At 40.0% G+C, this 271,455-nt stretch overlaps 3 protein-coding genes and 2 long non-coding RNA genes across 6 annotated transcripts; 2 read left to right on the forward strand and 3 right to left on the reverse strand.

Annotated features, from left to right (window-relative positions):
• The first annotated feature begins 28,673 nt into the window (after window positions 1–28,673).
• Window positions 28,674–44,601, forward strand: Dusp19 (dual specificity phosphatase 19). Its single transcript, XM_036184962.1, has 4 exons — window positions 28,674–29,007; window positions 32,319–32,365; window positions 38,905–39,057; window positions 43,559–44,601. Exons 1-4 carry the CDS (start codon window positions 28,785–28,787, stop codon window positions 43,796–43,798), a joined length of 663 nt encoding a protein of 220 aa, XP_036040855.1. The 5' UTR covers window positions 28,674–28,784; the 3' UTR covers window positions 43,799–44,601.
• A 13,146-nt stretch (window positions 44,602–57,747) lies between these two features.
• Nup35 (nucleoporin 35) lies at window positions 57,748–87,240 on the forward strand. Its single transcript, XM_036186481.1, has 9 exons — window positions 57,748–57,859; window positions 61,734–61,904; window positions 63,729–63,856; window positions 65,725–65,779; window positions 80,295–80,436; window positions 83,367–83,436; window positions 84,166–84,294; window positions 85,502–85,666; window positions 86,656–87,240. Exons 1-9 carry the CDS (start codon window positions 57,820–57,822, stop codon window positions 86,731–86,733), a joined length of 978 nt encoding a protein of 325 aa, XP_036042374.1. The 5' UTR covers window positions 57,748–57,819; the 3' UTR covers window positions 86,734–87,240.
• On the reverse strand, window positions 80,187–87,777 carry LOC118583126. Its single transcript, XR_004944821.1, has 3 exons — window positions 87,618–87,777; window positions 81,365–81,419; window positions 80,187–80,816 (listed from the first exon to the last, which is right to left on the reverse strand). It is a non-coding gene; the product is annotated as an uncharacterized LOC118583126 (long non-coding RNA).
• Window positions 87,778–100,102: 12,325 nt separating this feature from the next.
• LOC118583182 lies at window positions 100,103–130,416 on the reverse strand. 2 transcript variants are annotated; one of them, XR_004944830.1, is made up of 4 exons: window positions 130,163–130,416; window positions 103,026–103,176; window positions 101,886–101,970; window positions 100,103–100,316 (listed from the first exon to the last, which is right to left on the reverse strand). It is a non-coding gene; the product is annotated as an uncharacterized LOC118583182 (long non-coding RNA). The 2 variants fall into 2 exon arrangements; XR_004944829.1 differs by lacking the exon at window positions 103,026–103,176.
• Window positions 104,266–104,769, reverse strand: LOC118583181 (60S ribosomal protein L27-like). The gene has a single exon (XM_036186576.1). It carries the CDS (start codon window positions 104,659–104,661, stop codon window positions 104,266–104,268), a length of 396 nt encoding a protein of 131 aa, XP_036042469.1. The 5' UTR covers window positions 104,662–104,769.
• Window positions 130,417–271,455: the final 141,039 nt, after the last annotated feature.

Genomic DNA, 271,455 nt, shown 5'->3' on the forward strand with positions numbered 1-271,455 from the left:
CCAGGCCATTGTCAGACCCCATTGCCGTGGAGGGAGGAACTTTGTAGCTACTCTGAGCAGTTTTAGTCCAGGTTGGGAATGCTTCTACCATACCCAGAAAAGATATCAATAAAAATTAGCAAGTACTTGTATCTCTCCCAGCAGGCCAGATCTTGGTTAAGTTTGTTTTCCCAGAGTTTGCTGGGGTGTTGGCCCCTCACTTGGACCCCTTGGTTGGTAAGGGCTCTCTATTTTGGATTCACAAACCTAGCATCTGGCTAAGATATCCTGTGCTAGGCTGTCCAGTCTAGCTATAACATACCTTGGTCTGGGCAACTCAGAAAGTTTTGTGGATCCCAGATGAGTAGCCTGGTAAAGGTCAGTTACCAGAGTCCTGCCAGTTGCTTCTGGGAGAATGATCTTTTCTTCCATCAACCTGTGTGTTTGAGCTGTCCATTTCTTCTTTCCCATGAGTCTCAGGCAGCTCCAGGGCATGGTATTTCATCAGAATATCAATACGCCCCACTGGCCTTAGGGCTGTTTGTCAGGCAACCAGGTCAGCAGCCTGGCAGTGTAGGACAGCAATTTGTAGAGGAAACTAAATAGTCTCTAGGAGGCCAAAACTTTTTTATGTCCTTTTCCCCCTGCAGTGAAAATCCCTCTATCTATGTAGATATGCCCAGTAGTAAAAGCATACCGATTGACAGTCCATGTATATGGTGGTAGACTTTCCTTTTCCCAATCTGAGAACCTAGGTCAGATCAATCAGTTCTGCTCTCTAGGCTGAAGTACCTGGCTTGCGCCCAAATCGTTTTGGTTACAGTAACTATTATAACTCTCATGTTTCTAGTTTCATCTTCCCTCTCCTGGCAGTCATGGATGAGCCCCTGAGTCATCGGTCAAGAGGGTAGCCAAATCGATGGCAGTGGGTTTCTCAGACCAGACTCTAGGATGGGCCAGGAGTAGGATTTGGTACTGGAGCCTGGGTCAGGTCAATCAGTTCTGATCTCTGGGCTGAGACACCTGACTTGCTCCCAAATCATTTTGGTTAAAGTAACTACTGCAGCTCCCATGTACCTGGCTTCATCTTTCATCTCGTGATAGTTGTGGACAAGCATCTGTGTCATCAGGCAAGAGGGTGGCTGGACTGATGACAGTGTGTTTCTCAAACCGAACTCGAGAGTGGGTCAGGAGTATGGACACAGTTCATTAGATAGCCGGTGTTTTGGGGTTCCTCAGAGGAGGGCCTCAACCGTGTCATGGGGTGCTGTGAGTATAAGATCTGGGCCCAGTGTTAACTTGCTTGATGTCTTTCATTAAGCTAGCAGTAACTGCCACAGCTCTCAAGACAGGTGAGCCATCCTGTGGCTACAGGCTCCAATCATTTAGATAGTTATATCACAGGGCGTTTTTATGTCCCTGAAGTTTCAGTTAAAACTCCCTTTGGCCTTTTGTTTTATGGACAAACAGATGAAAAGTTTTTGAGATATCTGGAAATTCTAGGGCATGAGCCAAAGTCCAGAGCTGTTTTTAAAGCCTCAAATGCCTTTTGTTTAGTCTCAGTACAGATTAGGAGCTCAGTGTCCCTCTTTGTACTGGTGTATAGAGGCCTTGCTACTTCCATAAACTCTGGGGTCCAAAGGCATCAATATCCAGCTGCACCTAGGAACTCTGGAACCTATCTCTTACTCTTTGGAGTTGGAATCTGAAGGACAGCAGCAGTCCTATCTGAGACAGGTCCCTTTTGCCTCCCCTCAGCTGGTAGCCAAGATAGGTAGCCTCTGATGTTCAAAGTTGGGCTTTCTTAACTGACATACTGTAGCCCAAGGTCTGTAACTCTGACCGCAGTCCCTCAGTGGCCCTTTTATAATCTATTTTTCTAAGAGACATCTTACGGAGAGACAGGAAGTCTGTGTTTGGTGCCTTTAAATCCTGGGGCAACCTGGTCCAGCTATGTTGCCCACTGTAACATCACACTGGATCTGTCCACTTAAAAGCAAAGATGGGTTGACTCACCTCTGCCAATGGGAGGCTAAAGAATGCATCTTTTTGGTCCATGACAGTGTATACCTGTTTCTCTGGAAGAATCAGACTCATGAGAATCCACAGTCCCAGGTTTCTTCGTAGGCAGGAGAGGTATATTTCAGGGTGACTGGCAGGGCACCATGATGCCCAGCTCTATAAACCAGGCAATATGAACTACAACTTACCCTTTTGTTTCCAGGGTCATTGACTATTGTTTAATCTGGATGGAGGTAGCTGAATTGGTTAGTTGAACAATTATGGGAGCTTGGTGTTAGAAGTCCTGGGGAGTTGGTTTCTGCCCATACCCCTTGGAATCTTTGTTGTCAATCTGAGAGACTGTTCAACTGTATCTTTTGATTGGAGGCAGAACTTTCAGCTGGGAGATATTCTTCTGACAGAGGGTATTTTACTGCCTATCTGTAAGTCTAACTGTGTCTCATCATCAGAGAAGGTGATGGTGGCTTTCAGTTTACGCAAAGGTCTTGTCCCCATCAGTTCTCTGTTGTTAAACACCTTTAAGCTACCTCTAGCAATTGGGACCTACTTAATATCTTTAACATTTTCTAACTTTGATAACTTTTTCTAATATCTTGGGCCAATTGGGTAACAAAGGAAATCTTTTTAGCAGCTGTCTTTAATCTTTAAAAAGGCCCTAATGAACGTTGTCTAAAGTCTAACGGGTCAGCGTTGGACAGAAGGGAAAATCCATTCAGTCTGGGCTGAGTTGTTGGACAGTAACTCCCCTCCCCAGCCCAGGGACTTTTTTGTTTTGTTTGTTTGTTTGTTTGTTCATTTTACAGATCTTTGGTTTAAAAGAGATATAAATTCTGAAAGAGAAAGGAGTGGAACTTTCTCTTTTTCTTCAGGCTTATCGCAGGAGAACTCTCCCTGTTCCTGGGAACACTTAGAACAGACACACGTGGATCAGAGGGAATGCTCACCTGGGGGAACTGTTTCCCCTTCCTGTGTGCATTCTGCTTAGGTAGCAGGGGGCCCTGGATGAGAGGCCTCTCCCTATTCAAGGACCAACCCTGACCATGAGCGCTAAACAAGCAAGTGCTCCTGCTCCCAGAGTGCAGGTCTTTTGGATTTTTGCAGAGCCAAAAGAATTTAGGTCCCCAAGAGGAGGGGGCACAGATCTCAAGCCATAGAATTCTCACACCAGAAAAAACCACTGGTCAATACAGGGAAACAGACCTGACAGAAACACACACACACACACACACACACACACACACACACACACACACACACACACGTAAAGACAACCAGGGATGGGATGGCCACCACACATTCACACACCTGAACAGCAGAGGACCTGAACAGCAGAGGGATCCAGTGATGTCTCACATGGATCTTGGACACTGGATCAGCAGCCACATCTGACCTCTCCTATGTGTCCAAACAGAAGGTGCCTTAGTTAAAGTTTCTTCCTTCCTTCCTTCCTTCCTTCCTTCCTTCCTCCTTCCTCCTCCCTCCTCCCTCCCTCCCTCCCTCCCTTCCTTCCTTCTTTCCTTCCTTCCTTTTTTTTTTTTAGATTTATTTATTATGTATGTAGTGTCCTGCCTGCAGCCAGAAGAGGACACCAGATCCCATTATAGATGGCTGTGAGCCATCATGTGGTTGCTGGGAATTGAACTCGGACCTCTGGAAGAGCAGTAAGTGATTTTAACCTCTGAGCCATCCTTCCAGTTCTTTACTTAGAGTGTCTATTGCTGTGAAAAGATGTGACCACAGCAACTCTTATAAAGAAAACATTTCATTGGGGTGGCTCGCTTCCAGTTTTAGAGGTTTAGTCCATAATCATCATGGTGGGGAGGAGCATGGTACCATGCAGGCAGACACAGTTCTGACTACATCTTGATCAAAGGCAACAGGAAAGTGGACTTATTCATTGGGTGTGGCTTGAACATACATGAGACCTCAAAACCCACCTCCACGGTGACACACTTCCTCCAACAAGGCCACACCTACTCCAGCAAAGTCACACCTCCTCATAGTGCCACTCTTTATGAGCTCATGGGGACAGTTACATTCAAACTACCACAGGGCCTTATCCAGACTTTCCTCTGACGGTGACAGACCAGGTGGCTTTCTAATTTATTTGGGAGTGGAGGTGTATTTTAGGGTCGCTATTGCTGTGAAGAGACACCATAACTATGGCAACTCTTTTTTTTTTTTTTTTTAGCTGAGGATCGAACCCAGGGCCTTGTGCTTGCTAGGCAAGGGCTCTACCACTGAGCTAAATCCCCAACCCTTATGTCAACTTTTATAAAGGAAACCATTTAATTGAGACTGGCTTACAGTTTCAGATGTTTAGTCCATTATTGTTATGGCAGGAAGCATGGCAGTGTGCAGGCTGACATGATGCTGGAGAAGGAGCTGAGAGTTATATATGTTGATCTGCAAACAGCAGAAGGAGACTGTCACACTAACTTAGCTTTAGCATATATGATGACCTCAAAGCCCATGGCCTAGTGATCACCTCCTCCAAGAAGGCCACACCTCCTAATACTGCCACTCCCTATGATCAAGTATTCAAACACGTGTCTTTGGGGGTCATTTCTATTCAGACCACCACGAGTGTCGGACCTCTCTGAACTGTTAGGAAGTGATTGATCAAAGGGACCCCTGGGGACCTGGAACATATCAGGTTGTGCACCCCCTTGGAGTCCCCCGTCACTGCACTCTTCCGAGCTCCAAGGGGAGTGTCTCAAAGTCTGTTCTCTGAGGCCTTGCTGGGGCCTCCAGAAATATTGTGGGGTATTTACCAGAGAAGATCGTGCAAGGGTTTAAACCAATAGAAAGTCTTTATTAGCAGGCCGGCAACTACACTGGGTGATCAGAATTCCAGTGTACCTTTCTCAGGGTGAGCTTTTAAGTACAAAGCTGTTCTGGATTGACATAATTCAGTTAAAAGGAACACTTAGCCAGAAGCAGGACCACAGAAGTCAAAAAAGCAAGGTTAGTACATTTAGAGATTTCCCCAGGACTACAGACTTTGATGGATTAGGCCTTTCTTTTAGTTTTGGCAGGTGGTGCTGTCTACATGTTGTTTTACAACCTGAATGGTACTTCCACCATGGAGTCAGTTGTGCTAAGGACTCAGGGCTCACTAAGTTTGGGGTCCTGTTATAACTGGCCCTCCAAAACCTTTTAAAATAAGTTCTGAAACATTTTTTCAATGACAACTATTCTTAATTTCCCTTGAATTAAGGTAGGCATTGAAGTTATATACAATATTTTCAAAATGAGGCTAATTTTATTTTCAACTTTCCTCTTTAAAAGATTTTTTAGTGGGTGCCAGAGAGATGGCTCAGTGGCTTGGCAATTGCCTTTATCATCTGAAGCATCTTGCTGATCCAGATTTTTTTCTTTTTCAAATTTATTAATGGTAATTACCAGCAAGCTTTGAAAGAACTAAGAATAAATATCAAAATGATACTCCTGGGAGCTGGAGAGATTGCTCAGGGAATAAGTGGTGTGTAATCATGAGTACCAGAGTTTGTATCCACAGCACTTATATAACAAGCCAGGAGCCCCACACGTGTCTGTAACCAAGATCTGAGAGGGAGCAGAGACAGGAGCATCCCTGGGGCTTGCTGGCCTCCATCCTGGCAGGAAAACAAACAAACAAACAAACAAAAACAAAAACAAAAACAAAAAACCCAGGAGCTCTGGGTTCAGGGAGAGATCCTGCCTTAGGGATTGTAGAGCATGATAGAGGAGGACACCTGATGCCTTCTTCTTGTGACACATACATGCACACACAAACACTACACACATACTACACACTATATACACTACACACACTACACACTACACAGTACATACACACTACACACACACTACACATACATGCACACACTACACACAACACAGACATGTATACAAGTGCACACACACACACACACACACACACAAAATAAAAAAGTAAGTCTTTTTTCAAAAGTGACACTCCTGGCAGCAGCCACTCCGGAGGGCCAAATTTATGAGATCAGTTAAGTATATCTCTAGCAAACGGAACCTAAGCTAAGCATGTGATATGGTGGCCACATGACCCCTGCTTTCTAACTGTTTCTATCTTTGAGAATCAGATGAAGAATGCATGGGTTTTTTTCATTGTGCTGAGTCACTGGCAGGAAAGAACAATAATCCCCCTTCAGAATAATTGCCTTTTCTTCTCTTAGCCAGTCCAACCTTTACAGGCTCACAGGATGAACCAATCCAGCCTTAAACTGCCTGTTCTGTCCACAACACTCCTCAACTATTGACTGTTCAGTGTATTCAGACAAGGAAGCATGAACAGGGAATGTGATTATGTAAATAGTACTTTGGCTGCTATGTAGATATAAGGAAAAACAACTTCTGATTTTCTAATCAGATAATACTTGTACTCATAGTGAAGTATTATTGACTGTCTCCTTCAATATTAAACATTGCTAGAGATTTATACTGACAAGAAAAACATAAAATAATTTTGGATCACCTAGTAAAAATAATGACCCCCCCTCCTTCCATTACAAAAAAAAAAAAAAAGAAAGAGGTCTTTGTTTGTATTTTGCTGATAATATCATCTGTAGCTTGTTGACAAGCTTGACAATATACTCATTTAATTCTTATTTAGTAAATTTTAAGTTTAATTTGAGTCATTGAAAAGAGCTATAATAAAATAGTGAAATATTAACCTCTATAATTTTGTGTCATTTATGAAATAAAATTTCTGCTCTTGATGACACACAAAACTATCCACATGTAATTTCCTTCATTGTTTACAGCATGAAAAAAAAGTGATCTTCAAAATTAAGATTCTACATTTTAGAAAACAGAAAAAATTAAGTTTATAAAAGAATTGCTTTTAAAATCTCTATTATATTTTTATTTATTTTGAGAGGGTGTAGGTAAGGGTGCACACATTCCAGGTGTAACAAAGTGCACCCCAGAGATTGAACTTATGTTGTCAAGCTTGAGGGGAGTACCTTTGCCAGCTGAACTATTTCTCCAGCCCAAATCGATTTTGAGTAAAAGAGGTACTTCCACATATGGCTCTAACCTTTTTGGAGATTAAATTAATCTCTGTCAAGAAAATTCATATTAGTCATAGCTTCTAAAAGCGAACAGGTTCTTACATTTCAAATTTTACTGGAAATTGCCCCTAAGAGAAATCCTTCTCAAATTACACACAAATACACTGATTATATTAATGTAGATTGAACACAATGTAGGTTCTCAAAGAAGGGAGCGGTTCACTGACTCTAGACTGACAGCTCGGGAACCTACATGTGACCGAACTAGGCCCACTGAATGTGGGTGACAGTTGTGTGGCTCGATCTGTCTGTGGGGTCCCTGGCAGCAGGACCAGGACTTATCCCAGGTGCATGAACTGGCTTTTTGGAGCCCATTCCCTGTGGTGGGATACCTTGCTCAGCCTTGATACAATGGGGAGGGGCTAGGCTCTCCTTCAACTTGGTGTGCCAGACATTGTTGACTACCATGGGAGGCCTTACCCACTCTGAGGAGTGGATGGGGGTAGAGTGGGAGGAAGGTGAGGAGGTAGGAGAAGGGGAGGGAGGGGGAACTGGGGTTGGTATGTAAAATGAAAAAATTTTAATAAATAAATATTTTTAATAAAAAAAAAAGGGAGCGGTTATAGGAGGCATATAGCATACACATGCCCTGATATTTCTAAGTAATTCCACACCAATAAAACAACACTTGGGTACTTGCCACAGAGGTGCCTTTCTATCCAAATCTTGGAGCACAGAGAATTTCATGGCACTCTGAACTGTGATGTGATATTGAATAGAGCCACAAAAACCGTGGAGCCAGGTTTCTACTTTCAGGCAATGAAAAGGGTTGAGTAGAGTCATCTTTGCCTTCAGAAGTCTATCCATCTTTGGACAGTTTCCTGGCCACACTCATTTGATGGTCTCAGAGTATTTCCTGCTCTTTGGGGGACTCTGAAGTTGAAACCCCAGCAGAGGAATGTAGAGGTGTGTTTGTAGAGTAAGCACATTTTAGTGGGGTGTCATTGGATTTTTTTTTTTGAGCTGAGGCTCGAACCCTGGGCCTTGTGCTTGCTAGGCAAGTGCTCTACCACTGAGCTAAATCCCCAACCCCCGCCTTTTTTGTTGTTTTTTGTTTAAAGATTTATGTATTTATTATTATGTATACAGTGTTCTGTCTGCACTATCCCTGAAGGCCAGAAGAGGGCACCAGATATCATTACAGGTGGTTGTGAGCCACCATGTGGTTGCTGGGAATTGAACTCAGGACCTTTGGAAGAGCAAAGTGCTCTTATCCTCTAAGCCATCTCTCCAGCCCGTGGATTTATTTTTATTAGTTCTTTGAGAATTTCACACAATGTGTTTTGATCATATTTGGCACACACCCCCTCCAACTTTTTCCAAATCCACCTCCACTTCCTTACCCACCCAAACTTTGGGTCCTTTTTGGAGAAAAAAAAAAAATCTTCAAGACCAAATTCTGTTGCCTATAAAACTATATGATGGTGTTTGCCCCAATATGAGAACCTGGAACCCTTTCTAATCTCTCCTCTTTAGGAAAATTAAGATATTCTAATCTCTAATCTTTAAGGAAATGCAACCGTCTCCAATAAAAATAAAAAAATAAATAAAATCAGACCAGGCCTGGGAGATGGCTCAGTCAGTAAAACACTTGGCCTTGGTAGTAGTAGAAGGACATGAGTTTGACCCCAGAATCCACATGACATGCTGAGCTTGGTGGTGTGTCCTCATAGTCCAGGCTCTGGAGATGCAGAGAGAGGAGGACCCCTGAGGCTTGCTTGCTAGTGGGTCCATCCTAACTAGTAAGCATCAGCCAACAAAAGAACTTGTCTTAAAGGAGGTAGGCAGCCCCCACTGAGCATGACACCTGGAGCTGCCTACATCCTCAGGTATAAATATGCATTCCTACAGACACAAACACATTTTTAAAATCAGATGAAGTATTTAGTCTACCTGGTTGTTAGGGCAGTCTTAAAACTCTCCTTAGCCATTGAGGCTTCAGCCCCCGAAGCATGAAACAGGGTTGGAGAGATGACTCAGGTAGAAGGCTCTTGCTGTCAAGTCTCACTAACCTAAGTTAGATCTCCAGAGCCCACACAGTGGAAAGAGAGAAACTGTTCACACACTAATGTGAAATGTAATATTAAAAAATAGCTCTCTCTAAGCCCAAAGACACACTTAGACATACTTTCTTTGCAGGTTTGCCTGTGTTTGTTGTCGATGTGCTTATTGGTGAAGGAATGGATCAGGTTTTTCTAAATTGTTCTTTGCTGCTATGGTGGAAATCTACAAACATGGGTAATAGACTATTTGGGGCCCATTGTTCAGGAACACGTTTATCTTAGAAATGGTTGCCATAGAGATGAGCACCCGTTGTGTGACTCTGCAGCTGGCAAGTCAGAATCATCTATGCTACTAAGACATAAATAGCCATATAGACACAAATACACAACAACCCATGCACACTGGAGTCATGCCTTTCCCCTGTTTTTGTAAATTAATAACATTTAATTCAGCAATGACCTCTGGTGGTACAAGGGCCAGCAAAGTCTACACATTTAAAAATGCACAATGATTTAGTCTGTGTCAAATTCTAGGGTTAATAATGTACTTTTAAAATGAGGGCGATGGTGCACATCCATCACGCCAGGACTTGGGAGTTGGAGGCAGGCAGATTATTCAAGATCATCCTCTGCTACATAACCTGTTCAAGGCTAGCTTGCCTACAACCCTCCCCCGAGACAGAAGAAGAAACAAACAATAAAACACACTATGTAAACTAAATACTAATGTAAACAGCTATTGTTAGACAGCCTGTATCCTGTAAGCCAATCTAATAAATCCCTTTTGTAACAATATATTCATCCTCTAAGTTTGTTCCTCCAGGGACCCCTGATTAATACACTGTGTAAATATTAATTTAAGCTTGTACCTTTTAGACTCAGGCTATATCCCTGCAAACATGTTTTAAGTTTTACACCTATGATTTTGCTAATAATGCATATTTTCATCTTCTTCTATGATTTCTGTTTTCTTTTCTGATTTGTTTTTTTCCAAAACAAAATTTATTTTATAAGTATGTCTGAGTGTATGTGTGTGCACCACAACTGTGCAGGGGCCCATGAAGGTCATAAAGAAAGCATCAGACCTTCTAGAACTGGAGTTACAAAGTGTTGTGAGCTGGTGGCCATGTGGGTGCTGGGAACCAAACTCTTCAAGAACAACAAAATGCTCTTGCCTGCTGAACCTTCTCTTTACCGGCTCTGGCTTGGTTTTCATCCCTCTCCTATGGACCTGTGGTTCTTGAAAATCAGAGTCTTTTTTTTTTTCATTTTTTGAGTTGTATCAATTAGAATGTACATTTTAAAAAAAAATCTTACTAATTTTTCTGAGATTAGAATGCACATTATAAACAATAATGTCTTAAACATGTGACATTGTTCAACTGGAAATATTTCTTTTCTGTTTGTACATAAATTAGTGATATGTCTTACAATGAACGATCCCTAAAGTTCAGTGAAATATATTTTTCTGTATAATTACTTCCTAGCCTTTGATGAAGCATAATATTCATTGCAGATACTCCAGAAGTTTATTAGTTGATTTCCTGATCATAAGGCTTTGAAGCATAAATGATTGTAATATAGTTCACATAATTAACATCTCAGTAATTAACATATATATCATATAATTATAATCATATAATTAACATACCATTAATTTCAAAAGTAAGTTATAAAATGTCTATGTTTCGAGGAAAGAACAGATGAAGAAGAAATTGACAATTATGCTAAGCCTACTTTTTAATGTGTATAAAGTATATCTCAGAAGACTAAAATTCTGAATTATGTCCTAAGCCAAATTTCTCTACATTTTGAAAAGATCTGCTTTTTTAGGCAATGCAAAGTATTTAAATAGTACCCCTAAATGCTCAAATAATTAATATTTGTAGGGAAGGCAGAAGGATCTATTTCTGTTTTATTGTTTCTTTTTATAGCATTAGAATATAAATAAAGCCATGCAAATAAGATAAAAACACATTGTGGGACAAAATGTCTCATTAACAAATTCACTTATGAGGCATTGAATTCACAAAGGAAATTTTCACTCAGTCTGTAATTTATCTAATTTCTAAATGTCTGTGAAAAGATCAGGGAGCAGGTGCCAAAACCCACAAGAGGAGCTTTTTCCTGCGCTCATTTCAGGCTGCGCCTTTGCTTCCCGAGCAATTGCAGATGGGATCACCAACTGGGCCAGAGACTGTGATGCAAAGGGAAGATTCTGACTGCCGCACTCACAAAGACGTTACCCACACCGTCATTCTGAATTAATAACGATTACATGTTCCCATGACAGATTTTATCATGCAAAATGTCAGGCCAGGTAGTGCGGCAAGATGAAAATGAGTCTTAAAATCCAGCAGACCTGCGGCTTACCAGTTCTTTGCATTTTGGTTATTTTATTGAAATTGAGGTTTTCAGATAGATTAGAGCCAAAGCTGGGAAAATGCCCAGTGTTCTACTTGGCATAGGCACTCTAAATCTGCCAAGACAGAGAAGGGAGCCAGACCTGGTGGCACGGGCCAATAATCACAGATACCCAGGAGTCTAAGGCAGAAGAACACCACCAGTTCAAGGCCTGCCTGGGCTACATATAATGAGTTTAGAGTCAGCCTGAACAACTTAGTGAGACCACTTCTCCAAACAAAACAAACAAACCAAAAAAAAAAAAAGCAAAAATTGGGCCTGGTAGAATACTTGCGTGGCATGTTCAGGAATGCAGGCTTAATACTTATTGCCGTGGGAGGAAGAGAGGAGAGAGAAGGGGAAGAGCCTTCGAGAAATTATCTGGAGAGCAGAGAAGCGTGTTTCAGGGTGTATTCACTTCTGGTCTCTTCCTGCTCTTCATTCCCAGACCCCTTGGCCCTTTGTTGGGTGACTCCTGAGAAGCTGTAAAGATAGTCATCCAGATAGAGAGGGCACAGTCATGCCACAGAAAGGATTCCACTCATGCCCAGCTTAAAGAGTCAATTAGTTTATCAGAGTTCCTTACAGGAGATGAGTAACTCAAAGGCAGTTGCAGCCTCAGAACGTCCTACATCACCCATGCCTTACTGATGGCTGCTGAAGCGCTGGAGGTCACCCCACTCCATTGCCTACTTCAGGGAAAGGTTGCCCTGGGAACCCTGACAGCTTTGGGAACTTCCATCTCCCTCCATGAGGGGATTTTTTGTTTTGTTTTGTTTTTTGAGACAAGACCTTTCTGTAGCTCTGACTGGCCTGGAACTCACTTTGTAGACCAGGCTGGCCTCAAACTCACATCGATGCTCCTGCGTCTGCCTCCTGAGTGCTGGGATTAAAAGTTTATGCCACCACACCCAACTCATGAGGGAATAGTAATAGGCTTGATCTCATGAGACTCTGATGTGGGTCCTCAAAGCTGGTCTGCTTCCAGATGCTTCACCAGACTCTACCTTTCTTTGGCTTTTACATTCTTTGTACTTGTTTTCCCACAGTGATCTGCAAAGTGTGTGTGCGTGCGTGCGCGTGTGTGTGCGCGCGCGCGTGTGTGTGTGTGTGTGCGTGCGTGCGTGTGTGTGTGTGTGTGTGTGTGTGTGCGTGCGTGCGTGCGTGTGTGTGTGTGTGTGTGCGCGGCGTGGGTGTGTGTGCGCGCGCGTGTGCGTGCGTGTGTGTGGGTGTGTGGGTGTGTGCGCGCGGCGTGTGTGTGTGTGTGTGTGTGTGTGTGTGTGCGCGTGTGTGTGCGCGTGTGTGTGCGTGTGTGCGTGTGTGTGTGTGTGTGTGTGTGTGTGTGTGTGTGTGTGTGTGTGTTATTTATGATTCTATGATTGGAAACTTTTTATTCACTTTACATACCAACCACAGATCCCCCTCTCTTCTCTCTTCCCACTCTCCTTCCCAGCCTACCCCTCCAAACCCCCGCTTTCCCTCCTCTGAGTCAGCAAAGCTTGGTACGTTCATTTGCAGCAGGTCCAAGCCCCTCCCTCTGCATTAAGGCTGTGCAAGGTGTCCCACCATAGGTAATGGGCTCCAAAAAGCTAGCTCACACACCAGGGATATATCCTGATCCTACTGTCAGGGACCCCCATAAGCAGGGCAAGTTACACAACTGTCTCGATTATGCAGGGCGCCTTAGCCCAGTCCCATGGAGGCTCCACAGCTGTTAGTCATGAGTTCCCACTAGCTTCGTTTGGTTGTCTCTGTAGATTTCCCCATCATGATCTTTTTTTTTTTTTTTTTTTTTTTTTTTTTTTTTTTTTTTGGTTTTTTTGAGACAGGGTTTCTCTGTGTAGCTTTGCGCCTTTCCTGGAACTCACTCTGTAGCCCAGGCTGGCCTCGAACTCACAGAGATCCGCCTGCTCTGCCTCCCGAGTGCTGGGATTAAAGGCGTGTGCCACCACCGCCCAGCCCCATCATGATCTTGATGCAATAGCCAGAACCTGGAAACAAGCTAGATGCCCTTCAACTGAAGAATGGATTTTTTTTTTAATGTGGTACATATACACAATGGAGTACTACTCAGCAGTAAAAAACAATGATATCATGAAATTTGCAGGCAAATGGATGGAACTAGAAAGTATCATCCTGAGTGAGGAAACTCAGACTCAGAAGGACATTTATGATTCTTTTCTGTGCCATAGCACCAGACACTCTCAGCAGTTGGACCAGTTGTCTTATGAAGGGGGAATGTCTTTCTGTACTCTGCAAATATATGTTCCTCTGATTGGTTGATAAATAAAGCCATTTGGCCTATGGCAAAGCAGCTTAGAGCGAGGCAGGAATTTCAAAGAGAGAGACAGGAAAAAGTCCAAGAGAGATGTCAGCCAGCTGCCTAAGGAGCAACATGTAATGGGACACAGGTAAAGTCACGGAACATATAGCGATATATAGATTAATAGTTATGGGCTAATTTAAGATATAAAAGCTAGCTAGCAAAAAGCTTAAACCATGGCCATTCAGTTATAATTAATATAAGCCTCTGTGTTTTTACTTGGGGAATGTGAGTGGAAGAGATTTGTCCTGACTGCTGGCAGGCTGGGACACAGGAAATCTTCCAGCTACATACAGTCTTAGTTACTGTTCCATTGCTGTGAAGAGACAACATGACCAAGGTAACTCTTATAAAAGAAAGTATTTAATCGGGGGCTTCCCTACAGTTTCAAAGGGTTAGTCCATTGCCGTCATGGTGGGAATTGTGGCAAGGCGTAGAGAGGCATGGTGCTGGACAGACAACTGAGAGCTTTACTTACTGATCTGTAAGTAGAAGGAAGAGAGAGACTGGGACAACAGGCCTCATGCCAGTAGCACACCTCCTCCAATGAGGCCACACCTCCTAATCCTTCCCAAACAGTTCCACTAACTGGGAACCAAGCATTCAAATATATGGGCCTATGAAGCCCATTCTCAGTCAACCACCACCTCAGTCACATGCCTCCATAGTAACCATTGCAAAACAGAAGCTTCCTTTGACTGGTCTGATAGCAGCAGTAACATGCAGATGGTTGGGGCCTATGATTCCCTCAGTCACAGATTTTTTCCCAGGGCTCACAGTACCAACCACAGCTTCCTTTTTATGGGGAGGGACTGAGATCCAATTGGAAGAGTTGTTTTCATTCATAAAAGTTATGCAGTGATTGCACCGGTGAACATGTCTTCTCTACCCTATTATAGCATAAAACACAAGCTCCATAGTTGAGAATTCATTGGCAATTCTCTCAGAGCAGCCCACATACTGCCTTCAAACACTATGAATGCCAGGAGGGAGCTTCCAGCTCTGTCCCAGCGTGATTTCTTTATGTTCTTTAAGGTTTGGGGTCTTCAACAATAGTGATAATAACCTGTATTATGTTTCTAGATGGGGTTAATCAATAAATCAATACTCCCAGCATTTGGGTTTTTGCACAATAACCTTATCTTAAAATTCCTTATCCCACCCATGCCGGGTGTCTTGTCTTTTTCTTTTTTCACTATTATTCCATAAGGCTTTTTCAAATCTGTAAGTCACTCAGTGGGAGGTACTGTATAATGACAGCTTTGTGTCAGGTAGACAGGATCTCAGAAGGTCTGTTGCCATACATCTCATGAGAGAAAATTGGACTTGGGACTTAGCAGCCAAGGGACTTACCAGTATAGTGTAAGCTGATACTCCCAGGGAAAAAAAAATCACACCTAGATTAGATAAGACTAGTGATGGAAACTTTGTGATGGTAGAGAGTTGGAACAGATCCAGAGCCAAAATTATTTCACAAAGTCTATGAAATCCGTATTTCTCCCAGTTCTGGCCTCTTGTCTCTACTAATGTCACTAATGATATTTGTTACATGAAGAAAGCCCAACTTCATTAAAAAAGAAATTAAAGTTATGTTATTTGATTTTTTTTCCCTGTACTGTGACTGTCCATTTAATTCCCCAGGTTGGAATCTGGTATAATGCCAAAATAATAAAACAAATGAAATCACTAATCATAAATAAAAAGTGTAATAATTTGGACATTGTGGAGGTTTGAATAAGAATGGCCCCCATAGACTCATATGGATAGTGGAACTATTTGAAAAGATTACAAGAATTAGGAGATGTGGCCTTGTTGGAGGAAGAGTTTCACTCCTGGTGGGCTTTGAGGTTTCAAAAGCCCATGTGTGATAATGTGAATGCAACTAGCTCTCATAAACTCAGGGAGTGGGCACGGTGAAGAGACATGAGAGGTGTAGAATAAGTGGGAGGCCCCCGGCGCCCCCCCGTTCCCCGCGAGGGGTCGGGGCGGGGTCCGCCGGCCTCGCGGGCCGCCGGTGAAATACCACTACTCTCAAAGTGGGACTGGCGGGTAAGAGAGATTTGTCCTGACTGGGCCAGGCAGGGAAACTCTACTACAAATGGCGCCCAACGTGGGGCCAAGAATTTCCACCTAAAACCTGAGAAAAAAGATTCTAAAACGGAGCTAAAAACAGCTTCCTAGTTGTCTCTCTCAAACCAGCGGGCTAGTCTACAAGCGACATTTTACTCTGCTACATGGTGGACTTAGCCTTTGCTAGTTTAAAAAAAAAAAAAAGGTTTCTGGGCTATGCACTGCTCTGATAGAACTGCTTCTGATAGTTGATGGTACACATGGCTCCAGACCCAGAGCTGGCGGTAACCTGTATCACTGCCATGTTGGAAAGCTGAGGTGGGTGGAGCCAGCAGCCACAGCAGTGTTTCAGTCTTACAAAGATGGATATTACACAGAAAATCTGGTTTGTGTTGTCTTTGGGATTTTTAACTGCAGAGAAAGATTTGATTGTAAAAGCTGTTGAGTTAAACAAATAGTAAAGGTACCTTGACTTCAAAATTTGGATATAAGGATTTGTTGCTTTGGAAAAGAGTCTCTGCTTTTGTTTCCACAGAAAGCCAGAGGCTGTGGATTTGTTCCAGATTAAGATACATCAGGTTTGATCAGCTAAGACCACCTGGAAGGTCGGTCTCTGATGACACCATGGCCCAGATGATCCAACATCCAGAATGGTTTCAAGGCAACTGGCTCAGAGTTCACCCTAATGGACTACTCCATAATCCTAAAATTTTCTTTGTGTCCCCATAAGATGCAGCGCCCCCCTCCAGCAGGAAGTAGTAAGAAAAACTACGCCCACATTCCCAAAATTATCAAGCTGGCTTTGGAAATGGAATTGGCTCCCTCCTTCTCTAAACCCAGACATATTGCTAAAAGAAAAGGTTAAGAGATTCTTGTGTCCCAAATCAGAAGAGCCCTCTGGTGTGGGACAGAGAAAAACCAATATTTTTCTTTAAAGCAGGTTGATTATAAATGCGATCTCTTTCTAAAGAAGAAAAGGGGATATGATATAGATATAATAGGATGAAAGGGTAGATTAAGGAAGGAACTTACTTCTAAAGAGCAACAACTTGTTTAAAATGTTTTACATTGGTATAGATTTTAGTCTTTTGATACAAACTTAAAGTTAATTTTGTTATACTATGTATATATTTCTACTCGTGTTTAAGGTATTATGTTTGTATAGCTCATTTAAAATTGTAATGGATAATTAAAAATAGATTAATAATTAATCATCTGTGATAATCATACTCATAGCCATGTTAGTTAAGTCTTCTAGGTATATATAGAGATATTTCAGATAGATAGGTAATCTTCAAATACTTCAAAGACCTTCAGAATATGGCATTTAAAATATTTTTAAAATTTAGACTTTCTGGACAGTGAGACATGTCTGCTCCTGGCAACACCGATTTACTTCAGAGACGAGGATGGGCATTGAAGACACTTCATATCTTATCTTTACCTTGGCAAAAATAGCCATTTGGACAAGAAACTGTTCTTGCCTGGACTGCTTGATCGACTGGACATACAGGACCCATAAAAAGGTGACCACTAAACTTTGCTTGACAAAATGGTCCTTCAGGTTCCTGCTTCGCAGAGGAAACTGCCAGACATTCTACAGGACACTGAGAGAAGTGACCAAGAGACTCTAGCCCTGTGGGCTGAAGAAAAATGCCCCCATTTTACAAAGGAACATTAGGTGACTGTCCAGGCTGCCAGCTGCCTCTGTCTACTCTTGCAAGACTCCCGAAAAATGCTTGCATCCTTCTCCTGGTTCTCAGGTAATATTATATCCTTCTGAGGTCTTTGATGTGGTTGAAGGCTAGATTGTTATAATTTTCTCAGTTATGATAAAAGATAAGTTAGATATAAAACCTTAGACTCACAAATATAAGATAGATAGGATATCTTCTTTAATATTGTGACTGTAATTCTTGCTTGATAATTGTTTTGTTATATATAATTGTACTATGTAAAAGTTAAAACCTTCCTTAAAAAAAAAAGAAAAGGGGAAGTGCTGTGGATATCGCTCTGTGTAAATAAAGTTCTGATTGGCCAGTGGCCAGGCAGGAAGTATAGGCGGGACAAGAGAGAAGAGAATTCTGGGAAGTAGAAGGCTGGGGAGATACACGGCCAGCCGCCGCCATGGAAAGCAACATGTAAAGACACTGGTAAGCCACGAGCCATGTGGCAAAGTATAGACTAACAAAAATGGGTTAATTTAAGATAGAAGAAGTAGATAACAAGTAGCCTGCCATAGCCATACAGTTTGTAAACAATGTAAGTTTCTGTGTGCTTTTTTGGTTGGGTCTGAGCGACTGTGGGACTGGCGGGTAAGAGAAATTTGTCCTGACTGGGCCAGGCAGGGAAACTCTACTACAGGAGTGGCACTATTGGGAGGTGTGGCCATGTTGAAGTAGGTGTGGCCTTTTTGAAGGAAATGTGTCACTGTAGGGGCAGGCTTTGTGATCTCTTGCTTAAGCTTCACTCAGTGTGACAGTCCACTTCCTGTTGCATACAAGATGCAGGAACCTCAGCTACCTCTCCAGTACATGTCTGCTTGCATGCTGCCATGCTCCCCGCCATGATGATAATAGACTGAATCCCTGAAACTATAAGTGAGCCACCCCAATTATGTTTTCTTTTAAGAATTGCCGTGGTCATGGTGTCTCTTCACAGCAATAGAAACACTAAGACATCTGTGGTGATATTTTGTTTGTGATCTAACAAATAAAGCTTGCCTGAAGATCAAAGTGGGGAGCTAAACCACTAGTTAGCCATAGAAGTCAGGCAGTGGTGGCACACACCTTTAATCCCATTACTCCAGAAGCAGATGCAGACGGATCTCTGTGAGTTGAAAGCCACCCTGAGATTCTGCAGGCGAGGGACATCAAGATCATGATGGGAGGAGGTGCAGAGATGACCGGCCACACTAGTGGAAGCCCATGAACTGTTGACTGGTGGCTGTGGAGCCCCCATGGGACTGGACTAGGCCCTATGGATACAGAATATGGTTGTTTGGCTTGAACTATTTGGGGGGCACCCAGGCAGGGGAATCAGGATCTGTCCCTGGTCTATGGGAAGGCTTCTGGGAATCAGGTGCCTGTGGTGTGAGTGATCTTGGTGTAGTGGGAAGGGGCTTGGACCTGCCTAGGCTCAGTGTGCTGGGCTCTGCTGACTCCCCATGAGAGACCTTAATTTGGGGGTTGCTGGGATGTGGGGTGGCTTGGGAAAGAGGGCTGGGGTGGTAGGAGGGGGGGATCTGTGGATAGTATGTGGAGTGAGTAGAAAATTTCTTAATAAAGAAAAATGAAAAAAAAAAAGTCACCCTGAGCTAGACAAGATTGATCTAGTCCAAAAGAGAAACAGTGCCAGGCAGTGGAGGCTCATGCCTTTGATTCCAGCTCTAGGGAAGTGGAGACAGGAAGTGATGTGGCTGGGCAGAGAGAGGAATATAAGGTGGGAGGAGACAGGAGCTCAGGTCTCTTTCAGGCTGAAGATTCAGTAGAGGGAAGAACTCTGGTGGCTGGCTGCTCTGCGTCTCTGATCTTTCAGCTTTCACCCTAATATCTGGCTACAGGTTTTTATTAAGACCAATTAAAATTTGTGCTACAGACACCATGCTAGGCCCAGTATCGCCCCCCCCCCAACTACAGATTACAACACAGCTCTCAGTGACTGCTTTAGTGCCTGCCTGCATTCTACCATTGTTGGAGCCCAGAGAGGTTTCCTAGTGAGATCTGAGCTTGCTTTACCAGCAGGGCTGCATAAGAGGATGATTGGACCATGGGCCTGAGGGCAGGTGTTTGGAAGGATCTACACTTGGCTGTATCTAGCAAGGGGGAAGTCTTTTGCTCCTCCGCTTGGTATTGTGATTAAAAGCTCTTTTGAATAAAGTTCTGGATATTGGGTATTGACCCAGGTTCTCCAGAAGCTGTCCTGTGTTCCTGTCTTTCCTCTTGTCGTCTAGGTATCTCTTTCTATCTAACTATTTCTCACTTCTCCCCCCCTCAAGAGTTCCCTGGTCATAAATGAGAGAGCAGGTCTCCCACATACCATGCTCCCCACCATAATGATAATGGACAAACCCTCTGAAACTATAAGCAAGACCCCAATTAAATGCTTTCTTTCCTAAGAGTTGCCTTGGTTCAGAGACCCAGACTAAACATTAGATGGATCTTGGGGAATCCTTCGGAAGAGGGGGAGGAAGGATTGCAAGTGTTGTCAAGGGCACCATAAGAAAACCCACAGAAATAACTAACCTGGGCTCCTAGGGGCTCACAGAGACTGAGCCAATGACCAGGAAGCCGGCATGGGACTGACCTAGGCCCTCTGTATACATGTTAGAGTTGTGTAGCTTGGTTTTCTTGTTGGACTCCTAACAGTGGGAGCAGGGGCTGTCTCTGTGTTGCCAGCTTTTGGGAACCATTCTTCCTACCAGATCACCTCATCCATCTTTAACAGAAGAGGAAGACACTAGTCTCACTGCAACTCTATATGCCATGGCTGACTGATATCCGTGGGAGGCCTGCCTGTATCTGAAGAGAAACAGTGGAGAAAGTGAACAGGGTGCCGAGAGGGGGAGAGAGAGAGAGAGAGAGAGAGAGAGAGAGAGAGAGAGAGAGAGAGAGAGAGAGAGAGAGTTGGGGGGAAGTGAGGAAAGAACTGGGAAGAGGGGAAGGGGGAAGTTTGATTGGGATATAAAAACAAACAAAAAAGTTGCCTTGGTCATGGTGTGTCTCCATAGCAATAGAGCAATGACTAAAATAGACATGAAAGAGCAGTCTTTCTAAAAATGAAAACCTCCACATGAGGCTATAGCTACAAAATCATCCCCCAATAAGCTTAATTAAAGATAATGCGTTGGGGATTTAGCTCAGTGGTAGAGTGCTTATCTAGCAAGTGCAAGGCCCTAGGTTTGATCCTCAGCTCAAAAAAAAAAAAATGCTTCAAGTAGCAAATGAAATATTTGATAGTATACACCCAAGAGGTAAATGTATAGATAGGAATGATTGTGATAGTTAATCTTATCAATTTGATAAATTTAGGTTTGCCATGGATACAACTTCTAGACATATTTGTGAGGGATTTTTTTTATTAGATTAATTGAAGTGGGAGGTCTTACCCTAAATGTGGGTTGTACTATGCCAACATTTGCCCTTCATGTGAACAAATGTAATACCCAACCAGGGGAGCCAGAAATTGAACTTCACAGAAAAAAGGCCACCCCTGTGTTAAGGGTGACAATTCAGAGTGCCTGGTACAAAAAGAAGACACCCATCACTTGTATCAATTCCTCTGTTCAAAAAAAAAAAAAAAAAAAGTAATGGGACCAGCAAGATGGCTCCGAGGGAATGCACATGCTGCACAAGCCCGGGGATGGATTTCAACCAGGAGAACTAATGCAAAGTTGCAAGGAGAGAACAGATTGTACAGTGTTGTCCCGACTTTCACACTTGAGCCATCGCATGCACACACACCTACACTCACATCACACACACACACACACACACACACAACTGAATAATAAATACTTTTATCAGAAAGTGGGAGAAAATGTTTTTAAAAAGTAATAGTGAGTACAGCAGAGCAGCATCAGGGAGGTGATCTACTCCATCTAGCCTTTCATATACCATGATGTTGCCTTGAAGCTATCTGGGCTCCTTGTTGGCCACATTCTACCACTGAAATGATCTCAGGCTGTGGGAGAGGAGCTCCAACCTGTTGAAGGGTTCTTGGAGGGAGAAGTGAGGAATGAGGAAATATTAGATAGAAATATAGACGGAGCTGGGTGGTGGTGACACACACCTTTAATCCCAGCACTCTGGAGGCAGAGGCAGGTGGATCTCTGTGAGTTTGTAGCCAGCCTGGTTGGTCTACAGAGTGAGTTCCAGGACAGGCTCCAAACCCTGTCTCAAAAAACCAAAACCAAACCAAAAAACAAAAAACAAAAAAGGAGGAGGAGGAGAGAGAGGGAGGGGGAGGAGGAAGGGGAAGGGGAAGGAGAAGAGGAAGGAGAAGGAGGAGGAGGAGGAGGAGGAGGAGGAGGAGGAGGAGGAGGAGGAGAAAAAGAAGAAGAAGAAGAAGAAGAAGAAGAAGAAGAAGAAGAAGAAGAAGAAGAAGAAGAAGAAGAAGAAGAAAATAATCTGATCACTTCAGATGGAACTGGAACTGAGTCTATTCGAGTCCCTTTTGGTGAGTCAATGAGTTTACTGGGTTTGGTTACAGAAACATGGGTGACTCAAAGGCTGATACACCCCTGAAGGACTCCCAGGCCTCTGGATGACTCATGAAAAGCTGCACAGCTGGGGAGTCCCACCCTAGTCAATGCTCCCATCATATAATTTCAGAGAAGGAAGGAGCCCTGTGAGTCTCCACCCCTCCACAAGGGAGTGTTACTATCTTGATATCATCCTAACCTTTAAGTGATCATGCTCTCATTAAAGTTATCTTGACCATGTGCAACCCAGATAGAGGTTAAATGATACTCCTGAATACCCCTCTCCCAGAATGACCCCTTACTACTGATCTTGGTGGAAACAGGCAATGCCACCCCATGAGTGAAATGCCTCCTTTTCTCTCTGGCCTGGATCTCATGGCATTTTGCTTCTTTCTCTCCTGCAAGTACTACAGGACCAAGAATGGTGCTTCTGCCAACACCTCTGCACCCAGGCTAGCTTTGTGAACAGTTTTACCTTTAAAATACTTTCAATAAAATAGAATCTGCATTACATATTGAATCAAGGGATCTGGGATCACAAGTGATGTGACATTTGACAAACTGGTTTATTTCTCTGGACCTTACTTCCTCTCCTGAGAAATGATGCATTAAACTAGAGAATGTTGAAAGACCAGTGTATTGATCTCTGCCCTAGTTAGCCTGATCTTGACAAGAACCTAGATCTTCAGAGAAGGGAGTCCCAGTTGAGACACCTCTCAGATCAAATTGGCCTGTAGGCAGTCTGTGGAGGATACAGTATTATCAAGAATAACTGTAGGCAGTCTGTGGAGGATACAGTATTATCAAGAATGACTGCCACTACCAAAATATAAAAAATAATTTTATACAACCTCTACAAAATGTGTGAAGTCCACATATTCTTAAATTGCAAAGCTATGTTAAATTAACCTTGTTGCTAAAACTCAGCAAAGAAATCCCAACCATGAGACCAAGGGCTACTCCATTAATAGCCAGATTAAATGAGCTTTTTCTGTTAAGTACATTGTATCTGCCTCTCTGAGTTATCTGGCAGCTTACATGGGATGGTGCTAGTACAGTGCTGGGCATAATACCTATTTTATTGAGGGTGGCTCTAATCTAAATCTAATAATCTAATCTAAATCTAATAGTCTCAGTCTTTACCTTGATGGCTTCTATTGGCGTGTGACAACACAGAACACACTGTTTCAAAAACACTTTTTTTTTTTAGTTTGTAGTCTCAGGATTCCCTCTAGTCACTCATTCCCTGACTTCTCCTCACACCTCTCCTTTGCCGAGACCTCCCCATTTTTTCTGATGCCTGAACAGAACCAGATATGGAACTTTTTTTTTTTTTTTTTTTTTTTTTTTTTTTTTTTGCCAATCTTCTGTACCAGATCCCCTTATTCAGTTCAGTAGTTTTAATGGTATCTTTAAGCTCCAAAATGGACATTTTCAGAAGATACCTTCATAGATTCCTATGAATGGTTGCCCACTGGATGCCAATACTCAAACAGTTATATTAAGCATAGTGTCCTAGGGTTTCTATTGGTGTGACAAAACATCATGATGAAAAAGCAGGTTGGGGAAGAAAGGGTTTATTTGGCTTACACTTTCGCATTACTGTTCATAGTTGAAGGAAGTCAGGACAACAACTCAAACAGGGCAGGAGCCTGGAGGCAGGAGCTGATGCAGAGGCCATGGAGGGGAGCTGCTTACTGGCTCACTCCCTTGGCCTGCTTTAAAAAAATTTTTTTTAATTTATTTTATTTTTTAAATTTATTTTCTTTTTTCTTTTCTGATATAATGCATCCCAAACACAACCTTCTCTCTCCCTCTTCCTTGTTCCCCTCGGCTATATCCACTGCTCCTCCATTTCTCTTCAAAAAAGAGCACTCAGCCTACTTTCATGTACAACCCAGGCCCACCAGCTCAGGGATGGCACCACCCATAATGGGCTGGGCTTTCTCCCGCATCAATCACTAATTAAGAAAATGCCTTACAGCTGGATCTTATGGAGGCATTTTCTGAATTGAGGTTCCCTGCTTTCAGATGGCTCTAGATTGTGCGTCAAGTTGACATAAGGCCAGCCAGAACATGTCGTAAGCCTATCATAAATTGCTTCTCATTTCAGCACAATCCTTTAGTAATAAATGGAAAATTTATTACTCAGTTGCTCATGCTAATAATTTGGAATGATCCAAATACCCTTTACATTGATCCTATTATCAATTCCTTGTGGTTTGATTCCCATATACAAACTGTCCCTAGTTATAATGTTTTGACTTGTGGTGTTTTTACCTTATGATGATGCAAAGGTGATAATTATCTGTGGACAATGTCCTTTGAAACTTTATCCTTGCCTAGACCAGCAATGTGAGTTACTATGCTGTCTAGCAATGCTGGGCTGAGGCAGTGAAAGCTGCCAGCTGGTATTTAGCCACACCATCTGGAGGAGAAACAAACAAACAAACAACATTCTACCAAGGGTGTGTGACTATGCTCCAACATGCAATAGGTGTATCAACATATCAGATGTATTTTCAACCTAACAATATTTCAACCTATGATGGATTTGGGGAAAGAGTTTCATCTTAAGTTGAGGAACATGTGTATCTAGAACATGCCTTGCTACTTCCCATCTTAGTTTCTGATAATGGCAGTGGCCTCCTCACAAATTCTGTTGCTCTGGCCTTTTTTCCTCTACAAAGTAAGTAACATATTGCTTTCAATTCAGTTTCATTGGAAGCCAATTGAGGTATAGTTAGCATTAAGTTTTTTTAAAAGTGCTTTTGGGGGTGGCTGGAGATAGCTCAATGTTTAAGAGCACTGACTGCTCTACAGGAGAACCCAGATTCAGTTCCCAGCATCCACAGTACAGCTGACTTGTAACTCCAGTTCTCAGGGATCTGATACCCTATTTTGACACCTGCAGGCACTCTGTGCATGCTGTACACAGACGCACATGCAGGCAAAACACCCATGAACATAAAATAAATTATATAAATCTTTTTTTAAGCGTTCCTGGGATGAGAAGAAAGAAGCAAGACTGGGCAGACAGAAGTCAAGTGATTACACAGACTTTATGACAACTGAGGCCAACTGCATACTGTCCTTTAGAGTTACAGTGACCTTTGGGATTTGTACCAAGTTAGGCGAAGATGACCAGGCCTGTAGGTTTCCACATCAATCATTCACGGCTATCACCCACTCTGTGAAGGGTGTGACATCAGATATTAGCCTTCTGAAGCGGAGGTAGACGTTGAAGAAGGTAGACCTTGTTCATCAGCAGCACCCATAGCAGTACAAACAACAGAGGCATCTGGTTAACTCAGCATAGGAGCCATTTTACCAATGGTCTCACGGGTGACTTTCCAGCTGGCTGAGAATACAACACAACGTTCTTACTATCTCTCTGCTCTTATTCCCTCAACATTTGGTTGCACTAACTCACTAAAGCCATATTAGCCACCTGGCCATATCTTGAACCTCCACATCTACCTCTCCTGCTTCTCAGCATTCCCCTCTCGTCTAGACACTTGCTGAAGTACATGGCACAGACATTTCCCATGACTCTCTTACCCAGATAACTCTAATGCTGGCTTCTGCATGTTACTCAAGTCTCTGTTTCAAAGTTGATTTTATTGGATGAGCCTTCTCTCACCAACCTATAGTGAACATCACACTGTTCTTTCACCATATTGTTTAGCATTTAAATAATGATCCTCCATGGTGCACCACACACATGCACACACACACACACACACACACACACACACACACCCCTCTGCTTGCTCCTTCCACTTGAATGCATACTCCATGAAAGAGCAGAATTTTTTACTCAGCCTAGTAATCATAACAAATTTAACAGTACCTTATGGCAATGATTATGATAAATTTTTCCTTACATTCTAAGAGATTGGATCTTCTCCTGGACCCCACAGCCCGAGTTAATAATACACCCTGAGGTTGCTTAAGACTGCTATCTTTTTTTTTTTTTTTTTTGAGCTGAGGATTGAACCCAGGGCCTTGTGCTTGCCAGGCAAGCGCTCTACCACTGAGCTAAATCCCCAACCCTTAAGACTGCTATCTTACCATGTACTCAGCCTGCTTGTTTAAACTGTTTTAAAGAAAACAATATAACAATCAACCAGCTAATGCATAGCTGTAATCTAAAATTATGTATTCTTCTATGCCCCGGTTCATAAAAATGCATGTGTATCACTTGCTGAAAGCAACAAATAAGAGGTTAAAAGCAATATTCTGAAATGAATGTCCACCAAAAATGTTGAACAAGCATCAGATATTGACTGATCAACAATGATAGTTGTAGTACTGCTTGTTGTCTGGGTCACTTGGAGCTGTGTTTAAGCACTTGTAAAACTCTGTTAAAGACTTCTATAAAGTATATCATTCCTTCCTCATGTGATACTTTCTGTGATGTTCAAAAAAGATAGACACACAGATTGAACACACAGACACACAGTCAGACAACAGGTAGACACACAGGAACAGACACACAGACAACAGATAGACTCACAGGGACTGTCACAGATATAGACAGATACAGGTGCAAGAACAGACACAGGCAGATAACAGATACAGGGACAGGGACAGAGTCACAGACAGCCTCCAGGCAGGCACAGATTCGGACAGGATGGAAGACTCAGGGAACATGAAGTAGAGAAAGTCTGGGCCCACTCTTGGTTAAATGACCCCAAGGGGAAGTGCTTTTATTTCTTTTCTTAATGTGACATGGATGCGCCATGGATGCAGCGTTAATCACTAATGTGTTTAATCCATGAAGCACCTGGCGCATTCTATAGTAAAGAAGAAGCTGGACAGTGGTGGCGCATGCCTTTAATCCTAGCACTCCAGAGGGAGAGTTCAAGGCCAGCTTGGTCTACAGAATGAGTTCCCGGACAGCCAGGGCTGTTATACAGAGAAACCCTGTCTCAAAAAAAACAAAACAAAACAAAACAAAAACAAAACAAAAAACAAAACAAAACAAACAAACAAACAAAAAAAACAAACTAAAACCAACAAAAACAAAAAACTGAGGCACTGGACTGAAATGAACCTGGGTTTTATTTGTGGTTCAAAACTTAGCTGTGAAATACTCTCCCTGAATCCAAGTTTCCCCAGTTATATACTGTGGATTTATATAAGTATGTATTTATTGTATTTAATATATGTTAAGCTTGTGGTGAAGTAAAATGACATGTGTAAATTATTGTTATGAGCCTAATGCATAACAGTAAGTGTGTAAAAGTTTAGCAGAGTGCAGTGTGCAGTAAGTGCTCATTGTTAGATAAATACATAGATTGATTTACGGTTAGAGTTGGTTTTGATGAGCCTGTGATCAACTAAACGATGCAAACAATTTGCAGTTTACTCTGGACTTCCCACTAGGTGTTGTGAGCAGGTAACTCCATTTGAAGGAGAAATTTTCAGTTCCTCTCTCAGGCTACCATAACAAAAAACTATAAACTGTGCAGGGTAAGCAAGAGAAATTTACTTCTTGTGGTTTGGAGGTCAAGAAATACAAAATCGAGGTGCTGGCCTATGCAAGGTTCCTGGTGTGTTCCCATTTCTTGGCTTGCCCACACCCACTTCTCCCAACTTCCTTTATCCTCCTTTACCTGGTACAGGATGAGGGAAGGAAGAGTTCTCTTCCCTTTTCATGAAGCCATTAATGTTGCCATATGTTTTAATGTAATAGTAATTATCCTCCCAGAGGTCCTATCTCCAAATATCAGGACACTTGAGCCTATAATTCCAACTCATTTTGAAGGGACACAAAAATTCAGCCCATAAACTTACTTTAATGTCAGAAAGTTTCAAAAGAAAAACAAAAAAAGGTTCGTATGTAACGCTGGAGAATACATCTTTCTAAGTCTTAACTTTATACATTGTACTCAAATTATCTAAAAATTGCATTTTAGTAAGGGTTAATAAGGAAATTTTCAGTTGAAGAAATCTTGCAGTTTCGTTTGCAAAACAGATCACCTTCTTCAGGCAGAATCGTCATCCCATTCTTCGGTTTATATGCTTGATTTTTCCCAACTATGTCTAGAATTGCTGTCATGCTTTCTGTATCAGGCGTGGAAAGTCAGAATACACAAATTTTAAGCCTTGCTAATCTATGGAAACATATTTAAGACGACCTTGTATTTACATTGTATTTCAGACGGAGCCTCGCTAATACACTTAGTGGTTTTTAATCTAGTCAACGTTTCTCCTAGGGGTAACAGCGGAGAGAAAAAAGAGAGGACACACTGGAGGCGACCGGAGCCCCTTTAGGCCAGTGAGCCACAGGAAGAGTCCGTGGTTCAGCAGCTAAGTAGTCGAACAATTCCAGAAAACACTGCCCTTAGAGAGCCAGGAGATGACAGTTCGCTCCAAGTGAGTCTTAGAAACGAACATCCTGCATCCAAAGGAAAGCTGGGATTAAAAACTAAAGACAAGCCAGCAGAGTTGCTACTGAATGGACCCGGAAGACACAGAACTTCCGTCAGCAGCGCAGCATCCAATCGGCCCCTGTTTCTTAGTGTCCAATCAGATCTCGCCTTACATCGGCGCGCTCCGCACGGCAAGGGTGGGCTACTCCGCAAGTGGTGCGGTTGTCACCTGCAGGATCCCGCTTCGGTTAGCGACGCGCAGTGAGTGCAGTGTTTCTTTGTGCTTGCTGCTTTTCCTCCCCCGCTCATGTAATGCACTCCCTGAACCAAGAAATCAAAGCATTCTCCCGGAATAATCTCAGGAAGCAGTGCACCAGGGTGACCACGCTGACTGGAAAGAAAATGATAGAAACGTGGAAAGATGCCACAGTTCATGTTGTGGAAGCAGAGCCCAGCGGTGGGGGTGGTTGTGGCTATGTGCAGGACCTTAGCTTGGACCTGCATGTTGCTGTTATTAAGCCCTGGTTGCTTCTGGGTGAGTAGACTGACTTGCCACTGTGTTGTGGAGTCCCTTTAACTGGATTCCTTGGCCATCAGCCTCCTCTATGCAAAATAATCCCCTATGCACAATAGTATTATCAGTTATCTGATGAAAAGTTGAAATGTTTACGTTTTTAGGTTAGGAACAAAATAGGGACGTTTTTTCCACCGCAACATTTGTCATTTTGACACCTGCTTATTGAAGTTTAGAAGAAATGTTCTCCCTATTTTTCTAAGTTTCTCTGGAGGGTAATGGGATGCTGTGTTTTCTTGTATTATAAAAAGACGGTATCCTTTAAAAATGCAAAAAGCCAACTGATTCCTTGGCTGGTGAAAGGAAGTTGAAAGCGTGCTTCCCAGAGCATCTGCTCATGGTGTCTGTCTTAGGTGTGTTGAGAGCAAAGCTTCAGTTTTACAGCTATGAGTCTGATGGCCTCATATCTTGTGATATGAAAACACTGAATTTTTATACAAGCATTGCCCACAAATAGCAAAAGAAGAAAGCATGTAAGAGAATTCACTTGTTACCTTGTTGATCTGGCATGGTGTTCTTTAGGTTCCAGCCTATCCCATGGGTCTGCATTATTTTGCATATATGAATGAGAAATTAACACTTGGACACAGAACCAGGAGTTAGACCTACCCACAATATGAAGCATACGCAGCATATGATTCTTTTAAAGATCTCCAAGTAGGGATTATCTTCGTGTTACAAATGGGGACTGGGCTTTAGGATCGGGTAAGTAATTTGCATAGGTAACAGACTGAGTAAATAGCAGAGTTGGGCATCAAGTCCAAGTCTGACTGATTCTTACACTCTATCACTATACTATGTTGTTTGCAGTTAGACTTACATTAGGTGGTGCAATTCATTTATTCTCTCTAGACCTCCAAAAGCTATCTGCTTAAAATATTTTTTAGTTTATTTATTTTATGTACATGTGTTGCATGCATGTGCACATGTCCACAATGTGCATGTGTATGCATGGTAATCTCAGAGATCAGAAGAAGTCAGCAGAGTCCCTCGAACTGGAGTTAAGAATGGTTGTGAACCACAGTGTGGGTGCTGAGAACGGAACCTGGGTCCTCTGCAAGAGCAACAAGTGCTCTCAACCACTGATCCATCTCTCTAGCCCCAGATCTTGTTCACTGTATCCAAGAATGATAATAGGTATATGAGTACTTTTAGTTATTTGACCTCCTAAAGCTTTTTCTGACCTCCACAGTCACTCACACACTCTCTCTTTGTCCTTTGTCTCTATCTCTTTCTCTCCCCTTCTCGACCCCTCTCTGTCTCTTTCTCTTACACACACAGTAGGTAGAAAACATAAAAAGTAAATGAATAAATAAGTAAATACATTAAAAACCAGAATCCTAATTAGCTGCAATGGTAGCTGTTCCAGAAGCCGAGGCAGGATAATAACTAGTTCAAGGCCTGCCTGGGCTATGGAGTGAGGGCAGCTTGAGCAGCATAGTGAGACTCGGCAATAGAGTACTTGCCTCAACACCACAAATACACAGAATGTTTATGTCAATGTTGTTATAATTTGGAAGTCACTTAGAACAGACACCAACCAACTCTGAAAGAGAATCAACCTGACCTACCTGTTTCAGGTTTAGAAGAGAGAGAGGAGAGAGAGGAGGGGGCGTGGCGGGAGATTACCAAGACAGTAACAGTGTGGGGTGAAAAGGGAAAGAATTTCATTTAAGCTATGTTGCAATTTTTTACTACTTTAAAATACAAACAGATCAGAAGAATTAGTTAAGAGATGGTATGTTCACTAAACTCTTAAAATAAAATTAATTTATCTGAACCTGTTCCCCAACCCCAAACGGTTAAGATTCCTTTTAGTCAAGAAGTATTTCAAACTGGCAGAAAGTTACAGAAAGAGGAGAGAAGAGGCAATTTCTATACCCACCATCTATACTTACTAAATGTCCATATTTTGGAAGTTCAACTTCCAAGTAGAAAAAAGCAGAAGGCGTGTTTAGTAAGGAACCTCTCGGCCTGGACCCACTGTGTACTTGTGGCCCCTCAGTCACCAGAAATCATAAGGGAAGCTGGCTGATTCCTCAGGTATGGAAGTGGAGGGGGAGAGCTTTGATCATGGAAATGGAACCACAGGAAAGTAATATTCTTGGACTCCTTCATTGTAAATGTCCTATTTGATCATTTGTGAAGCATGCTCTATGTTAACTGGTCATTCTCAGATAAGAATTTGCTAATAAACATCTCCAAATGTGGGGTAGTAGAGAGCTGTCTTCCACAGAAAGAGACTGTGAAAGGCACAGCACTGGTGGTATACAGTGTGTGGGTGGGAGCCTGTGGACCTCAAAGCTACCGAGTGTTCCCTCACCAGCTGTACTGAAGTTACTCTGTGGGTGTCTGACTTTCTTAATACCTTTTTTTTTCTTTTATAAAAGAAAGAGGTGTTTATTGTAAACAATCAAATTCATATAAGAAAAAAAAATCACCTATAACCCTGCATTTAATGTTCTTTTCCATGTACTTTTTATTTTAAGCCTATACATATTTTTTGGGTTTTTTTTTGTATATTTCACACCATGCCTGAATTCTATGTGGGTATTGGAGATCTAACTCAGGTCCCGTGTTAGCAAGTACTCTACCCATTTATCCATCTCCCAAGGCTCTGTAGTGTATTTTTTATTTGCTGACACACTGAGAATAGGTGTTCCATGCGTTATCTATTTTAATTTGTATTTCTAGTGGTACATATTGCTGTACAGATTTCACTATGTAATTGTACCATCTTCTATTTATCTCAGCACCTATATTGGACTTGGAGTTTTTTGCTTGCTGGTTTTGTTTTTATTTGTTATATGTTGAACATCCTTAGAGGTAATCACCTCAACATCTATAATTTTAGTTTAGATTATATATATATATATATATATATATATATATATATATATATATATGATAAATTTTCATGGTGAATATTACCAAATTTCTCTTAAAATATTGAACTGATGTCCTCCACATTGATTTTTTTCCCAGTTCTGTTGTGTTGTTTTTTTTTTTTTTCTTTTGGTTTGGTTTTGTTTTTTGAGACAGGGTTTCTCTGTGTAGCTTTGTGTCTTTCCTAGATCTCACTCTGTAGACCAGGCTGGCCTCGAATTCACAGAGATCTGCCTGCCTCTGCCTCCTGAGTGCTGGGATTAAAGGTGTGCACCACGGCCGCCCAGCTTGCTGTTGTGTTTTTAAAGAGAATCCCTACACAAAATTCACATGAAAATTCAGAATGATTGTATTTGTATTCAAGATAGTATGATTTATTTCCTCAGGGTCACAGGATGCTGCTCATGATCTGGAACTACTGAGAAAGCACAAGGTAAATGAAGTAAATGGACGTTTCAGGTCTGGCACCACATACAGGAATGTCTATTCTTCCATTACATGGGAAAAACTGTATTGCTCCAACCTCCACATCATTCAGTTTAATCTGTATCATTTAGGCTGTCATTTTAATAGCATTGCCAAAATCATTGCACCTGCTTTAAATATATAGCTCTGTGCCCCAACTTTCTAGTTTCACGTCCTTCTCAGATTCCTTGAACCTCTTGAACTTACTCTGGAAGTGTTGCTTGAATGTTAAATGGTCTTATTATAAAAAAAAACAAAAAACAAACAAACAAACAAACAAAAAACCTGGAGCCTGATATTGGGGTGAATGCTGAAACATCAGAGAGACAAAGGAACAAGTGACCTTTTACCTCCAGGACTCCTCAGCCTGAACAGCTTTGCTCAGCCGAAAGACTTTAGTTCCTGTCTCCTCAAGCCTTGTATACCTTTCTCTGCCCACCCATATCATTTCCTGTCTCAACTTTCCTAGTGCTGGGATTAAAGGCATGTGACTCCCGAGTACTGGGATTAAAGGTTGTACCACCACTGCTTGGCTCTGTTTCTCTCCTAGACTGAGTCAATCTGAAGTAGTCCAGGGTGACTTTGAACTCACAGAGATCCAGATGGATCTCTGCCTCCCAAGTGCTAGGATTAAAGGTGTGTGTCACCATTGTCTGGCTTCTATGTTTAATCTGGTGACTTGTTCTGTTCTCTGATCTTTAGGTAAATTTATTAGGGTACACAATATATCACAGCATTTCCCCTTTTTTTGTCTAAAATAATAGGTTATAACTAATATAAGAAAAAGTATATAAAATAAGTACAATAGTATATACAGTAAAGAATTACATTAACGGGGTTGGGGATTTAGAACGCTTGCTAGGCCCTGGGTTCGACCCTCAGCTCCAAAAAAAAAAAGAAAGAATTACATTAACAATGTCCAGTCCATAAACATTTGACAAATATAGAGAAAATACTCCACAATCTATCCTATTTTGGTGAGTCCAAATGTTGTAAATAATTCATTTTCTCTCCTAATTTATATTAACAACTGAATACTATCTTTTGATGTTTTTCAAACTTACACACTTAACACCTCTTTTCTTTTAAAGATTTATTTAGTTATTATGTACACAGAAGAGGATGTTCATTACAGATGTTTGTGAGCCACCATGTGGGTGCTGGGAATTGAACTCAGGACTTCTGGGAGAACAGTCAGTGCTCTTAACCTCTGAGCCATCTCTCCAGCCCCCACTTTATACCTCTTTAGTGAGTTTCTTTTCTGAATTTGTTAACAAGGAGAACTATAACTATCTAGTCTTTTTTTGTTATTGTTGTTTTTTGTTTTTCCAGACAGAGTTTCTCTGTGTAGCTTTGTGCCTTTGCTGGATCTCGCTCTGTAGCTCAGGCTAGCCTTGAACTCACAAAGATCTGACTGGCTCTGCCTCCCGAGTGTTGGGATTAAAGGCGTGCGCCACCACTGCCTGGTTAACTATCTAGTCTTAAACTCCCTCAGAGACCCAAGAAAGAAGTGATATTACCTAAGTAAGCAGGAAGTACAAACAAGCGACTTCCAAAAAATGTGAGAAATAACAGAAACAGCTGGCTGCCTGGACAGTCACCTAAGGTTCCTCTGCAACGTTGGGACATCCATCTTTGGCTTACAAGCCTAGCATATCTGACAGATTCATCTGTTAAGCAGGATTTTCTAAAGGGCTTTCCCACCTTGTCTTGGCAAGGTTCAGCAATCTTTTTGTGTTCTGCTTGTCCATTTGGACGGCATACTGTAAGCAGTTGATGCCAGGGCACTTTCTTGCCCAGTGGCTAACTTTTGCCACAAAGAAAGTAAATACCATATGGAGTTTCTTTGATGCCCACCATCTTACCATCTTCTCTGAAGTAGATTGGTGCTCCCAGGAGCAGATACGTCTTATTGTCATTAAAAAAAAAAGAATCTATGTTATTAAAACATCTGAAATACCATATTCCATAGATCTCTGAAGTGTTTGAAGACAACCTGTCTATCTAAAATATATTTATCTGTTTGACCTTAAAAACATACCTAATCTGACTACAAGTTTGATTGTAATAACTAACTACTAACTTTCATTTCTCTTTATTTGTTTGTTTGTTTTTGGTTTTTCAAAACAGGGTTTCTCTGTAGCTTTGGAGCCTGTCCTGGACTAGCTCTGTAGACCAGGCTGGCCTCGAACTCACAGAGATCCACCTGCCTCTGCCTCCCGAGTGCTAGGGTTACAGGCGTGTGCCACCACTTCCCTGGTAACTTTCATTTCTTTATATCCAAATTAGTCGGTAATAACTTTTAAGGGCTAGAAATTTGTATTACATTGTTAAATGAGCTATATAGGTACAGTACCTTGAACAAGATTAGCAATGTATGTACAGTATGTTGTAACAAAAATAATCTCAAGTTTTTATCAATTTACAAAATTTGTATACAATATACAAAAATCCAATCCAATGCAAAATATTTAAAACTAATAGTTGCTTTTTAAAAGTAGATTCAATAATCTACCCCTTTACCTTATCATTTCTATTTTTTTCAGAGTAGATTCAATAATCTACTTCTTATCTATATCTTCCCTTTTTTTTTAGAAAGAGATTAACTATGACCAATAACAATTTTTAACAAACCCCTAAACAAAGACAAACATCCATAATCCATTTATTTGGGAATGTGGGTGTAGTTTTCTAGGCTAGTTCCTGCTGATTGGGTGTGCTGGTGGTCTTGTGGGGGCACAAAGAAAATTTAAGATTATGGTCAAGTCCTGATTGGAGTAGTCTGTGAGGCTGTATCATCTCAGCTAGCCATCTCGATATTGTCTTAAGCAGTTTGTAGTCCAAAACCTGTCTTTTGATGGTGGTTGTTAGCTTGGTGGCATTATCAAAGTCCATGTGGAATCGTCATTGTGGGGTCCCATCATCTTTTTGGAGACTTCAAAAGTCGCTGTTAGGCATGGTCATGGTTCACTGCAGAAAATCTTTCTCATGGAGCATTTTTTTTCTGCATGATTTGTCCTTTTTCTTTGGATTTCCCATTTGTCCAGTGTTCTTTAGATTCCTTAGCTGGATCCCTTCATTTTCCTGAAAAACAAAAACAAAACCCTTCACCAACCCTAACTTTGGAGAGGTTCCCTTTTGGCAAGTTATATCTGATCAAATGAAAAGCATTTGTTAGTGGTATAAGTTAGTTTAAATTGAGTGGTCATTCTGGTTGATGAACTATCAACTCTTCTAATTAAGAGGACTCTCTTGTTCAAATCGAACCTTTATCAATTTCTTTCCTCTGCTTAAGCAGTTCTATAGAGGACAGACTTTCCCTCACCTCTGCTTGTCAAAGATCCACCCATTCTTGAGTCCTAGTTCATATACCAGTCTCCCCTAATACTGTTTCTTACCAACTACTTTCATACAGCTGATAGGATTACTTGTTTTCAGTATTTCTTCAAAGTAATTGTTAGCTGTTTGCTATCACATCAAGCAGGCTTTCAGCTCATGTTGAATGCTTTGAGGAGCATCAAGATTCCTGTTCACTTGAAGCTTATGCTCTGAATGTGCCCAAAGAGAATGAAAAACTATAGAATGGTATATTGTATGGTTCAGTAGGAAAGTATAGAATGATGATACCTTTAACCCTATTTGTTTGGTTTGAGACTGGGGGAACTAAGGACAAGCTTCTTGGAAGAGGTAATACTCAAATTTTGCTCCATGGGAGGATTCATATAGACAAGATGGTGTGTGTAGACATCCCAAAGCCAGAGGAAAGAAGGGTAGATGCTTTCAGGGACAGAAATGGAGTTCAGAAAACAGTGTGAGAACAAAGGGTACCAAGATATGAGCAAGATAGGTTAGCATGAAACCGGTTGTGAAAGGCCATGTAAACCAGTCAGTTGTTTAGACACAGAGCCAATGACAGGTTTTGCCTAGTGAAGTAACACAATTAAATGTATGTTCTTAAAAGATTTCTCATTAGAAGCAGTGTGGAAAATAGATTGGAGAATTGTTCATGCTAGAGATGGGGAGACCAACTATGAAGTTTAGTTCTCTGAGAGAAGTTAGTAGTGGCTTAGACTAGATTTCAGAGGGGTAAAGAGAAAAGTGGTGGATTTGAGGTATTCTGAGAGCCCAAAATCCTCACAATTTTTGGTTGCTTAGTTATAGGGAGAAGGGAGTTCCTAGTTGGTGGACTGTGTAGGAAGGATTAGGAGGTGTGGCCTTATGGGAGGAGGTATCTCACTAGGGGTGGGCTTTGAGGTTTCAAAAGCCCATGCCAGGCACAGTCTCACCCCCTCTTTCTTCCTGCAACTTGTGGATCAGATTGTGAGCTCTCAGTTACTGCTCCAGGTCCATGTCTGGCTGGCTGCTGCCATGCTTCCTGCCATGATGATCATGGACTAACCTTCTGAAACTGCAAGCAAGCCTCCAATTAAATGTTTTTTTTAGAGTTGCTTTAGTCATGGTGTCTCTTCACAGCCATGGAACAGCAAGTAAGAGAAATTGATAAGCCAGATTTCAGAAGACTCAGAAGTAAAGGGGCAATGAGGAAGTGCCAGCAGGAGAGGAAGTAATGGGTGGGGCTTAGAAAGTGTTGAGTATGTTTTAAGGCTCATGTTAGAGGGGTGAATAGAAGATTGAGGAAAGTCACTAGAGAAACGCTGGGAAGTCATAGAGTGGTTCCAGGCACACATACTAAGAAAGACCCTGTTAGGGTGTAGGAATGTATCATTTATTGAAATAAGGCAGAAAGAAAGGGCAGGTGCTGCTATAGGTAAGATGGTGAGAGCTGATGGGGACATGTGCAGGTTGCTGTGTGACGATTTCAGATAAGATTATCTTCTCTGAATCAAACAAGGCAGTGAGAAGACTGGTAGGGCACCCTGAGTGAGCTGATTTCTCTGTGAGTGCGACATGTCACTGAGACCTCATGGCAACCAAGAATGGTACAGATGGGGTGGAGCATATAGGCCAAGAGAACAGCTCAGTGTGTGACTGCCCCACACACGAGGTTGGGGAGTGGGGTTGAGGCAAGTGGTACATTGAGTAATCTCTTTCTCCCGTTAGGGTCCACTTCATCATCCTCCTAGCTCTCACCACTTATTACCACAAGGACTTTGAGAAGATAAAGACTTTATTCTTTTCTGTTTATCACCTCTCTTAATGGCATCCTTGTCCTCTTTCAGCTTCACTGTTTTAGGGATGAAAGAAAGGCATCTCTACAGATCCTGCTTCCTCTCTGTGGAGTCACCCTCTTAATAATGCCTAGGGGAGTGAAGCCAAAGTGAGTTGTGTGATGGAGAGTTTCTAGAAAAATATAAGGATGTTGTGAACCACATGATTAGTTTAAGTGGGGGGCATGTTCAAAGCCTTGCCATAGAATTTTGGTCAAGTGTTGAAATTGGTGGAAATTCTCTTGTGGAGGACCATAAGGAAATTTCTGTATGGATTTAATTCTAGTAAGTAAAACATGTAATAGTGGTTGTATTATTAGTAAGATTGTCATTGAGTGCTAGATCAATAAATAAAATATTTGCATAAAGAAGCCCCAAAAGAATATGAAAGAAAAACAGCGAACGTGACCGCTTAAGAGTAGAAAAAATGGAGTGGAGACACGATGAAAGCAAGCATTTTCATCTTTCCCTTTTACAATGTTTTGACTTCAGAGCCAGTTAGAAACAAGATTTGGTTTGCAGTGGAAATAGCAATGCCTAAGTCAGAGGCTTGAGTCAACCTATATGCCCGGTAAATATGAAGTCCTCAGTGAAGGTATTCTTAACTATTCCTATTACAAAGGGCATGCCATCCCAAGGCCAGCATCGATAAACAGTTCCCTCACCGAGTGGTAGAGGTCAGCTTTTTAGAAAAAAAAAAGCCTTTTTGGCTGTGTCCCTTATCAGCCACACCATCTGTGGTTCATTGCAATAAAAAAACCAAACCAATCAAAAAAAACAAAAACAAAAACAAAAACAAAAACCACTCTTTTGTCACTGAAATTTCTTTTTTCTTTTTTTTGGTTTTTCAAGACAGGGAGGCTATCCTGGAACTCGCTTTGTAGACCAGGCTGGCCTTGAACTCACAGAGATCCACCTGCCTCTGGCTCCCGAGTGCTGGGATTATAGGCATGCGCCACCACTGCCCGGCAGTCACTGAAATTTTTATATGGATATTCACTGAGTTGTTTTTTTTTTTTTTTCCCCCCCAGTAGATATTTTAAGTACTTTCTGCTAAGGTCATTTTTATTAAGTTCTTATGATAGTTAAGTTCAACCTGGTCTGTATTTTCATAGTGTTTCTAGTGCAGGGAGGAGGCGATCTCCAAGGGTAGGTGTACAAGAGGGCCACACATGCATTATGAAAGAGCATTGTTGTTGTGGGCTGAGGCAGAGAAGATGTATCATTCAGTGAGTCGTTACATTTTCATTATTCTTATTCCAGAAGTTAACATTACAGCCTGCTTTTAGATCAACTAACTCATAGAACTTAAAAATCATCTTTTTTTCTTTCCTTTAAGGTGACTCATATTCTCAATGTTGCATATGGAGTTCAAAATGCTTTCCTCGGTGAATTTACATATAAGACCATTTCTATATTGGATGTCCCTGAAACCAATATCCTGTCTTACTTTCCAGAATGTTTTGAGTTTATTGAGCAAGCAAAACTGAAGGTGAGTTTTCTTTTGATACAGTTCTTCAGGAGTAGAAATTTGAAAATGGGACCACCACCCAGTCTTTGTACATTTTAATGAATTTGTGAAGAATTTGTGAAGAGCCATTATGAAAATTTCCCTCCAATAATACTCATTAAACCCTTCAGGGTTGTTTTTTTTTTTTTTTTTTTTTTTTTTTTTTAGCTGAGGATTGATCCCAGGGCCTTACACTTGCTAGGCAAGCGCTCTACCACTGAACTAAATCCCCAACCGCAATCCTTCAGGTTTTTGGTTCTCTAATTGTTTTTTTTTTCTAATGAGAAGTTTACTTTTCATATTCATTGTTTTGTTTCTTCTGAGTTCTTACCAAGAAACACTGGGTGATAAACTCCCTCGATTACTGAGCTTTCCTGTGCAATATGTAGTTAAATACCCTCTGGGACTGTATTAGCACCTCCATCCTGACTGACTTGTCAGAAACCAGATGGACCACAGGGTACAGTCTGCTCAAGTCTTGTCAGTGCATTTGTGATGATGAATATTCATTCATTTCCATGACTAAGGCACAGAGATTGTGTAGCTGTGCATTTAAAAAATTATTTATTTATTGAGGCAGGGTCTCGTAGAGCCTAGGCGAGGCCTCAGACTTGCTGTGTGGCCAAAGATGATCCTGAACTTTTGATCTTCCGGCCTCTACCACCCTCGTACTGGATTTACATGTGTGCCTGCTTTTTTGTTTCCTGGGGACGGAACCTGGGGCCTTGTTCATACCAGGCAAGTACTCTACCTGCGGAGCTGTGGTTCTGGCCCCTATGCATTTTGAACCATAGAATTTTAAGGCAGACTGCATATTGCTGTCCTGAGATTATATGAAATCCTAGTCAGAAACAATCTGCTGGTTTTGTGACTTTAGAGGACCAACACAAGATATTATCTCAATATTGACTTCGACCTGTGTCGACATTCTGGTAGGCAGGACTTCTTGGATGGCTATTACCTAAAGTTGTATCTTGAAATTATTTTTGTTAATAAGTAATTCTGTTTTACATTTTTATGGTAATTAAGTTTATAGTTTTCTAATTAATTCCTTTAGTTATTTTATATAATGGAATGTATATACATTTTTAATAAAGCATAGTATATTCTCGTTTATAGACTTGTTTATAGTAGCGATATCAGATCCCCAGGCAGGATGGTGGGTGCAACTTATATAATAATCTCTTTCTCCAAGAACTAATCAGGAGTCCCATGGGAACTCTTCGACTAGGAGTATATCCCTTTCAGGAGTATATCCCTGAGTCCTCCCGTCTCCTAACCTTACAACATGATCCCAAGCTTCAAAACCATGAGCCTCTAGGGGACATGCTCAAAGCGTATTCAAACCACAGCATCATATCTGGACAGCCATGAGTACTACCTAAGTGACCTATGCTGCTGGAAGCTTGCTATGAGACCTCAGCATCATAAGGAGGTTACACCAGAATCTCGCTTCATTGATTGTCAGAGGCTGATTATTTAAAAAAAAAAAAATGGAAGTATTTCATTATTTGATTTGATTTGATTTTTAATATATTTAAATTTTTTCTTTAAGACTTTTACACAAGGGGTTGGGGATTTAGCTCAGTGGTAGAGTGCTTGCTTAGCAAGCACAAGGCCCTGGGTTTGATCCTCAGCTCCGGCCAAAAAAAAAAAAAAAAAGACTTTTACACATGGATACAATGTATTTTAATCATACACCGATCCTCTTCCACTCTTTCCCTCCAACTCCTCCAAGATCCTCCCACATCCCCCTCTCAATTAGTTTAATTAATACTGCCTATATACATGTGGACATGGACTAACCACTGGAACATGGTCAACCTACCAGAGACCATACTTAGAAAGAAAACTGACTCCTCCCTACCTGTTGACTGTCAGTAGCTCCTCAAGTAGGGTTAAGACTTCATGAGTCACTGGGTGGTGGTGGTGCAGGCCTGTAATCCCAGCACTCAGGAGCCAGAGGCAGGCAGATCTCTGTGAGTTCGAGGCCAGCCTGGTCTACAGAGTGAGTTCCAGGACAGGCTCCAAAGATACACAGAGAAACCCTGTCTTGAAAAACCAAAAAAACCAAAAAACCAAAAAAAACAAAAAAACAAAAAACAACTTCATGAGTCACTCCCCACTCCGTGTTGGAATGTTGTAGGGACTTAGCCATTAAGAGTACTTGTTCCTGCAGAGGACCCAGATTCGTTTCCAAGCACCCACATGGCAGCTCATAACCATCTGTCACTCCAGAAACAGGGAATCTGTTTCTATTGCTGTGGCAAAACACCATGACTAAAAAAAAAACCAAGTTGGGGAGGAAATGGCTTACACTTCCATATCTGTTCATCATGAAAGGAAGTCAGGACAGCAACTCAAACAGGATAGGAATATAGAGGCAGGAGCTGATGCAGAGGCCATGGAGGGGAGCTGCTTACGAGCTTGCTCATCATGGCTTGCTCAGCCTGCTTCTTATAGGGCTGGGACATCCCCTATCAATCACTAGTTAAGAAAATACCCTACAGCCAGATCTTATGGTGGTATTTTCTCAATTGAGGTTCCCTCCTTTCAGACAATTTTAGCTTGTGTCAAGTTGACATAAGACCAACCAGCACAGAATCTAATACCTTCTTTTGCCCCCCGAGGGCACTCCATAGACAAAGTACACATACATACACATAAAGTGAGTAAATCTATATAAAAAAAGAAAAGTTATATACAATATTGAAAGAAAATATTAACATTTTAAAACAGGTAAAACTGAGACCTGGAGATTTGTTTTGAACTAAGTAATATATATTAACAATTTTCAAGTTGTTATAATTTTTAAACATTTTAAGTAATAAAACATTAACTGTTGGGTGGTGACTCATGTCTTTAATTCCACCACTTAGAGACAGAGGCAGATGGATCTCTATGAGTTCGAGGTCAGCCTGGTCTACAGACCAAGTTCCAGGACAGCTAAGGCTACACAGAGAAACCCTGTCTCTAAAAACAAAACAAAACAAGCTATTGGTGCAAAGTGGGGGGAAAAAATAGGTTGAGGCAGGGAGACTGAGAAGTACCAGGCGAGTTGAGAACCACACTGGGTTACTTAATGAGAACTCGTCTTAAAATTTAAAAAAAAAAAAAAAGACTAGGGATAGAGTGCTTGCCTAGTGTGTGTAGAGCTAGATTTAATTATTACTGCAAAATTCAGAGGAAAACTCTCAAAGAACATAATGAGAGGGGCTAGAGAGACGGCCCAGCATTTAAGAGCACTTATTCCTGGAGGACCAAAATTTGTTCCCAGTACCTAGGCAGCTCACATCTGTAACTCCAGCTCCAGGGGAGCTGGCCTCCATAGGCACTCTGCCCACATGTGCATAAACCCACATATGCACCCCTCCCCATATGTGTGTGTGTGTGTGTGTGTGTGTGTGTGTGTGTGTGTGTAATTTTTAAAAATAAAAATAATTTTTTAAAGTACAAAAAGTTCTTTGTGCAGAAACAAAGCTCAAAAATGAATCATAGACATCTGTAAGAAAACATTTGAAGCAGACTTGTTGATTGAGAAATTTCAAAATATTAAAGTTGTTGCTAATCACTCTTGGAAAGAGATACACTTGCAGATTAGATAGGGTGGCTCAAGAAAGTAATTTTATCACAGATACACAGATGTGAGGAAGCTGCCTTGCAAATCTAAAATAGTCAAATGGCCCATAACAACAGTAGCGTAATGTGTGTGCCTGGGCGCCAGGGTCTCTAGTAATATGGTCCCCTCCTGTCCCTTTCCTGTGTTGTACCCAATGAAGATGGAGAAATGAAGTTACTGAAATGTTTAATTCTGTGGTGTGTGCTCCATTCACTACAGATCATTAACTTTTTAAAAGCCTGCAGTAGGCCAGGCTATATCACTGTTGATCTGTCGGATCTATTGCATTCATTATTAATGCACTATTGCCCAAACCTGCACTGTGTCCATTTTGCTGGTGAAGTATCATTTACGAGTTACCTGAGAAGCTTTTCATTTATTGACCTCACTGCTGGTATTTAATTACCTTTTCCATTTCATGATGTTATAAGTTGTTCGTGCCATCATTTACTAACCAATCAGTTAAGAATATTTGTAATTTACTTCCTTATGAAATAATAGTCCCAACAGCATCATTTGTTTCCTTGCCAGTGATTTTGTATGTATGCCATAGATTTCCAAGCCAGGGACACCAGTTGTTTATATACATGTGCTGGTAAGTAGCTAGGTTTTTCTGTGTACTTGGCTGGATCATTTGAGTCCTGTAAAAGATGCCGTTTGTGAACTCCAACCACATTATCGGAGCATTTCAGTCCTGGGTTGAAGAGCAGGTGTTGGATGATTTATGTGGTGAAATTTATTCTGTGAAATAAATAGACAAGGTGAATTTTTTTTCTTTATAGTTTTGAGTCTGCTAAGAATGTGTCATTGATTTAATAACCTTTCTCAGGAGAGTAACGTGGATTTTGTTTGATGTCTTTTCAGGATGGCGTGGTTCTTGTTCACTGTAACGCAGGGGTTTCCAGGGCTGCTGCGATCGTCATCGGCTTCCTGATGAGTTCTGAAGAAATTGAATTCACCAGTGCTTACTCATTGGTGAAAGATGCAAGGCCGTCCATATGTCCAAATCCTGGCTTCATAGAACAGCTTCGCACCTTCCAAGTGGGCAAAGAGAGCAATGGAGGTGACCATGTGCCCTCAGTGGACAGGGGCCGTGGTCCGTGATCTGTACGCTAGCAGAGACAGACAAACAAGTTCTGCATCTGCCTCTGTTTTGGAGAGGAAACTTGTAAAACTTCTCCTTCCTGTTGTCTTTTATCCGTGGAAATGGGGTGTTACTTTTATTGCCCTGAATTAATATATTAATATATTTTTCAGTTTTACCTTCTCTTTGTTATTACATTATCTGGTTAAGCATTTCTTTAACTTACTAAGAGAAAATAGTGGATTATCAAATTGCTAAATCACTGATATGTGTAGGAGAAATTTTAAACCTAAAATTCTTTGTTAGAGATAGAAAAGCAACCACTGAAGCCTTTTAATTTAGTCTTCTCTCATGTACACTTTCATGAACAAAAACCTTTTGAAGTGATAGACCTACTAAGTGAAGATTTACCAGTTCAAAAGGAAGTCAAGTTTTTGTAAGAATATTTTTAAAGTTAAGAAATAATACCTTCAGCCTCCTCTAAAGAGTACTAGAATCAAAGGCTTATATAAACATCTATCTAATGGTTATAAATTCATGTGATTTTTATATCCTCTTATGAAAACCAAATTTTCATTTTGACTTTTAAATTTGGTCCTATTACAAGCATTTTCTTATATTTTTTAAGTGATTGCATAGATGCTCTATGCTTTAATTTTATAATTTTTTTTAAATTAGCTATTGCCACACTTTGCTCTTTCTAACTTGGGTGCTAAGTGTTCTGTTTATGGGTCACCTATCACATTTTTTGTCTCTTGGGATTCCTAAAAACTGCCTGGCCGGGCGGTGGTGGCGCACGCCTGTAATCCCAGCACTCAGGAGGCAGAGGCAGGTGGATCTCTGTGAGTTCAAGGCCAGCCTGGTCTACAGAGTTAGTCCAGGACAGGCTCCAAAGCTACAGAGAAACACTGTCTAGAAAAAAAAAAAAAAAAAAAAAAAGAAAGAAAAGAAAAACAAAAACTGCCTGATAGTGAGAGATGATTTTTTAAGATGTACTCTTAAGATTGATTTATTTTATATTTCAGTATTCTGCAGGAAAATGTATTTTTTAGAAAAGAAAATTTAATGAATCTATAAAAAGTTTTAAATATCGTTAGGATGCTTAACATTACGCATATTTTTTTTTCCTGGAAGAACGCTTTGAACAGTTTTTTTTTTTCTTTCATGCTTCCATGTTGAAGCATTGAATTATGTGTATTATAAATTTGCTTTATGGCTTTGAGTTGGGGCAGGGGATTGCAGATCAAGCAGTAGAGTCCATGCCCAGTTTGCAAAAAGGTCCTGACTTCCATCACCAGCAACACACACACAAATAAAAATCTTTAAAATTTAATGTAAATGCATACTGTAAATTTTAACTTTGTCTAGTTATGAGAGAATTCTTTTATGCCTTTTGAATGACATTTGTGATCGGTTCTAAAACATAAGTAGGAGTTGACTGAAGGTGAGTGGGTTGTGGCGTGTTTTTCAGAATTGAGTCAGGAATATATGTAAAAGCCTAAGTCTGAGGAGGAGCATGAAACGTTGGTGTAATGGAAGGAAGTGCTGAGATGTGGGAGCACTGGGTGGAGGGCATGAGACGCTGTCCGTAATGTGAATTATTGGCCAGATCAAGTGAGACCTGGTAGAGAGCTTTGAGATGTTAGTCTTTCAGAGAAGTGAAGAGATTAAGAGGTAGTAATGAGAATTTGCTTAGAATGCTTTGTTTTATTTTCATTTTTATTTTATGTGTACAGGTATTTTGCCTGCATGTTTGTCTGTCTACCAGGTACATGAGGCATTCATGGAGGCCAGAAGAGGGCGTTGGATCCCATGGGACTGGAATTTCAGACAACTGCCCCATGTGGGTGTTGAGAATTGAACCCAGGTCCTCCGCCAGAGCAGCCAGGGCTTTTAATCACTGAACATTTCTCCAGCCTCAAGAATGATCATTCATTTATTTGAGACAGGGTCTCATTTTAGCAGGTGGGCTCCAACTTGCTATCGAACTGAGGATGGCCTTTAACTTCTGGTCCCCTTTCCATCAGCTCCCAAGTGCTGCAGTTACAAGCCGCCGACCACCAAAGCTGGTTTATGTGGTTGGTGCTGGTTTACGTGCACGCTAGGCAGGTACTCTAACAACTGAGCTATATCCCTAATCTTCACAAAGTTGTTTTAAAGCGTCAATCTGCTTGTATAGCATAGAGTGAGTTGGGAGGAAAAGCAAGACAAGTCAGAGGGTTAGGTCCAGGTTTCAAGTGGTGAAACTAGATTTAGTTGATGCAGTAAAGAGGGAAAGAAGTGGAAGCTAGAGAGATGGCTCAGTGGTCAAGAGAACCCACTGTTGGGTCAGAGGACCAGACTTTGGTTCCCAGCACAAACATCAGGCAACTCACAAGAGTCTGTCTGTAACTGCAGCTCCAGCTCCAGGATATATGATACCTTTGGCTGCTGCAGATGCCTGCACACACATGCACATACCCACATGCAAACACATATACCTACACGTAATTAAAATAATAAAATGAAACTTATAAAAAAGAAACAGGTGGGTACTTTTTGAAAAATATTTAGAGACTAGGTCTTACAAACTTTGGCATTGAATTTTATAGAAAAGAGGGGTTTTCAAAAAAAGAAAAGGAGTTATCAAAATCATCCCAAGGCTTCCAACTTTAATAATCAGAGAGCTGGTGGTGCCATTCTTTGGAATAAATATTCACTCTTAAGTAGGCCTTTTATATTTGATTTGATGTGTCCTCGAGATATCCAAGTCAATGGGTATGTCAAGAGGGGAACTTGATGGGGCATCTGGTTATTGGTATGAATTTGCAGGGGGAATGGATAGTGCCACACAAAGAGCTTAGAGTAAAACTAAGGGTATAAAACTCCGTTTTTAGAGAACAACCACATTTAAAGGCTGGATGGGGGGTAAGCCAAGAAAGGAGATATGGATAGAGAGAGAAGAGAGCAACCAGAGCACACTGTCAAAGGGACTAAGGAAAGCTTCAAAGTGCATGATAAATAAGATGCAGCAAATGATGCTGAGAAAATACATAAAATAAACATGTACCAAAGGCATCTGGCCTTAGCATCATGGAGGTTATTGTTGACCTTGGAAAGATCAGTTTGGTAGACTAAGTGATGGGAGAAGCCAGACTCATTTATTAAATGCTATGTGATATGCCAAATTACTGATAAAGCAATAACATGTATCTACTTTGGGGTGAATAAACCAGTGTATAACATACAAGGTTGATGCTAAACTTTCTATAAGTCAGATGAATCAACTAAACTCTAGAGTTACCAGTGCCCCGTAATTATTAAGTATTTAAAGTCAAGAGCATTGCACCAGTCCTCAACAAAATACTTGTTCATTAAATAAAAATAATCATCAGGCAAAGAATAATTGCTTCATTGATTTTTCACTATAGTTTTCACATAAGTGGAGACAAAAATGTATGACTTTTGAATATCTTAGTATTTGGGCTTGTTTATCTTTTGTTTGGCTGTTTTGTTTTTGTTTTTGTTTTGTTTTGTGTTTTTTTTTTTGTTTTTTTTTTTTTTTTTTTTTTTGGTTTTTTGAGACAGGGTTTTTCTGTGTAGCTTTGTGCCTTTCCTGGATCTCGCCTTTCCAGGCTGGCCTCCAACTCACAGAGATCCCCCTGGCTCTGCCTCCTGAGTGCTGGGATTAAAGCCGTGGGCGACCACCACCCAGTCTTGGTTGGTTTTTTGAGACAAAGCTTCTCTGTGTAATATCCTTGGCTCTCCTGGAACTTGCTGTGTAGACCAGACTGGCCTTGAACTTATACATATCCATCTATCTGCCTGCCTCTGCCTCCCAAGTGCAGAGATGAAAGTGACCGCTGCCCAGCTAGGCTTCTCTCTCTCTCTCTCTCTCTCTCTCTCTCAAGATTTATTTTTTATGTACAGTGTTCTGCCTGCATGTATATCTGCAGGCCAGAAGAGAGTGTGCCATATCTCTTTCCAGATGGTTGTGAGCCACCTTGTGGTTGCTGGGAATTGAACTCAGGACCTCTGGAATAGCAGCCAGTGCTTCTAACCTCTGAGCCATCTCTCCAGCCCCTAGGCTTGTTTCTTAAAAAAAAAAAAAAAAGATTTAGAGAAAATCTCAAACAAAGTCATAGAAAATAGCACACTTATCACCAGCCACCCTGTTTGCTGGCAGTTCTCTCAACTCCCCCCAACATGTCATCTCAAGGTAAATTCCAGACATTATTCTTTCAGGAATCGAGACCAGCCCCCCACCCCCCCCCCCAACACACACCCAAGCTGTCCCTTCTGACTGCTATGACTGCCCTGAACCTTTATAATATCTGATTAAACCTAACTGGTATTTGAATACAGGACCAGGAAACAGATTTTCACATGAAAGTTATTTAAGTTTGGAAATTACTCTTCATTTCCAAAAGGCAGAAGGATACATTTAGTTGGTTAAAAACGAACAGGCAAATCGGCCTAGTTCATGTTTCATTTGATGTCTGGCTGTGCCCTCTCTGTCAGCTGTTCCCTGTAATGAGTTCATCAGCAAACCCTCGTATTTCTGTGTATTATTATTTAAAGACATTTAGAGATACAGCTGCTGTTATTGTTTATAGGACTCAAAAAATGTGGTACCAACTGTAGGTGTGTATTTTTGTTGAGAGGATACACTTTAAATCATGAAGCTGTTTTGGAGATCGTTTGACTTTGCCTGCTGTGAAGTCATGAGGATGCTTATGTGACGTCACAGTCTAAGGGAATGACAGCCCGGGATGTATCAGCTGCCAAAAGGAAGAGATGATAACACAGGCATGATGTTTCCTCCCTTGGCTCTCTGTCCGAAGAAGACAAATTCCATCTGTTTTCCAAAGTCTTACAAAAGGTGGATACCTTTTCTCTTGATTTTGATTTTCAATTTAAAAATTGTATTATATGTATGTGTATGTCTGTGCGTGGGTAAGTGTGTGTGACTGCAAGTACCCCTGGCCTCCGATTCCCCTGGAGCTGGAGTTCCAGGTGGCTATGAGCTGCCTGGTGTGGGTGCTGGAAATTGAACTCCGGTCCTTTGGAAGAGCAGTACATGTTCTTAACCACTAAGCCATCTCTCTAGCCCCTCCTTGAATTTTAAAAGCTACATTTTTGCAGAACAGACAAAGTTATCTTCAGAGCACGAGATGGATTTTATATTTGTATATAACTGTGTTAATAGCGATTTAATTAAACCAATGAATTATTAGTATATATGATAGATACACAAAAGTTTGACTGTGGCGGTGTCAATTCATTTAAAGGTAAATGAATTCCGAAATATATTTCTGAATTTTCATAATTTGTTTTAGTTTAGAAGAAAGTTCAAATATATCCAGCCTTGAATTAATTTTCAGGTTGAATTCTTCATAGATCAAAGTTCTGACCTGTGTTTCCTGTACTGTTAAGTGACAGGCAAATAGGCCAGAGCCTTGGATTGGTCTAGCTTGAACTTTTCCTATATTTTTCCACAGCTAGATCAGGATTCTTGTGTTGCTCAAACATGTGCACCAAGATTTAAAGAAAGAGCTCTCCATCTCAGCTTGGAAAATCAACAGAATACAAAGAAGCACATTGATGAGATCTCGAGTCCTGGGTAAATTAGAAATTCAGAACAGACATGGGAGAAACCCACGTGACATTTTATTCAACAGGTTCAGAGGAGAAAATAGAAAGACAGGCCTTCTAATTAAGATGCTAATGTAATGAACACAGGCTTGTGGCAAATACAAAACACCTCCAAAGAGTGACAAGAAGCATAAAAACCTGAACAAGTGTTTCTCATAGAAGATAATCCAAGTTTTGAGACTCATTATACAACAAAAGCAATAAACAGAACTAAAAACAAGTCTTTGTTTATGATAATAAGCACTTCCAATAGAACTAAGGTTCTTATGATTATGATTGAAAAAATCTTCAAACATGCAAAATTGCATCAAATAAGTTATTTCAAATAATTATTCTTTGTTCAATATTTATTTTAATTTGTAATTAATTTGTTCATCTATTTACTGATAAAGTGAAAATAAGAAAGAAAAGGCAATGGCCCTTGTTCTCAAGAAAATACATGTTGTGAGACTGAAAATAAAACCTTCAAAACAAGCATCTTCTGGCACGTGAGTTGTAGTCCTCATGCACAGTAGACATTCTGAAATTGGGTGATCGATGCTGGAATGTTGGAGGTCTCAGATGAAGGGTGTTGGCTTAGCTGAATGAAGGGCAGAATCACAGTAGATTGGGATAGAAAGTAAAGGTATATTAGGCAGGCAGACTGTTGCAAGCAAGGCTCATAATGTGAAGACCTTTCAGAAGAGGATGAAGGTGTGTAGAGTACACCATCGTGAAGAATGCATTTATTGGAAGGAAGTTGGGCAGTGGTGGGACACACCTTTAATCCCAGCACTTGGGAAACAGAGGCAGGCAGATCTTAGTGAGTTCAAGGCCAGCCTGGTGTACAAAGTGAGTTCCAGGACAGCCAGGACTGCTACATAGAGAAACCCTGTCTTGAGAAAAGAAAGAATTGGAAATTATGGCACGAAGGTGAAGGATTTATTTTTGCCTTTCTTCCCCGCCCCTCCCCTCCCCCCCACAGCTGAGGACCAAACCCAGGTCCTTGTGCTTGCTAAGCAAGTGCTCCTACCACTGAGCTAAATCCCCAACCCTGAAGGATTTATTTTTGAAGCTGGCATTTTTAACCTACTTAATCTCCAGGCTGAGCTTTTTGTTGTCCACCCAGGTATGCAGTAAATAGTGAACTTTGTGTTCATGATTTTGGGGCAGTAAGTTTGTGTGAGTGTAGGTGTACGTGCTATGGCACACATGTGGGTGTAAGAGAATAGTCTTGTGTCTTGGTTTTCACCTTATTTGAGATAAGAATCTCATATTTGTGGCTGTTTATATAAGGTTAGCTGACTCAAGAACTTCTGGAGATTTTCCCATCTCACTGTACAGTGCTGGGATTAAAGACATGTGTTGCTATGTGCCAGGATTTACCTGGGTCTGGGGATTCAAACTCAGGTCATCTGGCTTGCATGTCAGGTCCCTAACCCACAGAGACCATTCCCTAGTCCTAGTTAAGTGCTTCCAAGGGTGCCTACTGAAATCTCTAAATTAAAGATGTGCTTCTATTCTCCCATTCTGAGATATTAAAATTTTCCTTCCCTTGCTACCCAGATGAGAATGCATACATAAAGGATATTGGGATATTCTTAGTTGTATATATGTAGCACATAAGTGGGGGTGTCTGTGGGAGGACAACCTTGGATAAGGGTTCTTGGGTGGAGGAGAGAGGAATGAGAAAATATCAGATAGAAAGATAGACCTAGACAATGAGGAGAAAGACAGAGACAGAGAATAGCTTCTGGAGGGCCTTGGGTCAATACTCTGTCCTCCCCTTCATTTATTCAAATGGACTTTTTATAAAAATGCCAAGGGAAGAGGCAAAAGACCTCCTTGCAAGATCAAATCACACTGTACAGCCAAGTGTAGACCCTTCCAAATACCTGGTAACCATGTCCATGGTCAAATTATCCCACTATGCAGCGTTGCTGGGTAAAGCAAGCTCAGACTCTGACCTTGAGGAAGGCCTTAATCAAGAGCCTCTATGGATCCCCACACACATAGGAGCCAAAGTCAAAGCAAAGGAGGTTCCTATTGGTAAAGGAAGCCAGTGAGATTTTTATTTTCCTTGGGTGCTAGAGATGAAACCCAGACTTAACTATATTCCTATCCCCCAGAGAAGGTTTTTGAACACCCAGATAGTATGAATAAAGAGGGCAGCTTTGGCTAGTGGTGTGCTGGACTCAGTGGAAAAGACTGAAAGCAAGGGGATGGGAGACTTGGCTGCAATTGTCTAGAAACTGGGGCAGAAAGAAGAGGACTTACAGTCTTAACACATGATGGCAGAAAAGGTAAAAATCAATGGAAGCAAAGATGACTGGGCATGCATTAAGCATCATGGTATCATTTCTATTCTACTAAAAATGAAATCTAGAGATTAAATACAAATCCAATTTCCAAGGACTTTAAATCGGAACACTGGGGCTGATTGATGTACTGACAGGGTGACAGGTTGTTAAGCATCTGGAAAGTGGCACTTGTCTTTGCAGACATTGGGCACACATGGTACTGGAAATTATTTAGAGTATGAAAACTCATAAAGACTTCAAGGGATACGACTGAGAGTTTGAAGGAGAGGAAAAACGCTTGACCAGGAAGCCTTTGTTGGTATTTCCAGGCTATAATTAAATCGGATCAACCATTGAAAATAAAGGCAAAGGATAGAAAAGTTATGAGACCTAGGAAGTGTAGTGTTAAAAGAACAAAAGGTTGTTGGAGACAGGCAGATAGAAGATCTGTTAAAGCGGGGAGGTGAGGATGTGGGGGCTGGAAGCAGCATCATTTGAGAGACTTGAGATGAGGCACACCACATCTTCACATCTTGATCAGGAAAGAGCCAGTTGGAAGAGTAAAGACTGAAATCCAAGGAGAACAGGTTTAAAATGTAATGAAAATCTGTTACTAACATAAAAGTTATATGAACTAATCTATAAGCCCTTCTCTTTTTTTGTTTTGTTTTGTTTTGAAGACAGGGTTTCTTTGTGTAACAGCTCTGGCTGTCTTGGAACTTCCTCTATAGATCAGGCAGGCCTCGAACTCACAGAGATCTGCCTTCCTCTGCCTTCTGAGTGCTAGGATTAAAGGTGTGTGCCACTGCCGCCTGGCTTCTTAAATCCTTCAATTTCCAACTTTCTTTCTTACTCTCTGTTGCTAAATTTTTTGAAAATCTGTGTCCATTTTTGCTTTTATTTAAGCCTCTCTCCTCTCCCCATACCCTTTTTGTACATACTTGTTTGTTTGTTGAGACAGGGTTTCTCTCTGGAGCCCTGGCTGTCCTGGAACTGCTCAGTAGATCAGGCTGGCCTCCAACTCAGAGATCCGCCTGCCTCTGCATCCCAAGTTCTGGGATTAAAGGCATGCACCACCACCACCACCACACAGTTTTTCTTTATATAGATCACGGCCAATACATATATAAAATGCATTTTATTCTTTTTTTAAAATTTAATGTTGCATGAATCCTAAATGGTCCTATAGTAAAAACCTGGAGCCAGATATTGGAGGTAAATGATGAAAGATCAGAGAAAGCAAGCCACAGCCACTTCTCACCTCACCAACTCAACAACTCCTCAGACTGAGTGCCTGAGTTCTCAGCCAAAAGGGCTTCTAGTTCCTGTCTCCTTCTGCCTTATATTCCCAGACATATCACTTCCTGTCTCAACCTTTCTAGTGCTGGGATTAATGGCGTGTGTGCTTCCCAAATAATGATAGCAAAGGCATCAGATCCCAAGTGCTGGGATACCACTCCCTGGCTCTGTTTCTTTTAGACTGGATTAATCCTGTGTAGTCTAAGGTGGCTTTGGACTCACAGAGATCCACATGGATCTCTGCCTCCTTAGTTCTAGTATTAAAGGTGTGTGCCACCACTGCCTGGTCTCTATGTTTAATCTAGTGGCTGGCTCTGTCCTCTGATCTTCAGGCAAATTTTATTTGTTAAGGAGTACAAACAAAATATCACTACATTTATGTGTATATATGTATACTTTCATGTGCCGCAGTATACATGTGGGGATTAGAAGATAGTTTTGGGGAGTTGTTTCTCTCCTTCCACTGTGTTTCAGGGTCATCAAGTTTGCACTTTGACCCTCTGAACCAACCTGTTGGATTTATTATTCTTGTGTGTATGCTCTTCTGTGTGCAAGTGTGCATGAAGACTAAAGGAAAACCTTGGGTGTTCTTCCTCAAGAGCTGTCTGCCTTCTTTTTATAGACAGAGTGTCTCACTGTTTGACAAGCAGGCTAGGCTAGTTGATCAGTGGGTCCCAGGGATCTCATATTTTCTTTTCCCAAGTGCTGGATTTTTAATGTGGGATCTGAGTATCAAACTCATATCTTCATGAAGGCAAGTATTTTTGTTTTTAACAAGTATCTAATTTTTCTTCTGATTGGCTAGATCATAATTTGTATAACAAATTTGTAGAACAGCTTTTGCTAGGTGTGGTAGTGCACACCTTTAATCTCAGCACCAATGAAGCTGAAGCAGGAAGATCTCTGTGAGTTCGAGGCCAGTCTGGTCTGCAGAGTGAGTTCCAAGGCCAGCCATGGCTATTTAATGAGACCCTGTTAAAAAGAACAACCAAGCTGGCATAACTAGATGTCAATATGTAAAAGATTACAAATAGATCCATTAAGCATTTATACTGTATTAAGCTGATAATAGAAAAATAAATAAATTAATTAAAAAAACAAATAGATCCATATCTGTCACCATGCACAAAACTCAAGTCCAAGTGGATCAAAGACCTCAACATAAATCCAGTTATACTGAACCTGATAGAAGAGAAAGTAGAAAGTAGTCTTGAACACATCAGCACAGGAGACCACTTCCTAAATATAACACCAGTAGCACAGACACTGAGAGCAACAATTAATAAATGGGACCTCTTGAAACTGAGAAGCTTTTGTAAGGCAAAAAACACGGTCAATAACAATAAAACAAAAAGACAGCCTACAGAATGGGAAAAGACTTTCACCAACCCCACATCTGACAGAGGACTGATCTCCAAAGTGTATAAAGAACTCAAGAAACTAGACATCAAAATACTGAACAATCCAATTAAAAAATGGGCTAAAGAGCTAAACAGAATTCTCAAAAGAAAAATCTCAAATGGTTGACAGACATTTAAAGAAATGCTCAACATCCTTAATCATCAGAGAAATGCAAATCAAAATGACTCTGAGATACCACCTTACACCTGTCAGAATGGCTATGATCAAAACCACTAATGACAGTCTATGTTGGAGAGGATGCGGAGCAAAGGGAACACTCCTCCACTGTTGGTGGGAATGCAAACCATTGTAGAAATCAGTATGTCAGCTTCTCAGAAAATTGGGAATTGATCTATCTCAAGACCCAGTTATACCACTCTTGGGCATATACCCAAGGAATGTTCAAGCATACCACAAAGATACATGCTCAACTATGTTCATAGCAGCACTATTCATAATAGCCAGAACCTGGAAACAACCTAGATGTCCGTCAACTTAAGAATGGATTAAGAAATTGTGGTAATCTACACAATGGAGTACTACTCAGCAGAGAAAAACAATGACAGCATGAAATTTGCAGGCAAATGGATGGAACTAGAAAATATCATCCTGAGTGAGGTAACCCAAACCCAGGACAAACATGGTATGTATTCACTAATAAGTGGATACTAGATCCAAAGCAAAGAACAATCAGACTGCAACCCACAGAACCAGGGAGGCTACATAGCAGGGGGGACCCTAGGATGACTGTGGCTTATAATAAATTTTGGTTTTACTCAATCACTGGGCAAGCCTCAGCGAAACATTTCACTATTAGGATAAGAATTTGTACTGTATCAAGCTGATAATAGAAAAAAAAATTTAAAAAAACAACCAAAAAATTATTTTACTGAGAAATCTTTTGGTAATTTATTCTGAAAGGCGCATTGCTATGAGTAGTGCGGCTGTAGACTCTGTAGAGTGGGAATGTCACTTTGTGTGGTAACACTTGCAGATGTGATTATTGACAATGATTTCAAAGTTATCCTGGTCTGTACATAGTGAGTTCCAGGACAGCAAGGGCTACACAGATTCTCCCAAAACAAAGTTACTTGGCTTGAGAATGAGCCCCAAGTGCAGTTAGAAAAGAGGCAGAGAGACACGTGTTACTTCAGATGTGTTAGTCACATGATGATAGAAGCTTCAGGGAGAAGTGGCAGAGAGAGAGAGAGAGAGGAGAGAGAGAATGCTGTGTGCTTGTCTCCCATCAGGCAGGAATGGTGCTTGCAGCCTAATGACATGTCTAGTCTTTAGAAGATGGAAAGAAACAGAAGTTCCTTTTGTGTCTCCAGAGGAAACCAGCCCTGTTGACACCTTGATAGTTTTAGAAACACATTTTGGATTTCTGGCCTCAAATAAAAGAATCTGTGATGCTTTAAGTTACCGATTAGCTGGTGATCCAGCACAAACTTAGGTGCTTTTGATTGTGTCTGCAAAGACCACTGTCAAGTAAACACTCATCCATATGCAGAAGGTAAGATGTGAAGATGTGAACCTTTTGGTATGTACAATTCAGCTCACACTAATTTTAAAAGTTGAAATTTGTATTATTTATTTCTTCTTTTCTTCTCCTCCTTCTCCTTTTTTCAGGATCTATGTAGCCGTTGCTGCCCTGGAACTCACTGTGTACAGACCAGGATAGCTTTGAACTTACAGAGATCCACTTGCCTCTGCCTCCCAAGAACTGGGATTAAAGGCATGAACCATTACACTCAGCACACTCATCTTTTTTTTTTAAAGTAAACTGAACCTGTAAGTGGTTTTTAAATTTGAATTCTAATGCTGGGGAGTGGTGGTCTTTATTCCCAGCACCTGGGAGGCAGAGGCATGCGGATCTCTGTGGGTTCAAGGCCAGCCTGCAGTTCTAGAACAGCCAGGGCTGTTACATAGAGAACCTGGTATTGAAAACAAAAACAAAAACAAAAACAACAACAACAACATAGAATTCTGGAATTGTTGGAATTGTGGAGATGTGACAGCCAGCCCTAACCTGAGAGCAGTGTGTTATTGCCTGCCCAAGAAGAAACCACTTTATCCCAGCCATTAGTGACACTTTCCCCAGAGTGGTTGGACCTGTGTCATGATTTATACATAATTCCCCCATGATGGCTAAGAAACTTAACACAGTAGCGGACACCCCTCAAGGGCTGTTGACCTTTTTCCCTGAAATGCCTGTGAGGTCCTAGTAGCCTGGAGATGTTACTGCTATGAGGTAATTAACCACTGGCTCCTCGATTTTGTAAGCTCACTTGTCGCTGTGGGACTGGGATAAGACAGTCTCTGAAGGAGAAACAACCAAGAGGAATAAAGCAGTTTTCTCACCCAGCTGTGGATTCCATAAAGCATAGATAACTGTAACGTCCCCCTTTATAAATCCTTCCTTTAGCCCCCTTTGGCCCCGCCTGTTCTTTGGTTCTAAGGCTGCCATCCTTCTGCTAGCAGTAAGAATATATCCATTTCATCTAATTTGAATTTAGTCTAAGTCTTTGGTCTTTCCCCGTGGATTGGAACACCACAACATTGTTACTTCACTCCAATAACAAAAGTCCTCCTGGATTTAGGATTTCAGAAAGCCTGGAAAGAACTAGCAAACGATATGTCAATATTTTGGAAAGGTTGGGAAAGGCCCAGAGCACATCCCAGAATATAGAACATGAAGCACATTTTAAAATTAAGTTTGCAAACAGTGAAACTAAACGTATTTTAACATATACATCCTATTTAGAAGTGTGTGATTAATACAGGAATATACCCTAAGGGAAAAACAGCAGAGTGAAGAGGGGAGCACAGGAATGTCATGAGCTGAATGACCTTTATTTACATATTTTTATCTATATTCTTTTGTATGTATTAATACACAATAAATTGATTATGTTTTAATATGAACTCGTGTCTACATAACACAATATTTAAGAGAAATGATACAGATGGAGGAAAACTTTGAGAAATGAACGTCAAGTGCAGAGATCAAGTTGTTGAGAAAAAAGAATATACAGTTTCATTAAGTTTCATTAAGCCTATTTTCCCAGGTGTTAGGAACGTCGATGGAAGACAGTGTATTGGGGAAACTCACACTAATAATCAAGTGAGCAAAGGAATTTCTATGAAGCACGAACACCAACATATCAGGAAGCTTGAGGCGTGACCAACGCCATTCTCAGAACCAGAGGTCTCACACTGTTCCATGCAACCCCAGTAAAACCTAAGACTCGCAGGTAGGGCAAAGGAGTTTGCCCTCTTCCAAAATGGCCGAAGCACCCACAGCCTCCGCAGAGCGCATGCTCGGAAGTTACGCAACCCATAAGGCCGCGCGGCTTTAACCGTGGGGAGAGTTTCCGCCATTTTTTAAAACTGGGAAGGTCTTTGCCGGAGTAGTGGCGGCCGTTGCGATGGCAGCGTTCGCTGTGGATCCCCAGGCGCCCACGCTGGGTAAGTGAACCGCAGCCTCCCCAGGGGCACAGCCAGCCCGCTGTGGACCGGGCGGCGGCCGTCGCAGGCCGAGGAGGGAGAGGGAAGCGCTGTGCTCGGTGACATCTCGGTACCCGGGAGCCCTGCACTGCGCCCGGCCCCAGTGTGGTCACCTGCCCGCGCCCGGAAAGCATGCACGTGGGTGGGCGGTGACCCCCGGGGCGCCGTGTTAACCGGCTGCGGCTGAGCCGCCTGGGTTTCTGTGTCCTTCGCTAAAGGCGTTTGTATACGAAAGCATGACCTAGACCCAACCTGGCTCCCCCCTCCTCCCCCGCCCTTTGCTTGGGAATGTGGCTCTGTTGGAGGACTATTTAGTCTGAAGATTCATTCCCATTATTTGTTGGGGGAAACTTTCCGAATGTGCGGTCTTTGGAAAAGACAATCTAGCGAGTTAATTAACGCCGATTTTTGTGAGTAATGACAACGAAAACAAAAACAACCAGTCTACAGTTGAATAAACTTACCAGAATATTAGTTTCTAACTTTCTGAGCTTGGAAAAGAGAGCAAGCATGGCATATATTGTTCAGAATTAACTTTGTAGATTCAAATGGCTTGTAGTGCTTGCCGTGCTTTGGGAAACAGTTTTTGTTTTGTCTTTAAAAGAAGATTCATTCTTTGACAGTTTGATGTACGTAAATAGTACATCCTTTCCCCTCTACCCTGTCTCATTTCTCTTCTCCCACTGAAACCATCTTCCCAACTTGGCCCCTCCTCCCTTCGCGTCTTCTGTGTCTGGGACCCCACTGAGTTTAAGTGGGGTTGCCTGCACAAGCATGCATGGGCAACTTGTGGGTGGCTACACCTCTGAATGTGGGGACACCTGATACATCTGCAGCTGTTAACGGTCAGTACCTCTGTGTGGGAGGCCAGCTGAGAGACCGGCTCCCACATTTGGGAAAAAGTTTTTTTTTTTTCCGAGACAGGGTTTCTCTGTGTAGCTTTGCGCCTTTCCTGGCACTCACTCTGTAGACCAGGCTGGCCTCGAACTCACAGAGATCCGGCTGCCTCTGCCTCCCGAGTGCTGGGATTAAAGGCGTGGGCCACCACCGCCCGGCGAAAAAGTTTCTTTTGAGACAGGGTTTCTCTGTGTTGTTTTGGTGCCTGTCCTGGATCTCGCTCTGTAGACCAGGCTGGCCTCGAACTCACAGAGATCCGGCTGCCTCTGCCTCCCGAGTGCTGGGATTAAAGGCGTGGGCCACCACCGCCCAGTAGGAAAAATTACTTTTAAGAATAGCTAACTTGGGGTTGGGGATTTAGCTCAGTGGTAGAGCACTTGCCTAGAAAGCACAAGGCCCTGGGTTCGATCCTCAGCTAAAAAAAAAAAAAAAAAAAAAAAAGAATATGTGCACGCCTTTAATCCCAGCACTCGGAGGCAGAGGCAGCTGGATCACTGTGAGGCCAGCCTGGTCTACAGAGAGGGTTACATACAGAAAAACCTTGTCTTGAAAAACAAACAACAACAGCAACCAAAAGTAGCTAACTTGAATTGGATTTCTTTCAAGGTGTCATTAAAAGCTGAACCTATAATGTTAATAATGTAGATACAGTGTTGCCTTAAACTTGTGTCCCCGTGTTGATCTAGTTCTTTTCATATTAATTTAGAGATCAGAAAACTTCATTAGTAGGTCCAGGTTTTTCTGTTCAGTGACATTTTGGAGTGCTTGTTAGTTGGGTTAATAAATACTGTGATTAAGCAAATCCTTGTATATTGCCTAGCCAAGACTGACATTCCCCAATATTAATTGTTCAGGTTCACATGTTGCACATTTTCCAGATATCTCCTGGTATGACACTTTCCCAGTCCCTACTCATCACACACTGCTTGCTGAGTAAGACAGTGCAGTACTTACTTAGGGCCAGAGATTGAGAAGTGACACTGACGTTCAGGATGTAGTCACAAAGCTTTTAAATCTAGCCATAGTCTGGCTTCCTGCTTTATCACTATGTATTCAGGGAACTGAATTTTTCTTGACCTAATTAGAGTTAGAGTTTTCTTTATATAATGTGCAAGTGTGTGTGTGTGTGTGTGTGTGTGTGTGTGTGTGTGTGTCTGTGTGTCTGTGCCTGTGTCCTGGGGACTGAGTTTTAGGCTTTTACCCACTGAGCCACCTCACCAGCCCTTAACCTAATTCTAACACTTGTCATAATTTCCCTTCCCCTTTACAGATGGTAGAATGAAGGTAGTTTGTGGTGTTTCCAAAAACCTTTTATCTTGTTACTGTAGTTTTCTAAATATCTCCTCAAAATATGCCTTTTTTGACTGTTGAGTTTAATGTTCTTTTGAAATATGTGGTAGCACCATGTAATTAGTACTTCACAAAAGAATTACAATAAAGCTATTTTTCTTTACACCTTATTTTGATACTTCTTTTACTCTTCTGAGTTACTTTGGTTTTTCCCTCTTTTTAAACTTAGGTTATATCTAGGTCTGCAATAATAAAAAAAGTAGGGGGCAGAATAAGTAATTGAAAACTTTTGAACAGCAGAAAACAAGGATTTAGATTATTTGGAAGTTAAGCAATAGTTAGTAAGAACCATATAACTATTAATGTCATACACCAGGCTTCTTCGATACAATAAATCATACAAAGGTTTACTACCTAAGCCAGGAAATGAAGTGTTAAGCAGAAATGCAGATTCGACATCATCATTTCACTGAGGCTTTGGTATTATAAGATATTGGTAGACTAATTAGTATTAAGTACTTACTGAATATTAACTGTCAAGTCAAGTGTTATACTTGTTATTATATTATTATGTAATATAATAATAATAATATATATTATTCTACTAAAAGCTGTGAATGGATTCTACCCTTATGCCCATTTTGCTAAGAGAACCTGAACCCACATTTTTATGTAGCCTGTGCTTTTCTTACGGCTTAGTTTTACTCTGAAATTCTCTTATAGTTTATCTTCATAATGAGAATAACCATAGCTGGCGTTTGAAGTTAAGTTTTTAAAATATGTATTTGTTTTCATTTTATGTGCATGAGTATTTTGCTTGCATTTATGTCTATGTACCACATGTGGGCCTGGTGTCTGAAGAAGCCACAGAGGACATCGGATTTGATGGAACTGGAGTTTTGTGAACCACGTGGGTGTTGGGAATCAAACCTGGGTCCTGGGGAAGAGCAGTCATGTGGTTGCTGGGAATTGAACTCAGGACCTCTGGAAGAGCAGTCTTAACTGCTGAGCCATCTCTCCAGCCCCCAAATGATTTTTCTAATGATAAATCATCTGAAAATAAGTTTTACAATTCTTTTCAATGTATTTCTGAGTTAAAAGGCAGCTTATAACTTTATTAATGTTGTACTGTGTGCATGATTACATTTTAATATTGAAATAATTCACTGTTTTATGTATAGGGAAGAAGAAACGAAACCCATTGCTTCTGATTTGTCAAGATTTGTATAAAATTGGTGTATTCTCCTTGGTTTTGGTTGCACAGTAGAAATTGTAGAAAAAATTATTTTACTTGTATAGAGATTTCTTTTAAAATAATAAGCTAAGGTTTTCAAATGATGCTTTAAATCAGTGAAATAATGTAACCAGGAACAACTGCCAAAGATTAACATTGTGGGTGTAGCATGGGCAAAGCCCTGGGCTGGATCTCTAGTATCATAAAAATGAAGGAAAGATTAATATTGTGAATACAAGATTGCTTTACATTTTTGAAAGAATCTTTAGTAGCTTTTAAAGTAAATTCAACTCTAGTTAAAAATATTTAAGATTTTTTTTGTTAAATTCAACTTTTATCATAAATTACTGTATCTATTTGTTAGATATTATAGCAGAAATGACTTTATTTTATTTTGTTTTTTGATTAATTTAGGATCTGAACCAATGATGCTGGGTTCACCGACATCACCAAAGACAGCAGTTAATGCCCAGTTCTTACCTGGATTTTTAATGGGGGATTTACCAGCTCCAGTGACTCCACAACCTCGATCAATTAGTGGCCCTTCAGTAGGAGTAATGGAAATGAGATCACCTTTGCTTGCAGGTGGGCTAATTGCATATAGTAGTATTATGTTTATCAGTGTGCATAGTAGAATTTGAGATAAGGAATGGTTCAACATTCTCTCTTACCAGCACATTATTATTTTTTTAAATTCTTTTATTATAAAGTTATGCCTTAGCCCAGCCTGATGGTGAGCTCTTATAATCCCAGCACCCAGGAGGCTGATGAAGGAGGATTGTGAGTTCAAGGCTAGTGTGGGCCACATAGGGTATTTCAGGCAAGCTGGGGGCTAAAAAGCCATAAATATAGCCAGGCATGGTGGTGAAAGCCTATAATGCAGCACTTTGGAAATAGAAGCAGTAGGATTAGTTCAAGAACATCCTCTCCCACATAGTGATTTGGAGAAACAATAAATTATAAACCAATTAGCAACTACCACAAACCCCCACAAAGAAATGAAGCTATATTTTTTTCCCCAGTGTCTTGACTAAGTAGTGAGCTCGGCTGAAGGCTAATCATTTTATATTTACCTCATTAAAATAATCAGTGTGAGCTAGATGGTGGTGCACATCTTTAATCCTAGCACTTGGGAGGCAAGGCAGACCAACCTGATCTACAGAGCTAGTTCCACAACAGTCAAGGCTGCAAACATGCATACAAAAACAAAACAAAACCCTGTCTCAAAAAAACAAAACAAAACAAAACAAAAACAACAACAACAAAAAGCAAGGGTTGGGGATTTAGCTCAGTGGTAGAGTGCTTGTCTAGCAAGCGCAAGGCCTTGGGTTCGATTCTCAGCTCAAAAACAAACAAACAAACAAACAAAAACAAAAAGTTTGAAAAAATAGGTAGTAATAGTTCCATTTTTCAAAAAATAGTGTTTCAGAAGAGGAATCTGAAGATAAATAATAATTTGACGGTGCTTGTTCTTTAGTGACAGTCTCTTTCCATAGTCTGGGTTCTGAGTAGCCAGACTAGTGTTGAAGCTGTTACATTTGTTTAAATAAAGGCCTGGCTGCTTCATTGGCTAGCATTGTTTATGCCACAAAAGTGGCTCTTGCCTGTGTTATTATTAAAAATGTTTCTACTGTAAAAATTATAAGTAGGGTCATATTCCATACTGAGGTGATTTTAATTTTTCATTTATACATATAATGGAGTTTTTGTTTTTTGTTTTTCAAGACAAGGTTTCTCCATGAAATGTCCTGGCTACCCTGGAACTTACTCTGTAGACCAGGCTGGCCTTGAACTCACAGAGATCCGCCAGCCTCTGCCTCCTGAGTGCTGGGATTAAATGCATGTGCACCACTGCCCGCCCTATAATGGAGTTGTTTAATACATACTTTCATGTAGAAGAAATGAGATTATATTTTATTTGTTTGCAAAACAGGGTCTTAATATGTTGTCAATGCTGGCCTTGATCTTGTAATCCAGGTAGGTGATCAGCTCAACTCAGCCTCCTGGGTAGTTAGGACCAAGGGCATATATCACCGTGTGTAGCTCTGGGATTGATCACATTGTGTGTTGAAATGTTAAGCATAGAGTAGAGGAAGCAACATTACATGTGTTTTTTAAAACCTAAAATTTCCAATAGCAATTTATTCTGATACCCTTTCCAAGTGCTGTCTGCAGCTCACCAGCAGTGTGATATCACTTGGGAGCTTGTTAGAGGTGTAGTCACTGGTTCTATCTGGATCTTCTGAATCAGTCTGACATCAAACAAGAGCCCCAGGTGATGGTTATACATAAGAAAAGTTGAATAGCTCTAGGAAGCAGCTTGTTACTTCAGAACCACAAATTACACATACCTGAGAAGAAAGATGAATGGTTGGTTTGCTTTTTACCTGACTTTTTTGTACATCATAGGGGGATCACCACCACAGCCAGTTGTACCTGCTCATAAAGATAAAAGTGGAGCTCCACCTGTTAGAAGTATATATGATGATATTTCCAGCCCAGGACTTGGATCAACACCTTTGACTTCAAGAAGACAGGTGATACATGAATTCTCATGCTCCATAATTAGTCATTTTGTGTTTTTGTGTGCTTACACAGTGAGGTCAGTAATTAGAAAGTTTTCCCTGATGTCTGTTCTGGAGTAAGCATGAGCATAGAATAAGCAAGTACATGTATGGGCATGTTTATCATGAAATGTACTTAAAATGTTACAGAATTCTAAGGGAGCATGGTAGCATACACCTGTAGTCCCAGCACTTGGGAGGCTGAGTCAAGGCAGGAGGATTGTTGGCCTGTCCTAGATAGCAAGATCCTGTTATTAGCGAAAAAGAGAAGGTAGCAGACTCTAGACTGTTTTCTAACTTTAGTAATCTGTGGTTTTTATAGACACATCTTTTTTCTTTTCTTCCTTTTTTTTTAGTTTTTCCGAGACAGGGTTTCTCTGTATAGCTTAGCGCCTTTCCTGGAACTCGCTTTTGTAGACCAGGTTGGCCTCGAACTCACAGAGATCCACCTGCCTCTGCCTCCCGAGTGCTGGGATTAAAGGTGTGCACCACCACCGCCCAGACTGCCTATGTGAGATTCTTAATGGACAGTGATCTTGTAGGTTTACTAAATCTAGAACATCCTGAATGGAGACCATTCTGAAGGTTTAATAAACCTGATGTGCAGCTTGGTATGAGACCCACTGGCTTCTTATGGATTCATGACCGTTCTCATCTTTCTTCTGATACATGAGAAGAACTAGCATTAGTTACTGCCTTAGCTGAAATGTTTAAAAGAGTTGTAGATCATAGTATGCAGAGATGTGTTTGACTTTGAAGTCAGTATGAATATTAATAGTTGAGGGCCAAATTAGTTATTCTAGGATACCATGCTCAGCTCTGATTTGCATCAGATAGTTGGTAGTGGGTGGGTTTTTTGTTTTTTCTGTTCATAGGAGGATTTAAAAACATTTATTTTTGAGTATATGTGTATCTATGTGGATATATTGCCACTGTGTTGGTGCCCTGAGAGACCAAAAGAGGGCCCTGGATCTCTTCAAGCTGTTGTTAGAAGCCTCGGCAAGCTGCCTGACATGGGCGATGGGAAATGAACTCAGGTCTTCTGGAAGAACAGCAAGTGCTTTTAACTGCTGAGCCATCTCCCAGCCCATATAAAAAGATTTTTAACTCCTTTAAGATATTCTCTTATTTAAGGATGCTTAATGATACTTTTTTCCTCTTTGTAATATTATACTGATAGTGTTAAACACAAGTTGTTTTTTGTTGTCATTTGAATGTGTTCTGTTTGTGTCTGTTTAAAATTGCATTGTTTCAAATTTGATGATTTGAAGAAATCACCATTATATACATTAGTTTGAGTATTGTACATTGGGAAATAAAACCAAATAGCTACCATGTTACCATTAATTCCTATAAGATTTTTTCTTATTCAATGTAACTTCTTTTAAATTATGTTTTAATTAATTTACTTATTTTGGTTGTATATATGTGTTGTGGGCAAATGAATGTCAAGATGTCCTGTGAGGGGCCACAGGATAGTCTGTAGGAATAGGTTTTCTCTTCTCATCGTGTGGATTCGGGGCTTGAACTCAGGGGTTAGGCTTGGCAGCAAGAGCACTTAACACTGAGCTGTCACCAGCCCCATGTTTCTTGTTTTAAAATGTATACTAAAGGACCCAAAGGAAGTTTTGATCTTTGCGTAGTTTGGGTTAATACTGGACAAGACAGAGGACAAAGTGAGTAAGTACCTTTTGGAAGTGTGAGCTGATTAGAGGCAACTCTAGTTAGTACATTGTAGTAGTTCAGTTATCCATCGAAGAAGGCTTTGTAGTAATGATTGTGTTTGTGCATGGGTAGAAAGAACTTTGTGCTTTTAACTTAGTTCTCTTGTTTTCATGTAGACAAACATTTCAGTGATGCAGAGTCCTCTTGTTGGAGTTACAACTCCTGTGACTGGTGAGTCCTCTTACTCAAGCTCTGTTCTCTGCTATGATGATTGCTAGCAATCTTCCTCTTTAGATTTGGAGACTTCCTGAAATGTCAGTAACTTCCTTAAGGAAGGCAGTGTTTTGTATAGATTGCTTTCTGAATTTATAGATAGGATAATCTACCTATTAAGAATTTAAGAATGCATACTTAGTAGACTTTTGAAGTATTTCCTCAGTTATTAAAACTGTATAAAATAAAGAGTTGTTCCAACTGGAAAGAATACTCAGATCAAGCAATACAGGTGTTTTGAGGGGTGATACGATACCAAGCTGTAATCTAACAGCCACTGAGTGTAATCCCTAGTTTTTCTTTTCTTTCTTTTTTTTTTGTTTTTTCGAGATAGCTTTGTATGTAGCTTTGTGCCTTTCCTGGAAGTCACTCTGTAGACCAGGCTGGCCTCGAACTCACAGAGATCCACCTGCCTCTGCCTCCTGAGTGCTGGGATTAAAGGCGTGAGCCACCACCTCCCAGCTTCTAGTTTTTCTTTAACAACATTTTAATTACTATAGGTATAATCCTTAGGACATAATACTTTATACATGTTTATTATTCCCATTGAATGTGTATTCAGCTCCTCAGTAACAAGCTATGTGAAACAACATAGTAGATAATCCTCAAGTAAACAACATTGGTTGCAGGATTTATGTTTATAAACAATAAGCAAATTGTAAACGTTCTTTAGAAGCTAATACATGTTGTGTAGAGGAAAGGGTATAGGTGGGGTGGGGACTTAAAGTTTTTTTTGGGGGGGGACGGGGCCTTACTTAGTAACTCAGGCTAGTCTCCTCTAGTCCTCTTGTCTTACTTAGGTTCTTGGGTGTTAGGATACAGCCTTGCTACCTCATCTGGCTGGACTTGGAGTTTTATAGAGTAATATGTTAGTTTTCTATTGCTATGTTATTACTTACCATAAACTGAATAATGACTTGAGCTGTACTGTGGAATGTGGTACAGTTATCAAGGGCAAGGTCCTGCCATAGATCTTAGTGGACTAAATGAGGGCACTGGAAGGACTTTTTTTTTTTTTTTTTTAATTTAAATGTTTAATGTTATCAGGCATGGTGATACACATCTTTAATCCCAGCACTCTGGAGGCAGAGGCAGACAGATCTCTGAGTTCGAGGCCAGCCTAGTCTGCAATGGGAGTTCCAGGACAGCCAGGGCTACACAACAAAACCTTGTCTCTTTTTTTTGATTTGGAAGTGCTCTTAAATTATATAGGTTTGGGGTAGAGTGGGAACAGGGAGACAGAACCTTTGGAGACTTCTAGAGTAATCCAAGAGCAAGATAGTTGTGGTCTAGATACATGAGGAAGAACTTAGTAACAAAAGAAAATGGAATGGAAGAAGCAAGAGTAATGATACTATCAGTTGACTGCTGGGGTACCCTGCTGCTTCTGCTTTGTGTTTAAGGAATTGGTGTATAGGAAGTCTGAATGAGGCACAAGTAAAAGGAACAGTTGTTCGAAAGATCTAGCAGATACAGCCTACTGACTTAGGCTTGGCTAACAGTCAGTAAGATACAGAAAAGGGAGTTGATGAGAAAGTTGGAAAACACAGACTTCACTTTATAGCTATTGTCTTAGTTCCTGTATTTAGTATTAAATGCTCCTTTCTTGCTTAACTCCTAAACTTCAGGTTTCTGAAATTGCAACTCTCGTGAAGTGATGTCTTGTGCTATGCTGGCTTGAGTTTTACTGTGTGCTTGCTTATGCTTCCTTATCATATCCTCTTGTGATGCTTTGAAAGAGAATGAACCCTCACGGCTCTCATGTTGAATACTGGTCCCCTGGTAGAATTGCATAGGAAGGATTAGGAGCTGTGGCCTTGTCACTAGGGATGGGTAAGGTTTCAAAATACTGTTTCCATGTTGTAAGCTGGGAATGTTCCTTTCCAGGCAGTTTGCTGTTTCCGAATGTGAACACCTGTCATCCTAGGATTTGCCTTTTTTCTAGTTGTGTATCTGCCATTTCCTTTTCTTTTCTCCTTTCCTTTCCTTTCCTTCTTTTTCCTTTCCTTTCCTTTCCTTTCCTTTCCTTTCCTTTTTTCTTCTTTTCTTTTCTTTTTTTTTCTTTCCTTTTCCTTTCCTTTCCTTTCCTTTCCTTTTCTTCTCTTCTCTTTTCTTTTCTTTTCTTTTCTTTTCTTTCCAAGACAGGATTTCTCTGTGTAGTTTTGGTGCCTGTCCTGCATCTCACTCTGTAGGCCAGGTTGGCCTTGAACTCACAGAGATCATAAAGCTTGTAGAATAAGTAAGACACAAACTTGGGTAGAAATGCTTCTTTGTAATCTTTATATTTGAGATTGGAATTTCCGAGACGGTCCCTTTGTCTTTTACCTTCCAGTGTTCTATGGAAGTTACCCACCATGGCAACTCATGGCTGTTGGTAGAAAACATTAATGATTTCTACAGGGTTTGTGTTCTCAGTTTCACAGTGTGTATTGCTGTGGGATTTTCTTCTGTTTTCCTTGGGAGTTGATGGATCCTTTAGTTAAGGTGCTTCCTTTGTTCTGAGGAACTTCCCATCTGGATATTAGGTACTTGCTTTCTTTTGGGGGAATTCCTTTGGTTTGTATTTGGATCCCTGGAGATTTGTGATTCTGTTTTTCTCTTCTCCATTACCATCCACATTTGTATGCCACCTTTTCAGATTTCCTCAGTAAGTCTCTCTTCTCTGTGACATCTTAATTTCCATAGTCTTTTTTGTTTTTTGAATGAATTTAGAAATAACATCCCGTTCTTCCTTTAAAGATGTCTTGGTAGCTGAAGTTAATAGTACTCTTTTTAATTCTATTCTGTTTGTTTCTCTCTTGTGTCATTGTTGGTAAAAGCGTGTTTATTGAACATGATATGAAAAAGCTAGCTCTGTGGACTCTTTTGCATAGGTAGGGTCCACATTGGTTGGGATTGGGGGCAAGGTTAGGAGAAGCTCTCTTGTTTCTTACTGGGCTGCACTGTAAGAGAATTGGATAATATGCTGAATATTTTGGGAAGGGCTAATTAGAGGCTAATTTCAGCACATGTAGTCTTCTCCCTTTTAATTTTTTTAAAAGAAAATCTTGACATCATCAAAGTTGCCTGGCTGGTGTTCTGAGTATAGACAAATTTCCTTTTTTATTATACAGATTTTCACTTTACCCTCTTATTATCTCTTCTATGAACGGGCTCATTGATTTTCAAGGTGTTTAGCTTCCTTTTCTTTGTTTTTTTGAGACAGGGTTTCTCTGTGTAACATTCTTGGCTGTCCTGGAACTAGCTCTGTGGACACAGGTTGACCTCAAATTCATAGAGGTCTGCCTGTTTCTGCCTCCTGAGTGCTGGGATTAAAGGTATGTGCTACTACTGCCTGGGTTTAGCTTCCTTTTCTTCAGAGACAAAATCTTTGGTCTCACAAAGTTGGGAGCCCTAGTATTTTGGGAAGAGGGAACTTCATTTGAGAAAATGCCTCCATCAGATTGGCCTGTAGGCAAGTCTGTGTGTTGTTTTCTTGATTAATGATTGATCTGGGAGGATCTAATTCATGGTGAACCACTCCTGGGCACTCCTGAGTTCTATAAGAAAGCAGCTGAACAAGCCATGGGGAGCAACCCAGGAAGTAGCACTCCTCCGGGGTCTTCTAAGCAGTGACGGTGACAGTTTTTCATTTAGCTAGGATGAGAAGGGCCCTAACACCATATTCTGTTGTTTGTTTCTTGGCTCTTTTGAGGGGCCCACCACCCAGGTCCCAAATAAATTCACACACAGAGGCTTATTATGAATTTCCCCGCCTTAGCTTGGCTTAGTTTCTAGCCAGCTTTTCTTAAATTAACCTGTCTTATCTTTTGCCTCTGGGCTTTTCCTGAAGGGCTTTATCAGTTCTCTTGCTTCTGTAAATTGTCCTCTTACTCTATGGCTTGCTGTGTAGCTGGGTGGCTGGTCCCTGATGGCCTCCTCTTTCTCTGGCTCCTCCTTTCTCTCGTCCTAGCTCTCTCCTCCCAGATTTCTTCCTCTGTGTATTCTCTCAGCCTGCCAACCTCACCTATCCTTTCTCCTGCCTTGCTATTGGCCGTTCAGCTTTTTATTAGACCATCAGGTGTTTTAGACAGGAACAGTATCACAGCTTCACAGAGCTAAACAAATGCAATATAAACAAAAGTAACACACCTTAAAATAGTATTCTACTACATTTCCTCTTTTGTCTAAATAAAAAATAAAGGTTTGGGGTTGGGGATTTAGCTCAGAGGTAGAGTGCAAGGCCCTGGGTTTGGTCCTCAGCTCTGGGGGGAAAAATAATAAAGGTTTTAACTTTAACATAGTATAACAACATACAACAAAAAGTTACCAAGTAAGAAATTAATTTTCAATATTCAGTCCATTTATAGTTAGCATATTCAAAGAAAATAATGCATTATTTATCCTATCTTAGTGAATCCAAAGTTTTTTTGTTTTTTTTTTTTTAAAGATTTATTTATTTATTATGTATACAGAAGAGGGCACCAGATCTCATCACAGGTGGTTGTGAGCCACCATGAATGAACTCAGGACCTCTGGAAGAGCAGACGGTGTTCTTAACCTCTAAGCTGTCTCTCCAGCCCCCGAATCCAAAGTTTTATACCTAACTTACTTCCTATCATAATTAAAAAAAACTGCAACTATAACTATCTAGTCTTCAACTTCTTCAAAGACCCAGAAGGATGTAACAATGGAGACATTTGAGTGCCTGGACAGTCACCCAATGTTCCTCTGTGACATTGGGGCATCCTTCTTCAGCCTGCAGTCCCAGAATTATCTGCAAACTTTTCTATGAAGCAGGAATTTTGGACTATCATGCCTTGTTTTGTTAAAGTTCATCAGTTACTTTCTTCAGTGTCCTGCAGAATATCTGGCAGACTCTTCTGTGAAGCAGGAATTTTGAAGGACTGTTTAGCCTTGTTTTGGCAAAGTTCAACCATCTTTTTCTTGTGTGTCCTGCACAAGATAGTCAGCAGTCAAAGGCAAGAGAAGTTTCTTTGCCCAGGGGCTAACTTTGCCACAATGAAAACAAACTCCCTAAGGAGTTTATTCACTGCCCATTATCTCTGAATGCCAGGAGCAGAAGTGTTTCATTGCCATGAAAAACCCTAAGTTAACAAAACATTTTAAATGCCATGTTCTGTAAGTTTTTGAAAGGTTTGAAGACTATCTAAAATATATCTCTGTATGATCTGGAAAACATAACTAACATAGCTATATTATTATTATGATTGTACATGATTATTATAAATGACTACTAACCTATGTTTCTTGATAATCCTATATAGTTTATAATAACAGCTTTCAAAAACTAGAATTTTACCTTACATTTTTAAATGAACTTCATAAGTACAATACCTTAAACAAGAGTAGAAACATATATATAATATGTGGTAACAAAAACAACCTTAAATTTGCACCAATATACAAAAACCCTTTAAACAAGAGTAGAAACATATATATATATATATACAGTGTAACAAAAATAACTTTAAGTTTATATCAATGTACTATAGTCTTCTAAATGACAACAGACATCCATAACCTAGTAAATAGCCAACAACCATCCATACCCCCCAGCTCCTGGGAATGTGGACATAGTTTTCTCCATACTTCTTCCTGTTATCTGTGGACGAAGTATCTTTAGGGTTCCAGGGAGAAAAATTTGAAATAATGACCAAGTCCTTGGAAGACCCATCAGTAACTTTTGCTGATAGATATCACCTGTCAAAATTCAGGAGTTCTTGCCTGATCAAACCTTGAAGGAATCCACAGCCTCTCATTTCCTGTAGGAACAAAACTCTAAAGCATTTTTAATTTCCATTTGAAAAATACATTTTTTGACTTTTTTTTTTTTCTTTTTTGGTTTTTTGAGACAGGGTTTCTCTGTGTAGCTTTGCGCCTTTCCTGGAACTCACTCAGTAGCCCAGGCTGGCCTTGAACTCACAGAGATCTGCCTGGCTCTGCCTCCCGAGTGCTGGGATTAAAGGCGTGTGCCACCACCGCCTGTTTTTTTTTTTGTTTGTTTGTTTGACTTTTTAAAAGTTAAGACATTCCTAAAGTATATAGGCTGATTTATTTCAACAGTCCCTCTTTCAATTCCAGGTCTCTTTGCAGCTGTCCTTTGCTTCCCCCCCCCCCCCCCCCCGGAGCTGAGGATCGAACCCAGGGCCTTGCACTTGCTAGGCAAGCGCTCTACCACTGAGCTAATCCCCAAAACTCCTGTCCTTTGCTTTTCAACAATCAAGAATTTGAAATCAACACAATAACATTCAGGATCCAGACTGTCTGTGTATTTTCCATCTTACATGGCTTTTTTCTTTTACACTCTTTTTAAAGACTATTTCATAAACTATTCTTTTTTTCTTTCTTTCTATGACTATACCCTTTTCTTTTCTTAAGCCTATGCACACTGGTTAAACACACTGTAACCTGCTTAGAGGTTTTTACCGTCTGGATCTCTTTTACTGTATATCTCTAGTCTTTTTTTGATTGTATAAGCAAACTTTTAAACTGCTAAGATACATCTGGATTCTCTGTGTGGCTCTCTTGGCTGGCTCCGCTCGCTTCTCAGGTTGGGAAAGTCAAGGGTGAAACTCTTGGCGGGTTGGTTGGAGATTTGTCTGACCCGGAACTGCATTCCACCTTCCTAGAGCTGTAGAATGTGAATGCTTGTACTGTGGCAGGTGCTATTACTTAGTTTTTGTTCCTACTTAGCGTACTAGCTGCTCAAGGGCTCAGTGACCGGTGCTATTACTTAGTTTTTGTTCCTACTTAGCGTACTAGCTGCTCAAGGGCTCAGTGACCGGTGCTATTACTTAGTTTTTGTTCCTACTTAGCGTACTAGCTGCTCAAGGGCTCAGTGACCGGTGCTATTACTTAGTTTTTGTTCCTACTTAGCGTACTAGCTGCTCAAGGGCTCAGTGACCGGTGCTATTACTTAGTTTTTGTTCCTACTTAGCGTACTAGCTGCTCAAGGGCTCAGTGACCGGTGCTATTACTTAGTTTTTGTTCCTACTTAGCGTACTAGCTGCTCAAGGGCTCAGTGACCGGCAGGAACTGTCTGACCAAAACCTTTAAGGGAACTGTACCCCTTGTGGTGGTTGTTCACTCAGCTTTCTCAGGCTTTATGGAAATATGGCCCACATTTGAATGCCAAATTGTTTTGTTGTTTACTCTTTTGGGGGACCCACCACCCAGCTCCCAATCTACCTTTTGCCTCTGGGCTTTTCTCATTCTCTCTCTTCGGTAAATCTTACTCTTACTCCATGGCTGGCAGTGTAGCTGGGTGGCTGGCCCCTGGAGTCCTCCTCCTTCTCTGGCTCCTAGATCTTCCCTGCCTCCCTGATTTCTCCTTCTATATATTCTTTCTGCCTGTCAGCCATGCCTATCCTTTCTCTCGCCTTGCTATTTTTCATTCAATTAGACCATCAGGTGTTTCAGACCGGCACAGTAACCCAGCTTCACAGAGTTAAACAAATGCAACATCAACAAGAGGAACACATTAAAATAATATTCTACTACAGCATTCCTTGTTGTATCAGCCCCACGTTAGTTTCTTTGGTTTTAACAAAAAGGAGTCCTTTGTAGCTGAGCCCTCTGTCCAGCGTCTGACATGTTCTGTTTTAAATGTCTCATTCTAGAAATAAATTTTACCTCCTGAATTCATCTGCGATGAGGAAGAAAAGACTGAACTGTTGTTTTAGTTCTTCCTGTGGCTGTGACAGAACACCTGGTAGAAGCAAGTTAAGGGAGAAAAGGCTTATTTGATTCACAGTTCAGCTTATGGTCCATGTTGGTAGGTGTCTGAGGGGCTCGAGGGAATCGAGGTGTTCTGTTCACTTTGCTTCATTAGGCACTTTGTCTGCTGTCCTAGGCACATCTTGATGCAGTGAGTGTGTCAGGTTGTACACTAAGGAAAGCACCTACCTACCAGTTTATCCTCATTTCAGACACAGGCTGTGCATTAGAGGATATTCAGGGCTATCCTATCTTCAGATGAGCTGGATATAAATTTGGGGATTACCAAAATAAACCTAAGTTTTGATAATTTAGGTGAAAGGCTCTCAGAAACCTCTGCAAGTGCTGTTATGATCTGTCTGGAATGACCAAGAGTCACCTTAGTAGTATATGCTATCACATTCAATCTGAGGCGCCTACCATAACAATTGTATTGTTGGGGAAATTCCCAGGGTGTAGGCATTTCTTCCTAGGAACCAAACAGGCCCTACTGTACATTGAGCTGAAGCAACATTCTTTTTTTTTTTTTTAAGATTTATTTATTTATTATGTATACAGTGTTCTGTTTGCGTGTATACCTGCAGTCTAGAAGAGGAAGCCAGATCTCATTACAGATGGTTGTGAGCTACTATATGGGTGCTGGGAATTGAACTCAGGACCTCTGGGAGAACAGCCAGTGTTCTTAATTTCTGAGTCATCTCTCCAGCCCTGCAAAATTCTTTATTGCACATCTGTGCTACTTTTTTCATAGTAAGAAGGTGTCATGCCCAAGAACTCCTTTCCCAATGTTCATTTATCAGGTCCTTTTGAAATTTCCCATAATTTTTCTTTTGTTTTCATTTCTTTTGAAATAATTGGATCTGTCTTTAATTGAAGGGTGATAAGGGCTTTTGCCTGCTCTTTAATCTGATTTTTTGAAGGATGTTTGGATAGTGATTTACCAAGGGAGATAAATTATAGTCCAATCTGATGTGGTTTGATAGGCACACTTTATTTTCATCTTACAAAGCATAGAGTATTGGTACCAGACCTTTTATTTAAAGGAAGTGAAATCAGTGGAGCAATTAAATATTAACTTGGTGGGGAGCAATTATACTAAACTTATGTAAATAGTTTTCGATTAATATAAGTAATTACATTTTTTAGATTAGTTGACAAGGCAAAAATTAGATTGCTTATTCATTTGAGACTTAATTTTAGTTTGTCTTTTTAAAGGTCATAATGGTTGTCTCAACTTGAGCTTTAATTTAATTTCTTGCTTGAAGGTTATTACATGATATAGCATAACCAAACTGTATCTTAATGGTTTATACAAGGCATAAAAATTGAATTGGCTTTTGGTCTTATACTAATGTACCTTTTATTATCTTTGGCTTATTAAAGGCATATCCTTATAGAAGAATTAATTAGATTTTAAAGGGATGGTTGATTAGATTTATTTATGTTTGAGATAGAGTATCATTGTATAGCCCTTTTGTATAGGCTGCCTGTAATTTGCTATTTAGACCAGACTGGCCTTGAACTTACAGAGATCCTCTTTTGCCTCCCAAGTGTTGGGATTAAAGATGTGCCACTATATACATGGCAAGATTTATTTTTAATTATGTGTGTGTGTCTGTCTGTCTGCATATTTGTGTGAATGTACATGTGAAGATAGTGCCTACAGAGTCCTGAAGAGGGCATTGGATTCCCTGAGGTTGGAATTACTGTCAGTTGTGAGCTGTCTCACGTGGGTGCTGGGAATTAAACTTAGGTCATCTGCAAGAGCATTATGTGCTCTTAACTGCTGAGACAACTCTCCAGTCCCTGGAATGTTCCATTTTAAATGTCTCTCTCTCTCTCTCTCTCTCTTTTGGTTTTTCAAGACAGGGTTTCTCTGTGTAGCTTTGGAGGCTGTCCTAGATCTCATTCTGTAGACCAGGCTGGCCTCGAACTCACAGAGATCCGCCTGCCTCTGCCTCCCGAGTGCGGGGATTACAGGCGTGCTTCACCACCACCCGGCAAATGTCTCATTTTAAAAATACATTTTACCTATTAAATCCATCTGTGATGACAAGGAAAAGAATAATTGTCCAGCGTGTTATATTTTAGTTTCTCTACCTGTTGCATTGATTTAAAAATAACCTGACTGTAGTTAGAGTTTTTTTGTCTGGCCCAGTTAGGACAAATCTCTCTCACCCGCCAGTCCCACAGTTATTCAGACCCAACCAAGAAAGCATATAGAAACTTATATTGTTTACAAACTGTATGGCCGTGGTAGGCTTCTTGTTATCTACTTTTTAAATCTTAAATTAACCCATTTTTGTTTATCTATATTTTGTCACATGGCTTGTGGCTTACCAGTGTCTTTACATGTTGCTTCTCATGGCGGTGGCTGGCGGTGTCTCTCTCCAGTCTTCTACTTCCCAGAATTCTCTTCTCTCTTGTCCCGCCTATACTTCCTGCCTGGCCACTGGCCAATCAGAATTTTATTTACACAGAGCCATATCCATAGCAATATCACTCTGTGTCAATAAAGTTCTGATTGGCCAGTGGCCAGGCAGGAAATATAGGCGGGACAAGAGAGAAGAGAATTCTGGGAAGTAGAAGGTTGGAGAAAGACACTGCCAGCCGCCGCCATGAGAAGCAACGTGTAAAGACACTGGTAAGCCACAAGCCGCATGACAAAAAATAGATTAACAAAAATGGGTTAAGTTAAGATAACAAGATAACAAAATAACAGATAACAAAAAGCCTGCCACGGGCCATACAATTTGTAAACAATATAAGTTTTTATATGCTTTCTTGGTTGGGTCTGAGCGACTGTGGGACTGGTGGGTAAGAGAGATTTGTCCTGACAGGGCCAGACAGGAAAACTCTAACTACACCTGACAAAAGCAACTTAAGGGAGAAAGGGTTTATTCCAGGCGGAGCCTATCATTGTGGAGAAGTCAAGCCAACAGGGACTTGAAGCATTTGGTTACATTATATCCACATAAAGAACGTGAGTTAATAATGCATGCATATTTGTGCCCAGCCTAATTTCTCTGTTTTCACAATCCTGCATCCCAGCCAAGAGATAGTCCTACCCACAGAAGACAAGTCTTCCCACTAAAGTTATACAGTCAGCAACATCCATTACAAACATGCTTACAGCCTAGGCTGGTATAGCCAGTTCCTCATTGAGACTGGGCATGATTCTACTTGTGTCAAGTAGACAAAACTAAGGATGACAGCATATATGTAGATAGCACTCTTGGTTTATTTATTTGTGTTGTCTTTCCCCTCTTTTATTTTGCCCATGTATGTATGTACTCCTGCCATGGCATACCTGTAGATTGAGGTCAGAGGACATATTGTAGAAGTTGAGTCTTCTAGCATGAGGATCTCAGGGACAGAACTCTAGTCAGCTGTCTTTGTTGAAAGTGCCTTTACCTCCTGCTGAGTCACCAAGCTGGCCCTTTTGAAGGAATTTTTTTTTCTCTCCCTAGACAGGGTTTCTCTGTGTAGCTTTGCGCCTTTCCTGGATCTCGCTCTGTAGACCAGGCTGGCCTCGAACTCACGAAAATCTGCCTGCCTCTGCCTCCGAGTGCTGGGATTAAAGGTGTGCGCCACCACTGCCCGGCTTGAAGGAATTTTTAATAAGCTTAGTAGAGCTAGTGTGATCTAACCTTTTTCCTGAAGTAAAGGAAGGCTACATTAATAGGTTGGATTAGATGGCTTCCTAGGCCCAAGTTATGTAACATATTTAAGAGAATTGAGATGTTTGAAATTTTAGGTGACCATATTTTTTTCAGGTAGAAATACATTTACATTAGAGTTTTTATTTGATAACTTTAATTTGCTTTTTTGTTTTTAGACTTTTTAAAAAATGATTGATTGATTGATTGAATGTATGAGTGTTCTGTCTGCATGTATGCCTTTATGCCAGAAGAGGGCATCAGGCTCCACTACAGATGGCTGTGAGCCATCATGTGGGTGCTGGGAATTGAACTCAGGACCTCTGGAAGAGCCAACAGTGTTCTTAACCTCTGAGCCATCACTCTAGCCTCGTTTTTAGACTTTTGAAGTATGTAGCACTACTAAAGCTGTGGGGACTTTTGATACAGACTAAGTGCATTTCATATCATGAGATGACTAGAAGACATTGAGGCCGAGGTGGTATGTCCTCTACAGGGTTGTTGTTTTGAATGCTCTTTTCCCAGCTTGTGTTTGAAAGCTATGGAGCTCTAGGAGGCAGAGTCTGGGGGTGAAAGTAGTTGAGGAGAGGTGAGGCTCATTGCTTAGACTCTAGTTCCAGCCTGCTCGTGTTTCCTGGTCCGCTGCAGTGTGGACATCTACTCTGTCTCACACTCCCATTTTTACAGAGTTGTTGCCCCTTGCCTTAAACCACGAGCTCCCAAACCCCTTTTCTCCTCTAAGTTGTATCCGTTAGATATGTGGCCATCAGTGTGCAAGAGGAACTGATATATAATAGTTAAAGAAATTTTTGTATCATTTAAAAATGGGAAGTTAAAGCAAAATTTTTAAATATGTATTCATTTAATAGAAAACCTTTGGGGCTTGAGATATGGTATACTTAATAGTAAACCCGTTTCATTTAGTCAATATTTTTGAAATGAAAATAATTTTTTTCTAAGATAAGTAGTTTTCATGATAAAGAGTGGTAAAGTGTGTTTTTAACAGTGTCTGGTTTAGTAAGATACAGCTGCATTTTTATAAGCTGCTTCTCATTCCATCAAACACATGACAAAGTCCTGGAAAAGTCATGTGTGTTCACAGGGGCAAGAATGAAAGGCAAATGAAACTTTCAATTATCATTGGAGGTAATTTTCATTTGGCTGAGCCTGAGAGGGTCTTGTTGGGGCCCAAGTTCTCTGGATTACACTTATGTACTGATACTGTGATAAATAGGACTTTAACTGGATTGGGGGAGCCATGCTTCTGATTGCCTGTTTGAATGGGAATTCCAACTGCCTTCTGCATGGTTTCCTGTGTTGTTACCCTCGTCCCTATAGCATCCTGTTTTCTGGTCTTACAGGACTGTTAGGGAGTAAAATCACACGTGCAAAGAATGCTGTGAAGTCCTTTAAAGGGGTTCTGTCTGTACTGTTACCTCACACTGTGGTCCTTTGTTCCTCTTGTCACTCCCCCCCCCCCCCCCCAATCGTTTGTTTTTGTTTTTTCGAGACAGGGTTTCTCTGTGTAGCTTTGCACCTTTCCTGGAACTCACTTGGTAGCCCAGGCTGGCCTCGAACTCACAGAGATCGCCTGCCTCTGCCTTCTGAGTGCTGGGATTAAAGGCCTGCACTGCCACCATCCAGCTCGTTCATTTATTATGTATACAGTGTTCTATCTGCATGTATACCTGCGTGCCAGAAGAGGGCACCAAATCTCATTGTAGATGACTGAAACACCATGTGGTGGCTGGCAGTTGAATTCAGGATTTCTGGAAGAACAGCTAGTGCTCTTAACCTCTGAGCCATCTCTCCAGCTCCTTATTGTCACTCTTGCTCATAGTTTTTTGTTGATTTTTTTTTTTTCAGCTTTATCTGAGGTATAAGCCAAAGCCTCTTTTATAAGGGCTTCCTTATGAGCCTTGCTCAGTGTGGAAGTAGTGGATTTCTTGCTTGTATTCAACACCAGCCCAGCCTTCTCGGGCCCTGCACTGGCCATTGTCTTTACCTGGTTACCACCCTTGACATTGATGTGCTTTGCTTGTTTTCATGCTGCCCTCGTGTGTTCACAGCCCCTCTCTTGACTAATTGATAGTTGCTATTATCTAGGATAGTGTGGGTTCTAACATTACGTATCTGTTTGTTCTAGAATGTAGGCACCATTAGGGATGCTTGTGCTTGGTTTCATTTTTAAGATTTGTGCTGCTGTGCCAGAAACATCAAGATTGTTGTTCCAGTTCCATATATATGAAGTGATTTCCTGAATTAAATAAATCACTTTTATTGTAAAATTAAAGAAAATTAGTGTCTACTTCTCAGAAATATGTAGTCTTAATTGATAAGACCTTTGAGATGAAATAAATTTATAGAGGGTTGAGTGGCAGCCAGGCAGTGGTGGTGCATGCCTTTAATCCCAGCACTCGAGAGGCAGAGGCAGGCCGATCTCTGTGAGCTAGTGACCAGCCTGGTTCCAGGACACCAGAGTTGTTACACAGAGAAACCCTGTTTCAGAAAACCAAAGAAAAGGAAAGAAAAAAATAAAAAAGAAAGGGTTAGTAGCATACATCTTCAATCCTAGCAGATGCAGGGGCATCATGTGGCTTAAACAACCAAGGGTTGGAGTGTAGCTCAGTGACAGTGCAGTTGACTCACGTGTGTGACACTCTGGGATTTATCCCCAGCACTGGGGTATGGGGGAGGAGGGGGGCTTCCATTATTTTCTGTTGGGAATTTGCAAATGTTTAACATGTTCATGATGTGACATTAGTACTTAATTTCAAAATAACCAAATGCAGAATCATGTGTGATGGCATGTATGTATAATCTGAGCACAGAGGGCTGATGCAGGAGGATTGCAAATTTGGAGCCAGCCTAGGCTATATAGCGAAAGACAAAGACAAAATGATAAATTTTCCCAGTTACTTATGACTGTCTCTCATGACAGTATGAAATGGCTATTGGCTACAGTTACATGTTTCAAATCATTTCTGTATAACAGTCAACTTTTAATATACTTTGCCCTTTGAACTAAGATCTTTGTTTCAAAATAAGCTCATGTGTTTATGTTGGTAACTAACTTCCTAAATTTATCAATATAGGACAAAGCATGTTTAGTCCAGCAAATATTGGCCAGCCACGGAAGACGACACTCTCTCCTGCCCAGTTGGATCCTTTTTATACTCAAGGAGATTCTCTGACTTCAGAAGATCACCTCGATGACACTTGGGTAACTGTGTTTGGGTAAGGATTATGGACCTTTTAAAAACATTACCCAACCTAGTATTTGGTCATATTGTTGAACAGTGCAGCAGCTTTGAAAGACGTGGACAGCAAACACACATACACCTACTACTAGATTCCACAGCTATGAACCATTGGCAGCATTTACCTCGTCTTGTTCATCAGTTCTTTTCTGTTGCTGATGTGTTTCATACTGAGTGACAGACAGCAGTGTGCAGACTGTCCATATCCTGGATATTCTGCGTTTTCTAGTGGCTCCTTCTCTGCTTAAGTAATCTTCCCAGCTGGCTTGAACTGCAGTGCTGAGACACATTTATGTTCTGCGTCACCAAGGTGGCACACTCTAGTCAGTATCGAACAGTGGAAATGCGGGGACACTCCTGGGTGCGGAGAACAATTTTTATTGCTATAATAATGTAAGCACCTTAGAGATACAGTAGATCTTTTACTTTACACAGATGAGAGAAAGGGACTGTAGACAGAAAAGTGGTTTATTCAGCGAATCAACCCATTAAATAGCAAGAACTTCAGAAACTGAGGTCTTTTGATTCTAGTTTGGTCTTTACACTAAACCACATATAGATTATTTCTTGAAGTGTGAATGCCTTACTTATATTGGACCTTACTGTGTTCACATAGGGCTCCTTGGAGGAAGAATAAATAGTGGACAATAAATGTATATTGGGTTTTATGCATTTAGCATTTAAAAATGCAAAATGTAGCCAGGTTGTGGTGGCGCACACCTGTAATCCCAGCACTCAGGAGGCAGAGGCAGAGGGCGGTTCTCTGAGATTTCGAGGCCAGCCTGGTCTACAGAGCTGGTCCAGGACAGGCTCCAAAGCTACAGAGAAACCCTGTCTTGAAACCCCTCCCCCCCCAAAAAAAAAAATGCAAAACGTGTATAGGAGTGCATGATGGAAAGTCTTACCTCCTGTTTTTGTTCCCAGCTGTAGCTGACCTTTCTCTTTAAGACACGATGGCCACTGTTTTGAAGAGATTTTACATGTTACTGACTGCTTTAGTGAGGAGCAGGGCAACCACATTCCTTTGCATTTTTTTGGAAACCTTGCAAAGCCCCATGTCCCTGGTATTTGAGTTGGCTACTTGATTCTGCTTTTCAGTGTTTAAATATTCTAATTTTTTTCTCATAAAGTGGGAGCAGTGCTGAGTGTGCATGTTGATTTCTTAGTCTGCTTTTTGAAAAAGTACTTGAATTACTTCTAGTGTTTTAAAAAATATTTAAGATTTTACAATGCTGTATCTTATTACTTTTATATTTTAACTATTTTATATGTGTTCACTGTCGCATTTTTTTTAAGGAATAAAACTTTATTTTGATCATTTAAGGGAAGTATTTCCCAGATACATTGTATGCTCCTTTGCTTGTTTAACTTCCGTCAGCATGGGGTCATAGTAATAAAATAATAAACAAGTCGTCCATTGTCTTGCATGATCATCTTAAGAGGAGGAGACTTTTAGAATTTACTGAAAGTGACCCTAGAGTCTAAAAACTATGTCTTATTTCTTAAATGCCATCTTCACATGCAGCCATTATTTTCCTTTTCATTTTTGTGCCCTATTTATTTGTTACTTTTTTGGAACAAAAAAAAATTTCATATCCAGAGATCTATAAATAAATAAAAATGAAATTTCAGTTCTGAATTCAGTGTTTTATTCACATTGTTGGAGGGGTGGTTGAGACAGGATCTCACTCTATCCATAGCTTCCTCGCCTTGAACTCACAGATCATCCTGCCTCTGTCTCCTGCGTGCTGGGATTAAAGGCATGTGCTATGGCCCCTGATTTACTTATATAGATTTTATTGTGTTTAATTTCACTTTGCGTGCATGCGCGCGTGTTTGTGTGTGTGTGTGTGTGTGTGTGTGTGTGTGTGTGAGAGAGAGAGAGAGAGAGAGACAGACAGACACCCCCCTTGGGCTGTTTAATTGAAGTTTCAAGTTAAATATATATTAGTAGCTTAAAATTTTTTAAAGCTATTTTCCTATACTGGTAATAGATGTTACTAGTGTCAAATAAAATCACTTCATTATTTGGACTACAAAAGTAATCATACCTTATTGTAAAATATTCAAACTGTGTAAGACTTAATAAAGTATTCTCTTAAAGATATGGCTATTAAGCCGGGTGGTGGTGGTGCACGCCTGTAACCCCAGCACTCAGGAGGCAGAGGCAGGTGGATCTCTGAATTCGAGGCCAGCCTGGTCTACAGAACTAGTCCAGGACAGGCTCCAAAGCTACAGAGAAACCCTGTCTTGAAAAACCAAACCAAACCAAACAAAACCAAACAAAACAGATAGGGCTATTAATTTTGATTATCACCTTCAAGTAATTTTGTATAATTTAATCATTTTCAAGTAATTAATATCATTGATGCTAATTATAGTTTTGAGTGTCATCCTTTTAAGTAATTTTTTAGCTTAACTACTGATGCTGAGTTTTATTTTTGAGCACTAAATTTCAGAAATCTTAAGGTGATGCACAGTGCAGAGTGATACAGTTTTATAATGTTAAAAATTTCCCTTTCTAGTCACAATTCACCTAATGCTTATAAAAATATACATTATGGGGTTGGGGATTTAGCTCAGTAGTAGAGCACTTGCCTAGCAAGTGCAAGGCCCTGGGTTCAATCCTCAGCTCCAAAAAAAAAAAAGAAAAAGAAAAAGAAAAAATATACATTATATGTGTATGTGCAGACCTGTATCTGGCTAACTGTGGTAATAAGCTATAGGAGTGGGAATTTCAAAGATTGCAGAGATGGGCTCTGAAAATGGAGAATAGCTGAGTCAAAAGTAATTTTAAGGTGTGGCCTTTGAGTGACTGATACACTATAGTGGAAATATGGTATGGTAGTTTGCTTTGGTATTGATAATGGAAATTGACGGTTTTGTCTGGGCAATTTTTCCCCCCAGGTTTCCACAAGCATCTGCTTCTTATATATTATTACAGTTTGCACAATATGGGAATATCTTAAAGCATGTGGTAAGGCTTATTTACATTTTTTTCTTCAATTAAGATTTTGATTATGGAAAGAAAAGTTAAAATAGAAGAATACTTCTGAATTTTGTCTTTTTTCTAAATTTAATTTTAGTTTTTATTTTCAAAGAACACATACTGTAGAGTCTAGAAGACTCAAACTTGCATAGTATTTGCTAAGAGGGAATATTTAAAGGGTCAAGTGAGTGTCGGGGTTCACCCTCCCTTTCTTAAATAGTTCACAGCCTACTGTGATTAATAATATGTGTCATATTACATTAATGTTTTCTTCCTAAGCTTTATTGGGAACAGAGGAAGGGGGTAGCTCAGAGCTGCTGGAATCTCCTAAGAGCTCTTTATCCGACAGCGGCCTTCAGAGATGCTTGTACCATATGCCGGCCATACCCAGACTGCATTTCTGTGACTTCAGTTCTTCTACACAAAGTCATGTTCATGAATATAGCCTGTAGAATTTCATAATAGCTGCTAATCAAACTTTTCTGTAGGAGATAACTCCTCAGAGTTACTTTTACTTTTAGGGGATATTTGCCACATGTTCTGTCGTTAGAGAGTTGAGATCTGGATAGGGATGACTGAAGCTGTTTCCATAGGAGCTTTCTGAATTCTGTTATGCAGCTTTTTGCGGGGTACCAGATAAAAATGAAAGTCAGTTTTGTCATGTTTGTATGTCGAGTTTAGGTTTTGTATCTTAAGAAAGAACTTGGTTCTTTGCAGATGTCTAACACAGGCAACTGGATGCATATTCGTTACCAGTCTAAATTACAAGCCCGGAAGGCCTTAAGCAAAGATGGGAGAATATTTGGAGAATCCATCATGATTGGTGTCAAGCCATGTATAGATAAAGTAAGTTGTGGTGTGACTTAAAGAAAAGAACTTCTTAGTCTGTATGAAGAGCACAGATAGGTATTGACATTAATGTTTACCATGAGCCTCACTATACTTCTTTGTGTTAGTTTATAAAATGGTATTTATGGTAGTATGGTTCTGCAGTGGGCCAAAAGTAATCACAGGACGTTAATCTGTCTTCACCTCTTCAGTTTTCTTTCAAAAAGGAAGGTCTGCAGAGCCTAAATAACTTGAGTAGAGTTGTTAAAGTGAGGCCTGGAGTTTAGACTCTGGACTACTAACCTAATCTGATCTTGCTCAGAGCAGCATCAGGTTCTGTAAACTGTAATTAATGACTGGTGTTTTTCCACATAGATGCTAACTAAAGCCAAAGCTTTCTGATACTCATTTCTGTGTCAGAATCTTTACAGCTTATTTTATATGTACTTTTTCATATCAGTGAGTAAAATTTAAACTTTTCATGTGGCTTAAAAAGTCAGTTTGAGGGGTTGCAGATTTAGCTCAGTGGTAGAGCACTTGCTAGGCCCTGGGTTCAATCCTCAGTTCCCCCCCCAAAAAAAAGTCAGTTTGAACATACTTGAAGAAAGTATATGCAAGCTTCTCCGTGAATGTTACATACTAGAAACTTTGCTTGTTGCCAGTACACACTGAAATCAAGCAAAGCAGATGGTGTTTCTGTCTTGGACTCCTGAAGGGAAACCTGAATAGGAAAGGAGACTGAACGTCTGAGGCGACTTAGAGGACTCGGAGTCCTCTCTTCCTTAGGGATACGAAGGGCACAACAGTAACTGTGCAATTACATGTAAAATAGTTACCTTTTCTTTTGTTTTGTCCTTGCTGGCTTACCATAGGGTCTGCCCTAAGATGCTTCTAAAAAAGATTTCTTAACGTGTATATCATATACTTTGATCCTGTTCATCCCCATTCCTCTCTCTTACCTCCTTCTCTGGAACCCTGTTTTTTTCCCCAAATATCCATTTTGCTCAGAGATTCTTGTTCTTGTGGTTTATAATTAGATTGAGGCTGTTTGATGTGGCTGAGAGTTAGGTCTCAAATTCTAGCTAAGAAACGTACTGTCTTCTCAAAGGTAATTTTTTTTGAAAACTTTATATGATCAAATCTGGTAGCCTTTTTTTTAGTAAGGTTTTCTGTGAAATACTACATAGTATTAGATGATGTATCCTGTGTTTCTTCGTTTTTCCAGAGTGTCATGGAAAACAGTGACAGAGGAGCCTTGTCATCTCCATCTCTAGCCTTTACACCACCAATCAAGACCTTAGGCACTCCAACACAGCCCGGAAGCACTCCTAGGGTTTCTACCATGAGGCCTCTTGCTACAGCATACAAGGCCTCCACTAGTGACTACCAGGTATTTAGTATAATAATATGTCAGAGAGAGAGAGAGAGAGAGAGAGTGTGTGTGAGTGTGTGTGTGTGTGTGTGTGTGTGTGTGTGTTTTACAGGTAAATGTTCCCTGATGGTTTTCCTTGGTGAAACCTTCAGACTTGTACATTTCCCATTTTCAAGGTAAGACCTTTGCCAGTTTGAAAGTTGTCTAGAACACTGAAGCAGTTTCTTTGTTTGGGCTAGGGCTATAGCTCAGTAGGTAGGGCATGTATCCAACGTGTGCACAGGGTTCGATTTGATCTCCAGTACTGCACAGCAGAAGAAAACATTTCTTAAAATATCTTAAAAGGTTTTTTTTTTCCCTCAGTTACAGTTGTATACCCACCAGAACTTTAATACTATACATTGCTGGCATGAGAAAATATTAAACCTTATTTGATTATAAACAAAAACAAACAAAAAACCTCCTTGTAATGTAATAGTACTGGTTATCAAGAGGTGATCAACTTTAAATATCAGAGATGAAAAAGCTGTCATTTAAAAAAAGTAGAGCAATTCATTACATTCTCTGAAAAATGGTATAGGAATTGTGGTGCTTGCTTGGTTGTTAATTGTCCCCTGCCAATTACCCAAGAGTCCTGAGTTCTGGCACAGGTCGGATACCTGCACAAGTGTGTGTGCTAGTCAGATGGGCAGTCGAATTTTGTGTTGTAATCTCCTGATATTTGGAGATCATTACAGAATTGGAGGTTTTTGTTGTTATTTTTTTAAATATGTATTTTAAATTCCTCATTTCTTGTGGGGTTTGATTTTTCTTAGTTTTTAAATTGGAAATGTTAATGTTAGAAATCCATATTTTAGTATTAGACTTACATGTAGTTCAGTGCTCTTAAGTTCATTTTGTTGTTTCTATTTTAGACATTAATTGTAGAATTGACTGCCACTAAAGAAACGGTAACTTAACACATTTTTTTCTCTCTTTCTTCTTTGTTGTGGTGTGTGTTTTAATAGGTTATTTCTGACAGACAAACACCAAAAAAAGATGAAAGTCTTGTCTCCAGAGCGATGGAGTACATGTTCGGCTGGTAGTCCAGTAGGAGCTGGACTGAGCCCTTAGTGGAGGCCTGCCGCTTCCTTGGGTTAGTTCTATAACCATCTACGGCAGTGTTGGATAGTGTCTTAGCTATGTCTTTGACAGCCTTTTGTTAGGAAACAGCCCGTTTGTAGCTTGCACTTTAAAAGATGGCTGAAATACACCTGAGGAAAAGATTGTCCGGTAGCATCTTGTGCTTTCTGTGATACAGTGCATGCCTAGCGCCTGGATTCAGCACTGAGTGCAGGACAGGAAATGATGGAGTTTGAAGTGAGTCTTGTTAGCTTTCCTGAGAAGATGGATGAATTTCATGGAGAGCAACCACTACGTCACCATACACAGTGATTATAATTAGCAATTTGAATTATGGTCTTTAATTTTAGATGGTATTTAATATCTTGATTTTTTTTTTTGTATGTGTCTTGTGGATTGTCATCTTTTATGTTCTTTTTAAAAACCACCGACTACTAATGTTTCTTAATAAACTTTGTCAGTTTTTATGTGCTGAATATTTGTTTGAAGGTTGATTTATTGGCATAAAAAGTTTTAAGGGTTCACTGAAGTAATAGAAAACATGTTATTAATTTATACCTAGAGTCTAGGTTTTATTACCATTATGTTTTTCCTACTTGATTTCTCTTTCCTTTTGTTTGAAGCACTTCTCAGATTTGAGTTATTTTTAGTTCAAATACTTGGATACATCAAAACAACAACAACAACAACAAAACCAAAAAGAACATGTCTATAGAGTTAAGTTTGTTAATATGCCAAATACAGGCCATTTAAAAATTTTGTATTTTTCCCCAAATTAACTGTTTCTTCTTGTGCTTATTCAAAACGTGGTCTTAATGAGGTTGCCACGGTACTGATAGTGTCTTACCGACTGTAGAGTTAGACAGTCCTCCTCCCCACCCACCACACCGGGCCTTGGCAAAGCAGCAGTGGGAGAGGGAGTTGCTTTCCAGGTCTGTGCCAGCACTTGATCAATCGCTGCTGCTGTTGTTAAACTTGGAGCTCCGTTTGTCGCATCTTAGCCATTAGGTCTAGAGAGAATCACATTCTGCTTTTCTTTTTTTCATAGCAGTAGGTATACTTTCTACAAAGAGAAGAGGTGTTGAGTTCTAGTTGTCGCATTTTCAGTGGTGCTTACCTTGATCCTTGGACACAGGTACAAGCCTGTCATCTTTGGACCGTCCTTTGAATTCTTAGTTAAATGATGTCAACCCCACGTATTGCTGATGCTCTCCTGCTGCAGTTGTTTGGAGACATTGAGACTTCCCAGCTGACACCACTGTTGTCTTTACAGTGTGGAATGATTTTCTGTAGCAGAGCTTCTCCTCCAGGGTTTGGTTACAGTAGCATACATTGATAGAGAGATGCTACTTCTTACCCTTTACACTTCCAGAATAATGGCTGCGTGCATGCCTTGGCACATGCTAGTGACATTATCATTTGGTGTCTTAGGAACTCAGATACAAAATATAGACATAGATCTCTCTCTCTCACACACAGAGAGAGAGAGAGAGAGAGAGAGAGAGAGAGAGAGAGAGAGAGAGAGAGAGAGAGAGAGAGAGGGAGAGAGGGAGAGGGGGAGAGAGGGAGGAGAGAATCACTGCTTGTCCTTTTGAAAAAGCCAGTTTCACTCCAGTACTATCCTGTGGTGGTATTATATTCCCCAAAATATTGTGTGTTCCCTGAAATAAACTTATGTGGGGTCAGAGAATAGACAGCCACTAGAACAAAGCCAAAAATGGTGGCTAGAAAATGGGTCAGAGCAAGCCATAGCAGAAGCTGGGCGGTGGTGCACGCCTTTAATCCCAGCACTTGGGAGGCAGAGCTAGGCAGATCTCTGTGTGTTCTAGGAAACAGCCAGCATGGAGACACACGCCTTTAATCCCAGAAATCGAGCCTTTAATCTCAGGGAGTGACGGCAGAAAGGGAAAGATATATTAGGCATGAAGACCAGAAACTAGAGGCATTTAGCTAGAAGCATTTGGCTGGTTAAGCATTCAGGCTTTGGGGCAGCACAATTCAGCTGAGAGCCATTGGGATGAGGACTCAGAAGCTTGCAGTCTGAGGAAACAAGACCAGCTGAGAACTGGTGAGATGAGATAGCTGTGGCTTGTTCTGCTTCTCTGATTTTCCAGTGTTCACCCCAATACCCAGCTCGGGTTAGTTTTTATTAATAAGACCTGTTAAGATTCTGCTATACTATCCCTTTTTTTTTTTTTTATTGATTTATTTATTTATTACGTATACAGTGGTCTGCCTGCATGTAAGCCTGCAGGCCAGAGAAGGCACCAGATCTCATTATAGATGGTTGTGAGCCACCATATGGTTGCTGGAAATTCAGGACCTTAGGAAGAACAGCCAGTGCTCTTAACTGTTGAGCCATCTCTCCAGCTTCCCATGTTCCTTTTTCTTTTTGTTCACATTATCTCCTTTGGCTGGGAAGGTCTTTAGCACACCTTGTAAGAAAAGTTTTGATTAATAAAATAGTTTTGGGCATGCACCAAACTATTGTTTTTCTTTTAATACAATTTAACTTTATTTATTTTTTAAACATTTACTGCAAGTAATTGACAATTTCATGGACACTTATTCTGGTCACGGTCCTCTCTACTCTCTCTTATCCCCCTCTTCACCACAGCCCCCCACCCCCTGCAAGTCACTTTCCCACCTGTTTTTAATATGTACTAAGTTTAACCAGGGCTTCCCATCTGAGCAAGAGTGTGGGCCTCTCTGCTGGAACCACGGGGACTCAGCAGCGGCCACACTACTGAAGACAAAAGCACCCCCTTCTCCAGTAGCCATTGACAGTAGTATGCTGTGGAGTCACAGGACGCCATATGCTCTTCTGCCACCTCTGACTTGAAGGTTGATGGGTCCAGTTCTGAGCAGGCCAAGTGTGGGCTGCCTCAGCTGCTGCAAGTTGGTGATTCCCAGAGCATGCTTCTCTGTTACCCAGATCTAGTCTTTCCACTCCCTCTTCTGGTACAGAAGTTCCTTTTAGGGCTGGACACAAATCAGTTACTCTGCATTCACTACTGCTGGCTGTAAAATGCTGTCAGGGCTTAGTGTAGCACTTGTCTCCAGCCACCAGTCTGGGCCTCAGTATATTTTTATGTAAAACAATCCCTAGAAGGTTTTGGGAAGCTTCATTAAGTCTCTGCAAACTACAGCTGAAGATTTTAGTTTTCTGGGGTGAAGTTTTGCATTGAAGTATTTTATTTTATTTATTTTTATTTATTTATTTTTTTGAGCTGAGGATCGAACCCAGAGCCTTGCACTTTCTAGGCAAGTGCTCTACCACTGAGCTAAGTCCCCAACCCCTATATCTTGTTATACTAAGAACTCTATTCACAATCAAATTGGCTATGAAATGGGCACACACTTAAAAAGAGCTGCTTTGTTTTTATTGGATGGAGCTTTTAGGAAATGTGAATTTTTTTTTGGCTTGAAATATTTCTTACTGTATTTGATTTTCCCCTAATACCATTTTGTAGCTATCACATAATTTTCTTTAAGAGCCAAAGAAGTCTGTAAGCAAGTTTCTGTCTGCATTTTTGATTATTGAATATAAAACAATGGAATTGCCATCTCTGTACAAAGTTAGAGGAACCTCAAACCAAGCCCCCTTTAAAAGTTCAGAAATGGCATTCACACGATGGCAAAATTATTGTAGCACTCACTAACTTATGAAAGATAAAGGACAAAATAAAATTCCCATAGACATGGAAGAATGCCCATGAAGTAGCTAAAAATTATAACCCCTTATATTGAATATTAATGTGTTTAGAAAACAAACTAGAATAGCAAAAACCTAGAATTTTAAAATTTTAAGAAAATATTGGAACTAAAAGTGAAAAAGTCACCAAGAAAACTAAATTAGAATAAGCAAAAGCAGATGTATTCCTTAGGGGGAATGTAAGAGAAACAGGCGGTGGGCTGGGAGTAAGCCGAGAAGTTTTTGTCCAGCATATGTAAGGCTGTGGACTTAATATCTGGCACAACAAAGGTAAGTTGAAGATGGCTTTTGAAATCAAAGGGAAAGCAGTTAATGAGATTAATAGATCCTATTTGTAATACAGAAAACAGATAAATCATGTTGAATAAAAAGGGAGAAGCCTGACAAAAATAAAAATATAAACAAGTATTTGGAAGTGTGCATTGCAAGAACATCCAACTTAGCTGAGGATTTTAACACAGAAAGTGACAGCAAGCTTTGGACTTGACCACCTGCGTGAAAACAGCGAGACTGGAAACAGGAACTTTCTACTGGGGGAATGGATGAATGCACCTGAGATGTTAGGGAAAGTGAATAAGCTTCTATAGGCAGCTCAAACAACTCCTCAGAATGATAACTTGATGGCTCTTGCCATCCTGAGGTCAGCATTTCATTTGTCTGCATCACTAGGCCAGAGAGCTGGTGAGACTTATTGTGAAAATCAGCCAAGTGGGTAGATTTCCAAAGTCCACTATGGTAGCAAACTTTGGTGTGCCATAAAATGGTCTGTCAGCTCCTTTCTGTTTAATACCTGTGTTTTCTCTGCACTGCCAGCTGCTGGAGTGAAACGAACTAAGGTCAAAAGTGGTAAGGTGAGGTAGAGGTTGAGGTGTTGGTATTTTGGAAGTAGAGGCATTGAGGACTTGGCTACCTTTTCCTGAATTGGACTCTATCCTGACCATATTGTGTGCTGTTACTCTGCTGATGTGATCTTAGGGCTCAGTATAGCTGATGATGCCCCGCTTTCAATGGGTAGCTCTGGTCACATGTTTACTGTTCTGTTATGTAATTGTTAAAATGCCAGCAGTTGCTTTATTTTATTTTTTATTTTTTTGGTTTTTTGAGACAGGGTTTCTCTGTGTAGCTTTGTACCTTTCCTGGTACTCGCTTTGGAGACCAGGCTATCCTCAAACTCAGAGATCTGCCTGGCTCTGCCTCACGAGTGCTGGGATTAAAGGCGTGCGCCACCACTGCCAAGCATCCAGCAGTTCTTTATAACCAGTGAACAGTTACCTGTTACAGGAAGGTAAGGCTCTAGAAAAACTGCCTTAGCTCTGGAACAGTAGAGGTTTGTGTTGATGACTTCTCTAACCAGCACTGTGAGACTGTGTGGAGGGGCCCCAAAACAGCTAAAAACCCCACCCCAGTTGAGCTCAGGGCTCTCTGCTCTCACCACTTCATCTGACAGACAGACCAAGCTCAGAGCTTGAATATAATAATGGCCATTTGCTTTTAGATGTGGGATTCGGTCTCCATGGTGGTCTTTTGGGGGTCCCCATGGTCTGGACATAACTGTATCTCTAGAATGTTAGGATATACCATACCTTATGGCCTAAATGGTGGGTTATTGTATTCTAGCCTTAATTTGCTCCAGGGCCCTCCTCCTCTGCCCCATGGAAGTTTTCTGACAAGAACAAGGTGTTTTAGTTTTCCAGTGATCCAGAATTCTGTCCTTTTCAGCAGTGGGAAATGCTAAGTACATTGTTATTTGGGAGGGGCTATTCCATGCCTTAGACCACTGTACCCCTCACAAATTCACCTGGTGGCTTTTCTTCTAGCCTCTGACAAGCAAGTGACTTACCAAGGTGTCCACAATATTTAATCAGCTACTTTTTAATTTTATTTATGTGAGTGTTTAGCCTGCTTGTATATTTGTTCACCATTTCCATACCCAGTGCCATGGAGGTCAGAAGAGGGTGTCCGATCTGGAAACAGTTACAGATGAACTACAGGTGAACTACCATATGCTGGGTCCTGTGGAAGGGGAGCCTTTGTTCTTAACCACTGAAGCATCCCCTTTATGTACTGCTGGAGAGGGGAGAAGGGCTCTCAGCAACATTCTGGGTTTCTCTCCTGAGTCTCATGAGCCTTCTCACTTCTGGAAGAAGTGTTTCGCTTGGCAGGAAACTGCTACACAAGAGTAAGGTATATTTCAGCTTCATTATTTACTTCTCAGTATTTGGACAGCAGAGAGAGGTGGTTGGAAGCCCTCCAAAAGTAGAAAATACATTTCTACTAATAGGAAATCCATTTTACTGTTTACAAGTTAAAAAGTAAGAAATGTCCTGAAGTTCTTGGAATATCTAATCTGTGTACTTGGGTAGGCAGGAGAAAAAGAAACAGAATGTGAGGAGCAGAGTCACCACCTTTGCCTTAGTGGCCTTAGGTATTTATTCAGTTGTGTGTGTGTGTATTTTTTTTTGTTTGTTTGTTTTTGTTTTGTTTTTTTGAGCTGAGGACCGAACCCAGGGCCTTGTGCTTGCTAGGCAAGCGCTCTACCACTGAGCTAAATCCCCAATCCTCAGTTGTGTTCTGTATTTGAAACTGTTTAACTGGATTCTTTTCTGAGTTCTATGTCTCATCTCCTCCTTGTTCTGATTCTGACTTAGGCCTGCACTGTTTCTTCATATTTCTCAGCTCCACTTGAAGTAGATGTTTATGGTATATTGTTCTTTTCTGGGGTGTCTTTCTCATGCTTTCATTGCTGAAACAGGTGTCATTCCCTCTTTTATCATGCTAATTTAGGAGGTTGGAATTATTCTTCTCTTCTCCCTTTTCTCTTCCTCCCTTTCTTCTTCCTCCTCCGCCCTCCCACTCTTTTTCTTTTTGAGGTGGGGTCTCACTATGCAACCTTGGTGGGCCTGGAACTTCCTATGTAGACCACACTAGTCTGGAACTCAGAGACGTGCCTGCCTCGGCCTTCCCAGTTGTGCCTCCAGGCTGGACTGAGATTTGATTTTGATACTTGGTTCTTGATTCTCTTTATGTAGAACTTTTTTTTTTTTTTTTTAACTTAAAAAAGGTAAAGTCCAGGGAAGCCTTTCTAACTGCCTATTGGTCTCTGTCCTGTGGTTTTCTTGTAATATTTAGATATTTGGCAGCTGGCTTTTCGTTTTCCTTGGCTCTGTTTCACTTGCCCTCATATATAGGGACCTTGTCTTTTTCCATTTCTGCTGTCATTATTGTCAGTTTTAATTCAGTCGAGCCACATTGAAACCAGAGCTTTGAAAAGAAACAGCCCCTGTTCTTGGCGCTGCCTGTGCTCTTTCTGTAACCTCTCGGCAGAGTCCAGGCTGCAGCTGGCTGAAGGGAAGAAAAGACTCTGGAACCAGTTCCGCCTCACAAAGCAGAGTACAGGAAAGGGATTTGGAACTGAGGAAACACATACTGCACACCAAGGTTCTGCTTTGAGGACGGTCTCATTTTTGCTCAGGTTCATTCAGTAATATGCGCTGGGCTGTTCTGTCTGTGCATACATTTCCACAAGCTGCTTTAGTGCTCACTGGTCCTTTGTCTTGTTATTATGTTCTTGATTGTTTTAGTACTTCCCACCATTATTTAGGATCAGGAAAGAGATTCCTATATTGCCTTGAACCTCTGTCTCAATTTTAGTAACACACCCATCTCCATTTCTGTGCCTTCTCACAGAGTCTCACACCTAAATTCATAAGGGGTATAATTTCAATGTGGATGTAACTGACAGTATCAAATTATAGTCATAATTGCCTTTGAAAAGAGGTTTCTAACCCCCACTGGGGGTTTTATTAGTCTATGGCTCTTGGAGAGTACTACCATCTCTGTGGCTTTTTACAATAACCCCAGTGTTAATGCTCCCTCCTTCTGTAGTGTCTTCCCTACCCTCTCTAAATCTCTACCCCCAGGACAACTGGCTCCCTCAAAAGCCCCCTTCCCTACCCCTCCAAGTGTCAACCAACATCCACCAAGTCAGCTGGAAGCAGTTTTTTGGGAGAAACAATGCCCCTGTTCATGTTCACCTGCTTATTTATAACAAGCAAAAAGTTTGGAATGTTAGGATTCTGCCACTCCAGCTATATGATTGCACATGCACAGTTCAGTAGCTAAGCAAGGGGTCTTACATCTTATGTCATCTGTGTGCTGCGCAATCTGAGCATGCATGGCATAGCTCCATAAGCCCACACGCACATGTGCAGGGGGAATCATTAAAAAGGCAGTCATGGTCTCCTCCCCTCTTTCTTTTGCTCTCCTTACCCATATCTCTCCCTTGCATGTGTTTTTCACAGTCCGGGTCACTCTTCTGCCTCCCCTCAACCCACAATAAAGCTCTGATACTGGTTTTTGTCATGCCTCGTGACCTTTCCTCACAGAGTAAAAGTGCCGCATTCACAACCAACAACACAACCTCTGCACCGAAGACTCAGGGACATTGCAGAAGACCAGGCGACCAGGAAGTCTGCAAGATTGTGTCTTCTAGCTATTACAGGGAAGTTACTTAAACATGGCTGCTTAACCAGTACTTCACCACTGACAACACCAGCTGACATGCCAGTGTGGATGGGTGAAATCTTACAAGGTCCCACACCTAGATGGAGTGCTTCCATGCTATATAAGCAGTTAACAATTGCTGAGAGATAATTAGTATTCCAGGATGAGTGTCCTAATTGATTATATAATACCAACTAGTGATCCCTAAACACATGTGTAAAACTAAGTGGACTCATGAGGTGACATTTGCATATTTATTTATATGTAACAGTAAATAATAAGAGGCCATGGGTTTGAGATGGAGTAGGGGTCATGGGAGCATGGGAGTAGTTAGAAGAAGGAGGGGAAATTATGGAAATACATTTGATTTTTAAATTTGAGATGCACTAGAGAACTGTTGTGTTTTCTGGGCTCTGGTACAACTCTTGCTTTAAAATGTACTAAAAAACACATAAACAATTTAAAAACCACATGGTTCTGCAAACCAAAACTTTGTGCAAAAGATTGCCTGAATATTGTCATTGGTTGTATTAGTTAGTTGTGAATATTTAAATGTTAAAATTTGTTTAATGCTTCATGTATCTTGGTGTTAGTGTATATGGTCGAGGCTGAGGTATGCACACATTTTTGGTATAAAAAGTTTTGATTGCTCAGGGAGCATGAACAGCTTTTTAGATCCAAGTTTCAGCAAATGGGGAGGAACCAGATGGCAGAGTTCCTGGGCAGGGTCTCTGAACGCTTCTGTAAGAGATGGATCAGTGAAACAAATTTGTTAGGGACTTTGTGTTATGCCTTGAACTACTAAGTTATTTGTGTGATTGCTATGTGGAACAGATAGTCCACCTAGCTGCTGCTTAGGCACTAACCCTTCCAGAGGTAGCTTTGAAATGCATCCAGGGAAGTTAGAGTTCTTTTCTTAGAAACACTTCTCAGATGCAGGTGTGCCTCCACCTTGTGGTGACTAGCAAGAAGTGTCCAGATAGCAGCTAGAAAATGTGAGGTGAAAATGCCTAAGCGTTTGGAAATATTGAAATACTTTTTACATCTTTGTACCTTTTTGCCATATATGAGTCTTGATTTTGACTTTATAATAATACATACTTGGTTTTATTATAAAGGATCAAAAGTATACTGGGGCAAAAAGGAGCAGGTATAAATAAGTTTTGTTTTTCTTCAGTGTTTTCCTTTGAACAGAATAAAAGAATTGAAGCCCCTATTTAGAAAAGCAGAACTAAGGAAAAGTCAAAATTTAGTCGCAGGAATCTCTGCTGTAGGCTAGTACAGCTTCTTCAGTTGTTACAGTTCATGGTTTCAGCCCATGCTTAGCTGCTCCATTGCCTTAAGTTTGTGGTGAAGCAGTGTACCATGGTGGGAAGGTGTGGAGAAGGAAAGGTGCTTGCCTCATGATGGCTGGGTAGCAGGGGTGGGTGGGGCATGTGTGGTTGAGAGTAAGAGGTATCCTACTATGCCAGGGATGCCATCAAATCATAAGATCAGGAATGCCATCAAATCATAAGATCAATTAATTCTCTGAAGAGGAGAAAAACCCTTACAGTCTAAACCCTTCACATGGCAACCAAGCTTTTAACACATTGGCCTTTGGGGCCATATACGGACCATGATGATGTCCATAGGAATCTGTACTTGGAGCAGGCAAGCATCATAGGTGTTCCTTTCGGCATCACTTACTATACTTTGCAAAGTGAAGACCTGTGCATGTTTTTCTTAGACACAAAGTATATGGAACAAAGTCACCAAGTAGGACCAGTCTTCTATATCTAAGAGTGAATTAAGAGCATAGGAAAAAGTGAATGTTAACCTAATCATGAAATTATCAAGACCTGGACAAAGGCAGTCAAAAGCATAATGGAACATGGTTGGTAGGTAGGAAACATTTCTGGATGAGAAGTAAAGGACTCCATTTAGTCAATTCTATGGAATAAAGGCACCCCCCTCCCCATTCCAGTGTCAGAACTGGAAGCATTATGGTAAGTTGGATGGATGGCTTAGAGGGTAAAGGAGTTTGCCACTAAAGCTGGTAACCTCAGTTCATACTCCAGAACCCATATGATGAAAGAAGAGAACCAAATGTCATAAGTTGTCCTCTGATCTCCACATGCACACTGTGGCATGTACACATTCACACGCATACACACATCCAATAAAAACAAAAAACAAGGCCAGGCAGCAGTGGTGCACACCTTTAACTCTGTGAGTTCGAGGCCAGCCTGGTCTACAAAGTGAGATCCAGGACAGGCACCAAAACTACACAGACAAACCCTGTCTTGAAAAATCAAAAACCCAAACCCAAAACCAAAATGAAACAAAAAACTAGAAGATACATGAACAGAATGCAAGAGATTGGTTGAAGATGCCAGTGTGAAAGTGTGAGGGTCCTATTTCCAACATAGGTCATGCAGTGTAACAGTGGGGCCAGCCAGCGGGTAGAGATGTTCATCGGCAGTACCAGAAGTTTGTGAATATGGACTGAGAATATGTGACCAATAGTGAAAGATGTAAACATCAACCACAAAGAGAAATGTCTGGCCGGCGGTGGTGGTGCACGCTTTTAATCCCAGCACTTGGGAGGCAGAGGCAGGTGGATCTCTGTGAGTTCAAGGCCAGCCTGGGCTACCAAATGAGTTCCAGGAAAGGCACAAAGCTACACAGAGAAACCCTGTCTGAATAACAAAAAACAAACAAACAAAAAAATCTGAAGCCCTAAGTATGGATTCTTCATTCAGGGAGAAATGGGAAAAGTGGGGAAATCTGAGTCAAAGAGAAGCAGAGATTAGGAGATTGACAAGCAATTTAAAGGTTGAATGAGACTTTGCTCCAATTGATTAATTTTATATTCTTTCTAAACCCTAAGGTAAACACAGTAGAAGTTTTTGTGAGTTGGGATAATATAAAGCTGTTAATTCTTTGAGCTCTGTCTGAAGCTGTAGCACATTCACCCCGTATCTCCTGTATGCCATGGACTATGTGGGGTATTGAGGATAGAGAATCCCTCACCTACACAAGTCAACTTGAACTTTGTTAGTAAAGTCTGCCTATAAGGAAAAGTGTGCTGTTCTGGTTCAAATTGTGCTTGAGTGCTTGCTAATGGCCATTATGCAAAATGAAAGAGCAGTCCACATTTCTGGATCATTTGCCTCTGAGACTTTGTTCATAACAGCCCCACACAGAAAACCTACACCTTTCTTCCTTCACATCTGAACTCCTTTATGATCTCACTAAAGCTGTATCAGTGAGCACCTGTCATTGGGCAGTTTATAAAACAAAACAAGAAACTCATCACTCTAGAGAGGAACCCTAAATATAATTGTTCTCATTATACAGACAGGGACATCGAGTCAGTGCAGATATGTTAGGTCATGGGACTAATAGAGAGTTTTATTTAAGCCTGGTTTGTCTAATGTTAAAGCCAGTTAGAAGAATAGGAACTTAATAAATATGAACAACTGTAATTGGCATACATTCATCACCAATTTGCAAGTAGGCAAATGTTTTCCAAAGCTTATGTGTTCATTATGAAACAAAGTGCAAAATTCTAGTAGAAAAATCCAGCAATGTGATACAACATAGAAGTACAATGAGTTATAAACTTTTGAGATATGGTAGACTCATTAAATTACTCTTGGTATAGAATTAAAAACCTATATACCTGTTATAAGATGTGAGTATCACTCATTGGCCATTTTCTTTAACCTCCTGTGTATTTATAATTTATCCTCAAAGATCCGTGTTCTCATGTTTCCCAAACATGGCTCGAATGCATTGACTTCACAATCATGATTAAAGAGTTAATTTACTAAATGTTGAAAGGGACAATCAATAAACATTATTGTTCTAGTAAGTATGTCAACTTTAAAGCTTCTTAAGTGAAGCTAATATTTTAACACATTTGATACATTCTTGGTAACATTGTAGCATTAATGAGCTTTGAAAATTTAACAGCCTTGAGTGTCAGACCTATGTATGCTAATATTAATTGATGAGGTTTTCTTTTCCAAAGAGAAGAAAGGCTGCTACAGCTTAGACAACAATGAGCAAAACACAGCAATGCCAGTCTGCCCTTCCGTCCAGAGACGTGACCTTTCATAGAGAATGCATAAACAGCCTGAACATAGTCAGGTGTTGAATAGTTTGGGTTTGCAGTTTAGGTAGCAGTCAAGCATGTTTATTGACTTGTCTATCTGTAAAATTTGTGCCTTTTTAACAATCACCTCAGTATAGATTTACAAAGATGGTAATGCCACCAAAGCAAAGGGCTGCTAACACAACCGTAATGAAATGCTGGCTTGGAAAGTCACCTTTATAAGACCGTACCAGTGAAAACATATCTTTAACACAGTTCTAAGTACATGGGCAAATAGAAAGCACAGGATGTCAGTCATTACTGTTTGTGTGGAGTGCATCAGATCTTGGGACTCTTGTAATTCCACTTTAAGTAATCCTCAGTTCTAACGAGGCAAGTCTATTGTTATTTAGAATCATACCCAGAGTATCTATCATATATTTTCTTCTGCAATCTAACAAAGACCCCTCTGCCCATTGAGGTTAAGTAGGTGGGTTTGGTAGCAAGATGAAAAGTAGGATGTGATGCTCTGGAAGACCCCACCAGTGAACTGAAGCAGCCTGCTTCTTCTAGCTCCTAAATGTGTGGAAAGAAGTAGTCAGACATGGGCTCCTGACTTTTCTGAGGTGGTAAGCAGCCAAGACAGCCCCAGATAGATGAGTTGTCCCCATTTTCCATCTGGAATGTTCCTGTGAGGTGGCTACTTAGGGTGTCTCTTGTAGGGGAGTTTTCCTGTCCCAACTGCCTGCTCCAAAATAACACAGAGACTTAAGATTACTTATAAATGCTTGCCTAATAGCTCAGGCTTGTTACTAGCTAACTCTTACATTTAAATTAACCCATATGTCTTATCTATCCTCTGTCACGTGGCTTGTGGCTTATTACCTCATTTTCTACATGTCCTACTTCCTCTGTGTGTGCTAGTGTCTCCTCCCCCTGTGCCCTTCCTCATTCCACCATTCTCAGTTTGGCTTTCCCACCTAACTTTATCTTGTTCAGCTACTGGCCAGTCAGCTTGTTTATTAAACCAATTATAGTGACATATATTCACACAGTGTACAAAAGGATTATTCCACAGCAGTCTCTGTGACAATGAGAGGTGATTTTGTGGCAAAGGCGGGTAAAGGTACTTAAAAAGATGAGCTTTACTGGTTCTCAAAGTCCCCTTGTGTCAAGGAAGGGAGCGAGTGAGGCTGGATACTCACTGGGAGCCATCTTCACACTCTGAGGATATTCACACAGTAGGTCTGTTAAAGAATGAAAGCAAAGATGATTGGAAGTCAGATGTGAAGTCTCGGGAGCAAGGATGAATGACTATGCCCTCAGAAAACATGACTATTTCTCAGGCTAACAATTTGGTACACCCATAAGTCATACCCAGGACCCCACAATGAGACTTGCACAGCAATGGCAGGCTACATGGCAGGGATCAAACCAATTCTTTAGTTCTTCTGGCTTCCCCTTGGCTCAGAGGCCAGCTTGAGAAGAGGAGGATGATCAGAACAGCTATATTTTTTTTGAGTTTGTTGAGTATCTCCCAGTTTAGAGGTTGTTCCAGCTGGACCTATTAATTGGCATTTTTATAGTATCCTTGTCCTCCTACATCTTTCTGAACAGAGTGAAGTGTTAAAAAGAAATTAATTGAGTTATAAAAAGACTTTCTTTGCGTATTTCAGAAGTAATGCAAATCTGAGAATTTGCCAAATTTGCCAGTTTTACTTTTCGCTCTCTCTCTCCGCGGATCTGGGTTCACTTTTCACTCAGGAAATTAAGGTAAGCAGAAGAGAACTTCCACAGGCCTCTAGCCTACATCTGCTCACTCACATCTTATGTGATCTGTAATGATTTGTCTCAGTTGTCAGCTTGCTTGGCTCAAGAAGCACTTGGGGCATTAATGTCTATGAGAGCTTTTCCAGGGAGGACTCACTGACTGGGGAAAGACACGCTGTTGTGTGGTTAGCATGAACCTGTGATTTAGTGTCCCAGACCGAATAAAAAGGGAAAAGAGAACTCCAACTGAGCATTCCCCTCCCCTCTGGTTTCTACTCCGCCAGCCACCTGCCATCGTGCCTTCCTCGCATGATGGTCTGTATCCCTTCAGACTGTGACCCAAAGTTAAGTCTCTCTTCCCTCCTTGCTCTGTATAAGGCATTCTGTCAAAATGAGAAAAATAACTAAAATACTGTCTTCACTCCTGTGAATGTAGAGGGGTCGCCTGCTCTCTCTTCTGGGGCAACTCTTGATTATTTTTGCCCACTAAAATAATCCCTACCTTTCTTTGAGTCATTATTTTATTTTAATTGTATTTTGCATGCATTCATGTCTGTGTGAGGGTGTCAGATCCCCTGGAACTGTAGTTATAGTTATAAGCTGCCATGTGAGTGCTGGGAATCGAACCTGGGTCCTCTGGAAGAGAGTCAGTGCTCTTAACCCCCTGAGCCATCTCTCCAGCCCCAAGTCATTAGATTTTTCCCCCCTAAGGGTGGTCCATCATGAAACATATGGTTCTACATCTCATTAAAAACAAGAACAGTATAATTTATCTTACTTTAGTTATATATCTCTCTATTTAGTGTATATCAAAATTTTACAACTACAAAAAATGTCTTCCTCCAGTGCTTACAAAACTCATATGACAGTAAGTTTTCACCATGATCATTTCACTGATGATGGTCTTATGAAGGCAAATGATATCTTCCATGTTGGTGAATGCAACTTGCTTAGCCCATCACCAGCCTTTGCCACAGCAGATGCTCCCTTTCTCATACCTCCATGCAACCTTATAAACTGATGGCTCTGGAGGTGAGGATGCACACCTGTAGTCTTAGTACTCAGGAGCTTATGGCAGGAGATACATTTCATCCCATGATTAAAGACCAGCCTAGATGACATGGAAAGACCCTGTATCAAAACAGAACAAAACATTCATGAAAATGAGACTACTAGATATTCAGATTCCGAGTTTACATTTAAGGAGAATCTATACATTATTTGGATTCCTAGATTGTTGATTTTAAGTTTTCTGTTAGGTTTCTGAAAACCATTCTATTCTTTATGTTTCAGTAAAAGTAAACTGAATGCACATCTCTTTGCATATAGACTTGAATATGCCAATAAACTGTATGTAGATACGTATTTCAGTAGATTAAGCTGAACTGAAACTATCCCTCATGCTTAGCATCTAATAAGATATTGATCTCAGATTGCATTTTCTTTATAATTGAATTTTGTTCCCAAATAAAAGATGTTCATTTTCAGGTTGCATTTAGTGAAATAAAAATGGAGTGTGTCATCAGTTTATTGTGTGCTCAGTGGAGGATTAAGCCCTTCATAGAATTAAGTATGGCATATTAAAAAGGAAGTATATTATCTTGGAGGATATTTTTTCCCTCAATGTACTTAATTGTATATATCTACTGTTATAAAAATTCTGTATTATCATACCCAATAATCAGAATATGTATGAAACTATAGAATTTTTTCTTATGAGTGACAACTAATCAAAGCCGTGATGCATTTACATAGATTAACCTATTTCTCAGGATAAAAATCAAGATTAGAGCAGATAGGTCAGAGGACTTAAAACCAATACAGAAAGGTCTTTAAATAGGAAGCAGTCTGCTGAAACTGCTGTGCTTTCCCTTCTTATGTTAGAGGCCTTCCTGTCATTCTTTTCCTTACAGTGAGATAGAAATTCTAGGATGCTAAGAGCAACAGATCATTTTTTGCATGATCTTTATTATCGCACAACTACAATGCTCCTGAGACTTCTTAGACGTTAATCACAGGGCTCTACCTGCAGGTGACGGCCTAACTCTTTGGAAGGTCTGGGTTTTATCCAGTGGTGTGTACTGGGTATGGAGTTTCCATTGCAGCAAAGCAATCTATTTCTGACCCTTTTACTTTACTTCAGCAGAAGGAGAGAGAGAGAGAGAGAAGTACCTCATGTTGGTTACCTTTGTATAGCTGTGTCCACAATACCTCACAGAGACAACCAGAGGACAGGCATGGTTTGGCTCCAGGTTTCAGAGGTCAGGTCCATGATTACTTGGTTGTATGCAGACTGGGTAGAGTACCATAGTGATGGGAGCTTGTGGCAGAGGACAGCTGTGCATGTCAGAGTAGACCATGAAGCAGAGAAAGCATGACAGGAACCAGGATCCCAGCTTAGTCTTCAATGGCCTATGCCTAGTTGCCTACTTCTTCTGGCTGCTAAACCCCACCTCATAAAGGTTCTACAACCTCCTGAAACAGTGCCACCATTAGAACATTAGAACAGCCTGTGTGTGTTAGGGGAGGCATGGGAGGCGTTTTGGATTCAAACAATAGCATGCTACAGTAAAATTAAGTGTAACACACCGGTTCTCATTTTTCAGGCCTCAGGAAAATGTCCCCATGTTTCTTGTCCTAAGTCTTTTAAACAAAATCAATTGTATTTGCATGCTGTGAAGAATGAGTGTTGTGATATTTACACAGTGAAGGACATTGCTTCAAAGTGTGGGTGAATGTAAGCACAGAAGCACCAAGCCTTTCAGTAAGATGACTTCAGTGGACACTACAGTGCCTGGTGCTAATTTCTTGTCTCTCTTTTGTTTGTCTCATACTTTTCATTGCTGTGACAGATACTTGATGGAAATGAGGAGGAAAGATTAGTTTTTGGCTGATGGTTTCAGAACTTTTCATACTTTGTTTGTATAAATAGAGTATATGTGTATATATGTATATGTACATGTATATGTACATGTATATGTATAGTAAAGGCTTGATTCCTAGGTACACACACACACACACACACACACACACACACACACACACACACACATATGGGCCTCTTAAGGGCACATTTCATATCTTCATATCAATTTGCTATCATTTATTTTAATTCAACTTTAATGCAAATATATGCACATTTAAACACCTTGGAAGAAATTCTCTAACAATTCTTTTAATTACTTGGGAGTGTGCACAAGTAAAAGTTGTGATTAAACATATTTAATTAAATTGGAAAACTATGGGCTCTCATTTTTTTAAAACAGTTGTTCCAAAAGTGAAGCTCTGGAAAAACAGAAAAATTACAAAGACTTTCCTGGGGAATAGAATAAGGCAAAGTGACGCTTCTCCTTTGGAGTAGTGGCTTTTTTTTTTTTTTTTTTTTTTTTAATGATGGGAACAAAAATATACCTAAAAGCAAAGCTTCTAGAAAAACCATTTGTTCTTCCCTGTCTTGTATCGTACCTCAAACTTGACCTTGGCCTCCCACCTGGCCTTGCATTTCAGGGCTGGGTCTCTAAAGACATCCTTGTTGACAACTGTTTTGTCCAAGGGGATGTCCACAGAGTACCTTGTGGGCAGGAGGTGATTGTAGTTATAAACTTTCACAAAGGACTTGATTTTTGACCTCTTGGTGATTTTCTTCTTGCCCATGGCAGCTGTCACTTTTCGGGGATAGCGGTCAATTCCAGCCACCTGGGCATGGCTGTAAGGGCGGTCTGAGGTGCTATCATCAATGTTCTTCATGATGATGGCTTTGCGTCCAGAGAAGCATCCAGCCAGGACCAGCACCACTTTCCCGGGTTTCATGAACTTGCCCATTTTGACAGTAAGGAGCCGGTACCCAGCAGAAAGGCAGAGTAGTGGCTTTTAGAGGGCATTGTGGCTACAGGCTTGTCTTCTTGAATTCCTTGCTCTGGAGAAACAGCTGCACCATAAGGACAGTCATGCAGCCCTCTGGAAACACCTACTTGTGTTAGCAAGGAACTGAGGCCTCTGGGAACAGCTATGCAGCTCAGCCACCCTGGCTTGAGATGACCACAGCCCCAGCTGACAGCTCAGTTGTAGATGCTTTGAGTCACAGTGAGTCAGCTTAGCTGCTTTCATATTTTTAGACTAATAGCCAAGAAGTAATCAATGTTGATTGTTCAAAGACGCCATGGTGTGGGGAACTTAGGTCATGTAAAGATCTAGTACCACCTCCTTTATTCTAACAGCAGCCACACAGATGGTTTAAAAATGTCTCACAACACACCATTCCATTTTTGACAGCCGTCCAATGGCCCTGCAATTGCTTCAGAGCAAGATGAAAGTCTTTACTGGCCTTTATGATCCGACTTCCTCTTTTGTGTTTCTTTGCTGACCTTATTGGTCCTCTTGATCCCTCATGTACTCAGACCCAGCCACCCTCTTAGGTGTCCTTCACATACCCCAAGAATGCTCCCCCCTTTGTGTGGGTGGCTCCTGCCAGCTGAAAAGGCCAGGTACCTACTTACCCAACATCATAACTTTCTTAAGGACTGTTCAGATATGTCTGCTCCTATGAAGTAAACTTTGATCACCTTCTTCATGTAAAATTGTACCCCCGTCCCTAGCTCTAAGACTCCTTATACCCTTTGTTCAGTTATAGCACATTCATTGTATTATATAATGCCCCTCCCCGTCCCTAGCTCTAAGACTCCTTATAGCCTTTGTTCTGTTGTAGCACATTCATTGTATTATATAACGCCCCCCCCCAAGCTGAGGATCGAACCCAAGGCCTTACGCTTGCTAGGCAAGCGCTCTACCACTGAGCTAAATCCCCCAACCCCTATAATTCACTTTTTAATGATTCTATTATGTAATACTTACTGTTTACTGTTTTCCTCTCCAAAATGGCAGAAATCTTTACCCATTTCTTGTTAATATATCACAAGTATCTAAAGTAGTGCATGATCACTGTAGATGTTTATTATGTATCTGTTGTCCGATTTTTCTCATTTCTAAAATCTTTTTAAGTTTACCTCCTAATTGCAGACACTTACTCCATTCCAAGGATTGAACCCTAAGGCTTTCCATGATCAACCTGATGCTTTCGAAGAATGTATACAAACTCCAAAAACATGGGCTTCACCATTCACTCAACAGATATCATTTTCTTTTGTAAAGTATATATGTGTACATGCTTACACGTGTGAGTGTTTGTGTGCGTGTACGCATGAGTGTTATGTATGCACATGGAGGCCAGAGATCAATGACCCTGTGAGGCATCTTCAGGAATGCTGTCCTCCTTTTTTGAGTCAGGGTTTCTCCTTAGCTTGGATCTCACTAATACGGCTATGCTGCCCCCAAGAATCATCTTGTCTCTGCCTCTCCAGCATTGGGTGCTAGTTTTATGCTAACTTGATACAAGTTAGAGTCATTTGAGAAACAGGAACCTCAATTGGGAAAATGTACCCAGCAGATTGGTCTGTGGGGCATTTTCTTGGTTGTTATAGGAAGGCCCAGCTTACTGTGGATGGGGCCACTCCTGGGCTACTGATTTAGGTGCTGTAAGAAATTAGGCTGAGCAAGCCATGAGGAACAAGCCAGTAAGCAATACTTCTCCATGGCCTCTGTATCAGTTCTCACCTTCAGGTTCCTGCCTTACTGGAGTTCCTGTCCTGATTTCCATCCATGATGAGCTGCTACCTGGAAGTGTAAGATGAAATAATCCCTTTCCTCTACAGTTGTGTGTAGTCATGGTGTTTTTTTCACAGTGACAGAAACCCTAAGACACTGCGATTATAAGCTAGTGCCACCATACCCAACATTTTCATGTTGGTTCTGGGGTTCAAACCTAGATCTTCAAACATGGGAGGCAAGTTCTCCACCAACATAGCTGTCTCCCCTGCTCAATATATAGCATTTTCTTTCTTTAAAAAAATCATTTATCTTATATGTATGGATATTTTGTCTGTATGTGTGTCTGTCTACCACGCATGTGTAGGGCCTGTGGAAGCCAGAAGAGGGCATTGGGTCTCTTGATGGCTCACTCGGTAAAACCCACTTGCTGCTCTAATCTGATGACATGACTTCTATCCCTGGAGCCCACATACAGGTGGGAGGAGAGAACAGATGCCACAAAGTTGTCCTCTGATTTTCATATGTGCATGTGCGTTCAGTAATAATAAATAAAATAAACTCTGAAAATGAAAGAAAACCATGTACAAGGTAAGGAGAAAGCTATCACTAATTTTTATGAAATATTTATAATAGCAGGAGGGGGTGTAGTCATAGAGGTCATACAACTATGATTCTCACTGAGAACGTAGGGTAGGATTACATGACTGTAAACGTGTATATAGTCTCCATTATTTGCAAAGGAAAGAGGTAGAAACAGGAGCATAGGTTGTGGAAAAGGCAGGCTCACTCTTGCCTTTCACTTGTCGCCCACATCTCGAATCCCAGCAGTCTGGCTTCTGACTGCATAATTGCTTCAAGAAAGTCTTATTTCTGAGTGCATTTTGAATTTACTGCTCCTTCGCTCTTATGTGCTGGAGGCCTTCCTGTACAATCCACCACAGCTTCCTCCATTCTTTTTTAGCAGACTGTCTTCCTAAAGAAGCCAATGTCTTCTATGTGCACTTCATGCTTGCTCCCTCTTCAGCCTACTGCAAAATGACTTTTGATCTCGACACTTTCTTGGACTGATTTGTGCTCAGATTTTTGAAAGAAAAAGCACATATGATTTGTTTTTAAACTTTCTACATAAATATTTTTTATTTTTGGTTATTACAGAGAGCACAGTTTTTTTGCAGTTTTCATTTAGTATTAGCCAAAGAGAGAAATTGAGCCTGTCAGTCAAGGAAAATATTTTCATGTCAGTTGAAATATTACCACCAGTTGCAAGTTTCACATTTTGAATTTTAAATATATATATGTGTATATATATATATATATATATATATATAAAATTTAATTTAGTTTAATTTTACATATCAGATTCTGTTGTGTTCCCCCCTTCCCATCTCCTCCAGGGCAAAGACTCCCCTGGGGATTCAGCTCAACCTGGTAGATTCAGTACAGGCAGGTCCAGCCCCCTCCTCCCAGGCTGAGCAAAGTGTCCCTGCATACGCCCCAGGTTCCAAACAGCCAGCTCACGCACTAAGGACAGGTCCAGGTCCCACTGCCTGGATGCCTCCCAAGCTAATCAACTGTCTCACTTATCCAGAGGGTCTGATCCAGCTGGGGGCTCCTCAGCTATTGGGTTCATAGTTCATGTGTTTCCATTAGTTTGGCTATTTGTCCCTGTGCTTTTTCCAATCTTGGTCTCAACAATTCTCGCTCATACAATCCCTTCTCTTTCTCGCCAATTGGACTCCTGGAGCTCCACCTGGGGCCTGGGAATGTATGCTGGGGTTTTTTCTCTTTTTTGTTTCCAGGAGAGGTTTTGATAGCGGGCAGCCTGCCTTTCTGCCTTTCTGAATTTGGCTTTTCACTTAGTTCACTTGAGCACAAACTCAATGAAGCTTTGTTCAGCTGGAGACTTTCCTATAGAAAAAAGTTTTCATGGACGCTTTCTCCTTTAGTCCCCAAACAGCATTGGGGGCAGCGTTCAGCTTCCCTTCTTCCCATTATATACATAAAGTGAAGAGCAGAACTTACTGTGTGCATATGCTCAGATCTGAGCTTCTTGACTCCAGTTGAGAGCTACCACTCAGTTATGCATCAGTTATCTGGACACAATACTTGTTCATAACTAACAATGTAGATAGAGCAGCCTTTCTTCCTTATAGCCATTTCCCCCTCTTATATAATAAGATCATACACTTCCAATAATTTAAACTTATTCTGATGCCTGTCACAATGTCATTCAGTGAGTTTTAGTGTTGAGTTTATTCACTTTATATCATAAAGTGTTCAAATTAATGTGACTACACAACAATAAAGGAGGGTTTGTTTTGGTTTACGGTTTCAGAAGGTTTAATCTACAGTTGCTTGGCTCCACACACTTGCTTAGAACATCCTGGAAGTGGAAGCCTGTGATAGAGGAGTGATGTTTTCTTAATGGCCAAACAGGAAATAGAAAGCAAGACAGGAAGCAGTCAGAGGTAGTATGTTCCCAAGGACCCCAATGACTTACTTCTGCCAGTATAGCCTCATCTCCTAAAGTTTCCAGAACATTCAGAAACAGTCTATCATCTGAGGGCCCAGATATACCACTCCTCAGCACATGCCCAAAGGACTTGACATTCGACTCGAGGGTATTTGCTTAGCCATTTTCACTGATGCCCTCTTCACAATAGCTAGAAAATGGAAATAACCTAAATGTTCTTCAACTGGTGAATGATTAATGAAAATGTGGTACATGTACACTATGGAATACTATTCAGCTGTAAAGAAAATAAAAGCATGAAATTTTCAGGTAAGTGGATGAAAATATATTGAGTGAAGTAACCCAGACCTATAAAGACAAACATTCTTTCTCATCTGTGGTTCCTAACTACAAATCTTCAGATGTGAGAATATAACTTGGAGCAAGTGTAAAAACCAGGAGAGTAAAAAGGAACCATTGCTGGGTTTGAGGCAGGGGCAATAAGGGGATAGCAGGATAGAAGTGATTGGGGAAAATGGTCAGGGACTTAAATTCCAGAGGTGGAAAGGAGAGCAGTATAGAAGGAGAGGAAGGAAGGAGGGTAAATAATAGGAAGGATGTCTGAAAAAGTCATTAGGACTCAACACTATGATCTATTCACTTGAAATTACATATACTACATATAAGCCAATGTGTATACATATATAGTTTAAATGAAAAAATTCCACTTGGACTGATAATGTTCTCAAGAGCCATAGATTATTTAACAACCCCCCCCCCCCATCCCCAGCAAAAGTCATTAGAAATGTCTTTTCAAATTGTTGGTCAGGTTTGTCCAAGAGAATCCAAAAACATTACAGGTTATTGCTATTGTCCTTAGTTATCTCCCAGAGGTGGAAGGGATGTCCTTATTTCAGAAGACACCATGCACTTTTTTTTTCCTCTTGGTTTTTTGAGGCAGGGTTTCTCTGTGTAGTTTTGGTGCCTGTCCTGGATCTCATTCTGTAGACCAGGCTGGCCTTGAACTCACAGAGATCCTCCTGGCTCTGCCTCCCGAGTGATGGGATTAAAGGTGTGCGCCACTGCTGGGTGACATCACACACTTCTGACAAATGGCCCTGAGATCCCTGAGCTAGAACTGACCTGAATGCTTCCTCCCTGAGGACAAAGCTTGCATGAGATGAGTAGGCGCTATGCAATCATTCAAGGGAGGAGAGCAACCAAGAGTCCTACCCAGCTATGACACGTATGAGCCACAACAATGACCAGCATGACATGATAACCCTAAGGGTGCACAAGTGGTACTCATATCTTGGCAGTAACCAAAAGCACTCTAACTGGACTTAAGGCTCAATCAACATAGGGAAAACACACCTAGTACCAGAAACTTAGCTACCTACCCAGGGTTAATGAGGTTGTGACTCTTACTGGAGAGCCTACAACTACTTTACAAAACCAGTATAATTCTTGACTGCATTCTAATTATTTATCCTTATACCCACAGATAACTGTAGGTCTCACTTCTCAACAGAGACTTCTTTTGGGAGCAGAGACTATTACAGGAAACCACAACTGATCAAAACGGAGAGATCATGTGGTAACTAGTGTTGATCCTACTAAATGAGAATAAATACCATTACCCAAACTCTTTGGTCAAATTAAGTAAGCCTTATTTTCTGTTAGATAGGGCTATCTCCCTAAAGTGGGGTTTGAAAATATAGAATTGAACATAGGAAAAGGTAGGGCTTATATAGCCCACAAAACTTAAGACTAGAAAGTTTTCAAGGGTTGAAAGCTTTCCAGAGAATTTTGGTTATGTAGGAACTTGGCTGAATATTTCAAAATTATTTGGCAGAACATCTTGTCAGGGTATATTCAAAGTGTGAGTCAAACTCCATGGGTGGGGAGCATGTCAAATTCCAGAAAGAGGTTAAAGCACAGTCAACTTGAATCTTGCAGCAAGGAGAAATGAACTTGTTCTGGTCTTGTAACAAAATGGCTTCCATCCTTAAAATGGAGTCAGGCTGGTCTATCACTATCCTCAGCTGATGTATCTACAGCACAATTCCTGCACCTGAGGCTCAGTGATCATTGTTGGAGAGAGGGCAGAAAGACTGTAAGAACCAGAGGATCAGGAAGTTTGCTGTGAGATTTTTGTTTCAGAAATGTCTGGGAAGCTATGCCCGTGAAGTCTCAACAACATGGCTGCCTAAGCAAGACATGAATAGGGACAACAATACTAGACATAATAACATGGAAAGAAGAATTCTCAGGAGGTCCTACCCCCAGACAAAGAACTGTAGACAACTAAGTAATTCTTAGTGGGAGAAATAGTCTTCTCCAGGGAAGAGATCCCCAATTGGTTATCCAATACTAAGTGATCATTATATGTTTTTATGTCATAAGCAAGTTGTATTTGTACATTTACATACATACAGACACATAGACATACAGACCCACAGGTACACAGACATAGGTGTACACACACACACACACACACACACACACACACACACACACCCCAATGAAAGAAACAGAGGCCATGAATGTGAAAAAGAGCTAGGGAGGGAGTACATGGGATAGGCTGGAGGGAGGAGAAGGAAGGGGCAAAATGATGAAATTATATTTTAATTAAAAATAAGAATTATTAAAAATAAAATAAACAAAAATTAGGAAATAAACTGAGTCACCCCTCTGCTAAGTGTTACTAGTATTGTCTTTATTGCAAGACATTTAAAAGGGCATTTTGAGGTATATTATAAAATGTTGAGTTCATTTTGTACACAATAGCTTGAAATGTGAATGTCAGAGAGAAGAAAAATTTCAGTAAATGACTATGAGGTATTTGATGAAATTCATGAGCTAACAGTTACAAAAGGTTTTCAGCTCTGATCTCAAAGGAAATGAGTCCTTTAATTTTACCCTTACTATTGATACATATTTTCTGTACATAAGAAGTCTGTGAGTACTTAACTGACATAATTATTAAAGGCAAGTTTGATGAAATGCATGGCATTTATGTAAAAATAGAGACTGTTTAAACTGCTAATTCTTTGAAATTTCCATAAGAACAAATTCAAGTACAGAATAGGGTTTAAGATTTAGTAAGAATTAAGGACTTTTCAGTCCTGTAATCCTTCTGTAATAACTATATTCATCATTTAACCAGCTTAAAAAGAGTAATAAAAATGTTAGTGTTGATTCTTGCCAGAGTTTGTGACTACAAGCTTAATTACATATGGTAAATAATTATGGCTGCAAATAGCTACTTGATTTATAATTTAGGCATTGAAATGTAATGAAATGCTTTGACTGTGCTCATAATCACAAGGGAAGTAATATGAGTCACACTTCAAATGCTAACACTTCCCTTTTGACCTTTTCCAAGTTATGGTTGTCTTCTCATCTTGAAGCAGATTACTTTTGGATTGATACTACTTTTGCAAAGGAGTTATACCTAGAGTCCTAAATATATTAACCTAGAAAATAAACTTCAAGCTGTTTTTACTGTTTTATAAAGGGCAAATATCTGAGTAAACTCAATAGAGAGCCACAAAGTGAATGAACAAAGTTTGTAAAGGAGGTAACTGAGTTTGTGTAACTATTAAAAATAAATTTAATATAATGGGATAGGTAAATCATATGAGTCAACCAGATTTATATTGAGAAGATATACATTAGTGTAAGTAAGTTTTGTCTATGTTCTGAGTCAGCTGAGAATTTTGAGGTACCATTCCACATGCTTCCAAATAACAGCTAAGTCAAGGTGGATGCTCTGTAATCCATTCCATTTATAGATGAGGCCCCTCAGGGAAGTCTGACTGAGATATGCAAATGAATGCACACTGCCTGGCAGCTGTGAGGTGCTGAGTCTGAGTCCCATCACTGTGTGAGAGTTACTCTTCATGAGTCCTGCTCCTTTCCTACCATCATCCTACCACCCCATGCGACCCTTCCATCATTTCCTGGTACTTTTTCCTTTCTTCTCTTGACTCTCTTTATCTATATCTGAATGACTGTATATTTCATACTCTTAGTGAATCTCAGGCATCAATTTGAGGTCTTGAGCTGATTTGTGATGAAATTTCAGCATCTATTTCTTAACTTTGTGCTTTAGCACTGGGTTTCAGTACATGGTTCGTATACAATGGGATTATTATAGACTGCCACAGGAACCAGGACTCATAGCATTTATCAGCACTTACAATATTCTTTCTAATCTTCTGAGTGATCTGTGTTCATGCCCACTCCCTCTGTTCTGTTCACAGAACCCCTATTTTGTAACGTGAATTGAATCATCCCTCACTTCCTTTCCAAACAGTTTTGAAGCTTCCTACTGTACTAGAATAAAATTCAAACAAGTCCATTCTGTTTGCCTCCTTAGCTGGTCCTTGTCCATGTCCCCCTTGTTCTCTTGGGCACAGCTACTCTCCTTCAGTCTGTTTTATCTTTAACTCCTTAGTTCCTCTGCAAATTTACGTCCTCTCCCAAGAGGCATTCTTCACCATCTTGGCTAAAGCTCTTCTTTCTGCAATTCCTTCATGAAGCTCAATTCTTTTTTTTTTTTTTTTTTGTATAGTTCCTAACTCCAGTTCACAACATGTATTCACTTCATTAATTTCTAAATCTTTCCAATCCATAAGCCTTTAAGTTCATTCAAAGTAATAATGCTTCCGGTGTTTACCGAAAGATTCTCATCACTCAGAGATTGTCCTGTATCTTATAGAGTTTCAGGAAACATTTCATTGAAGACAATTAATACATGAACCTAAAGAAGAGATTTACACAGGGCAAGAGGAGTCTCAGGGGATACAGGCTGTTGCAAACCAATCTTGTGATCCCAATTCAGTCCCTGAGACACACACGATGGAAGCAGAGTTATTAAAGCAAGTTATTCTCTATCTGCTGTGCACATGTGCTCATACACATTAAAACAAAAACAAAAACAGAAAAATATAAAAAAAAAGACTTAAAGGATCTAATTTTGAGGTAAGTTACAGAGAATGAAAATCTTAAAAAAGAGGAAGCACAGACTATATCCTTAAAGGCTGACCTTTATATTTATGTCATTGAAATGAAAATTATTATAGTAGGCAAATGGTTTTTGCCTGTACAAAAATCACTAGTGGTAGTGAAGGGAATTGAAATCTCTTATCTCAAAATATGCCACTTGGATTTAAGGATTGTTTGGTGCTGAAGGCAATGTCAGGAACAGCAGAAACAGAAAGCATGCTCTGCGTTTCCTTTTGTGAAAGTTTGTGCTGTTACTCCCACACTCAGGAGAGGGGGACGACCATTTTCACCACAGACTAAAGGTCAGCACTGAGATGGATCTGTGCGAACAAACCTAATTAAAATAAGTCTGCCTTTCACTAGTTCCCGTATCTGTTTAACCCTACCCTATGCCATGCTCTTTCTATTTATCATGGCACTTCCTCTGTATATTATTGGCTTTGCTAACATGGCATGTAGTTCCTGGGCCTAACCACTTGTTCATTTTCTATGAAGTTTCATCTACACGAAATAATAAAGTAATTGCATCAAGTTAAACACCTTTCTCCTGTTACTCTCTTTTGTCATTTTAGTTCTGATATCTTAGCTACTGAATGTAACAAATCCTTTTCAGTCCCACCAGCCAGCTCCCAAATAATGACATGGAGACTTTTTATTAATTATGAAAACTCAGCCTATAGCTTAGGCTTGTTGCTAACTAGCTCTTATAACTTAACTTAACCCATTTATAGTATTCTACATCATATCACATGGTGTTACCTCTCTTCTATCTTAAACCTCCTGTTTCTTTTCTGTGTCTCCCATGAGCCTAGATTTCTCTCCCCTTTCATTTCTCTCTCTGGAAATCCCGCCCACACCTCCTGCCTAGCTATTGGCTGTTCAACTTTTTATTTGCACCAATCAGAGCAATACATTTTCACAAAGTGTACAAATATCCCACAAAAACTGAACCTAAAAGGGTAGAAGAAATATTTTACTTTTCCTTGTTTTCATCACAAGTATTAGACAATCACCTGTTTATGAACTATCAAAATTATGGTGTTTGCTTTCCTGATGGGCTTGTAAGAGTCATAACTGAGTTTTTTGTCTGCATGGTACTAAGACCCAATCATTTTATTTTTTCTATGTTACTTGGACTTATTTGCCAGGGTCTCTCAAATTTTCACGTTTCACCTTTGCCTAATGGACACATTTCTAACAATCTAAATTTAAATGAACAGAAATCACCTAGTGACTAACACATTAAATAAGCCAGATTAGAACACATTTATCATTACAGAAGGTCTATTGAATAGCACCGTCTTCAATTGTTCTGAAAAGCTTAAATCATGAATAGATAATTTTTCACATTTGAGTTCAGGGGCTCTATTGCCTTTTGACTCTTAAATAAAATCTATAGTCACATGATATGAGTTAATGGAGCAATGTATTTAACTGTCATATACTTTTGAAGATAATGAAAACAATAAACCACTAACTCTCTTATAAAACCTGAGGAGTGGGAATTGCTTGGCCTAGACCTGTGGGTTGGGTCACTTTTGAGGTGGTTGAATGACTTTTTTACAGGGGTCACATATTGGATATCCTGCATATCAGATATTTATATTATGATTCGTAACAGTAACAAGATTACAGTTATGAAACAGCAACAAAATTGTATGACTGGGGACCTCTACAACATGAAGAACTGTATTAAAGGGTTGCAGCATTAGGAAGGTTGAGAACCACTAGGCTAAAGAGAAACAGGAGGAGGCATTAACAAAGTGTGCAGGGGGAAGAGCAGTCAGTATTTGTACCAGGGCTGAGTTGAAGGGTCCTTCTTTGATAGAAGGTTGCCACTTCAATTCCTTCATGCCATCCTTGGACCTCCAGAGAAAAAGTGGTCTTATTTTGGCAAGACTGTACAAATAATAATACTTTAATTTATGAGATTAACCTAGAAATTGTATGGGTGATGATCATTGCCACAGTACCATTCTGAGCAATGTGGCTAAATTATACCAAAATGACAAAGCTTTTGCTTTGCATGGCTCTCCTAAAGAAAAACTGTAGTTGAGGTTAAAGTCCTGAAGTCCATGGCATTTTGTCTATCAAAATCTCAATAAAAGACAGGCTAGCTAGTTGAGTAATCTCAAGAGTTAAATGACATAAGCAGTCCAATGCTTTAAGTAACATTTAAACAGTTCAAAATGCACTTTCCACTTGTAATTGCTGACTCTTAACTTCTAAACGACAATTTAAGGGAATGCACTTTTACCATAATGATTTTTGCAAAGTGGTGCCATTTTGGACACTGGCTTATTTTCTTTTTGAAAACAACTTATTCACACAAAAAATGCTATTAAAAATGACATTTCAATGTTACACTTTCAGGCAATGTCAATGACACATTTGACAATTTTCTTGACATAACAATTCTAGGTCAGAGGCTCTCATGTGACCTGCATTTGACTAACTGTGTTATTTCAAGAGATTGTCTTCAAATTTAAAAATTTGTTTTTTGATTGATTTGGTATGTTACTGAATTTCTTAGTTAAATTTAATATTTTCATTTAATTAATTTTTTCAGGACACCAAATAGTAGTTTTAAAAAATATATAACAATTTTATATAATACATTTTATTCTTTGAGAATTTCATGTATTCATTCAATGTAGTTTGATCATATTCAACACACTTCCCATTTCCAACTTCTAGACAACTCTCACATCTTCCTTTCAACTCCATGTCCTCTTTTTTTTTAAAAACACACTGAGTCTAATTAATGCTACAAGCAGCATTTCTGTATATCAACAATGGACTATATAAAAGACAAATCAGGAAAATAATATCATTTATGATAGTCAAATTAAATATCCAAGAATATATCCAACCACAGAGGTGAAAAGTTGCACTTAAAAACTGCAGAAGTCTGAGGAAAGAAATGAAAGAGGATCAACTAGATAGGAACATACACCATTCTTGCAGACTAGAAGAACTCACATTATAAAAAGGTTCACACCACCCAGTAAACTTAAAGTCTTATTGGAATAACTATCAAAACTTGAATGACGTTCTTCATGGAAACAAATAGAATCCCAAAATATCTGTGCATCTACAAAAGGCTATGTATTTCAAGGCAAGGCAACCTTGAAATGAAGAGAAAATTCAAGAACATTACATAAGCTGACATTCAAATACATCACAAAGCTACATCACTCAAAACCACATGGCACTGGTATAAAAACAGACAAGAAAGGCCTCTGGAGATTTCAGAAAGAAACCTACCCATTCAGTTAAATGACTTTTAAACAAAGATGCCACAAATACATAAAGAAGTAACAGTTGCTTCAAAAAATTGCACAACCACTCATACCTAAGGCTTAGAGAGCATTGCAGGAGATCTAGTGGATCAGAGGGTTTGTTGTGGTATGGTGTCTCCTAGCAACAGAATATTTACCCAGAAAGTCTCAGCAACATGACTACCTAAACATGAGCTGAACAAGGGCAACAATAGACGTTGTAATGTGGATGGGGGAAAGCTCAAGAGGTCTCGGCCCTACACAAAGAACTCCAGGCAACTAACAAAAGCTGAGAGAGGGAAAAGTAGTCTTCTGTAAAGAAGAGCACATGGGCCGGGGGGTGGTGGAGCACGCCTTTAATCCCAGCACTCAGGAAGCAGAGGCAGGCGGATCTCTGTGAGTTCGAGGCCAGCCTGGTCTCCAAAGTGAGTTCCAGGAAAGGCGCAAAGCTACACAGAGAAACCCTGTCTCGAAAAACCAAAAAAAAAAAAAAAAAAAGAGCACATCAACCAGTTATCCAACACCAAATGGTCAGCCCAGGAAACATATACATGCAGGTAATATTATACAGACTGAGCAGGTTATATTAAGAAACGCACGTGTGTGTGTGTGTGTGTGTGTGTGTGTGTGTGTGTGTGTGTGTATGCATGTAACAACGATTAATGAAAATAGAGGCCACAAGTGTAGCATGAATCCTAATTGGACTTAATAATAAAAACCCAGAACCGGATATCAGGGTAAATGCTGAAAGATCAGAGAGAGCAAGGAGCAAGCCACCTCTTATCTCACCAACTCCTCAGCCTGAAAGGGGGCTGAGCTCCTGTCTCTGCCTGCCTTACATTCCTCTCTCCACCCAGCCATATCACTTCCTGTTTCCTCCTCCCAAGTACTGGGATCAAAGGCGTGAGATCCCAACTGCTGGGATTCAAGGTGTGTGCCACTACTGCCTGGCCTCTATGATTAACTAGTGGCTAGCTCTGCACTCTGATCTCCTCACAAGCTTTATTTGTTAGAGCACAAACAAAATATTATCACACACAAGTTTGGAAGTAAGCAATGAGGGGGCTTGGAGGGAGAAAAGGGAAAGGGGAAAATGATGTAATTATATTATAACCTCAAAAAATAAAAAAAAAATTAAAAATGTATTGGGAAAACAGTTCATTGACATGCAGAAGAGAGAAACTAGACCTTTATCTTTCAAAGACCAATTGAAAAGCAAAAGGTGAAATGTAGCAAGTTTCAGCCGAGTCTTGTGAGTCTCCAACTTGCCTTCTTCAAGATTGCCTTTAGTGTTCTAGTTCGCTCAGATTTCTATGTATATTTTTTTTCTTTTTTCTTTTTTTTTTTGAGCTGAGGATCGAACCCAGGGCCTTGTACTTGCTGGGCAGGCGCTCTACCACTGAGCTATCTATGTATATTTTAAAATCATTTTTCCAATTGCTATAAATACTCAAGCTGAGGAATTCTTTAATGCAATCTTTGGGGTAAAAGGTCATTTTTATTGAGAAGTCCAAATTCACAGTTTTTCTTAGGAAGTTTACTCAGCCAACAGTTGCCTTTTATATTAGATACACTTTGGTGCCATGACAACTCCACATAAGGCTGAGAAAACCAACTGATTCAAGTATGTGGAAGAGGTTAGCTAAGGTGTAAAGAACATCACTTACCCCACAGCAGCTTGTGCTTTATGGACAATAATATTGAGTTCAATGGTGTTAGCTTCTGAGTTCCCTATCACTGGAGACGTTCAAGCAATGAGTTACATTCTTGTTTGGGTCCTCAAGAAAGGATGTGAATATAGGTCAGGCTAGAAGATTTCTAAATGCTTTTCCTGACTCCACATGTTATACAAATTCAAGTCTCAATCTTTTGTATCATAAAGACACAAACATCATTGTATCCTATCATTTCCCATGATGCCACCAAGTTGAACTTGGTAGTGACTCAACCTTATAAATGCAGTGGAGTTAAGGAACATTAACATTCTGGGGTTATGTGTTATTTAATTCTTCTACTTAAAAATCTTTGTTTATTATTTCAATGTTTGTTGATTTCTCATTTAGAATTATCCTCATGAACCAAGGCTACTGAATTCTGCTACATTTCAATGAGTTTTCTTAGAATCATTGTTTCATTCCTTCACAGGCATTTCATAGATTTTTGGTGGGGAGGTCTATTCTTGAACAAATTCAATTATTTTGTGGAGGTGTTATATTTCCTTGATTTTCCTCCCATGTTTTCAGAGTCCATATCCTGACCTCTACATGTATGAGAGAATGGTAACCTCTTCCAGTTTTATGACAGCTTTTATAGGGGGAATTTTCTGCAGGTAGATGGTAGGATGCTCTATGGTTCTGGGTTGGTTCATGGCAATGGTTCTGGATGGATTGGCAGGGTGGTGTCCATGTGATTTGGTCACTGATAATCATCAGTGGTGTTTGCAAACGTCTCTGTGGACCAAACAGATGGTAGTTTGGGAGTCAATGTGGTGGTTTTGGTGAGGCTAGGATCACCAGATAAGCTGTTTCTCAGGCCTTGATGAGAGCACAGCAAATGTAGCACACCCACCCGGGACATGTCCCTAGGTGTGGGAGGCCATGCAGTAAGTGTGGCAGGGCGGTTGGCACAGCACGTTTGGGGTGCGTGTGCTGATTACCTCCGGGGTGGGTGAGCACAAAGCATCTCATTTGTGTGCCTAGTCCAAGTAAGAATAGGAATATGCAGTGTCCTCTGAGTCTTCAGTCTGTTTCACCCGCCTCACTATGCCTGTATCTTGCTGAGAAGGTGTTTTTCTGTGATATGATTTTTATTTTCAAGAGTCACCTAATTGAAAAATAATTATGAGCCCCCAAATTTGAAATATTAATAAAAAGGTTCCAGCAACAGTATGGGTGTTATTAAGTATGGGTGGTGTTTGTTTGCTTTCCAAAATTTGCTGTTTATTGCTAATGCAAACTGGTGCATTTTTTCTGGCTGTGAAAATTGAGTATCTTGTATTGGGATGAAACATATCACAATTTTTTTCTATTAAATTTAATGGAAATTGTTTTGTTTTCCTTTAAAAGCTCTTTATTTAACAGCAGGGTTTTCAGGTACTAATGAAGCCATTAAGCAAGGAAGAAATATACTTTAAAAAACCAAACACTGACACTAAGAGGGGCACACATGGATTGCCCCATAAAGGGGAAAGGGTTAAGATCTCCTGGGTAAACTGGGTGTGGGAAGTAGAGGGCAGGGGATGAGAGGTGGGAACATGAGGGCTCAAGATGGCTGAGTTTGGGGAGAGGCAGAGAGGGAGAGCCATGAAAGAGATATCTTGACAGAAAGTACCATTAAGGGCATGGGGAGAAACCTGCAGATAGGGAAAAGCCCAGGAACTCACAAGATTGTCCCCAGCTAAGACTCAGCAATGGTGGAGAGGATTCTTGAACTAGCCTTCCCCTGCACTGAGATTGGTGTTTACCCTAATTCTCATCATAGAACCTACATCCAGTGACTGATGGAAGCAGATGCAGAGATTCACAGCCAAGCACTTGGCCAAGATCCTGGAGTTCAGTAGAAGAAAGGGAGGGAGGAAGGATTATAGGAGCAAGGTTGCGGGGTCAGGATCATGATGGGGAAAACAACAGAGATAGCTGAGCCAAACTATGATGGATTCTGGACCGACAGCTGGGGAGCCTGCATGGAACCGAACCAGGCCCTCTGAAGGTGGGTGAAAGCTGTGTGGCTTGATGTGTTTGTGGGTCCCCTGGCAATGAGACCAGAACTTATACCAGGTACACAAACTGGCTTTTTAAAGTCCATTCCCATGGTGAGATGCCTTACTCAGCCTTGATGCAGGGGGGAAGGCTAGGCTGGCCCCCACTTGGCATGCCAGCCGGTGTTGACTAGCCAAGGTAGGTCTTACCCCCTCTGAGGAGGGGATGAGGGTGGGATGTGGGGATGTGGGAGATGGGGAGTGGGAGAAGAGGAGAGAGGGGGAACAGGGGTTGGTATGTAAAAGGAAAGAAAAAAATCTTAAATAAAAAATATAAAAAAATTACAAAAATAAAACAAACACTGATTCACATAATGACTAGCAAGTCCCCCCTAGATGACCCCATAGTTTCTGAGAAATCATCATAAATTAAGAGTTTCAGGGCTGGAGAGATGGTTCAGAGGTTAAGAGCACTGGCTGCCCTTCCAGAGGTCCTGAGTTCAATTCCCAGCACCCACATGGTGGCTCACAACCATCTGTAATGAGATCTGGCGCCCTCTTCTGGCCTGCAGAGATGGATGCAGACAGAACACTGCGTGCAAAATAAATAAATCTTAAAAAGTTTAACAGTTTCCACAATTTTGCTGTTGTTTCTTGACTAGCATTCACGCAGGTTGACATTAACCCTTCCATTTCTGCTCTACCCGCCACTGCCCATGGGCTCCAAGAAGAACAAGGAAGGACTATAACTTAGGTGGTTGCGATTTTGTTCTTTCCCCATTGTAAACTAGCCACCACACAGCTTTATTTTCTCCTGTAGAATGTGTATTTAGTTATTACCAAGGTTGACCTTGAAGCTATTTATTTTTAATTTTTATTATTTTGTGTTTAATATTTGCTATATTTATTTTATGATTTTGTGTGTATTGGTATTTTCCATGCATGTATGCTTATGCACCATGTATGTGAAGTGTTGGGGGTCAGAAGAGGGCACTGGATCTCCTGAGACTGGACTTCAGATGTTTGTGAGTCTTTATATGGGTACTAGGAATAAACCTGTGTCCTCTGGAAGAGCAGCCAGTGCTCTTAACTGTTAAAATATTGCTCCAACCCCTTGAAGCTATTTTTAAAGCCTATCTTTAATGAGACTCAAATTCTTTAGAAAATTAAATGCTTTTTCTCAACTCATTTATTTCTTAACATTTTATATTTCTTAAGGAATATGGATAAATTAATACTATAAAACATTATAACTATATAGGTATATATCGCTTCTAAAACACAAATATTTATAGTCATAACTATTTGCATGTATATATACTTTTTCTTTCTAAAATTTTTGGATATTAAATATTGCACTTAAAAATCCTATTTAATGCCTGTGTTATATTCAGCCTACATCTGTATATTTGAGTTTCTTTGGGGACTAAATGATGTAGATGAGCAAAGTGGATGAAATGTAGTTTGTTTCTCCATATACAACTGTTCTTGTATGTTCAAGAAAAACTTTTTTCTTTCTGAGGTTAGCTCAAACTTATTGCCATCCCGCATCTACTTTCCTGGTACTGCGTTTACAGTTGTACACTGCCATGTGCAAAAAGGAATAGATTTTTATTAATTAGGACTGGTGGTCATTTATTGTGGTTATTCATTGACACTTATAATGCAGTACTCAAGGAGAGGAGGAAAAATCAGATTATCTCATTCAGTTGTATATACATATGTGTGTATATATATATATATATGTTGTATATGTATATGTGTACATACATAGGTATAAAATAAGATACACTGTGGCTTCCTGGCTGAATTGCAGTTCCTTGGTAAAATGTGAGGCATCATTAATTTCATCCAAAGTGACTTTAATTAACAATCATATCTCACAATGCTATAGGAAATTGGCCTTAAATAAACATTGTCCGCTAGTTTAGAGAGTTTTAGCATCTACCTTCTACCTTGATAATAATCACACACACACACACACACACACACACACACACCCCTGTACAGTGTCTTTGTATGATGATATAATGGGCTTAATGATATTGAATAATTAAGGCACATTAAAATATGAATGAGATTATTTAAGCATTTAGTGATTTGTGAATCAGGTGGTAAAATGTTCACCAAATCATATTATAAATGTATGTGCCACCAACCAGGCTCAGTCTCATCTATGGAATATTCGAAGAGTGGATTTACTATAATTCTAAAGAACTTGAGGGTCTTTTGACTGGCAAACAAGCAATGACTTCCAGTTAGAGTGACCTAAATTAAAGAGTCCTTTGAAGTTTTGAATCTAGTCACTGACTTATCCACTTTAGCTATGAAGATCCTAACTGGCATTCTTTCTTCATAAGAGGTTGCTTCATCTATACTACAATATTGTGTGGCTACTGCCAGTCATCACAGCTAAATCCCTTCGGTAACTTGCTACAGCATTTATATGGGCACATGGTGTTTTATCTTGCACTTGTGTGCTGTGGAGATGCCTCGTTTACTAAACCTCACTAATAAACTCTGTTAGCATTATCTATTTTCCTTACCTTTCTCAGCCTCCACAGAACTGGAGAGAGTTAGAACCTTGCTCTGGATTAGGTTTCGGCTGGAGGGAATGTTGTATCTGGTTTTGTTTTCTACTCAGAGCACTAAAGTTTTCTCTGTGTTAGCACAAGGTTGTTATGTGCTCTTCTCATTCATGTGTTTACTGGACTAGTACTCTTAATTCCCTTCAAGACCTTTCCCTTTGCATTCATAATTTGGCTAACTGGTGTGGAGGCCAAGCTCTTAGCCTAGCACAGCTTTCCACATGCTTCCCTCACTACGCTCAAACATGTTTAGCTTTTGAGTTTAATTAAGAAATGAGCTATTCTTCTTTTTACTCAGACACTTCGAGGTTGTTGTTAATTGGCCTAATTTCAATGTTGTTCTGTCTTCCAAGAACAGAAAGGCCCAAGGGGAGGGAAAGATATGGAGAGATGATCCATTGGAGGAGTGGTCAGATCACACATTTCCCAATTGGAGATACAGAATTATATATATGCAGTTCATGGTTCCCCAAAATAATTATAATATTAACATAGAAGATCACTAATATAAACCACCAAAAAGATATAATAGAGGAATGAGTCAAAATATTGCAAGTGTTAGAAAAATGTGACATAAAACCATGAATTTGGGAAAAATGGTGCCAATACACTTCCTCAACACAGGGTTGCCACAAACCTTTATCTCTAAAACAAAACAACAAAACAAAACAAAATGCCTTACACTACTCATGAGGTGTAATACAGTGAAGGACAGCAGAATTATGTATGCCTGCAATTATTATTTTCATTTCACACACCAGAAAACTAAAGTTCAGTGTGTTACTGACTTACTCCAGGTCACAGTGTAAATGGCAGAGTCAGATGTCTGACACAATTAATTTTTTATTTTAATATTTTCCATTTTTTTTGAAAATTTAATGTATGCATGCAATGTATATTTGATGTTTTTAAAAACACCTTACCATGTTTATTTTTATAGATTATTGAAAATGAATCTTTTAAAGAAGATTTCTTTTTATTTCATGTACATGTCTGTATGTGCACTACATCTATGCAAGTGCCTATGGGGGCCAAAAGAGGGAGTTGAAGCCCCTGGAGCTGAGTTATAGGTGATTGTGAGCCCCATTTTGAGCCAATGTGGGTGCTGGAGCCTGAACCCAGTCCTCTGCTTGAGTAGATATTGTCTTTAACCACTGAGCCTTTTCTCTAGCTCCTGAAAAGAGATCTTTAAATCAGCTTTCAATGCATCATATAATTTTGTTTGACCCAGTAAATAGTTCACTTTATAAAGCACTAATCTAAAACTGCAGCATGGAAAGGCTTGTCCTAGTTTTCATGGTAGCTTGGGTCCATATGCTAATTCACCTAAATGATCTTCCACACCAATTTCAGAATGGCTTGTGCTTCCTTCTTAGAAGCTGAGGAAAATGTGGAAAGCAAAAAAAAAAAAAAAAAAAAAAAAAAAAAAAATGCTTCCCCAGAGACATGTGATTAGGACTCTGAGTTCATTGTCCTTGCTTCTAAGGATTTTCTTTCCTTGCAAGACAATCCTGGAGATGCTCAATAATTGCAAAAGCTGCAAGAAGTTCTAGACAATTGAGTAGAGCCCACCAATATACCTGTTGGATAATAATATGACTTGCTGTTTACTGAGCTTTTCATTCTACTATGTACCTTTCTCATTATTTTTCGCTTAGGCTTTACAAGCATCTACAGCAATTATTCTATTGCTGTTTTAGAAGCACAGACATTTAATGATGTAAAGATTAATTTTCTCAGGTCACACAACTGATAGAAATAAATTATAAATACAAAGTATCGTGACTGAAGTTTTATGGGTAACCACAAGACATATGCTGCTACCTGCCTCTTGTACTCAGTCTTCATGGACCTTCTTAGACACTCCATCAAGCTTTCCTAATGATGCAGTCCCTTGAAACTTACATAAATAATGCTAGGTTTGTATTTTCTTAACAGCTCTCCTCTTAAAAAGTAATTATTCACATAGTTTGCTTTCCATGGTAGACACTAAACTTGTAAGGAATCTGAGCCAGATAAGTCTTTTTGGACTTAATCACATCTCAATGAGACACCCAGTGACTTCTGTGTAATTTTCAGATGTGCAGGAGTTCACTCATCCTCTTTGAGGAAGTGAGGATTTTTAACAGAATATGACTGGATTGAGGAAATAAAAAAGGCTTGGCAGAGGCTTAAGGAGATTCTTTGTAAAATACTATTGCATTTGTTCTGACAGTCCTGCTAATTGAAAAATCTAAAGTAGCGATAAGGAAAGCCCTCTAAATGCTTTTTGATTCAGGCAAAGTCAGTGAGGGGAACCTTTTGTAAAAACTCCTGGGAAAGTTAAAACAAGATGGATGATTAAAGCGAAGGACAATCTAAACCACTTTCATTTGACGTTGGCAACGCTTTAAGTCATGTTTAATGGCTTTTGGTTGCTCACTGGGTGATGAACAAGGTCCTTATCAGGATAGCAGGTCTATGCACTGTGCAGCCTCCTCTTAAATACTCTCCATTTTCTGCTTTTGCAACACCCATTTACTCTTCTGCCACGAAGTTAGGTACATTCTATCCCCTCTGTCTGAATGCACCCTGACATTCCTTATGAATGAAAAGCCACATGTCAAGCAGTTATAAATATTACTAGATGACTGCTTTGGTATAGTGAAATAGAGGGCACAGCATGGTAGACCTTGTCTCAAGTTAATTAAAATGTAGTTGTGGACATATATCTTAAAAACTAATGAAAGAGAAAAAATTACAATTAGAGAACTAATAAAAAAAAAAGGCATCACAAGGCACTGTGTGAGAGGCATCAGATGAAGAGCACAAGGCACGCCATCTTACTTGGTACTCTCAAGTTTCTTGAACTTGCTCAATGATGTAAAGTGTCTCTTGTAGCCTATCCTACAATAATGCACATTTGGATAAAATACAATTGATGACTGACCCTCATTCTTATCTGCAGGTAGGACCTGGGGAGACAGGATAGGAAAAGTTAGTGGGCCATTTTGTGTACAGTGATGTCTCCATGTCTCCTGCTTTCTCCTTATCCGACTTTCCTATGTTTAGCTACTGAGGTGAACATATATCATCCAAAAAGCAGACTAGAATTTGTTGTTACTGGCCTGGGAGTTCAAAATAGAATTATTTGCTTCAATATTTATGATATGTTTTGTACCTACCTCTGAGCTGGTAGAAAGCTTGTGAGGACTAGATTTTAGAAGTAGACTAATATAATAACTGGTTAGTTTCTTTTATCAGCTTACACATTCTAACCCTAGTTATTTTACTCTAGTGGGCTTTTACACTGTCTTTCTTATAAGACAGTAGCACACCAGACATATGCGTTCTCTGCTTTGCCATTTTTCACTTAATATATCTTGGAAACCATTCATAGAAGTTTGCACAGACCTTCTTTCATCTGTTTTATAGCTGCATAGTATTTTATTGTGTGGGTGTGGCATAGCTCATTGCATTATTATCTTACGTGTGGAAATTATGTAGTTTCTAATATCTTGCATCAGGAAGCAATTCTAGAAAAAAATAACATTTGAACTTTTTCAACCTGTAGAATTTTCTTCTGTTCTTATATTGTCATATAAAGATACATAAACATGAATTCAGTTAGACTTTTCATTAGGTGGCTCTAACATAACCATGGAATTATAACAAATTTACACAGTAAAATCTAATATTAAAGCAAAAAAAATGACATTAGTGATATTTATATAATAGAGGATGATCTTTTTCTGAAATGAAACCATGTTTCATGACAAGAGTTTAGGTAGCGATGGCTGTAGTGTGACATCACCTGATAGTTCACTTTTCTTTTTGCATATATCTGTCAGCTTTGGTTAGAGAAGATTTTTTTTTTCCTGCAGTGGGCAATGTAACTACAGAGACATGTTAGCTGGTCAAAATACTGGGAATAAGCAACCATTGAGTGCTCAGCCTTAAATGTGACCTCTAGATTATACCTCCTAAGGTTCACAGAATGTTGTGGAAGAGATGTCAGGAAAAAGTAAGATCTGGAAGATGGGATGGAATGTGGTGAAATGCTGCCTCCCAGGCATGGCCATTGCCCTCTTAAGGTCACAGTGAGTATGGCTACCTGCATAAAACCTGCACACGGCTGGGCCTGTCAATACCTTATCCTGCAACAGGGAAGAACTCAAAGGGCTGCACCCCATCCTGAGCATCTCTAGGCAGTTAATCATTGCTGAGGTTAAGAAAGACATTTTTTTTCCAGAGGTGTAAGCCTGTGCTCAGGTTCCCAGCTCTTGTACATAGTTTCTCATGCAAGCACCTCAAGGAATTGTTCATGAACCTGGATTACCCCCCTTCCACTCCTAAAGATGTGAAATAGAGGGGGGACTGGGTAGGAAGATTAAAGGGATGAGCGGGAGAGGGAAGGGATCAATGAGGATAATGGATGAATATGATCATGAAATGTCATGATGAAGCCCACTGATATGTATAACTAACATAGTAATAAACACATTCCATGTGGGGGTGAGGAAAAGTTGGTCTTAAGGAGGAACCTACATATTATTATTATACCTTAACAACATATAATAGAAAACAAGAAAGGGATAAATAAGCAAGTGCCCAACCTGAGAATTTAGAAAAAGACAGTGGAGCAAGCCTAGAGAGAAAAAGAAGCAGATGAAGCTACTGCCCTAATGATCATGTCTGAGGCCACACCACTCTGAATGCAAATCATAAAAGAAAATGCAGAGCAGTGCAAAAATCCAGAAACTGACTGTGTCATAAAATGAATTATAGACAACCTAACTAGCCTGACTAAAGAGAGCAGGTGGATGTAGTAAGAACAGAATTGGAGCATAACTCCAGACACAACAGGGCTCACTTTTCTAGCATGTAGAAATATATGTTGATGAATTAGAAATTTAGAATACACTGTTTTCTAGAAAACTAATTTGTAAAGATATAGAAACCTTAAATATCATGCCTACATACATTACAGCTATACATTTACAGTCTATATAAGGAATTTGAAAGGCTGGTATGGTGGTACACACCTTTAATCCCAGTACTTAGGAGGCAGAAGCACACAGACTTAGTGGTTTTGGTCTATATATTTACATAGTGAGTTCCAGGTCAGCCAGGGCTATGTAGAGAGACACTGTTTCAAGAAACAAAACAAAACAAAAAACAAGACAAAAAAGGAATTGAATAAGTAATTAAAAATCTTAGCTGTTGTTGTTTGTTTTTGCTCTTTTGGGGGTCTGCCACCCAGCACCCAAAGAAATCACACGAAGGCTTATTATTACTTATAAATGCCCAGCCTCAGCTTGGCTTATTTCTTGACACCTTTCTTTTCTTTCTTTCTTTTTTCTTTTTTCTTTTTTCTTTTTTGAGACAGGTTTCTCTGTGTAACAGTTCTAGCTCTCCTGCAACTAACTTTGTAGACCAGGCTTGCCTTGAACTCATAGAGGTCTGCCTGCCTCTGTCTCCCAAGAGCTGGGACTAAAGGCACGCACCACCACAGCCCAGCTTGCCAGCTTTTCTTAACAATTATCCTGTCTGTCTGTTGCCTCTGGGCTTTTTACCTTTCTCTATTTTTGTATACCTTCCCACTCCATTGCTGGTTGTGTAGCTGGGTGGCTGGCCTCTGGAGTCCTCTTCTTTCTTTGGCCACTTCTTTTCCCCCCACATTTCTCCTTCTATATATTCTCTCTGCCGGGGAGCTCCACCTATCCTTCCTCCTGCTTTGCTATTGGCCATTCAGTTCTTTATTAAGCCATCAGTTGTTTTAGACAGGCAAAGTAATACAGCTTCACAGAGTTAAACAAATGCAACATAAACAAAAGTAACACATCTTAAAATAATATTCCACAACATTATAATACACACAAACATACACTCATTCAGAATAAGATGGTTTTATAAGGTTATAAAAACAATTCCTAGAGGGGGGACTTCTATTTAACATGGAAAATTAGAAAATGCTTCTATGTGACAGAGTAGAAGAAAGAATACAGAATAAGAAAAAAACAAAAACAAAAAAACAAAAACAAAAACAAAAAAACAAACCCAGACTCTTTTTCAAAGAAAGAAAAAAATTTCAGAAATTAGAAAAGGTAGTTACATGATACCCGAAAAGGGCCTAGCAAAAAGCAAGTGGTGCATGGAAAGAAGCCAGGCTGGACACAGCCCCAGCTGCATGGCTTTGCATCAGAAGCCTCATACAAAGAGATGGGAGAAAAGATCCAGTACTGGCAGTCCTTCCCTACTGGCTAAGCCAGGAGCCCTCATAAGCCTCAAAACGAGTTGCACGTTTTGGTGTGACATTGGTTTCTTCAGCAGGTGGGTCAACAGTTGAGAGCGATCTTATTTTGTCACTCTGCATAATGCAAAGACAGGGGTCAGGCCCCATGAGGAGTGAGGCCCTACTCTCTGAAACTGAGCCACACTGGAGTGGGGCCTGAGAATGGGGAACAATTAGAAGAAAGAGAGACTGAATTTAACCTGCCTCAGCCCCGCTGTGAGAGACAGCCCTGGGAGGCAGTTGGGGCAAGTAAGAAGGGCAGATGCTGACAAACTCAAGTACAGATGGCAGGAAGTTTGACTCAGGCTGTGAAGTGTTGAAGAAAGACATCCTGCCTTGTACTGCCAAAAGCCAATATGATCAGTGGAAGCTAACACCGAAGTTTGGTGACTGACCCCAAGTTCAGACACTTACCTGACACCTTCACTGACACAGGGTCCAAACCTCAGAACTTCCAGAGGACTGGGACACTGTGGCTTCATCGCCGCAGCCCGTGGGTAAATCCCTAGGAGGTCTTAAAACAGACAGGCAGGCTCTCCACCCATACAGATCTCAGCGCTGCGCTGCGCTGCGCTTGCTTCGACTCACAACACAGTGTGGAGACAGCCTGTCCCCGGCTAGAACGTGAACCCTCCCAGTCTGCTGCAAAGCTAAAGACGGCCAGCAGAAGTCCCTGGCACGCAAAGAGAAGGAACTGCCGAGTGACTACAACTCTGTTGGACACTGGGCTCTCGGGACTATTTACTGGCTGAACATCAGCACAAACCATGAGAAAGTCAGGTGCCCACAGGTCCAACTGAGCCCTCTCCTCACCAACTGTCTAGGACCCAGAAAGAAAAACAAGCAGCTACATTTCTCCCCTCATTTCTCCCTTTTCTCTATTTTAAAATAGTGTTTTTACTTCATCACGTTTTTAAAAAAATTTCCCTCTACGCATCCACTTAACATTTTCATTATTAAGCAATCTTTGAATTTTCCTTCTGTGTTTTTTGCCCCTCACGTCTTCCCCCTCCCCCTCTTCCATCTGTACTGTTTCTAATATTATTTTGATTTTATCTTATCCAGTAAGAAAACTCATATAGTTAACGGGAACTCATGAAATTTAGAGCAACACCCGTGGAGCCTCCATGGCACTGGACTAGGCCCTCCGCACAAGCGGGCCAGTTGTGTACGTTGGTCTGTTTAAGGGGCCGGTGGCAGCAGGTTCGGGATCCATCGCCGGTGCCCGAGCAGGCGTTTTGGAGCCCATTACCTATGGTGGGACACCTGGCACAGCCTTGAGGCAGGGGGAGGGGCTTGGACCTGCCTCTCCTGAATGTACCAGGCTCTGCTGACTCCCCATGGGAAGCCTTACCTTCTTGTAGGAAGGAAGAGGGAATGGGTTGGGGGAGGGGAGTCTGAAGGGGCCGGAAGAGGGGGATTTGTGATTGGTATGAAAAATGAACAAAAAAATTTTCTTAATTAAAAAAAAAGTTTAAAAAAACCTCTTGTTTTAATTTTTCCTTCCTTTCTTACATGTATTTAAATAAAAAAACCCATCCTTTTTATTGGTTCTTTTGGAATTTCACATCATTCACCCAATTCCACTCATTTCCCAGTCCCTCCATGTCCACCCTCCACCCTTGTAGCCTCCCCCAAATGAAAAAAATAAGAACGATGATTAAACAACAACCACCACCCCGTTGCTCCTCCATCTTGCCCGCCTCTCCATGACATATTTTAGTCATAGTGGCATTGAGAGCTGCAGTGTGTTGCATAGTCTTCCCTTTTGTTTAAACAGCTTTACTTGTAAAAGTTCATTGCAATGAGCTGGTTGGTCTGGTTCAAGGCCTTGGGCTTCTGCTATACCATCAATACTGGACCCTCACCAAAACTCCTATCAGATATCCTGCTGTTGCCCAGAGAGTCATGGAGATCCTGCAACCTGTCCTGTCATGTGCTCTAGGAGATGGGATCAATGTTGGAGTGAGCTGACTCAAAATCCTGGATGTGGGCCTGGGTGATAGCTGAGTTGGTTAGCCCCGGCCTTCACCAGGACACCTACCCCTCAGGAACCAGCTCTCCCATGCCCATGCCCATGCCCCTGTGGCAGCTGGTGAGGGGTGGAGCCAGTTCTCCCATGTCCTCTCCATCAAAGCCAACTCTCCCGTGCCCATGCCACCACTGGTGCAGTCATGCTACCACCAGCAAGGGACAGGGTCAGCTTCTCTGCCTTCAGCAGCCAGCTCTCTCAGGGCCAGTGAGGAGTAGGGCCTGCTCAGCATGGCCCTTGTGGCTTTAGGCAGTAGTCCAGAACATGAACATGGCCTTTGGTGGTAACATGGGCCAGGACATCAACACCGACCCTGGCTGTGGTAGGGTCATGGACCCAGACACGGCCCTCTGCAGGAGGACAGGCCCACACATCACATGGTGTCAGGTAGTGGCACAGACCACGGACATCAGCCTGTTCCTCACCCCATTACATCATCAGTTCCACCTCTCTCCAGCACATGAACGACTCTGCTTCTCTTTCTCTCCCATTTCTTCATTACGTATTCGCTCATTGTAGTGTTGCCCATGCTGCTGTCTGGTTATGTCTCACACCCCTCTGGCTACTGCCTGCTCCTGCGGGCCTCTCACATTTATTTAATTTTGTAATCAAATTATCTTATCACTGGAAAAAAATGTGTGTGCGTTTCTTTTCTTTTTAATTTTTTTCTAATTTTTACATTTTTCATGTTCTTATTTCTTCCTTGCCCAACATTCTTCTGTGTCTTCTCTTCTCTTTTTCATTTAACCTTGCTTTTCCTCCACTTTCCTATTGCCTCATGTAATATGTCCACATACATGCAAAATTTCATAGCATCTTCTACATTGGTTTTCCTATTTTCTGGACTATGGCCTTTGGTAATGTAGTAGTAGATTTCAGTAGACTTACATAGTAGGTATGTTTCCCCATCTTGAAATGTTTTCTTTTGTTGCTATTATATTATTTTGTCTTCTACTCATGGAGTTGTATTGGAGATTGAGCCTTTAATAATGGGCTGCCCAATATGATTATCCTTCCAAACTGGAAGTGATATCCAGCAGATGCACAAATTGTATCACTGTTTAAGAATATTTAACTATGTAAATATGTGTTACATTTGTTTATGCCATGAAATATTACTTTAACTATGTGAAGGTATGTTACATTTTTTTGTGCTGTATTTGTTTAATTATATAAAGGTGTGTTGCATTTGTTTCAACTTGCCTGCCTAAGGCACTTGATTAGTTTAATAAAGAGCTGAATGGCCAATAGCTAGACAGAGAGAGAGAGAGAGAGAGGGATAGGTGGGGTTGGCAGGCAGGAAAATAAGCAGGAGGGGAAATCTAGGTTCAGGAGAAGAGAAGAATAAAAAGGAAAAAGGAAAGAACAAGGGAGAAAGAGAGGGAGACACTGGGGCCAGCCAGTCCAAAAAAAGAAAAGAAAAATCCAAGGGAAACAATAAGAGACAACAATGATAAATATCTATACGTAGCCATACCTACCCATGTCCTGTGTCTATCATTTGTCTCTCTGTCTGTCATCTGCAAAGTCTGGGCTCCTGTTTTCATAACAGCAACACTAACAGGAATGAAAAGTCTGAGAGGTTGTGACAAAGGAAGAATGGGTGATTTCAAACTCTCCTCTCATCTAGGTCATCCAAACTACAAACTGACAAAATAATTGCAATTAAATTACACTAATAGATGATAGAAATTTGTAAAATATTCCATTCAATGGAAACGTATATAAAATCTTCTCACCAACACATGGAATTGTCTCTAAAATAAACCAAGTTCTACTTCAAAAGCAAGTCTTAACAAAAACAAAATAATTGTCAGATTGTAGAAAAATAAAATTAGAAAAAAAAAGTAGCAGGAGAATCTACAGTAACTACACAAATATGTAGAAACTGAACAATATACTTTTGAATGACCAGTGGGTGATTAAAGAAGTAAGGGAGGAAAATTTTAAATTCTCAGACTCAAATGAAAATTAAAGCACAGTTTAACAGATCCTCTGGGATATAGCTAAGGAAAATTTTAAAGGAAAACTTAGATCAAGCAAATAACTTAATGATGCAACTCAAGGTGTCAGGAAAAAAATAAACCTAATGCAAAAGGTAACAAAAAAAAATAAATATCTGGACAGAAAGTAAATAGATGAAGACCAAAGCAACAATATGTAAAATCAATCAAACAAAAAGATGCTTCTTTGAAATGACAAAACAAGATTGACAAACCTCTAGCCAAGCTGAACAACAACAACAACAACAAAAACAACAACCACAAGACTCAAATTGATAAAATTAGAGATAAAGAGAAGCTACAACAGATGCCAATAAAATGCACAGGACTACTAAGGAACACTTTGAAAACTTTTTTTTTTGTTTTTGTTTTTGTTTTTTGAGACAGGGTTTCTCTGTGTAGCTTTGCACCTTTCCTGGAACTCACTTGGTAGCCCAGGCTGGCCTCGAACTCACAGAGATCCGCCTACCTCTGCCTCCTGAGTGCTCGGATTAAAGGCATGTGCCACTACTGCCCAGCTTGAAAACTTTTACTCCAAAAAAATTGGAAAAATTTTAAGAAATGGACAAATTCCTAGACAAATATGACCTACCCAAGTCAAATAAAGATAACATAAAAATAAAAGAAAGTCAAATAAAGATGATATAAAAATAAATGATGATATAAATATAAATAGATCTGTATTAAGAAACAATTGAAATGAAAATTAAATCTCTTCACAATGAAATGCTTAAGACTGGACAGATTCCTGCTTAATTCTATCCAATCTTTAGAGAAGAGAAAGGACCAAAACTCCCCAAACTGTTCCATAAAAGAGTACATTATTTTGTGAAGTCAGTATTATCCAGATACTACAACAACAACAAGAAAACTATGTACTAATTTTCCTGATGAATATAGACAAAGATTCTTGCAAATCATATTAAACAAGACCATACATCACAACCAAATTGGTTTCCAACCTGGTAAACAAGACTGGTTTATAATACTCAGATGAGCATTATACAATACATAGACCACATGGTCATTGAAATGATTCAGAAAAGACCTGTAAGGAACTCCAACATCCTTTTCTAGTAAAAGTCCTAAAGAAACTAGGGATAGAAGGCCCACATCTCAGCATGACAAATGGTACCCACAACACTGTATACTAGATGGAGGAAAACCGAAAGCATTTTCTCTAAAGACAGGAGTCAAATGAGGATGCTCACTCTCACTGCTGCCCCTCAGTATGTGCTTAACATCTTAAAGGAACAAGGCAAGAGAAAGAAGTGAAAAGGACACACATAGGAAAGGAAGAAGAAAAAGCATTCTTGTTTGCAGATGATGCAAACTTTACTTAAAAGGCTCTGAGGATACCATAGAACTCCCGACTCTGTTAAACAATTTCTTTAAAGTAGCTGAACAGAAAAGTCAACATACAGAAATCTAGCCTTTTTACAAGAGATAAATCAGAGAGAAAATTCCATTTTGTAATGGCAGAGAAAAAAAACACTCTAGGAATGAAGCCGAAAAAGGAGGCAGAAGATGTCAGAAATGACAACTATAAGATGCTGAAGAAAGACACTGAAAAAAAAAAAAAGAACATTAAGAGATGGAAAGATCTCCCATGGCAATAGACTGTCAGAACCAATATAAACATTTCCGCATTACCTAAAACAAATAAATTTATGGACTAGAGCACAATTCCAATAAAAATTCCAATGACATTCTTCCCATAAATTAATATGAACGAAGGTCTTGAATAATGGAGTAACATTAAACAGAAATTTCAACTCTGGTGGCACTTTATTACCTGATCTTAAACTATATCACATAACCATAGTTACAACAAAACAAAACAAAAACAACAACTAAAACTATCACCCCCAAAAAGTAAAATAAAAGAAAACTAAGACAACTGTGTAGTACACAAAACCAGACCTGTAGTGGAAGGAAGTAGAATTGAGGAACCAGAAATAAACCCAAACAGCTCTAGGCACCTGTTTTATTCTTGGTGTGTATGGATGAGGAGTGCATGTGTATGTATTAACACGAGTGTGTGTGTGTGTGTGTGTGTGTGTGTGTGTGTGTGTGTGTGTATGACTCTCTCTCTCTCTCTCTCTCTGAGTGTGTGTATGAGTGTGGAATCTAGAAGTCAGTTTTGGTTTTAGGCCAGGGAGCTGCTTGTGGTTTGCCTCTCCAGTACTCAATTCCAAGCATGTGCCACCGTGCCTCAGTTTACTCTTCTTAAACCCAGCTTCTGGAGCTTAAACTCAGATCCTTATGCTTGTATAGCAAGCACTTTTCCAACAGGTGTCTCCTCAGGTCCAGCCACCTAATTTCTGATAAAGGAGTCAAAAATATACATTGGAAATATGGCGATATTTTCAATAAATGACACTATGGTAACAGGATACCCACCCTTAGAAGCAGAAAACAAGATTCATATCTCTCACCTTGCACAAAATTTATTCAAAGCAGATCAAAGACCTTATATATAAGACCTGAATTTTTGAAAAATCTAGAAAAAAACCCCAGGTAAAAACAATTCTAGATGTAGACATCCACAAGGACTTCTATGTATGTATATAAACCACATGTGTGTTTGGTGACCATAGAGACCAGAAGAATGTATCAGATTCCCTGGAACTGGAGTTACAGACAGTTGTGAGCTACCATTTGGGCACTGGAATTCAAACCTGAACCCTCTGGAAGAATAGCCAGTGCTCTTAACCACTAAGTTGTCTCTCCAGCCACACAAAGACTCTCTAAAAGAAATGCAATAGCATAAGAAACAATCCCAGGAATTAACAAGTAGAATTACATGAAGTTACAAAAGCTACTGCATAATAAAGAAACAACCACCAGAATGAAGAAAGCCTACAGAATGAGAAAATAATCTTTTCCAACTATATCTTAGATGCGATATCTAAAATGTATAAAAAGTGCAAAAGTTACAAACCAAAATCTTACAATTAACAAATGGCTAATGAAATGGATAGTTTTTAAAAGAAATACAGATGCTCAATAAATATTTATAAACTTGTTAACAATCATTATTAGGGAAATACAGATGAAATCTGCTTTTAGATTCCATCTCACTCCAATCAGAATGGCTATGTTCAAGAAAAATAAAAATAACCAATTCTGGAATGGATGTTGGGAAAGAGGAACACTTATGCACAACTTAGGAACATCTATGCAGTCGCCATGAATGTCAGTGTAGAGGTTCCTCTAAAACCTACAGAGAGAACTTCCACATGCCTGCCCATCAATGGCTGAGGCAGAGCTGACCCTGTGTTCTTAAGAGTGGGAGAGCTATCCCTGACCCCCACCAACTACAACATGGGAGAGCAGGCTCTGACTCTTGTCTGGGCAACACAATGAAGCCAACCCTGTTGGTGGAGGTGTGGTTGAGCCAGCCCAAAGTTATAAGCATGGGAGGGTTGTCCCCACTACTTGTCTGTCATATGGCGATGTGGCAGGGTGAGAAATGGAGAAATACCCCTTACCCCATTACCCCTTGCCCCTTGCTGCCTCAATAGATGAGAGAGCTGACCCTTCCTTTACCAGCTGCAGCACTCAGGAAAGGGCCCTGCCACTCATCTAGGCAGCACAGTAGAGCTGCCACTGGTCAGAGGTGAGGTGACCCAGCCCTGATATTATGAGCAAACGAGAGTTTTCCCCTTTACTCATCTGACGTGTGGGCATAGGAGAGATGGCCTACCTCCCACCTCCAGCCCATCAACACCTGAGACAGGTAGAAGAGCTGCCCCTGGGGTCCTAAGAGCAGGAGGGCTGTCCCTACCCCTCACCAGCTGTAGCACTCTGGAGAGTGGCCCTTGTACCTCACCTGGGCAACATAACAGAGCTTGCCCTGAAGATGTAGGTGTGAGAGAGCTGACTCTGAGGGCATGAAAGCAAGAGAACTGTCCCCAACTCTCATTTGTTGCTATAAGAGGTGAATTAGCCAGGGCAATGCTGGAGAGCTCACCTTGGTGTTGAGGACAGGACAGAACTGGCAGGCTGACCAACCCTATAGCTGCCTAGGCCCAGAACCAGGATTGTGACTTGGCCCACCCCACCATTGACCCCATCTGTGATCTGCTGGAGCACATGAAGGGGCCTGACTCACAGACCCAAAGCAGCAGGATCTCCACAACACAGGACAACAAATGGATATCTAAGAAAAGTCCCCATGAGGGTCCAGCATCGGTAGTGTAGCAGGAACCAGAGGCCTCGAACCAGACCAATGACTCTTTGCAATGAACACTTGCAAGTAAAGATATATGGACAAAGGGTAAACTGAGTGACTCACTGTGTCACAATGTAGCTTCCATGATGAGACTACAAAAATTTCCCCCCTTTTCTCTTTATTTTTGTTTTATTTGGGGGAGGGTGCAGGGGCAGAGGACAGATGTGAAGGGACACGGAAATAAATGGGATCAAGATACATGATGTAAAAGACACATAGAATAAATAATAATAAAACTCCCAGATGATGTTGCTGTATTATTCCTGAATATATGGTTGCATATCCAGTGGACTTGAAGTCAACACCCCACAGAAACGCTTGCATATCTATGGTTTTTCATGCTCTTTGATTATTCTTTAAAAAATGACAGCAGTGATTCACAATGGTCCTTTATAAGCATATGGAATTTCAGAGTTGTTAAAAAATTTACAGGCACTTAATTTTGCGTGAGTCCATATGTGGTTGGATGCATGGTTCTGCTAAAAATCCTAAATTGAAGAAATGTATCTGTGTGTAGCTAGTGTATGACATGAACCGAGACGTTTTAGAGAGTTCTTTAATTTTCTCATATTTTATTTCTTTTATTAATCAGGCACTGATAGCACATCCATTTCATAAATAGTTAATGAAGGTTGTCATATATAAATACGTGGTGTTTTATACCTGTGGTGAATCGTGACTATATGACAGCCGGTTTCTATCATTGCATTTTCAATAGCCGTATATTTTCCTTTTAATTGCCTTTTGCTAAGATCATTTGTCCTAGGAAGGACGTTTTCATACAAATTGCCTAATGAAGTTCTGATCCATGAGTATTAAAAGTATTATGGAAACTTCCAAATATGGAAAATTAGTTCATCAGGCTCATCGGGGTTTCACTATATTTGCTGCGGCTCCTCCCCTTTTCATTGTTGATAAAGTCTAAGATGAATTGCACACAATACTGATTTTCAGTCCAAGTGTGTAGAGCCCAATTATTGTCTCTTGATGATTACTTTCTCAATCAATAGTTAAGTAATTATTTGTTGTCATCTAATACATATTTCATAATTTCCCGACATTTTTAATCTCTCGTCAGAGGATTGCTGCAGTACAAGATTTCAATAGTTTTCACATTTGGTGGTTGTCCTGGTCAGGTTTGTGTCAACTTGACACAAGCTTGAGTCATTTGAAAAGAGGGAATCTCAGCTAAGGAAAGGCCCCACCTGACTGGTTTCTGGGTAAGCCTGTGGGGTATTTTCTTGATTTAAGATTGATGAAGGAGGACCCAACCCACTGTGGGTGGTCCACCCCTGGGTTTGTGTTCATGGGTTCTATAAGGAAGCACCCCTCCATGGCCACTGCATCAGCTCCTGCCTCCACATTCTTGCCTTGAGTTTCTATCCTGTCTTCATGATGGATTGTGAGGTGGACATGTAGGCTGAAATAGACCCTTTGGTCCCCAAGCTGTGTTTGTTCATGGTGTTATCACCTCCAAAGGAACCCTAACAGACAGTGGCTGTACTTTTTTGTCTCTTTTTTGATAGAATGGTCTCCTCATTAGCTTTTAAACCCATGCTACCAAATTGTTTGGTCTCACAGAATGACCACATTCTGGATTAGTCTCTTTGATTTGTTTTGATGTTTTTTTTTTTTCTCTCCCATAAATTATATCCCAATCACAGTTTCCCCTTCTTCCTCACCTGTCAGTCATACCCCCCCCCCATTCCCACCTACCCTCTTTCACCATCCACTCCTCCTCTGTTTCCTTTCAGAAAAGGGAAGGCATCCCAGGAATATCAACCAAGCATGGCATATCAAGTCACAATAAGATTAGGCAACTCACCTAATATTAAGGCTAGACAAGGCAACCCAGCAGGAGGAAAAGGGTCCCAAAAGTAGGCCAAAAAGTCAGAGACAGCCCCTGCTCACACTGTTCAGAGTACCATCAAAAGATCAAGCTACATAACTATAACATATATGCAGAGGACCTAGGTCAGTCCCATGCAGGCTCCCTCTTTGTCATCTCAATCTCTGCGAGCCCCTGTGAGCCCAGGTTAGTTGATTCTGAGGTGTTTGTGTGTGTGTGTGTGTGTGTGTGTGTGTGTGTGTGTGTGTGTGTGTGTGTTCTTGTGATGTCCTTGACCTCTCTGGCTCCTACAATCCTTTCTCTCCCTCTCCCACAGGATTCCGTGAGCTCCACCTAATGTTTGACGGTGGGTCTCTGCATCTGTTTCCATCAACTGCTGGATGAAACTCTCTGATGACAATTGGGCTAGGCTCCTGTCTATGAATACAGCAGAACATCACTAGGAATCATTTCATTGACTTATTTTTCTTGCCAGTCATGTTTGGTTCTATCATAAGTCTCTAGGCTATCCAGCCTCTGGTTCTTGGCCAACCAGGCAGTGTCAGGGGTGAGTTCCCTCCGGTGGTGTGGGTCTCAAGTTAGATCAGTCATTGGTTGGTCATTCTCACAATTTTTGTGTCACCTTTATCCCAGCATATCTTGCAGGCAGGACAAATTGTAGTCAAAGGTTTTATGACTGGGTTGGTGTCCCAATCCCTCCACCGGAAGTTTTGCCTGGTTATAGACAATAGCCGGTTCAGACTCCATATCCTCTCTTACTAGGACTCTTAGCTAGGGTCACCATTGAAGGTTCCTGGGAGTTTCTACCTTGCCTCTGAAATGCCCCCCAACTCCAGTTGTCTCTCCCAGTACTCTCTCCCTCCATCCTCCATCTTACTCCACTGGATCACTCTTGTTCCTGTCCCCACCGACCCCCAGTCCACCCACAATTTCTATTCTATTTCTCCTTCCCAGAGGGATTCATGCTCACCCCCTTGAGCCCTCCTTGTTACTTAGCCTCTTCAGGTCTGTGGATGATTATACTTTACTTTAAAGCTAATATATATTTATAAGTGAGTACATACCATGTTAGTCTTTCTGGGTTTGGGTTACCTCACTCAGGATGATTTTTTTTCTAGTTTCATGTATTTGACTGAAAATCTCATGATGTTATTTCTTTTAACAGCTGAGTAATACTCCATTGTGTAAATATACCACATTAAAAAAAAAAACATTCTTCAGCTGAGAAACATCTAGATTGTTTCTAGTTTCTGGCTATTACAAATAAAGCTGCTATGAATATAGTTGAGCAAGTGTTCTTGTGGTAGGATGAGTATATGCTCAGGGGTGGTATAACTAGGTCTTGAAGTAGATTGATTCCCAATTTTCTGAGAAACCACCATATTGATTTCCAAAGTGGCTGTACAAGTTTGTACTCCCACCAGCAGTGGAGGAGTGTTCCCCTTATTCCTAGCATGAGCTGTCAATGGTGTTTTGATCTTAGCCATTCTGACAGGTATAAGGTGGAATCTCAGAGTTGTTTTGATTTGCATTTCCCTGATGGCTAAGGATGATGAACATTTTTTAAAGTGCTTCTTGGCATTTGAGATTCCTCTGTTGAGAATTCTGTGTTTAGATCATTATTCCATTTTGATTATTTGGTCTTTTGCTGTCTAGTTTCTTGAGTCTTTATATGTTTTAGAAATTAGCCCTCTGTCAGATATGCAGTTGGTAAAAGTCTTTCCCCATTTTGTAGGCTGTTGTTTTGTCCTATTGATGGTGTCCTTTGCCTTACAGAAGTTTTTCAGTTTCATGAGGTCTGGCTTCTTTATCAAAAATCTGGTGTCCATAGGCATATGGATTTATATCTGTGTCTTTGATTTGATTTGATTTGATTCCATTGATCCATCTGTCTGTTTTTATGCCAATACCATGTTGTTTTTATTACTATAGCTCCATAGTAGAGCTTGAAATCAGGGATGGTGATACCTCTGGATGATCTTTTATTGTATAAGATTGTTTTAGATATTCTGGGTATTTTGTTTTTCCATAATAAGTTGAGTATTATTTATTCAAGATCTGTAAATAATTTTTTTTTTAATTTTGATGGGGATTGCATTGAATCTGTAGATTGCTTTTGGTAAGATTGCCATTTTTACTTTACTCCTATGAGTAAAAAGATCCATGAGCATGGGAGATCTTTCCATTTTCTGACATCTTCTTTAATTTCTTTCTTCTTCAAAGACTTGAAGTTCTTGTCATCCAGGTCTTTCACTTGCTTTGTTAGTATTACCCCAAGATATTTTATATCATTTGTGGCTATTGTGAAGAGTGTTGATTCTCTGATTTCTTTCTCAGCCTGTTTGTTGTTTGCTTCAGCCACTTTGCTGAAAGTGTTTATCAGCTGTAGGAGTTCCCTGGTAGAATTTTTTGGGTCATTTATGTATAGTAGCATATCATTGGCAAATAATGATAGTTGGACTTTTTCCTTTCCAATTTGTATCTCCTGATCTCCTTTAGTTGTCTTATTGCTCTAGCTAGAACTTCAAGCACTATGTTGAATAGATATGGAGAGAGTAGATAGTCTTGTCTTGTTCCTGATTTTAGTGGAATTGCTTTGAGTTTCTCTCCATTTAATTTGATGCTATTGGCTTGCTGTAACTTACCTTTACTATGTTTAAGTATATCCCTATATCCTTGATCTCTCCAAGACTTTTATCATGAAGGGATGTTGGGTTTTGTCAAAGGCTTTTTCAGCATCTAATGAGATGATCAAATGGTTTATTTTTTTCAGTTTGTTTATATGGTGGATTACATTGTCAGATTTTTGTATGTTGAACCATCCCTGTATCTCTGAAATGAAGCCTACTTGATCATGGTGGATGATCTTTTTGGTGTGTTCTTGGATTCAGTTTGTGAGTATTTTTACATCAATATTAATGAGAGAAATTGGTCTGTTATTCTCTTTCTTTGTTGAGTCTTTGTGTGGTTTGGGTGTCAGGGGAACTGCAGCCTCATAGAAAGAATTTGGTAGTGTTCCTTCCATTTCTATTTTGTGGAATAATTTGATGAGTATTGTTATTAGGGCTTCTTTGAAAGTCTGGTAGAATTCTGTGCTGAAATCATCTGGCCCTGGGCTTTTTCGGTTGGGAGATTTTTTTTTTTCTTTTCTTTTCTTTTTTGTTTTTTTGAGACAGGGTTCCTCTATGTAGCTTTGCATCTTTCCTGGATCTTGCTCTGTAGACCAGGCTGGCCTTGAACTCACAAAGATCCACCTGCCTCTGCCTCCCAAGTGCTGGGATTAAAGGCGTGCGCCATCACTGCCCGTGGTTATGTTAATTTGGATATCCTCTCTGCCTTTTTGCTAGTTTGGATAAGGGTTTGTTTAGCTTGTTGATTTTCTCCAAGAACAGATTCTTTATTTCATTGATTCTTTGTATTGTTCCCTTTTTTTTCTATTTTACTGATTTAAGCCCTCAGTTTGATTATTTCCTGCCATCTACCCCTCTTGGGTGTGTTTGTTTCTTTTTGTTCTAGAGCTTTCAGGTGTGTTGATAAGTTGCTAGCATGCATTCTTTCTAATTTATGAATGCGCTTAGTGCTACAAACTTTCCTCTTGGCACCACTTTCGTTGTATCCCATAAAACTGGGTATGTTGTACACTCATTTTCATTGTTTTCCTTTAGTTTCTTCTGTAGGGCTGGATTTATAGAGAGATACTGTTTAAATTTGACTTAGTTATGGAATATCTTGTTTTCTCCATTTATACTGATTGAAAGTTTTGATGGGTAGAGTAGTCTGGGGTTGCATCTGTGGTCGCCTAGAATCTTCAAGACATCTGTCCAGGCCTTTCTAGGTTTTAGAGTCTCTGTTGAGAGTAGGGTGTAATTCTAATAGCTCTGCCTTTATATGTTACTGGCCTTTTCCCCTTGCAGCTTTTAATATTCTTTCTTTGTTCTGTATGTTTAGTGTGTTGGTTATTATGTGGCAGGGAACTTTCTTTTCTGGTTTAATCTATCTGGTGTTTTGCAAGCTTCTTGTACGTTTATAGGCATCTCTTTCTTTAGTTTAGGAAAATTTTGTTCTATGATTTTGTTGAAAATATTTTCTGGGCCTTTGTGTTGGTATTCTTCTCTTCCTATTCCTATCATTCTTAGGTTTGGTCTTTTCATAGTGTCCCAGATTTCCTGCATGTTTTATGTCAAGAACTTTTTATATTTAATATTTTCTTTGACAGATATATCAATTTCTTCTATTGTATTCCTGAGATTCTCTCTTCCATCTCTTAGATTCTGTTGGAGATGCTTGCGTCTGTACTTGCTGGATTATCTAGGTTTTCCATTTGCAGGATTCCTTCAGTTTGTGTGTTTTTTCCTCACTTCTATTTCTGTTTTCAGGTCTTGAACAGTTTTATTCATCTCCTTTACCTGTTTGTTTGTTTTTTCTTGAATTTATTTAAGGGATTCATTCATATCCTCCCATTGTTTGTTTGTGTTTTTCTGCTTTTCTTTAAGGGGTTTATTCATGTCCTCTTTAAGGACCTCTATCATCTTCATAAAGTTGGTTTTTAGGTCATTTTCTTGTGTTTCAGCTGTACTGGGATATTCCAGGGTCGCTGTAGAAGGATGCTGGGCTATGGTGGTGCTATATTGCCCTGGCTGTTGTTGATTTTGTTCTTACATTGGTATCTAGGCATCTGGGTTTGGGGTAAACATAGGTGTAGGAGCTGATTTCTGAGTTTGTTTTTGTTGGATGGGTGTTTTCTTCCTTGTGTTTCTGTTTCCTCATTGGTGTTCTGTGGTCTGTGTTTCTGGAGGCTGGCATGACCTCTGGTCCAGCAGAGAGTCTGTCAGCACTGGGGCCTGAACTTCTGGTAGCTAATGTGGCCTTTGGTTCATCAGGGCGTCTCTGTTCATCTGAGTGGCCTGGCCTCCACCAGAGCATGGGATGTCCTCCTGTGTATGGGCAGGGTCATGGCAGTGGGGGCAGTGATGGTGGTGAGGGTGGTGTCAGCAGCTTGGGTCACTGGGCTCCTAACCCAGGGAGTGGATGGGTTCAGATGGCAGGTGTGGCTCTTACCTGTTCTGACTGCTGTGGCCTGCACCTGGACAGCAGATATCTGCCCGAGGTGGGTGTGAGGGCACAGCCACAGAGGCAGGTGGTGGTGCATGGAAAGGGGTATCTGCAGGGTGGGTCTCTGGGATCTGAACAAAAGTCATGGGAAGGTTTCAAGTGCAGGTGGAGTTCTTAGCTCTCCTGACTAATGTGGGTTGTACTTGAGCAGGGTATGTCTGCCTGTTGATGTTTTAATTATTCCTTTTTACCACCTATTTGTAAATAAAAATTCTAGAAGTTTGAACAGATGCACCTTCAAGTTTTAGGGTCAGAATATTTCATAAGTGGTCCTGTGTGCATTTTACCTTACTACATCAGGAGGTACAATGTCAGGGTGTCCCATTTGTTGTGATGCCAAGCTTCATCAGCAGTTTGTGGTGATTACAGTCTGATGTTTCCCACTGAAAAGTTGAACATCAATTACCTATATTTTATTTCCTGATAATAATCTAGATAGACAACTTCATTGTGCAAAAATGATATATTTTCCTATCTCTTCAATATTTTAACTGCAATTTCATTTTATTTATTTTTATTTATTCTTCTCTCATACAATACACCCCAACTGAAACCCCCCCCCCCACTCACCTCAGTACCCCCAACATCTCCTCTCCCTTAGATATGCTCCTCCTCTGTTTCCTTTCAGAAAGGAGCAGGCCTCCCAGGTATACCAACCAAACATGGCATAACAAGATGCAATAGGACTATGCACAAACTTTCATATCAACCCAGTAGGAGAAAAAGGGTCTTAAGAGCAGGCAAAAGTGTTAGAGACATCTCTGCTAGGAGGTACCTATGCCACTGCCACTGTAAGGAGTTCCAAAAAACCCTTAAGCTAAACAGCTGTAGTGTATATGTATATGTATATACTATATATGTGTGTGTGTGTGTGTATATATATATATATATGTAGAGGACCTAGTGCTAACCGCAATTTTATAATGAAAATGTTTTTCTTGTGATCAAATAGACTTTTGTACAAATTTAAATCCAATGCAAAGGAAATAATGTTATTCTTATGACTGTGTCTATGTTATATTCTGATCCAATCTTTAGACTCATGATTATTTTCATCTACACACTGTTATTATAATTAAATAAAATGTTGGAAGTAAATCCAGTCTTTCCACTTTTATATTATTGTCTTCTGATTTTACTTTTAGAACTCTGCAAATCTATCACACATCCCCTCTTAGATGCAAGGTGAAAAGCAGTCATCCTTAGCTTAATTGCCCCGATGCTTATACAAAAGGGTATGGAAACGAGATTAACTGGTTATATTAGCATCTATCATTCTCCTGCTTCACCCACCAGCTGTTTCTTCATGGAGGGAAGGATCCAACATTTTTGCACCACTGCTCCTAAAGCTGCTTGCTAACAGATGGCAACTTGAAGGAATTCCATAGTTCATCATTAAATGTGGGTGTCAAAATTTCTGAACATGTTGTGAGGAAATTGTTTAATTTTTCCCCCATTCTTTGGTGCTAACTCAGTTAAAAGAGAAAATGCTGTAGGTTCATGTTGAGAATATTTTAGGAAAAAGCGTGAAAAATATGCCAAACCTCTGTTCAGAGAGCTAAATTGAACAGCCTAACCCCAGAAAACACTATAGTTTATCCCTTCTCTCTCTACAGTCAATCTTTGCAGAGACCCCATTGCTCTTCTTGCCATCCTTGTCTTTAAGATAAAAGAGAGTGCGTATTTGTTTGAAATCAGTTCAAGCTTGTCATGGGAAAATTATATTCGAGACAGAATAATGTCCTAAAATGTTTTAGTGAAAGGCAGCAAATTGCCCAAAGTCAAGCATATAGCTTTCAAGAAGTCAAATGGTGCTGACTAAATAAAAAGTTATAAAATCAAACACAGGGATGTTAACTGAATTGTTTACTTTCCTGGCAATGTATTGCTCTTAATTCACTGGGCTTTGGCCATATTGATCATCTGAGCACTTTTGAGTACATATGACATTTTCCTTTTTCCTAGCTCTTGTGCATTATATTTACTTAACTTGCAGGGTTTTTTCCTCCAAGGGATGATTTTATCTCACATTTATTTGGGCCAAAGATCATTTCATAGAGAATTTTTCCTTGAAAAGGGTGTCTCTCATGAGTGGTAGATGACATTGTTGCTGTTCCTGTAGAATGACACAGAGAAGCTTTTTCTAGATTTGGCTCTCACTCTGTAGTTCTCTGCTCTGCTTTTTTTTTTTTTAATAGCTCTGGAAAATCTTTACTTTTGGTTGTGGAATGTCTTTCTATGAGGATCTGAACTTCACAAGAATGTTTGTCACATTCTTTGAAACACAGCATCCACACACATATGTTAGAGTTGATGTTTTGTTTCTGGGATATAGAAAACTTAGCTATGAGATCTTGTAGCAATAGGACATTTACTGACACTTTACAAGAATCCTAAGTGTCAAATATAATAGAGGTGGAAAGGCATTGCAAGACTCCTCTGTCTAAGCTGACAACTGTGGTATATTCTTCTTTTTGTCTTTGGTGTTTTGCCTCAAGGATAATAAGATGGATGCTAGATATCATATTTATGATCTAAGCAGAAAGAGGAGGAATTGGTATTAGTCTGCTAGTAATATGTGTCATTTTTGTCATCAGGCAACAGATATGTTTTGACTAGCTCTCCGGGAGACTTATACTTATATATCTCATTGAATAGACTTGAGTCATATAATTACTCCTAGATAAAGAATCTCAAAGGTTGGTACTCAAAATATTCGAACTCTAAAGCAGAAATGAGGAAAGGGGAAGGAGTGTAGTGGTGGCTATAGTGACAGCAAACTAATAAAAGCTCTCATAGCAATAAAACATCTACCAATGAATAAATGAATGTCTTCAAACTATTTTTATTAACGCTTTGAAAATTTTATGCAATGTGTTTTGGTTATATTTACCGCCTTACAACTCTTCCCAGATCCACTCCTCCACCCCCATCTCTTTACCCATCCAACTTCCAATCTTCTTCCTGTTTGTCTACCTTTTTATTCTTCTCTATAAACCCACTGAGTATAATTTGTGTTGTCCAACTACTTTTGAGGGTGGGGCCTGCTTGGAGTGTTTTCAGCTTATCAGGGATCATACCATTAAAGAAAATTAAAGACTCTCCTCCAAGCAGCTATCAAATGTTAAGAGCTCCTCAGTTTGTGGTGGGATTTTATGCTCACCTTGGTCCCTCCCTGTGGTGGGTATTGTGTTCCCTGAAATATTGTGTGTTCCCTGAAATAAACATATCTGGGGTCAGAGAACAGACAGCCAGTAGAACGAAGCAAAAATTGGTGGCTAGAAAATGGGAAGAGTAAGCCATAACAGAAGTTGGGCGGTGGTGGTACACACCTTTAATCCCAGCACTTGGGAAGCAGAGCCAGGTGGATCTCTGAGTTCAAGGCCACTTTAGAAACAGCTAAGCATGGTGACCCACGCCTTTAATCCCAGGGAGTGGGGTCAGAAAGAAAAATGTAAATAAGGCGTGAGGACCAGGAACTAAAGAGTAAAGCATGTAGTTAAACATAACTGGAGAAGTATTCAGGCTTTGGAGCAGCACAGTTCAGCTGAGAGCCATTGGGATGAGGACTCAGAAGCTTCCAGCCTGAGAAAAAAAGGATCACCTGAGGAACTAGCAAGGTGAGATAGCCGTGGCTTGTTCTGCTTCTCTGATCTTCCAGCAATCACCCCAATAACTGGCCTCAGGTTTGATTTCATTAACAAGTACTTTTAAGATTCCTGCCACACACTGTATACCTGAGTCATAGAATATGGAAAAATCAAGTTGGTACTGACCTATGACTTTCATCCTTTTCAGCTGACTATCTTAGCTCTGGAATAATGAAAGCAAAAATTAGCCATTCTTGCTATCAAAGAATAAAAGTAATTATCAGTCTCATCCAGCTGTGACCCCTGCAAGCAACAATACTGACTGGCTTGACAAGATATGTCCACTGGTGCAGTAGTGGCATAAATGTTGTAGAAATAACCAAACACTTTCTAATTGGACCTAAGGCATACCCCATGAGATGGAATCAATACCTGGCACCGATAATAGGGCCAATAACCTGTGACTAGATAGGTCATAAGCCCTAGGAGGTAATCTAATGGTATTTAGCTTAAAGTATATAGTATTAAATTGACTCCTAATGACTTACTGCTATGCTCATAGATAGGTATATCTCTCACTCTCTTCAGAGAAGCTTTTTCTTTCAGGGGATGGCAATTAACACAGATATCCTCAATTGGTTGATAAGCAGAGGATAAGAAACTGTGGAATGTTCAAACTCAAATAGAACATGCACATCATGCCCCTCCTTGAGAGGCTCAGAGATCATAACAAAAAAGGAGACAAAGATTCTAAGAGCCAGAGGTGATGGAGGACTTCAAGGAAACTGCTTTCTGAATGCAGCAAGACAGTTGCATAGAGGAACTCCCAGCAATTGTGACACATGCACAAGAACTGCACAAGCTTAAGCCAGAGGAAATCCCAAGAGGGAGGTGTAGTTAGAGTTTTCCTGCCTGGCCCAGTCAGGACAAATCTCTCTTACCCACCAGTCCCATAGTTGCTCAGACCCAACCAAGAAAGCACACAGAAACTTACATTATTTCGAAACTGTATGGCTGTGGCAGGCTTCTTGTTATCTACTTCTTCTATCTTAAATTAACCCATTTCTGTTAGTCTATACTTTGCCACATGGCTTGTGGCTTACCAGTGTCTTTACACGTTGCTTTTCATGGTGGTGGCTGGCGGTGTCTCTCTCCAGCCTTCTACTTCCCAGAATTCTCTCCTCTCTTGTCCCGCCTATACTTCCTGCCTGGCCACTGGCCAATCAGAACTTTATTTACACAGAGCGGTATCCACAGCAACAGTGTTTTCAGTAATAGGGTCTTACCATCAAGTTCTGGAAGGTAACCAAGAGCATTGGCAATAGCCTGTAATGTTTGAGTGTCTCTGGGACCACAAGCAGTGATTTTTTTTATCCAAAAGAAAATATAGTTATGTTCTATTACTAGAAAGCAGTTTAGTCCAGCAAGAAGATCTTAGAAACACTAGCAGCCTAGTTATTGGGTACATGTAAAAATCTGGTGAGTAAAGCTGTGGGATGCAGACAGAAGCTGGCTGTAGCTTCAAGTGGCAATCAATTGGCCAATAATTGAGAAAGGGAACCCATTCCTGGGTTTAACACATGGTGTCTAGTTGGGACATTGTCCCCTGTTGTAGAATAACTCCATTTAAACTCCTTTTATGTATGTATATGCATATATCTTAGAAAACTTCTACAGTAGCAGATTTTTACATGTCTTTTTCAAAAGGCTTTTACTATTCATATCCTTCTCCGTGCTTCCCCTCTACCTTGTCCTCACATCCCCTGCCTCATTTAGTCCTTTGTGTTCCATTATTCCTTCTACCTCCTTTATATCACTGTATTCTACGTTTCTTCCTTAGAAAGATTCTCCTTCCCCCATGACTCTTACTTGTTCCCTAATCTCTAGGGGTATTCCAGATTCAAAGCTAATATCTCCATATGAGAGAAAACATAATGTTTTTTCTTTCTTTCTGGGTCTGGGCTACAGGTGAATGGATCAAGAAATATAATATAAATAATAAAATTTTAATCAGATGTAAAGAAGAATGAAATGACATTTGCAGAAAAATATGTGGAAATAGAGATCTTTATGTTAAGCAAAATAACACAAACTCAGAATGACAAACATCACGTGTTCTCTGGCACATGTGGAGAAAATTATATGTAGTGTGAAAGTCCAAAGGGGTTGATGAGAAGGAATGAAAGATGTAAAGGGATGGGTAAAAGAGAGCAAAAGAAGGTCCTGGGATATATGGGACATGAAAACAGGAGAACTGTTTAGTGAGAGGAAAGAGGGCTGCAAGAATGGAAGAAATTACAGGGGTGACAGTGAGAGGGTAATAAAGGCCACACACACACACACACACACACACACACACACATTGTAGTTGAGCCCGTTATTTTGTATGCTAGCTAAGAAATTAATAAAAATGAGGATAATGAAATACATACTTTATTTATGGCCAGAAGACTCAAATTAGAAGATCTATGTAAAATAAAAGCTGAAGAGGTAGCTCAGCCGTTGAAGACTAAGGCTCATAAATGAAAAATATATACAAATGAATGTAAAATAGTATAGTCTAGTACACAGCCCTTTATTAAACAAAAAGTCTAAAATGTACAGATGTGTAAATAAAAAACAGTGACCTAGATTTACATTTCATAATTCTGTCTTAAAGAATAGTGTTATGATGAATGTTAACCTTCTAAATGCCCAAATAAAAGCTAACTGTACCTGAGTGTTGAGGCAGAGGCAGGCAGATCTCTGTGAATTCGAGGCCATCCAGGTTTATGTAGTGAGTTCCAGGGCGGCAAGGACTATGTAGGAAGATCCTGTCTCAAAAAAACCAAAATTAGAAACAAACCAAAATAAAATCTAACCATATTTCCATGTTTCTTACATATTTATTTTTAAGATTAAAAAATACTTGAGTGTATTGTCAGAAAGTCTTAAGGTAACACTGCTTAAGGGAACGAATGGATTTTAAGTAGAACAAATGGATTGAGTAGTTTAAATTATAAAATTTTATGAGACTAATATAAAACTGTAGTCCATCATTAGTTTTCTGTGGTTCATTAGCCATGGTGCTTCGAAGCCAAATGCCACCTGGGTAAGGCTGCATGAGATTATTTTCTGCAGGCTTGTCTATCTTGATAGAGTGCTGACTCTGTTATTCTTGTATCTAATGTATTCAAGCTGGCATGGACGTGAAAGACATAATTCTCATTACATGTGCTAAGCCAGGCAGCAAGGGAAACAAGCCTGACTAAATGCTTGGATTTCACCCAATGGTGCAGCAAACTAATGTTGTTTCAGAAAATGAAAACTGGGTCTGTATTCGTCAGCTCAAATACCCAGAGCTTTGGGAAAAGTCAGCAATAAATGGAGGGCACTGTTCACTGACTTGACCCCCTTTCTTTACAAAGCACAGAGACTAAATTCCCTGCGGATAAAAAGGTTCCTGTTGTTAATAACACTGAGCACTTGGTGGCTTCTGCTGAAGGACACATTGCACAACATTTTCATTTTAACTTGATGCATTCCTTGGCAATGTCAGCTAATAAAATTAGATTTGAAAAAGTATCAGAACATTTCCAATAGCTCTAGCAGTTCAATCATATCATCCAGAGTTTTAAAAATTGGCACTTTCCAGAACTTTACTTATCTTTGCTTATTTTCTGTAAACTTTGAATTTGATCTGTTTTTTTTTGTGATTACAAAATTATTCCATTGTATTTATGATTGGAATGATTCATTTTGAAATCTAAACTGGTATTGTAATAATCACTGCACAATTGCAAGTTTCTATTTATTTCATCTCCTTAAAACTTTCTTATCTTTGATGGGGGGGCAAGGTCGATACTTATCTGTGGTATAAGAATAAATATCTAAGGTAGTTAGGGATTATTCTGGTTTAGTAAACCAGTGGCTATAAGTTCTCCTCCATCACCCATGATTTCACCAGCCCCTGATACTTGGCTAGGTTTCCAGTACCAGGCATGATGTTCCTCTTGTTAAGTGGGTCTTAAGTCCAATTAGAGAGCTGTTGGTCACTACCAAGGTATGAGTGCCACTATTACACCCTTAGGGATATCATGTCATGTTGGTCATTGTTTTAGTTCATAGGCACCATAGACATGCTATAATTAAAAGCTAAATCTCAACCCAAGATAAAGAGCTACAGACAACTACGGAATTATGAGAGTGGGAGAAGTAATCTTCCTTAGGGAAGATCCTCCAAATTGACTATCCAATACAGCATTGAAATCATATACATACAAGTAACAGTATATGGACAGAATAGGCTGTATTTATGTATTTGTTGTGGGAGTCTTTCTGGAGTAAGCACTCCGACACCACTGAGAGTGTGAGAGAGGAGATGTGTAGCTGGAGTTTTTTCTCCAGGTCCTGCCAAGCCCTAGTAGTCTGACAGCCCACTTCTAAAATAAACACACAGATGCTTATATTATTTATAAACTGTATGGCCATTGCAGGCTTCTTGCTATCTAGTCCTTATATCTTAAATTAACCCATTTTTATTAATCTATACTTTGCCATGTGGCTTGTGGCTTACTGGTTTCTTAACATCTTCCCATGTTGGCAGATGGCAGCATCTCTCTGCTTCAGCCTTCCACTTCACAGAATTCTCCTCTCTGCTTGTCCCACCTATATTTCCTGCCTGGCTACTGGCCAATCAGCATTTTATTTGCACAGAGCAATATCCACAGCAGAGATGTATTCGCCAGTGGCTGAGCCAGACTAGCTCCTGCAAGGCCTCTGATGTTAGGTTGTTTCTACTCTCATTTTGTGCTCTAAAACCACAAGGTGGGGTAAGCAAGCAAGTGAGATTAGTCAGGTTGTTGAGAACAGTAATCCATTGTTTTGGCTATTTCTCCATAAGTAAATCAGTAAACCAGTGTCTAATAATTGGTCTGTTCTATCTTATTCTACTATATATTTAGAAATACACACACACACACACACACACACACACACACACACACACACACACACACGAAAAACGTTACATGGGAAGGGCTGAAGGGGAAAAAGTAAGTGCACAAATTATATAATTATATTTTAATGTAAATCAAAACCATGTTTCCATCTTCTCTTTATCTTGGCCACAATTTACTTCACTAAGCTTGTGGAGTTCATGGTCATTTTTCAATAATTATGAAAGTCAAATGCCTTTTAACTCTGGATGTCCACATGTAGAAGAATGAAATTAAACCTATATTTATAAGCCTGAACAAAAATTAGATCCAAGTGGATAAAACACCTCAATTTGAAGTCTGAAACACTAAATCTTCTACAAGAAAACACAAGCAGTACTCTATAACATACAGATGTAGGAGGGAGGTTTCTGAGTAGAACTCCAGTTGCCCAGGAGTTAAGGTCAACAATTGACAAGTGGAACCTCATAAAACTAAAAGTTCTGTATGGCTGAGGAAACAACCTATCCAATGAAAAAGAAGTTCACAGAATGGGATCTTGCAAAAAAACAAACAAACAAACAAAACAAAAAACCAAACCTAGAAATAAGCCTACCATATAAGCCAGCTATACCACTCCCTGGCATATGCCTAAAGGACTGGACATCCTTCTCCACATACACTTGCTCAGCAATGTTTATAGCTTCCCTACGTACAATAGCCAGGAAGTGGAAACAACTTACATGTCCTTTAACAAATGAATGGATAATGGAAATAAATGGTGCATGTACACAATGGAATACTACTCAGCAGTAAAGACAAATGAAATCAGGAACTTTACAGGTAAATACAACTTCAGTAATTGAAATATGTTGGGTTTGCAATAGGATTTTACCTTCTCTCATTCTCTGATAGTTTTAAGAACTTAAAGGAGCAACCAAGGGTAATGGAAATATATTATACTGGGGAGTCCCTTCCCACTGACCAACAACCCAAAGGGAAACTTCTCATGTCTAGTGCTGGGCTTTTTGTTAGGTAGTCTATGACTGTTGTGGGGAGCATCATTACCCGATGATGGATACGTCATTTAGTCTGTCTATGTATATATGAACACATATGTATTATATGATTATATGAGTATTTTAAGTAATCTTATAAACTAGTGTTTTCCTATGACTTGTTCAGCCATTCTGCATTACCCTCCTCATTAGTCTAGTGATCCACCCACTCCCAATTTTCCTCCATCCCTCTTCAGAGCTTCTGGTCCTACTCTTCCCCTTTCCTACAGTTCCTTTTTTCCACTCTTGGTCCTGACTTCTTTGGCTTCTGGAGCTACTTGAGATTATTTTTTTGAATCTAGAGATTCCAAGCTATGATCAACAAGTAAGAGAGAACATGCTGTTTCTCTTTCTGGGTCTAGGTCACCTCGCTCAGTACATTTTCTGGTTCCACTCATTTACCTGCAAATTTGATCTCTCTCTCTCTCTCCTTTCTTTCTTTCTTTCTTTCTTTCTTTCTTTCTTTCTTTCTTTCTTTCTTTCTTTCTTTCTTTCTTTTTCTTTCTTTCTTCCTTCCTTCCTTCCTTCCTTCCTTCCTCCCTCCCTCCCTCCCTCCCTCCCTTCCTTCCTTTTCTATTCTCTTTCTTCCTTTCCTTCCTTCCTTTCATTCTTTTTACAGTTGACCAGAACCCTACCATGTGTATGCACCACAGTTTCATTATCAATTTGTCAGTAGAAGGACTATTGGGTTATTTCCATTTCCTAGCTCTTGTGAATAGAGCAGCAATGAACATTGTTGAGTAAGTATTTCTATAGGAGTTAAAAATCATTTGGGCATATGCCAAGGGATAATATAACTAGTTTAGTGTTTTTTGTTGTTGTTGTTTTAGAATTCTCCACACCAATTTTCACAGTAGTTCCATGGTTTGCAGTTCTATCAACAGTGAATGAAGGCTCCTCCCCCACAACCTCACCAACACTGGTTGTCAGCCATTTTATTGCTATTAGCCATTCTGGCTAGGGTAAGACGAAATCTCAGCGTAGTTTTAATTTAGATTTCCCTCATTTCTAAGTATGATGATTACTTTCAAAGATATCTCTTGGCTGTTTCTATTTCTTCTTTTGAGAGCTCTCTGTCCAGACCCTGCAACCCATGTTTGAGTTGGGTTATTTGTTTTTGTGATTCTTTGTCTTTTGAGTTCTTTGTGTACTCGGGATATTAATCCTTTATCAGATCTAAGACACTGCTGAGTACACTATACACTTAAGACACAGGACTTGGAGGAATGAGCTGGGAAACCGACTCTGAAGCCTCCTCTCAGAGGACCAGCCCTCATAGCAGTGCTGGGTAAACTGAAAACTACCAAGGGAGAAAAACAATAAATATTCCCATTCAGCTGTAAAACCTATGAACCACAACAGTCACTGGCCTGACAAGACATTCTCCATGGTTCAATAGTGGCGCTTTTATCTTTGGGGTAACCAACAGCTGTCTACTTAAACTTTAGGCTCACCCAATAGGAGGAAACTCATGTATAGTACTTTAAATCTAGCCAACTGCTTGTGGCTGAAGAGGTCACAAGCCCCATAGAACCTACTATTGCCATTTTCCTAAACCAACACAATTTAAACTGTATTCTAGATACTTATGCCCATAGATAAGTGTAGCTCTCATTCCTCATCAAAGAGAGATGGAGAGTGTTACAGTGATCCACAAGTGGTCAAAATGCAGATACTAAGTGCCATGATCGACATCTGAAATGTAATTCCTATACATAAGGCTCAGAAACAATCATGAAAAAGGGGGCAAAGGATTTTAGGAGCCAGAGGACCAGAACTCCTGCTTCATGGTAGTATCTTCTAGACATGAAAGGGGAGTGACACAAATGAAATCTCAATCTCAATATGGTCACCTAAAGAAGAACTTTACAAGGACAACACAGAAGGGGGAGATCTCACAAGGTCCTGCCCCTACATGAAGAGCTGTAGGAAATCAATGAATGCTAAGAAAAAGATAATCTTTCTTCCCCAGGGCTGATCGGTTATCCAGACCCATGTGGTCATCCTTAAGCATATGTACATAAAAGCCACACTAAATGGATGTACTAGATTATATGTGATAATAATATAATAGCAACAATAATATTATTGGGAAAGAGGTCTCAAATTTGAGAGGGAATGAGAGATATATAGGAGAAATTGGATAGGTGAGAAGTGGAAATGGTATAAATATAGTACTTGTGTAGAAATTTTCAAAAATAAAAATGTAAATAAATGAAAAGAATAAAAAGGCAAAGAAGGAAAAAAGAGATTAAAATTAAATCATTAAAACTTCTGAGATTTTACGATAGCTACCAATTCTGTAACCAGTAATCTTTGAGGAAATGATCTACCTATGGTTTGCCTGTGTGTGCCAAAGTCCATTAAAATTGTATTAGGAAGACACCTACAGAGCCACGCTTCTAAGGGCTAGTTATTGTGTACTATGAGCCAAAACACAGGTTTTTAAAGTGTAACAGATTTATTTAATAACAGAATGAACGGAACAATAGGAGTCACAGCAAGGGATAAGTGGAGAACAGGTGGCAGTACTCTATAATTGTTGTGCCAAGTGGAGGTTGTTGATGTGAGTAATTCACAAATATCAATCAATACAGGGGCCGCATAGTGTCATCTTCTTGGCGATAAAAATACTTACACACTACATTTCTGTGAGGACTGTGGTTTACTTACTGCATATAATCTGACCACAAAATATTGACTGTAGCTATTAGCAGGAAATGCTGGATGCAAGTACGTGTTTGTTTGTAGTGGTGGTAAGCCCAGAGACTCATGCATGCGAGACAAGGATGATCTCCCTTGTCCTATTTGTTTGTTTTATGACAGATTTATTCAGAAATAATTTAAGTAGCACTGAGTTTATCTACTTGGCTTTTCATATATTTGCAGAATCATGCAACCCTCAGCATACAATACATTTTTTGTATATTTCATCACCCCATAATCAAAAGTCTGTGTCCATTTAGCAAATACTTTTTGTGGAATCCCTGTCAATTTCCCCAGCCCTAGGCAACTGCTCTTCTGCTTTCTAATTTTGCAGATTTGTCTATTCTGGATGTTGCATATAAATGGAATTATGCAACATGCTGCCTTCTGGGGCTAGTTTTTAAGCCTTCACGATATAATGTTCTAGTATATTTAAGTGCTTTTTCATTCTATTACAGAAAAACATTTTCTTATATGGTTATATCACATTTTATTATTTATCAGTTGATGAAATTGAAAGTATTCACAGAGATATTTTTTCTGTAGTAAAATGAAAGCAAAAATTTAAAGTTGCACTGTGAGTTGTGCAGACAGAGCAGGGAGGGAGGGAGGAATGAAGGGAAATAGAAGAAGAGGGAGGGAGAGAGGGAGAAAGGGAGAGAGGGAGAGAGAGAGATACAAAGTGGAAAATTGGAATTTCAGTTATGTAGAGTGAACGATTCTTTTAAGAAAACGATGTTTAGTATCTAACTTAAAAGTTTCTACAATGTTAAGTCTTTTGCTTACCCTTACCTTCAAAATCTATATTGGAGCCAACCACTGACCATGGCATTGAAAGCCGAGGAAATCAAAGAGATGGGGCTTGGGTTGACATGTCTGTGTTGACAACTATAAACAAGACTTACAGAAAGAGCAAAAACAAAGACAGAGCAATATTCCAGAAGAAACAGAACACAAGGCAGAGTCACCCTAAAGAAGAGTCTAGAGACAAGTGGCAGATGTAGTGAACCTCTAGTTTGGATGGAAGGGTCACCACAATATATTAACAACTACTCTGAAGTATGACTGAAGTTTTAAAAACATTTCCAAATAAATGGGTCATTAAAAATCTTCTCTTTTGAGTACATGACTTCAGTTGTAGCTGAGCATACACTGGTGTAGGTTTGGCTTGGGAAGAATAGGAATAAATGCAAGAGGAACAAAGACAATAAGCAACTTCCCATGTCCTAAATAAGATTTTGTAGCTTAAGTGTTTTCAGAAGAGACTCTTTAGGCAGCTTTGTACTTCAGCTTTCAGGAGTAGTGTTCTGCTCTAGACGATGCCATGTGTATAGGCAGGAGAGACGACTCAATTGGTAAAGCAGTTGCTTTGCAAGCAGGAGAACCCGAGATAGATCACCAGCATTTACACAAAAACTGGGGTGTGGCACTTGTGTCTGTAATCACAGCACTAAGGATGCAGAGACAGGATAATCTTTGGGGCTCTTTATTCACCTAGTCTAGCTTCCTTGGTAATGTGAACCCCCTTCTTCCTCTCAGCCAGAGTCCATCCTACTTTCACATCTTTCGTTTTTTGTTTGGCTCAAGTCTCCTGCAAGGAGCCACCTCAGCTTCATATTCATGTTACAGGGGGCATTTCTACAAGATTGCACATTCCAACATGGAACATTAGGAAATATTCATCTCTATCTTTCTAGCTGTCTTTCATCTATTTATTAGTCAACCAATCAACCTACTTACTTATTTGTTTTCATCCATCTAATATTGTTTTGTCTTTCAGTAAGTTGGAATGTAATCCACTCATCATAGGTAAGTTTTTGTGCTTATCAGTTGTGGGATTTAGAGTTTGTGACCCATCTACACATATCATCTGTTATCAGAATCTAACACAGTTCAGGTACTAAATCTTCCTCCATGTTTTAAGGTGCTATGGAATGTAGCCAAGGAAAACCTGTTTACTTTATTGTTTTATGTCACATTATTTTCCTTTTCATTCACTAATTATTCACAACTTTCTGTGAACAGGTGGTCGACAGTGTGGGTAGACTTGTGGGGATACAAAATTCCACAGGAGACCTTTCTGCCCTGAGATGCCTTCATTCCATGGTAGATTGCAATCCTCTGAGGATATTTAGTTAAATGTTCTAAAAATATCGCATCTTTGCCATGCATTTTTTTTTTTAAACTACCAGGGTCAGTTTTTCCACTTTACCTTGTTGGTTAGGTGTTTTCTGACTTAGCTTTGTTGTTCTAGAACAAACACATTTTGGAAATATAGCATTGACTCTTCTTTGTGAAGGGTCTATCTTGAGGAGGATAGTTGACTATAGGGTGATCTTTTGGTTGACTCTTCCTAATTCTCTGGTGCTCCCATCACAAAGTGCTAGAGTCTGAGGGACTTAAGCAATGACAAGAATGACAACAACATGTTTCCCCCTCACAATTTGGGAAGCCAGAAATCACTGACCAGTACACTGGTGGTTGATTCCTTCCAAAACCTCTCCTTTGTTGGTGGAAGGCTGTCTGCTTTCTTGGCCTTGTCATGACCATTCTGGGTGTGTCTGTACCCTCATCTCCTCTTTAGGAGAGGAAGAGGTGCACTTTCTATGGCATGCCAAATCAGAAACTAGCCACAAAGCCTTACAGTATTATATTTACATGTATACATTGTTTGTTCCAATAAGAACATTTCCCGTGTTGTTTTTTTTATTCCTCTGGACAGTCTTGAGATACATGTCTGATTTGAACTCCACAAATCCTGGGCTTTTGTTTATATAGAAGGCCATCCCTGCTGCTTATTTCACAGAGCTTGCAGGATAAAAAGAGATGAGAGGTGCAGGATGGCTGTATAGCACCTGGATCAGAGGAGACTGTGAAGAACACTTGTTTATCCAATAGTGCTAAGTCCTATGCACTTTAAAGTCTATGGCAACCATGCCCTTATCATAGTGGCACCATCGGAGTGAAGCACAGGAACACTCCATCTTGAGTATTTCTGTATGCAGCTTCCTATGCTGCTGCCTTGTTTTCAGGTCATGGTTTTGTATCCTCCACCTCCCAAGGATTCACTTTCATTAAAAAAACAAAAAATAAAAAACAAAAAAAAAACCCCCAAACAATGAAATTTCTGCCTTTATTTCCTAAATGACACTTTAATAATGTGGTGTGTTCAAAGGGGCTTCATGTACAAATATATCCCATTTTAATCAATGTGTTATTTATGTCTATTTAATATAAGTGATAACTCTGCCTTATGGGCTAGTCAGATTAATTGATATTGCCTTAATGGGCAAGGAATTTACAGGAAGGAATTGTTGACTTGGGAGTGTAATAAACTCTGTGCTCTGGGCCATTTCTGCTTCACTGCCTCCTTTGCTCCCTTCTCACCCACCCTTCTTGTGTGTCCCCTGGGCTTGGATTACAAGTCTGAACACACACTGTGGATTTGGAGAATCAGCTCTGTTTATGTTTCCTGAGCCACTGATCTGCTGTGAAATGTGACTAGTGTTTCCAGGCCGGTTCATAATCCGAGGTGAGGGAAAGCCCATCTCTGTTCAGGGTCATTGAATTTGAAAGCTCAAAGCATATCATCTGTTGGATTTTAAAACCCTGAGAGTTTCAAGGGAGACATAATCCACATGTATCTCATCTGTTTATAGCTTTTCTTATCAAAATGTTATGCTGTTAAACTGAGAGGTTCCCAGGATATCAGTTAAACCTTTAAAGGCCTCTCATTTGATTGTGTGACAGGCCACCAGACTTTACAAGTGAAAGAGGCCCTGTCCCTATTTTTAAAATCCTTTATTCTTCAAACTTAATTGTTTGTGTTTTTCCAAACTATGAGATTTAAGACGTGGATTCATTTTCATATTAGAGGTTGCCTAGTGCTATGGCGATGTAAACAAGAGGTAACATAAGGAGAACTGACACTACCATTTTGACTTAGAAATCTTAAGGGGAAAGAAAAGGCTGGAGGAACATAATTTTGTATTATTTTTAAAAATAAAGGGCCTAATTCCTTGATTTGTAGGGATACAGTTCTCACTGAAGGTGAAAGGGCTTATTTAATGAGGGGAAATTGTGCTGGGAAGACCTTAAGAAATTCAGTAAAATCAACCACAATCTGTCTATTTTATGCTTTAGGACTGATTTTTGGTAATTTGAAAGGTCACCCTTCCTTTGTGATGTTAGATGAGAAGTGAGTTATAGGTGAAAGGTCCCTGAATGTTGGGATTGCTCCAAAAGCATCTTTTACATCCACAGCATCTTCTTGTCAGTAAAGACAGATTCTAAATCAGAGGCAATTAGCCGCCAAGGTGCACCTTTCTGTTGTAAATTCAGCGCACTTTTGGTGTTTGGTTGTGAGCTGAGCCTTTGACAGCTGAGCCATCTCTCCAGCTGGTGAGTGCACGTTTGGTGCCTTTGTCTGTGTACCTATATACATGAAAAGCTGAAAACCATGTGAATAGTGTGGTAATATACACGAATGAGTTAAAGAGAATAAAGAGAATAAGTTACTCACGTGGATCAAGCTATGATAAAACATACAAATGTTTTCAAATACAGAGTTTTTGCAGTAGCATTGATAACTTTCAAATCATTCATGAAATCTCTAAATTTTATTCACTTATCCTTTAGGATAATGTTTGCGAGTGAGGCTGTGTTTACAATTAGCAAAAATGACCGTTGTGTAATATTTCATCTGCTGTGCTGTATTACAAGATACAGGCTCAGGAAGTACACCGGGAAGAGTAACTTGATTCCCATGAGATCTTCACTCTCACTTTTTTTGGTATTTTTTTTCAAAAGTCTCAGAGATTGAAAATGCACAGAGTCAAATATAGAGTTAATTTGTCTGGTGTTTTTCTTGCATCCTGGCCTTCTCATTACACGTGAAAAGAAATTTCGGCTCTGCTATGTGGCATTGGGTATTAGGCAACCTCTCTGAGATGGTCCGCTAACATATAGAATGACTACTACTGTGTTGCCAAGTGAATGCATGGTCAAAAAGCATTCTAAATGTATGTGTTTGTGCCCATAAAGTAGTCGTTGGAGAAGCTTCTTTTTGCATAGGGCAAAGGTTATTGCGGAGACTCATGACTGGTCAAAGGGCTAAAGAATAAGGGATTGTTGTTGAATTCTCAGCTCTGAATGGGACATCCACAGTAACCCCTTCATGGCTTAGGAAACTGTGGAAGAAGGGCTGGAATGAGTGTAAGAGTCGGAGGACGGAGAGCGGTGTTGTGAAACCGTGGAAGAAGGGCTGGAATGAGTGTAAGAGTCGGAGGACGGGGAGCAGTGTTGTGAAATGCTGTCTTCAGCATATATCATGGCCACTGTAGCATGAATACAAAGTCATGGTGGCTCCTCGCAGGAGACTTGAACAGCAACCACAACAACAACAACAACAACAAGACCAAACAAAAGGTGTGAAAGTAGGACAGACTCTGGTTGAGGGGAAGAAGGGAGTTCAGTCAGTGGGAGGGTAAAGGGGATGAGAGACAATGTGGTATGATTACAATGCATAACGTCTATGTATGAAACTGACACAATGTTTTGTTTTATTAAGAGGAGATAAAAGAACTATATGCCTCATAGAGTGCTTGGCATATTAAATATGATCTCCAGTACATACTATGTAGATGAGGGAAAGCTATCAACAATCAGTAGCTATCATTCTGCTGTTGTGTGACTGAGAGCATGCATTTCTTCTCTCAAAAGACTTCCAGACTGTCACTGAATATAAGTTGTTCTTTGAGGGCTGCACTATTTCTTTGAGATCAAAGTTTCATCTTTGCTTTCCTTTCCAGACTTTTTAAAGGACTGTTTATCCTCCTTGATTTGAAGGTGTTATAGAAGGTGGGTCATTCTATGGAATTACATTGATGTTTGTCCTGGTGAAGATGTCCCACTGTAGTCTTCCTAGCAACACCATTTTAACAGTATCATTTCCACATCTCTGAGTAATAACAAAAAGAAATGAGCAATTGTTCACCAGCAAGATGGCTCGAGTTCCTAGAAAGTAAGTCTCTTCCCTCCTCTCCTAATCAAAGGACAATTTGACAGGAAGTGTTGAAGTGAAAAGTTTTCTTTTTATAAAACTAAAGGAAAGGAAAATCAAATAGAAATTGCTGCGGAGGGAGAGAGAGGTATGGAGAACTGTGACAAATCCCTCTGGGGTCCAGATTGTGGGCACAATGGGCAAGGGCAACTTTAGTCGAACAATGGGAAATCAGCCGCTAGCCTGAAGTGAACCATTTGGCTTCTTGACAAAGGGGCAAAGAGCCACTATTTTAGAAAGAGAGGCTGGTGCACATGAAGTCCTTTTATCTAAGAACAAAATGTCAAAGCATTAATAGATGGTTTACTGGAACCCGGGTGGCATCTGAGAAAGACTGGCATGGTTCAGCAAGGTTCTGTTCCCAGGTAGTTGAAGCAATGCCAGAAAAAAAATGCCTTTAAGGAAACACTTGATAGTATATTCTAGCCTTTTGAACACAGTAATTTTCTTCTTTTCCTTCCCAATTATAAATATAGGGGTCTTTTTAAGCCCAAGGATCAGAATGAGGCTAAAGATGTATTGTTTTGAGGGTATGTCAAGTTCTCATTTCCACCTCAATTGCATTAATAACATCATGTGTATATTTTTATTTTCCCATTTCCCATACTGCATGGAGGTATATCTAAATCAAATCTTTATGTGACTGAATGATTATGAAGAAACAGAAATGCTGTTTGAAAAGGTTGCACTGCTGTTTGCTATCTTGAAGTGGTCATGTGAACACTGTTAAAAACCTGGTTTCTATGTGTGAAGGAATATCGTGTTGGAAAATGCTGTAAGGAAGTGTGGGTTGAACAAAAGCTGAGGAGTCTTAAGTGGATCCCTAATGTGCCATGTGAGACTCTACCTACAAAGGACTTTGCCTGAATTGTTCATGAATTCCTCGCTGGATTTGGAAATCAGCACACTGTGGTTGCCCGTAAAGTGAAGTATTTTCCATTATACAAACATTTGCCATTTAAGTGAAGAAGTGAAGAATCCAGGAGTAGTGACAGGATTTAAGTAAGTACCTTCCTAGGAACTCAAGGAAAAGGCAGTACTGTAAGTCATATTTAAAGTTAGTTCTTGCTGCTCTGGATGGAGTATTCATCTGTGTGTCAGACACTGGTTTATGCTAACAGCTTTTGGGACTATCTTCTCTTTTGTGGGGGTTCAAGCTAGAACAGGGGACATATGAAAACAAGAAATCGTCATCAATGCATGGCTGCCTCTTGTGTCTGATGTAATCAGCAGACATTTGCATAACTCACTGGGAGGGGAGAAATGTCAGGCTCTTAGTTGATAAAGTTTGCCATTCAACTAGCAAAGACATTTAATCGCTGGATCTACAAGGACTCAGTTTATTCTATGAAAGGGGACTAGGAACAGAGGTGTCTTGCATGGGGCCGGTAGCCTGTTTTTAATGCTTCATCAGGAGGGTTCAGCCTCAGGAACCTTATTTGCCAACTGAGTTTATGATTTCTTTGAGTTTCAAATTCTGTGATTCTGTTTTTCATGTTCAAAATTCTAGAAAATGATCGTCACAAGCAAAGGTTAAATAAAGTGCTGAAAAATTTCAGAAGAAACTGTTTTCAGTTAAAACTTCATGGAATATCTCATGGCCAAGGGTGTCACATGTGACAATGAGGAAAAGTGAACTTGGGTCAGAGGGGTGTGCAAAAGCGTGAAGATGTGGGGCGAGGCGAGGCTGTGACAAGGAACAGGTGGTTAATATCTTTAAAGCGATGCCCTTTTCCCTTTTGGAAAGAGTGTTTATAAAAAAAATAATTGTATAAAAATATCTTAAGTAAATAGGAACCCAAGATTAAAGTGATGAGATTTTGTTTCTGCTATTTAAAAAGCCCACCAATGAAGATTTGTAAAATATATAAAATTGTAAGAAAATAAACTCACTTATAATTCTAACATGCAGAGATAATTGCAGTTACTATTGATATTTTGGCATACCTTTTAATCTTTAATCTTTATTTTATACATTAATATGCATATATTTGTATAATTGTGCTCTGGTCACACACATGATCTCATTACCTATCTTTTTGTTTGTTTGTTTGTTTGTTTTTCGAGACAGGGTTTCTCTGTGTAGTTTTGCGCCTTTCCTGGAACTCACTTTGGAGACCAGGCTGGCCTCCAACTCACAGAGATCCACCTGGCTCTGCCTTCTGAGTGCTGGGATTAAAGGCGTGCGCCACCACCGCCTGGCCTATCTTAAACCTTATTCAAGATGGATCCTTAAGTCCTTCAGCATTTCATCCTGTGCTCCTCAGTATGCTTTGCTGGAGGTCAGATTTGTTTCTGATGAAATGTTCAATGGTGGGAGTTCCTTTTTCAGAGAATGGTTTCACTTGGTGTCCCATTATAGACTCCAGGAGGGGAAAAAATGAATCTTTGGCACCCAGGGCCTAGTATTTACCTGGAATTGGTACTCATCCTTTTTGAACAATACTTATGGCATTTTAGAAGGAGGACCAAATGCAGGTGCATTGATCATCCCTGATGCAAGACACCATCTCAGCATGATTGCCTTTGTGCAGCATGTGAGCATATCACCAGAAGAATGTGTGCTGACGGAAGCTGAGGCAGGACAAATGAGTGGAGTGGCATATATAAGCAGGTGTTAGTAAAAGACAGAACACAACCTAATGCTTCAAGTGTGTGATCCCAAGGACAGGACAGCACAGAAAACAGTTAAATTCAACTGGTAGAAAAAATGAGGGCAATAAAATAAATCTATATATCTATATCACTAAAATAACTGAACAGCGGAGATTTAGACTGTGATAAAACTGGGAAAGTTGAACCTAAATAACAAGCATCTGGAAGCATGGCTTCCTGACCAACTGGACAGGGGAGGGGGCACAGCACTTCCCCTTTTCTTTAAGGGACAAGTACTTAGTTCCTTATTTTAAATTTTTAATTTATTTTTATTAATTCTGAATCCACAAGCAAACTTGTCCTTATTTATAGTCTACCATATGTTTCATGGAAGGAGTTTCTTGTCTCTGCCACTGTTTTGGTGATGAGAATATTTAAATCACTTTAACTAGTTTTCAAGTATACATTAGTATTGTCTACAATCACCAAGGTAGTATGGTAGTTCTGAATTTATTACTTCTACTTCACTAAATTTAGTATCATTTGACTAAAATTGGCACAATGCCTCATGTCCTCCTCTCTGGTAATCATTACTGTACTGTTTATATGTTTTAAAGTATTACATGTGAGTTAGATCATATGGTATTTGTATTTCTGTGCCTGGTTTATTTTACTTAGCCTCACGTCTTCCAGGTTCACCTGTTCTGTCAGAAACAACAGGATTTCCTTTATTGTGATGAAATGATATTCCATTACATCTGTAGATATATTGTCTTTATTTATCCATTGACATTTACATTGAGTCCATATCTTGGCAACTATAAATAGTGCTTTGGTAAACATGAAAGTACAGATTCCTTTTACAAACTGATCTCATTTCTCTGGAATATATAGTAGTGGGCAAGGGCCTGCTTTCTGGTTAGGACATCTTGCTGTAACCTAACTTGAATGAAGGGATGAGGGAGATTTCATATATCTCTTTTATAAAGGTATTGGCCCTGTTCATGCATGATTCATGCTTATGACATAATCACCTCTCCAAGTACCCCTATTGTTGCCATCATATCAGAGGTTGGGACTTTATCATAGGGATTGTGTGGGAACATATTCATTCCACACTACCAGGGTCATCTGTGATTAGACTTGTATCTGCCCACTGTTTAGGTAGTTGTTAGTTATCTGATGAGGGAAACTGAACCATGACTGTAGCTGCTCTATCAGTGGTTCAGTGATACCTACAGAATGACAGGATGATCACCTTGAGTTTTACACGATTGCTTAATTCTTAGGTATGTTAGAGACATTCATAATTACTAAAAGTAGTATAGCCATGATGGAAATAAGTGTGGACTTTCCTCTTAAAATGTAAAATGGAATTACTCTATGTGTGATTCAGCTATATAACTCTTATGTATATGTCCAAAGGGATCTAGGTGAGTACACAGAGATGTTCACACACCCATGTTCTTGCAGCATTATTCCAATGGCCAAGTTATAGTCAGCTTTATACCCATAGCGGATGAATGAATGGATAAAGACAATCACACACACACACACACACACACACACACACACACACACACACATGTTGTGAGATATTGATTATACTGTGTAAAGATGTGTCACTGTTATTGGTTTAATCTAAAACTAAACGGCCAATAGCTAGTCAGGGAGAATAGTTGGGACTTCCAGGCAAAGAGAGGAACTGGGGATGAATCTAAGCATGTAGAAGAGAAGCCAGCCAGATGTAGAATGAGTTAGACACACAAAATGGGATATAGGTAAAAGCCACATGGTAGAATGTAGATTAATAAAAATATAGGTTAATTTAAGTTATAAGAGATAGTTGAAAACAAGCTTAAGCTAAAGGCCAAGCTTTCATAATTAATGATAAGTCTCCATGTTATTATTTGGGAGCTGGCTGGTGGGACAGAAAAGGACTCATTACATATGGTGCCCCATGTTGAGTGCCAAATTATGTTTTTCTGTCAGCTTAGCAGTTGCATATGAGTTTACTGATATTTTAGTTACTGTTCATGGCCCCATGATCCCACAGTCAGTGCCCAGCAGGCCTTGTGAGGCTTCTAGTCCTGTGTCCCTGGCTCTGCTGTGGCTACAATATAGGTTTAAATTAAGTTTCTATTGTTCTTTTTATCAGTAAGACTTGGGATAAAAACTTGTTAGCTCAGAGAGACTGAGTGACAACTACCTGACCTTACTTTTTGGCCAGAGACACAATAAGAGATGCATCTCTTCCTTCATCCCAGAACCAAAAGGAAAGCTCCAACTCTAGTCCAAATTCTCCCCTTCTTGTGCATCTTTTCTATCCAAGTTGTTGGCATCTCTATGGCCAATTCTGGTCAGCTAGTCACTAGCTCCACCCCTGATTCAAGGTTTAACTTTATTGGCAAGTCTTAGAAGGGTCAGAATGCAATCAAAATATCCCACAACACACACACACACAGACACACACACACACACACACACAGAGAGACACATACACACAGACACACACACACACACACAGAGACACACACACACAGACACACACACACAGAGACACACACACAGAGACACACACAGAGACACAGACACACACACAGACACACACACACAGACACACACACACAGACACACACACAGACACACACACACACACACACACACACACACACACACACACGCCACAATAGAGTTTTACCTATACATAAAAAAAAAAAATCACAGAATTATGTCACCTGCAGGGAAATGGATGGAGAAGGAAATCATCATATTGAGCTAAATAAGTCAGATTCACAAATAAAAATACCACATTTACTTAGAGTCAGAATCTAGATTAAAAATAATTCATGTATGGTGTTAAATAAAGGTGGGGGGTACACGGGGAAATGGCCAGCAAGAAGGGTTAGTGGTGACAAGGGAGGGTAATGAGGGTGAGCTTGGTCAAATTACATTATGTGTGTGAATGACAATGTCAAAATGAAGCCCATTACTTTGCACAATTAATGCACACTAATAAAAGTGGAGACGTTCACGCCTCTAATCAGGTAAAAATCGGATTTTTCTTTGGCTTCCAAGATATTCGTGTCCTTTCCCCCTTTTCACTTTCAAATCTTTTTAACTTGATGAGATCTGAAGGTATAACACGTCTTTTTCAAAGAGATTGAAAGATTTAAACCTGAAGAAAGTTTTGAATCTCCATTTCTCTAAATTTTATCCCCCTACAAATTTAAAAATGGTATCTGGTAGACACTGGTTATAGTTATTATGCTTTAGAAAAAAAACAAAAGGGTTGTGGAATAATAAGCAGTTTTACATATTGCACAGATCTTTTCTTGGTGCTTATAAATGATGAGTGATATCTCCCAGCTCTGTTTTGCTCTACCAATAATCAGTTGTTATTTATACACTGAGATATTGCTTCATGGCCTTGGCCAGGGTTAAGTTTAATTATTTTTTGATAAGAGCATTGAGGGAAAATGAGCCAAGAACTGACTCACTGAGGATGACATCCAATCTTGGCCATCTTAGCAACTGAGGCTTGCACAGTTTGATTCTGTAATTCAACCCACCTAAACCATTAAAACAGAAATGCCTGTCCAAATTGATCTTCTTCCTCTTTTTAAATTTTTTTTCTCTATTTTTAATGTACATTTCTTGCATAGGTTAGCAATATGTAATCGTCAGAAGTGAACTTGAAAAAGTGCATCTATTCTAATTTGAAACTCATCCCATACCTTTAGAAGAAAAGATTTGGTGATTTTGATGTCTTTGATTGGCATTTCATACACACAGGAAAAATGAGTCTAATGAGAGCCTAACTGCAACATATACATTTTTAGTTTTCTCCTGCAGTGGACAACTTTTCACTCCAGTAAATGTAAGCCTTCACTTCAAGGGCACTCTGTGGAGGATGAAGATTCTTGGACTCCTTCCTCTCTCTCTCTTTTTTTAAAACTTAATATGTGTCTGAAAAAAGAAAAGGGAGCATGGCTGTTTTTGTATCCCCATTGGATGTCAGTTGTAATCATGTTCAAGCTGCAAACAAAGCTTGGTGTGAGTGAGCACGAGGGGGCCATCTATCAGTGGCATCTCCATATTGGAGCAGTTGTGCCATTCACAATAAAGGCAACAGACATTCCGGTTCTGGCGAAACACTCAAACTCATCTTAGTTCATGGGGATTATTGTCGATGTGTTGCTCACATAGGAGAGACCTGGAAGGGAGCCAGTTTCTCTGTTCTGTGTCTAAAAATGGATCACTGTACTGCTGTGAACACCGTGAAATCAATAGAGAGAATCATTTGTTGCGGAAGTTATAGTCTGAAATCCTGAAAATTCTCAATCTAGACATCAGACCATAATGATTGAGGGCTTGTTTACATAGCTTTCTGGGCTAAAGGACTAGTTTTCCTCTCTTATTCTCTTTAAGCAAATGCTATCTTTCTTTCTTATTATTTTTTGATAGATCATCATTGACATTAATAAGAAGCAAGATGGTGATGGGCTTTATACAATGTCTGAGGAAGACTCAGGTATAAGAAAATTAGCTTTTTAAATTAGCTTAAATAAAGGACAGGACATACTAAGGAAACATTATTGATTCCAAAAAGAACACATCAAATGGTTAGGCTTCTGTCCGTGAAGTCACAATCTGAGCTTCTGTTTGAATCATCTGTCTCCTCTGGAAACATGAGGTAAATGTTATTTCCCACTGTGAGAGCACTTAGGCTGTGTTGTCTAGAAACAGGCCTTTGGCACAAGGGCAAGATGAAACAAACTCTCAAAGGAAGAGACCCTGTGACTGAACACTGGTGGCTTTATAAGAAGAGGGACAGAGACCAATATTCTTGTGTGTGCATGCACACATATGACCACACAAGCAAACATGCCCTGCATCATTTTAGACTATTCTGGAAAGACTACAGACACCAGATGTGGTCCACCTTAGACCAGAACTGTGAGCCAAAAATAAACTTCTCTATTTTAAATTTTAAAAATGTAAATATTTTCTCTTGTGTATGATGTGTTTGTATGAGGGCATGCGTGTTTGTGCTTGTGTATGAGAGTGTGGGCATTAGTATGTCAGAGGACAACCTTGGGTGTTGGTCTTTACCTTCCAATTTGTTTAAGACATATTCTCTTGTCTTCATCACTGCATGCAAGAGGCCAGCTCGCCCTTGAGCTTTTTGGGATTTTCTTTTTTCGTTTTTTAGTTTCTTGAGACAGGGTTTCTCCGTGTAGTTTTGGTGCCTGTCCTGGATCTCGCTCTGCAGACCAGGCTGGCCTTGAACTCACAGAGATCCGCCTCGCTCTGATTCCTGAGAGCTGGGATTAAAGGCGTGTGCCACCACTGCCCGGCTGCTTTTGGAGATTTTCTTGTCTCCCATTTCACTGTTTGAGTGCTGAGATGCCACATGTGCACTACCATGATGGCTTTACATGGATCCTGGGAATCTGAACTCAAGTCTCCATATTTGTACAACAAACACTTTATGCACTGACTCATTTCCCCAGCCCACAATCCTCTTTTCTTTATTACTTACTATTGTATGACACTTTTTATAAGGAGACATGAACAAATATCTATTCACCCTAGAGAGGGAACCAAAAACAGAGCAAAATAAGGATAACACCTAAGTCTGACGTGTAAACCAATGAGTTGACTGGGGTTACTTATAGAAGTACAGATGAGGGGTTACACATAGGAACACGAGTCAAAGGAAGCTGCAATACCAAAAGCCCACACCAGCATGCATAACAAATTATGAAAAGTAGAATTCTGGAGCTCTTTGCACAACTTGCAGGAAGTTTGGTATGTCAGAGAGTCTATTGCTTTTTAGCATTCTTACTTCTTATATAGCATTAGTGAAGGAGGGCTCTAGTGAATCCTGTAAATGTTAGGGACTTTCTGAGTCTTATGAGTTGTTTATTTCCTAAGTCTTGAGAAGCCTCCATTTTTAACCTTTTGAATCTTAAGGAGCTTCACTCCAGGATGGGGTATTTCAATTTGGAAGAAATTGGTACACAACACTTAGCTAGTCTGTTATTTGTTACCAGCAGTTCAGCTGATCAGGCCTTTTATCTTTGGGTGCTTTCTTCCCTGTTAGTCTCAAGCTTATTCATCTTGCACCAGGACTTATGTAGTTACTGAACATCACTTTTACATGATCACTTACATCAAATGCCTGTATCTACAGCTGGCAGGCTCAGACTTTCAGCGCTCCAGTTCTAAACATTTTTATATATTAATCTAATTTTGAGTGATACACTGGTGGACATAGCCCATGGCCAATTCCTGACCACTCAGATATGTTCATGAACTGTGTAGTAGACATGGCTGTGGTAGGTGCTATGGAAGTAGCTATTATTGGAGCAAGTATTGATAAGCATGTCTATTTATGTACTCTATGTTATGTGTCTGAATCAATAGCCATAAAATTTTTCTTCCAAACCATCAAGAACAATGTTTATACCACCTCAGCATCCTTCTATGTGTAAACCCTTGAAGCCATGCTTTTTTTTATTATATGTAATATGCTCTGATGTTTCCCTTTAGATCTAATGGATTCCATTAAATAGAAGTATACAGTCTCTCCTCACCAAATTGATTTCATAGTCACTAATGACTTAGAACTGTCCCTTCCAAAGCTCTGGCCTATGCAGTCCATTATATTGTTTTCTTCTGTAGTCTACATAATTGTAACTGATTCTCTTGTAGTTTGTGATTTCCTTTGTAGCAGATATAACAATTGCAGCTGCCTCTCTTGTAAAACCACAAACCACATTAAAGCAGACTGTGTCTATCTTGTTTACTGCTGTACTCCCAGCACCTGACGGAGCTCTTGGCACATAGTAGATGCTCAATTGAGTAAATATTGATGAATGAGTAAGTGAAGGCCGGAGCAGATGGTGCCCTTAATGGGCTCACTTGGCTCTTTGCAGGGAGGAAATTCAGATAGGTAGAACACCCCTCACCTCAGTATGGCCCTGCGGAAGGGAAAGCAGATGAAAAGCCCAGTAGGCTTCTTGATGGAGCCAGGAGGGCAGGCCAAAGAGCTAGGTTTCCAATGAGTCACAGATTACTGACTGCAATTCTCTGAACCGGAAAAACTGACTAAGATGGGGAAGAGTCGATATCTGGTCTGAGCTCAGGTCCTTTGATTCTTCATTTAAAATTGATTCCTCCAAATTGCAATACCTTTTTAGTTGGATTTTCCAAATCTTCATTTTTGTGCATAGTTTGTCACAGAGAAGGAAAGCGGGGGTGGGGGGCTTGGAGGGTTGGGGGGGTGGAATCCCATACAGTTTCTTTAAAAAAATATTTACATATTATTTTTATTTTTATTTGTATGTGTGTGTGTGTGTGTGTGTGTGTGTGTATGTGTATAAGGCTGTATGTGTTTATGTACATCAAGTGCACACAGGTGCTCACAGAGGCCAGAGGGCTTCAGATCCCCTGGCACTGGAGTTACAGGTGTTTGTGAGACACCTGATGTGGATGTTGGTAACTGAACCTAGGTCCTGTACAAGAGCAGTAAGCTCCCCTAACCGCTGAGCCATCTTTCCAACCCCCTCCCTCTAGACATGTTCATACCTTTCCCCTGATGGAGCAGAGACATCTATCTGGGAGACTCACGGATCTCTGCTGAAGCCCTTGCTTCTTCTCACCCTCCTGCCAGGTCACTGACTCCCCTCCTGCTGGGATCCATCTCACTCACTGCTGCAGTAGGTCTCATCAGTCTCTAAGAGTTGGCTCAGAAACCCTCTTAGAGGCATTTAAATTACCCATTTGTACAGATTTGTGATTTTTAGGACAATTGAATTAGTATAATGGTTTCATCTCTCGACTTACCCAACAGTCTGTGGGTACAATGTCGAATTTATATAAAGCATGCACAGAATGATAGATTTTTGATTGTGACTCCTTAGCACCCTCCGAGCAGGACAGAGATACTCCAAGCAGGACAGAGATAACTATTGGTTACACTCAAGAACTTTCATGTTTCAAATGTTACCTTACAGGGTGGAGATGCCTACTTCTTAAAATTAATATCATAGTACTGAGTTAAAATTGTCAAATAAAACTCAATTCATTGTATATAGAATATGTATGATTTTAGAATTTGGGGGATGATTTTGTCTAAAGCTAGTGTCTTAATTCTTTATTAGGTTGTATGAGATTGTAGGGTACAGAAGACTGAAGACTCTTAGCTTCTCCCAAGCAACTATTTTCACTTTAATAAAAAAAATTGCTATGAGAGCATTTGTAGCGGTAGGAGTGGTATCCGCAGCATATCAGCTGATGCCATCCATAGGTTGTGGGCAACAGTTTCTTGTTCTTCAGGACAACTTACTTTGGTTCCTTAAGGGAGTAGCTATGTAAACATTGTACTAAAGTCAGGGTGATGCTTTTTTGATGGGGCTGGTATAAAGGTCTCTAGTGTTCCCTCTTCACAGAGATATGATAAACCACTTTCATCATTAGTCTTGTCAGTTCTTCTGCGCTTTACGAGGACAATTCTGGGTTTCTAATCTGTGAGTAACCTACACGGCTCTGCTAAAGTACCCTAAGGTCTGTTGGGAAGATATATGTTGCGATTTCTCATTTCCAGTATGTTGTAAATGAAGAGTTAATGACCATGTGTATGTATACATACATACATACATATATCTTATATATTCTTGCAATAGGCTACTGTTGATCCCACTGAATAGGAGTAAAGACCATTTCTCAAATTCTTTGGTCAAATTATATAAGCTTTATTTTCTGTCAGACAGGGCTGTCTCCCTAAAGCAGTCTTTGAGGAAATAGCCTCCAACACAGGAGAAGGTGAAGTTTATATAGCACCCCTCCCAAAAAAAAACCCTGTAAGACTAGGGGATTTTCAAGGTTGGGTGTGGTGGTATTGTGTTCCCCAAAATATTGTGCCCCCTAATAAACTTATCTGGGGTCAGAGAACAGAACAGCCACTAGATATAGAGGCCAGAAAATAGTGCCACACATCCCTTTAATCCTAGCATTCCAGAGGTAGAGATCCATGTGAATTCAAGGCTACACTGGAAACAGCCAGGCATGGTAACAAGAGCCTTTAATCCCAGGGAGTGATGGCAGAAAGCAGAAAGGTATATAAGGCTTGAAGACCAGCAACCTAAAAGATTTTGCCTGGTTAAGCTTCAGGCTTTCGAGAAGCAGTTCAGCTGAGATCATTTGGATGAGGACTCAGAAGCTTCCAGTCTGAGGAAACAGAACCAGCTGAGGAATTAGCAAGGTGAGGTAGCTGTGCCTTGTTCTGCTTCTCTGAGTTTCCAGCATTCACCCTAATAACTGGCCTTGGGTTTGATTTTATTAATAAGACTCTCTAAGATTCATGCTACAGTTGGGGAATTTCCAGAGGAAATTTGGTTATGTAGGAACTTGGTCCAACATTTCAAAACTATTTTACTGAACATCATATATTGTCAAGGTGGAGGTCAGGGTATAGAGTGTGGAACACGTCAAATCCCAGAAAATATGTCAAGATCTGGTCATACCCAAGTTTTACCGAAAACAGGAATAAACTTATTTTGACTTTGTAATTAGATGGATTTTAATCTTAAGATGGAGTCAGGCTGTTCCATCACAACCTACATATACTTTCCCATTAAAATATATGTGCTCTGCTGATAGAACTTTGTTTTCTTTCATGATAAAGGAGACATGCTCCTGGGAATTATTTAGTAACCATATAACACAAATTAGAAATAATCCTTAATATTTTAAAAATATCATTAGATAGTAGTATGGATTTGACTGTATTTTAGAGATATGCATTATTACATTTATTTAGGTTTGATTTGTGTGTGTGTGTGTGTGTGTGTGTGTGTGTGTGTGTGTGTGTGTTCATGTGTGTGTGTGTGTGTGCATGTGCCAAAAGTGTGCATGTGGGAGTCAGAGGACAGCTTTCAGGAGTTCATTTTTTCTATAATGTGGGTAATGGGGACTGAATGCTGGTTTTTAGACTTGGAACCAAGTGCTTTTACCCCACAGAGCTATTTTGCTGGCCCAAGATGTATAAGCTTAAACTTATAGAGCTGGATGTGGTGCTACATGACTTTATCCCAGAACTTCAGAGGCATGGCAAGCAGATCTCTGTGAGTTCAAGGCCAGCAAGGTTTAAATAGTGAGTTGCAGGACAGCCAGGGCTGTGTAGAGAGATCTCATCTTGAAAAGAATATATCAAGCTTCCAGAAAAAATGATCTGGTGTATTGGATCTGCCACAAAAACAACCTGAGGAAGGGGTAGTGAGTTGGGTTATAGGTAAAAGAAACTTGGCCATATTGCTAATAACCTCTATTCTTCTATATGTTTAGAGATTTCATAATAAAAAAACACCTACATTTGATACACAAATATTTCTGTCCCCTTCTTCCACACTCAGAGAGAAAACAGTGGAAATGTGATGCAGACATTATGCACATGGGACAGCGTGTCTCACACAGTTTATATCGGGTCTGTGTGCCCTAGGTTATCAGATCTCCTAATCACTCACTGGCACTAAAGTGTATACTTTTATTTCCAGGAGTGTTTAGTCCTTGTTTCTATTTATTTCCTTGTCATTTAATCTCAGTTGCGGCAGTGCTAGGTGCCACAAGCGGAGAATCAGGTGAAACGTCTATAAAAATAAATGCAGACATCCCCAATGGCGTCTTTTCTAATAAAAGCAATGGATATCTAATTACCCATTTTCTTTTAGGAAATAAAGTCACTGACAGCATTACACCTCTGCTATCCAACCTGACTACAGATTATTTTCAGTAAACAAAAAGAAAGCTAAGGTGTTTTATTGCCAGCTAATGCAAGAATCTGCCTTGATAATAACCTCTATACTTCTGTGTTTGGAGATTTCATAATAATCTGCCTCTACTGTTCTTCCCAGTGTTATTTTAATCACACTGAACTTTACTCCACAGCACTTACATGTCATTAATTATTCTCTCAAGGACCCCCTCCTCTGAGCCTGACCACATATACAAAGCATTTTTAAAAATGCAGTGAAGACATGTTTACTAGTTGGAAGGAATAACTCGGAGGCAGAGTGCTTATCTAGTGCTTGCCTAGTGTGCATGAAGCTGAGTTTCTTCTCCAGTGCTGCAGAAACTGCACGATTAAAAGGTGTTAAACTTTCCATGGCTCACAAAGAACTTGTTTTTATATTCATCTTACTAGAAAGCCTGTTTTTAGTGTTGAACTTTTTACTCAAAGATCACAGGACCTGGGAATTGAAGAGGAAACTTGGCATGCATTGTCATCTTGAATGTTTCTCATCCTTTGTCCTTTGCCAGGTGGTGAATTCCTATCTATCTGCTCAGGAACAGAGACGTTCAGTTGACCTCCCCTCCGGCAGGCATGTCTCTCATTCTCTAAAGGATGCAACAATGTCCCCAACACTCACTGTGTCTGTGCATTGTTCTTACCGCCCTGTGCCACAATAGCATTTTACCTTCCTTCCTATGAGGCTGTAAGCTCCTTGAAGGCAGCTACCACTAATTTTTTTCATCATGTTTTTAGGTTAAATTATATATTCAGAAAGTGTTGAGGTAAAAGGAAGTTTTCAAGTAAGTGCAAAAATAGTTTTTTAAAGGGAGAGATAATATCAGCACTGGGTCTTAGTTTGGGTAAAGAATTAATGTTTTTAATAATAATTTTTGACAAGAAAATTTGTCCTACCTTTAGGTAGGGCATTAGCAGGATGAGAGACAATAGGTTTGGACCCCTTTCTCATAATCATTAGCCTGTAAAACCAAGGGCCATAGCTACAAAATCCTAGTTATTGGCTAAAGAAATGGGACTTGGATCTGGGAGAAGATTGGGTATCCTGAACTTCCCAGAATGTCATTAACTATTAATTTTCTGAACCTGGTTCCAGAAACCCTGAACCTTAAAAGGTCATTATTGAGTGGGAGGCTTTCTGATAAAGAACAAAATCTCTGTCCCCTCTCTAAGAGGTGACCCATTTGGGTCTGTGATCATCCAGACAGGGAAATACCCATTGAGGAAGTGGTCTGGTCTGGAAGTTTTTCTGAAACGATATAAAATCTGCCTAAATTTGGAGTCTGCACAATGGTCTCTATGGCCATTGGCCACTGTCATCTGATGTGAGTGTTATGTTCTGTGATGGTTCCTTTGGCTATTGTCCACTCTTGTCCCTTTACGATGACCTAGTTTGGTCTATAATAAACTGCCTGTCTTCTGCACTCCATTCTGTGTGTTTTCTCTGAATTCTTTTGACATCATTCACCAAGACCAGGAAGCCCAGTGTAGGTTAGACTAAGGTCCTTGTCATACCTTATTGTCACCTCCCTTTGGAGGACTGCATATAATAGTTTACATTCAATATAAAACTTGGGCTCCTTCAAAAGATTGAAGTTGATTTTCTTCTTTGCATCAAGACACAAGTTACTTTTATATTTCACACTAGAATAGAAAAATGACCCAGTTCACATCATGAAAAATATGCTAGGAAAGAAAAAGATCTTAGAGATAAGCCACAATTCGACACCAAGCCAAAGCCTCACAGGAAGCTATTACTCTGTGGAGAGTAATGTGTTCTCTGTGCTGAACACAGTGCTTGATGCACTCTGGCGGCATCATAAACAACAAAACCCAAGTTCGAATCACTCATGTGAACTTGTAATTGAATTTTTCAAAATATGATTTAATGCACTAAGTGGAGCAAAAGGTAAAAATGTTTCAAATACAACAGCTATTGAAAATGTTAGAAAAATTAGAGTACAAGCATTGACACTCCTTTTTTCAAGGGTTTTGAGAGCAAAACTCTCCCACTCACCAAACCTAGCAGTGAACCAAATGGTAGGAGACCAAGCTCAGGAGGAGTGGATGGTTGGGGCCTGCAGGACAATGCTCTTCATTTTAAATGACAAACTAAAGGAGAATGTGGAAAGCTTTGGTGTACATCTTGTGTGTGAGAGAGTGCTAGATTAAAGCTTAAGAAAAGGAGCTGTGAAGACCAGCTTGTAAGACCGAGCACTAACTTTGAATTTGGGCATTTCCCTTTTTATTTCAGTGTGTCTGACATTTCACATGTCCCTCAACATCAGGCTGGCCAAGGACTTCATAAATTTACAAACGTGTGAACTTCTTTTATTTAAATTTGAGCCCGTAATGCTGTAAGGCTGAAAAGTCTGTTTATGGAAACCCCTTTCAGATCGCGCGGTGTCTGAGCTCAGCGTTTGTCGTTGCCCTGGAACCAGCATGCAGGGTTCTTTACTGCTCATTCTTCACAAGCCAGAGAAATACTTGGGGAGATTGAGACTCTCTGTGCTTTCTAGTGGATCCTGGGGGTTCAAATGGGGGTGCAATGACATTTCTCTAGTGCATGTTAGATGCCTTTCCTCTCCCTCCTTTTCCTACTCCCTTCTCCTCCTTTTCTCTCCTCTCCTCTACCTTTAGCAGTTCCCAATTCTTACCTACTTCCCTTTGAGCTTCAACTTAGAATGTTTCCAAATACAGCCAGCAGATGGAGCAATTTACTTTAGTTATACTTTCATCCCCACTAGATCAGCATTCGACTATCCAGTCTCTTCTCTTTCTATAAATATATGTGTATAAATGATATGTGTATAAATATATGTTGCAAATATAAACACAAATTATATATATATATATAAATTTAGGTGTATGTTTCAAAACTTTCATAATGTGGAAACAATATAATATTAAGTACTTTCTGTTTGTTTTAGAAAAGTAGTGTTATCTGCCAGACGATTAGCTCAGAATTGTATTTTATTATTATAGACCCCAAATAAGGAGAGTCTTAGTTTCTTCTGCAGCCCATAACCACACAGCCTGCTCTACGATGCTACAGAGTTAAAAAAATGCTTAGCTATAATTTTGAGATCCTGTAGCAACAAATTTGAAAATTCTGACTCAGGTGAAGAACTCCAACGGAGTTTTCAAGTTGAAGTTTATTTATGGGACCATTTCAGCTGTTAGATGATCCATGTGAATTCTTGTCAATAGAGGATGGCTTCCTGGAGGAGATAAGTAATAACTTTATAGAATTTGGGATGTAATAGAATGTTATTGTCCCCTGGAGGTCACATTTGCCAACCAAAGGGTAATAACTTTTATTATAAGCCCAAATAGTCTATAAATGTTTCATTAAAGCCTTAAAATGCACAGTTATTAATTTTCCACCCTTTTTTTGATTTCTGGCTGTCACATCGAGATGGCTGAAGTGTTCCAAGAAACTTGGCGGAAGTGTGATCAGCCTCAATTTATCATCTGTAATATTTCCTGCCGGGATAATCTGAATACATATGGATTTTAGTGAGAATTTTCTCAGGAAATTTCATTCTGATTTTAAATGCTAGACTCAGTGTCTAAGTTCTGCCTTAATCATGCCCTCTTCCAACATGCTCCTCCTGATGCTTAACTGGCTTTAAAAGGCAGCAGGTGGAGTGAGGAGGGAAGACATCCCATTTTCTGGCTGTCTCAGTCAGTTCAAAAGCATTTCTGAAGCATCTGTCCGTTCAGGGCTCTGTTGTAATGCTGAGCTGATTGAGCTGAAAAAGACGTCGACCATGTCCTTGAGGCCGAGAAGCTGCCTATCTTTGGCTGTAGGGAGAAGTGTTCTTATTTCTTCACTGTGGGGAAAGTTGCCATCAAGCAGGCTATATGTAGGTTTAAACAGGTAGACGATGGCCAAATTCTTCCTATCACAGAAAACAGATAAAAAATTCACATACTCAGACTTCAGGGAAATACAGTTCAAATTCCTGGGAAATCAGAATTATAGAATACTTAAAAAACAAAATATAGTTTTGACTTTCAAGTTAACATTGTAACTAAGGAAATATTGCAAAATCGAAGTCCCTTCAGGGCTCAATTTAATGGGTTAGAGACGAGAATTTGAAAAGGTAATAAAACAGACTCTCACACAAAAGCTGCTTGGTTTTTGCATCTGAATAACATGGAGCATCTTTTTTCTTCCTGACCCATAAAAGGGAACCTTGATGCTCTTTTTCTCCTTAGCATAATTTCTGTGCATAATAACTTGCATATACAATGATCATGAGGACAGCTTTTGTAGGACATGTAAACTTTAAGGACTTGTTCTAGGTTCTTTTGTAACAAGAATCAAGAACCCACTCAAAGGTTCAAGAAACAAGTGAGTTACTTAAAAAAGTGAGAACTACATAAATATCAAATATAGGGACAATATTGTCAGAATCTTGTTTTATCTGCTTGTATAGCTTGCTTGAATAAGCTGGCTAAGGTGAACTTGATGCACTAAGGCCTTGAGGTCACAGTCATGGTATAGTCCTGTGGCCATCTATGAATCATATGGAAAAAGATCAATAAAACCCTTAACATACCCTTAGATACCTTTGTGCCTGGCTTTCAAATCACTCAGAATACTCAGTGCCTATCCAGAGTTTACAAGATGTTAGCTTTTGTCTTAAGCTTTTTTCCTGTCATAAAACATTACTTGTCACTATTGTTAAATGTGGATGGTTGTTCCCCCCTGTTTCCAGACAAAGAATACTAGGTATGACTGAAGAGTAAAATAATATATTTGATTCGACAATGTAGTATGGCTGGCACTGTACTCCAGCCACGGGAGTCTAGTCTCCCCTCCTACCAACGGCATGACGCCCCTTCGAACATTAGTACTACTACTTCTTCTTCTTCTTCTTCTTCTTCTTCTTCTTCTTCTTCTTCTTCTTCTTCTTCTTCTTCTTCTTCTTCTTCTCTTCTTCTTTTCTTCTTCTTCTTCTTCTTCTTCTTCTTCTTCTTCTTCTTCTTCTTTTTGTTTTGTTTTTTGAGACAGTGTTTCTCTGTGTAGTTTTGGTGCCTTTCCTGGAACTCACTCTGTAGCCTAGGCTGGCCTTGAACTCACACAGATCCAGCTGTCTCTGCCTCCTGAGTGCTTCTTGACTCTAGGCAGAGGAGGGTGGGCAGTGAAGCTCTGAAATTGGTTCTGTGAAAAATCACAACCACATGGAAGTCAAAGTTATAATGACAATGATGGGGCTCAAGTTGGTGCGGAGGATAAAAGAACAGAATACAAATAACAGAGTTCAGTTTGCTTGTTTGTTTATATTACTCGGCAAGAGCTCCACCACTGAGCTTCTTATAAAGACTCAAAATCAAAAGATAGAAAACAAGGCTACCTTTTGATTTTGAGTCTTTATAAGTTGCCCCACTGACCTTGAACTCTTAAACTTGGGATCTTAGCTGCCTCAGCCTCCCAAGTTGTTGGGATTACTGGTCTGGGTAACTAGGCCTCCCTTCCCCTTCCCTCCCCCTCCCCTTTGGATTCCAATGTTCTTTTCTTTTCTTTGAGAAGGTGGAGCTTCCAAGCTCCAGAATATTCCTAATTCTCCCACTCAACTTTCTGAGTGCTGAGATTATAGGCTTCCTGTGACCTAGATTCTAGCAGCAATCACACTGGGGGACGGTGTGATGGGAAAACAAACCAGAAGAAAACACAGGATATGCCAGAGGGAGAGAAAGAGGAATTTGTGGTGGGAGAAGTTCTCAGGCAACGAGTTGTCAAGATAAAAGTAAGGGTATCTTTGAAAATCGTTTCTCAGAAGAGGATGGGAGCTAGGAGAGAACCCGGATCACCCAGACCTCATTGCAAAGTTTTGACAGTCACAGAAAACAGCACGTGAGACAGATAAGTGAGAAGGAGGCCAGCACAAACTGAAGCTGATTCCAATTCGAAAGATGAGGTGCAAGAGAGCAAACCAAAGGACTGGCAGAAAAGCTGCCAGGCTTTGCCAGAGTTTAAAGCCCAGGACCGCCACTGTTAGAGCCACTGACCTGAGTGGAGAGCCTGTGCTCCTTAAGAAGTAGAAGAACTTTCCGAGGCTACGCCACCTTTGCTAAAGAAGTCAGTGTCAAGTGCCCACAAGCCATAAAAAAGGAGAAAGAATAACTAACTAACCTTCGTTCTATGTCCTGGATGTTTTTTGACTGTCCAAACAATGTTACTGGCACAATGAATCCTCATTCAGATTTCGAGAGACTGATTCAAAAGTTGTGAAAGCTGAAACCTACAGCCAAGGTGCTCCCTCCCTGTGCTTAATATGGCTCACAGAGGACAAAGCCAGTTGTCAGATGACCAAGGTTGCCATTGTGGAGATGGAAGCTGACTGGAGAGGGAAGGTCCTTTATTGGTGAGTATACTCACGCACACCACCCTGCCTTGGTAAGCTCATACTTGAAACTAGGGATAAAAAGGCACTTTCTTTTTCATTTTTGAAGTTACTAATATTAGTTTCTCTGTCAAGCCACTGGCTCAGGTATTGTATGAGTGTCTGGAAGGGTCCAAGGTAGAGCAAGAGGACTGTGTTCTTAAAGTAGAAGTTCCTGCAGCCTCTGATTTTTGACTGTGGAACCATTAGTGACAGAGTTCAGTCATGAGAAGAAGAGATTTCATTGAGTTAATGTGAAAGTTGAATGCCTTCAAAAACCTTGGCATAAGAAGAAGATTAGCCTCTGTATTAGATATTGTCTAGTTCTGCATTTAGAGCTACATGGAACAATCTGCATTGGATATTGTCTAGTTGTGCATTTAGAGCTACATAAGTCAATCACAGACATGTGTTAACTGTCTGTGAAGCTTAAATGTGTACTTCACAACTATAAGTTTTTTGTTTTAATAAACTATAGGTTCGTTTCTAGTACCATTGTGAGGATAGGAGACATAGGAACCATGAATGAATGGAAGGATATTGTGTGAATACTTTCCTTTTGTTGGTTTGTTTTTGAGACAGGGTCTCTTAAATAGTGCTGACTGTTCTGGAATTCTCTCTCCATAGACCAGGCTGGCCTCAAAAAGTGAGCACTTTTGTCAAAGACTGTGAGTGTGATATATCTCCTGGAAGGTTATGTATGCAGGTCATCAGGAATGTCCAAATAACTTTCTGTAGCCCATTTCTGTAAAATATTAATGAAATGATACCTTCATGTTTCTTTTTAAAAGGATAGAACTTAATAGAGGGTAAAAGTTCTTTAGGCCACCTCCCAATCTTCATTTTTGACCCCTGCTTTCAGAGGTCCCTCTGGACTTTATTTAAATATCTATATGTCTATATAGAAACTGTTGGAAATATAAAGTGTTGTATATTCTCAAAGTATTTACATAATATCATAATGTTTATTTTCCCTATGATCTAATAACGTCCTGTGATCCCAGTATTTAGGAAGTGGAAGCAGAAAGTCTCAGCTACATAGTGAGTTCAAGACCAGCCTTGGTTATACACACGCACACACATATAAATAAGTGTAATTCATTAAAAAAAAAAAGCAAATGAAAGGACACCAGCTAATGACATTCTGCTGTATTCAGATCTATGTCTTGCTCAGCCATCATCAGAGAAGCTTCCTCCTGCAGAAGATGGGAACAAATACAGAGACCCACAGCCAGACAATGTAAAGAGTGAGAGACTTTGGAACACTCAGCCCTAAAAGTGATGTCTCCATCAAATCCTTTTCTTCAGGGCTCAGTAAACTCTGTGGAAAAGGAGGAAGAAAGAGTTTAAGAGACAAAGGAGATGGAGGACACCAGAGAACCAAGGTCTTCTAGATACCACAAGGCTGGCACATATACCAACTCACAGAGACTGTGGCAGCATGCACAGGGCCTGCACAGGTCTGCACCAGATGGGGTCCTAGAGCTGAAAGTAGTGGATGCTCCCACATCCCTAACCCAAAAGCTATCTCCAGTTTGAACTGCCACTTGCAAATGAAAAACTGGTTTTCTCCAGGAGTCTCACTGGGGAAACAAACTACTCTTAGGGGTAGACTACGTGGTCAGGCCAACACAGAACAAGCTCAGTGGCGTCTTTGGAGGTTCTGTGTATCATAATGTTGCATCAGAGGTTTTTCTTTTTAACTTTACAGGTCCTTTTTATACACATTATGGCATCTGGATTGGTGTTTTTATGGGATTCCTGTGTATGGGAACATATGTGTCTCTGCATCTATATGTTTCTTGTGCTTTTTCTTTGGCTCTATTTCTTTGTTGGTTGTTTAGTCATATTCTGACTTGTTTGATTAAATTATCTCATTGTATTTTATTATATTATTATACCTCAGATACCTGTTTGTTTTCTAATGAGAGACAGAAAGGGTGTGGATCTGATGGGAGGTGAGGTAAGGAAGAACTGGGAAGGATGGGGACAAGGGAAACCACAATCAGAATATATTGTATAAAAAATTTTATGTCCGCCAGGCTGTTGGTGGCGCACACCTTTAATCCCAGCACTCGGGAGGCAGAGGCAGGTGGGTCTCTGTGAGTTTGAGGCCAGCCTGGTCTACAAAGCGAGTTCCAGGAAAGGCACAAAGCTACACAGAGAAACCCTGCCTCGAAAAAAACCAAAAAAAAAAAAAATCTATGTTCAATGAATAAGGAAAACAGTTGTGCAGAGATGACTAATTAAATTTTCACCCAAAACATCATTTTCTCACTTCACAGTATGAGGCTCTTGTTGGGTATAAGCTTCTTAGCTAGGGCTTGCATTTCTTACATACTTGTGCATCCTGTGTGACTGTGCCCATCAGTCATTAATCACCAGTCAAAGAACTGTCTTTCTCCCCATAGCTAATCAGGCAAGAACAGGTCATCTGTCATAAGAGCCTGCCAATTATTTTTAAAGTGCCTAGTATCAAAATGTCTGTTCAAACAGAGATTTTTCTGACCAATATAATTCTACCACACTGTTTGTTTGTAAGATATATAGGGAACATTGACATTTGGCTGTGGGAGTAGATGTAAAATCAGAGAGAGAGAGAGAGAGAGACCTGAAGTAGGAGACAGAGTTATGAATAAGCACATACTATAAATGCATAGGAAACCATTCAGGAGTGAGAGTCCCAGGAGAAAAGACAAAGAAGACTGAGTCATTGGAGCATCTGCGCTCCTGCCTCTTGCTGCTCAGGAGGCAGCGAGACAACCCAAGCCTGTGACCGTGTTGGGGGTTTCAGTCTCTGAGCTGCGTTACTTCCTCTGGGAGGTTCAGTTGAACATGGAGCAGGGTTCTGTGCGCATCCTTTCCCTTCTGCTTCCACTTGCGTCCTTACAGGAAATCCATCTTCCTGGAGGTAGCCTGAGTGATTTTCTGCCAAGCTCGCAGTCGGAAAAGCCCTACACATCTGTTCTTCTAAGTTTGTATTAATTAGTATGTATTCTCTGTAATATAACTAAATGTAACAATATTCATTATAAATACAAGTGTCACCATTATGATAGTGATTATAAAATTCGATATGTGCATTACCTGTTTTGGTCTTTAATTCTTTCAATAAACATTTATAATTAACAGATTGTTTTTCCTCATAGATCCAAATCTCTCTTTCCCTCTCTTTCTCTCTCTCTCTCTATATATATGAAAGAGAGAGAGAGAGAGAGAGAGAGAGAGAGAGAGAGAGAGAGAGAGAAGGAATCAAGAGTAGTAGACTGGAACCATTTGATCTTCACATTCAATTATTTTCCCAATGTAGTTACTTATTAGGCCAACACTTGGATTAGGGTCATCTATATGCTTGTCCAGACTGGATTCTTCTGGAATGTATTAGCCATGACCTGCAGACCTTTCAGTGGATAATGACCCTCTTTCCTTATCAGGATCATTCTGAGTTGTGGGTCAGAAGGAATAAGCAGGGAAGATGTCTAGGAGGACATTGTCTTTTGCCACAGCTGAAGCCTCTGCTCATTTCTTAAGCAACACAGTGGGTCCAGCATCCCCTCAGATGTGGGGTGTTCTGATCCCCCAGATGTGGGCTGTTTTGGAGACCCAGATATGCTTCTGAGGAGTCAGAGTTCAGTGCTCTTGGAGACCTTGTCTGGATATCTCTACCTCAGGGTCCTAATCATTGCCCATCAGTGTAGGAGATGTGGTGGGACTGTAAATCCAGCCTTTTCTGAAGTTTGTTCTTAGAGCATATCTGCCCTGTGGCTGTGAGAGAGAAATATCTGCAAACATTGTCGTGGGAGCCTTTCTACTCACATTTTACCTTAAGTGGCTAATTGGCTAAACTGAGCCTATCATTTTCTCTCTTCTGTGCATCAATAACCCTTAGCGACAACTAAACAAATCCTCCAGTCCTTATAATTACTGTTTCTTCCATATTTACAAATGCCAGGGATCTCACAGAAGCCACTGCAGCCTCTCAACCTGTCACCCCTTCCAAGTCACCGCAGGTGAAATTCTTGGTAATTGCCGTGCCACAGCCTGCCAGAGGTCCTCATTGCAAACTGAACACCAGAGATGGAGGCCTCACTGCCATCTGGCTGGGGAGTGATCCAACTTCAGAATCACATCCCAGGCACTGCTGGTTTCCTTTTCTTTGCCCAATCACTAATTTCGGTGGGCTGTGGAGTGAATAGGTGGTGAGAAATTATAGCTAGCTTGTCCTTGATTGGAAAATGTGGAGTAGTGTGGCTGATGAAGAAAACGAAGAGCATGGTGTGGGAGAGAACTAATTAGGATCACACTGAGAGAAGTCAGCCACTGTAAAAAGAGGGGCGAGTGCAAGGGTCTGAGTGGGTGAGCATAAACAGAATGCAGTATTGATCAGGTGGTTTCTTCTGTGTGAAAAGGGATGGGAGGAAAGAAATCATAAAGCTAAGCTTGTGGATGATAATAATATACCATAAAAAGATGTTTATTGAAGCCTTTTGTGTGTTAGTTATGGTTCTAAATTCATGAGAAGAAATTAGTTTTCATTTAATAATACCAAAGACCCTTTTAAAATATTTCCTTCCAGGCCTTCGACAAATTCAATATATTACAAGGGAGGAAATAAGCCAAGTGTTAAAACACACTCTTTTCTTACCATTAACACCCATTTCCTTCTGCATTTTTCTTATAAGAGTTAGGATTCATATTTTTCACTTTGTACATTCAAACATTTAAAAAAGACAGCTATATGCATTCCTTACTGTTTCATTCCTTTATCTATACTCCAACCCCTTTACTTTTAATTTGATGAGTGGGCCTAAAAATAAAAATTGGCTTGTAGATGGTGCATTGAATATGTAATGAGAGTGGAGAGCTGTGAACATTGCTTTTTCACAAGGCTTCTGGATTCAGAGGCCCAGCAGGCAGCGATTTATTACAGTATAGTTGCTACAGAGATTGTAAAAAAGGTGTAGCTTTGCCCTGAGCTAAGAAAAAAAAGGGGGGGGGCAAAGTTAACAAGAAGCTGTATAGTTTCTCACTGTGCCAGATATAGATATTAAGGATCAGGAGTCAATGTGATGGGATATGTACGGCCTGAGAGGTCTTTGGCAGTTTTTTGTATGACAGACACCAAACAATGTCCTTCCTACAGTCCCACGCATCTGCTTTTCACTAAGACACTGAAAGTTCCCTATTTTATATCCATTGTTGAATGAATAATCTCATGATCATTGCAACTGAATTACTGTGAACATAAAAACCAAAGATTTTTGAATTTTAAGATGATAGATGCTTATATACACTAACTATATGAGCTGTTTTTCTTTATAAACAGTGGATCTGGTGAATTTGGGCTGCAGAAAACAGATGGATTAGGCGGTAGCATTCGACTTTGTAAAAATTAAATTTCCTCCAAGTCAAATCATAGTTTAACAAAATAGGACCACCAGGTTGTGATTTCCTCATTGATATTGCCAATTATTTTTGAGTAAGTCCATACTTTGTACAAACTATAAAGCCAGCTGATTGTCACTCTGTCTGGAGAGGTCCACATTGTTCCACCTGCTGCTTTCATTCTTGGGATGGCATGTGAGCAAAGTTTCAGCTCATTTGTTACTGTTTTATTGGAGTGGGGAAAGAACTGGAATAAGAAAGGAAATCACTTTGTACAGTTTGGATCTTGGATTTACTGCTTAGCAGAATGGGGTACGGAGTTAGCTGCTGGTGGGCATTCTTTTTTAAATAGAATCACCTACAAAAAAGACCAAAGACCATGAAAAGCTTCATTACAAAGTCTGTCATTTTTACCCAATCATCTTTTCTTCTGGTAAGTGTATGTGTGTATGTGCATGTAGAAGCTGGAGTTTGACTCTGAGTGTTGTGTTGGTAGTTTGATGTTGACTTTACACAAACTAAGCTAGAGTGATTTCAAAAGAGAAAGTCTTTATTGAGAAAAGGCCTCCATAAGATTGGCCTACAGGTAAGTCTGTTTGACTTTTTTTTTTTTTACGATTAATGATTGATGTAGTAGGGCCTAGCCTGTTGTGGGTTTTTACCATCACTGGGCAGGTGGTCCTGAGTTCTATAAGAAAGCAGGTAGAGCAAACCATGAGAAGCAAGCCACTAAGCAGCATTCTCATATGGCCTCCATTCTAGTTCCTGCCTCTAGGTTCCTGCCCTGACTTTCCTTGATGATGGACTTTGATGTGGAAGTATAAGATGAAATAAACACTTTTTCTCCCAAGTTGCTTTTGGTCAAGGTGTTGTATAGCAGCAATAGAAACCCTATCTAAGGCAGCATCCTTTCTCAATTATTGCACTCTTTTTGACAGGGTCTTTCAATGAAACTGGAGCCCACTTACTCAGCTAGACAGGCTCTCTAGCAAGCCCCAGGAATTCTTCTGTGCTTGCCTCCCTAATGCTGTGATTACAGGTGTGCACCATAGATGTGTGGGTGCTGGGGCTTGGACCTCATGTCCTCATGCTTGAATGGCAAGCACGTTATCAGCTGAGCCACCTGCCCATCAGTCCTTTAGACATCGTTTAAACATCTGATAAACCATAAGCAATGAAAATGATCATCATACTCTTTTCTTTGAATTTAATGGTTTGATGATTCTGAATGGAAGGAAACATTTTTTATTTTATTTATTTATTTTGCTTTTGTGAGGCACAATCTGTCTACGAAGCCCAAGGTCTCCTCCAATTCATGATCCTCCTGTCTCAGCCTCTTGAGTGCTGAATTGCAAGTATGTGTCATTATTCTCCGCTTACACGGTTACCTTTTAATGAGATAAATAATCAAATAATTTACTAGTCAATGCTTTGTTAGTTATAAATGGCAAAAACACATTTAAAATTGTTTAAGTGATCCTGGAACTATGACAGTTAAGACATTACTGTGAATTTGTTCAAATCTGCCGATAAAAAAGAGCATAGAGACAGCAAAACTAAGAGCCTGTTGATAGCATTTTTGTGAGTGTGTGTGTGTGTGTGTTGCTTGTGTATGTATATGCGTGTGGAGACAAGAGGACAGCTTTGGACATTCTTCTTAGGCACTGTCCACATTGCTTTTGAGATTCTGTCTTTCATTGGCATGGATTTCAGTTAAGTACACTAGGCTGGTCAGTGATCCCTAGGGATCCTCATGTTTTTGCTTCCCCATCATTGGGATTACAAGCAAGTGCACTACCATGCTTGGCTATTTCCTCCTCTCCTACATGGGATTGAACTTAGGTTCTTGTACTTGCAAGCCCAGGACTTTGCTAGGAAGCTATCTCCCCAGTCCCTGTGGACACTATTTATGGAAAACTTGGAGGTAAACTATTTTTATGAATAGCAAAAATAGTACACAAGTATAAAACACTCAACCCCAAATCTGCAGTGTCAGTATACACACAGAAGAAAGCAGGAGAGTGCCTAGCAGTCAAATAAAAGAGAGCCAAGGCAAGGGGGATTTGCTGTCACAGGAGGATGGAACAGATACATGGCTGGTCAATGCCAATGTGGCCATGAGTGCATGCTTCTCAGCACCCTCACCCTTTCTGCTCATTAGACATTATATCAGGTTCTCGAGTTTATCAATAACCAATTTATTTGTGTGTATTCAGAGCACTCTAAAACATAGACTGTATACAGTATTTTATATCCAATACGACCCCTTCACATCAGATCCATTCTGTAGGTACAGTATCTCTTAACATTCTTGGGACACAGTCTTGAATCCAATTGCTGTCCATTGTTTCAATTTAGAATATTGTAGTACTAGATTAATTCAATATTTGGGGGTATAGAGGTTGTTGTGATTATTATGATGATTTATAAAGGTCTGATTATCATTCACTGGTATGTTGTATAGACAAAATTAATAGACACTGGATTTAGCTAGACCATCATCCTAAAGGAAGACTGGAGCCCCAAACTAATTCTGAACAGTTGCATAAGATGCCCAAGAGAGTGGAGACAGTGGGGCACACTTATAGTTTGCTGGTATTGTGCAGAACACAGAATTTAGGGTGTGATTAGGATCTGTCTTTCTCCTATACTGTTGGTTAATGACCAACTCTGTGAAAATACCATGTGAGATTTGGAAATGCTACTTTTTTCACATTTATGTGAGTATTTAGATATGACATGATATGATCAGAAATAGGAGGATTATTAAAATACAGCTTATCAGATACTGCTAAGTTTTGAATATTTTTTTAAAAAAAAAAGAGAGAGAACCAAGGCCCAACAGAATTCATCTGATGTAAACACACAATCTGAGAACTGTACCTAGTATTTATAGGGGTTTTAACTAATCAGAACACTTGAGTGAATAGAAATCAAGGCATGTGTTGAAGGGCCTGGAACAAGGCAGCCTCTAAAGTCACTTTTAAATCTGGCTCGGGAGGATGCTGCCTAGGATAGACTCATTTTGAGGACACACTATTTGGAATAAAAGCAAACTGGGTCAGTCAGGGCAGGAGAACTGAGAGAAGGGAAGAGAGGCCTGTGGAGAGGTGAGAAGGGGACATACCTAGGGAGCACAAGGGAGCAAGCTGCCATGTTTCTGTACACCAGAGAGGCACTGCAGAGGAGGGACCTACGGGAGTTAGAAGACACTTGCCACTTTGACATTTCTACAGCTTCAGGGGAGGGAATTTCACATAAATGCAGTTATAAGAAATATCAAGATCAAATTTTGTTCAGTTACTACAAGAAAAGAGGCGAAGGATCAGAGTAACATTCCTAAAAAAATTTAAGTGTCTCAGAAGGCTTTGCTCCGACTAGAGCCAAACAGTCCTGTGGTTTGAGTAAATTAGAGCTCCTCAAGGGTTTGCTGGGACCAAAGGCTTCAATGCTAGGGAGGTGGAAGGCTCCGGAGGCTGAGTGGGAGGTCCTTATGTCATTGAATGTGACCTCAAAAACGAGAGTGTCACACTAGTCTTCTCATTTCCTGTTTGACATGTAAGCTCTTTGCACATGTGTGCCTTTGTCTCAATGTAATGCAGCCAAGAGCCACCCCAATGTTGGCAGCATGCCCTTGATCCTTCAAAACTTATCTTAACAAACCATTCTTTCCTGAATAATAGCCCTGTTCAGGTGTTTCATTATAGAAATGCAAACTAAACTAACACAAATAGTAACTACTTCAAAACAGAACATCAAGAAAGAAATACAAGAATCGAACTTAGAAAAAAAAAACCTCTGAAGTGATGTGTGATATATTGACAAAATTGATGAGAGAAAAAAATGTTTTTCACAAGCAAAGACTAAAAAAGAAGAAAACAGGGACTGGAGAGATGGCTCAGTGGTTAGGAGCACTGGCTGCTCTTCCAGAAGACCTTAGGTTCAAATCCCAGCACCCACATAGCAGCTCACAATTGCCTATAACTCAAGTTCCAAGGGATCCAACACCCTCATACAGGCAAACCAATGTACATGAAATAAAAATAAGTAAATCACTTTTTAAAAAGAAGAAAATAAATACAACAGTACTACCTTAAGGCATGGATGTAATCAGCCACTTTTAAACTCCAAGACAAGCCTGGGAGTGGGAGAAATATGAGGAAAAGGAGGGCATTGATAGCAAGACTGAAAGTTTGTGTGATGAGACAACTGAGTCAAAGACGGAAAAGGATTAGGAATAAAGAAGAAAGACTGTGTCATGGCTTGGTGCCCAGTGGACTCAACAAAGTGATCACATATGCCTGTGGATAGGGAACATGCAAAATCAGCATATAATGATGAAAATAAATATGTAGCTCTCTGGGGGCGCAACCTCCTGTAACAGGGATATTAGTGGGGTTTTTTGTTTTGTTTTTTGACTTCTGCATATTTTTAGGAGTTATGCAATGTGGGTTAAAAATTATTTGGGGGAAAAGTCTCTGAGTGATAGATTCGTAAATGGCTCCTGAGTGGGCCCTTCTCACCCTTTCAATCTGACCTTAGCTATATTTAACTTGGCTCTTTGTAACCCTTAGGGATTCTAGTCACAGCAAAATAGTTTAGAAATTTAGAATGCTTTATGACTTATATAATTAAAATGTTCCTGAGAGTATGTATTTAGCAAATAGGATTCTAGATTACACAGATACTCAAAACATTACTAATCTATTATTGAATATTTATAATTTCTTCAAGAAGTATGTTCAAACATACAAGCATATAAGTGAAGAAACATTTCAAAGTATAAGGAGTTGATTCTACTTACCATATAAAATTAAAATTAAAAAATTCATTAAAATAATGAAAAATAATAAAAGTAAAATAAAGCATTTTAATAGGTCACAACAACACGCCAGGTCATTCTGCTTTTATTATCATATATTTTAAATCTGTAAAATAAGTATACATATATAAATTGACAGAGAGTGTATTGTTAATAATATGCAGCTCATTATTTTGAAATGTTACATTGGACCTCTAATTGAACTATCTACTACCTCATACTTATAATTTTTGTGGATTTAATATTTAAAATGTACCTTTAGTAATTTTTAAGTACCTAGGTCATTTATCCTAACTATAGTCACTATGATGTCCAACAGATGTCTGTTCATAACTCCTGTCTAAATGCAGTCTTAGATTCTTCGACCTCCCTCTCCCTAATAACTCATCTCTTCATTTCTACATTCTAACTCCTGGTAACCACCATTCTGCTCTCTGATTCTGTGAGCTTGACTTTTAAAAGCACACATGTAAATAATATCATATCACATTTGTCTTTTTGTTGTCACATGTGCTGTAGAATGTCCTCTAGGTTCATCTATGTTGTCACAAGTAACAGAATTCCCTTCCTTTACTCTTTTTGACCTGTCTATGTGTATACATGTGTTTGTAAATGTATCGATTGATATTGTGTGCAAGTGTGCACATACATGTATGCATATGGACATTGAGGCCTTAGATTTGTCTGCAAGTGTGCACCAATGTGTGTGCATGTTGATGTGGAGTCCCAGGTTTGCCTTTGGACTTTTTATCTATTGTTCTCTGTCCTATTAATTGAGGCAGTGTCTCTCATTTAACCCAGAACTCACCAATAAAGCTGTTCTGGCTATTGGGTTTGCTCCTGAGATGCCCTGCCTCTGTGTTACTAGCAGTGGAATTACAGGGGGCCACCATGCTCACATGACATCTGAGTGGCTACTTAGGACAGGGATTCTGGTCCTCACATTTACATGTTTACTTTAACAGATTCAAGCTACCTCCCCTCAGGTCAGTTTCATTAAGGCCAAGATGCAATCCATTCTTTTTGTGGGTATGAGTGTGTACCCTTGTTATTTGTCTTTTGATGGACACTTTAGTTTATATCTTGATGCTTGTCTGTGATTCTACAGTGAGTATGGAAGTGTAGCTCTCTCATCAGTATACTGGGTACGACCATTCTCATTATTCTCACTTTGTATGGGAATTGGAGGCATAGGAAAATTCTATGGTTGGTGAGAGAAACATGTAGGAAGTGAGGAACAGGGAATTAAATGCAGGCATCTTAACTCTAGAATTTGTCTTTAAAAAAAGACAAATACATGAACTTTTGTTAAAGTGATGTAGCAATAACAGACATTAAATGAATATATCTACCTCATAACTATCTACCTCTCTTTATTTCTCAACTCTTTCTTCATTCCATACAAAAATGTATTTTAATTTGTATTTTTGAAAACTTGGTTTGTGATTTCAATATGAGGCAAAGTCATGAGCTGCAGCCACTTCAAGAATTTTTGAATAAATCTTGTTCTGTTCATATGAACTATGATGATACAGTTGAAAGGTTAGCTGGCAATGTTCAAGTCCTAACTTGATACAACTGTACATGTATTTGTTAAGAATTAGTATTTTACCAACACATAAGCGTCATTGTCTTTCTAAACCTCTGAAATGCTGTGTTAGCTACTTTTCTCATCACTAACAAAACACATGGGAGAAGCAATGTAAGGAAGCAGTGGCCTGTTTTAGTTCATGGTTTCAGTAGATATGAATAGATATGGCAGCTAGAGTGACTCCATTTTAGTGGTTAGGCTCCTTCTGTGGTGACAGGTAAAACCTTCAAAGACTTACCTTTGGCCTATGTTGGACAGTTAGGCCTCGTGTCCCTAACTAAGGTTTTATAGCCTTTCTAAGTAGTATCCCCAGGTGGGGATCAAGTGCTTAGGAGGAGCATGTGGAAGATAAAAATCACAAGGATCCCCAAACCTACACTGGCAAAATTTATTCCGTTCATTCTATGCATGAAACAAACATACAAACCAGCAACACAATGGTTGGTTGCAAGATCACAATAGAAGCATACTAGGTTGGATGATTCGCAAAACGATTTTTTATGGGGGAGAGGGAAGGAAAGATTCTGAGGCACAAAGAATTTTTTTAGGATTAAAAACTCAATTTAGAATGCTGTGGTTTCTTTCTTTTTATTCATCTCAACTCTTCTCAGTTTATCTGCACAAAAATTTTTCTCTCAACAAACTGTGTTGGCTTCACCATTATGGCCCAGAGGGCTAAGGATAGTCTCCAAACCACATAGTAAAGCTGCAAGTCTCTTAAAGTGACTCTTCACCTATTTGATTGAGCTACAGAATAGCTTTACAGAAGCCACATAGCTAAAATGTGAGTCTGTGTGCTCAGAGTGAGGGACAGTTGCTAGAAGAGGTTCTTGGAATAGTCTCAGAAGAGTAGGATGAGGCCAGAAAATAAGAATTAGGTTTTTCCACTATCAAAATGGAAAATAAAGCTGAGCATGGTGGCCAAGCTGGTCTATAAAGCAAGTTCCAGGGGAACTGGGGCTGCACAGAGAAAAGCCTAGCACAAAAAAAAAAAAGGCAAATAAACACAGATACTTAAGTTATATGTTGATTAAAAACTATGCTGCAAATATACATGTGACATGTGACTTTTTTAAAATTATATTTGTGTTTTAATTTTACACATCAGCCATGGGTTCCCCTGTCCTCCCCCCTCCCGCCCCCACCCCCACCTTCCCCCCATCCCCTCCCCTCCATTCCCATCTCCTCCAGGGCCAAGACTCCCCTGGGGATTCATTTAAACCTGGTGGATTCAGTACAGGCAGGTCCAGTCCCCTCCTTCCAGGCTGAGCAAAGTGTCCCTGTGTAAGCCCAAGGTTTCAAACAGCCAGCTCATGCACTAAGGACAGGTTCTGGTCCCACAGCCTGGATGCCTCCCAAAGAGTTCAAGCTATTCAATTGTCTCACTTATTCAGAGGGCCTGCTCCAGCTGGGGGCTCCACAGCCTTTGGTTCATAACTCATGTGCTTCCATTCATTTGGCTATTTGGCCCTGTGCTTTTTGCAATCTTGGTCTCAACAATTCACACTCTTACAGTCCCTCTTCTTTCTTGACAGTTGGACACCTGGAGCTCCACCTGGGGCCTGGTTGAGGATCTCTGCATCCACTTCCATCAGTTATTGGATGAGAGTTCCAGCACGACTGTTAGGGTGTTTGGCCATCTGATCACCAGACTAGGTCAGATCAGGCTTTCTCTCCACCATTGCCAGCAGTCTACAGAGGATGTATCATTGTGAATTTCTGGGGACCTCTCCAGCACATTCCTGTTCTCATGTGGTCTTCATTTATCATGGTCTGTTATTCCTTGTTCTCCCTTTCTGTTCTTGATCCAGCTGGGATCTCCTGCTCCCCTAAGCTTTCTTTCCCTCAAATCTTGCCCTTCATTACTCCCACTGTCGTCCAGGTTGTTCATGTAGATCTCATCCATTTCTCTGTCATTGGGCGATCCCTGTGTCTTTCCTAGGGTCCCATTTTCTAGGTAGCCTCCCTGGAGTTGTGTAGCAGTCTAGTCATCTTTGTTTTACATCTAGTATCCTCCTATGAGTGAGTACATGTGACTTTTATTTGTTTAGTATGGCATACATTAAATGGAGTAGGATTCAAAAATTTAAGTAAGCTGTCTGATGAATTTGAAAGTGTAGACCATAATAGCTTCTCCAGGAACTTCCCCTGTGCTCCTTGATGTCAGCCTCCTACTGAAGTTCCAGAACTTCATTAGGGACTCGGTGGAAAAGACATGCTTCTTGAGGGAAAAATAATAGATGATAGAATGACCTCCCCTCCTGTGGGGTAGTAGCTGGAAGTTTTCTGGAAGAGAGTGTTGTGAGTTAAATATCTTAGAATAAAATCAATGACACAAAAGAGCAAGAGAGAACTAGAAACCTGGTGATGCAGGGGTTGATCCTGATTATCAACTTGACTGCTTGAGTGATGCCTGGGAAAGGGTGTGTCTGGGAAGATGTTACAGGAAAAAATTAGCTAACCGGGAAAGAACAATCCTGAATCTGGTTGCCATGGTCCAATATGCCGGCGCTCCTGACGGAGTAAGGGGACAAAGGACAAAGTCTGTTAGCATAGGCATTCTCTTTTGGTATCTTCCAGGCTGCCATGATGTGAACAGCTCTGTTCTCCTGTGCACCCCGCTCGACTCCTTGGTAAAATGGAACCTCTGAAACCATGAGCCAAAGGAAATCTCTCCTCCCTTTAATTTTTCTTTGTCAGTTATTTGTGACAGCCATGGAAATGCTAACACAGTATGTGGCATTTGCTTGTTTCCTTGCCCTATGGGAGAAGTTACAGTTAGCTGTCACCAGGTTTCAGCATATATACCTGAACGTCCTTTAACCACAGTCTGGTAAATTCTAAGTCATTTATTCAATTGTATCTAAGGAATCTGAAATAAGTGGATGGGCTCAAATAGAAGTATGGTCTACCTCATGCTCAGGTAGGGTGGGTTCAAGTGGATAGAACAATGGTTCTCAAGAATTCTTTGCTCAGAATGTCCAGGCATCAGCAGAGTGAGCTGTAGATCATGGCGCAGCTATAGTTATAGGAGCACATGTGACTTAGAGGGCCAAATTCAGGGTAGATGGCTCAAGAGGTTTTTAGAAACCTCATCCTCTGTAGTCCTTACCTTCTCAATAGAGCACAGACAGTAGAAGATAGGCAGCTTCATCATATACACATACACATACACACACACACATACACACACACACATACACACACCATACTCATGAACACATGCACACATGCATGAACATATATATATATATATCACACATACACACAAAACACACATGCATACATAAAACACATACAAAACACACTTATATACACAACACAAATGCGTATACACACACCATACATATATCACACTCACATGCACACACATACACATACACACACACATTCTTACACACAGTAAGAGAGAACTCTATGCTTGACTTTTTATTGGTTTGTAGAATACTATGTCATATTATATTTACTATTTAAATTAATACCTCATATAACTATATAACTTTGTATGTTTTAAAGTATCTTTTTTTGATGCCTTACGTTGTATTTACTTACTTATTTGTGTGTGCATGTGTGAGCACATGTGTGCCACAATACATGGTTGGAAGTCAGAGGACAACTTTGGGAGATAGTTCTCTGGTGCTGTTTGGGTCTCAAGGACCAAATTCAGGCCGCCAAGCTTGGCGGCAAGTGCCTTTTTCCACTGAGCTGTCTTGTGGCTGCACTGGGGTCTTTTAAGACAGTTTTCCCTGCATGTCACAAGCTGGTCTGGAATTCATGCTTTTCCTGCCTCTGCCTCCTTAGTGCTAAAATTGAGGTGTGTGCCAGCACACCTGGTGTACATTCTGGAGTTTCTTAACAAATGTCTGTTGGGTACCAATTTTCTCTGTTCCAGGAGCTGCTTAGACCACATGCCACCTCATCCTTCCCTGCCTCCCATTACCCCTCCCTGCTCCCCCCTGCTTCTCATCACCCCTCCCCCCTTTCCTTTGTCCCTCTCTGCTCTTTCCTTTCTTATCTCTTTGCCTAGAAGAGTTTTATGTTGGTTTAGGTCATGTTTTAGAGAATTTCTTTGTGTTTCTTTTTTAAAGTTCTATGTCCTAGAAAAAGAGCATTTTGAAAGTCTTTCTCCCAAAGGTAGCAGTTATGTTATTTCTGAGTTCGTCTTTTGATTCAAGTAAGTAGAATTACCTTTAAGTAGGCTATTATTTGATATCTGCCAAAAGCGCTGAAAAGCTTTAAAATTATAGCCGGGTAAACTCCCTTGTCTGACATAACACCAGTGTTAATCCACAGAAAGTCAGGGCATTTCCACATGTAAATCTGACTTTAAATTCTTTTGAGCCTTTCTCACCCCAAATTTACTAACCCGTGAAACAGTGTAGGAACCCCTCCCTTGGGGCAGAGAGGACTTGGGACAGCAGTCCCTAACTGAAAAGAATTCAATTTTTTGGAATTTTATTTATGTCCAGAGTCTTAGGGGATGTGAACATTAATATTTATTACTTGTACAATTATGAAACAAAAGGTTTAAATATAAAAATATACATAGCATTTAAAATGTGAATACAATAATATCTTGATCGATACTTTCTTTTGTGTGTGTTGTATGCACGCATGCTCATCCATATGTGCTTAGGGGAGCCAGAGATCAATTTGGGGTAAGCTTCCTTTTTTATTTCCCCCTAATTTTTTGAGATGGGATATCTCGCTGAGCCTATGGTTTACCTACGGGCAGGAGTAGCTGGCCAGTGAGCTCCAGCAACCCCTCAGTCTCCACTTCCCCCATGCTATGATTGCTTCTTATGTGGGTACTGGGGACGCGCACTCAGATCCTCATGCTTGTGTGGCTCCCGCTTTACCAACTGGACCATCTCCTCAGTCCCTTCATCTATATGTCTCTAAAAAGGTCTAGAGTTGTTGTGGCCACACAGAAGAGTGGGAACATTCTACGTCTCAGTCTCTGGTTAATAACAGGGGAGGATAAGGAGAAGGCGAAGAGAGGATATTAAGTTTAGGCTTTGTAGGTTACTTAGATCTTGGCTACTGTTAAAAGGAATTTTATTCTGAGTGGCCAGAATCTGCAGATTGGGTGGAATCAATGGTGTCCTGGGAGAGGAATCTCATTCCAGCAGTTGAGCTGTTGAAAATGGCCCACTATTGGAATACTCATCCATCATATGCTTGGATCCACTCACCCGTGTCATCCATTCATTCATTAATTTACCCATTTTCTTACTCATGCTGTCATCCAAATGCTGTGAAATTGCATGAAGCCTTTCGATTCTTGCTCCCTAGTGTGAGGAGCCCCCAGGCTGCTCTACTTCTTTCCCTTTTCACACACCCCACAAAACCGATTTCCTTTCACTGTAACATTTAAATTCACAAAATGAACACAGGTCTCATAACAAAGAAACAAAGAATGGTTTCCAGAATATTGAGAAGAAACTGGAAAAAAAAAGTTGCTGTGGCCACATTATATGCAGGGAAAAACACTGTGGCCTGCTAACATTTCTAGTTTCTCTTTTTAATGTTAAAACTTGTACTCATGTTCACTTCAAAGCAGCACAGAAAATAAATCACTAGTTTGTAAACTTTGGCCCTGTGTTCTGCATTCTTAGGACTCCACGAAAGGACATATACCTAATTTAAACACAAGGAAAATTTATTCATGATATTAGGTAGTTCAAAGCGCATCTTGCAGAGACATGAATTGGAATGTGTTCTATACAGCTGGTAAAAGTACCCATACATGTCCTTCTGTAGGGTTCTTCCCTTAGACACAGCTGACTGCTACCAGACACAGGTGCTGCAAAACTTCCTGAAAGTTCCACACTTCTCCGCCAACTGGATGCCTCTGCTCGTACTTGAGCATGTCTTCTGCATGTCTGTGTTTGAGCAGATTAGAAATGGAGGTTCTGAGTGCAGTAGTGGGATCATAAGCACATACCTAACTGTGGAGAACATGGGAAAATGAGCATCTGGCCTGGACTCAGGACATGGCAGATTCTCCATTAAGTGTCACCAGTAGGGCTAAGGTGTAGCTCCAGGATAAATGGAAAGTGCCGGCAAGCATTCACAAGAACCTACCTGCATACTCCACTTAGAGTTACTGTTGTTGTGACAAAACACCATAACCAAAAGCAACTTGGGGAGAAAAGAGTTTATTTTGCTTACACTTCTGTATCATAGTTCATTATTGAGGGAAGTCAGGCAGCAGCTCAAGGCAGCAACCTGGAGGTAGGAACCTGAAGACAGGAGCTGATATGCAGAGGCCATGGAAGAATGGTGTTTAGCACCTTACTCTTCATGGATTGATCATTCTGCTTTCTTGTAGAACCCAGGACCTCCAGCCCAAGTGAGACAACACCCACAATGGACTGGGCCCTCCATCATCAATCACTAATAAAGAAAATACTCTACAGGCTTGCCTAGAGCATAATTTTAATGGAGGCATTTTCTCAGTTGAGAATCCTTCCCAAATGGTTCTAGCTTTTTTCAAGTTGATATAAAACTAGCTAGGACAGCCCTCAATCCTACCCAAAAATTTATTGGTGGTACTAATGACTCCCAAACATGAACAATGTCTACCAATATTGGTTGTCAGTAATGGTTCATTTGAATTGTCAACTTGATGAGGTCTAGAATCACCAAGGAGATAGGTCTCTAGGAGTTTCTCTGGGGGTTATTTTGTTTAGATAATTTAAGGTGTTGGGGGGGGGGAGGGGACCATGTGTGGCGCCATTTCCTTGTCTAGGAGTCTAGACTGTATAAAAGAGAGAAGTGAGCCAAGCTCAATAGTTCCTGTTCCCTGTGGCCTGATTGTGGGTGTGATGTAGCTAGCTATTTCAAGCTCTTGCCATGATGGGCAGAACCCTTGAACTGTGAGACTGTTTTACCCCTGAGTTGCTCCTGTCAGGGTATTTTATCACAGCAACTACAAAGGGAACTAAGATACTATGCAAAATCAATAGTTTTACTCCCCCCACCACCACCCCAATCCTTAAAATGATCAATAATAATGAAACCTAAGGGTCTAACATATCCTCATAACTTAATGTGACAAGACTAATGCACCATCTCTCTGACAGAAACACATTACAAAATCTCATTGATCTTTGTATCTGATTCTGTGTCTAGTGTTTTCAACTTAGAGGCGTCCCCTCCACCTTCTTTGTGATCCTTCCTAGATATTCTGTAACATGTGTGAGATTGTAAAGTAAAACAAATAATATACATCTAGGAGTAGGAAAAATGAAGTAAATCAACAAACAGAATGCTGTAAGTATCACAGTGAATGAGGAGTTTGTGATACATGTTAGACTTCTAGCGTATTCAGAAAATTCTATGACCATGCTTCACATTGTGACACCCTCTTCTTCTCATAACTTATTTGCCACCAAGAGGACTAAAAACCTTTAAAAAAATATCATCATAAAATTGCAAAACTAACCCTCATGTGCTATAAAGATCATTCTAAACCACTTTTGTCATTTTACATTCTGATACCACCTATCACTTCCACCTGCCACATATCTAACTTGCCATTCTTGTATGTTCTACCAGAGATGAACCTTACTCGAGAAGCTGTCTTTGTCCTACTACGAGAAAATAAATTTTCAGACATTTGATCCATAGATTTACAATAAGCAAGTACTTTTGAGTACTTAGTGTGTACCTAATTTGGAGAGAGCCTTGGGGCTTTGGGAAATGCAGCGATTGGTTTGACACAGTGTTTCCTCTTTAGAGACCCAGCCGTTGAGGAAGAGCTGGTACTATTACTTCAAGGCTCTGAGTAGTTAAACTAAGTCATAACTCTATTCAAAGTTTCCTTTCTGTTTCTCTCATTTACTTTCCTGCATATCAAATTAGACTCGACTGAGTTTAGAGCTGAGAGAGCTGAACATTGGTTGACTCCTCTATTTTTCTCATAGTGTCAAGAAGCTGTGTGTGCACGAAGCAAACTGTAGCTTTAGTTGCCCTGGTTACATGGTGCATTTTGCCAGTCTTTCAGGAAGATGTGAACCCTAATTAACCTTAAAATTAACAGGCTAATGGCAAGGGTTTCATAACAATTCAAAAAGAGAGGCAGAAAATACCCTGGAAAATGTAAATCCAAGGTGACAGTTGTTAGCTTGCTGCAGTGCTAGAATATTATTGGGCTTATAAAGACTAAAAAGCACCAATATTAAAACAATAATGAATGTGTGTATATGTGTGTTGTTGTTGCATGTGTGGTGTTTATACACCTGGGTGTATGTATATGTGGAAGCCAGAGATTAACATAGCATGTCTTTCCAGGATTCTCTCTCTACTTTAGTGTTTTTCTATGACAGAGTCTATAACCTGTGGAGGCCCACAAAGGTTTCCTAGTGAGATCTGAGCTTGCTTTACCCAGCAGGGCTGCACTAGAGGATTACTTGACCATGTGTGTGTTTACCAGGTGATTGGAAAAGGTCTGCACTTGGCTGTGGTAGGGGGAGGTCTTTTGCTCCACTCCTTGACATTCCTATAGATAGCCCTTTAGAAGAGACAGGAGGGGCTGGTAGATAAGGATCCTGGCCCTCCTGAGGCTATCCTGTCTTTTTATCTGTTTCTCTCTCTTCTATCCATCTGTCTAATATCTCTTATCTCTCTCTCTTCAAGAGTACCCTGTTGTAAAATGTGGGAGTCAGCTGGGCTCCCACAATAATTGAACCCGATGCTCATTTATTCAGCTAGGCTGGTTGACCAATGAGCTTCAAAAGTTTACCTGTCTCTGCCTGCCCTTCCTTACCTTAGAACTAGGGTTATAGACAGATGCCATTGCACTCGGTATTTTACGTGGGTGCTGGAGATCCAAACTCCAGTCCTCATGCTTATATTGCAGGTGCTTTACCAACTGAATCAATCATCTTTCCAGTCCAATGACAATATGTATTTTTTTCTCAGCTAGCTCCTTATAGTTAAAAGATTCAAAAAAAATTGAGGGAGAAATGCTTTAACCATGTATTTAGCCCAACACCTTGTAATGTAATTATTTTCTAAAACTTAAATGAATATTTTTTGAAGGAAGACTGCTGTGCTGAGTTGGAAGACTGGATGGATGAGGCATTCTGACTTTGCAGTTTGTATTGGGCAGAAATGGGGATAAATTAAATGGGGGTGTTGATTCTACTACATGGACTTGTTGCAGAGAGATTAAAATATTTATATTGTTATTAACAAATATAAGAATAGACAATCAAGTATGGAAGTCTGCCAGAAAAGGGGCATCACAAGGTGGGTGCCCTGCTGATGAGAAACTCGGGGACAGTTAGCTGGCTTGATTTGGACTCAGGTCCTGGGAAGAAATGAACTAGTCTACACAAAGACATAGGTGGAAGGTAAGACAATTTCAGAATATGGAGTGTAATTAGCTCCAGCCCATCTTCCTTGTCCCTGCCTTCCCTTGTTCTGATATTTTATCTATCCTTGTTCATTTGGTTGTTTCTCAGTAACTCGGCATACATACTGGGAAATGGATTCCCAAAGAGTTTATTCCATGAATAGACAATATTAAAACATATGTTTTAACTCTCAAATATTAGGCTGTTTGATGATATGTTACTAATACAAAAACTTTACTCAGCTTCCCTGAATTCTGCATGGCTTCCTCATTTCTTCTTCCAACACTACTTCTGTTTCATGGTGAATGAAATATTGCTCTCAGCAATTTCAGAGTAACTTCACCTTATCCACATGATTTTAGGGATCAGAGAAGAGGCCAGATTAAATATTAACCTTCAGTTGAGCTGCTCATGCTGACACCAAGGCAAATGTGACTTTTCTAGACAGATGTTTGGCAGGAAGTCTTGTTTCTTCTGACTCTAGGGTAGAAATTATGGAATTTATGCAAAGTTATATTCTGCTTCTTGTGAAATTAAGCAATGAAATGAACATTGGCTACTTGGCAAAGCATTCTTCACTTTTATTGTTAACCAAAGATTAGCAAGCTTGGGGCTCCCCCATCTTTTACCTTGTTGCTTTTCTCGCTTTTATTTGCTTTTACTTTCTAGCAGGAGGAGAGAGAGGGCCTCTGGCATTTGTAACACTAAGTCCCATCTCCCTGCTGGGGTCTTTAGGTCCGCTAAGGTTTTTCTGACAGTAGCTATAGGGCATCACTCGCTGCTATGCCCCTTTACCCAATATATGGATTGTGAAGTCATGTTGACTGCATTCCATTTCTGAGGGTTACTATAGCTTGAAAATATCATATGTGACAAACCTCCAATCAGGAACAGTTTTCCCAATATTTTACTCACAGGTAGAACTGAATATTATGTTTGGCCAGTGTATGTAGATTTAAGATCATGGTTAGAAATTAAACTTAAAAAAAAAAATCCTTTCATTGTAAGAAGAACACTAGACATAATCCTTTTTACAAATAGTATTTTTATTTTTTGATGGACTTAAATTTCTTTCTTCCACCAAGCCTAACACCATGTCATATTATTGTAATTTATTTTGAGCTGGTAGTGACACTATCTACACTAGAGTGATTGACAGAACTAAGAATCAGAGCCTAGTAAACCATTTTCTGAATTTTAAACCTTATTTTCCATATGTCCCTTGGGCTTCTAGGTAGATTTTTATTTATTTTATTTCTTCCCTTTAAAAATACTATAAAGTGTTCATTTTATTTTAGAAAAAAAAACCTCTGCCATTATTACAGAAAAAATTAGATGATAAAAAGTAACTTTACTACTTTGAACTAATAAAGCCTCTGTCAGGAATACATAATCCCATTTCCAGATACTTCCTTCATTTTGAAAGACAGGCAATATTACACTTCTACTTTCTGAGGGTTTGGGCACTGTCATAATATTCTCTAGGCTTTCAAAATCTTGCTAATGACTTAATCCAATTGTTTAATTACCCTAAAATGTAAGTGGGAATTGAATAAAAGCAAATTGGAAAGCTCTAACTGGATTTGGTTAAATTTCATAAAAATAGATCCTTAGCTCAGGTTTCACCACTTTTGTGATCAGATAAATAGATGGCCTTTTGGTGAAGGTCAGGTCGAATTTATTGTTTAGTATTCATAACTTTTCAGTGCCTCACATTTAAAGCTTTTCATTAAGAAAAATATTTTTCTAAAGTTTTTTTTTTTTTTTTTTTAATGCTTAATAATCAAAGATTCTTCAATTCCTGTAGAAGCTTCCCGGTGAGTCTTCCTGTGAGGTGTAGAGAGAAGTATATGACAAACATTCTCTAATTCCTTATTTGTGCCCCATCTCTTCCCTTGCCTGCTTTTCACCTTTTTCTTTTTCTCCTAGACCCTGAATTAGTTTCTTATCAGGCAGAACTGTTAGAATCCCTGCTGGGAAGTCTCAGCCAGAGACACAGTTTCCTGTAGAGGGGAGGAAATATTCCAGCTTCCCCTTGATTGATAAGAGGGGCAGACCCCTGCTGAGCATCTGCAGAGAGCAAATCCCTGCTTCAAACAGAAGTGTTCATTCTTCAGGCATTGATCTCAGCCTCAGAGCTTGCCTTACTTGGAAGGCATCAGGAAGAGTGACTAGGTGAGGTCAGATCCACTGTGAAATGGTCAAGCTGAGTAGGCACTGCGAGGTGCTGCTAGATGCTGAGGTTATGGTACTAGTTAGGACTCATGTTGGTGGGTGGACACACATGGACATAACGACCTTTATATGGAGCTATTTGTGTTATGACTGCTATTGCTCAAAAACTGCATTTTCTAATTAATGGAAATGCTTTAGGTACATTATCTATAATAATCATTCTTAAATGATAACAGCGGATATGGAAATTAGGGCAGAGCATAAAATTAAAGGTATTTGAATAATTATAGTGCAATCAAGTCAAAAGTAGTGATTCCTGTATTTGATGCTGAATTTTGTGGCAAATAGCACAAGAACATACGTGCTTTGGAAGTTGAAAGGACATCAGATTTTGACAGCACAAGTGCATAAATTTTCAAGTAGTTTGGGTGGTTTTCTTTCTCCATGCATCTTCATCAAGTAAAAATAATGGCCGCATAAGATTCTGAGTTAGAATGAATAGACTAATATCACAGGTAACTTCTTAAACATGTCTTCATTATGAGACCCAAAACTACACAGTCTATATTAGACATAGTACCCTATGTAATAGTGAAATATTGTTAATATTTAAAGAGGTTGTGCCAACTGACTAGAGTCTACAACTGACTAAAGAGAAATATGCTTAAGTTAATAATTAAGCACATAAAATGTTTGATTGGAAGGATTGGTGGGTATAAAACATAGTTCATATCTTAGAAATATTTTTATGCCATATTCATAAATGTTTTTGTGCCGTGTTAATATCAGAATGTAGTAACTCAGTGCACTTAAAAACGCATGACTAATATGTGATACAGATGAACTAAGGAGTAGATAGAAATATTCTAATTTACTGATAGCATAACCATGCAGAAATCAGACGTAATTGGAATAAGACCAATATAATAGCTGTCTTGGCTAAGTTTTCTTCCTGGTTTCTTTGGTGAAGATAGCTCACTTTTCATATTATCATATTAAGAAGTTATTGAGGGTAGCTGTAGGTGTTCAAATAATAATTCCCCAAAGATGTTGACACTCCAATCCTGATCCCAGAAATCTGTTATGTTACATGTTTATATGTTATATGTCATAAAGTGTAGCTGGAAGTTTTCCCGTGTTCCACCAGGTCCTGCAGCTGCTCGAACCCAGTTAAACACACAGAGGCTTATATTACTTACAGACTGTATGGTCTATGGCAGGCCTCTTACTAGCTAGCTCTTATATCTTAAATTAACCCATTTCTATAAACCTATACTTTGCCACATGACTTGTGGCTTACCAGTACCTTTACATCTTGCTTCTCCTGGAGGCAGCTCACAATGTGTCCCTTGCCTCTCCTTTCTCTTCCCGTCTATCTGTTTGGATTTCCTGCCTGGCTATAAGCTGTCTTGCCAGAGGCCAACTGGCTTTATTTATCAACCAATCAAAACAACACATATTCACAGCATATAGAAAGACATCCACAGCAATAAAGAACTTTGCATATGTAATTAAAGGTATGAGTCTTACAATGAAGAGATTATGGTTATCTGAGTGAGCTGCAGAGGAAGGCAAAAGAGTCAGAGAAATGGGGCAGAAGGGGGAGAGACAGAGGAAAAACATGAAGTGTGTGGCTTATACTGCTCATCCAAACACTGGAAAAAAAGAAATTAGTGGAAGGAAATATTATTTAAAGATGGCCCCAAGGACAATAGAAGCCTTTTTGGGATATAACAGGTTATAAGGAGGTAACTGGTAGGAAAGTCCCATTCTAGGTAGTGGAATATGAGAGCTCTAGAGTTCACTGTGACTTCTAACAACAGTCAGAAAGGAAAAGAGAACATTACTACAAAGGCAAGGCACTAGAGTGAATTCAGAAGTGGAGTCTTCCCAGTGCCCCTAGCTGGAGGCTGCTTTTCAGCATTTGACTTTGGCCCTGTGAAATCTAGATTAGAGAAACGAGTTAAGCCATCCTGGATACCCTACCTACAGAACTATGAAAGATTTCTAAGTGTGTGGAGTTTTAAACTGCTGAATTTGTAGTGATTTGCTAGGTCAGGAGGAGAAATGAATACTGTAACATACAGAAAGATATGCAAATCGTATTTGCATCTTTGTGAACTTTTCTCCATCTGCGTCTCATATAGCCACCACCCAGATCAAGAAAGAAGAGTACTTCAGGAACCCTAGAATAGTCTCTTGATACCTCCCTCATAAGAACTACAGTTGGGTCTTGTGAAGGCTCCTACAACACATATAACTTGCAATAAATGTATGTGCATATGCCTCTCTTGCTAACATTCCTTTTATCATGAGACTTTCAGCCATGAACTTTATGATAGGTGAGAAAAATATATTACCCTTTCTTCCCTACAAAGGATAACCTTAAGAGAGTTAAAACACGAGAAATGATTTGGAATGCATATTAACCATATGACTTATCTTAAATATGTAAATAATTGCTACAAGTCTATAAGTAAAAGACAAACAACTCTATAAAGAGTGGGCAAAGTGCTTGAATAGGCGTTTCACAAAAATACATATCCAAAAGGCCAATAGGCACATGGAAAGGTAGTTGATGTCATCAGTCACCAGGGCAAGGACAGTGCATGAGCTGCCACTGTGGAGACTAACTGGTTACACTTACAAAGACCATCAGTACAGCAACCAAAATTCAGAGTGACTGCGTCTCTCACACGTTGCTCATGGGTGCTAGATTGGTGAAGTTTGGAAAACTGCTTAGAAGCATCCACCAAGGTAAGCCTTGTTAAAATTTTCACAAGTGAAAACTCACTAGAGGAACAATATTATCTTGAGTGGACTGGTCCTTAGGTAGATAACTGTGATAGCAGTTGGGAGGGATAAAAAAAATGGGGAAGGTCAACATAAGCGTGTTCTGTATGTTTGAGAGAAACTCCAGCACTGTATAGGTTTGTTCCCTCTAACAGGGAATCAGGAATTATGAATAAATCAAAAGTTGATGAAGCTATGTGGTATTGTGGAATAGAATATTTGTTTAACTATGTAAAGATGTGTTGCTTTTGTTTATGCTGCATTTGTTTAACTATGTGTTGCTGTTTTATCTCATCTGCCTAAGGCACCTAACTGGCCTAATAAAAAGCTGAATGGCCAATAGCTAGGCAGAAGATAGATAGGTGAGACTGGTGGGAGAGAGAAAAGGGGGGCAGCCAGCTGGGGCCAGCCACCAGGGGCCAGCCAGCTAGACACAGAGGAAGCAGGAAAGCAGTTTGGACAGTATGTAAATGAAGTGAGTCTTAGGGTTAATTTCAGTTAAAGAAAAAAGCTAGCTAGAAACAAGTTTAAACTAAGATCTAGCATTCATAATTAGCTCCAGTGGCGCAATCGGTTAGCGTGTGGTACTTATAAGCATAATTAATAATAAGTCTATGTGTCATGATTTGGTGGTCCAACAAAGCCTGCTACATTTGGCACCCAATGTGGGGCATGTAGTCCTACATAGGGCCTGAGAAATCTGAAAACAAAACAAAAAAACCCCAAAAACAAGAGGTACAGCTTTGCCTGCAGTGAGACCTTGAGTAGCTGGCATGTTAAGTAGAAACAACAAACTAAGTAAAAATGGTTGCCACAGTGTGGGCACCAACTTCCTAGAGCTAGAATTAAAGCTTCTGGTTAAATGCAGCTCCCAGTTAAACACAGCTCTCAGCCAGGCCCATGAGCCATAGAGCTGAGCTCTCACAGACCCGAGCTGGGGTGGAGTCAGCCACCAGCTTAAGGTTTGGATCATGCAGTCAGAAAATGCTTCAGGTGCATGGTAAACTAGGTCCAGATCAAATAAACTTCTAAACAGGGCACACCGTGTTTAAAAATGTGCCTAGGTGCTTAAGAAAGGAAAGAAAATGGGTATAAAGAGTCGTAGAAAAAAAATAGTTTAAAAATTAAAAGTAAAGTCTTTAAAGAGACTGCTTTCATTATGGCAAAGCTAGCCATTTGGACAAGAAATTGCCCTTGCCTCAACTGCTGACAATATACTGTGCAAACTGGACAAGCAGGACATAAAGAAAGTGACTGTTGAACTTGGCCAAGACAAGGCAGGACAGCCCTTCAAAATTGTTGCTTCATAGAAAAGTCTGCCAGATATTCTAGGCATGTAGGTCAAAGATGGATGCCCCAGCATTACAGAGGAACCTTGGGTGAATGTACAGGCAACCAGATGTTTCTGCTGTTTCTGTAGTTTTGGAAGTGGCTTGAATTGCACTTCCTGTTTACTCATAATATTATATCCTTCTAGGTAACATCTTTGGTGGATAGTTATAGTTACAGTTTTTCTTAGTTATGACAGAAGGTAAATTAGGTTCAAAACTTTGGACTCACCAAGATAGGATAAATAATAGAGTATTTTCTCTGAATTTGCCAAATACAAATGGACTGGATACTGTAAATGTAATTATATATATATATATATAATTTTACTATGTTAAAGTTAAAACTTTTCCTTTTATTTAGACAAAAAGGGTAAATGTTGTGGAATAGAATGTTTGCTTAACTATGTAAAGATGTATTATATTTGTTTATGCTGTATTGGTTTAACTATGTAGAGATGTGTTGCTGTTTTACCTTGTCTGCCTATGGTATCTGATTGTCTAATAAAAAACTGAATAGCCAATATCTAGGAAGAGGAGGGATAGGTGGGGCTGGTGGGAGAGAGAAAAGGGGAGAGTAGCTAGCCAGGGACCAGCCTGAGAGGGGCCAGTCAGCCAGACATGGAGGAAGCAGGAAAGCAGGATGGACAATTTATAGATGAGGTAAACAAACCTTGGGGCAGCACATAGATGAATAGAAATGGGTTGATTTAAGTTTTAAAAAAAGCTAGCCAAAAACAAGTCTAAGCTAAGGTCTAGCATTCATAATTAATAATAAGTTTATGTACTATAATTTGGGGACTGGTGGTTTAAGAAAACCTGCTACAATGTGGCCTTGCTTGCCCAACTTTTTTCCTTTGCTGCATGGCAGGGATCCAGCCTTGGGAGAACGTCAGCAGGTGCTTTTGTGAGTCAGTCTGGACTATCAGCCATTGAGGCAGCAGTACCCTTATTCTCTGTTCTGCTTGCTCTTGAGCATCAGGGAGCAGGAGTGTTGGAAGACATTGCTGGCAACATGGAAACTCCCTTCCTCCACAGTGAAACTTCCTGCCTCTGCCTGCCCTTATCTGGAGAATGTCCCTGGACCTGGAGGACCAACCTTATCTGAAAGCTGTCTCTAAGCCAGATGCCTGATTTATCTTTATCTTTAACCTTGGCACAGATTCCTGCTAGAAGATTTATGTAGGAACTCTGCTATAGGAATCTACAGTCACATACTAAGCCTTGTATAGGAGTGTGCCACTTAATGCAAATTAGGGTTAGTTCCCAGGCTCCCCAATCCTATATATTCCTTATACACTGGATTAAAGTTGAGCTGATTCACCAAAGTCTGTCTCCTGGAAGGCTGTCTCCTTAGTACCCACAGCTGTCCTAACCCTGTTTCCTGCTTCTGCTCCCTCCACCCTCTTAGACCAATGCAGCCAACTGTCTGGAGAAGGAAGCAGAACCACATAGTGAGGTCTGCATGGACAATCAATTAAGTAGTGTTTTCCAATAGAAACATGGAAAACTTATGAAAACAAGCAACCCCATATTCCTCTTAAGTACTGCCTTAAATGGCATGTAAACCACTTGAAATGACTACACAATGAAAATGTCACTGTGCTAGTTATGTTTCTCTGCAAGAGCAAGCGTGGCTGTTGTATTTTAAAGAGAACATTGCCAAGCTGCAGTTTTAATCTATCTCTTTGTGTATGTGACTTCTGCTAAAACACATTGGCCCCCTTAAGGAGCATTGTCTTTTTAATGTTAATGACAAAGTTCGTTTCCCTAGCCTCAGAGGCACATGGACAGTATCTTCAGCTGCAGTAACACATGTTCTCTTCATCTTGATGCTATTGATAGCACCATCATCCTACTTCCTTCCTGCTTATCACCCTTTGCTTTTATCTTGTTATAGAAAGACTTGCAGGCATTTTAACTGTCAAACACATTTCCATTTTTCAATCCCCCATGTCCATTTTCTCTTTGATACAGATGAATACAAACTCTAATTTGTTGTTGTTGTTGATTTTTGTTTTTGTTTTTTTGCTTTTTTGGTTGTTCTTTATTGACCAGAGAAAAGTAAACAACTTGATTGTGCTCAGAGCCTGCCTCATGCCTCATTAGGTACTGGGAGCAAGCAGACAGACGGTCCTGGTATTACACTGCTCTACAGAAACATCTGATTTATTTTTGTGAATAAGTTATAGTCTTTAAGACACAAGCACCAGTCACAAGTGGCACCATATACATCTTAAAAATGAAAGACGTTTTCTGATATGTTATGAAATAACCCACGCGTGTAATCCCTTTAAGGGGAAAAATAAATAGTTTCTTAGAACAAATTGAGGTTTTAAACTATATTACTTGGTTATTTTTCCAAAACCCAGTGATTTGGATGCCTTGGCAAAAAAACTTGAAAAGCTCAATAACATCAACAGCTCAGAAGGTCATGAAAACAATTTTTCCTGGCTTAATGCAAATACCTTCTATCCTGTCCTGATAAAGAATGTTCTTATCTGGAAGACTGCACCTGTTCCTCTCACAGGTCAAGATTCTTGTGTTTTGAAATGTATCTCTTTAAATGATTTGTTGATGATGAACAAGTTCATCAAGCATTTTCTCACAGCAGAAGATCTGGCTGGGACAGTTAGCATTTGAGGACCTAAGATAAGACAATATGCCATTAGGAGTTATGAAACAATACTATTAACCTTATATTGTGAAGTTGTTTACCATTTCCAGCTTGCTTTGTCTTATAAGCATGATGGGCAATTTGAGCAATGATTGCTAGACAAAAAGAACACATCAGAAGTTAATTTATGAGACTATTAATTGTCAGAAAGTTTTCTTGCAATAAAGCCCTTGTATGTTTAGCTCGTGATTTCTTTCACGAATGTGAGATGCCTTTTTAGCTGTGACTTCCCATAATTTTCTGCATCCATCTCTCCTCACATGAAACCAATCACAACCATCATCTGGACATCATCATAATCTTCCCATTTGTGATGGATAGATTTAATTGTCAACATGATATGACCTAGAGAGTCTCAGTTAGGGATGGTTTACATTGTATTGACTTGTAGGAATGTTTGTGTGTGGGGTTGTCTTGATCGCCTTAGTTAATATGCAAACCTCTCCTGAATGTAGACAGCACCTCCAGAAGACTTTTTCACTGTTTTGCTCTCTTGGCCTTTACCCTCACTGGTGAGTTTACCTACCCTGTTGCTGCTATGGCTGATTGCTTTTCAATGTTAGAACCAGTGGCCCTACAGGAATCTTCTAAGCCTTTGGAACCAAATTAGGACTGTGCATTACTAAACTTTCTGCCTCTCCAGTATGAGGCTTAGATTGTTGGACTACCCCAACCATTTATGTAAGCCAATCTAATAAACCCTCTTTTAATGTATGTTCATTCTTTTGACTTTGTTCCTCTAGACAACTATATCTAATATACACTTAAAACTGTCTTCCTCCCTCACTTGGTGTTTGTGCTCATGGTACTTCATTTCTCATTGGTTCCCTTTTCAATTCCCAGATTGAATTTTTAGTACTTAGAATTGCTATCCAGAGGCTCTGAGGAAAATTACTTCTTGATGACTTGATGTATGAAAGCATCAGCCAGGCATGATGACCCACACCTTTAATACCAGCACTCAGGAGGCAGAAGCAGTCAGATTTCTGAGTCTGAGGCCACCCTGGTCTACATAGTGAACTCTAAGCCAACCAGAGCTACACAATGAGACCTTGTCTCTACACACACACACACACACACACACACCACCACCACCACCACCACCACCACCACCACCACCACCACCATCACAACAACAACAACAACAACAACACAAAAGAGAGCTAGCTATACAATGAGACCTTGTCTCAATGCACACACATATACACCACCAACACCACCACCACCAAACAACACAAAAATAAACAAACAAGCATATCAAACTCAGGGCTGAGCATCAATAGCTTTGAGTTCTAATTTGGCCTCATTTAGTTCAAAGAATGTGGCACTTTCAATAGATTTCCTCTGCAATATCAAAATATTTCCCAGGGACCTACATTGTAAAGTACAATATTAAACATCACATATCAATAAGTAGGAAAAATTGTTTTTCTCTATAGCACTTAGAAACATCTTACAAGACTTACTGAAACAATCTAGCTTACAGTGATATGCAAGCAAGGGTAGACAGTTGGGGCATCATTCTTTAGAACCCAACATCCTCTTAAGGCCTTCCCAACACTTTTGTTAAGAGAGAAGCTAAGACTTTGAAAAGGGGAATCCATTGTAATGGGGTTCCTAGATCAATTTAATAGTACAGCTCTGCTTAGACCTAGTGCTTGGGTTGAATATCCTTTTGTTTTACTCTAGGGGGCTGCCCCAGCAGTTGAGCAGACAGTCAGTCAATGCAACATGTTACAGGAAGAAAAAGTAACTGTGTTCTCAGAGAAGGCCACAGGAGATACACAAATCTGAGCTGGCCCTTGCTATAGACAGGGTTCAGGTGAGAAGTATGGTAGGTCTTTCATGGGCATTGTATGGGGCAGATCAGAAGACAGGGAATAGACAGCTGCTTTCTCTTATTGAAAGCTATGGGAAGATAAATCTGGGAAATCTGAGGAGTATGATCATTGTGGCAGTTTGGAGGCATTTCCCTTATAGTGGAGAGCAGGGTTGTTTGTAGTAAATGAGGAACTAAGACTAGAGAGGTCAAGTATGGGGTCAGTGAAGAAGGTGAGGCACAGAGGGTGAACACTTAATGGATGTGGTGGTGTGAAAATGGAAAGGAAGAAATTGGGGGAGATCATGAAGGAAGGGTGGACAGGAGCTGATGGCAGTTTGAATGTAGGAAGTGAGTGAGGGGTGAAAAAGGAGATGAGAGTGTGAGCCTTGGAGGGGAAAGCAAGGGGAGATGCAGACCCGTGAGCAGAAAAGGAAAAATCAGAAGAAAAGCTGGTTTGGGGGAGAAGCTAATGATTATGCTGTATTACAGGTGGGCATCTAAAAGTGGAAACCATGGGGAAGTATCCACAAAAGCATTGTGTGTTCCTTAAGGGGATCACTAGCAAGTGACGTAGGTTGACTATGATCCAGAAAAAAGAGCTGACGGGAAGAGTTGGTCCAGGAAGCAGAGGTCCCAAAGGTTCTTGTTGGCACCAAGCAGAAATGTGAGGGAGGGGGCCCCAAACAGCTTGACCACACAGCTGCCATGACAGGCTTAGAGGCCCAGATACAGCTTCTGGCAGGCAATACCTGGACCCAGGAAAATCCATAAGCTGACCCCACCTATGAAGGGCCTGCATCTAAGGGAAAATACTTGAGGCCCAGACACAGCTTCTAGCAGGCAATACCTGGACCCTGGAAAAGGAAATACTGGACATTCCAAACATTCCCTATACACCTAGACAAATGTCAGCCAATCCAGGTCCTGAACCCTGGAAATCCCCTTACCCAACCTCTGCTATGATAAAAACTTCACCATGCCTGGGCTCTGGGCTCTCTGTTCTCATAACTGCCTCTATCAGATAGGGAGTCCAAGCTCCAAGCTTGAAAATAAAGGCTCTTTGCTTTTAAACATGGGGTTCACTATCTGTGGTGGTCTTTTAGGGGTCCCCATGATCTGATCATAACAGAAGATCAGAAGAAGATGAGAGAATTGAGTTTCAAAAAGGAGGAAGTGGCTGGTTTAAACATGAATGTAAAAATGTATGCTTTATGTTTTTTTAAAGTTGAAAAATATATTGGGGCTAATTGTAATGCCTTCTGCAGTACAGTTCCACAAGCTCCATGTTGCCTCCCCCTCCAGATCATGTAGGAATGTGCCTGACCATCCAGAACTTGGTCATGGCATAAATCCCCAACCGAACATGATCTAAACTCTACCAGACACTCAGAATCCAGCCAAATAAGCCATCTTGCATAGCTGTCTATGTAGATATTGTTATGATATATGCACACTTGGGAAACCTCCAGCTGTCTGGGCCAGGGTATCCCACAAGCGAGGGAAAACACGCTGGCATGCTACAGCGGATGCAGTGGTGGACCAGACACACCATTTGGACATGGCAGTGGTGGTAACAGGTGGACATTCACAACCAAGATGCTGCATCCATGAGGAAATAAGTTTATTATGATAGAGAGAGGAAGATAGGAAAGAGGGAGACAAGGAAGAAAGAGAAGGGAGAGAGAGCAGAGGTGTGCACACCTCAAGGGAATGGAGAGAGAGAGAGAGAGAGAGAGAGAGAGAGAGAGAGAGAGAGAGAGAGAGAAAGAGAGAGAGAGACACAGAGACAGTGACAGAGACAGAGAGAGAGAGACAGAGAGCAAGAGAGAGACAGAGAGAGAGACAGAGAGACAGAGACAGAGAGTTAGAGAGAGACAGAGAGACAGAGAGACAGAGAGAGAAAGGGGAGGGTTTTCCTTTAAAATAAGGTTTTTGCATTAGGACACAGGACAGCCCCAAGGGGCAGGTTTCCAAGAGGTGGGTCAGAATACTAACAGATATATATTTAAAAAGGTCACCTCCTATCATTATTGTGTCAATTTCCTTTTGATTTGTTTTATTTTCATTATTTAATAGTGTTAAATTTTCACTCAGTCTGTTAAGCAAAATTCCCAACAGGAGTGTAAGTAAATTGAGTGAATGTTCTTTAATTTCTCCAGGAGATATAACCCCAAAGATTTGTGTTGGTGGGGAAAGATAGCTTAGGGTTTTTCTGTGTCACCTTGGCTGTCCCAGAACTCACTCTGTAGACCAGGCTGGCCTGAAACTCAAAGATCTGCCTGCCTCTGCTTCCCAAGTGCTGAGATTAAAGGTGTGTGTTACTACTGTTAAGGGGCAGTGCTCCTGGCTGGTTGCCGCCCTTGGTGGCCATGCTGGAGGAGAGTGCTGGATGAATTGGTGATGGAAGGGTCATGAGCCAGGGTTACCTTTCTAGAGCTTTATTGGGAGAGGGAGAGGGAGAGGGAGAGGGAGAGGGAGAGGGAGAGGGAGGGGGAGGGGAGGGAGAGGGAGAGGGAGAGGGAGAGGGAGAGGGAGAGGGAGAGGGAGAGAGAGACCACATGGAGGAGGGAGAACAGGTAGATGGGAATAGGGGCATCATTTCTCTTAAAAAATGCTTCCAGCTGACTGTTGGGCATCAGTTGGCTCTTGGAGGAGTCTTCTCAGGTAGATAGGCGTTGTGGGATACTGTCTGCCATCCATTTGCTCTGGAGACATGTATTCCTCTTGGCTGTGGCTGGGAACCTTCTGTCTGACAAGATGTTGGTGACATAGAAAAAAGCTTAGAGAGAAAAGAATCATTATTTTATGTTGGTAGATCCGGCCTGTCCAGATGGGTTTTGAAACACGTTAAGCTTTATCAGGGATAGATTATTTTAAAGCACCTGTTTCCTTTACTAGTTCAGCATCCAGGAGACAGGATTGTTAAAAACATCTTATAGCTGTTACAGTTTCTTACTTAATGATCTCTGGACTCTGGCTCTGTGGTGGTCCTGTATCATTGACTGAACAGTGAGTTAGAACAGGGAACTGGGAAGAGAATAGCTTGTGGTGTATGAAAATTTATTGTTTTGGAATTAGGGACAAGGCAAAGATCATAGCCCTGTCTGTATGCACATGAGAAACACAGGCAGTGGATCTGGAGTGAGACAATGAGCTCTTATCTTAGCTGGAAATCTTTTTTCATTAAGTAACTCTGAAAGTGCAATTAAATCTGGTGGGGTGGGTAAGGCTGTGTCCTTTGTACCCAACAATAGAGAAAGGAGAAGTGACATCCCAAAATTTTCAGGACTGAGTCAATGGTTCTGGTGTCTAGATGGAAAGCAACAGATCACTTCTCTGCTGTGTTCTGGATTCCCTGCCATATCTGTAGCCAAGCCTAGGTCTGCTGGAGGTCTTAGCTTGATGTACCCATGTGTCTTCATGCCTGGGGGCAGTCAGCTGACTGGTTGTCTTTGTAGGTGGCACTTTTAACAAGGCTGTAGATGGCCTGGCAGGGCATTAGCTAACCCATGGCCTTTTTCCTCACTTAAAACAGGGACCCAACAGCTTTTGGGAGTCAGTGAGTGCCAGCACTTGGCAATTTTGTTTTCGGGCTTTTATCTCTTCCCTGGCACACCTTAAATGCCACAGATGACTCTTTTGCCTGTGGGGTCAGGAGCCTTGCTCTCCAGATGTTTAAGTTTTAGTCAGGGAGGTCTGGGGAACAAGAGATAGATTTTACTCTGTGTCCTGAATTTTTTTCTTGATTATTGATGGCTTAAGGACAGCTTTTGGAAGATCTGCCAGGAGGCAGACTATAAACCAATCCTTTTGGAAGACTTGTCTGAGGCTATAAGCTGATTTTTGGCATAGGAGCCATCCTGATTACTGAAAACTTATTTGTATGGATGTTAGCTGCTTCCAGATCCATCTGTGTCTCCCAAGGCAGTTTGAGAATGAGTGGGTGGAGTTAAGGTGAGTTAGGACAAGAGCCAAAGAAGCACCCAATCCTGCCCATTTGAGCCTGCCCACTGCCAGCAGAAGTCAGACAGAAAAGGTTTCACATGGCAGAGGCAGAAATGGGGAGGGAGAAGGGTTTAGAGCTTTAGCAGAAAGCTTGGGGATAAAGTAACTCTTTTATTTGCCTGTTTGCTGGCAGAAGTTCCCGCAACTCTGTTATATGACCAGATTTACCCTTATCCCCTTATCGCCAATGTAAGTGGTAAATGTATCCGCCCCTTTGTCCCATGGTTGTAGCAGAGAGAAAAGTAAAAAACTAACATAACAAACTGGGACCAGACTCCAATCTGGGGCGTCCCCAAGGAGTGAAGGGAGATCTATGAATCAGCTCAAGTTACCCATCCTCTTTGTCAAAGGATGGGAAGGGCTGTAGCCGTCACAGCAGGTGGTGGTCTATCTGAGTCAGGACACCAAATGTTGGTTAAGAGGTGGCGCTCAAGGCTGCTGCAGGTGGCGGCCATATCGGAGGAGAGTGCTGGATGTATTGGTGATGGAAAAGTCATGAGCCAGAGAGAGACAGCACAGAGGAGGGAGAATATGGAGGGAGAGAGTGAGGAAAAAGAGAACATAGAAAGAGCACGCCCACTTTTTAGGCTGGGACGCTGCTTCAAGCTGGTGATGTAATTAAGGACATAATGATAGAGATTACATGTCCACACGGTTGGGCTTGCCCGGTGGACCACCTAACTATTTCCGGTTCAGAATAGCTGTCTCCGGGTCAGACATCTCTCAGGACCGGGACTCTGTGGCCTTACGTGGTTGCGTAAAGTGCGCGCACAGCCATATAATCTACACGCATGCGTGGAGTACCCACAGGAGTCCCTGTACGCATGCGCGGCCCAACCTTTAATAAGCTGGTGCCATCTTGCATGAGTCTCTCAGTCTCCCCCTCCTTATCTCCTCACCCACGTGTGTTTCACGCAGGCCTGTCACCTCTATCCTCTTTAATAAAACTCTTCTGTGGTCTTGTCATGTTCGGGACGTGTTCCTAGCGCCGCTTAACTACTAACACATAATCCTTACAACTGCCCCCCAGCTGACAAACTGTTTTTGAAAAGTAACAAAACAACATTTATTTTCAGAGAAGACTGACCTAGTGGTTTGAATTAAAATGCTACGAAGTGCAGAGTCACCATTTCCAAGATGGGTTTAGCACAGAGACGTCTGTAAAATAAGCATGTTTTTAAATTGGTGAGAGTCCAGGTGTGAACCGCACTGCAGTCTTAGATGTGCGGAGCTCTCACTAAGAAGGTTAGTAGGTTTGTTTGCTGTGAGCTTTTGATACTCAAAGTTAACAAAATCTTTTATTTTCCCTTTTAATGTCTGTTATCAAGAAACCTTGGAGCCATTTTCCAAGAATTAGTTTTCTTTCACACTTCCTCCTGTTCCTTACAGGTCTTCATATAATTGTCAAGTGGTAGGACAATATTTTGAATATGAATTGTCTCAGACATCATAATGTAAGCCATCAGAACTGATGCTGATTTTTATCCACACAAAAATAACTTCTTAAACTTTACGGAATTAATGTCAAGCCTGAAAAAAAAGTAAATCTGTAGAGATTTTAAAAGACAACATCTAAAGCTGAGGTACATTTATCAAATATTTTGTTCCATTTTTAATTCAAATTTGAATTATTTTTGTGGTGTCAGGTATGGGTGATGGGGATCTTAATGAAAGCAGTACTAATGGTGACTCTGTGATCCCAAGGTAGAGGATGCTTTTGTTTTCTAAATGACAGCACACACACACACACACACACACACACACACACACACACACACACACACACATTTGCTGGCTGTCATTTTCAATATTTGTTGCTTAGGAGACCATATATGTTTTGGGATATAGCCTCAGCAACAACACCTCAGGCTATCTGCAGCTTTCAAGATGCTCACCAGTACTGGTAAGGGCCAGCTGTGCCACTTCATCTACTGATTCAAATGCTAATCTCTCATGGAAATACCTCCACACATACAGCAAGAAGCAAGGGCTTAACCTGGTGTGGGAAATCCTGTGGCTCAGTTAAAGTGACATGCAAATTTACATGGGAGGTTGTATAACACACAATATAAAGTGGCTTCAGGAGTTTTGCCTCAAAAATCTATCCATCTTAAGGCAGCATGGGCTTAAAAGTTGTTGTGTTAGAAATCTATGTAACTAAGCTCCTTTGGAAGTGAATCCTCTAATCTTTTCACGCTTTCCTGTAAAATTCTTCTTTTGCTCCATCTGACTCTGACATTTTCCTCTATTAATATGAGTAGGCCCATATTGAATTTAAATTGTGAGAAAGATACCAAGATTTAAAGTGTTAATGAACAACTGAGCCATTATTTTGAAATGAGAAAAAAGAACATTATGCAAGAAAAATAGGATCGCACAGCGATTTCATGAAAAAAAAAGTGCCTCTGTTTAATGATTTGTAAAAGAAATAGCAAGGTTTTCAGTGAAAACTGCTAATTATTTTGGTGTTCCATAATGAAAACCTGTGATGCTGTTTAAATGTCTTTGTTCATTAGTTTACTCTGTGACAGTGGCACAGTTGCCCACTTTATGCATTTTCTCTCTTCTCTGTACCAAAATGGGAGTGTATCGCATTCCATGAGTTTAAGAAAATTTTAAAGTCTATGGTACCAATTTCTGCATCACAAGAACTGATAATTAAATTGTGCTACTTCTGGGTTCAGAAGGAATATTCTAGTCTTCTTTCAGGTCTGTATTTGGAGGATGGGACTTCATTTTGTTTTGTCAGAACATCCACCAATCAAATAACTATTGATGTACACTGGGTGACTTATGTCTAGAAGACATTTAAAGGTTACTAAGGAAATTAACCTTGGTTATAATTGTTTTTGCCATGCTAATGGCTCTTAAAGACTGATGTAATTGTGTATGTCTGTGGCAGGTGGTTCCATGACTGTGGTTCAACCCAGAAAAAGGACAAGGTTCTAAGGTCAAACACCAGAAGTAGTTATGTGCTGTCAGGCCAAGACAAGTTTAAAAATTTTTGGAGTCCAGATTTTTATTACATTTGACCAGAATGTAATTCTGAATTTATGGTCCCTTTCTGTTTCCCCACTGCTAACTGCCAATTTCTTTGTTTACTGCTTATTTATGCTTCTCGTACTCTCATAGACCATTTAGTAAGTAGAAGCGGTACAGAGAAGTTGACAGCTGAGCTCGTAAACTCTTCCTACCTGAGTTCCTGCTGCAGATTTTGGTGTTCTGATCTATCTCCTAGCTAGACTACGGGGTGCCTGTATTTGCCCTTAACTTTGCCTTGTCTGCAGCTGTCTCCTAGGCCCTCAGCCTGGGCAAAGTTAGCTGTAGTTTGGTGGGTGCTGCAGTCCATTGTCCCCCAGAAGTCAGACCCAGCTCTACCTGAGTGACACTGGACTGCAGACCCTGGACCCTTAACTGCCTAACCTTTTCCCAGTTTGCTGAGCCACAATGACATGTTGGAACTCATGCCAGAGTTTAGTAACATTGAAAAGACCTTATGCTCATGAAGTTCTCTCAGAAATGGCAGTAAAACATTACAACCAAGGGGAAGTGAATGTAGGGTTACAGGTGACAGATTCTCCAGGGATTGGCCAAGCTCAGCAGGGGTGGAATACTGGCATGTTGACTCCCTTTGTGTCTGTCACAGACACGAAGGCATTTTCAAAAGCTTTTTTTTTTCCCCCATGGGGCTGTGCTCTTCACTCAACTGCTCACCTCTGGCATTTGATAGACGGTCAGCTGTTTTATGCACTTGACTATCATCTCAATTTAGACCATTTTTAAAGGCACAATAGCAATGTGCCTGCTGAAGAAGGAAAGGGCAAGGACTATAGGTTGTGACTTTGATTATGAGGTGAAAAAAGACCGTTTAAGCGAAGAAGAAATTCTATTTTGGGGGAGGCCATCTCTCCCTTTGCCTGGTCACTAGAATGGTAAATATAATTGTTAGGTTTCAGACCTGGGACAAATGGCTGAGGTGCTGATTTAACAGCAATACCTTCCACTTTCGAATCATGTCACCTTTTCTTTTTATAGATTGAAAATCAAAGCGATTTCTTCATGATGTTTCATAAAATCAATTAATCTAGGGTTTGAGTTGTAGCTCTGTTGTTAGAGGGGTTTGTAGCATGCACAAAGCTCTGGATTCTACCTGTGAGTCTAGCATAAACTGAGTGTGGCAATACACATCTGTAATCTTAACACTTGAGAGGTAGAGGCAGGAGAATCACAAGTTCAAGGTCATTCTTAGCAACATATCCAATTTAAGGTCAGCCACAGCTACTTGGGACTTTGTGTCAAAAAAAAAAAAAAAAAAAAAACAACTACCTGGTTGACACTGGCTCCTAATGACTTAAGGTTGGACATAGTCTGCACCTTCTCATATCTCTTTCTCTGTGTTGACTTCACTTTTGGCCACACACTCCTATGCTATCTGGTGGAAATATAGTTTCAGCAGTTCCAGGTCATGTGGCCTTTAAGTTAGTGACCTCCCAGCAACCTAGAGTGACTTTATAGATAGCGTTAACAAAGCCCTAGTTTAGGACAAGAGCTCCTTCTTAGACTGAGCCGGTCTTACAGGAATCATATGAACTACAGAATTGCCAGAGAGAAAAGGATTCCCTAAAGGAAAAGCATACTGGCCACACAGAGGTTTCCTTCAATAAGCACGGCCAAATTCTAGATAATCTGATGAGATGATGGGCACTGAATGAAGGGGTGAAGCGCTTAGACTGAGGAGCTGGTGCAAGGGTGACTGTGATCTCACTCTTGTCTGTTTGCACTATAGCAAGGCTCTTGGGAATGCAGTGTTACAGGCCCTCAAATGGGAACTTTAAAACTTGATATGGAACATAGAGAGAGTATTTCTGCCTATAATTTACCACAGACTTTTGTCCTTCCAAGCCATGACCATCCCTGTGGAGAAACAATAACTTAATGTTTTAACTAATGCTTTCAAATGTATGTGCCACACAAATTGCTAATTATTTGATCAGGCCAGAAAGTCATGTTGATAGAAAATGAGAAAATGTATCTGTGGTAAGGGGAGAAAGGGGACATAGAGGACCAAGAGAAAGACAACCAGGAAATAGCCATGTGGGCTGCTTAATGTCCAGTCTGGATGTACATGGCAGCTGGGGACTAGTCCCACTGTGTAGTGAAGACTGGCCATATGTCCCCAGAATCTCCTTCCTTCCTCTGCTCTCTCATTCTAATCATCACTGCCTAGTAGTTTAAAATACCCAGTTACAATGTATATAACCATATATAGAGGATAGAGAAGCCAAAAATGTATACAAACTCCAGTCTTGTGATATTGGGGGCCCTCTAGGCTTTGGATATTATTCCTTTAAACCACTTCCTGTCTTACAGCATCTTGGGTATCTCATTCATTGGCAGTGTTTCCTGTAGCACATCCTTAGAGTTTTCATAAAAATGTGTGCAGTCAGCCTTTCAAGACTCTAGGGGTATTTGTAGCCATTTGCCACATTTTTAAAAAAGTGTTTTTAAGTGAGTGTTCCAAAAAGATCTATTACATTGTAAATCTTCTTGTAGAATCAAACCACTCTTCTTTCATTTGCTGTCCTTGTGTCTCTGCTTCTGTGTCCTACTCACTGTTCTATGGCAGTGGAGAGTCACCTTGACCATGGCAACTCCTAGAAAGGAAAGCATTTAATTGGGGTTGGCTTACAGTTCAGAGGTTCAGTCCATTATCATCATGGTAGGAAGCATGGCAGCACATGGGCAGACCTGGTACTGGAGAGGGAGTTGAGAGTTTGGGATCCAAAGACAACAGGAAGAGACAGTGAAACTGGGCTTGGCATGGACTTTTTGAAACCTCAAAGCCAACCCCCACTGATACTCTTCCTCCAACAAGGCCACACTGCCTAATCCTTCTCAAGTAGTGCCACTCCCTGATGACTAAGCATTCAAACTTGAGCCCATGGGGGCCATTCTTGTTCAAGCCACGGCACTCTTAGTCTTTCTGTATTAAGGATTATTTTACATTAATCAAAATGATTTCTCATAAACTTTATGAAATAAAAGGTTTACTTGAGAAATTATATTTGACAATATGAATATATGCCACACACATGCTTATTATATGTATGTGATGGGTTAATGAGTACCATGTGAAGATGAAAAGGAACAATTGAACATTTGTCTGCTGAATCGCATGCCTCTGTGTGTGGCTCTCCTCCCTCTTCTCTCCTGTGGTATTGGTCAATGAGTATCAGGCTCTGATCAGCAAAAACACCTGATCATTTATCTCAGTTTTGAAACTTATATAAAAGGAACCACACTGTGTTTGTAACCACTCATTCTTAGTAATTCTGAAAATCTATAGTTACTAAATACAGAGCCTGCCCGACATAGCTCAGCCACCCCAGACAACTCAGCCACCCAGCTGACAGCTTTTACCACTTTGATAGGAGCTCATTGACTAACTGGAATACTGCAATGTCGGGCAGATGATTTGACTTAAGGAAGTAAAGTGCTTTTTAGCCCAAGAACCTGTGTTCCTTTATTTTTTTTAATAATCATTCCATCTGAAATGATCCAGTGAATTTGGGTCGAGACAGCCTAGATCAGGGAATATTATAGTTAATGGCAATGGGACTGGGCCTAGGAGAAAATACAGTTGCTCCTAAGTGTCTTTCAGTCACTTAATATTTAGTTTGTTGTAGGATGGGAACCCATTGTAACTAAACACGGTAGGCGTCAATGTGTGTGTGCTTGAGAACCAAAGCAGCCTTGGCTTAATTGGAGAGGACTTTGTTTAATGAAAGTGTTGGCTGTAGTATGGGCCTGAACTGTAGACCCAAAGCTTTTATTTTCTTATCAGGTATGATCTTTAAAAATATCAAATTATAACTTCATTTATTTATTTACTCATGTATTTCTTTATTTAACACCTGAGTGCTAGGAATCAAACCCAAGGCCTCAAACATGCTAGCTAGTGTTCCACCAGTCAATTAGATGCCCCATACAGTCACCCAGACCTAGCATGACTTTAGAGTAATACAAACAGATTCAAATGAAACTACAATTGGGACAAAATGCACAGAGAAGTAGATATACATTTTAAATGCAACATTTTTAGTGAAGATTGATTGGTGTCTGTTTGGTAGATATTTTTAACATAGGGGACATGAGAAGCATGGAAAAGAGTACCAATGTCTGGCTTCAAGTTGTGTAGTTATTAAACCTTTCTTCATTCACTTATTCCTTTATATGTTCATTTCTTAAATCTTTAAGACAGACTCATTGGCATTGAGAGAAACAATGGGGAGCGTGTGCGTGTGTGTGTGTGTGTGTGTGTGTGTGTGTGTGTGTGTGTGTGAATGTGTGTAGGTGTATAAATGTAGGTGTGTGTAAGGTATGTGTGTGCATATGTGTGTATGAGTGTGTGTGTATGTGTCTGTATATGTGTATGTGTGTGAGTGTGTGTGAATGTAAGTGTACATTTTAATGTTATGTCTTATGACAATATACGACATTTTATAATATCATTAACACAAACTTTTTTAGATTTTCTGTTAGAACTATTGTGACTAGAAGATGCAGGATGTAACAAAAGTGACAAAGATGCCACAGTCTGACCTAGAAGCTGTAGAGCAGTGGTTCATAGAAATACATAAAGTGTTACATAACCTCTAGTAAACAGCTGCTTCAGACCAGCTTCTGAAATGGAAATTCAGCAATTTTGGAGAAATGGTGTTAAACAAAGGTTGTCATATTCATCACTGAGACTTAGACAACTTGTAAAGTTTCAGGCTCCTGCTTCCTTTAAAAAAAATCATGCAGGAAATATTTTTCAGGAAAATGGAAACTTCTTTGGCTCATTATCTTTTGTTGTGAATTGCCCCCTGTGGCTTTATCTGATTTTTTTCCTGAATGACTCTTGAAATCTTTTCAACAAAGTTGCCAGTTAAGAACTTTTCATGGGTTTATGATGATCTGTGTGATGAAATGTTATTGCTTTCATTTGTGCTCTGCTTTTTATTTGCTTAGTTCAGAAAATATGTATTATAAAACAGCAAATAAATGAAGGCAAGTGGAAAAAATAGCTAAGTATTGGTATAATGAGTTGTTATCATTGAACATCTGTATAATATAGATCAGGTCAAACATCAGAGCATGAACATCTGTCAGATGGATTGTCCTCTGTGGTACTTCTTTGCCTTTGATAGAGGATGCATTTGTACTAGTTTTCCTGAACCAATACTGTTTAACCACCTATGTGTGCATTTCTCAACAATATATTTAAAAATACATAAACAATTCCATACTACATATAATATCTATATAATATTTTGTGTTTTATTATTTTCCTCAACATCATTTTAAGACTTAAACGTGTCTTGGCTGAATTTCAATTGCCTTTCATGTGACGTAACTAAGAGTGGTTGATATTGACTCTTACACAGTATTGGTAATTTGTCCCAACTCTTCTCTTTTCTTCCAGTCTTTTGTGCCTTTTTTTTATTCAACACACACTTTGATAGACTCATTTACTATGATCCTGTTATATTTGGAGAACATTTTTGGTTGTTAGTTTTTCCTTGCCTGTGGATTCTCTTACACATTTATAGAGCACACAGATTTTGAGCAGAAGGCACAGAATTGATGTTGCCCTTTAGAATGATTGAATAAATTTATAGAGAAAAATATGTGTTGCAAAGTATAGCACGAACAGTCGACTGATAACATTTCAAATAATGAGGTGTTTGTTTATGGTTTTTATATAAAAGTCAACAAAAGAAGAAAAAGTGCTGGCATCTTCGTGTTTAGTAACTCTTTGGCATTGTTGCTTGGAAACTTTGGCACTTTGACAAAACTGTAATCTATCACTGGAGAAATTTGAGATTTTGATTGAAGGATTTTTCTACCTATAATCCTTTGGGTAAGGGCCTAATTACATAAATATGCTGTAGGAAAAGAGCAAAGTCAGTGCTTTATATTTTATTTGGAATGAGGACATTACTGTTGACAGAAACTTAGCTCTGCAAACCTACAGATACTTGCTATGTGTGTTTCATGGTGTGTACTGTGCTCTCAGTAGAGAGATCAGCCTGATACATTGTTTGGTGAAATCAGTGGAAACATTATCATTCAACATTCAGTGGTAAAATGAGGGGGAAATGAAACATGGATTTGCATTAGTAAAGCCAGTATTAAATAAATTTAAATGCCATACTTTTACTCCTTATTTTTATACTTAGAATTTTATTTTCTCAGTTCCCCAGTCAGAAAGAAGACTGGCCCACTTTCAAAGTCTTTGCCATTTTTCCTTAAATCTTTCTATTGTTGTATTTCTTCTTTTTCCTCTCTTTGTCCCGGTATTTATGCAAGCATTCTTCATCTGGTTGATTCAAGTCCATGTTTTCTTTGTCTCTGTTTGAGAAGAACCTTAATTCTAGAAATTTCCACAGGGAAAATTTGGAAACTAATGTTAGATTGTCTTTTCTTTTGTAAAATACATGTTGCCTGTTTAAATTCTCTCTTCACCTTCAAATCTGTGCAACGTCTGCCTTCAATCCTTATCCTTGCTGCTTGCCGTTGCATCACATAAACTTTTCTTTCTTCCTTTTTTATTATTTAAAACAATTTTTAAATTTAAATATATTTTGATCATATCCACCCCCTCCAAGTTCTTCCAAATCCTCTCCTCCTCCCTGTCCACTCAACTTTTACATTCTTTCTCAAAACAACAAACAAAAACCCAAAACCAAGAAAACAAAATAAAACAGCATTTAAAAAGAAAACAACCAAACAACAACAACAACAACAACAACACTCCAATCTAACCAAATAAAAGCATACACAAAGAAACTGTGGAGTCCATTGTATATTAGCCAACTATTTCTGAAGATAAGATTTGCCATGGAGTAGTTGATATACTCAGTGTCATTCCATTGGGGAAAATGAATTTTCCCTCTCCTAGCAGATATAAATGACAATTAGATGCTAACATTTACCCTAGCAGCTAGGTTTTCTTTCATCCATCCATCCATCCATCCATCCATCCATCCATCCATCCATCCATCATTTACCCACCCACCCATCCATCCAGTTGTTAGACAGGACGAACTAACAGAAGAAAAAGACAGCAAGAGAAGGTACAAGAATAAGAGACCTACTTCTTCACACATTCAAGAATCCTATAAAAACATTGAACTGCATGGCATGATATATATGATATAGTACATATCTGTGAGTTCAGATGAGCTTTGCTCATGTTGATTTAGAGGGCCTTGTTTTCTTGGTGTCCTCCATCTCCTCTGGCTATCACTCTCTTTCCACTTCCTCTTTCCCTGGGTTTCCTGAGCTCTAAGTGGTTTCCTGAGCTCTAAAGATTTGATGGACATCCCATTTAGGGCCTAGTGTTCCAAGGTTTCTCACTCTCTGTATGTCTTGCTGTAGGTCTCTATATTTGTTCCCATCTGCTGCGGGAGGAAGCTTCTCTGATGATGGCTGAACAAGCACTGATCTATCAGTATAGCAGAATATCATTAGGAGTAATTTTATAACTACATTTTTTCCCTTCCTTCCTTCCTTCCTTCCTTCCTTCCTTCCTTCCTTCCTTCCTTCCTTCCTTCCTTCCTCCCTCCCTCCCTCCCCTCCTTCCCTCCTTCCCTTCCTTCCTTCCTTCCTTCCTTCCTTCTTTTCTTTCTTAGACCAGTCTTATTTGGTTTTACCATAAGTCCCTGGCTTATCTAGTCTCTGGTTCTTGGGCACCCAAACAGTGTCATGTACGTGTTTCATCTCATGCCGTGGGACTTAATTCAAATCAGTTATTATTTGGTTACTCCCACAAGCTTTGTGACATGATTGCCCTAGCATATCTTGCAGGCAGGATACCATTGTAGATCTATGGCTGACTTGGTATTTCTGTTTCTCATTTGTTACCATACAGAGTACCTTCCTGTATCAAAAATGCTAGAACATAGAGGTGAAGGCTCTAGGTAAGCACCAGCTTGACGTTTCCATGGTCAATACGTTTTGTAGGTGTTGTCTCCAGTGATGGGGCTTTGCTGTCTGTTTGGGGAGAGCAACTTATAGTCTTGACAACAGCCTGAGTTGTTTAGGGATTCCTGTGGGGCCTCTTTGGCCAACAAATAGATAAGATGTACCCCAATTCTAGTACTAGAAGCTTCATTTGGTGACAAGAGATAGCCAGTTAGGACTCTGTCTCTCCCAACTCCATTATTTGGCAATTCCATTTAGATTGCCTTCATATATGTATATACTTTAGTAAGTTTCTACTGTATTAGGTTTCCATACTAACCCTCAAATGTCCCTTAATTTTAGCTGTCTCTCTTTATAGTCCTTCCTACAACTCCCCTTTTCCTCCCTGCCTTACACTTGATCTTCGTGTTCTAGTCACACCCACCCCTCAGTAAAGGATCTGCACCGTAGTATCCTTTGACATAGTACCACCATGCTTGGGTGCCTTTATTTCCCCTCCCTCCTGGTTTACTCTCATCTATTGTTTAAAATCAGGAATACTCAGCTGACCCTCATTTGAGCAGCTGAGACTGGGGAGGCATCTCTTAGCATCCATGTTTCATGTACTTAAGTTGTGACATCACCTTCCTCAGTATCATAGTAATGATGGGCTCCTCGGTATGTGTCTGTTATTTGTTAGGGAGCTTTTGAGGTCAGCCTGTATACCCAGAGTGACAATGCTGTGTGAAACACAGGAGCCATTCAGTACTGTATGCAGGGGTGAAAGCATGGGAGAGATACTCCCACCCCCTGCGAGAGGCACAAAACTTTAATCACAAAGCTATGTGTTCTCTTGTGCCCCTTCATCTTTACCTCCTATGACCCCAATTCACAGAAATTTTATAATTTTTTTCATTTATTTTTCCTCTTACCCCTGGCTTTCTCTTTCTAATTGAAGATGGATCATTGACTCACATAATTGCAATTGACATTGGCATTTTTACAGATTCATGAATGAACTAGATATGTTGTTCATATAAGACATAATGTATTATGCTTAAGAATTGTGCTGAGTCATATGACAAATTATCTTTGTGGTAGAAAACATTAGAAAATCTCTTAACATGATCATATAAATCATCATTACAATTTTACTACCTCTTAAAATCAATATTGAAAGCAAGAAAACATTTGAAAATATTTTTATTTGTGTGTGTGTGTGTGTGTGTGTGTGTGTGTGTGTGTGTGTATGTGTATGTGTATGTGTTCTTGTCTGAGTGTCAGGATCTGAAATTACAGGTGGTGGGAACTGAACTCTGGTCCTCTTCAAGAACAGTGTGCACTCTTAGCCACAAATCAGTCTCTTGTCTCTCCAGTCTGGAACACATTTGAAAGGTTCCTTTCCTAGTATTTTTTTTTTTTTGAAGAAGTATGGAAGATCTCATTGTGGTTATTGGCATTTTCATAATAATTAGTGACACCGAGTACTTTTTAAATGTGCTATTGGTCTTTGGTATGTCTTCTAGAAATGTCTGGGCAGGCTTTTCAGCCATTAAAATATTATATTGTTTTCTTGGTATTGAACTGAGAGTTCCTTATGTATTTTGGATATTAACCCTTATCATATGTACACCTTGTAAGTCATTTCTTGCTTTAAGCATGCTTACAGACCTGCAGTGCATCTTGGCTTGAGGAAGACTTAACAAGAGCATCAGGGCTTAGCTGGACCACCTCAGCTTTCATTGTAGTTGGTTCTTTCTGTAACAGATGGTGAGAAAACAGCAACCTGAGCTTCAGGAAGAAGGCTGCAGGAGGAGCATCCTAGATGCAGGCAACAGCAGGGATTTGGTTCTCTGGAGAATTCAAAACTAAATTGTGCTAAAAGTTGGTGTGCTTTTAATTGTGACGGTGCACTGGTAATTCTAATGTCAGTGACAAAAATCCTCCCTGGGGCAAACATCTTGTTTATCTTTTAGGTAAACCATTGTTGCAGTTCGCTGCTGAACATTAATAATATATATTCAAATCAGCATGTTTATTACTTATCATCTAATGCCACTGTGCTCTACATGGAAGCTAATGTGCAGAATCACAGTTTCACTGGACACTCCGGAAAGCATGGTGGCCTGGCTCTGCATGCTCATTTCCTGTGTAATTTATGAATGGTTTAGGTTTGTTCTCCCTCAGTCCTGCTCTCACTTCTTCTACTTCTCACTTTCATAGTGAAAGTTACTTTAAGAAGCAGTCCTGAGACCCATTCAAACTAAACAGGACATGATTGATGAACTGGCAACATTCTCTGGAGTATTTTATCAAGTCCTGCTGAAGAGCTAACTTTGATTTCTAGAATTTCAGATGTCATTTAGCCAAGGGAATAAGGTACATATTTGTAAGAAGGGACAGTACTGTTCTTTATTTTATTTTATTTTATTTTAGTTTGTTTTTCAAGTCGGGATTTCTCGGTGTAGTTTTGGTGCTTGCCCTGGATCTCCTTCTGTAGACCAGGCTGGCATTAAACTCACAGAGATCTACCTAGTTCTGCCTCCTAAGTGCTGGGATTAAAGGGGTGAGCTACCACTGCCTGGCCAGTATTCTTCTTAATGCAACCTTAAAGCTAATATAATATATATATTACTTCTCCTTAATTAGGGACATATATTAGTGTTTTTTTTCCTAGCCTTTGTTTATACTCTAAAAACCCTTTACCTTTTATTTATTTATTTTACTTTATGTGTATGGGTGTTTTACCTGCATGTATGCCTGTACACTACCTTGTTGCCTGGTGCCTGTGGCAGACAAAAGAGAGCATGGGATCGCTTGGATATAGATCTGCAGATGATTGTGAATCGCCATGTGCATGCTAGGAATCCAGCCCAGGTCTTGTGGAAGAGCAGCATGGACTCTCAATGACTGAACCCTCTCTTCAGTGCCTACCCTTCATTTTTAAAGGCTTTCTACTTTGAGTGTTAGTACTATTGGCTAATCACAGTTCAGGGCACTTTTGGTGATCCAAAGCCTGAAATAGAAGAATGTACCCTGGTACTCACATAGTGATTTAAAATGTGGCATTTGTAGAGTGTCAGAAGATTCCATAAGTCACATTTATGTACAACATTCCTGGGAAACACTGCCCATTTTCTGTTGATGAACTTTGCATATTGCAGTTCTGTTCAAATCAAATGTAAGGTCCACATGGGAAAAGTGCAGAGGGCTACAGAAGATGTATCTTTTTCATTTTTCACAGATTTAAATATGGAAAGGCCTCGAAATAAAACCAGAATCTATTTGTTTACACTATACAAAGGCAAAACAAAGGAGAAAGGGAATTCTTCAGGTGCACCCTTTGACAGGGCCTACATGGTACATGAAGGTGGGTGAGTAAGTCCGTCATTCCTGCTCATGAAGTGAGCATTTAACAGGAGGATGTTTACTTCTTGGATTTAAAACAGAGAAGGAGACATAATTCTTAACTATGCACATTGTTTCTTCCTCACGTTTACCGAGAGCACTACAAAAGCTCATTGTGCTCATTCTGAGAGAAACTGGGCACCAAATGACAAAGAAAAATCAAGAGCAAATGTTTTAGTATAATGACATCTTTGATGAGGCAATTACACTGGCACTTTTAAGCCATGGGAAGGCTTCTTGGGGACGAATACGAACTTAAACAAAGAGCCTTGAAAGGGAAATCTCTCATGGTGGTTGGAAATAGAAAAAAAGAGACCAAAGGCTAGTTAGTGTCAGTGAAAGAGAAAAATAATAAAGGGAAAAATCTCAGATCAAAAGACCAGGCTATGTGGACCTCTCTGAGAATGTGTGTGAGACAGACACATTCAACAGGGAGCTAGGTGGTTGGAGATACACAGTGCAGTGTAAATATTTGTGGGAGTAACTGATAGCAGAAAAGAAGTAACTCTCCACAACCTCCTCTCTAAGGAACAAATTGGTTTCACAAGTGTTCTTTACAATTGTATTTTTCCAAGTAAAAATTATGAAAAGTTTGTACTAAAAATCTTTTCGAATAGGATTGCTATGTTTTAGAATATTAATTAAGAACTTAAAGCATAAAATTCTAGAACTATGATGGCTAAAAGGATGTCTTGAAAAATTTAATGTAGAAAAGAATTTAATTTAGATTCTATTTTAGCTTTTAAATGAATATAATTACATGTGTACATGAACCTAAAAAAGCAATCAATTCTTACAGATTGGTAAAAAATGCTTTACAAATTAAAGGTACTAATTTGCTGAGCATCATATGTATTATAATGTTTTATCATTATTATTTTTTTTACACTGACTGCTTGTGAATTGGCACTTTACAGAGTGTCAAAGACTTTCCTTAGTAATAGTTACTGCAACTGTGAATAAATATTATGTCTATAATCTCATAATGATCCCATTCCTAGATTCTTTTGCATACATCCTTCTGGGAAGGCCTTCTCCAGCTTGAGTTGAGGTAAACAGTCATTAAGTTTTTCCTTTTAGTAATGAAGGCTTCCAGATTTTACATTTAAAAACTCTGATGCATGGCTGGGTGGCGGCGGCGCATGCCTTTAAGCCTAGGACTTGAGAGGCAGAGGCAGGCAGATCTCTGTGAGTTCGAGGCCAGCCTGGTCTACAGAGTGAGTTCCAGGAAAGGCACAAAACTACACAGGGAAACCCTGTCTCAGGAAAAAAACAAAAACAAAAACAAACCAAAAAGACCCTCTGATTTATTATGAATTTGTTTTGAAAGAAAAAAAGAATTTGTTTTGATATAAAGAATACCAAACTTTAAAATAATTTTATATGCAAATTACGTGCATCATATTTAGAGTATTTTTTCTTAAATTTATGAATAACCTATCTTAACATTTCTGATCCCAAATATTTCTTTATTTCAGGGGACTGAGGTATGATGGTTGGTAGGAGGAAATAATTCAAAATTGAAAAAAAAAGATTTTTGAGCTTGAATGTACTGTAGGTGAAAAAAATCTCAAATGGAAAATTGCACATATTTAAAAATAAAAACTTGTGGAAAGTTTAGCTAAGGTCAATGATTATTTTGTGTGTGTTTGTTCTTGTGTGCATATGCAAATGTGTGTGTCTGTGTGTGGAGGCCAGAGATAAACCTCTGGTATCATTCCTCATGACCCACTGACCTTGGCTTACATCCTCTGGAAGAGGTTGGGCTGGCTGGCTAGACTCAGGGATCTGTTAATCTTTGTCTCTCCAGTGCTGGGCTTGCAAGAGAGAACCTCCACACCCAGATTTTTTAAAAAAAATTTTTATGTGGGTTCTGGAGATTGAACTTGGGTCCGTGTGCGTGCATACCAATCACTTTACCCAACCTCGCTATTGTCTTTACCTCTTCATATGAATAATTTTATTAAACACGACACCTGACTAAACTGGGTTTCATCTAGCATCTTGATTTAGTAATCTCATGTACAAGTTTTTGATGCCCATTAAAATCATTAAAGATCTAAGTAAAACTTAAGTGTTTATTGTTTAATGAGACTATTTTAGCAGCTCTGCCAATTTTAGGGTCGTATAATCCAATTTTTGTCTTCTTAGTTCTTTGAAGAGGACACGTGATTGGGGTCTATTGGAGATTTGAATATTTATGAGCTTTCCTGTGTATTATATAATAACCCCCTGATTTGGCTTTATGGTAAGGAGAGAACCAAGTTTGAAATAACTAAAGATAAATGGAAAGAGGGATAGTAAAACCAAGACATGTCCATAGATGCTTGATCTTGAACAGGACACTAAGCTTAGTCTCAGTTTCTATATGTGTACACACCTCTATGGACCAGGCAGGGGGTGACTAAGATGAGGCCTAAAACAGTCTTTGCAAGTTCCGGCAATGCATGTACATTCCTGTCTGTCTCATAGAACAGACAACTTTCTTAACTGGCTAAATGCATCTGATTATAGTAAGTTACAGTCTTTTTATGCTTTCTTTTGTTTCTGTGTGTATGGTGTGTGTGTGTGTGTGTGTGTGTGTGTGTGTGTGTTATTATGCACTTGTGGAGGTCAGAGGGCAACTTTGTGTAGTCAGTTTACTCCATCCATCTTTGTGTAGGTTTCAGGGATCAAACTCAGGTCACCAGGCTTGTGGGACAAGTGCCTTTACTCACTGAATCAGCTTACCAGTCCAAGTTACAGTCATTACAAGACTTCTCTTTCAAAGCAATCTAAATTTTTCTTTAACTTCTAATATATCCTTGAATTAAGATACCAACTCCAAGAGAAAGTAGTTTTCTATGTTAAATAAAAAAATAATAACAGGTTATTTCAGTTATTATATGCACAGATTATTGCAGAAACAGTCAACTCCTCTTATTAGTATGTCTGACTTTGGTGTATTTGCTGCCATTCAATTTACTATAGCTGTTGTGTTAAGTGAGATAATGGGTGAATTCTCTTCTTTCTACTGAGTCTCTTTGCCATGAAATCTCATTGATACACGTGTCCTTCTCACTACCACCAGGAAATAAAACATCCACAACTGTCAAATTCGGAGTACACATACACACTTTACAAGTAATTTTGCTGTATCATCTCAGGCTATCCATGTCATCTTAGATAGATTAGTTAATTTCTTTGTATCTCAGTTTCCTCATTTAATGTGGAGTGTGATAATAAGACCCACTTCACTGAATTGCTTTAAAGATTAAATCGTTCTGTTGGAATAAAAGAAGGGGGACAGTGAACATTTAATACCTTTGTTCTTTATTACTTTATCTTGATTTCCACAACTATGTTAAAAGTTTAAGAATTTCCTTCATTGTTGTGTGCACGGTCTGTGTAATTTGAACACACAACAAGGGAATGTGTTAACCTCCAGGTGAAGCTAATATAAAACTCTAGCTTCAATGCACACCCACATAGGTTGAAGTGTTTTTTTTTTAATGAATTATGGATTATTATTAGTCAAGCAAGTAAATCACTATAATTTCTACTTGTTCTTTCTGTTGGAGTAAAGCAGATTTATTTCATTAATTTATTCTTACTTGCCCGAACCACCCTCTCCTGGTATGCATCTCAATCAGTCAATAAGGGCAATATTTACTGCTTCATATTGTGTACAGGCCATTCATTCCTGTGTGTTTAGATGAGGCAAGGAATAAGCTGTTCACAGGGGCATACATGTAATTCAAAAGGAAAAGAACTAATGGTGAGGCATTCCATATTCCTATGTTGTTTCTTGTGACACTTTGAAAATTCAAGGAAAGAAAGACAGATGGGTAATGCCTGACTAGCCTGGCATGTACTGTACTTGAGGAACTGACCTATGAACTTAGTTTTATGGACTCTGGGCACATGGCCTGTTAATTTCACAGGAACTAAATAAAAAATACCACAAATTAGACTGGCTAAAGGCATAGGAATTTATGATAATTCAGAAGATCAGAAACCAGAAAGCAAGGTTTCAGCAGGGTTGGATCCTACATGGGGCTTTTACAGACAAACTGCTTCATGCCTTTCTCCTAGCTTTCCACAGTTCCTTCCTGGGAGTCTTGGAATGCTTTGCCTTCAAATTCCATCTCCCCAGTCTTCACATGGCTGCCATGTCCGTTTCTTCCTGCAAGTATTCCAGTCATTCTGGGTTCAGGGTTTACCCTAGTCTATTTTGCCCTAACTAGAATGATCTTATTTTTTTAAACTTTCTTTTTATTTATTCTTTGTGTATTTTACATCATGCATCTTGATCTCATTCATTTCCCTATTCCCTCATACTCACCCTCTGTCCTTGTAACCTCCCCTGGCAAAATAAAATAAAAGAAAATTTAAGAGATTACAAGAAAAAAAAAAAAAAAACAACCAACCAATCAGTCTTGTCATGGAAACTGTAGTGTGACACAGTTAGTCACATAGTAAACCCTTTTATACATATGTCTTTACTACAAGTGTTCACTGCAAAGAGTCCTTGGTCTGGTTTGAGGCCTCTGGTTTCTGCTGCACTATCGATGCTGGGTGGGCCTCACTGTGATTCCTCTTGGATATCCTGTTGTTGCCCTGTGTTGTAGAGATTCTGCAGCTTTGAGTCTGCAGGACCAGCCCCTTCACTTGCTCCAGTAGATCACCAATGGGGTGAATGTTGGGGTGGACTAACTCATAATCCTAGTTCTAGGTCAGCCCACCAGCTCACCACCAGGGTGAGCTCTCCAGCATTGCCCTGGCCTAGTTCACCCCATGCAGTGATGAGCAATGGGTAGGGCCAGTTCTCCTGCTTTCATGTCCTCAGGGTTGGCTCTCCCACACCTATTCCCTCATGGTCAGCTCAACTGTGCTGTGCAGACTAGGTACAGGGGTCACCCTCCCCTGAGTGCTGCAGCTGGTGAGGGGTAGAGGCAGCTCTCCTTACTCTTATGACCTCAGGGCCAGCTCTCCCACTAGCCACATGCAACAAGAGGCACCCACGGAGTGAGGAGGACATCTATCCCCTGTCGATGCCAATTTTTAAATAAAAACATATAGGAACTAGGAGGAAAAATATTGAACATTTTTGAGTCATATCTATAGACACATTTTAATCCAATTTCCTGAAGAGAAGAGGGGAAGGTATCATAGGATTGAAGACACTAAGAATCCAAGTAACCACTCTTGACTTCCTAGTTGTTTGTATTTGTTTGAATTTGACTCTATTATATGGTGCCTATGCCATAAACAAATCTGAGGAAAGCTGCTCTTAAAGAAAGATATTCAAATTTCATTTTAGATTTAAATTTCAGCATTTTTCCCCAGTTTTGTGCTACCCTCAGTCTATGATTTAGGGAAGATTTTAGTTTTGAATACTGTAAAGATATTATGTAATTCTTACTCACAACAAGTAATATTAACAAGACCAAAACAAAGATAACAGTGACTCATTCCTTTTTTGATTAGCTCTTTCCATTCCATTAGCAGAGATTTCTTGGTCAGACAAAGTTCTGGACTTTAAAGAAAAATGACATGGTTTCAGGAATTAGGGGTATAAAGCAGTCATCATTAAGAAGCTGCAGGCAGTCTAACAGCTCCAGACTAGCCACATCCCTCCTGGAGCAAGGAATGGGTGACAAACTGCTCTATTTTACTGACTGTGTCAGCTATGCCTTTATCTTTTTTTCCAATAGAAAAATGATGCTAGAATTAGGGCGTGAGCCTCTTGCTGCTTTTCTGGGGCAGTTTTCCTCAGCTCAGGAGATAGTGGAAAACTGAGAGAAGTGAACAGGGAAGGAAAGTAGAGACAACATATTCCTTCTTCCCAGCTTCTTTTTGTGTCTAAAAGATGTTTACATCATATAATCATATATTTCATGAGTGTGTACAATCACAGAAATCCATTTTTATTTTCTTTGAACAGTATAAATCTTTCTTATACCATATAAAATCTTCACTTGTTATTCTTTTAAGACAATATATGAAGACTAACATAAATAGGAAGAAGATTAAACAGTAAAGGTCAGTGAAACAATTAATTACTCAGTTTTGTAGCTGGAGAAGCAATTAATTGTTCTGGAGTATGTAGCAGATCATAACAAAAATGATTGTCATCAAATAGCTAAAGGAAGGGTGCACATATTCTGATATATCCAACCTACATAGCATGCTAGTCAGACTTTGCCAACAAAATGGAACATTAAGCATAGAGAAAAAAATTAGGTATATTAGACCAAGAATTTTATCTTTTAATTTATTTACTTTTTATTTTTAGAAGAAAATTGAGGAGTTAGAGGCATACATTTGATGCATTTTCAAGCTGGGTTATGTCAGATCTCTAATAATGGGAAACTTCTACATAGATTGATTCAGCCCTCATAGTCTTTTAAACAAGTCTACCTAAACTTTAATGTTGCAATTGAGACTTTCAGGTTTCAAGAACAGAAAGGTAACTGAATGAAGCCATAAGAACAGTAACCAATAACTTTAATCTTAGAATTTAACTGTTAATATTAACTTTAAAATGTAGACATGGTGTAAGATAGGTATAATGATTAATCTAAATTGATGGATAGACAGATAGATATAGATAGATGATAGCTAGAGAACAGCTGTGATGAAATTTAACACTAAATCTTGACACATGTACCAGGCTCTCCCCACTCCCTCTAGATAGACTAGGTAATAGGGAAAAGTGACCTGGACCAGAAGGTCATTCTTCAGTGACCAGGTCCTAAGGGCTAGGAAATGAGAAGATAAAGAAGATATAAAAGCTGAGGTTAGGAGGTCTTGCACAAGCTATGTCTTATTCTAAGTAAGCTATTAAGGAGTACAGAATCTCTTCTCCAATATTCTTGAGATGTGTCCCTCTGCATTGTGAACTTCCACCATGATAACAGATGTGTGCTGAATCATGTCATTTCTTCCATGGAAATGGGTATAAGCCCTCTTGATAACAACAGGGTAGAACTAGGGGCTTTGAAAGAATGACAGTATTCTATCTCAGGATTGCTGAGGCAAAACTAACTTCAACCTCTAAAGGTTTGCATGATTTTACTTAAAATAAGGTGTTTTAAAAAGCACCAGCTTAAGTCAGGTGTTGGTGGTGCATGCCTTTAATCCCAGCACTTGGGGGCAGAGACAGAGGGATCTCTGGGAGTTTGAGGCCAGCCTGATCTATAGAGTGAGTTCCAGGATAGCCAGAGCTATACAGAGACTCTTCTTTATTAAAGCATCATCTTTCAACAAGTGTACATTGTTATATGATATCATTGTAGTTAGAATTTTCCTGCCTGGCCCAGTCAGGACAAATCTCTCTTACCCGCCAGTCCCACAGTGGCTCAGACCCAACCAAGAAAGCACACAGAAACTTACATTGTTTAGAAACTGTATGGCCGTGGCAGGCTTCTTGTTATCTGCTTCTTCTATCTTAAATTAACCCATTTCTGTTAGTCTATACTTTGCCACATGGCTTGTGGCTTACCAGTGTCTTTACATCTTGCTTTTCATGGCAGCGGCTGGCGGTGTCTCTCCCCAGCCTTCTGCTTCCCAGAATTCTCTTCTCTCTTGTACCGCCTATACTTCCTGCCTGGCCACTGGCCAATCAGAACTTTATTTACACAGAGCGATATCCACAGCACTTCCCTTTTTCTTTTTTTTTCAAGGAAGGTTTTAACTTTTACATAGTACAATTACATATAACAAAACAATTATCAAGCAAGAATTACAGTTACAATATTAAAGAAGATATCCTATCTATCTTATATTTGTGAGTCTAAGGTTTTATATCTAACTTATCTTTTATCATAACTGAGGAAATTATAACTATCTAGTCTTCAACCACATCAAAGACCTCAGAAGGATATACTATTACCTGAGAACCAGGAGAAGGATGCAAGCAACTTTCGGGAGTTTTGCAGGGTAGACAGAGACAGCTGGCAGTCTGGACAGTCACCTAATGTTCCTTTGTAAAGTTGGGGCATTTGTCTTCAGCCCACAGGGCTAGAGTCTCTTGGTCACTTCTCTCAGTGTCCTGTAGAATGTCTGGCAGTTTCCTCTGCAAAGCAGGAACCTGAAGGACCATTTTGTCAAGCAAAGTTCAGTGGTCACCTTTCTATGGGTCCTGCATGTCCAGTTGATCGAGCAGTCCAAGCAAGAACAGTTTCTTGTCCAAATGGCTATTTTTGCCAAGGTGAACATAAACTCCATATGAAGTGTCTTCAATGCCCATCCTCCTCTCTGAAGTAAATCGGTGCTGCCAGGAGCAGACATGTCTCACTGTCCAGAAAGTCTAAATTTTAAAAATATTTTAAATGCCATATTCTGAAGGTCTTTGAAGTATTTGAAGATTACCTATCTATCTGAAATATCTCTGTGTATACCTAGAAGACTTAACTAACATGGCTATGAGTATGATTATCACAGATGATTAATTATTAATCTATTTTAAATTATCCATTACAATTTTAAATGAGCTATACAAACACAATACCTTAAATAGGAGTGGAAATATACACACAGTATAACAAAATTAACTTTAAGTTTGTATCAATAAACTAAAATCTATACCAATGTAAAACATTTTAAACAAGTTGTTGCTCTTTAGAAGTAAGTTCCTTAATCTACCCTTTCATCCTATTATATCTGTATCATATCCCCTTTTCTTCTTTAGAAAGAGATCTCATTTATAATCAACCTGCTTTAAAGAAAAATATTGTTTTTTCTCTGTCCCATACCAGAGGGCTCTTTTGATTTGGGACACAAGAATCTCTTAACCTTTTCTTTTAGCAATATGTCTGGGTTTAGAGAAGGAGTGAGCCAATTCCATCTCCAAAGCCAGCTTGATAATTTTGGGAAATTGGGTGTAGTTTCTCTTACTACTTCCTGCTGGAGGGGGGCGCTGTATCTTATGGGGATACAAAGAAAATTTTAGGATTATAGAGTAGTCCATTAGGGTGAAACTCTGAGCCAGTTGCCTTGAAACCATTCTGGATGTCAGATCATCTGGGCCATGGTGTCATCGGAGACCTTTCAGGTGGTCTTGGCTGATCAAACCTGATATATCTTAATCTGGAACAAATCCACAGCCTCTGGCTTTCTGTGGAAACAAAAGCAGAGACTCCTTTCCAAAGCAACATATCCTTATATCCAAATTTCAAAGTCAAGGTACCTTTAAAATTTACATTTTTGTTTAACTCAACAGCTTTTATGATCAAATATTTTTCTGTGGTTAAAAATCCCAAAGACAACATAAACCAGATTCTCTGTGTAATATCCATCTTTGTAAGACTGAAACGCTGCTGTGGCTGCTGGCTCCGCCCACCTCAGCTTCCCAACATGGCGGTGGCACTGTTTACTGCCAGCTCTGGATCTGGAGCCATGTGTACCATCAGCTATCAGAAGCAGTTCTATCAAAGCAGTGCATAGCCCAGAAACTTATTTATTTATTTTTTTAAACTACCAAAGGCTAAATCCACCACGCAGCAGAGTAAAGTGCTGCTTGTAGATTCCTCATTCCTGCCGCAGTACAGGTCAGACGCACACGCCAGGAACCCGCCAGAGTAGCTCAAACCAGCAGGCTGCCGCTAACTTGAGAGAGACAACTAGGAAGCTGTTTTTAGCTCCGTTTAGAATCTTTTTTCTCAGGTTTTAGGTGGAAACTCTTGCCCCACGTTGGGCGCCATTTGTAGCTAGAGTTTTCCTGCCTGGCCCAGTCAGGACAAATCTCTCTTACCCGCCAGTCCCACAGTGGCTCAGACCCAACCAAGAAAGCACACAGAAACTTACATTGTTTAGAAACTGTATGGCCGTGGCAGGCTTCTTGTTATCTGCTTCTTCTATCTTAAATTAACCCATTTCTGTTAGTCTATACTTTGCCACATGGCTTGTGGCTTACCAGTGTCTTTACATCTTGCTTTTCATGGCAGCGGCTGGCGGTGTCTCTCCCCAGCCTTCTGCTTCCCAGAATTCTCTTCTCTCTTGTACCGCCTATACTTCCTGCCTGGCCACTGGCCAATCAGAACTTTATTTACACAGAGCGATATCCACAGCACTGTGAATGAAGCCATAAGAACAGTAACCAATAACTTTAATCTTAGAATTTAACTGTTAATATTAACTTTAAAATGTAGACATGGTGTAAGATAGGTATAATGATTAATCTAAATTGATGGATAGACAGATAGATATAGATAGATGATAGCTAGAGAACAGCTGTGATGAAATTTAACACTAAATCTTGACACATGTACCAGGCTCTCCCCACTCCCTCTAGATAGACTAGGTAATAGGGAAAAGTGACCTGGACCAGAAGGTCATTCTTCAGTGACCAGGTCCTAAGGGCTAGGAAATGAGAAGATAAAGAAGATATAAAAGCTGAGGTTAGGAGGTCTTGCACAAGCTATGTCTTATTCTAAGTAAGCTATTAAGGAGTACAGAATCTCTTCTCCAATATTCTTGAGATGTGTCCCTCTGCATTGTGAACTTCCACCATGATAACAGATGTGTGCTGAATCATGTCATTTCTTCCATGGAAATGGGTATAAGCCCTCTTGATAACAACAGGGTAGAACTAGGGGCTTTGAAAGAATGACAGTATTCTATCTCAGGATTGCTGAGGCAAAACTAACTTCAACCTCTAAAGGTTTGCATGATTTTACTTAAAATAAGGTGTTTTAAAAAGCACCAGCTTAAGTCAGGTGTTGGTGGTGCATGCCTTTAATCCCAGCACTTGGGGGCAGAGACAGAGGGATCTCTGGGAGTTTGAGGCCAGCCTGATCTATAGAGTGAGTTCCAGGATAGCCAGAGCTATACAGAGACTCTTCTTTATTAAAGCATCATCTTTCAACAAGTGTACATTGTTATATGATATCATTATACATTAAATTGTAATTTTTGACATTTGGTGGTATCTATTTTCAGAGCTACATCACAATCAGAAATCACAGCACCAATGTATTTAGCCTGAGGAGTATGGAATTTAGTACCTTTTCATATACAAATAGAGAGCCATATGTGGTGATCTTTTTGTTTTCTTTTATGTGTATGCCAGTGGTTGAATTACAGGACTATATTCAGCTTTAGTAAATGTAATCAAATGGTTTTCCAACATGGCTGGCTCATTTTACAAAATCATCAACTGTACATATAAATTCCATGCATTTAATATTGCTACAGTATTTACTTTTAGGTTTTGAAAAATTTAACCAACATTTTGACATTGAAGTGTATTCATTCTGTTAAAAAAAGTTCGGTATTTTATAAACTATTTGCAGGAGAAAAATGGGACAGAGTTAGTAGAAAGCTATCGTACAAGGGGACAAATTCAGCAGGAAGCTAATCAAACAACAGTGTACAAGGGGAACAGTGGATATCTCAAGCGTTTCAGAAACCCAGCACACAGCAGCCTTGGGACTGATAACCATAGCCCTGGACAAGGAAAGGGTTGTGTTCTCAAGATTTAAAGCTGAAGCTCCCTTAAGGCCTTGGCCCCAGGCCATTACTGGCTCGGCTAATTCTGGCTTTGAGAAGGAGTGTTTTTCCTCTCCATACATCAGGGCTTCAGGTAAAGCCTTGGAGTAGCCCATCCTCAACAGAAAAGCTTTATATGATCCAAGGAGAAGCAGAACATCCCACAGACTCCAGTAACAGATGGTCCCATGCCCAGTGTTGATTTTGTTTATTCTTTCTACCCTACCTATTCTCTGTGTCACCACCCTATACTCTCTATATCTTCAGTTTTCTAAGTTTCAATTGTCTTTGTCAGTTGTCTATAGTTAACATTTCTTCCCCCACCTCCTGAATGTGTCAAGTAAAATACCAAATCAATCTGGTAAACAGTCCTTTGAAACATGCAAGAAAATGATGATTCTCTTCTAAAAGTTGAACTTTCTAAATTTGGGGCATAGAAAATATGGCACAAACATGTAATTCAATGCATTTATGTGATATAATTTTGCACTTTGTGTTTAGTAAAAGAATTATTACCTATGATTTCATTTGGTAAAGATCATGGTCTTTGCATTTCTCATTGTTTTACAAAACAGAACCACTATCATGTTATTATTTGCTACAATTATTGTTATTATCATTGTTTTTAGTGAACTCAGTGTTCATGTCATATTTAGGCCAGTTTCTTGGGCAAAAATGATTAAAAAAGTTAAAAGAAAACAAATGTTAGCATACTCATTTAGAACAAAATATTTCAGTGATTTTACCACAGGAGACTTAAAACCTTGCCTGTATACTGCAAATGGAACCAGCCAATTTGGAACAACTGTCATATCTACCAAACTTAGATTCTCAGTGCAACCTTTCTCATATATTTAATCACCTGGTTTACATTGCTGCCTGGATATTAGAAAATTGAACAGGGTAATTCCACCTCCCCTGATTCTCCTCCCTCTTTTATCCTTTTACCCATTTTGTCTTAGATTTCACCGTGTCAGTTAATGGCTCCTACTTGCTTAGGCAAAAAATCCAGGAGCCATCACACATTCTCCAAACTCTATCCCCCACATCTGTTTTACAAACAAGACCTTCCTGGTTTACCTTCAGAGCATATTTGATCTCAATCTTGTTCTTTTCCCCCATGCTACTATCTACCATAACCCAAACCATTACCAACTCCTGCTAACCTATCACAATACCTTTGCAATTAATTTCCATCCTTCTATCCTTGACTCCTAGCTATGTACTCTCATAACAGCCATAGTGATATTTGAAAGAAATCCTACCCTCCTTCCTCTTTCTCATTTCCCAGGGCCACTTCATTGCTCACAGCATAACCCCCTCTTTGCAAATTCTAGACACTGCCTATTTCACAGACTATAGTATACACCTCCTTATCTCTTGCCATTAGTTTTCAGTTCCCTAGTCTCCAAAAAACGTTTGTAATATGGCAATCCTGGTCTTCCTTATGTTTTTTGCACTAGTTAAATGCCACTTTCCTTCAGTGATTATCTCCCAGATTGCTCTGTAGCATGGAATCTCTTCTCATTTCAATTTATCATAGGTATCATAGTCTGTAAGAAGCCCAGATTTGAACACTTAGTGATAGCCACTAATAGCATTAGCTGCTAGCTATTGCCACAGCAATGGATCACAATCACAGTAGTGTTTAACTATTATAATGCATGAGTTGGATAGCCTGCTAGCTCTTTGTTGGTATGCAAGTGTTTGGGCTCAGCAGCCATGTTCTGGTCAGATCTAAGAGTGTTCCATGTGCTACACTGTTGTGCATTGTGGCTCCCTGAGTGTGTCCTTTTGTAAAGGTTAAAGTCAAAGTGGTCAAGCCATCCACAAGTGTTTTCACTGTCTCTTTTTCTGTCATATCTGCTGAAATGACGTTTGCCAAAGCACGTTGAATGATAAATTACATCAGTGCCACAAGGGACACATTTCATCAAAATCTGTAGGATTAGTAAGGCTGACAAAGGTATTTCAGAAACTCTCCAAAGATTTCTTACCTCTTGTTGCTGAGACATCATCCTATACCCATATTTAAACTACTAAGTGTATAAAGGTAGATTTATTATATATCAGCGTGAGCAAATTTATTTAGCCAAAGACATCAAATAATAACTTCTGTGGGGAAATATAAATATGCTAAGTCGATGGAAATGAAATGTGCTCTAGATGGAACATAGGATGGAATAAAATTTAACTATGAATTTCACTTCAAAATAAAGATTAAGTCATTTTCCACAAGTTCTTTCATGGTATTTCTGAAATTCTGAAGGGTCTATTGGGACAATTCTTTGTCATTATTGTGGGCCAAATTCAAGCTCACCAGAGTGTAAACAACACAAGCAACTTCTGCTCATAAAGACTTCTGACAGAGCTTATTTAGGTCTGGAAATTATCACTTCATAGTATGTTAAAGAATGATAACCATATTTTCAATGTCTGTAAAGCACTGATGTCTATTAGAAGAAAACTTTTGCAATACACTACATAGATTGTAAGAGTTTCCCTGCTAAAAACTATAGTGGAGCAGACTGATTTTGTCCAGATTCCACATGCTGGTGGGCCCAATTGTGCAGCTGAGCTCATAACTTGACTCATTTTGTACATGAGCAGCCAAGACCGTACCTTTTTGGCCAATCACCCTATTTCCCAAGTCTAATATTTAGTGTTTATGCCCTCTGTGACCTGTTTGAGAAGATCAGCTGTTATAGCAGCTCTCAATGGCCAAAATGACTTCATGATAAATCTTTTTTGTTGGTAATTATAGACAACAAGGCCACAAATTGAATTTTCTCAGATTATTAATTGATCACAAAACCTTTCCTGTATAAAAAGCCTAAGGATGTCCAGTTTTTCATTCATTCTTTGAAAAATTAATGAGCACTTAGAGTGATGTGCTTTTCATCGACTCATGCATTGGAGAAGGCTAACAAGTTAAGTCAGGGTCAAATTGAGATAATCTTTTAAAATGTGAGGTTAAGATACTAATTAGTGAAAGGGTCAGTAGTGACCCTGGAGAAAGAAATCTACTTGCTAAGCTTTGGGTTACCTGAAGGATGTTCTCAACAGTAATTTCAGCCATGTCCTTTCTCTAAGGTTATAATTCAAACTTGGGAAATTATCGTGATTTTTTTTTTTTTTTTTTTTTGAGGAGGGAAGGTAATGCCTGAAATTTAAAGATTATGGTAATTTGCAGGGAAATGGTGTAGATTTAATGATTATACTCAGAAGATAAAAGTTGCCTGTGGTCACAACTTCTGTTACAGTTAATTCAGCACTCTTTGTGGCATTCACTCATATGTAAGCATGGTTTCACTTTAGTGTGTGGGGCATAAATCAATGCTAGTGAGCATATATGACCCAGTGATTGGCAAGCCTGACTGGTTCAGACCATTAAAAACAAAGGAGATGAGTGAGCGTTACAAATTCTAGGTCCCAGCTATGGTGGTGCATACCCCTGTAAGTCCAACCTGGGAGGCTGATTCAGCAGCGTTGTGATTTAAAGCCAGTCTGCACTGCATTGTGAGGCCCTGTCTCAACAAGCCAAACCAAACTTGAACCAAACAGTGGCAAACGTTCTACTGCTAACATCAATTTCTGAAAGTTGCAGGTCATAAGTTCATCATTACCCATAAGAATTTTTGCCCGTTTACCCATTTAATGTGCGACACTTCTAAATTGAAACTGGGTGCTAGCTTTGCTTGTATAATATGTCACCTGGGTGATCTTGGTGAACTTCATGTCATTCTGTAGAAATGGGATTCATTTCTCTTCCATCACCACAGACTTATTAAGTTTGTGAAGTGAGCCGTGATGGTACAAGCTGGATAAGCTGAATGCTGGAGAGAGGACGGTAGAAGGATCATGAGTTCAAGACCAGTCTGAGATAGTTATGGAGACTTATTCCAAAGAGCAAGGACTGGTGATATAGCTTCAGGATAGATCACCTGCCAAGCATACATAAAGTGTTAGGTTCTATATTCAATACTGTAAAAGAAATAGAAATTATAAGAATCAAGTCAAATTTCTTTGGAAGCTCGAACATGATATATAAATTTAAGATTTTAAATTATGTTTATTGTAATAGGTCTGAGAGTCTGAACAACAGACATTCAACTCTGCTTTTCAGCCATTTTCTGTCACAGAAATTGCTTTTCCATCAACTTGGATATTATGTGTGAATTGCTGTTCTGAAACCCCCTTCCAAGGCTTTGGGCAGAGCTCCAACACAGCTGCAGAGTCCTGTGACCAAAGGGAGGCTGGTGTCTGGACTTCTCCCCCACTCTCCTGCCTGTGACCATACAGCTGCAGAAGCTGCAGGTGTGCATGATAATGTCTGTGTGTGCTAATGGGCACAGTTTGGTAGTGGTACTATTGTGATCTCCTCTGTTGGTCATTATTGCTTCTCTGCCCAACACCAGCTGCCCATTAGCTCCCTTTGTGTCTCTGGCATGTAAATGCTGGCTTGTTCATGCATCGTATTTATTGGTTCTTCTGGGGGAACCCTCCTTTTAGCTAATTCTCCATCTGGGATTCCTTCCAGCTGGAATGGCTTTTTATTCTCTTGCTGGGAAGCCCTGTAAGGAGGTTCTCCTTGCTTCTGTGCATTGTCCTTCTAGGGCTGTTGAGAGATGACTTACTTCCCACATGCCTTCAGGGGTGTTTTTTAGATTCAGGGAGTAGTTGGGCATGCATACAGCCTAAACAGTGGGATCACAGTCTGCCATGGGCACGTGCCTCCCAGCTTCACTTCTGTACTTTTCTCCATATTCTGACACAATGGAATCCATCTGTGGGCTGGAGCTGAGGAGTGGGGTAAGACAAACTCCCAAGGAAATCGTGATGGAAATGTGCAGATCACTGACCACTCACAGCCTCTTTAAACAGGTAGCGTTGGGAGAAGAGATGGTGTTTACCACAGCATGCTTCAGGAATTTATTACACAAAAAACATAAAATGGAGGACATTTTTATCTGCTTGTTTTGAACTTATAAGGTAAATCATATATTACCTTGTATTCATAGGGTTCAGTTATTTCCACTGTTGTCTCTACCTATGTGGAAACCCCAAGGTGGGCAGAAATGCTCTTCAAGTCTCAATCTATAAATATTTAATTGTTCCATTAAATAACACTCGGTCTACATACAGATAAAGGTACAAGTCACATTGGCTTATCAGTCAGTCAATTAAATGGGAGCGTTTTGGGTGCACAGGTTGGCACATACCTAGCATAGACTGTGTCTATTGCATGAATAACATATTTGAGTAAATAAGAAATTTCTACAACTGCAATTATACTATTGTCTATGTAACTCCTAAGTACTCACAATTAACTTCCTAGATAGCAAGAACATGCTGTTTCTGATAGAAATTTGCTACTAATTACTTGTTCATCAATGATAGAGGTTGTATCAGTTCAGTAAGTCTATATACAGTTATCATATTCTGTGTGCCAGGCAACTAAGCATACATGAAATAGTTTTCCTTCTACATAGGAACATTACCAACAGTATGGTAAGTATATCAGCAAGTACACAATGAATTAAGATTCTCTCCTGCCAACATAATTACACACAGGATTAGCAAGACCTTTATTTTTCTAATACTGAACTTTAGAAGTATTTCCAGGTACTGTTGGGAAAACGGACATTTAAAAGTTCTTCTCCCAAGATTTGGTAGTGACATTTCCTGTTGAATGATTTCAGCCATTATCTTTGTATATTTTATTCTGTTTTTTCTTTTCTTTTCAACTCAAAGTTTATTTGTGTAGCCTTGGCTGTCCTGGAAGCAGCTGTATAAACCAGGCTGGTCTGGAACTCACAGAGATCCACCTGCCTCTGCCTCTTGAGTTCTGTGATTAAAGGCATGAGCCACCATACCCAGCTAATTTCATCCTTTTAAGGGATAATTTATTTTGCCGACCTTCCTTTAAATTTCTTGTGTATTTATCTTTCATTTTAGAATTTCAAAACTAGCATTAGCTATTTTTTTTGTTGTTGATCTTTTTAGGAGTTGAATTTAAGAAGAATCACAGTAAGATGTGCAGTTATCCTTGACATTTCCCAGCAGTGAAGTGTAAACTCTGCAGAACTCATGGCATGCCCTTATCTTACTGGCTCAGGTGTATAGTCCCTGTCAACAAACCTGGACACCCTGTGTGTCCCTTAGCAGATATGAATATGTACCTTTGATTTGGAAAATTCCCAAGTCCACATTCATGTTCTCTGTTATGTAATTTCCTGTTCTGTCTTTCTTATTCTGTAATTTCTCTAAGTTTTGTGCTTGGTACAACGTGACACATTAGTTTTCTTCTGTCTTTGCTTTTAAGCTTTGGTGTTTTGTTGTTATTATTCAAGTCTCCCTCTTGAGTAGCTTAGAGAGACAAACACTGATTGAGTCCCCAAATTGTTATTTTCTACAGAAGTAGATCAGAATTTTAGAGCAAGGTCTCTGGAATTGAGGTGACCTGGGCTTGGAACCAGACCTCACTATTTCTTGTCACATGTATTGGGTAACATTTTCATTTCTGTGATTCTTATTTCTTGTCTATAAAGTGGGATCAACCATATCATTCACACTATAAGTTTGCAAAGACAAGGAAAGAGGGCTATGTAGACAAAAAAGCTCTACAAATAGCGCCTGGTTTACAGTAAGCATTCAGCAAATGCTGGCTCTCTTTCCCCTGAGGTGTAAGATGTGAAGTAATCACCATGAGAGTGAATGAGGTAGTATGTGTTGTGCACTAACTGAAGTGTGGGTCCAATTGTCTCCATCATCCAATTTCTGTGCACCACTCTGCTGGGCTGGGTATAGTCGCTCTGATTTAAAGCCTTTTCCTAGTCACTGCATGTTCACATTCTACCTGTCTTCAAATGTCACTTCAAATACCACCTCCTCCAGAGAGTGGTCATTCACTCATCAAATGTATTTATTGAGATTCCTCTTCTGAGCCCATATCATTTTATCTTGGCAATTTCACTTTTATACTTGTAATATATTGGCTTTTTTAACAAATAAAACTGTCAGTTTTGGAAGCAGGGTGTCTTTTTTATTAATCTTTATATCTCTCACCTTATCTAAAATAAGGATAGGCACATAGTAGGCAGTAACAGATTCTTTTTCCAAAGAGGAAATAAACCTTTATGTAAGTCCTCTTGCCCTGCCTGAGAACTCTGATTACCACGACAGAGATGCATTCAGCCCAGTACAGGAGATTGATGCATTTTGGAAGATGGAGCTTCATTTCTTTTTGTCACTTTTCCTCAAAGATGATTGACATGTCCAAGCTACCTGGACAAGTTTGAGACTGGGTCTGTCTCATCAGCATCAAAAGATAACTCCCTGTGAAAACCGTATTTATTAAAAAAACCCCACAAAAACAACAACAACAAAAAAAAACTATAGGGCTGTCATTAAAAAAAAAATGACCTACAAGTAGCAACACCTACATAAAAGTTCTTAAGTTATTTACATTTTCTAATAAATCTTTTTCAAGGCATAACAGAATTTGACTTTGGATCAGACAGTTTTCTTGATCCTGGGACGGTTTCGCACACATACTTCTTATTGCAGTATGAACTTGAACATTTGTTTTACTTTTCTGGACATAGTTCCTTGTACTGGCTACTTTTATGTCAATTTAACATAAAAAAAAAAAAAAAGCTTGAGTCTTCAGAGAGGAGGGAGCCTCAATGGGGAAAACACATCCATAAGATCTAGGTTTAGGCAAGTCTATAAGGCAGCATTCCTCAATGGTCTCTGCATCAGTTCCAGGTTCCTGCTCTTGGCTAGTTCCTGCCCTCACTGCTTTTGATGATGAACTGTTATATGGAGCTGTGAGTGAAATAAACCCTTTCCTCCCTAAGTTGCTTTGGTCATGGTGTTTCATCACATCGGGATAGTAACCCTAAGACATTCCTCATACATATGAAGGGACGATTCATTAACTAGACATTGTTCACAGACTTCTCAGGAGGTTCTAGCCTTTAGGAAGAGAATGCCTCCAATCGACAGCTTATTTACACCTCTTTGTTCTTTCCAAGAAGGCTCCTCCTCAGCCCCATTCAGGAATAGGACAAGGATGAAGGTCAAGGAAAGGATCAAGTCTCCACTTGCTGGGAAGGTGTCTTGCAGTAGTGATGGCATTGAGGTACCTATGAGTGGTCAGAGAGAAGATAGGGGGACAGTATTTGGGTAAATGAGGCTGGAATCATGGTGGAACAAGTTGTCAATGCCTTGTCTTCCTCATGCCTTGGAGTTTTAGAGGTCAAAAGGCTGAGAAATTAGTTTTGACCTTCTCTTCCAAAGTGAGGTGCTTCATAACCTGGATGGTGCTTGCAAAGGGGACATCCAAAGTAGATTTTCTTCTCAACAATCCATCACCAAGATCTCATCTATCCAAAGGTGAGGTTGAGGAAGCTGGAGAGAGGATTCCTTGTTAAAGCTGTCAGCATGTTGGATGATTCTCCTTTTCTAATCATGCCCTCAGCCAAGGTCATGGACTGGAGGATGAGCTCCTTTCCTTTTACCCAGAGAACAGTTTTCTGTGTTTCTAGGACACGAGGAACTCCAGGGCTGAAGTTTGACCCACTAGAAGCCAGGAGGCGGAGCCGGCTCTGTCCTTTTCTGATCACAGAGAAATAGGGATTGGGATAGAAGTCATCCGCATTTGCAATAACCGTGAGACAAAGGTGAGGATTTTAGAGAAGATACATGGAGCTCTGTTCAGAGGCTCTCTCTGTCTCTGTCTCTCTGTCTCTCTCGCTGCCTCTCCCTCTCTGTGTGGTGTATAAGAAAAACCTGAGGTTGATGTCAAAGGTCTTCCTCTACTGTTTTCCACAAAGTTTTTTGAGACAGCGTTTCTCACTGCACCTGAAACTCTGTATTCAGCAAGGCTAGCTGGCTCGTGAGCCCCAGGCAGCCTTCTGTCTCTGTCTCCCCAACACAGGATTATAGGTGTTGTGTTGCTCTGATCTCGGATGCTGAAGATCCAAATTCAAGTTCTTGAGCTTGCCTTCCTTACCAGCTGACTTGTCTCCAGTCCCAGAGTCCTCTTAAAAGCTATGCTGCCCAAGAAGACTATTGGGCTGTGTGACCCAAATGGGCAGAGCATGTTGTTGAACCCTGAAGGGGGTGTCTTGGGAAGATATTAGAGAGCCACAGTCTAAAGGACGGGCCCTGTGTGCCCTTGTGAGTGCACCTGTACTGTTGGAGCGTTGCAGGCCTCTCTGAGATGCCTGACAAAGCTTCCTTGTTTTTCCTCCACATAAAGTATTTGCTTTGGCTGATGTCAAAGCACGGAGTATCTGTCCAGTATCCTTGAAGGAGCACTCATTTGAGACACTGGCGTCCTTCTTTTCCCTTCCTGCTTTTGAAGCTCTGACACATCACAGAGCAGGATAAATGAGAGGAACCAGGTTTACAATATGACATCTTCCCTACTTGGGATTCCGGCCCTGGGTCAGATGTGACTTGTGAGACTGGAGGAGATTTGGGTTGAGTTTGGTTTTTAGTATTGGCCTGAATGGAATTGTTTGCTTTTCATATTGGGCTACATGTGAAAAAAAAAAAAAAAAGTAAAAACAAAGTTTTTGCCTACTTAACATATAAGAGTGACTGAAGAGCTCATGAATCTGTGTGGAATGCCACCCCGAAGAGGAGTGTGTGTGTGTGTGTGTGTGTGTGTGTGTGTGTTAGAGAGAGAGAGACAGACAGACAGACTCATGTAGCCCAGGCTGCCCTTGAACTCACTGTGTTATGTAACCAAAGATGACCTTGAATCCTGGTGTTCTTGCTTCCTCCTACCCCGCAAGGACTGTGGTTAGAGGCATGTGACACCATGCCCAGCTCCAGGAAGCTTTCTCTTAAAAAGGTATTTATTATGTTTGTTCTTTGACAGTTTCATGTATGCTTATCACACTCTCTGATTATTATCATGACCTCTCTTCCAATTTCCCTCCCATCCTTATTTTATCCCCCTCTTCTCTCATCCCATATTCATGCCATTTTTGTCTTTTTGAAACCCACTGAATATGGTGATATTTTATTTGTGCTGAAATGTGATTTTATTGGTATGTTAATAGAGTTGCCTGGGGGTCAGAACTAATAGCAAGCCATTTAGCAGAAGTCTGGTAGTGGTAGCACACGCCCTTAATCTGATCACGTGGCAGGCAAAGTCTGTGTGTTCAAGGACACAGCCAGCTTGGTCACACCTGCCTTTAATCCAAGTACCAACCACAGAGACCTGGAGGTCTGTATAGACAGGCAGTGACAAAGAAGTCATATGGTTGGGTTTAGAACCAATAAGAAGTCAGAACAAAATGTCAATTAAAAAGACAGACACACAGGAAGTAGGTCTCTTTCTCAGGGGAAGGACAACAGTGACAGAAAGGAGTAAGAAAGTGGTCTTAGCTCTTGGCTGCTGCTCCATCTTTGGGCTTTTAACTCTGCATTTGGCTCTGTGTTTCTCATCTAATAAGACCATTCAGAATTACATCTACAACTGAGTGTACTACTGTGACCATGGATTTGGAACAATCTGCTGGAGCCTAGGGGTTCCTGAGGGCAGACAACGGAAGACAATGATTGTTCTTCCCCTAGAACCCCTGAACCTCAGCAGTTCAGCAGCTAGGGAAAGGGCCCCAGAAACTCCTCCCTGATCCACGATTGACTATTGATAATCTTCTTGTTTAGACCCATTGCAGGCAGGTACAGCTGCTGCCAGATCCTGACTGCCCTGGAATGCATTTCACAGAAAACTCTTCTCTCTGTCTCCTCGCTCTTACATTCTTTCCACTCTCTCTTCTAAATGTTCTCGCAGCCTCAGAGGGAGAAGTATGAACGTACTGTTTACAGCTGAGCCCTTAGCCATCACTTATTCTCAGTACTTTGAGTTTCTGGGCAATTCACTGCCTTTTATTGCATGGAGAGGCTTCTCTGATTAAAGCTGAGAGTAGCATCTGTTTGTGGGTATAAATATTTAGAAGACAACTTGGCAACATGAAAATTTAGCGAAACAACAATTTTAAGTTTGCCACTAGGGCCTACGACCTCCTCAGCAGTGGATTTTTGAACAGGTTTACAGTACCAGTTATCAATACCTTCCTGTGGAGTGGGCCTCTGATCCCTTTCAGACAGTGTCTGGCCACCTCCGTGGTAGCCATGCCACAGTTGCAACAGAGGGCGCATCCTGCCTGGGAAGTTGGTTCTGTAGAGTGTATGGTTCATAGCTGGGTAAGACTGCTGACGCCTCTCCTTCTCCAGAAGCCTATATAGAACCTTCTGGCACTCTGAAGCTTCCAGCTTAGTTCCAGCTGGATTTCTTCTACACCTCGCTACTGAGATGTGTGGTCCTCAGCAATAGCGTCTTTTTGACTCATTCCATGAAGCCATCTTAAAGGGAAGAAGAGACAATTTTACCTTTCTTTTGCATGAAGAAGAACAGCTAGCTCATTTAACGATCCACTCACAGCAGTTTTGTGGGAAATGTGAGTAAAAACAGAATTACAAAAGCTTACTTTGAATTGTTTGCTGAACTTTTACAATGTGCCACTGTTCTGAGACTTGTTCACACAGGACTCTGGATTTATAATATTTATATATATCAAATAAGGATAATGAGTGACGTGTCTTTCATATGTTTGTCAAAGCTGAATTTCTGTGAGTTTAGTTGTTATGAGGGGGGATTTTATTTGTTATCTATTTATTTGTTATTTTAACTAATATAGTAGTTTGAAGGGAATATCTAGCTTTGAACTGAAATCTTTAGAACAATGTTTCAATGGATCTGTTAGGATTGAATTTAACCTGGGAAAGTTATAACAAGCATACTGTATGAAACAAAAATGCTACACACCCATCATTACTGAACTCTCTCAGCTGTTCATATGTCAGAGAGAGCAGGCTTTTAGAGATGAATGAAGCTTTCTGTGAGGTCCAGCAACTCCACTTAGATGTCTTCAACCTAGGTTACTAAGTTACACGCTGGCTTACCTGCTTGGCCTGAGCTGTTTTGAGGCTGTAGCTGCATGACCAGCACACATGCAGCTTTTCCATCGCAATGGGTAACACACTCGATTGTGACCTTCTGTTTACTGCCAGAGTTGGCTTAACAACAGAAGAGTGTCCTAGGCACAGCAAAGAGCTGGATAAATGTATTCTGTGGCTCACGGATGATGTAGGAATAGTCCCCTGTGGACAGAACACTTCTGAACAGAAAACAGTCAAGATCTCAGTCCTACACTCTGGGTTTGGATTACATCTATTTGGAACGATTGTATTTAGAAGAGAAAAAAGGGGTTGTATGCTTAAAAACATGGACTGTTAGGTTGACATAATTAAATCACAATCTTTCTGTCTCTTTAACTCTCCCCTCCATCTCTCTCTCCCTCCCTTCTTCCTCCTTTCTCTCCTCCCTTTCTTTATCTCCCCCTCTCTATTCCTCCCCACTCTCTCCACCCCTGCATTTCTGCAAACTCCCCTTTGCTTTTGATGACTTTTCTGATCTGGGCTTTAGATTTCGATGCACCATGGAAATTTAACTATGTATGGCCAACAATATTAGAATAGGGTACTCATTTTAAAACATACATTTTCATGTAATATTTGACTGATACAAAATAATGTATGTCTTGCATTTAAGTTATGGAACAGTGATGCAGCAAACTCTCCGAGGCCACGTTTCTGCTAATGACCACAAAGTCACTAGTGCCATTGAAAATATTCTTCAGCAGCTTCCTTCACAGTAAAATAATTCAACATTGCCTTGTTTAAAAAACTATTACCAGTTATGGCAGTGGATAATTTCTTGTAGTTTTTGTTTTTTGTTTTTTGTTTTACTGTATGGTATCTGGTAGCCTACAGTTTTATTTTTACAATAATATTATGTACATAAAAGCCACCTTTCTGCCTTGTCCTCCTTAGTTTTTGTATGTGTGCTGCCAAAGTGGGCACTGCTATTGTACATACATAGCATATAATTGTGTTGTAGCAGTTCATTCATTTTCATCGCAAAGTAATATTTCATTGTGTGACTAATCTCCAAATTGTCTTCTTTCGATAAGTAGTTGGTTTTAAACAGGTTTTGGCTGCATGAATGCTGCTGCTATTTACACTTTGAACACATCTCCTGCTGCAGAGGTTTGAGAACTCTTGAAGGGTCTGTGCATGGATATACCAGTATCTATATATCTACATTTGCCATGTTTTTTATACACATATATTCACATACATGTCTGTAATAATGGAATTACTTGGTTATGAATTTGCATGTTTAGATTTCTAAGAAAACCTGCAGTAGTGTCCCTATAGATGGAACCAATGCAAATTTCCACTTCATTTTTATGACTTCCTCTCATGGGTATGCCCAACAATACCGACCTGATTCTGCCATAGTTTTTATTTTCTGCCAATCTGGAATGCATAATATTAACTTTACAATAAAATTTAATTGTGGCTTTAATTATACTACCATGGTTATTAATGATGTTGACGGTTTTTATATTTTCTTCCATTTGTTCTCTTTATTTTACAGGATGCTTGCTTTTTTCCCTCTTATCAATTTCAGTACTCCATTATCTGACCTATACATTAGTTTTCCACCCCTAGTTTATGGAGTATAGATATCTTTTCCAGTTTTCTGCTCATCTCTTTAATTTTTTTAATCCTTTATTTTGATGATTAGGAATTTCAGTTTTACTGTTTTCTGATTTTTTACAAAAACAATTTTATGGATTTTTTCCTCAACAAAACAAGGTTACTTTATTTATTTAAAATAAATTGTATTTTTTATATATTTGAGTTTATAACATAACCATACAACCAGGTCAGAATGTTGAAGCACAATTGATGTATCTGTCTACTAAGATAACAAAAATTTTAATATAATATACTTTTCCTCATGGCAAACATAAGATCTCCAGACATGTTCATCCTATGAATCTGCATATTATGTTTTTTGATTTACATCTTGCTACTTTTCTTTTCCTGTTCATCCTTGGTAACTACTGTTTTATTCTCCATATTTCTATAACAGTTATTTATTTGTATTTTCAGCTTATATGTGCAAATGATATTATGTAGTATTTTTCTTTCTGTGACTATCTTATTTTATGAGGTGTCCTTAAGGCCCATCCACATTGTAGAAGATGGTAGGGATCCCGCTTTTCAGGCCACATGCCAAATAATATTCAGTTGTGTAGGCTGATCACGTTTCTTTTACACATTCATCTGTTGACATACAATTATGCTGTTTCCATGCCTTAGATGCAGTAAATAATCTTACAGTGGACACGGGGCACAGATGTCTTTCCAAGGCAATGATTTACTTTCCTGTGGCTATACACCCAGAAGTGGGATTGCTGGGTCATGTGGAAATTCTTATTTATTTTAGGAATAAAATTTCACAGTGAATGGACCATTCTACATTCAACTTTGATAGTGTTTAGGTTTTACTCTTATCTACATCCATGTGAGTATTCATTTTCCTATAGTTTTTTAGATTTTTTTTTTCCCTGTGGGGGAGGAGATAGTATTCTCTTGCAGTATCTCCCACTGGTTTTGGTGTATTTTCCCCTGGTGATTAGTGGTGTCGAGGACCCTCTTGCATATCTATGGGCTGTCATCTCTATGTCTTTGTTGGAGAAATGTCTATTTCATTCCCTTGCAGATTTTTAACTCTTTTTCTGTGACTGGATTGTAAGAATGCCTTCTACCCTGCCATCTGTTGTATGACACCGTTTCTGGGAAGCTGTGAACAAAGGAATGTCTACTCACCATCGATGGGAACTGACAATGGCCAAAGTAGAGATAGCACTAAAATCTAATTTGGTGAACCAGTGAGTTTTAATCGGGGTTCCTTTCAGGAACAGAAATGTCCTGAAGATAGCTGCATCACCAAACACTACCCCATCATAGGTGACAGCTCACAAAAGCTGAAAACCTAGAGTAACTACACAGCCTGAAGGCAGCTCAACAGATTAGAGGATGTCCTTGTCTAGTGGCTCAGTTGGTGGTGAGCCTCTTCATGGCAGCTTGGCTGGCCTTTGTTGATTCTAGGCAGTTTGGTGGGGCTCTGGCTAGTCTCTGCTTCATTCAGCCTGCTAGATCTAAACCTCTTCTAAGTAGCTCAGCCTGACTGAGAGTTTTCTTTCAAGCTTGCTTATCTGAGAGTGACTCTTGGCAGTCTCTTTACTGCTTATATACTCTTGGGGAGAGGGGTCCAGCGAATGCGATTAGTTTCAGGGACTTCCTGAAGCTATTCTGGGTTGTTTTCTTCCTGTCAATGAGCTTCCCTGCAGGGTGAAGTATTTCTCCTTCCCCTAGTGTACCCTGTTGTTTTTCCTCCTTGAGAACATCCTGCCCTAAAACATCCTGTTGTGTTTCATTTCCCCTTTATATCCCATGTCTTAAGAAATTTCCCTCCAAGATGGAAGGCTTTAATCACAGAGGAAATAGCTACATACCACTATTAGATATGCAATTTGTGAACATTTCCCTCCAGTCTAATTGCTTTCCATTTTAGGTGATCATATCCTTTCCTGTGGCTTTTGATGCCTTATTTAAGAAATCTTTCTCCCAAATTCATGAAGGTGTTCTACTTCATTTTCACCAGTTAACACCTGAAAATTTGCTTGTTTATGTAGGATTTTAGAGTGTGAGTTAATTACTATTTCCCCCTACCCCCATAGTCTAAGCAGTTCTTGCAGTATTACTTATTGACTTGTTTCTGATCAATCTGCATAAGGTCTCATATTACAACCTTCCTTATTCCTTGAAAATATAAGCAATCTGGCACTATACATTAATGTTAACTAGATTTTGAGCTCTTGGGCATTTCTAAGGTGGCATTAAAGAAAAGTAAATAAAAATCTGATCTTGGTTGTCATAATTAAGTGATGATTAACAGTGTAATAATTTTTGTTGATGAATGTATTTATAATTTCTTTGCCAAAGTCTTAAATTATTTTCATGGAGGAAATTACAAAAAGGAACAGAATATCATGTCATTTTCTCACACATGTGGATATTTAAATTTTGAATGTTAAGAGAATTTGACTATCTTTAGAAAGATCATTCAAAGAAGCAAGCAAGCAAACACACAGAGAACTTGATAGTCACATGTGGAAGACAATTTGGAGATAAGTCAAAAGGGTGGGAGTTGCTTATCAAATGCCTAGTGAAGATTTAAGATCAAAAGATAAAAGACACAAGAGTATCTTCTTCCTGGCAGATTTCTTCTGAGACTGACAGGAAGGGATAGTTTAACAAACAGTGACAACAGAAGTCCCTAAACTGCCAAAGATGTAAGCTTGTGTAACACTTGCTATGATGGGGGGTCTCTCTTGAACCCTCTTCTAGAAAATTTGGTAAGCTTAATTTGTGGAACTCATTTTTCTTTTCCTTAGCATGGACTTATTATAACGTGTGTTTTAAACCAACAGTGCCAGATAGACTGTAGAGTCTGGGATAACACAGTCTCCAGTAGAGAACCGGTTAAGATTTCGCTTTTTAATTTCCACTTCCCTTCTCTTCACTTCCTTTTCTTCTTTCCATTTTTTTTTTTTTTTGAGACAGGGTCTTATGTATTTCAAGCTGGCCTTGAATTTATAATATAGCAGAGGATGACTTTAAACTTCTGATCCTCCTGCCTTCACCTTCCCAGTGCTGGGATTGTAGACACGTGCTACTCCGGGTGATAACTCCTGGTTAATGTGGTGCTAGAGACTGACCACAGGACTTCATGCATGCCAGGTCGGCACTCTACCAAATTAGCTACATCCCCAGTCTTCTTTAAGTTCCAAAGTATTTTAAATCTTCTGGGGTAACCATTTCTCTCCACAGCCAAATGAATCTTGCTTTCTTGGTTCATTTGTTTATTGCTTTATTTTCTAAAATTTAGCTATTTTTTTTCTTTTCCATTTTTATGTATGTGGTGTGTGTATATGCATGTGTGTAGGCATATGTGTATGTGAGTCAGTGGTGTATGCATACTCCATCACATGGAGGCCATAGGTTGGTGTCTGGAGTCTTCTTCAATCACTCTTCAACCTTATTCATTGAGCCAGGGACTCTGAATCAAACTCAGCTCTCATAGACATGGCTGGTTTTCATGGCCAGCTTGCTCCTGGGCTCTCTGTATCTGCCTTCTGAGGTATAGAAGGGGCGCGAACTCCAGTCTTCACGCTTACACTGGAAGAGCTTTAGCCGCAGAGCTGTGTCCTCAGCTCTTCCACTCCATTGCTCTTTTACTTTGACATCCTTCACAGTTACAAGCACCCAGAGGCTATGATGGTCAGTGTGTGATGGGAAAGAGATATGGCTACCTTCCTTCTATAGTCTGGTCAAACCTATGAGTAGTAACAAAGATTAGCTCCCTTGTCACCTTATGTGTGGTTTAGATTTCTCTCACAGTCGTCAGACCACTCCTTCTCCCTTGCTGTTGCTGCTGGTAGGATCAAGCTACCTGCCCCATCTTTCACTACCTCTGTGGTGTGTGTGTGTGTGTGTGTGTGTGTGTGTGTGTGTGTGTGTGTGGTTGTCTCTGTCTGTGTTCTCTCTCTCTCTCTCTCTCTGTTTGCATGTCTGTCTGTCTGCGTGTGTGTGTGTGTGTGTGTGTGTGTGTGTGTGTGTGTGTGTTGTCTCTGTCTGTGTTCTCTCTCTCTCTCTCTCTCTGTTTGCATGTCTGTCTGTCTGCGTGTGTGTGTGTGTGTGTGTGTGTGTGTGTGTGTGTGTGTGTGTAGGCCAGAAATTGATGTTGGGTGTTCTCCTTGGTTACTCTCAACTTCATGTTTTGAGACATGTCTGTCCCTGCACTGGAAGCTCATTGGTTCTGCTAAGCTGTATGGTCAAAGAGCTGCCCACCTCCTCCCGTCCCCACCTCTTTGTGTTGGGGTTACAGACCTGCAGCACAGCTTGTATTGCAGTTTTGGTAAGTGTTGGATATCAGAAGTTGAGTCTTGATCCTTGTATATCAAGCAGTTCACTGAGCCATTTCTCCAGCCCCTCCAACAGCCTCTTCAGGAAGCCGGTGAGAGAAAGGCAGGGAGAAGGATGCAGTGCTGAGGAGGAGATGCCCACAGCCGTGCTGCTTCTTCGGCATTTAGCTGTTGATTATTTAGGAGCTAGCTCTGAATCCTGTGAACTGCAGACTTGGCGAAGTCATCATCAAGCTGCTGCAAGTCTTGACTTTTCCTTACAGAGTTATAATAAACAAATAAAGTGTAAATAATTCTTTTGGAGGGGGAATGGTTCAATATTGCTTGTATTATGAGAACTGATAAAGCAAGACAGCATGGAAATGAATTAGTGGAAGCATATTGGGTAATTTGAACCTATGATTGTTAGTATCATAAAAAATCCCCAGCATTTGAATGCTCAGAAAATTATCCCCGTCGCTATGAGTAGTGGCTTCTTCTTCAGAGCAGGGAAAAGAAATTTGGATAGTTTGAAAATACTCAGTGTTAAATTAAATCAATAACCATAATGAATATTAACATAACACAGAATCTTTTCATTTTAAAAAAGGACAAGATGGGCTTGTTCTTAATAGGTTTTAATGAAAATTACATTTCAATCCATAGAAGAGCCCTTTATAAAAAAAACTTTTTAATATATTCAAAAGAAACATTTTGGTAAATATCCAATGGGACATCATGGAGTACTATTTTGATGTCATTATGATCTGACATTATCTGAGGAAGTAATTTAGAGTATTTTATTAGCTGAATGACTTGATGAGATTATAAATAGCTCAGGAAGGTGATACATTATGATCAAAATCAGTGCAAGGAAGTTTACACAGACTCAGAACATCATGAAGTTACCCACACATGGAAGAACAATAGTACTCTCAACAAAATACAGCTATGATTTCACATTTCAACTTTTAATAAGTAGAGGCATGGTATTAAAAAGCATAGCAATACTTTGTGCACATCAGCCAAATCTTTAGCATTGAAGTCTAACAAAAAATAGTTGTCAAGGGCTATTTAGAGCAGAGTTGCTTGTATTTGAAATAACTATTCAAATAAAATAAAACCCCTGGAAATTCTGTTTTCCCTTTCCAGAACTTCTGTAGAAATTAATGGCTCTGTAGATGCTGCATAGCCTCTAGATAAATATGCAGATGCAGGGCCTTATCCAAAGTGGTTCTATGTTTTCAAAAGCCATCCCTCTATTGGGTATTAGAAATTGAATGTGAGTGAGTTAATGGAAATGCTACAAAAATGAATGATTCATAAATGCAATTAAATTAGCACCCTCAGAAAAAGAGGGAGTGCATTGCCTTGTGTCTGGCTCTAATGTGAGGTTTAAAGGTGTGACTTTTCAGCTTGAGTGTGACTTAAAAATCTCCTCCTAGCAGATTCCCACAGGAAATTGCAACTTCATAACTGGTTAGAGCTTTTTTTAACTTTTGAAAAGTACCCTTGATGATCCTGGTAACTGTGGTCTACTCTGAGGAACTCTGTTAGGTGATTTTAGCTGATTGTTGCATATATCACTCCTCTGAGATTCAACTTTTCACCAACAGGAATGGAGATAAGACCACACCACAGCACATTCCACTCTCAAGCACTCTAGTCAGTTCAATTGGATTAAATTAGTTTTATTTAGTAATAGGCCAGAAAAAGGAGATATCAAAGGAGACACAGTATAGACATGAATGGGAAAAATATTTTTCCATTAAGGAAGTTTCAAACTTTTCAGTTTATCAATAGAAAGGCAAACCAAGTAGGCTTAATTTTGTTCTCCATGATTTCATCTGCCTTAGGAACAATGCTTGTGACTTCTCAGGTACGGCATAAATATTTGAATGTTTAATGACTTAAAAAATAAAGTCTAGTTAAATAACGTAAGTGAATAATAACTTTTGGGGATGGTATATGGGTGGGGGAGAGGCTGATAGTTGTGGAATTGTTGATGTTTCTGAAACAATTTCATCAGTATGATTGGCTTCTCATCAAACACTGTTCCTCACACCATTCCTTTCAGTACTCATGGACTAATTACCTAAAGTAGACACAGTACAGGAATGGGTTGAGAAAGATTCTTAACCATGCAGCAAAGTGTGTTTTGTTGGGCTGGAAAATATGCTCTAACAGGAGGGATGGTGTGGGATGATCACCTCCCAAATGTAACTAGAGGAAAGAGGGATGGGAAACTATGAGCTCCTGGGTACCTTCAGTCCTCAGTGCATACACTGTTCAGGAGAATAGACCCCTGGATTGCTGTTGAGCGACTCATCCCCACTCCCTCCCTTCCGTAAGACACTTCCGCCACCTAAGGCTTTTCTACCATACACCTTTGTCTTTCAGGAGAGTCACATCTCCCATCCTATTCTGTTGAAGCAGTGTGTAGCAGGAATCTTAAAAAGTCTTATTAATAAAAACAAACCCAGGCCAGCTATTGGGGTGAATGCTGGAAGATCAGAGAAGCAGAACAAGCCACAGCTTCCTCACCTCGTCAATTCCTCAGCTGATCCTGTTTCCTCAGACTTGAAGCCTCTCAGCTGAACTGTGCTGCTCAAAAGCCTAAAAGCTTAACCAGCTAAAAGCTTCTAGTTTCTGGTCTTCACGTCTTATATATCTTTCTGCTTTCTGCCATCACTCCCTGGGATTGAAGGCTTACTTCTTGGGATTAAAGGCATGTGTCACCTGCCTGGCTGTTTCCAAAGTGGCCTTGAACTCACAGAGATCCGGAGGGATTTCTGCCTCTGGAATGCTAGGATTAAAGGTGTGAGTGCCACCATTTTCTAGCCTCTGTATCTAGTGGCTGTTCTGTTCTTTGACCCCAGATAAGTTTATTAGGGTGCACAATATTTTGGGGAACACAATACCACCACAGCAGTGTTCTATTTACTATTGATGAACCAATAACACCAACATTTCTAATGAATAGTTATATAAAGTATTTTAAATAACAAAAAATAGTTGTCTTAATAGGTCCTAATGATTTGTTTTACTGAAACGGCTCTAGTAGGAATTTTCAGAACTGAGTCTGAGGTTCTGTGTTTTGGTTTTGTATGTAAATGGTTGTCTCTCACTGAGTTCTCCCATGATAATCTCTCTCACCTGTAAAGCTCTGAGCCCCCTTCATGGAGAGTCTATACCTTTTCATCTCCTCTACCTCTGTCTCTGCAGAAGTTAGAGCTTCAACAGAGGGATTTTAGTGTGATGCAATCAGTCCATAGTAGGCTCCACAAAGACCATCAAAACTTATTGTGCCCTGCCCAAATCAGAAATCTTGGTAAATTACTTTTATAAATCACCACCAAAGATCATAGTGTATATATAGAACAATTACTTAATATTTATTTGTATTGCATGTCTTATTCAGTGTTACCTATATGCAATTATTTACCCCCTATTGCTAGAAATGTAATTTTTTTTTCTAGATGGCTAGTGTTCAGATTTGATATTTGTAAGCACTTTGAGCAGTAAGGGCAAGAAGCAAGAACAGGAATAGTATACTCCATGATCTCCCCTGAGTCAGAAGTCTGTCTCTGGGATTTTGCATAATCCTCTCAGGATTTATGATGTGCATGAAACAGCCCTGACTTCCACAACTTTTCTCACCTAAAATTGATAGAAGCAGGGAAGGCCAGAGAAAGACCCTGCAGCATCGTTTCCCTTTCATTGAGTGCCAAACCTCCAGCTGACAATAAGATGATAGATGGCTGGACAGAGGCGTGGGCTTCAAATCCTTCCCCATCCTGTCTTTAGGAAAGGGCCAGTTGAGATTAGTGACCCAGAGCAGAGCAGAGCAATGACAATAATGCTCAAGATGAAGGAACAAGCATTCTTTGTATCCAAGGAATTTTTGGGAAACTGATAATTAGGCCATTAATAATTTTTAGACAACCAGCCACAACTTCATCATGCATTATTTGTGTATCAAGCTAGGTGGCTGAGGTGAGCATATTTAGAAAGCAGTCAAGGTCTCATGCCAGTTAGGAACTGAGCACTCCTTTGCTTTTTCTGGGCTGAGGGGTTTTCTTCCTTTCTCTCCTCCACAGCCTTGGCAGTAGCAGGGGATGATACCAGAGAAATGCAGAGTTTCTTTTTGGAAAACATCCAACTTTACCTTTGACCCTAAATTGGAGGTAGAACTTTAGAAACATACTTGAAAATGGAATTTCCTTTTTCTGTTACCTATAGCATATACATATTTCATAGAATGAGAGTGTGATAGGAAGATTCACTGGGAAGAATCTGTTCAGGGAACTAATCAGGATGCTGGACAAAAGAAATTGCATACTAGATGAAAATACAGCACAGAAAAGAAACCACCATCTCCCTCTATTCCACTGCCTTTTCCACTTGGGAGGGGTCTGTGTGATCCACTGGAAAGAGCAGTGTCTGAGACAGAGCTGAGATTCAGAACCCCTAGTCAGCAGCAGTAGCCAAAGGGGAACAGGTGAAACAGCCCCAAACCCTGTCTTTTGTTGTCCTCAACCACCTCCAGCAAGCAGTCCTGAGAAGGGAGAAAGGGTGTTCCAACCACATCAAATATTGATAAGTAGTATATACTTTTACTGTTCCAGAAAAAATATTAATATTTTTAGGTGTCAAAAGTTCTTGAAAGATATTGCTGTGGGACATGAACACAATCTGGCTTAGTGTGAAAGATGGTCCTTGTTATAATCCACACTAAATGCAAACTTCCTTAACAGTCCATCTCAGACTTTTGCTCTGTGCATGCATCCTGGGTGACAACATTCACCGGTGATTTCCACTGATACTAATTATGCGGTTTTACCATGTGCATTTCTAGTTATTCAGCTACTTTCCAAACCAGTGGTTCTCAGCCTGTAGGTCATGACTCCTATGGGGCTTGAATGACCTTTTCACAGAGGTCACCTAAGACCATCAGAAATATCAGATGTTTATGTTATAATTGCAGTAGCAAAATTCATTACAATAGCAAAATCACAGTTATGAAGTAGTAACGAAAATAATTTTGGGCTCACCACAACATGAGGAACTGTATTAAAGGGTCGCAGCATCAGGAAGGTTGAGATCCACTGTTGAGAAACACTGAGAATTGCTACAGTTTTCAAACCCTGTTCAAAAATGCTAGTTTGTGTGGGTGTATCTGATGAACTTGGTTGGCACCTGCTACTCTGAATAGCAAATCCAAACGAATTTATAATCAGAGAATTAATTCAGGTTAATACCCCAGAGAGATACTAGAAAATATTTCTGCAGTAAAAGGAGAAAAGGAAACTGGCTTATGTTACTGACAGCCTTAATCCCATCACCTATTTGGGTGTCAGTTTCTGCCACAATGACTTTGCCTGCCACTGTCTCCTCATGCCCCACTGTCTATTTCAGTTCAGCATTCTCATCCTGGTTGGTAATCAGAAAAAGTGATTGCATCACCTGTTTGTTGTGAACAAATATGGCTCTGGCTATTTTAGTGACAGCTTTATTTCTGATGATCTGTGATTATGAATGACCTAAGCAAAGAAACTTTGGAAGGCATGGATCCATGGCCTACAGTCCACCACAGGCAGTAAACATCTAATCTCTAAATCCTGGTTCTTTTATTATTGGTTCGAAACCAGCAAAAGATGGAAAGGATGACTAATGTCTGAATTCACAATAAGCTCGAGTCCATTTCTGTCAGTACATGTAGTATTTATGCTTTGAATGACCTTGTTTTTGAGTAATAGAAGTAAATATATAAATAAATAAATATAGCATTTGTAAAAATCATCAGAGTGACTGGCTGAGACTTTAATCTCATATTAGTATTTGGGTATAATCTTTTAGCTTCCTGGCTATGAACTTAGACATGCCTCTTTAGCACTTCCAGCTAGGTGTTTCCTAGACACTTCATGCTAATGATCATTGTCTCTGATATAGTCCTCAATAGCCAATATCATAATCAACTGATAGCCTACTTTACATTATTTATTCTTTTAGAGACAGTCTGTTTATATAGCCCAGCCTAGGATTGAACTTCCGATCCTGCTTCAGCTTCCCCAGTGCTGGGTTTAAAAACATGTGTGTGCAACCCTATACTACAATATACTACCATACTCGGTTCATTGTATAAGCTAAAAGTTTCCTTTCCATTTTCTGCCTTAGTGCTTGTAATGTCTACTTTATTTGGCTTAGTATTATTTCTCTTGTATGCTTTTGATAAGTTTTTCTTTGGCCTCCCTGTCTTTAGTTATGACCTTTGATCTCTTTTCCAATGAGATTTGCTTGACAGTTAATTATAAGATATTAGATAATAATCAAATACTAATGTATATATTTTCTTTTTTTTTTTTTTTGGTTTTTCAAGACAGGGTTTCTCTGTGTAGCTTTAAAAAAAAACTTTTCTTTATTAAGAAATTTTCTACTCACTCCACTTACTATTCAAAGATCCCCCCTCCTACCTCCTCCCACCCCACAGCCCTCTTTTCCAAGCCACCCTGCATCCCTACATCCCCCAAATCGAGGTTTCCCATGGGGAGTCAGCAGAGCTCTGCACACTGAGCCTAGGCAGGTCCAAGCCCCTTCCCACTGCACTAAGACTGTGCAAGGTGTCACACCACAGGGACCAGATTCCAGAAGCCTGCCCATAGACCAGAGACAGATTCCAATCCCCCTGCCTGGGTGCCCCCCAAACAGTTTGAGCCAAACAACCATCTTCTATATCCAGAGGGCCTAGTCCAGTCACATGGGGGCTCCACAGCCACCAGTCCACAGTTCATGGGCTTCCACTAGTGTGGCTGGTCATCTCTGCATGTCCTCCCATCATGATCTCGACGTCCCTCACATGCAGTATCTCTCCTCTCTCTCATCAATTGGATTTCCAGAGCTCAGCCTGGTGCCTGGCCATGGATCTCTGCATTTGCCTCCATCAGTCACTGGACAAAGGCTCTATGATGACAGCTAGGTTATTTGCTAGGCTGGTCACCAGAGTAGACCAGATCCAGGCATCTTATGGACCACTGCCAGTAGACCAAGGTGGGGTCAACCTTGTGGATTCCTGAGAGCCTCCCCAGCACCTCTTCCTATTCCCATGATGTCCTCATCTGTCATGATATCTTCCTCCCTGCCCTCCCACTCTGTCCCTGTTCCAGCTTGACCCTCCCATTTCCCTATGTTCTCATCCCCCACTCCTTGCCCTCTGCCACCCCCCTACACCCAGTCCACTCATGTAGATCTCATCCACTTCTCCTTCACAGGGTCATCCATGTGTCCGTTCTAGGGTCTTTTCCTGTTAGCTAGCCTCTCTGGAGTTGTGGGTTGCAGCTGGGCATTCCTTCCCTCCCATTTAGTATCTACTTATGAGTGAGTACATACTATGTTTGTCCTTCTGAGTCTGGGTTACCTCACTCAAGATGATATTTTCTAGTTCCATCCATTTGCCTGCAAATTTCATGATATCATTTTTTTTTTTTTTAGTAATCCATTGTATATATGTGTCATATTTTCTTTATCCATTCTTCAGTTGAGGGGCATCTAGGTTGTTTCCAGGTTCTTGCCATTACGAATAATGCTGATATGAATGAACATAGTTGAGCATGTGTCCTTGTGGTAAGATTGAACATTCCTTGGGTATATGCCCAAGAGTGGTATAACTGGGTCTTGAGGAAGACTTATTCCCAATTTTCTGAGAAACCGCAATACTGATTTCCAGAGTGGCTGTACAAATTTGCATTCCCACCAACAGTGGAGGAATGTTCCCCTTTCTCCACATCCTCTCCAACATAAGCTGTCTTCAGTGTTTTTGATCTTAGCCATTCTGATAGGTGTAAGATGGTATCTCAGAGTTGTTTTGATTTGCATTTCCCTGATTATTAAGGATGTTGAGAAATTCCTTAAATGCCATTCAGCCATTTGAGATTCTTCTATTGAGAATTCTCTGTTAAGCTCTGTAGCCCATTTTTTAATTGGATTGTTCAGCATTTTGATGTCTAGCTTTTTGAGTTCTTTATATATTTTGGAGCTCAGCCCTCTGTCAGATGTGGGGTTGGTGAGGATCTTTTCCCATTCTGTAGGCTGTTGTTTGATCTTATTGACTGTGTCCTTTGCTCTACAAAAGCTTCTCAGTTTCAGGAGGTCCCATTTATTAATTGTCGCTCTCAGTGTCTATGCTACTGGTGTTATATTTATGAAGTGGTCTCCGGTGCCAATTCATTCCAGCCTACTTCCTACTCTCTCTTCTATCAAACTCAGTGTAAATGGATTTATGCTGGGGTCTTTGATCCACTTGGACTTGAGTTTTGTGCATGGCAACAGATGTGGATCTATTTGCAATCTTCTGCATGTTGACATCCAGTTATGCCAGCACCATTTGTTGAAGATGCTTTCTTTTTTCCATGACAGAGTTTTGGCTTCTTTGTCGAAAATCATATGTTCATAGATGTGTGGATTAATGTCAGGGTCTTCAATTCAGTTCCATTGGTCCACATGTTGGTTTTTATACCAGTACCAAGCTGTTTTTATTACTATAGCTCTATAGTTGAGCTTGAGGTCAGGGATCATGATGCCTCCAGAGGTTGCTTTATTATACAGGATTCTTTTAGCTATCCTAGGCTTCTTGTTTTTTCGA

The sequence above is a fragment of the Onychomys torridus genome, chromosome 4 (genome assembly GCF_903995425.1).
Source record: "Onychomys torridus chromosome 4, mOncTor1.1, whole genome shotgun sequence".
NCBI classification, from domain to species: Eukaryota; Metazoa; Chordata; class Mammalia; order Rodentia; family Cricetidae; genus Onychomys; species Onychomys torridus.

Excerpts from the sequence above, each read along its gene's own strand:
- Dusp19 (XM_036184962.1), top strand. The coding sequence starts at position 28,785 with ATGCACTCCCTGAACCAAGAAATCAAAGCATTCTCCCGGAATAATCTC. Across the intron at positions 29,008-32,318 it reads TAAGCCCTGGTTGCTTCTGG|GGTCACAGGATGCTGCTCAT; the intron begins GTGAGTAGACTG and ends TTATTTCCTCAG. Across the intron at positions 32,366-38,904 it reads AACTACTGAGAAAGCACAAG|GTGACTCATATTCTCAATGT; the intron begins GTAAATGAAGTA and ends CTTTCCTTTAAG.
- Nup35 (XM_036186481.1), top strand. The coding sequence starts at position 57,820 with ATGGCAGCGTTCGCTGTGGATCCCCAGGCGCCCACGCTGG. Across the intron at positions 61,905-63,728 it reads GAGATCACCTTTGCTTGCAG|GGGGATCACCACCACAGCCA; the intron begins GTGGGCTAATTG and ends TGTACATCATAG. Across the intron at positions 84,295-85,501 it reads TCAAGCCATGTATAGATAAA|AGTGTCATGGAAAACAGTGA; the intron begins GTAAGTTGTGGT and ends TCGTTTTTCCAG.
- LOC118583181 (XM_036186576.1), bottom strand. The coding sequence starts at position 104,661 with ATGGGCAAGTTCATGAAACCCGGGAAAGTGGTGCTGGTCCTGGCTGGA.